The sequence below is a fragment of the Mustelus asterias genome, chromosome 5 (genome assembly GCF_964213995.1).
Source record: "Mustelus asterias chromosome 5, sMusAst1.hap1.1, whole genome shotgun sequence".
NCBI lineage: Eukaryota > Metazoa > Chordata > Chondrichthyes > Carcharhiniformes > Triakidae > Mustelus > Mustelus asterias.
Window position 1 is genome coordinate 77,680,954 of NC_135805.1, and position 239,098 is coordinate 77,920,051.

General features: G+C 44.4%; 1 protein-coding gene across 2 annotated transcripts; it reads left to right on the forward strand.

The window, feature by feature from the left end:
- The first annotated feature begins 10,704 nt into the window (after positions 1-10,704).
- On the forward strand, positions 10,705-167,801 carry akap7 (A kinase (PRKA) anchor protein 7). 2 transcript variants are annotated; one of them, XM_078212860.1, is made up of 8 exons: positions 10,705-11,742; positions 25,115-25,273; positions 34,902-35,041; positions 41,660-41,796; positions 44,065-44,225; positions 73,102-73,214; positions 87,214-87,361; positions 164,887-167,801. In XM_078212860.1, exons 1-8 carry the CDS (start codon positions 11,007-11,009, stop codon positions 165,066-165,068), a joined length of 1,776 nt encoding a protein of 591 aa, XP_078068986.1. In that variant the 5' UTR covers positions 10,705-11,006; the 3' UTR covers positions 165,069-167,801. The 2 variants fall into 2 exon arrangements, with proteins under 2 accessions (XP_078068986.1, XP_078068988.1); XM_078212862.1 differs by having other exon boundaries at positions 165,693-167,801.
- Positions 167,802-239,098: the final 71,297 nt, after the last annotated feature.

The window sequence follows — 239,098 nt, forward strand, 5'->3', positions numbered from 1 at the left end:
GCAGTCCAGAAGATTCAGATTGAATGAGGACTCACTACCATTATTGCAGCACTGGCTGCTGCAAAGTCACCTAGTTTAAAGGCCTGATTGAAACTGACCGGCCAGGGAGAAGGAAGCTGCCTAAAGTAAATGGTTTGGATTTGGGGAGTGGGGATATCGGAGGTCGGGGACGGGGTGGGGGTGGTCAGACATTTGGGGGAGTTCAGTCATTGGGGAGTGGGGGTGGTCGGATATCGGGGGAAGGGTTTGGACATTGAGGGGGGTTGGCAGGGTCAAAGATCGGGGATTGGGGGTCTTGGACATAAGAGGTAAGCGGTGTCGGACTGTGGGGTGGGGGTGGAAGGTTTGGATTGGGGGTGGCGCTTACATATCTGGGGGGGTCAGCCAATGGGGGAGATGGGAGGGTTTGGACATCAGGGGGGAGGGTATTGTCAGGCATTGAGGGTGGAGAGGGGCAGGGTTTCAGGTCGGTGGGGGAGTTGGGCATCAGGTTGGGGCTGCAGGGTGGAGAGAATCGGTTCAAGGGGGAGGCGTCCGGTTGCAGGACAGGGGTCTGGTCAGGTTGGCGATGAGAGCTGGGACCACGGGTGGGGCAAGGGACAAGTCCCATGGGGGATTTGAAACATAACCACAATACCTAAAATTGGCGACTTGTATTATAAAATGCTCTCCAAATGGTCATACGTTAGTGTGTGTTACCTCATTCAATAATTAGCCCGGCAGTGAAAAGATAGAGAGGGCAGGAAGAGGGACGGGGGAAGGTAGGAGGGCAGAGGGGGCAGCAGGGTGGGGGAGGAGGGGAAGGGGGTGGAGGGGGAAAGGGGGAAGTGGGGAGAGGGGGGGGAAGTGGGGGGAGAGAGGGGGGGGAGTGGGGAGAGGGGGGAGAAGTGGGGGGAGGGGGAGGAGGGGGGAAGAGTGCAGAGAGGGGAAGAGGGCAGAGGGGGGAAGGGGGCGGGGGGGGAAGGGGCGGAGGGGGAAGGGGGCGGAGGGGGGAAGGGGGCGGAGGGGGAAGGGGGCGGAGGGGGGAAGGGGCGGAGGGGGGAAGGGGGCGGAGGGGGGAAGGGGGCGGAGGGGGGAAGGGGGCGGAGGGGGGAAGGGGGCGGAGGGGGGAAGGGGGCGGAGGGGGGAAGGGGGCGGAGGGGGGAAGGGGCGGAGGGGGGAAGGGGCGGAGGGGGGAAGGGGCGAAGGGGGGAAGGGGGCGGAGGGGGGAAGGGGGCGGAGGGGGGAAGGGGGCGGAGGGGGGAAGGGGGCGGAGGGGGGAAGGGGGCGGAGGGGGGAAGGGGGCGGAGGGGGGAAGGGGGCGGAGGGGGGAAGGGGGCGGAGGGGGGAAGGGGGCGGATGGGGAAGGGGGCGGAGGTGGGAAGGGGGCGGAGGTGGGAAGGGGGCGGAGGTGGGAAGGGGGCGGAGGTGGGAAGGGGGCGGAGGTGGGAAGGGGGCGGAGGGGGGAAGGGGGCGGAGGGGGGAAGGGGGCGGAGGGGGGAAGGGGGCGGAGGGGGGAAGGGGGCGGAGGGGGGAAGGGGGCGGAGGGGGGAAGGGGGCGGAGGGGGGAAGGGGGCGGAGGGGGGAAGGTGGCGGAGGGGGGAAGGGGGCGGAGGGGGGAGGGGGCGGACGGGGGAAGGGGGCGGAGGGGGGAAGGGGGTAGAGGGGGGAAGGGGGCGGATGGGGAAGGGGGCGGATGGGGAAGGGGGCGGATGGGGAAGGGGGCGGATGGGGAAGGGGGCGGATGGGGAAGGGGGCGGATGGGGAAGGGGGCGGAGGTGGGAAGGGGGCGGAGGTGGGAAGGGGGCGGAGGTGGGAAGGGGGCGGAGGTGGGAAGGGGGCGGAGGTGGGAAGGGGGCGGAGGTGGGAAGGGGGCGGAGGTGGGAAGGGGGCGCAGGTGGGAAGGGGGCGGGAGGGGAAGGGGGCGGGGGGGGAAGGGGGCGGGGGGGGAAGGGGGCGGAGGGGGGAAGGGGGCGGAGGGGGGAAGGGAGCGGAGGGGGGAAGGGGGCGGAGGGGGGAAGGGGGCGGAGGGGGGAAGGGGGCGGAGGGGGGAAGGGGGCGGAGGGGGGAAGGGTGCGGAGGGGGGAAGGTGGCGGAGGGGGGAAGGTGGCGGAGGGGGGAAGGGGGCGGAGGGGGCGGACGGGGGAAGGGGGCGGAGGGGGGAAGGGGGTAGAGGGGGGAATGGGGCGGATGGGGAAGGGGGCGGATGGGGAAGGGGGCGGATGGGGAAGGGGGCGGATGGGGAAGGGGGCAGAGGTGGGAAGGGGGCAGAGGTGGGAAGGGGGCGGAGGTGGGAAGGGGGCGGAGGTGGGAAGGGGGCAGAGGTGGGAAGGGGGCGGAGGTGGGAAGGGGGCGGAGGTGGGAAGGGGGCGGGGGGGAAGGGGGCGGAGGGGGGAAGGGGGCGGAGGGGGGAAGGGGGCGGAGGGGGGAAGGGGGAGGAGGGGGGAAGGGGGAGGAGGGGGGAAGGGAGCGGAGGGGGAAAGGGGGCGGAGGGGGAAAGGGGGCGGAGGGGGAAAGGGGATGGAGGGGGAAGGGGGCGGAGATGGGAAAGGGGGCGGAGGGGGGAGGAGATGGGAAGGGGCGGAGGGGGGAAGGGGGCGGAGGGGGGAAGGGGGCGGAGAGGGAAAGGGGGCAGAGGGGGCGGAGACAGGAAGGGGGCGGAGGGGGGAAGGGGCGGAGGGGAGAAAATGGCGGAGACGGGAAGGGGCGGAGGGGAGAAGGGGGCCTGAGGGGGAAAGGGGGCAGAGACGGGAAGGGGAGGAGAGGGAAAGGGGGCGGAGGGGGAAAGGGGTGGGGGGGAAGGGGGCGGGGGGGAAGGGGGCGGGGGGGCAAGGGGGCGGGGGGGGAAGGGGGCGGGGGGGGAAGGGGGCGGGGGGGAAGGGGGTGGAGGGGGGAAGAGGGGCGGAGGGGGAAGGGGGCGGAGGGGGGAAGGGTGCGGAGGGGGGAAGGGGGCGGAGGGGGGAAGGGGGCGGAGGGGGGAAGGGGGCGGAGGGGGGAAGGGGGCGGATGGGGGAAGGGGGCGGAGGGGGTAGGGGGCGGAGGGGGGAAGGGGGCGGAGGGGGAAAGGGGGCGGAGGGGGAAAGGGGGCGGAGGGGGAAAGGGGGCGGAGGGGGAAAGGGGGCGGAGGGGGAAAGGGGGCGGAGGGGGAAAGGGGGCGGAGGGGGAAAGGGGGCGGAGGGGGAAAGGGGGCGGAGGGGGAAAGGGGGCGGAGGGGGAAAGGGGGCGGAGGGGGGAAAGGGGCGGAGGTGGGAAGGGGGAGGAGGGGGGAAGGGGCGGAGGGGGGAAGGGGGCGGAGGGGGGAAGGGGGCGGAGGGGGGAGGGGGGCGGAGGGGGGAAGGGGGCGGAGGGGGGAAGGGGGCGGGGGGGGAAGGGGGCGGGGGGGAAGGGGGCGGGGGGGAAGGGGGCGGAGGGGGGAAGGGGGCGGAGGGGTGAAGGGGGCGGAGGTGGGAGGGGGCGGAGGGGGAAGGGGGCGGAGTGTGAAGGGGGCGGAGGGGGAAGAGGGGGGAGGGGGAAAGGGGCGGAGGGGGGAAAGGGGTGGAGGGGGATAAAGAGAGTGTGCGGGGGGGGGGGGAGAAAGAGAGTGTGTGCGGGGGGAGGGGAAAGAGAGTGTGCGGGGGGGGGAGAAAGAGAGTGTGTGCGGGGGGAGGGGAAAGAGAGTGTGCGGGGGTGAGAAAGAGAGCGTGCGGGGGGAGATAGAGAGTGTGCAGGGGGGAGATAGAGAGTGTGCAGGGGGGAGAAAGAGAGCGTGCGGGGGGAGATAGAGAGTGTGCGGGGGGAGATAGAGAGTGTGCGGGTGGGGAGAAAGAGAGTGTGTGGGGGGGAGAAAGAGAGACTACGGGGGGGAGAAAGAGAGTGTGCGGGGGGGAGAAAGAGAGTGTGCGGGGAGAGATAGAGAGTGTGCAGGGGGGAGAAAGAAAGTGTGCGGGGGGAGGGGAAAGAGAGTGTGCGGGGGGAGGGGAAAGAGAGTGTGCGGGGGGGGAGAAAGAGAGTGTGTGCGGGGGGAGGGGAAAGAGAGTGTGCGGGGGGGAGAAAGAGAGCGTGCGGGGGGAGATAGAGAGTGTGCAGGGGGGAGAAAGAGAGTGTGCGGGGGGAGATAGAGAGTGTGCGGGGGGGAGAAAGAGAGTGTGCGGGGGGAGGGGAAAGAGAGTGTGCAGGGGGAGGGGAAAGAGAGTGTGCGGGGGGGAGAAAGAGAGTGTGCGGGGGGAGGGGAAAGAGAGCGTGCGGGAGGGAGAAAGAGAGTGTGCGGGAGGGAGAAAGAGAGTGTGCGGGGAGAGATAGAGAGTGTGCAGGGGGGAGAGAGTGTGCGGGGGGAGGGGAAAGAGAGTGTGCGGGGGGAGGGGAAAGAGAGTGTGCGGGGGGGGAGAAAGAGAGTGTGTGCGGGGGGAGGGGAAAGAGAGTGTGCGGGGGGGAGAAAGAGAGCGTGCGGGGGGAGATAGAGAGTGTGCAGGGGGGAGAAAGAGAGCGTGTGCGGGGGGGGGAAAGAGAGTGTGCGGGGGGGGGAGAAAGAGAGCGTGTGCGGGGGGAGGGGAAAGAGAGTGTGCGGGGGGGAGAAAGAGAGCGTGCGGGGGGAGATAGAGAGTGTGCAGGGGGGAGAAAGAGAGTGTGCGGGGGGGAGAAAGAGAGTGTGCGGGGGGAGGGGAAAGAGAGCGTGCGGGAGGGAGAAAGAGAGTGTGCGGGAGGGAGAAAGAGAGTGTGCGGGGAGAGATAGAGAGTGTGCAGGGGGGAGAGAGTGTGCGGGGGGAGGGGAAAGAGAGTGTGCGGGGGGAGGGGAAAGAGAGTGTGCGGGGGGGGAGAAAGAGAGTGTGTGCGGGGGGAGGGGAAAGAGAGTGTGCGGGGGGGAGAAAGAGAGCGTGCGGGGGGAGATAGAGAGTGTGCAGGGGGGAGAAAGAGAGCGTGTGCGGGGGGGGGAAAGAGAGTGTGCGGGGGGAGATAGAGCGTGTGCGGGGGGGGGAGAAAGAGAGCGTGTGCGGGGGGAGGGGAAAGAGAGTGTGCGGGGGGGAGAAAGAGAGCGTGCGGGGGGAGATAGAGAGTGTGCAGGGGGGAGAAAGAGAGTGTGCGGGGGGGAGAAAGAGAGTGTGCGGGGGGGAGAAAGAGAGTGTGCGGGGGGAGGGGAAAGAGAGCGTGCGGGGGGGAGAAAGAGAGTGTGCAGGGGGATACAGAGAGTGTGCGGGGGGGGAGAAAGAGAGCGTGCGGGGGAGAGAAAGAGAGTGTGCGGGGGGAGGGGAAAGAGAGTGTGCGGGGGGAGAAACAGAGAGTGCGGGGGAAGAAAGAGAGTGTGCGGGGGGGGGGGAGAAAGAGAGTGTGCGGGGGGGGGATAAAGAGAGTGTGCGGGGGGGGAGAAAGAGAGCGTGCGGGGGGGAGAAAGAGAGTGTGCGGGGGGAGGGGAAAGAGAGTGTGCGGGGGGGAGAAAGAGAGCGTGCGGGGGGAGATAGAGAATGTGCAGGGGGGAGAAAGAGAGTGTGCGGGGGGAGATAGAGAGTGTGCGGGGGGGAGAAAGAGAGTGTGCGGGGGGAGATAGAGAGTGTGCTGGGGGGAGAAAGAGAGTGTGCGGGGGGGAGAAAGAGAGTGTGCTGGGGGGTGAAAGAGAGTGTGCTGGGGGGAGAAAGAGAGTGTGCGGGGGGGGGAGAAAGAGAGTGTGCGGGGGGGAGAAAGAGAACGTGCGGGGGGAGGGGAAAGAGAGTGTGCGGGGGGAGAAAGAGAGTGTGCAGGGGGGAGAAAGAGAGCGTGCGGGGGGAGATAGAGAGTGTGCAGGGAGGGAGAAAGAGAGTGTGTGGGGAGGAGAAAGAGAGTGTGCGGGGGGAGATAGAGCGTGTGCGGGGGGAGAAAGCGAGCATGCGGGGGGAGATAGAGTGTGTGCGGGGGGAGATAGAGAGTGTGCTGGGAGGAGAAAGAGAGTGTGCGGGGGGGAGAAAGAGAGTGTGCGGGGGGGAGAAAGAGAGTGTGCGGGGGGGAGAAAGAGAGTGTGCGGGGGGGAGAAAGAGAGTGTGCGGGGGGGGGAGAAAGAGAGTGTGCGGGGGGGAAAAAGAAAGTGTGCGGGGGGGGAGAAAGAGAGTGTGTGCGGGGGGGAGATAGAGAGTGTGCAGGGGATAAAGAGAGTGTGCGGGGGGGGTTGAAAGAGAGTGCTGGGGGGAGAAAGAGAGCGTGCGGGGGGGGGGAGAAAGAGAGTGCGGGGGGGAGGGGAAAGAGAGTGTGCGGGGCGGGGGAGAAAGAGAGCGTGTGCGGGGGGAGGGGAAAGAGAGTGTGCGGGGGGGAGAAAGAGAGCGTGCGGGGGGAGATAGAGAGTGTGCAGGGGGGAGAAAGAGAGTGTGCGGGGGGGAGAAAGAGAGTGTGCGGGGGGAGATAGAGAGAGTGCTGGGGGGGAGAAAGAGAGTGTGCGGGGGGGAGAAAGAGAGCGTGCGGGGGGAGAGAGAGAGTGTGCAGGGGGGGAAAGAGAGTGTGCGGGGGGAGAAAGAGTGTGTGTGGGGGGAGGGGAAAGAGAGTGTGCGGGGGGGGAGATAGAGAGTGTGCGGGGGGGAGAAAGAGAGCGTGCGGGGGGAGATAGAGAGTGTGCGGGGGGAGATAGAGAGTGTGCGGGGGGGAGAAAGTGAGTGTGCGGGGGGGAGAAAGAGAGTGTGCGGGGGGGAGAAAGAGAGTGTGCGGGGAGAGATAGAGAGTGTGCGGGGGGGGGAAGAGAGTGCGCGGGGGGGAGAAAGAGAGCGTGCGGGCGGAGAAAGAGAGTGCGGTGGGAGAAAGAGAGAGTGCGGGGGGAGATAGAGAGTGTGCGGGGGGGAGAAAGAGAGTGTGCGGGGGGGAGAAAGAGAGTGTGCGGGGAGAGGTAGAGAGTGTGCGGGGGGGAGATAGAGAGTGTGCAGGGGGGAGAGAGTGCGCGGGGGGAGAAAGAGAGCGTGCGGGGGAAGAAAGAGAGTGTGCGGGGGGGGGGGGAAAGAGAGTGTGCGGGGGGGGAGAAAGAGAGTGTGCGGGGGGAGAAAGAGAGCGTGCGGGGGGAGATAGAGAATGTGCAGGGGGGAGAAAGAGAGTGTGCGGGGGGAGATAGAGAGTGTGCGGGGGGGAGAAAGAGAGTGTGCGGGGGGAGATAGAGAGTGTGCTGGGGGGAGAAAGAGAGTGTGCGGGGGGGAGAAAGAGAGTGTGCTGGGGGGAGAAAGAGAGTGTGCTGGGGGGAGAAAGAGAGTGTGCGGGGGGGAGAAAGAGAGTGTGCGGGTGGGAGAAAGAGAGTGTGCGGGGGGGAGAAAGAGAGCGTGCGGGGGGAGGGGAAAGAGAGTGTGCGGGGGGGAGATAGAGAGTGTGCGGGGGGAGAAAGAGAGTGTGCAGGGGGGAGAAAGAGAGCGTGCGGGGGGAGATAGAGAGTGTGCAGGGGGGAGAAAGAGAGCGTGCGGGGGGAGATAGAGAGTGTGCAGGGAGGGAGAAAGAGAGTGTGTGGGGAGGAGAAAGAGAGTGTGCGGGGGGAGATAGAGCGTGTGCGGGGGGAGAAAGAGAGCATGCGGGGGGAGATAGAGTGTGTGCGGGGGGAGATAGAGAGTGTGCTGGGAGGAGAAAGAGAGTGTGCGGGGGGGAGAAAGAGAGTGTGCGGGGGGGAGAAAGAGAGTGTGCGGGGGGGAGAAAGAGAGTGTGCGGGGGGGGGGAGAAAGAGAGTGTGCGGGGGGGAAAAAGAAAGTGTGCGGGGGGGGGAGAAAGAGAGTGTGTGCGGGGGGGAGATAGAGAGTGTGCAGGGGGATAAAGAGAGTGTGCGGGGGGGGTTGAAAGAGAGTGCTGGGGGGAGAAAGAGAGCGTGCGGGGGGGGGGGGGGAGAAAGAGAGTGCGGGGGGGAGGGGAAAGAGAGTGTGCGGGGCGGGGGAGAAAGAGAGCGTGTGCGGGGGGAGGGGAAGAGAGTGTGCGGGGGGGAGAAAGAGAGCGTGCGGGGGGAGATAGAGAGTGTGCAGGGGGGAGAAAGAGAGTGTGCGGGGGGGAGAAAGAGAGTGTGCGGGGGGAGATAGAGAGAGTGCTGGGGGGGAGAAAGAGAGTGTGCGGGGGGAGAAAGAGAGCGTGCGGGGGGAGATAGAGAGTGTGCAGGGGGGGGAAAGAGAGTGTGCGGGGGGAGAAAGAGTGTGTGTGGGGGAGGGGAAAGAGAGTGTGCGGGGGGGGAGATAGAGAGTGTGCGGGGGGGAGAAAGAGAGCGTGCGGGGGGAGATAGAGAGTGTGCGGGGGGAGATAGAGAGTGTGCGGGGGGGAGAAAGAGAGTGTGCGGGGGGGAGAAAGAGAGTGTGCGGGGAGAGATAGAGAGTGTGCGGGGGGGGGAAGAGAGTGCGCGGGGGGGAGAAAGAGAGCGTGCGGGCGGAGAAAGAGAGTGCGGTGGGAGAAAGAGAGAGTGCGGGGGGAGATAGAGAGTGTGCGGGGGGAGATAGAGAGTGTGCGGGGGGGAGATAGAGAGTGTGCGGGGGGGAGATAGAGAGTGTGCGGGGGGGAGATAGAGAGTGTGCAGGGGGGAGAGAGTGCGCGGGGGGAGAAAGAGAGCGTGCGGGGGGAGATAGAGAGTGTGCGGGGGGAGAAGGAGAGTGCGGGGGGAGAAAGAGAGTGCGGGGGGAGAAAGAGAGTGCGGGGGGAGAAAGAGAGTGTGCAGGGGGGGAGAAAGAGAGTGCGGGGGGAGAAAGCGAGTGTGCGGGGGGAGAAGGAGTGTTTGCGGGGGGAGAAAGAGCGAGTGCGGGGGGGAGAAAGAGAGTGTGCGGGGGGAGAAGGAGTGTGTGCGGGGGGAGAAAGAGAGAGTGCGTGTGAAGAAAGAGAGTGTGCGGGGGAAGAAAGAGAGTGTGCGGGGGAAGAAAGAGAGTGTGCGGGGGGGGAGAAAGAGAGTGTGCGGGGGGGGAGAAAGAGAGTGTGCGGGGGGGGAGAAAGAGAGTGTGCGGGGGGGAGAAAGAGAGTGCGGGGGGAGAAAGAGAGTGCGGGGGGGAAAGAGAGTGTGCGGGGGGAGATAGAGAGCGTGCGGGGGGAGATAGAGATTGTGCAGGGGGGGGAGAAAGAGAGTGTGCAGGGGGGGGAGAAAGAGAGTGTGCAGGGGGGAGAAAGAGAGTGTGCGGGGGGGAGAAAGAGAGTGTGCGGGGGGAGATAGAGAGTGTGCAGGGGGGGGAGAAAGAGAGTGTGCAGGGGGGAGAAAGAGAGTGTGCGGGGGGGTGAAAGAGAGTGTGCGGGGGGAGATAGAGAGTGTGCGGGGGGGAGAGAGTGCGCGGGGGGAGAAAGAGAGCGTGCGGGGGGAGATAGAGAGTGTGCGGGGGGAGATAGAGAGTGTGCAGGGGGGGGAGAAAGAGAGTGTGCAGGGGGGAGAAAGAGAGTGTGCGGGGGGGAGAAAGAGAGTGTGCGGGGGGAGATAGAGAGTGTGCGGGGGGGAGAGAGTGCGCGGGGGGAGAAAGAGAGCGTGCGGGGGGAGATAGAGAGTGTGCGGGGGGAGAAGGAGAGTGCGGGGGCAGAAAGAGAGTGCGGGGGGAGAAAGAGAGTGTGCGGGGGGAGAAGGAGTGTGTGCGGGGGGAGAAAGAGCGAGTGCGGGGGGGAGAAAGAGAGTGTGCGGGGGGAGAAGGAGTGTGTGCGGGGGCAGAAACAGAGAGTGCGGGGGAAGAAAGAGAGTGTGCGGGGGGGGGGGAGAAAGAGAGTGTGCGGGGGGGGAGAAAGAGAGTGTGCGGGGGGGAGAAAGAGAGAGTGCGGGGGGAGAAAGAAAGTGTGCGGGGGAGGGGATAAAGCGAGTGTGCGGGGGGGAGAGAGTGTGCGGGGGCGGGGAGGGTGGGTGGGGGGAGAAAGAGTGTGCGCGGGGGGGGAGAAAGCGAGTGTGCGGGGTGGGAGAAAGAGAGCGTGCGGGGGGAGAAAGAGAGCGTGTGGGGGGAGATAGTGTGCGGGGGGGGGAGAAAGCGAGTGTGCGGGGAGCGGGGGGCGGTAGACAGCATGGTGTGAATGATGGGTTTTGGCCTTCAGACCTTGGGGTGCGAGGCTCCAGAAATGAAGCTGAGAACAGGGTCCACCTCCTGCAAATCTGCCCGAGTGGTGACATTGGGAGCCTTTCTTAACAGTGCGTGGTTCGGGTCTTGTCTGCAGAGATATTCACCACTGGAGGCTTTCAAAAGGGAGTTGGAAAATACAGAGTGACAATAGCAGGACTGTGAGGAAAAACACCAAGTGGGACTAGCTGAGTAGCAGACAAGGGGCACAGATGTGACGGACCAAATAGACTTCTGTGCTGGAACCGTTCTATGATTCCAAGTGCTTCAGAACATCCGAAGTCGTGAAAGGTGTTTCATAAATCCAAGGCTTTCTTTTTCAATTTCCCAAGTGAGCAGAATGCCGTCCATCCTGACTGTCTGCCCCTCTACCGCGGCTACGTCCGCGGCCAGGTGTCCCTGGAGAGGGAGCATGCGGTGTCCACGGGCGCGGTTGATGCCTTCCGTGCCCGTTGGGCACTGCAGGGGTTGGGGTGCGTTATCGACCCTAATAATCACATTATAATTTGATGTTTTTCAGTTTCCTTTGTACTTTGATTTTTGTTCGGGCTGTTCCCCCTCCTTTTGGGGAGCTGCCCCTTTTTACTTTGTCCTGACTCAACTTGAGTTTGTTTATTTGGTTTGACCTTAAAAGAGGCCAAATGAGCAGAATCACTTTCAGGCTGCAATTGCAAGCACACAGGGTTAGGGTTCGCACCATGTTCATTCCCGGGCTCACTGCGGAGATCACCTGGCTGCAGCGCAACATTTGAGTTTTGCAGTCATTTTAAAGCTGGGGAAACATGCGCTCAGCGGCTCGGATTTGGGGGAGAGATGGAGGTTTGTGCTCACCGCCGGCTGACACGAGGAAGTTTCTCAAAAGCAGTGAGGTGTAGCCGCGGTTTGCACTGCATTGGGCAGGAGATGTACCTGGCACTTCGCACCTGGCCCTGAGCCGGGAGCCTGGGAATTGCGTTCTGAGTGCGACGCCCGTGCGAGCCGCCGTAGCCGGGGCAGCTCGAGCCGGCTCCCCCCGCCCATTGGAATCCCAGCCCGGGGACCCCCGCGTGCCGTGCCGCACAGCCCGGGCTGCGCTCCATGCTGGGCCGGAGCCGCTGCTCCTCTCCCACAGCCTGGCTGCCGCTGCAGCTACTTGCAAAATGCCCGAGAGCGGATCCGGCCGCCAGCAGGACACCGAGGCGCTTTTGCAACCCACCGCCGGGGATTGGGAGGACAACCTGCCGGCACTGGCCCTGTGCGCCGGCTGCTCACTCCGGCTCTAGTTCAGACCCGGCTCCCGGCAGCGCGTGTTGTGCAATCAATGTGCCAGAATTAGGATGTGAAAGGTCAGTGCAACTTGAAGCTTGGATATCCTGCAGTCCTGTGGAGCAACGGGGCTTTCAGCCTTTCCGTGAAAAGCTTGCCTCACCGCACTGTTATCGCACGGAGTCCCCCAATACAGCCAAAGGTTTCAAAGCAACGGTCTACTCGGGAAATATTTTTATATTTTATCCTTTAAACTTCTCACGCCATGACTCAGTTTTACTTCAAAGAGAACTTCCAGCACCTGTTTTTAAATTGGGTGTAACAGACACCAGGTACTCTGCATTGGACTCCTGGCGTTTACTCTCTGGGAGGGACATGGAGGCAGTAACTTCAAAGACACTGGAAGAAGGTAATATTATGATACCTATGGACTGCGATCAGCAAAGCAATGAAGAACTTCAGCAAGTGTTAACAACATCTGAGTCTGACGCAGCTTCTGTAAGGGATTCGTCTGCAAACACAGACTGGTTACTGTCGGATTCAAATTCTAAAGACTATCTGCAAAATGGTGAGAATGGCACAAAGTGTATTGAAATCATAAGTGTTTTCTGCTGCTAATTTAAGAAGCTTTATTATAACCTTGATCAACCATTTATAATCACGTGTGTAGCAGCACAACAATGAATATACTGTATCACAGACAGCTACAAGAATTTTGCATAATTCCCTACACCCGTAGGCATAATTTGTACAATATTCAATGTTTGTCTATAATATAAAAATACAATTTCTGGCATTAATCATAGTGAGACAAAGGATATATCATTATGCTATGTAACAGTCAGGCCCACTAATTTACAGTGATGCAGTCCATGGATTTTTATTAATATTTTGAGAATTGAAATTAAAATTGTTCATGTTTGTGAATTCGTGGTCTGGATTATTTCCAGGAATAATCTTGAATATATTTTATTTATCAATATATTTCAGTTCAAAAACTTTAAGTCACTTTTTCAGCAGATATTTAATGTTAACTTCAAGTGTCATTATTCAGAATGGCAACTTCACATCATGTAAACATTTTGTTGTTTTATTTGTTGATGACTGATTCTGTTCAAACCAAACAGCTTTTAAAAATAATAAATAATGTTATCTTTAACTGAAATTTGTAATTTTGAAGAGCTTATTTATAAAATAAGTTTCAAGAATGTAAAGTTTACCAATTGAACTCTGCTTCTTGTTACTTTTAATGACCTAAAGGTTTTATTAAAGGACTTGGTATCTTCTAAAGCCGTAAGATGAGGCTCAATATATTTGTCCAGAGTAGTGATGCTGTCAGTTGAAAGCATTCCTGCAGTCTGATCCTATGTAATGTGGTCAGTTTCCTAGACTTTATCAAGAACATTTCAGATAGCCAAATCATGTAATAATTCTGTCTCAAATATCTTCAACATGTTGAACAAATTTCAAAAGCTTTACTTGGATCAGAAAATGCCAACATGGTTTTACAAAATGGTAGTCCTGTTCTTACAAGTTCATTCAAGTTTTTTTGAGTATGTAACTAGTAGATAAAGCAGAGCCAGTAGATATAGTATACTAGGTTTTCCAAAAGCCATTTGATAAGGCACCTCACAAGACATGTGGTACAAAAGGTAAAGGCTCATGGAATTGGGGGTAATTTATAAGCACAGAGAGAGGGTAGGGTTAAACGGGGCATTTTCAGCTTGGCAGGCTGTGAATAGTGGAACGCTGCAAGGGCATCAGCTGTTTACTTTACTCAGAGAGTAGTAAGGGCGTGGAATGCCCTGCCTGCAGCAGTAGTGGACGCGTCAACATTAAGAGCATTCAAATGGTTATTGGATAAACGTATGGATGATATTGGAATAGTGTAGATTAGATGGGCTTTAGATTGGTTCCACTGGTCGGCGCAACATCGAGGGTAGAAGGGCCTGTACTGCGCTGTAATGTTCTGTGTTCTATGTTTACAATTTTTATTAATGACTTGAGAGTAATGTGTCTAAGTACACTGACAATACAAAGTTAAGTGGAATTGTAACCAAATTGCAACCAGCTTTGACAAAGGGTCATCTGGACTCGAAATGCCAGCTCTTTTCTCTCCTTATAGATGCTGCCAGACCTGCTGAGATTATCCAGCATTTTCTCATAGAATCATAGAATCCCTACAGTGCAGAAAGCGGCCATTTGGCCCATTGAGTCTGCACTGACCACAATCCCACCCAGGCCCTACCCCCATATTTCTACATATTTACCCGCTAATCCCTCTAACCTACGCATCTCAGGACACTGAGAGGTGATCTCATTGCAACATACAGGAATTTGAAGGAGATAGATTGGTTAGACACTGAGAACTTGTTTTCCCCTAGCTGGAGAATCTAAAACACGGGGGCACAGCCTCAGGGTAAGAGGCCAAACATTTAGCACTGAGATTGGAAGAAGTTTCTTCCCTGAGGGTTGTGAATCTTTGGAATTCTCAATCCCAGAGGATTGTGATTGCTCCATCATTGAATACATTACGGCTGAGAGAGATATTTTCTGGAGTCTGGGAATTGAGGGATATGTGGAGCATGTCGGTGAGTGGAGTTGTGGACAATGATCAGCCATAATTGAATGACAGAGCAAGCTTTAGGGGTCACTTTGTCTACTCGGGTCAGTTTAGGACAGAGTTGAGGAGGAACTTCTTCTCTCAGAGGGTGGTGAATCTCTGGAATTCTCTGCCCACTGAAGTGGTGGAGGCTACCTTGTTGAATATGTTTAAATCACGGATAGATGGATTCCTGATCGGTAAGGGGATGAGGGGTTATAGGGATCAGGTGGGTAAGTGGAACTGATCCACTTCAGTTCAGCCATGATCTTATTGAATGGCGGGGCAGGCTCGAGGGGCTAGATGGCCTACTCCTGCTCCTATTTCTTATGTTCTTACTCTTTTCCTATTATGTTTTTTTCCAGGCAAATTTTGAAGCAAATCTAAAAAATGGGTTTGAGTCAGACAGGCAAAACAAATATCTGCCTAAAAACTGTTAAAGCCTTTAGTGATTGAGAATTATTAGTATTGTACACTTCAGGATGCTTGTGTAACTTAGAAGGGGAAGAAAAAATTAGATGCTGATGTACATTCTCAGGACAGTGTCTTTTCTATTTAATTTGGGGGTGGGGGGGGAAATAATTGTATTTTGAAAGCAAAACAGGCCACGTTTCTGACTCAACATTGGCTCTATTCTCGCTCCACAGATGCTGTCAGACCTGCAGAGATTTTCCAGCATTTCCTGTTTTTGTTTCAGGTTCCAGCATCCGCAATATTTTGCCTTTTATCTTAGTGTAATCATGATCTCTCTTTTCATAGGTTAAAATAGGAGAACCTTTTAATTGTTGACATTTTGTGGGACAGAGCGAGCAAGAGACTGGGATACACTTTCAAGATCCAATTGTCAACATTAATGCCTGTAAAGTTCTCAAAGTTAGACATGAGAGCTGGGGCAAAAGCAAAATACTGTGGATGCAAGAATTTGAAACGAAAAACAGAAAATGCTGGAGGAATTCAGCAGGTCCGACAGCATCTGTGGAGAGAGCATAAAGCCAATGTTTCAAGTCTGGATGACTCTTCGCCAGCTCAGGCTGACTTTAATCCAAGCCCCCAGCATTAATGTCATCTGCTTCAGATGCTCTGCCTCCCCTCACTGATTGGCGCCTTGTGTTTCTCAGCAATGTGCTAAACCACATATTCTATCTGCTGTCAGTGACAACCTTAATCAGAGTCAGAAATTGTACTTCTTTTGACAGTGGTGTGTATTTACCCTCTTCAAGCTCCACGTAAGTGTTGACACCATTAATCCCACTATTCTTTCCACTGCCTTTCTTCTCTTGTCCAGCATGGTGGGTATCACAATTGCCTCTCTCCAATATAGCAGGAGAATTTTGAATAATGGTTTTAGGGCACCTTCCCCACCCCCAAACGCTTTGATTTACCTTTTGACTCCTCCTCTTTGCCACATTTCTTTGCAGCATCACGTGCTGACATGGGCAAAGTTTCAGACATAGAAACTAGAAGCGGGAGTAGGCCATTTGGCCCTTAGAGTCTGCTCATTTTGATCATGGCTGATCATTGAATTCAATATCCTGCTTTCCCCCCTTCCTCCCATATCTCTTGATCCCTTTAGCCCCAAGAGCTATATCTAATTTCTTCTTGAAATCACACAACATTTTGGCCTCAACTACTTTCTGTGGTAGTGAATTCCAAACATTCACCACCTCTGGGTGAAGAAATTTCTCCTCACCTCAGTTCTAAAACGTTTATCCCTTATCCTCAAACTATGGCCCCTCGTTCTGGACTCCCCCACCATTGGGAACATTCTTTCTGAATCTCCCCTGTCTAATCCTGTTAGAATTTTATAAGTTTCTGTGAGATCCCCTCTCACTCTTCAAAACTCCAGTTGATATAATCCTAACCGACTTAGTCTCTCCTCATCTGACAGACCTGCCATCCCAGGAATCGGCCTGGTAAACCTTCGCTGTACTCCCTCTATAGCACGGACGTCATAAGAACATAAGAAATAGGAGCAGGCCATCTAGCTCCTCGAGCCTGCCCCGCCATTCAATAAGATCATGGCTGATCTGATAGTGGTTTAGTTCCACTTACCCGCCTGCTCCCCATAACCCTTAATTCCCTTATTGATCAGAAATCTATCTACCTGTGACTTAAACATATTTAACGAGGTAGCCTCCACTGCTTCAATGGGCAGAGAATTCCAGAGATTCACTACCCTCTGAGAGAAGAGGTTCCTTCTCAACTCTGTCCTAAACTGACTCCCCCTTATTTTGAGGCTGTGTCCTCTAGTTCTTGTTTCCTTTCTAAGTGGAAAGAATCTCTCTGCCTCTACCCTGTCTAGCCCCTTCATTATCTTATATGTCTCTATATGATCTCCCCTCAGCCTTCTAAACTCCAACGAGTACAGGCCCAATCTACTCAATCTCTCCTCATAAGCTAACCCCCCTCATCTCCGGTATCAATCTGGTGAACCTTCTCTGTACTCCCTCCAAGGCCAATACATCCTTCCGCAAATACGGGGACCAAAATTGCACACACTGCTCCAGTTGCGGCCTCCCAGTACCTTGTACAATTGTAGCAAGACCTCCCTGCTTTTATACTCCATCCCCTTCGCGATAAAGGCCAACATTCCATTTGCCTTCTTGATCACCTGCAAACTGAGTTTTTACGATTCATGCGCAAGGACCCCCAGGTCCCTCTGCACAGTAGCATGTTGTAATTTTTCACCATTTAAATAATAGTCCATTTTACTATTATTCCTTCCAAAGTGGATAACCTCACACTTGTCAACGTTATACTCCATCTGCCAGATCCTCGCCCACTCACTTAGCCTATCCAAATCTCTACAGACTTTCCGCAACCTCCACGCAATTCGCTTTCCCACTCATCTTTGTATCATCCGCAAACTTTATTACCCTACACTCGGTCCCCTCCTCCAGATCGTCTATGTATATGGTAAACAGTTGAGGCCCCAGCACCGATCCCTGCGGCACGCCACTAGTCATCAACTGCCAACCAGAAAAGCACCCATTTATTCCAACTCTCTGCTTCCTGTTAGATAGCCAATCCTCAATCCATGGTAACACTTTACCCCCAACTCCGTGTACCTTTATCTTATGCAGCAACCTTTTGTGAGGCACCTTATCGAACGCCTTCTGGAAATCCAAAAACACCACATCCACCGGTTCCTCTCTGTCAACCGCACTCATTACATCTTCATAAAAATCCAGTAAATTCGTCAAACACGACTTTCCCTTCATGAATCCATGCTGTGTCTGCTTGATCGAACCATTTTTTTCCAGGTGTCCTCCTATTTCCTCTTTAATGATGGATTCCAGCAATTTCCCAACTACAGACGTTAAGCTAACCGTCCTGTAGTTACCCGCCTTTTGTCTACCTCCTTTTTTAAACAGTGGCGTCACATTAGCTGTTTTTCAATCAGCCGGCACTTCCCCAGGGTCCAGCGAATTTTGATAAATTGCAACCAACGCATCCGCTATTACTTCTGCCATTTCTTTCAGTACCCTGGGATGCATTCCATCTGGGCCCGGGGACGTGTCTACCTTTAGTCCCATTAGCCTACCAAGCACTACCTCTTTAGTAATAGTAATCGTTTTAAGGACCTCACCCCCTACAATCCCACAACCATCAATTTTCAGTAAGCTATTTGTGTCCTCTGCCGTGAAGACCGACACAAAAAACTTGTTTAAGGCCTTGGCCATTTCCTCATTTCCTATTATTAAATCCCCCTTCTCGTCTTCTAAGGGTCCAACATTTACTTTAGCTACTCTTTTCCTTTTTATATATTTGTAAAAACTTTTACTATCAGTTTTTATATTTTGTGCTCGTTTAGTTTCATAATCTATCTTTCCTTTCTTTATCGCTTTCTTCGTAGTTCTTTGTTGTTTTTTAAAGCTTTCCCAATCTTCTAATTGCCCACTAGTTTTGGCCACACTGTACGCATCGGTTTTTAATTTAATACTCTCCTTTATTTCCTTAGTTATCCACGGCTGGTTATCCCTTTTCTTACATTCCTTTTTTATCACAGGAATATATTTTTGCTGAGTACTGAGAAAAATCTCCTTAGTCATTCCTCAGATAAGGAGACGAATACTTCACACAATACTCCAGGTGTGGCCTCACCAACACCCTATACAATTGCAGCAAAACATCCCTATCCCTACACTCAAATCCTTTCGCTATGAAAGCCAACATACCATTTGCCTTCTTTACTGCCTGCTGTACGTGCGCGCTTACTTTCAGCAACTGATGCACGAAGACTCCAAGGTCTTGTTGAGTATCCACTCCCTCAATTTACATCCAAAAACAGACACATGCTGATACCCACCTCTTTTCCGATATCTCTCTACACCCACCTCTGCATTGTTAAACATATTGCATGACATCCAGCCTTGGGACAACTCCGGCATTGTCTTTGGACCAGGCCTGAACTCTGCACTTGGGCTGCCAAATCTTCACCCTCTTCCCCACCCTACTCCCATCATCCGGGTTGAACCAAACTGTTTGCATCTTTGGCATCTTATTTAGCCCAGGCTGAACTTCTGATTTCACACCTCCTGCATCCCAAAAACTGGTTACTTCCAGCTGCAGAATGTTGCCCATCTCCACTTTTACCTCAGTCCATCTCATTGATCCTCATGTCATCTCTTGCCTTAACTATGCCAATGTTCCTCAGAGTACATTCCATAAATTTAAGCTCATTCAAAATTCCTGCTTGACCATCATCCCTAGTATCTTGACAACTCGCGTTTATAGGTCACATCTCCAAGTGAAGAACACATGGTTGCATTATTAGCACATCAGTGGGAGCAAAATAAGCTCTTGCAGGACACAATTACTTCAGTTATGGAGCAGTCAAGTGAACGCAATAAATAGGAGAAAATCTTCCAGCTATTGGTGCTGGACTGGATTGGCTTAATGAGGCTGTTTGTCTGAAGGGCTCTTATCATGCCATGTGGCAAAAACTGCACGCAGGAAAAATTGGGTGTAGTGGACGTATAGTCTTTCTGGCAGGCTTCTGTGTTTCATGGAGTGCTTGATTTCATCGGCATTTTGACTAAACAAAAGACCATGAGTTTAGTTCTTGGTAGTCAGAGCTGAAAGAGCATGTTGTAAGCATCCAGTCCCTGGTAAGATCTCTTGGTCAAATTATTTCTAAATGGACACTAAAGTTAGGAGGAGCTTTATAAGAAAATGAAATCTGCAGTTGTTTTTTAATCTTAATAAACTTGACTCGCGTAGCCTGAGAGAATTGGTCAGTTGATGTGTTTATGTTTCGATCAGTTGTAGAGATTGAGAGTTTATGGTTGTACTCTTGTGCATCCTTAATTATTAAAAGAGTTTGTTTATTTTGTGGCCTGATATCCTAAGTTGCTTCATACACCAGATAAATCTTTTGGATCATTAAGGATGGACACTTGCACAGTGGTTAGCACTGCTGCCTCACAGCGCCAGGGACCTGGGTTTGATTCCCGGCTTGGGTCACTGTCTGTGTGGAGTTTGCACATTCTCCTCGTGTCTGCATGGGTTTCCTCCGGGCGCTCCAGTTTCCTCCCACAGTCTAAAGATGTGCTGGTTAGGTGCATTGGTCATGCTAAATTCTCCCTCAGTGTACCCAAACAGGAGCTGGAGTGTGGCGGTGAGGGGATTTTCATAGTAACTTCATTGCAGTGTTAATGTAAGCCTACTTGTGACTAATAAATAAACTTAACTTAGTGGATGTTTTGTTTTGGGTTGGAGAAAAGGTATCTGGAGCAAACAAAAATTTTTTAAATGTCATAAGATTTTGCGAAGTTGGGTACATGTGGCAATTTGGTATTCTCTGTTATGATATTCAGCTTGGAATTGTTCGTGAACTTTTAACCATCATAAAACGTTCAGGGCTAAATAGTGACTGACAGATGGAAAGGCAAAAGATTGTTTGGAACCACTTTTAAGCGATGCAGCTGTCATGTTGTAGAAACAGTATTATGTTCTGAGCAGATGTGCAGAGGTTTCACATACATAATTCAGCTTTGTCATGGTACAAGTGTAATGATGTAAACAGGCTATCTGATCATTATTATATTGCTGTTTAAAGCAGTTTGCAGTTTGGCTGCCACGTTTCCTACATTACAACAGTAGCTGAACTTCTAAATTCCTTCATTGGTTTGAAACGTGTTTTGGCACATCCGGAGGTCACGAAAGGCACGATGAAAATGCAAATGTTTTCTTTGTTTTATCTACTGGGCTGAGGGGTTTTTAAGCCAGTTTGTGATGTAATCTCTCTGATGTATGCAATCCTCAGTGCCACACCATCTTTGAGTCAGGTGTAGCCGTTGGTCATGCATAATACGCAGAGGGCCTATAACCACGCTCTCCCTTGATGAAGACCCATTATCCATGTGCTTCTCATTAGAGCCCTGATTCTCTACTTTCGTTGAGCTACGCAAAGTTCAAGCTGCTGGTAGAAATGTGCAATAAAGTTGATGCAAGTTTGTGCACATTTAATATCCGCAGCTGACCTAGCAAATGAAAAGACCAAAGGGTTCCAAACAAATGCTTACTGAGGTATAATCTGGCTAAGTGGATTATTAGCAAACAGTCCCATCTGGACATCTGTCACATTTTATCAGTCAGGGTTGCTAATGTAACAAAGCTATGAATATGAGTCTTATTGTGCAAAGCCTGAGCTATTCAAGATGAGGGGAAATTAAATGAGTGTGTATTATGTTTTCCTGCATGATCACTTGGGGAGCTTAAAATAATTTTTTGATGAAAGATGTACGCAGAGTACAGAATTTGCTGTCCGGATCCATCTGTTGATTTATTGTATTTGAAAATGTATTATAATTTGAAACCTTAATGGCAGCTGTTACACTCCTGCAGTGGAATGAAATTGAAGGAACTGATGGATTCTGATTTTGGGCACTGTAACAATGGCATTCACACCATAATTATAATTTTTCACTTTTTCTACTGCCTTGTCACTTTGTGCATAAGTTTTCATTTGTGAAAATGCTGCAACCACTGACCAAGTTGTAACTGATAGTACTGCTTGTTAAGTACTGTAGAGTTCAAATTGCACTCAAAACACAAGTTTTGAAAGAGAAGTACATCACATAATGCGATGTTAATCAACAGTTCAAGTGGACACTTTTTTTACATGTCTGCCATTACACGTTAGTAAATTACAGTGAAAGCCAGCTATATAATGCAGGGAATTTTCACAGTAACTTGATTACAGTGTTAATGTGAGCCTACTTGTGATGTGCTATTCAAACACGAGGCTTGAAGCTCAGTAAATGAAAGGCTTTTATTTACTGTAACGAAGCTACCAGAACTTATATACACTATCCCAGACTGAAGGGGTCCCGGCCAGAGCAGGGACTCTTATACCTCTCCCAGGAGGCGGAGCCCGACTGGGATGTGCCACAACACTACAGTACAGAGGTGTAACAACCCCACCCTAACCCCAACAGCAACAATAGCACAACCCAACAGTAACATATGTACATCCTTGTAGTACTGGCCAGCCCCTGGCTCAGCACTATCCAGTGGGAACCAACGATGGTTCACCACAACTTGTGACACTAATAAATAAACTTAAACGCTATGAAAACTTTATGCATTCACCCATGCAAGTTGGGGCTACCAATTATATAACAGAGGACAATACTTTATTTGTATTGATATTTCACTTGTGCTCTTTGAGAACCACCCCAATATTCTGAATGGTAACAGCAGTTGTTGTGCCGAATAGTTCAGTTCTGCAAACCAGTTTTTGTATATTGTTCATGCTCTGTGACTAGCGAATTCTATATTGCTCTTTGGACTGATTGATTTTAAGGTACCCACGAGGAGTAAATAACTCTCTCTGCTGCAGAACACTTTATCTTTCTCAACCAGCATTGTAAGAAAGAAACCGAGTATTTTGACCCAGGGACATTTTATGGTTCATACTCTATACAAAGCCAAATAAAATGTCTATTTTATACAATTAGTGAAGGAAAGAACTTCAATTTCTATAATGTCTTAAATATCTTGAGCAGATCCCAAAGTGCTTGACAAATATTGATGTGCTTTTGAAATGTCGTCAACTGTCGAGCAGACAAATGCATCAGCCAGTTTTTTTTTGTGCAGGTCAAGATCCCGCAAACAGCAATGAGATAAATGACCTAATTACTTGTGGTAGTGATTTTGATTGAGGACAGGGCAGAACTTGCAGTTCTCCTCTGCTCTTATTCAGATAGTGCCATGGGATCTTCTAATCCTAACTGAGAGGGGAAATGGAACCTCAACATTGAAACATTTTCCAAAAGCACTAAAAACCAGAATGTGAATAACATTAACCAGTAAAGAGGTTGTGCAACTGATTCAACTTACACAATATGCGGATATTTTTGTGGTGTAAAATCTGAAAAGTTACTTTATACAGACCTGGCCCTTGAATATGTCTAAAAGATATTCACAATTTATAAAAGTTCCTTAATGTCAGCATGGTTTTGTGAAGTGTAATTGTGTTTGATTAATTGGCTGAAGTTCTTCAAAGGTGTAACAAGCAAAGTGGATAATGGGGATCCTGTAGATGTAGTATACCTGGATTTCCAGAAGGCATTTGGAAAAGAAGCCGCATAAAAGATTAATACACAAGGTTAGTTCACATGGGGTTGGGATAATTTATTAGCTTGGTTAGAATACTGGCTAACCGACAGAAAGCAGAGTCGGGACAAATGGGTCTTTTTCTGGTTGGCAAGATGTAACTGATGGGGTGCCACAGTGTTCGGTCCTCAGGCCTGAACTATTTACAATCTATTTTATAATGATTTGGATGTAGGGATAGAAGGTACTAAAGCTAAATTTGCAGATGAGACTAAAATAGGCGGGATAGTAAATTGTAATAAAGAGATAAGAATTTTACAAATGGATATGGACAGGTTCGGTAAATGGGCCAAAATGTGGCAGATGGAGTTTAATGTGGATAAGTGTGAGAGTTGTCTATTGGTGGAAAAATAGAAAAGCAACTTATTATCCAAATGGAGCCACAACAATATTGCTCCCTCAATGTCAGTAAAACGAAGGAGATAGTCATCGACTTCAGGTCGACATGCCCCTGTCTACATCAACGGGGATGAGGTGGAAGTGGTCAAGAGCTTCACGTTTTTACGTGTCCAGATCACCAACAACCTGTCCTGGTCCCTACACACCGATGCTATAGTTAAGAAAACCCACTAATGCCTCTACTTTCTCAGGCGGCTAAGGAAATTTGGCATGGCATGACTCTGTGTCCAGAACCAAGGGTCATGTGTCCAGAACCAGGAGTCACGGTCAGAGGATCCAGGATAAACGATTTAGGACAGTGGTGAGGACACGTTTCTTCATCCAAAGAGTGATGAGCCTGTGCAATTCATTACCACAGGAAGCGAAAGCATTGAATGTATTCAAGAGGCGGCTGGATATAGCACTTGGGGCGAATGGGATCATAGGGAAAAAGCAGGATTAGGCTATTGAGTTGGATGATTGTAATGAATGGCAGAGCAGGTGCGAAGGGCCAAATGGCCACCTCCTGCTCCTATCTTCTATGTTTCTTGACTCTCACCAACTTTTACAGATGCACCATAGAAAGCATTCTTTCTCGTTGTATCACAGTTTGGTATGGCTCCTGCTCTATCCAAGACCACAAGAAACTACAAAGGGTTGTGAACGAAGTCCAGTCCATCACACAAACCAGCCTCTCATCCATTGGCTCTGTCCACACTTCCTGCTGCCTCGGAAAAGCAGCCAGCATAATCAAGGACCCCACGCACCCCGGACTCAAGAATAGCTTCTTTCCTGCTGCCACGAGACTTAAGTTGATCTTTCTCTACACCCTAGCTATGATTGTAACACCACATTCTGCACCCTCTCCTCTCCTTCTCTATGTACCTTTTGCTTTGTCTGTATAGCACACAAGAAACAATACTTTTCACTGTATACTAATACATGTGACAATAAATCAACTCAAAGAGAGAGACTTCGTAGTGCTTCAGTGCAGAAGGATTTGGGTGTCCTCGTGCATGAATCACAAAACTAGTATGCAGGTAATACGATGGTAAAATGGAATTTTAGCATTCATAGCTAAAGAAATAGAACATAAAAGTAAGGAAGTGTTGCTGCAACTGTACAAGGCATTAGTGATATTGCACCTATGGTATTCTGTGTAGCTTTGGTCCTGTTACATGAGGAGGGATGTAGTTGCATTAGCGGCAGTTCAGAGAAGGTTTGCTAGATTGCTTTGAGAGATGAGGGGTTTATCTTATGAACAGAGATTGAGCAGTTTAGGCCTAAACTATCTAGAGTTTAGAAGAACAAGAGATCTATTTGATTTGATTTGATTTATTATTGTCACATGTATTAACATACAGTGAAAAATATTGTTTCTTGCGCGCTACGCAGACAAAACATACCGTTCATAGAGAAGGAAACGAGAGAGTGCAGAGTGTCTAGGGTGTAGAGATCTAATTGAGGTTTATAAGATGATAAAGGGTATTGACAGGGTAGACATAGAGAGGGTGTTTTCTCTTGTGGGCGAATGAATGGTCATAGAAATCATAGAAACCCTACAGTGCAGAAGGAGGCCATTCGGCCCATCGAGTCTGCACCGACCACAATCCCACCCAGGCCCTACCCCCACATATTTACCCGCTAATCCCTCTAACCTACACATCCCAGGACTCTAAGGGGCAATTTTTAACCTGGCCAATCAACCTAACCCGCACATCTTTGGACTGGTTTTAAGATGGGTGGTGGCAGATTTGAAACAGAGATGAGGAGAAATTACTTCTCTTAAATGATTGTGTATCTGTGGAATTCCCTCCCTCAGAGTGCAGTGGGTGCTGGGACATTGCTAATTTGTCTGTCGCCTCCTTAAATTTACTCAAATCAGTTGAAGGGTTTATGGAGAAAGGGCAGGAAAGTGGAATTAAGGCCGAGACAAGATCAGCCATGATGGTATTGATTAGTGGAGTGGCTCGAGGGGCTGAATGGTCTACTCCTGCTCCGAGTTCTTATGTTCTTACGAATATAATGAATATTTCCTCCATTGTTTTCATTGAACAGAGTGCAGTATTGTCTGAGAATGCTCTGGTTTATTGAAGAACTGCTGTGCCATCCAAGCATAAAATAAATCCTGTCCCGGTTGCCACCAACGGACCTCTACATATGTAAATCATGTTGTCATAATTTCTCATTTGTATTCCAGATGGCTAAGGATTAGTGATTGCTTTGACCTAGTTCCTCAGTCAATCAGCTTGATTTTATACAAATATTCTTATTAAATGTTATGGTATGCAATTCTTATGGTGTGCACTTTTTATTAATGACACTTATTTTTGCATAGATGTTCCTGAAGAGACACAAAAAACAGTGAAAAAGGAAAAAAAGAGGCTGAAGCCAAGAAAGAGGAAAAAAAATGCAGCTGCTGCTCCAAAGAATGAAATCAGTTATTTACTGGCAGAACTTCCGTTTTCACAAGCAGAAATCAGGGAAGAATATGGATGTAAGTTTTTTTTGTATTTAATGATATGGTTCTACTTTTCACATGTTTGTCATGATCTTGGGGACAACAGCCTGGATTTTACTGTAAGAATAACGATGAACCTATTGTACTCACTGTTACTTTGAAGTAAACCGAATAAAGACTTTTGGCATTTGTACATACACAGTAAAATGTGGAAATCTGGAGGTTACTGTACACTTAGCCCTGCTGCTCGACACTGAAACACATGAAGGGTATGAAATTGCGATACTTACTCATTAAACTCATCAACAAAAGTTGATGCTTGCCCGTTCAAGTGCAAATCACTTCCCTGACACTGACGAGTAACTTTTAGAAGTGTAGAACCTTGTTCCGTCATATTTTAATTGCAGTTGGAGATTTAGAAATATCTTTTCCCTCTCGTCTTTCTTTCCCTTCACTTTGTTTTCTGAAAATTATTTTGCATTGAATTATATATTCACATTTACACTTCCTGGTTTAGACCCTGCAATCAGATTGATTGAAGAGACATTCTGTGCTCACATAGGTTCTGGACCCCAGCAGAGTGCGCAGCATTGTTTCAGGCAGACAACTATATGTTGTGACAGAAAATCCCATAAATTCTCTTTTTTTAAGCGAGGATTTGAACTGTATGTCTCCTTCATGCTCTCTTGTCAGCAGTTTGCACCATATAGGAAATAGAGTATTGAGGCAGGTACCCACCTCTCACTGGAAGAGTAGTTTCTCGTTAAAACTTTTTTTTCCTGATCAAAACTTCTTGTTTTGGATGTTCGTTCACAGCAAGTAACTTTTGTTGTGGTCGATCTATTATGGTAGAAGTGTCAGGTGGTAAGAGCAAATTGAATTTGGTTTTCAATTTCCTCTTTCAAAACAATATTTCAGGTGAGTTTTGTGTTGTTGCGTGGGCTGTGTTTCTGTAGAATACGAGTAAGTTGTTTATTCATATCTTTCAATTGTTCCTGGAAAGTCATTATGATCTCTTTGTAAAGGTTGTCTTGGCCAATCTCATGGGTGAAGTGGTTGAAGAGGTGTGGAGTATTTTGTATCCTTGCATAAGATTGATACTGTCCTAATCTTTCTTCAACCTGTGAGTCTTGTCCTGGCCACCAGAAATAAATCCTTGAGAGTGCTTTCATATGTACGATTCCTGGATGTCCTTTGTGAAGTTGATCCAGTATGTGATGCACTCTAATCCCCCATAGTAGTACTCAGTTTTGTACCGATAACTGAAGTTCCCTTGTTCGGTACGGTTTGAATTCTGGATTCCTCCTCTCTTTATCCAGTGGTGCCCATGACCTTCCTCATTATTGGATCTGACCACATGCGCCTTTGCCCTTGAGAGGCTGTAACAGGTACAACTATCAAGCTTGGAAAAGTACGAGATGTTCACATAGCTCTCCTGTGGTTCAACTTTGTCCTGAATTGATATACATGATAGCATAGGGAGGTTAGTTAGGAAGGTTCAGTCGCTGGGTATACATGGGGAGGTAGTAAATTGGATTAGACACTGGCTCAATGGAAGAAGCCAGAGAGTGGTTGTGGAGGATTGCTTCTCTGAGTGCAGGCCTGTGACTAGTGGTGTGCCGCAGGGATCGGTGTTGGGTCCATTGTTGTTTGTCATCTATATCAATGATCTGGATGATAATGTGGTAAATTGGATCAGCAAATTTGCTGATGATACAAAGATTGGAGGTGTAGTGGACAGTGAGGAAGGTTTTCAAAGCTTGCAGAGGGATTTGGACCAACTAGAAAAATGGGCTGAAAAATGGCAAATGGAATTTAACGCAGACAAGTGTGAGATATTGCACTTTGGAAGGACAAACCAAAGTAGAACGTACAGGGTAAATGGTAGGACTCTGAAGAGTGCAGTTGAACAGAGGGATCTGGGAATCCAGGTACAGAATTCCCTACAAGTGACGTCACAGGTGGGTAGGGTCGTAAAGAGTGCCTTTGGTACATTGGCCTTTATAAATCGGAGTATTGAGTATAAAAGTTGGAGTGTTATGGTAAGGTTATATAAGGCATTGGTGAGGCCAAATTTAGAGTATTGTGTACAGTTTTGGTCACCTAGTTACAGGAAGGATGTAAATAAGGTTGAAAGAGTGCAGAGAAGGTTCACAAGGATGTTGCCGGGACTTGAGAAGCTGAGTTACAGAGAGAGATTGAATAGGTTGGGACTTTATTCCCTGGAGCGTAGAAGAATGAGGAGAGATTTGATAGAGGTGTATAAGATTTTGATGGGTAAAGATAGAGTGAATGCAAGCAGGCTTTTTCCACTGAGGCTAGGGGAGAAAAAAACCAGAGGTCATGGGTTAAGGGTGAAAGGAGAAAAGTTTAAAGGGAATATTAGGAGGGGCTTCTTCACGCAGAGAGTGGTGGGAGTGTGGAATGAGCTGCCGGATAAAGTGGTAAATGCGGGGTCACTTTTAACATTTAAGAAAAACTTGGACGGGTTCATGGATGAGAGGGGTGTGGAGGGATATGGTCCAAGGGCAGGTCAGTGGGACTAGGCAAAAAATGGTTCGGCACAGACAAGAAGGGCCAAAAGACCTGTTTCTGAGCTGTAATTTTCTATGGTTCTATGATAGAGCATCGGAGTTTGCATGTTGCTCAGATGGTCTGTATTTAATCTCATCATTATGCACTGATAAGATGAGGCACCATCTGCAAACAACTCACAGTTAGAGATGGTATTCCTTTGTATGAACTAAAGGCCTATTGTCTGTAACCAAGATAAAATGTCTTCCATACAAATAACAATTAAATCTCTTGCTTACAAAAACTATACTCAGGCTTTCTTTTCCAATTGAGCATAATTTTGTTCACTTGTGTCAACGTTCTCAAAGCAAAAGCTATGGGTCTTTCATCTCCTTTTGGCATTATATGATTATATGACAGACAACAGCACCCACCCCACAGGACGATGCGTCACATGCAAGTTGTATTTTTACGTTCGGGTTGAAATGACTTCTGATTTCGTTAGCATATTTTGGATTTCATTATATGCATTTTTGCAGTCTTTTGACCAACTCAATTGTTGGTTTGCACATAATTATGTAGGGGTTTTAATATGGTAGCGAGATTTGGAATATATTTTCCGAGTCCTAAGAAAGACCTCAATTGAGATGTAGTCTGTGCCAGCACATCCAAAATCACAGATATCTCCTTTGATTCCTTGTGGAGTCCATCTTTATCAATTATATGGTCTAGATAGCCTATTGATAACATGAAATTTGCATTTTTCTTCACACTAAGATTGTGCTTCTCTAAACATTCCAGTGTTTCTTTTAAATTCTGTAAATATTCCTGTTCATCTTTGCCCATGATTAAAATGTCTTCCAAATAACACTGGACTCTATTAGAGCCACTTAGGATTTGATCTATTGAATTTTGGAATACAAAATTTGGATACAAAATTGGCTGGATGACAGAAGCCAGAGGGTGGTTGTGGAGGGTTGGTTTTCAAACTGGAGGCCTGTGACCAGCGGTGTGCCTCAGGGATCGGTGCTGGGTCCACTGTTATTTGTCATTTATATTAATGATTTGGATGAGAATTTAGGAGGCATGGTTAATAAGTTTGCAGATGACATCAAGATTGGTGGCATAGTGGACAGTGAAGAAGGTTATTGAGGATTGCAGCGGGATCTTGATCAATTGGGCCAGTGGGCTGACGAATGGCAAATGGAGTTTAATTCAGATAAATGCGAGGTGATGCATTTTGGTAGATCGAACCAGAGCAGGACTTACTCAATTAATGGTAGGGCCTTGGGGAATGGTATAGAGCAAAGAGATCGAGGGTACAGGTTCATGGCTCCTTGAAAGTGGAATCACAGGTGGACAGAATAGTGAAGAAGGCATTCAGCATGCTTGGTTTCATTGGTCAGGACAGGAGTTGGGATGTCTTGTTGAAGTTGTACAAGACATTGGTAAGGCCACACTTGGAATACTGTGTACAGTTCTGGTCACCCTATTATCGAAAGGATATTATTAAACTAGAAAGAGTGCAGAAAAGATTTACTAGGATGCTACCGGGACTTGATGGTTTGCGTTCTAAGGAGAAGCTGGATAGACTGGGACTTTTTTCTCTGGTGCCTAGGAGGCTGAGGGATGATCTTATAGAGGTCTATAAAATAATAAGGGGCAGAGATAAGGTAGATAGTCAATATCTTTTCCCAAAGAAAGGAGAGTCTAAAATTAGAGGGCATAAGTTTGAGGTGAGAGGGGAGAGATACAAAAGGGTCCAGAGGGGCAATTTTTTCACATGGAGGGTGGTGAGTGTCTGGAACAAGCTGCCAGAGGTAGTAGTAGAGGTAGGTACAATTTTGTCTTTTAAAAAGCATTTAGGTAGCTACATGGGTAAGATGGGCATAGAGGGATATGGGCCAAACGTGGGTAATTGGGACTAGCTTAGTGGTTAAAAACAAAGGGACGCATGGACAAGGTGGGCCGAAGGGCCTGTTTCCATGCTGTAAATCTCTATGACTCTAATAAGGCTAGGGCCGAAGGGCCTGTACTGCACTGTAATGTTCTATGTTCTATTATTCTGAACAGTCGATATTTATTCTAGAACAACCCTTTGTGAGTAACAATCGTCAGCAGTGGTTGTGACTTGGTCGCCACCTTCATTTGGATGTATCCTTGGGACAAATCTATCTTACCGAACTATTTACTTCCAGACAATCCAGCGAATAGGTCCTCAATTAACGGTAGGGAGTACCGGTTGACAGACAGTACTGGAATTATTGTCGCTTTCAAATCACTGCAAATTCTTATAGAACCATCTAGTTTAATGACAGGGATGACTGGAGTTGCCCTATTGCTCGTGGTTATGATTTGATCACTCCATCTTTGATTAATTTTTCATTTTCCATTTCAACTTATGGCACAGTTCTTGCCTTCAAGTATTTTGGAGTACTATCAAGTTTTATCTTAAATTGTGCCTCGACTTCGGTCATCTCCCCTATTTTCAAATACCACCTTTATTTTTCTAAGAATTTCTCTAATGTGTTCTTTCCATCAAGCATTCTTTCTGGTTGTATCACAGCTTGGTGTGGCTTCTGCTCTGCCCAAGACCACGAGAAACTACAAAAGGTTGTGAATGTAGCCCAATCCATCACGCAAACCAACCTCCCATCTACACTTCCCGCTGCCTCGGCAAAGCAGCCAGCATAATTAAGGACCCCACCCACCTCGGACATTCTCTCTTCCACCTTCTTCTTTTGGGAAAAAGATCCAAAAGTCTGAGGTCATGTACCAACCGACCCAAGAACAGCTTCTTCCCTGCTGCTGTCAGACTTTTGAATGGACTTACCTTGCATTAAGTTGATCTTTCTCTGCACCCTAGCTATGACTGTAACACTACATTCTGCACTCTCTCGTTTCCTTCTCTACAAATGGGTTTGTTTCGTCTGTATAGTGTGCAAGAAACAATACTTTTACTGTATGTTAATAAATGTGACAATCAAAAGCCTCCATCGATGAAATCTGAATCTCTATGCTATGATTATGCTATGAGGGGAGATCTAATAGAGGTATACAAGATTATGAAGGGTATAGATAGGGTGAACAGTGGGAAGCTTTTTCCCAGGTCGGAGGTGACGATCACGAGGGGTCACGGGCTCAAGCTGAGAGGGGCGAAGTATAACTCAGACATCAGAGGGACGTTTTTTACACAGAGGGTGTTGGGGGCCTGGAATGCGCTGCCAAGTAGGGTGGTGGAGGCAGGCACGCTGACATCGTTTAAGACTTACCTGGATAGTCACATGAGCAGCCTGGGAATGGAGGGATACAAACGATTGGTCTAGTTGGACCAAGGAGCGGCACAGGCTTGGAGGGCCGAAGGGCCTGTTTCCTGTGCTGTACTGTTCTTTGTTCTTGATTAAAGGTTTGGGTGAAATTCCCTATAGGTTTTTGTACCAGGTTTGGCAGAATGGACTAGACTTTGCAGTGGAGTGAAGGATTTTCTGTCCCATTACATTCAAGAAAGTTGCTACTCTAATCCAGTATCTTATTAGCAGTAAGGTAATATTGAAATCTCTCTTCACGGGTGCTCCAGGATTCCTTATTTATTCATTAGTCACAAGTAGCCTTATATTAACACTGCAATGAAGTTACTGTGAAAATCCCCTAGTTGCCACACTGGCATCTGTTCGAGTACACTGGCCAATACACGTCTTTCGGACTGTGGGAGGAAACCGGAGCACCTGGAGGAAACCCACGCAGACACAGGGAGAACACGCAGACTCCGCACAGAGAGTGACCCAAGCCGGGAATCGAACCCAGGTCCCTGACACTGTGAGGCAGCCGTGCTAACCACTGTGCCACCGTGATTCCACATTCTCATCGAATGGTTCCATAGCATCAGCTTTTCCCACCATTACAGTTACTAATTCTTAAGTTGTAGTACTTTCCTTAACTTTTCCTGCCCTCTAATTTTGTTTTTCTTCCAATTTAATTTATATTATTTCTGTTGTTGTTTCTTTCTTGGTTAGACTAGCTTTAAGAACATTTCACCTCTCCCCTTTTTTTTCCAAACACCAATCTGTTTAAAACCAGGAGATTTCAACTTTAATTCTGTTTAATCCTGGTTACTGTTGCATTATTCATTTTCCTTTTGGAGTAATTGCTTCTCCAAAAAGCAACTTTTCTCTCTCTCCCTCACTGAGTTCGAGGACCCAAAGCTGCAGCTCGCCACGGGTGAAGGCGTGCAGCTGGAAAGGACACCCCATATTTGGTAAGTGACTTGTTTTTACACAGCCTGTTCCCTTATTTTCTATGAACACATCGACTAGTGTTACTGTCGGTGTGCTGGCTGAAAAATTTTTTTTTGTTTCCCGTCTCCGACTCTCCTAGTGCTTCCGAGGTCACAGTCCGGAGTGCTTTATATCAATTTAAAAAAGTAATGTACATCCTTAGCAAAGGCCCAAACCTGTTTCCAATGGACAGATTCACCGCACTTCAATACATGGGGGAGTGGTGTCCTGAAAATCGATCCTTGACTTGAGGTTCTGGTCTGAATTGTTTCTTCTGACTATTTTTATTGGAACAGCATCTTGGTCGTCAAGGTGGCACAGTAGCACAGTGGTTAGCACTGCTGCTTCACAGCTCCAGGAACCTGGGTTCGATTCCCGGCTTGGGTCACTGTCTGTGTGGAGTTTGCACATTCTCCTCATGTCTGCGTGGGTTTCCTCCGGGTGCTCCGGTTTCCTCCCACAGTCCAAAGATGTGCGGGTTAGGTTGATTGGCCATGCTAAAATTGCCCCTTAGTGTCCTGGGATGCGTAGGTTCGAGGGATTAGTGGGTAAATATGTAGGGATATAGGGGTAGGGCCTGGGTGGGATTGTGGTCAGTGCAGACTCGATGGGCTGAATGCCCTCTCTCTGTGCTGTAGGGTTTCTAAGATTCTAAGAATTGTGGTCTAAGATTGGTCTTTGTCGACGATCTTGATAAAAAACACATCTTGTCGCAAATTTTGTCTTTTACTGTTATATTCTAAAGTGATGTGGAGATGCCGGCGTTGGACTGGGGTAAACACAGTAAGAGTTTTAACAACACCAGGTTAAAGTAGAAACTTGAACTTGGTGTTGTTAAAACTCTTACTATATCCTAAAGTGGTCAGCTCACTTTAACAGCAAAGATAAAAGAAAGAAAAGGTTGCCACACGGGATTACTTAACCAGTTCGTGGAGCTTTAATAGATAGCTGTTGCCAGCTTGCAGTCCAAGATGGAAAAAAGGGAAAATTTCCCAGATGCCTCTGATGATGTCACCATATAATCATGTGACACACTATACAGACATGCATTGGTTTACAATATGTAAAATTTAAAGTTTATTCGTGTCACAAGTAGCTTACATTAACACTGCAATGACGTTGTGACGCGGTGAAAATCTCCTAGTCGCCACACTGCGGTACCTGTTCGGATACACTGAGGGAAAATTTAGCATGACCAATGTGCCTAAACAGCACATCTTTCAGACTATGGGAGGAAATCAGAGCACCCGGTGGAAACACATGCAGACACGGATAGGTTGTGCAGACTCCACACAGATAGTGACCCAAGCTGTGAATCAAACCCGGGTCCCTGGCACTGTGAGGCAGCTATGCTATAACAATGTCTTTCCAGCTAATTTGTTCCACTAATGCTTATTTTATGTTCCAGAGTTGCTTCAAGGAGTTGTGCATTAAAATGTTCTTTGGGGACTTGATTTGCACTGCAGGGTGGATTCAGAGCACAGGCAATGGTGTGGGGAAAATATTAGGTTGTCTGTATGTCGTTATTCAAAGTGACAGCTGTAAGCATAGATTTTTAGCTGGGGTCATTTCTGATTTCTGAATAAGGCTATGCAGGCTATATATGTAAAATTTAATTGGCCAGTACAAATGGTCTGCGCATTCAGTCCACTAATTAAAAAGGGAAAAAAAAGTGACCTTGTAAATTCTTTGCTTTCTTTGCTATAGGTGCTTTTGGAAGCTCAAAGGTGCAAAGTAAATGCAGATGCTTTATTCTTTCTTATTTGCCAGGGTGTTCAACACCAACAGTGGCCATCGTTCTGATGAGCTGCTACTGATCATTTTGCCTCCAGAAGTGTAAAATTATCTCTCATGGGTTGTAATATGAATGTGAAATCGTCTCAAAGAAAAGCCCCGTAATTGCAATTAAGTCAACAGCAATAAAGCAGCACGTTGATCTAAAAGTAAACACTTTCATTGTTTAGCTTCAGAGTCAAGTACCCATTTATGTTTTTTTAAAAAAGGTATCAATGAATTAAGAAAAAATGGAGTCTCTTTTAACCCGAGGCAAATGCAGCAGCCAGATTTTGAAAAGTGAAGTACAAGAAAAGACCCACTAACCTGTTTTGGTAGAGTTGATTGAAGGATGGATGTTGGCCAGGACACTGGGAGAACTCTTCACTGGTGCCATGGGATTTTTTACAAACCATTTGAGAGGGCATGTCAGCCTGGGATTAATGGCTAATTTGACAAACAGCATCACCGACAAAAGTGGCAGTCATCCAGTACTGCAATGCACTGTCAACCGAGATAGGATTCTCATGTCCCAGTAATTTGTTGAGATGCATGACAAGCGTGTGCTTTCAATTTGAATGCTCCCTATGAAATTTGGCGAAGCACAGTGACACTGAATTTGATGCTGGTTAAAATGTTTTTTTTTGCATTTCTGCCTTAAGTTTGGCTGCTTGGACATAATTTAGAGGAAGAGTTGTAAAGAAAAAGTTGAGAATTTACTATGTGGACCTGTTGTGTAAATTAGTGATTTTTGCATGAATATCTTTAAAAAAAAATAAAGATAAATAAAGTGAGTTTCATTGTGCTGTCAGGGTTTTCAGTCGGCTTGGCTTGGCATCCTCTTTTGCACAAGTACAAAAGTATTTTTATTACTAAATTACCTTATTTAAAAATATTAGACTGCAATGGACAACGGGAGCAGTATGGAGTTCAGTAATAAGGAATGTTAAAATATCTCCTTGCTTCAGATCCTGTGATGTGGTTTGTGTTGTCTCATGAGCAATCCATGATAAAGTTTTATCTATGCTAAATTTAGCTCAGACCATAGAGCACAGTTTTAAACATTCCGATGTTTATACTTTTTGTTGTTTTTTTTTAATCAGTCACGACAGAATCTGAAAAGATTTCAAAGAAAAAGAGAAAGCGTACTTTAGGTGGTGAGAATGAAGAAGATGTCAGTCGGAAAAAGAAGAAGAAGGCTCATCCCAATTACTTTCTATCTATCCCAATAACAAATCCAAAGGTAAATAATTTCATGTTGATGTTATAAACATAATTCGTTTAAAAGTTTATTTATTTGTGTCACAAATAGGCTTACATTAACACTGCAATGAAGTTACTGTGAAAATACCCGAGTCGTCACACTCCGGCGCCTGTTAGGGTACGCCGAGGGAGAATTTGGCATGGCCAGTGCACCTAACCAGCATGTCTTCGGGCTGTGGGAGGAAACCGGACCACCCGGAGGAAACCCACGCAGACACTGGGAGAACGTGCAGACTCCGCCCAGACAGTGACCCAAGCCGGGAATCAAACCCGGACCCTTGCAAAGTGAGACACCAGTGCTAACCACTGTGCTGCCATGCCACCCGTTGTTACGAGCAATATGTAAATTTAAACTCAATAACTTAGTAATGAGAACTATTCCATTCTCTCGAACAGTGTCTCTTTGTAAGCAAGCTCTTATCACTTAAATTGTATTACTTCATAAAGAGCTCAAATGCTTAAATTTTGAAAAGAACAGTTTGTAGTGATCGTATTATCTTGTAATAGCTGGATATCGCGATTTTATGAACTTTAGAATTGGCCACATGATCCACAATGGTCTGTTCCAGTCATGCACATTCCTAGATTCTGAAGAATTCATTCATATCCGGACCTATCATCAGACCACTAATTCTCAGTAGATTCTTCTTAATCATATTTGCTTATAATTTCTGTACTGTTTTCCTCAGGGATCTGAATGTTAACAATCATATTAAAATTCTACCGCAAATTGCTGTTTGTAATTATTCGCAAAATACATTAGTGAAATCTCAACGTTTTGAATATCAACTAAGGGAGATTTAACCAATTTCTAGGCTATTTTAATATAGTAAGCATATCACACGAAGATAAGACCTTTCCAGTTCATTGGGCGCCACGTTCACCTTCAGTTCTGCTCCCTCCCACCCCTGATCTCACATCGCTCCTGCCTCCGTCCACCCTCACCCCACAGAACACAAAGGCAGAAGTAACAAAAACACACATTGATCACAGCCTTGGTGCTTTTTAACTTTTAACAGCGTGCCCATATGAATAATTGCTGAATTGAACTCCGAGCTTACCTCTTGTCAGAATGACAGTAAAGATGGTCTTTTTATTCATTCATGGAATATGGGAGTCACTGGCTGGTCAGCATTTATTGCCCATCCCTAGTTGCCCTTGAAAATGAGTGGCTTGCTAGGCCATTTCAGAGGGTAGTTGAGAGTCAAATACATAGCTGTGGCTCTGGAGTCGCATGTAAGCCAGGCCAGGTATGGACGACAGATTTCCTTCCCGAGAGGACATTAGCGAACCAGATAAGTTTTTCCGACAATCAACAATGGTTTCATGGTCATCAGTGGAGTCTTAATTCCGGATTTTTAAAATATTGAATTCAAATTCCACCATCTGCCGCGGCGTGATTCGAACCCGGGTCCCCAGATCATTAGCTGAGTTTCTGGATTAATAATCTAGTGATAATTCCACTTGGCCACTGCCTCCCCAATCGCGATGTGCGAGTCTTGAGGTGAGCAAACATGGAATTTGCTGATGAGCAACGAGATGGAAAAATCAGCCGATGGCATCAGGCTAGTGCAGGACAGAATGAGCCAGTCCAGTGCAGGAATACTCCAATCAGCAAGATGCATATGCTGTCAGCCAGTATATTTCAGAGCCTCATTCAGTTTCAAAAAAGTTCCTTACCTTCTCTCCCAAAATCAAATAAATTATTGCTGTAAATTCACATGAGTGGAGTGTCCAGGAAATCCAGGTCCAATATCAGTGACTTTGTCTGCAGGATTCTGTTCTTTGTCCTAAAGACTTTCTGAAGGCCAGTCTTGAGAGTGATGGTAGTTAGACGTATCAACATGTGACCAGCTGCAGTCATTGTACCGGACCAGCCATGGTCCATTTTGAAAAACAGAATTTTAACAAGCGAATATGGGGGAGGGACAGATTTTTAAGTTTTCTTGCTTCACCTCTTGTTGGCGTGGAATCTTAGCTTTTTTTCTTCTAAAAATCATCAATTACATCAGCATAGGTAAAATTGGGTGAAGGTGCATTTTAAACCATCAATATTGCTAAACTCAAAATTTCCTGACTCGTCATGCTTCACAAATAATTTTGTAACTCTTTTCAAGACGGAAAAAGAAAGTTTACCGAATGCATTTATTTATGGCAAAGTTGTATTGGAAAAATACTAGCCTTTGAAGTGTTCAGTCCATTGTTCATGACCTGGGTTATTTGGGGCCTTCAAGAAAGCCATGACCTGGAACAGCATTGAGGATTTGACTTTTGGAGAATAAATATGAAGCTGGAATTTGTGTGATTTTTGGGTGTTCTGTATGCACCGTTGAGTTATAGGACATGGGTTTGTACCTGCGATGCGATCTTCTGCAGTTTGTGTTTTATTTGACTGTTGGAAACCCTGACTGTGATATGCAGGCTTTCATTTTTTTCCACCCGTTGGGTAGCAGGTTGAAAAACATTATTGACAATATATCTAGAAGCAGATTGGCCGATCTCTTGACTGGTTGGGTAGTGATTGAAGTGCGTGGATTGCAAAGGGAGAAAACAGTGGCTCAGATTTCGTAGTTGGCAATGGTGCTTGCCACTGACCTCAAAATGCTGGCTCTGTTCTGTCTCTGAAGGTGCTTTTAGAACTGCTGAGATTTTCCAGCATTTTCTGTTGAAAATGCAGTAATTTGCTTTTATCATTGATTGAAGAAAGCAGCCCACAGAGATCTAGTGCTCTCTGGCATACATTTTCCCTCTTCATTCAGTTTGGTGCCAAGCCAAGGGGACTTCCGGGTGTCCAACAGTAGTAAAGCAGGGTAAGCAGCCAATCACGTTGAAGTATTCTCAAGGACAGCAAAGGAGGCAGTAAAATGCACTATTTATTAGAACCATAGAAACATTATAGCACGGAAAGAGGCATTCAGTCTATCACATCTGCCCCAGTCAAGAATGAGAAATAAAAATTGCTGCTCCTTTTAATCCCACCTTTAAATGAGTTGATGATTTTGGTCTCCCACCATCAAACCAGGCAGTGAATTCCAGATGTGAGATTTTTCCTTGGGTCCCCCCAATTCTTTTCCCAGTCGCCTGAGATCTGTGTCCCCTGGTAATTGATCTTGCTACGGGAAACAGTACTTTCCTGCCTACTGTATCTAGGCCCCTCATAATCTTGTACACTTCAATTAAGTCAACCCTCAGTCTCCTTTGTTCTCAGGAAAACAATTCCAGCCAATCAATGATAAAAGCAAATTACTGCACTTTCAACCGAAAATGCTGGAAAATCTCAGCAGTTCTGAAAGCACCTTCAGAGACAGAACAGAGCCAGCATTTTGAGTCTGGAAGATCCTTCATCCAGCCCATCAAATCTTTCCTCATCGCTGCAATTTTCAAGTCTTGACAACGTTCTTGTAAGTCTTTTCTGTACCCTCCCCAGAGCAATTAGATGTTTCCTGGAATCTGGCTACCAGAACTGTTTACAAAACTCCAGCTGTGGCCTAACCTGTATTTTTCTAGTTCTGGCATTACATCCCTGCTTTTGTAATCAGTACCTTGTCCAATTAAGGAAAGCATTCCATATACTTTCTTCATCTTATCCACTCGTCCTGCCACCTCAGGGACATGTGGACATGCACTCCAAGGTCTCTCACTTCCTCAACTCCTTCCATTATCCTCCCATTTAATATATATTCCCTCCCCAAATGCATTACCTCACACTTCTCTGGATTGAATTCCATTTGCTACTTTTTTGTCCATTCAACCAATTCTGGAGTTGACAGCTATTCTCTTCACTATCAACTACACAGCCAATTTTGGTGTCATCTGTAAATATCCTGATCATGTCTCCTACAGTTAAGTCCTGATCATTAACATATACACCAAACAGCAAGGGACCCAACATTGACGCCTGTGAAATTGATCAAGTCGGGTGGCAAGTGGTTAGCACTGCTGTCTCACAGCGCCAGGGACCTGGGTTCGATTCCTGGCTCAGGTCACTGTACGGAGACTGCACATTCTCCCCATGCCTGCGTGGGTTTCCTCCGGATGCTCCGGTTTCCTCCCACATTCCAAAGACGAGCTGGTTAGGTGCTTTGACCATACTAAATTCTCCCTCAGTGTACCCGAACAGGCGCCAGAGTATGACACCTAGGGGATTTTCACAGTAAATTCATTGCAGTGTTAATGTAAGCCTACTTGTGACACCAGGCAACTGAAACTTATTACTGAGCCAATTTTGGATCCAACTCCTGATATTCTTCTGAACCCTTAGGTTTTTACTTTTATGATCAGTTTGTCATGTTGGACTTTGCCAAATGCCTTACAAAAATCCATGTAGACATAATACGCTGTACTACCCTCATCAATGTTGCTTGTTACTTCCTCAAAAAATTTCGTTAAAATAGTAAGATGCAACCTTCCCTTAGCAAAACCATGCTGACTATCCCGGATCAATCCATGCCTCTCAGAATTGATTTTAATAATTTGCCCACCACCGAGGTCAGACTGAGCGGCTTGCAATTATCTGGCCCATCCCTTGCACCCTTTTTAAATAATGGAACAATGTTTGCAGATTTCCAATCCTCTGGTACCTCACACAAATCTCATTAGAATTGGAAAATTATCCTGTTTCACCTTATAGCAAATGCTGTTTCCTCCTTGGCTCCCTTTAACAGACTGGGACACAATCCACTGAAGCAGGAGTGAGCCATATCTCAGTGAAACACTGTGCACAGCAGTCTCTCAGCTCTCTTTGAAAAGTGAACCTGGCTTTAAGTTTGTTGAGCTTGTTTTCCAGAGATTGAACATTTGCCAGGAGTAAGCTGTGGTTGGGGTGGGGGGGTGGGGGGGGGGGGGGGGGGGGGGCCTTGGGACTGTGCTGTTTCCCTCTCTCTTGCAGGCCTGCACGTTTGCCACGCTTCTTGGAGTAACTGCTTCCTTTCATGCCTGGGAGACGGTCAGAGTGGTATGTGATGTTAAGGGTATAGGTGTATCCAGTGGGGTTCTTTGCTTTGGTCAGTGTGTGGATGGAAGATTTGTCACCTTATTTGCGGATCCTGTGTTGGTAGATGGATCTGTGCGGTCGGGCGATCCGGGTCACTGTCGGGTTGCGGTTTGGCTTTGGAGGTCGTACCCTGTCGGAGAGTCAGTACAGACTGGATAGGCCGAATGGCCCCCTTCTGCACTATAGGGATTCTAAGATTCTCTGAGTTTTGTATATCTGATAATTTGTGGGCTGACATGTTACAAAGGCAATGACATAGGGTTGTATTCTTTCTTTCATATCTATAATATCTTTTGAAACTCTATATTGAGTTTTATTTTGTTTCTACTGGTGGCACACATTCAAACATTACCTCGACATTGGGGCACACAACAAAAATCATTCTGTATGTAGATGGCAAAAATTAGACGGAATTAGACATTGGCAGGAACTAATGATGATGGCCTGAGGTGGCTGACCACGAGTTATCTTGGAAGACTTTTACTGCATGGAATTCAGATTCACAGCATTCTGTAATAATCTGCGTAATGCTTTGAAATAGTGAAAATAAATGCGTATTAAACGCTGGAATGTTGCCTCTCATACCAATGATGAAGCTCAGGCCAAACGACACTGACCTTCTTAGAACCCACAGTCCAGCCTAGCATTTTAATCGTGTTCTTTCATAGTAAGACTTTCAATTTTAAACTGCATAGCTTTACTTATCCCGTTTGGCTGCACATCTGTTCATACTGTGAGATTTTGTAGAATTGCCCGCAATGTTTTTATAATTATTTAATGGCCTCTTAAAAAAGAGTAATAATTAAACTAATAAATTCAGTGAGTTTGTGCATTCTGTGAATACTAGTCACAAGTTCCGTTACATTCATTCCAACTGAAAAACAAGATCCTTAATGATACTTATAATGGCTATTCAGAGTCTCCAGCTGAGCATACAATAAGTAATTGTTAGCGAGCTCCCTCTGTTGGCAAACTTGCGTTCATATCAGAATGATTTTTGTCCTTATCAAAGAACGCTTGCTCTGCAAAACATTAGATTTTTACAAAGGCGAAAAAATTACACACCCCCTCACCCCACTCCCCCAAGCTTTCAGTCATATTGCATTATCTTCATATAAAAATTGACTCTTTACTTTGATTGTTTTGGAGTGGGAAAGAATATATCAAAATGTAGTAATTTCAAGAAGAGCCAAAGGGGGTGTTCTGTCTGAATTGATAACCCAAGATGTTTGGAGAAAAACTGCCTGATGTGCTTTGGTATATGTATAATTACTCACTTTATGTTAAAATATTGTATAAGATGAAAATCTTTGTAAGTTCCATATTGCCAATTACTTCCGTTTCTGAAGATGTTCTGTGACACTGATGAGGGGGAAAAAAAACCTTTTGTTCTTGCCCTGATTTGAGATTCCTCTGATTTTTTTTTCCTCTGCAATCATTCGCACACATGTCATTGTGTGTCACTGTTAATCAAACTTGAATAAAAACTAAAGTTTCTTAGCGGATAATTTATTGCTCTGTATAGGTTATTTCTATCGCATATTGCTATAAATTTATTTTTTACGAGATTGATGTTTTCAAAAGCAAATTCTGTGATTACTTAAGATTGTAGATGGCATCAAGGCTGTGCAAGACATCGCGGTCCAAACGGATGAGAGACTCTCCAAGGCCATGATACCAGTTCCCTGTCTTCACGTCACCATTTTTGTGATGTACCTTGCAAATGAAATGGAGGTGATCAAGTGAGTAATTTCTTGAATGAACTCCTTGCAATGAATGCTGAACTGTGCAATAAAATTTAGTTTGTGTTACATGTATCTTGTATGTGCGGCACGGTAGCACAGTGGTTAGCACTGCTGCTTCACAGCTCCAGGGACCTGGGTTCGAATCCCGGCTCGGGTCGTGTGGAGTTTGCACATTCTCCCTGTGTCTGCGTGGGTTTCCTCGGGGTGCTCCGGTTTCCTCCCACAGAGCAAAGATGTGCGGGCTAGGTTGATTGGCCGTTCTAAATTGCCCCTTAGAGTCCTGGGATGCGTAGGTTAGAGGGATTAATGGGTAAATATGTAGGGATATGTGGATAGGGCCTGGGTGGGATTGTGGTTGGTGCAGACTCGATGGGCCGAATGGCCTCTTTCTGCACTGTAAGATTCTATGTATAGAAATTAATTGAATTGTCAAGCCAAATGTCCTCCTTCTTTGACAAAGCTTTGACAAAGGGTCATCTGGACTCGAAACATTAGCTCTTTTCTCTCCTTACAGATGCTGCCAGACCTGCTGAGATTTTCCAGCATTTTCTCTTTTGGATGCCCCTCTTCTGTGCTGTAGTCACTCGGAGTCTTATCAAACAACTATTCAGTATGATACTTTTCCACTCAGTAAATTATTTTTTTGCTTTTCCAACCACACACTATTCCTGGGCAAATTGTTTAAGTGTCTCGCTCTTAGAAAAAGATGAGTTTTTAAAATAATTTGCCCATCCCTAAGTTGCTGGAAGATTGAGGAGCAGAGAGAAGAGAGCTGAACCAAAAAAATTGATTACTTAATCAAATTGCTGCTTACCTGTATAGTGTTTTCCTCCTCATCTCACTGGTTTAGATACCATTTCTTTTTCTGATCTTTGAGTCTACTTGATTCACTATTCTGCCTTCTCTGTCCAGAAACATCCAAAGCTTCAGACTCCCCAACATATTTCACTTCACTACTGTTGGGAAAAAAAAATTAGAGAATATACTGGGTTTTTTTTTACATAGAAGAATCTTCTACAATAAATTTCCAAGCCTGGACTTCCCTCTGCATTTGTACCAAGAAACATGTATAATCTGAATATAAATCAACTAATGATGAAATGTCCATTTGAGTGCACAGGTGTTTATACTCTGATGATAATATGTCCAAGTCTCATTGATCTTTTGCAGTCAAACACCTCAGCCCACCGTCCTGAACAGATCTCTGCTCCCAAGTCATGCAGGTTTGAGTACACTCCAACTGCACTTGTTTAGAGGATCACTTCACATTGAACCAAGTTTTCATGAGTCATTTTTAAGTCTTTGTAAAAGAACTTCATCATCACTGAAACTTGGACCATATTTTCTGTTGTTTTTTATATATTTTTATAGCATACGGTGAGACAGTGGCATAGTGGTTATGTCACTGGACTAGTAATCCAGAGGCCCATGCTGATGCTCTGGGGATACAGGTTCAAATCCCACAATGGCAGCTTGGCCATTGCTTGAGTGGAACAGGCTAATAAGGATTTAAACCCTTCCCTTTGTTTATGTAAGCTGGTCGTCATTTAAAAAAAACAAGCAGTTCACTGATGTTCTTCCTTAACTGGTCTAGCTGACGTGACTCCAGACCCACAGCAGCTGTGTTCTAAAATGGCGTGGCAAGCCAATCAGTTCAAGGGAATTATGGATGGGCAGCAAATGATGGCCTTGCTAAATCCCATTAAAGAATAACTCAAAATAAGTCACGTCAAATACAGGTTCTTAAACGTTCTGTGTCTAATGTGCGTGAATAAAGATGAAATGAATTGAAATGGGGAAGACATCAAGTGCACTTTCAGGTTGAACTTCCAGGTTATGCCGACTGAGGAAATTCCATCACAGATTTTTGACTTTCCAATCCTTATCTCACCCATTTCTGCAGTTTAATATATAGTTAGAAGAAACAAAGACATAGATATTCCATCTTTATAGAACTAAAAAGACAAACACAGTTATTATTTACCCTTTTCATTGCCAGAAAGCTGTATTTAAGATCATACCAATTGTTCTTGGTGTTGTTTTCTATTTCAGACAGTGCTGTTTGCTCACGATTAGAATTGTCCTTTATTTGGGTGTTTGTCGCAGATGAAGCCGATACTTTAAGTAACCGCCAAAAATTTTTTTTGAACCTTTAGGAATTGGTACTTGGCCATTGCCAGAGCTTTTGCATGAGTGGAACAGGCCAATAAAGATTCAAACCCTTTCCTTTGTTTATGTAAGCTGTACGATTTTCTTCTCTGTTAGAGCAGTAAATGCTGTTGAAGAATGCAAGGAGATGGTGCAGAAAATCTTACAAGGAACACAGCTGGCCCTGCGAATTGAAGGGATTGCAGATTTTAGAGGTGAAGTGGTATTTGCACAGCTGGTGCAGAATGAACACCTGACAACACTAGCACATATTGCAGGTAAGAGGCTTGATTTATAATATAATACTCAAGAAAATGTATATGGTTTGGCAAATGTGCCAGCATTTCTGAATATTTATATCAAAATTTAAAGCAAATGTACTGGGAACTTGCTAATTTTTGAAATTGAATACTTCCTCCTTGAATACTTGCTGGCATACATGCCTAAAGGTACTGCTTTGATGTGGTTTTTCAAGGCTGGTGCTTCCTTGAATCTGGATTTTATTTATTAACATTTACTTTTGACTTGGAAATTCTATTTCCATTGCGTGTAAGATATAAGTGAGAATTGAATGTTCACCCTTTTTACTAGTGCCACTATTTATGTTTCACAACATTTTCTTTTTGTGATGCATCAAGCATTTTATTTTTGTAATGCATCAAAGTAAGCCGATTAAATTCACAGCGAATCAGCTGCAGTGCTGTCTGGTTCAACGCCTAATTAACAAACTCCGAGATATGAGTTATATTATAAGGATCGGCTTACGACAGTGCAGAGCTGACAAACAGGCTATAAGAATAGAAAATAGCGGAAATATTTACCAGGTCAGGGCAGTATGGGTCAGACGTGGTCAAGAGCCCTGTCAACCACAGTGGGTGGTTGAGGAAGAAGGAAGATGTATCGGCAGCGCTATTTTGGAAAGTAGCATCTTCGGAACAGACGCAGCAGTGGTGAAGGAACTGAGCGAATGGGATAGAGTCCTTACAGGATGTGGGGTGTGTGAAGAGCTGTAGTCAAGGTAGTTGTGGGAGTCAGTGGGCTTCTAATGGATGCTGGTGGACAGTTTATCATCAGAAATGGAGACAGAAAGGCCAAGGAAGGGAAGAGAAGTGTCAGAGATGGACCATATGACGGTGATAGAGGGGTGGAAATTGGAAGCAAATTCGATAAATTTTTCCAGCTCCAGATGATAGAATGAAGCGGCACCGAAATGGTCGTCGATGTACCGATAAAGGAGTTTTGGGAGGGGGCCGGGGGAGGACTGGAGCAGGGAATGCTCCATATAACCCATAAAGAGACGGGCATAACTGGGACCCATGCGGGTGCCCATAGCCACACCTTTCTTTTCTTTGCCTTATGTAAATTCTTATTCTACCTTTACTGGCTCCCTCTGTCCATCACCATACCAAACCACTTGTCTTCACATCTCCTTTGACCTTGGTAGTCTATCTGTCTCTAATTCGATTAAACCAGTCACACCCCACAAGCCTGTTTCCTATTATATGATAATATGAAAATAATATTGCAAAAACAATAAGTATTAAAATGTTTGGTTTTCTGACACCAGAAGACGTCGTATTTTTGGATTTCTCAAAAGCATTCAATACATTGTCATATTAACTGTTTTCTGTATTAGAAACATAGAAAAACTACAGCACAAAACAGGCCCTTCGGCCCCACAAGTTGTGCCAAACATATCCTTACCTTTTAGGCCTACCTATAACCCTCCATCCTATTAAGTCCCATGTATGCATCCAGGAGTCTCTTAAAAGACCCTATTGAGTTTGCCTCCACCACCACTGACGGCAGCCGATTCCACTCGCCCACCACCCTCTGTGTGAAAAACTTCCCCCTAACCTTTCCTCTGTACCTACCCCCCAGCACCTTAAACCTGTGTCCTCGCATAGCAGCCATTTCCACCTGAGGAAAAAGCCTCTGAGAGTCCACCTGATCTATGCCTCTCAACATCTTATATACCTCTATTAGGTCTCCTCTCATCCTACGCCTCTCCAAGGAGAAAAGACCGAGCTCCCTCAGCCTATCCTCATAAGGCATGCCACTCAATCCAGGCAACATCCTTGTAAATCTCCTCTGCACCCTTTCAATCTTTTCCACATCCTTCCTGTAATGAGGCGACCAGAACTGAGCACAGTACTCCCAAGTGGGGTCTGACGAGGGTCTTATATAGCTGCATCATCATCCCCGGACTCCTAAACTCAATCCCTCGATTGATAAAGGCCAGCACACCATACGCCTTCTTAACCACCTCTTCCACCTGCGGGGCCGATTTTAGAGTCCTATGGATCCGGACCCCAAGGTCCTTCTGATCCTCTACAGTACTAAGAGTCTTTCCCTTTATATTGTACTCCTTCACCCCATTTGACTTACCAAAGTGGACCATGACGCATTTATCTGGGTTGAAGTCCATCTGCCACTTGTCCGCCCAGTCTTGCATCCTATCTATGTCCCTCTGTAACTTCTGACATCCCTCCAGACTATCCACAACCCCACCAACCTTCGGGTCGTCAGCAAATTTACCAACCCATCACTCCACTTCCACATCCAGGTCATTTATGAAAATGACAAACAGCAAGGGTCCCAGAACAGATCCCTGGCACACACCACTGGTGACTGACCTCCATTTAGAAAAAGACCCATCTATACCCACTCTCTGCCTCCTTTGGGCAATCATGATGTGGAGATGCCGGCGTTGGACTGGGGTAAGCACAGTAAGAAGTCTCACAACACCAGGTTAAAGTCCAACAGGTTTATTTGGTAGCAAATACCATAAGCTTTCGGAGCAGAGCTCCTTCGTCAGATGGAGTGGATATCTGTTCTCAAACAGGGCACAGACACAGAAATCAAATTACAGAATACTGATTAGAATGCAAATCTCTACAACCAGCCAGGTCTTAAATGTACAGACAATGTGGGTGGAGGGAGCATTCAACACAGGTTAAAGAGATGTGTATTGTCTCCAGACAGAACAGCTTGTGGAATTCTGCAAGTCCAGGAGGCAAGCTGTGGGGGTTACTGATAATGTGACATAAATCCAACATCCCGGTTTAGGCCGTCCTCATGTGTGCGGAACTTGGCTATCAGTTTCTGCTCAGCGACTCTGCGCTGTCGTGTGTCGTGAAGGCCGCCTTGGAGAACGCTTACCTGAAGATCCAAGGCTGAATGCCCGTGACTGCTGAAGTGCTCCCCCACAGGAAGAGAACAGTCTTGCCTGATGATTGTCGAGCGGTGTTCATTCATCCGTTGTCGTAGCGTCTGCATGGTTTCCCCAATGTACCATGCCTCGGGACATCCTTTCCTGCAGTGTATCAGGTAGACAACGTTGGCCGACTTGCAAGAGTAGGTACCGTGTACCTGGTAGATGGTGTTCTCACGTGAGATGATGGCATCCGTGTCGATGATCCGGCACGTCTTGCAGAGGTTGCTGTGGCAGGGTTGTGTGGTGTCGTGGTCACTGTTCTCCTGAAGGCTGGGTAGTTTGCTGCGGACAATGGCCTGTTTGAGGTTGCGTGGTTGTTTGACGGCAAGAAGTGGGGGTGTGGGGATGGCCTTGGCGAGATGTTCGTCTTCATCAATGACATGTTGAAGGCTCCGGAGGAGATGCCGTAGCTTCTCCGCTCCGGGGAAGTACTGGATGACGAAGGGTACTCTGTCCACCGTGTCCCGTGTTTGTCTTCTGAGGAGGTCGGTGCGGTTTTTCGCTGTGGCGCGTCGGAACTGTTGATCGATGAGTCGAGCGCCATATCCTGTTCTTATGAGGGCATCTTTCAGCGTCTGGAGGTGTCTGTTGCGATCCTCCTCATCCGAGCAGATCCTGTGTATTCGGAGGGCTTGTCCGTAGAGGATGGCTTCTTTTACGTGTTTAGGGTGGAAGCTGGAGAAGTGGAGCATCATGAGGTTATCCGTGGGCTTGCGGTACAGTGAGGTGCTGAGGTGACCGTCCTTAATGGAGATGCGTGTGTCCAAGAATGCAACCGCTTCCGGAGAGTAGTCCATGGTGAGTCTGATGGTGGGATGGAACTTGTTGATGTCATCATATAGTTGTTTCAGTGATTGCTCACCATGACTCCTAAGGAAGAAAATGTCATCGATGTATCTAGTGTATAGCATCGGTTGAAGGTCCTGTGCGGTGAAGAAGTCTTGTTTGAACCTGTGCATGAAGATGTTGGCATATTGAGGTGCGACATTTGTCCCCATGGCTGTTCCGTGTGTCTGAATGAAGTGGTACTGTTTTCTACTGTGGTACCGGGGGAGGCTTGGTTGCTGCTGGTTGTGATGCTGAGTTTCTCAAGTTTCCTGTTCTTGGTGTGCATGTAGATGGTGTAGTTCCTTTGTCTCGTCTGCTTGGCAGAGTTTCGCAGCTGGTCTGCGTCCTGAGCGCAAGTTGAGACTATGGATTCGATCTTGGTTTCCAGGCTGCGGCGTTTGCTGTAGAGTTAGTGTATGAGGTGTTTGAGGAGGGTGAGAGAGGTGCGACGGCACAGTCTCTCAGCGTAGTCCGTGTTAAAGGTTGACCTGAGTGGGTTCGTGATCCGTAGTCCTTTCGGTATCTTGTCTGCTTTCTTGCATGTTTGTAGAAACTTGATGTCTGTGTCAATATGCGCGATCTTCTTGGAGATCCTCTCCACTTGGAGCCGGCAGTTTGTGGCGTCGATGGTAGTCATGATGTGGAGATGCCGGCGTTGGACCATTGGGGAAACCATGCGGACGCTACGACAACGGATGAATGAACACCGCTCGACAATCACCAGGCAAGACTGTTCCCTTCCTGTGGGGGAGCACTTCAGCAGTCACGGGCATTCAGCCTTGGATCTTCAGGTAAGCGTTCTCCAAGGCGGCCTTCACGACACACGACAGCGCAGAGTCACTGAGCAGAAACTAATAGCCAAGTTCCGCACACATGAGGAATGTTTGATCTTACCCCGTAACGTGTTGTTGAACATGAACGCCACGGACCGCTGGTCCGTGAGCAGGGTGAATTGTTTTCCCGCCAAGTAATGGCGCCAATGCCGAACGGCCTCCACAATGGCCTGAGCCTCTTTTTCCACCGCGGAGTGCCGAATTTCAGGGCCTTGGAGTGTGCGAGAGAAAAAGGCGACGGGCCTGCCCGCCTGGTTAAGTGTGGCGGCCAGGGCGAAATCAGATGCATCACTCTCCACCTGAAAGGGGATGGACTCATCAACAGCGTGCATCGTGGCTTTCGTGATGTCAGCTTTTATCCCTTCAAAGGCTAAACGAGCCTCTGCTGCTAGGGGAAAAGAGGTAGACTTAATGAGCGGACGGGCTTTGTCCGCATAATTGGGAACCCACTGTGCATAGTATGAAAAGAAACCTAAGCATCTTCTCAGTGCTTTGATACTAGTGGGCAGGGGAAGTTCAAGGAGGGGACGCATACGGTCTGGATCAGGGCCAAGGACCCCGTTTTCCACCACGTATCCGAGAATTGCTAGGCGGCGCTTGCTAAATACGCACTTCTCCCTGTTGTAGGTCAGATTCAGGCGAGACGCAGTGCGTAAAAATCTAAGGAGGTTGGCATCGTGGTCCTGCTGGTCGTGGCCGCAGATAGTGACGTTATCCAGGTACGGGAAGGTAGCCCGCAGCCCGTTCTGGTCCACCATTCGGTCCATTGCACGCTGGAAGACCGAGACCCCATTCGTGACGCCAAAGGGAACCCTTAAAAACTGGTAAAGACGACCATCCGCCTCAAAGGCCGTGTATTTTCGGTCCTCTGGGCGAATGGGGAGCTGGTGGTAAGCTGACTTCAAGTCAATGGTGGAGAACACTCGGTACTGCGCAATCTGGTTGACCATGTCAGATATGCGCGGGAGAGGATACGCATCCAGCTGCGTGTATCTATTAATGGTCTGACTATAGTCTATGACCATCCGGGGTTTGTTTCCAGTTTTAACCACCATGACTTGCGCTCTCCATGGACTAGTGCTAGGTTGAATGATCCCTTCCCTGAGGAGCCGCTGAACTTCAGATCGAATAAAGATCCGATCCTCAGCGCTGTAACGCCTGTTCTTGGTTGCGATGGGCTTTCAGCCTGGCACGAGATTCTCGAATAAGGATGGTGGGGTGATTCTGAGTGTCGAGAGGCTACACGTGGAGCGCGTTGGGCAATTTGGAGGCTGCTATGCTCCCACTGAAAGTACTGCAGTGTTACACTCCTCAGGTGGACCATAAAGTCTAGTCCCAGGAGTATCGGAGCGCAAAGGTGTGTAACACGAGGAGCCTGAAGTTCTCGTAAACTGTGCCCCGCACCGTTAGGTTGACCACGCAGCTCCCTAGACCGGGACCTCGACGCCATCGAAATTGTCTGTCTGACAGTCCGTACTCGGAGACCGCACCGTTTCATGGTGTCAGGGTGAATGAAACTCTCCCTCCCGCTGTCAAACAAACAATGAATTTGGCGTCCATTTACCTCTATGCCCGTCATGGACTTGTCGAGTCTGTGAGGCTTGGCCTGGTCCAGGATGATTGACACCACCGTTGGGTCTTGACTACAACTGCAGGCAGCTGAGATGGTTGATGATGATGACCCCTGCTGGTCGTCTGCGGTCGGTGCCGACCAAAATGGCTGCGCCCATGGATCGCACGTGGTTGGTGGCACTAAAAGTGGCGGCCCCTGCAGGTCGCACGTGTCTTGCGTCTTCGTCGTCAGGAATGGCGGCGCTCTGGAATCGCACGTGGTGGAAGACCTCGAAGAAGCTGGAGACAAGGAGACAGGCTCTGGAGAATCACACGCCGCGCTGCTATGCTTGGAGGGTGGTTTGGCCTTGCAGACTTTGGCATAATGCCCTTTCTTCCCACACGCGGAGCAAAATACCGTTCTAGCTGGACATCGCTGCCGAGGGTGTTTTGCCAATCCACAGAAGTAACACCGCGGGCCTCCTGGAGCTGCCGCCATCGTCAGGTCCGAGGTTGAAAGCACAATCGCGCAGTTTTTCGGAGCCGCTGGGTAAAGTTGAGTCGGTGGCTGTACTTGCCACAATGTTCCCACGTGGTCGGTGGGGTACGTTTCTAGACTTCTGGAGGCCGTTTCCATTGTGTCAGCCAATTCTACCGTCTTAGCGAGGTCTAGGTTACCTTGCTCTAGCAGCCGAAGGCGAATATACAATGAGCCGATTCCCGCCACGAACGCATTTCGGATCAAGTCGTTCGTATACTGGGCCGCTGACACTGGCTTGCAGTTGCAGGCTCTGGCTAGCTGCTGAAGTTCGCGCAGGTACTGTCCTGTCGTTTCGCCGGGCTGCCGCCATCGAGTGGCTAGAAGGTATCGAGCATGGATCTCGTTTGGCGGTTTGTTGTACAGTTTCTTAAGTAGTTCGATGGCCCCTTTGTAGCCTTGGGCATCGCGGATTGATGAGTATACAGTGTCGCTTACCCTCTCGTGGAGGACCCGCAGTCTATCGGCGTCGTTTTGAATGGCTGTTGAGGCATCGATGTAGTCTTGAAAACACTTTAACCAATGGTCGAAAGTGTTCAACGCTCCTGCCGCATGTGGATCTAAAGTAAGCCGATCGGGTTTCAACATTTGCTCCATGGATTTTATTATCCCCAAATTTTGTTAGTAATAAAATTGATGCGCGATTAAATCACTCGGGAGGCTAGATTGTACCCAGGAAATAAAGGCTTTTATTACTAACAAGAATGGAGCACACTATATACAATACAATCCCAGACTAAAGGGTCTCCAGGCAGTGCAGTGACCTTTATACTCCTCCAGGTAGGCGGAGCCAACTGGAGTGTACCACAGAACAATATTAACAGCCCAACCCTAACCCCAACAGTGACAACAGTAACATATCTACAAACCCCCATAGTGCTGACCATCTATGGTTCAGTACTCATAGTGGTAACCAACTATGGTTCACCACAATATCGGTGAAACAATTTTGCACCAGAATCAAATGTGCCTCACTCAGAACTGCAAATCATGAAATTGATGACTGTGCAAGATCTCCTGAGGTTGTGTTGGCAATGCTGCACCATGATGCTAATTCTCAGAGTGATGTGCACCAAGATGGATCAATGTGTTGTGTGTCATGAATGTCAGCATCTCAGAAATGGCATAATCACGAAATGCCACCTCTTCTAATAGTAACAATTAGAGCAGTAGAGTGCAGAGCCAATTGTGTTCATTAACTTCCCAAAGTTCCTTGTAGAGCATGATGATAACTATCACCTCAAAACGTGCGAAATAAAGCTGCTAATCCGTTTCTTAAGTTCAATGGCAAACGGTGACAAAGGGGAAGGAAACAGCTAACGCGATTTATGTTAACTGTCTTAAAATAGAACACGCGGTCTGAGCAATTAAACAATTATTTTAACACAGTATTGAAAATGCCTGGAAGGCAGACATAATGTAAAGATTAATCAGGGATGTACATTGAGGTCAGGCAAATCCAAGTGAAAATTGTATTGGGTATGTGGAAAAATGAGTAGCTTGATTATCATTATGAATTGAATTATCCTGAGCACTGCTATTTCCTGAACGCTAAACTCTACCTTGAAATTGGGAATTGAGACATCTGCATATTTAACCAGTAAAGATTACATGGTGATGACAAGAACCTCCACTTGGGATGTTTAAATAAAAGCAGGGATTAATTCAGATGTGTGTTATTGCTTTTTATCATTGAGTAGTATTCCATTTGAAATGACTGGGGAGAAGTGCATTACAAAATACATTTTCTAAGCTTTAGTTGAAATATGAGATTGGTGCTGTAAAGTGGTCATCTTACATTGTGTTGGGTAACTCACACTGCAACATCCTGAGATTTTGTGTCCGCTCAAGGTTATAATATTAAACAGGAATTTTTAATTGACAAAAGTATAAACATGTAGCAACTAGTCAGCATTCAAACAAAAATTCATGCCTTTTTTAATGTCAGACAACAGCACAAATGTAAATAAGAAGACATTAAAAAATGGCGAATATGAATGCCACTGTTAATTTGTATGCTGAAGCTTATGTTTAGCTATTGGATTTCACTTTTGGAGTTAAACTTTTGAGAGATGAGTAAGCAGTTTTGGTATTAACTATAATTCTTTGAATTTTAATATCTGTGTACTACACTTGCCAATTTTAAGTTTTGGTCATCCCATAGTTAGTAGGCAGCACACTATAGAAGCAGGTGAGATCCATAGGTTTTGTGTTCCTTTGAACATCTTGGATATTGCAAGATGTCCTTTGAACATCTTGGATATTGTAAGATTTTGGATTCGGCGGGGGGAGCGGGGGTGGCACACATACCTAATATAGGCAGTCACTTATTTATAAGTAATTTTAAGATAGTTTATTAAGACCCATTAGATATGATGCATTATTAGACAAAAAAAATACAACTTGCAACAATTGAGAGCTGTTTACTGATCCCAGAGAATGAATCGACGGATTGACCTCATAGCCTGTGATAGCAGCATTTAGCTCTTTGTAGCCACAATATTAGGGGAATAGTTGATCTTCCTGTTCCTTCTCTGGTCCATCTTCCATTTTTTTGGGGAAAGAGAGAGAGTTTTAGTTAAGTTGTATTTGTGGCTCTTAGGAATAAGATGTGGCTTTAAGTTTAATTTATATTTCTGCAGTTTGTGTTAAAGAAGCTAGAGTTTGATTTCATTTTTAAAGATGCCTGCATTTTTAATGAGGTTTTATGACTCTAACCTAAACACAGGGTATAAAAAAACTGGGCCGTTACTTAGTGACAGTTGATTCAGCAGAAAGAATGTAACCCAGGAGTCAGCAACTTTTCATAGAATCTGCTGAAATAAACATGAAGGGATCATGTAGCGAGCAGGCATCAAACTAAAGAACAAGAATATCCTACAGCTAGGGAGAGGTACAGAGGGAAGTTCCAAGAAGAGTGAGGGAGATTCCACAAAGACAAAACTGCAGATGTAAAGCAACATCGGCTTGCAAGAATCCAGCGATCCAAGGAGATCCAAAGATTAGTGACTTCTTAGTGTGATGTTCTGCTGGCATGACTGGATATCTGAGTGATTGTATGGAAGGCGAAACTTGAGTGCGCATGGTGTTTCACAGAGTGTGAAAGAAGGCCATTTAGCCCATCGAGTCTGCACCGACTCTCTTTGACAGAGTACCTTATCCAGATCCTTTCCCCCACCCTATCCCTGTAACCCCACACATTTACCATGGTTAATCCACATAACCTACACATCTTGATACACTAGGGGGCAATTTAGCATGGCCAATCCACCTAACCTGCACATCTTTGGTCTGTGGGAGGAAACTGGAGCACCCAGAGGAAACGTACACAGACACGGGGGAGAATGTGCAAAATCCAAACAGTCATGCAAGGCCAGAATTGAATCAGGATCCCTGGTGCGGAGGCAGCAGGCTAGCCACTCTGCTACTGTGCCACCATGCAGAGGAATACTGGAAGGAGACTTTGAAACCCTGGAGATGGATCCATGACGAGGACATGCGAGTGAAATTGTCTTTTGGGAGAAGATTCCAATGTGTTCTTTGAGAGCGGAGATTGGAAACCCTCATGCGAAAGGCAGAGTTCTGTGAGACTAGCGTATGGGGGGAATTGATGAGAACTCCATAGAAATTGTTTGGGTGGCATCTGTCATTTGGTTTCAGAGTGTTGAGTGTTTGACCACATTTCACCTATTGGTTTACATGGACTGTGTACCTACTGAGGGTGTTATGGTGTAAACATGTGTTACCTTATGAATCTGTATCTATCTGTTGAGGTATAGATGGATTGGATTTGTGTATTATAGTTCATTTTTTCTTGTAATAAATGTTTTATTCTTTTATTAAAAGTACATCAGCAGTCTCTGTGCTCTCCACATATCTAAACAAAGAATGAAAGTTCGGATTTATTAAGCCAGATTCCACCCTGGGCTCTGACTTGTCAGTGGTAACATCAGCTGGGGATCATAACAATATGAAGAAGGTAGCTTCCTGATGTACACTGCTATCTGTCGAGGATTACCCCTCTCACCAAGCACTTGTTAATGCACCATTTTCTGGGGCTTGTAGCTTACCCCATGTCAAGCACTTATTCAGCCCTTCTGTTTAATGAGTACAGGACATGTACCAAGATCTCAGGGCGATCATCTCCCCACTGTTCACTACTATGGCTTGAAGTCAGCTTTTTAGTTCACGTCATCCAAGGGTCATTTCCTGCACCTTTCTTAACATTTGCATTGGTAAAGGGGTACACAGCTTACGAATGTCGACATGGCAGCCTGAACCAAGTGACCCTGATGTTTCCAGGGACTGTTTAGAAATTGTCTTTCCAGAGAGAGAGGATCAGTGTTGTTTAACTAATTTCATAATGAGTTTTTATAAGTTTATTTATTAGTGTCACAGGTAGGCTTACATTAACACTGCAATGAAATTACTCTAAAAATCCCCTAGTTGCCACACTCTGGTGCCTGTTCGGGTACACGGAGGGAGAATTTAGCATGGCCAATGCACCTAACCAGCATGTCTTTTGGACGGTGGGAGAAAACCGGAACACCTGGAAGAAACCCACGCAGACACGGAGAATGTGCAAACTCCGCACAGACAGTGACCCAAGCCGGGAATCAAACCTTGGTCCCTGGCGCTGTGAGGCAGCAGTGCTAACCACTGTGCCACCCATGTTCATGCAATACAGAAAATACCAGTTTATTAAAGAACCTAATGTTTCACAACTCACCCCTTTGAGAAGGATTGCTGACCTTTCTCAACTCATTTTTAAATGACATGGTTACTTCTCAAATACGTGCAGTTTCCCGAATTCATTGATTAGATATCCGAGGTAACGTACTAAAACTACTAGAATGACCTTATTACCAAAAAATCATAGAAAGGTTATGGAGCAGAAAAAGGCCATTCAGCCCATCATGTCTATGCCAGCTATTCCTTTTAATTCCACCTTCCAGCACTGGCCAATGTATTTGCAGGTTACTACACTTCAGGTGGTTGATGGGATGTTTTAAATCAATTGACCATTTTAGCCTCGACCACCAATTCAGGCAGGGAATTTCAGACACCCACCACCCTCTGGGTGAAATGTTTTCCACTTGTACTCTCCAATCCTTCTACCAATCGCCTTAAATCTACGCTCTTTGGTAATTGACCCCTCGGGAAGGGGATGCAAGTCTTTCCTGTCTACCCTGTCTAGGCCCCTCATAATTTTGTCCTCAATTAGTCACCCCTCAGCCCTGGCAACATTCTTGTAAATCCCCTCTGTACTCTCCCCAAAGCAAGTATTTTCTCCTGTAACGCGGTGACCTGAACTGTACACACACTACCAACTGTGGTCTAACCAGCATTTTGTACATTTCCACATTTCCAGCATTACATCCCTGCTTTTGTATTCAATACCTTGTCCAATAAGGGAAAGCATTCCATATGCTTTCTTTACCACCTTGTCCATCTGTCCTGTGGACATGCACTCCAAGGTCTCTCGCTTCCTCAGTCCATTTACTGAGTATTCCCTTGCTTTGTTTGCCGTCCCCAAATGCATTACCTCGACATTTCCAGATTGAATTCCATCTGCCGCTTTTCCACCCACTCAACCAAACCATTGGTATCATCCTGGAGACAACAACTATCCTTTTCAGTATCAATTACACAACCAATTTTTGTGTCATCTGCACATTTCTCAATCATGCCTCCCAAATTAAAATCCAAATTATTAATATATACAAAAAACCAAAAGAGACCCCACACTCAGTCCTGTGGATTGATGTGGATTGATGGCACAAGTATCCATCGACTATTACCCTTTGTTTCCTGTCGCTGAACAAATTTTGGATCCAATTCACCACATTCCCCTGTGGTGAATTGGATCCAAAGGGTCATGGATACTTTCTCCATGGGCTTTTACTTTTCTGACCAGCCTGTCATATGGACAACATCCACTGCACAACTCTCATCAATCCTCCTTGTTGGATAAATGTGAGGTTATCCACTCCAGTATCAAAAATAGGAAGGCAAATTGTTATTTGAATGGGTGTAAATTGAGAAAGGTGGATACTCAGCGAGACCTTGGTGTCCTCGTGTATCAGTCACTGAAAGTAAGCGTGCGGGTACAGCAGGCAGTAAAGAAGGCAAATGGCATGTTGGCCTTCATAGTGAGAAAATTTGAGTATAGGAATAAAGATGTTTTACTACAATTGTATTGGGCATTGGTGAAGCCACACCTGGAGCATTGTGTACAGTTTTGGTGTCCTTATCTGAGGAAGGATGTTCTTGCTATAGAGGGAATACAGCGAAAGTTTATCAGGCTGATTCTTGGGATGGCAGGACTGTCATATCAGGAGAGATTAAGTCAGTTAGGTTTATATATATTGGAGTTTAGAAAAGTGAGAGGGGATCTCATAGAAACTTATAAAATTCTAACAGGATTAGACAGGGTAGATTCAGAAAGAATGTTCCCAATGGTGGAGGAGTCCAGAAGTAGGGGTCATAGTTTGAGGATAAGGGGTAAACCTTTTAGGACTGAGGTGAGGAGAAATTTCTTCACCCAGGGAGTGGTGACTGTGTGGAATTCACTACCAAGAAGGAATTAGATATAGCTCTTGGACCTCAAGGAATATGTGGGGGGGATCAGGATATTGAATTTGATGATCAGCCATGATCATAATGAATGGTGGAGCAGGCTGGAAAAGCCAAATGGCCTCCTCCTGTTTCTATTTTCTATGTATGTTTTCATGTTACTTTCTCCAAAAATTGATTAAGTTAGTAAGACATGATCTTTCCCGAACAAAACCACGCTGACCACCCCTGATCAATCCAATCCATTCTACATGGCAGTTTATCCTGTCCCTCAGAATTGATTGCAATAATTTGTCCACTACCAAAGTCAGACTGGGTGGCCTATAATTTTCTGGCTCATCCATCGCACCCTTTTTAAATAATGATACAGTGTTTGCAGACCTCTAATCTTTTGGTACCTCACTTGCATCCAGTGAGGATTGATCTTGATTTGATTTATTATTGTCACATGTATTAGTATACAGTAAAAAGTATTGTTTCTTGTGCACGATACAGACAAAGCATTATGTAAATAGGGAAGGAGAGAGTGCAGAATGTAATGATACAGTCATAGCCAGGGTGTAGAGAAAGATCAACTTAATGCAAAGTAGGTCCATTCAAAAAGTCTGATGGCAACAGGGAAGAAGCTGTTCTTGAGTCAATTAGTATGTGTCCTCAGACTTTTGTACCTTTTTCCCGATGGAAGAACATAGAACATAGAACATAGAACATTACAGCGCAGAACAGGCCCTTCGGCCCACGATGTTGCACCGACCAGTTAAAAAAAAAACTGTGACCCTCCAACCTAAACCAATTTCTTTTCGTCCATGAACCTATCTACGGATCTCTTAAACGCCCCCAAACTAGGCGCATTTACTACTGATGCTGGCAGGGCATTCCAATCCCTCACCACCCTCTGGGTAAAGAACCTACCCCTGACATCGGTTCTATAACTACCCCCCCTCAATTTAAAGCCATGCCCCCTCGTGCTGGATTTCTCCATCAGAGGAAAAAGGCTATCACTATCCACCCTATCTAAACCTCTAATCATCTTATATGTTTCAATAAGATCCCCTCTTAGCCGCCGCCTTTCCAGCGAAAACAATCCCAAATCCCTCAGCCTCTCCTCATAGGATCTCCCCTCCATACCAGGCAACATCCTGGTAAACCTCCTCTGCACCCTCTCCAAAGCCTCCACATCCTTCCTGTAATGTGGGGACCAGAACTGCACACAGTACTCCAAGTGCGGCCGCACCAGAGTTGTGTACAGTTGCAACATAACGCTACGACTCCTAAATTCAATCCCCCTACCAATAAACGCCAAGACACCATATGCCTTCTTAACAACCTTATCTACTTGATTCCCAACTTTCAGGGATCTATGCACACATACACCTAGATCCCTCTGCTCCTCCACACTATTCAAAGTCCTCCCGTTAGCCCTATACTCAACACATCTGTTATTCCTACCAAAGTGAATTACCTCACACTTCTCCGCATTAAACTCCATCCGCCACCTCTCGGCCCAACTTTGCAACCTGTCTAAGTCTTCCTGCAAACTACGACACCCTTCCTCACTGTCTACCACACCACCGACTTTGGTGTCATCAGCAAATTTGCTAATCCACCCAACTATACCCTCATCCAGATCATTAATAAATATTACAAACAGCAGTGGCCCCAAAACAGATCCCTGAGGTACACCACTTGTAACCGCACTCCATGATGAATATTTACTATCAACCACCACCCTCTGTTTCCTATCCGCTAGCCAATTCCTGATCCAATTTCCTAGATCACCCCCAATCCCATACATCTGCATTTTCTGCAGAAGCCTACCATGGTGAACCTTATCAAACGCCTTACTAAAATCCATATATACCACGTCCACTGCCTTGCCCCCATCCACCTCCTTGGTCACTTTCTCAAAAAACTCAATAAGGTTAGTAAGGCACGACCTACCTGCCACAAAACCATGCTGACTATCACCTATCAATTCATTACTCTCCAAATAACTATAAATCCTATCCCTTATAATTTTTTCCAACATCTTGCCGACAACAGAAGTGAGACTCACCGGTCTATAATTCCCGGGGAAGTCTCTGTTCCCCTTCTTAAACAATGGGACAACATTCGCTAACCTCCAATCTTCTGGTACTATACCAGAGGCCAACGACGACCTGAAGATCAGAGCCAGAGGCTCTGCAATCACTTCTCTTGCCTCCCAGAGAATCCTTGGATAAATCCCATCCGGACCAGGGGATTTATCTATTTTCAGACCCTCCAGAATATCCTGCACATCCTCCTTATCAACTGTAATACTGTCTATTCTACTCCCTTGCAACCCAGTGTCCTCCTCAGCTATATTCATGTCCCCTTGCGTGAACACCGAAGAGAAATATTGGTTCAATGCTTCACCAATCTCCTCCGGTTCCACACATAACTTCCCTCTGCCATCTATAACTGGCCCTAAACTTGCCCTAACCAACCTTCTGTTCTTGACATACCTATAGAACGCCTTAGGATTCTCTTTAACCCTATCCGCCAAAGTCTTCTCATGTCCCCTTTTAGCCCTTCTAAGCTCGCTCTTCAACTCCCTCTTAGCCAATCTAAAGCTTTCTAGTGCACTACCCGAGTGCTCACGTCTCATCCGAACATAAGCCTCCTTTTTCTTTTTAACCAACAAAGAAACTTTTTTGGTGCACCACGGTTCCCTAGCCCTACCAATTCCTCCTTGCCTGACAGGGACATACCTATCACAGACTCGCAGTAGCTGCTCCTTGAAAAAACTCCACATGTCGGACGTTCCCAGTCCCTGTAATCTCCTAGTCCAACCTATGTTTCCTAATTCTCTCCTAATAGCCTCATAATTACCCTTCCCCCAGCTAAAACCACTGGCCCGAGGTTCATGCCTATCCCTTTCCATCACTAAGGTGAACGTAACCGAATTGTGGTCACTATCACCAAAATGCACACCAACTTCCAAGTCTAGCACCTGGTCTGGCTCATTTCCCAGCACCAGATCCAATATAGCCTCACCTCTAGTTGGCCTGTCTACATACTGAGTCAAAAAACCTTCCTGCACGCTTTGAACAAAAACTGACCCCTCTAACGAGCTAGAGCTATAACAATTCCAGTCAATATTAGTCAAGTTAAAATCCCCCATAACAATTGCCCTATTACTTTCACTCCTAAGCAGGATTGACTCCGCAATCCTTTCCTCAACCTCTCTAGAACTTTTAGGAGGTCTATAAAAGACTCCCAACAGGGTGACCTCTCCTCTCCTATTTCTAATCTCCGCCCATACTACCTCAACAGATAAGTCCTCATCAAACCTCCTCTCTGACACTGTGATACAATCTCTGACCAATAATGCTACCCCTCCCCCTCTTCTACCTCCTTCCCTACTTCGACTAAAACATTTGAACCCCGGGACCTGCAGCATCCATTCCTGCCCCTGCTCTATCCATGTCTCTGAAATAGCCACAACATCGAAGTCCCAGGTACTGATCCACGCTGCAAGTTCACCCACTTTATTGCGAATACTCCTGGCATTGAAGTATACACATTTCAAACCCTGCTCCACCCCACCTCTGCAATGCCGTGCATTGCAGTCCCCATCCATGCATCCCTCACTTTCAGCCCCACTACTCAGGATCCCTCCCCCCCCCCGAATCAGTTTAAACCTCCCTGCATGGCCTTAGCAAATTTACCCCCCAGGATATTGGTCCCCTTCTGATTAAGGTGTAGACCATCCTTCTCATAGAGGTCACACCTTCCCCAGTACGAGCCCCAATTGCTTAAGTACCTGAACCCCTCCCTCCTGCACCATCCCCTCAGCCATGAATTCAAACCTTCCCTCTCCCTATTCCTCTCTAAACTATCCCGTGGTACAGGCAAGAGTCCAGAGATAACCACTCTGTCAGTCTTGGCCTTTAGTTTCCACCCCAACTCCATAAATCCCTGCCTAATATCCCCTTCCCCTATCCTCCCTATGTCGTGTGTCCCCACATGTACAATAACTTGTGGTTTATCTCCCTCCCCCCTAAGAGTCCTGAATACCCTGTCAGACACATCCCGGACCCCAGCCCCTGGTAGGCAACACACCAACCCTGAGTCCCTACCTTTAGTTCCGACCCTCCTATCTGTCCCCTTAATTGTGGAGTCCCCAATCACAAGGCCCAGTCTTTTACAGCCCCTAACCACCTGAGCTTTCTCACTCGGCTCACCCCCAGAGATCTGCTCTCTATGCTCAGTTGATTCCTCCTCAACTGTAGCCTCCAGCACCGAAAACCTATTATGGAGGGGAACCGCCCCAGGGGATTGTCTTCCCGATTGCTTCTTACCCCTCCTCCTGGCATTGACCCAAGCCTCATTTCTAGGAGTTACTATTTCTCTATAACTCCTATCAACTTCCACCTCCGCCTCCCGAATTATGCGGAGTTCCTCTACCTCCCCCTCCAGCTCCTTTACACGCTCCTCCAGAAGCTGCAATCTAATGCACTTCTTACAACTAAAATCTCCTGAAACACTACTGGATTTCCTCACCACATACATCCCACAGGAGATGCAGCATGCTGCCTGAACTGCCATCCCTGAAGCCATTACCAGCAAGAAAAAAAGAAAACAAAAAACTTCCCCACACTTATAATTAGGTTAGAGGAGGATGGAAGGGTGGGATCCTCTACCAGTGTAGAGGATCGGGTATCTCCTCTGCACCAATTTATAGGGCTAGGGGCCCGAGAGAAAAAAAAAACTACTACTGAGGGGGAACCACCCAGGTAACTGACTTTTAAAGTTAAAATAAAAACCCTTCCCAGACTCCTTTGCTGCCCACTTCTAGTTTTCACTTTAAACTTGAAAAACTGCTGTTAAAGTAAAGGCCAGAAAAATACACACACTAGCTGACTAATTAAATAAATAAACAATTCAATTAATCCAATTAATCTCTTACCAGCACTGCTGCTTTTCAATCACCCCTCTCAGCTTGCTCCAGTGGATCAATGAGGGGGAACCTCCCAGGTAACTGACTTTTAAAGTTAAAATAAAAACCCTTCCCAGACTCCTTTGCTGCCCACTTCTAGTTTTCACTTTAAACTTGAAAAACTGCTGTTAAAGTAAAGGCCAGAAAAATACACACACTAGCTGACTAATTAAATAAATAAACAATTCAATTAATCCAATTAATCTCTTACCAGCACTGCTGCTTTTCAATCACCCCTCTCAGCTTGCTCCAGTGGATCAATGAGGGGGAACCTCCCAGGTAACTGACTTTTAAAGTTAAAATAAAAACCCTTCCCAGACTCCTTTGCTGCCCACTTCTAGTTTTCACTTTAAACTTGAAAAACTGCTGTTAAAGTAAAGGCCAGAAAAATACACACACTAGCTGACTAATTAAATAAATAAACAATTCAATTAATCCAATTAATCTCTTACCAGCACTGCTGCTTTTCAATCACCCCTCTCAGCTTGCTCCAGTGGATCAATGAGGGGGAACCTCCCAGGTAACTGACTTTTAAAGTTAAAATAAAAACCCTTCCCAGACTCCTTTGCTGCCCACTTCTAGTTTTCACTTTAAACTTGAAAAACTGCTGTTAAAGTAAAGGCCAAAAAAATACACACACTAGCTGACTAATTAAATAAATAAACAATTCAATTAATCCAATTAATCTCTTACCAGCACTGCTGCTTTTCAATCACCCCTCTCAGCTTGCTCCAGTGGATCAATGAGGGGGAACCTCCCAGGTAACTGACTTTTAAAGTTAAAATAAAAACCCTTCCCAGACTCCTTTGCTGCCCACTTCTAGTTTTCACTTTAAACTTGAAAAACTGCTGTTAAAGTAAAGGCCAGAAAAATACACACACTAGCTGACTAATTAAATAAATAAACAATTCAATTAATCCAATTAATCTCTTACCAGCACTGCTGCTTTTCAATCACCCCTCTCAGCTTGCTCCAGTGGATCAATGAGGGGGAACCTCCCAGGTAACTGACTTTTAAAGTTAAAATAAAAACCCTTCCCAGACTCCTTTGCTGCCCACTTCTAGTTTTCACTTTAAACTTGAAAAACTGCTGTTAAAGTAAAGGCCAAAAAAATACACACACTAGCTGACTAATTAAATAAATAAACAATTCAATTAATCCAATTAATCTCTTACCAGCACTGCTGCTTTTCAATCACCCCTCTCAGCTTGCTCCAGTGGATCAATGAGGGGGAACCTCCCAGGTAACTGACTTTTAAAGTTAAAATAAAAACCCTTCCCAGACTCCTTTGCTGCCCACTTCTAGTTTTCACTTTAAACTTGAAAAACTGCTGTTAAAGTAAAGGCCAGAAAAATACACACACTAGCTGACTAATTAAATAAATAAACAATTCAATTAATCCAATTAATCTCTTACCAGCACTGCTGCTTTTCAATCACCCCTCTCAGCTTGCTCCAGTGGATCAATGAGGGGGAACCTCCCAGGTAACTGTCTTTTAAAGTTAAAATAAAAACCCTTCCCAGACTCCTTTGCTGCCCACTTCTAGTTTTCACTTTAAACTTGAAAAACTGCTGTTAAAGTAAAGGCCAGAAAAATACACACACTAGCTGACTAATTAAATAAATAAACAATTCAATTAATCCAATTAATCTCTTACCAGCACTGCTGCTTTTCAATCACCCCTCTCAGCTTGCTCCAGTGGATCAATGAGGGGGAACCTCCCAGGTAACTGACTTTTAAAGTTAAAATAAAAACCCTTCCCAGACTCCTTTGCTGCCCACTTCTAGTTTTCACTTTAAACTTGAAAAACTGCTGTTAAAGTAAAGGCCAGAAAAATACACACACTAGCTGACTAATTAAATAAATAAACAATTCAATTAATCCAATTAATCTCTTACCAGCACTGCTGCTTTTCAATCACCCCTCTCAGCTTGCTCCAGTGGATCAATGAGGGGGAACCTCCCAGGTAACTGACTTTTAAAGTTAAAATAAAAACCCTTCCCAGACTCCTTTGCTGCCCACTTCTAGTTTTCACTTTAAACTTGAAAAACTGCTGTTAAAGTAAAGGCCAGAAAAATACACACACTAGCTGACTAATTAAATAAATAAACAATTCAATTAATCCAATTAATCTCTTACCAGCACTGCTGCTTTTCAATCACCCCTCTCAGCTTGCTCCAGTGGATCAATGAGGGGGAACCTCCCAGGTAACTGACTTTTAAAGTTAAAATAAAAACCCTTCCCAGACTCCTTTGCTGCCCACTTCTAGTTTTCACTTTAAACTTGAAAAACTGCTGTTAAAGTAAAGGCCAGAAAAATACACACACTAGCTGACTAATTAAATAAATAAACAATTCAATTAATCCAATTAATCTCTTACCAGCACTGCTGCTTTTCAATCACCCCTCTCAGCTTGCTCCAGTGGATCAATGAGGGGGAACCTCCCAGGTAACTGACTTTTAAAGTTAAAATAAAAACCCTTCCCAGACTCCTTTGCTGCCCACTTCTAGTTTTCACTTTAAACTTGAAAAACTGCTGTTAAAGTAAAGGCCAGAAAAATACACACACTAGCTGACTAATTAAATAAATAAACAATTCAATTAATCCAATTAATCTCTTACCAGCACTGCTGCTTTTCAATCACCCCTCTCAGCTTGCTCCAGTGGATCAATGAGGGGGAACCTCCCAGGTAACTGACTTTTAAAGTTAAAATAAAAACCCTTCCCAGACTCCTTTGCTGCCCACTTCTAGTTTTCACTTTAAACTTGAAAAACTGCTGTTAAAGTAAAGGCCAGAAAAATACACACACTAGCTGACTAATTAAATAAATAAACAATTCAATTAATCCAATTAATCTCTTACCAGCACTGCTGCTTTTCAATCACCCCTCTCAGCTTGCTCCAGTGGATCAATGAGGGGGAACCTCCCAGGTAACTGACTTTTAAAGTTAAAATAAAAACCCTTCCCAGACTCCTTTGCTGCCCACTTCTAGTTTTCACTTTAAACTTGAAAAACTGCTGTTAAAGTAAAGGCCAAAAAAATACACACACTAGCTGACTAATTAAATAAATAAACAATTCAATTAATCCAATTAATCTCTTACCAGCACTGCTGCTTTTCAATCACCCCTCTCAGCTTGCTCCAGTGGATCAATGAGGGGGAACCTCCCAGGTAACTGACTTTTAAAGTTAAAATAAAAACCCTTCCCAGACTCCTTTGCTGCCCACTTCTAGTTTTCACTTTAAACTTGAAAAACTGCTGTTAAAGTAAAGGCCAGAAAAATACACACACTAGCTGACTAATTAAATAAATAAACAATTCAATTAATCCAATTAATCTCTTACCAGCACTGCTGCTTTTCAATCACCCCTCTCAGCTTGCTCCAGTGGATCAATGAGGGGGAACCTCCCAGGTAACTGACTTTTAAAGTTAAAATAAAAACCCTTCCCAGACTCCTTTGCTGCCCACTTCTAGTTTTCACTTTAAACTTGAAAAACTGCTGTTAAAGTAAAGGCCAGAAAAATACACACACTAGCTGACTAATTAAATAAATAAACAATTCAATTAATCCAATTAATCTCTTACCAGCACTGCTGCTTTTCAATCACCCCTCTCAGCTTGCTCCAGTGGATCAATGAGGGGGAACCTCCCAGGTAACTGACTTTTAAAGTTAAAATAAAAACCCTTCCCAGACTCCTTTGCTGCCCACTTCTAGTTTTCACTTTAAACTTGAAAAACTGCTGTTAAAGTAAAGGCCAAAAAAATACACACACTAGCTGACTAATTAAATAAATAAACAATTCAATTAATCCAATTAATCTCTTACCAGCACTGCTGCTTTTCAATCACCCCTCTCAGCTTGCTCCAGTGGATCAATGAGGGGGAACCTCCCAGGTAACTGACTTTTAAAGTTAAAGAAGGTGGAAGAGAGAATGTCCGTGATGCGTGGGGACCTTAAATTATACTGGCTGCTCTGCTGAGGCAGCGGGAAGTGTAGACAGTGTCAATGGATGGAAGGCTGGTTTGAGTGATGGACTGGGCTTCATTCATGACTCTTTGTAGTCTATTGAGGTCTTAGACAGAGCAGGAGCCATACCAAGCTGTGATACAACAGGAAAGAATGCTTTCTATAGTGCATCTGTAGAAGTTGGTGAGAGTTGTAGCTGACATGCTAAATTTCCTGAGTCTCTTGAGAAAGTAGAGACGTTGGGCTTTCTTAACTATAGTATCCGCAAGGAGGGATTAGAACAGGTTGTTGGTGATCTGGACACCTAAAAACATGAAGCTCGCGACCATTTCTAGTTCGTCCCCATTGATGTAGACAGTGGCATGCTCTCCACTCCGCTTCCTGAAGTCGATGACAATCTCCTTCATTTTGTTGACATTGAGGGAGAGATTATTGTCGCCGCACTATTTTACCAGATTCTCTGTCGCAGAGCATCTTCTATTTTCATCTGGCCCTGGTGAGTTATCCACCTTCAAAGGTGTCATTCCCTCCACTACTACTTCTGTGATTTTGCTTGTTGTACCAAATATTTCACACTGCCCCTCTTTAACTTGAAAGACTTACCTGGATAGTCACATGAGCAGCCTGGGAATGGAGGGATACAAATGATTGGTCTAGTTGGACCAAGGAGCGGCATAGGCTTGGAGGGCCGAAGGGCCTGTTTCCTGTGCTGTACTGTTCTTTGTCTGCATCATCCCATTAGTTAGTGAGAATCCTCATCTTCTGCATCAAAGTGGAAAATGTATCATCCATATTTGATGGGTTATTCGTCATCCATATTTGATGGGATTTCCTTAGTTATTCTCTTACTGTACTGGTAAAACATCTTTGGATTTTCTCTGGTTTTATCTGCCAATATTTTGTTCATATCTTCTCCTTGCTTTCCGAATTGCATTTTTTACTTCACCCCTTTACTTTTTCTGTAGTCCTCTAGGTTTTCTACAGAATTAAGCTTTTAGTGACAGTCAAAAGCTATCTTTTTCTGCTTTAACTCACCATGTATGATTTTAGATAACCCAGGGAGCTCCAGTTTGGCAGTATCATCCTTTTTCTTTGTGAGGACATATCTACGCTGCGCCTGTAGAATCTCGCTTTTGAATGTCTCCTTGTTCAACACCTTTTTGCCTTCAAGGAGCTGTATCCCGTCCACCTTCGCCAGTTCACCTTGTGGCTTTGTAAAATTTGCCTTTCCTCAGTTTAGAACTTTTACTCCTATTCTACCTTTATCCTTTGTCATAATTATGCTGCACCTAACTGTGTCATGGTCACTGTCTCCAAAGTTGTCTCCCGCTGCTACTTCATCCACTTGCTCAACTTTGTTACCTGAAACTAAATCTAGAATTATGCCCTCACGTGGACTTGTTACATGCTGGCTTAAAAAGCAATTATGAATACATTTCAAGAATGTTGTGCCCTCTGAGCCGTTCACATTGTTCATATCATATTCCGATCAACTTGGTTTGGCACTTCCCGCCTGCATTTGCTAGAACTCAATGATGTTTCTTATTCGTTTGCGGGAATGCTGGGGAATGCTGTTACATTTGCAGGAATGCTGTTAATTTCTGGTTTATCAGCATATAAATTCATACAATTGATGAAACAAATTATGCACGGTGTGGGGGGTGGGGGTCTAAAAGATTCTCTCGGTCTCCACTCACCCATATCCACTTTGTGGATAATTCTTATGAAGTGTTATTTCTCCTTTGTCTCCCTGTTTGTCAGGTGGTCGAGCCTGTTCTTCATCGTGCACACCCATATGTTATTTCACACGTTATAAATCACTTTTTAACATTTCACACAGATGCCCCAATTCCTTCTTTAACCCTCTGTTGGAATTTCACATTTGTAAGTCATCTGTCTGTTGGACCTTTGTGACTTTTTCTCCCCAAATTTTCTATTCCAGCATTGTTCCTTCAGCTACAAATCACTTTCTCATGCTTGGAGTCATAGAGGTTTACAGCATGGAAACAGGCTCTTTGATCCAACTTGTCCATGTCGCCTTTTTTTTTTAAACCCCTAAACTAATCCCAATTGCCCGCATTTGGCCCATATCCCTCGATACCCGTCTTACCCATATAACTATCTAAATGCTTTTTAAAAGACAAAATTGTACCCGCCTCCACTACTATCTCTGGCATCTTGTTCCAGACACTCACCACCCTCTGTGTGAAAAAATTGCCCCTCTGGACACTTTTGTATCTCTCCCCCCTCAGTTTAAACCTATGCCCTCTAGTTTTAAACTCCCCTACCTTTGGGAAAAGATATTGACTATCTAACTGATCTGTGCCCCTCATTATTTTATAGATGGAAATCTCTCTGCTTTTGGCACAAATCCTTGTTCTATATTTGTCAAACGGTTTTCAGATCCAGAGGGATTGTATTATGTATTCTGCTAAATGGATTCATCATCTGGGATTTTACTGTCTTTCAAAGGAGGCATCATTTGATCATTTTTCCTGACTTTCAGATAATCTTCTCAAAAGCTCAAAGTGGGTCTCTGGCTCAACATCTTTGCTGATCCCCCTCTGCGCAGTCGCATTGTCTCAATGGCCAGATTATTAAATTCAGTTAGAATATCATAGAGTCTTTACAGTGCATTTGGCCCATCGAGTCTGCACCAACTCTCCAACAGAGCATCCCACCCAGAACCTTATGTTTTTATTCTGCTAATCCCCCTAACCTGCACATCTTTGGACTGTGGGAGGAAACTGGAGCACTCAGAGGAGAAACCCATGCAAAGACGGGAAGAACGTGCAAACTCCACATACAGTCACCCAAGGTCAGAATTGGACCTGGGTCCCTGGCGTCATGAGGCAGCAGTGCTAACCACTGTGCCGCCCAGTTCTCTTTTAAAAATTCATAAGCAGAAACACTAATTTCTCCAAGAAAAAACTGTCACCTTATTCATCTCATCTAGAGCGGCACAATGGCACAGTGGTTAGCACTGCTGCCTCACAGCGCCAGGGACCCAGGTTCGATTCCCGCCTTGGGTCACTGTCTGTGCGGAGTCTGCACGTTCACCTCGTGTCTGTGTGGGTGTCCTCCGGGTGCTCCGGTTTCCTTCCACAGTCCGAAAGACAATTAGGTGCATTGGCCATGCTAAATTCCCCCTCTGTGTACCTGAACAAGTGCTAGAGTATGGCGACTAGGGGATCTTCACAGTAACTTCATAGAAATCATAGAAACCCTACAGCACAGAACTACTTCCTTGCAGTGTAAGCCTATTTGTGACACTAATAAACAAACTTTTACTTTATACATAGAATGTATGCTCGATTTTGTGACCTTAATTGAAACCTGACTTAGGGGTGATCACACCTGCCTCCTAAATGAAGTCTCTGCACCTGTCTACTCCTTCTGTGCCACTTGACCATTGCAGTGGAGGTGCGGTTTTCTCACCAATCACACTTTGGTCGCTCTCCTGACAGTTTCTCCTCCTTTGAGCATCTCATCTTGTTCCACCCTGCACCTTTCATCCCTGTTCAGTACCACCACCAAGTACCACAACAATCTCAGCATCCTTTATTCCTCTAATGCTGGCCCACTGAGAATTGCTAATTTTAATCATTCAACCATTGACACTCAGGACTTCCAGCTGGCAAAGCTTTAAACTATGGAATATTTCTACCTCTCTGCAATACTTTCCTTTTTTAAGATGCTTCTTAAAACCTATTTATTCAACCTACCATTTGGCCATCCGTCCCAGTATTACCTTATGAGGCTCAGTGTCACATTATTCTTTATATTGCTGCTGTGAAGTGCCGTGGGATGTTTTATTAGGTTAAAGGCTGGACATAAAGTCCAAGTTGTTAAGGGCCCTTGAGGTGCAATGGTTATATATTCCCAACATGTAAGGGGAATTTCTCGAGGCCTCCCACTGGGGGGTCTTGTATTCAGTCGATCTCAGCAAACACAAAGACTTGCGAAAGACAGTATGCAGTTAAAGACGTCCTTTATTTGACCAAGGCATTGAGAGAGAGATAGCCAGAGGATTCCAACTTCTCTCTGACCTTACATCTCATGGGTACAACAGAGAAACTTTTCTGAAGATTTGATACTCCCGCCAACCTGTCATCCAAGCTGGATGGTTCAATTACATTTAATTTACTTTATTTACTTTGGCCAATAGCATTCTACCTTCCAGCAGAATTAGGAGTTCATTGGTTAACTGAACCCAGACGTTTTTCCGTCCCCCGTTGCCTAGCAACCTTACCTACCTAAATCCGGTAGGTTCAAGGGTCACCCCTAACACCTATAGTCTTGAGAACTGGAAGGGAGTCATCTTCTCTGCTCTGCCTTCTGTCCCTTTATCAGTGGAGTTTGAATTGCAACTATGTATTACAGCTAGAAGCTGAATGCTTCTATTCTTAGCTTAGTTAGCTTAACTTCTGTAGTAGGGAAAATGCTTGAATCTATCATCAAGGAAGAAATAGCGAGACATCTGGGTATAAATTGTCCTGTTGGAAAGACGCAGCATGGGTCGATGAAGGGCAGGTCGTGTTTGACTAATTTGGTGGAATTCTTTGAGAACATTACATGCACAGTGGACAATGGGGAACCTGTGGATGTGGTGTATCTGGATTTTCAGAAGGCATTTGACAAGGTGCCGCACCAAAGACTGCTGCATAAGATAAAGGTGCAGTGTTATGGGTAATGTATTAGCATGGATAGAGGATTGGTTAACTAACAGGAAGCAAAGAGTGGGGGTAAATGGGTGTTTTTCTGGTTGGCGATCAGTGACTAAGGGATAATGTTGGGACCGCAATTGTTTACGATTTATATAGATGATTTGGAGTTGGGGACCAAGTGTAGTGTGTCAGAATTCGCAGATGACACTAAGATGAGTGGCAGAGCAAAGTGTGCAGAGGACGCTGAAAGCCTGCAAAGGGATATAGATAGTCTAAGTGAGTGGGCAAGGATCTGGCAGATGGAGTACAAATGTTGGTAAATGTGAGGTTATCCATTTTGGTAGGAATAATAGCAAAGCGGACTATTATTTAAATGATAAAAAATTGCAGCATGCTGCTGTGCAGAGGGACCTGGGTGTCCTTGTGCATGAATCACAAAAAGTTGGTTTGCAGGTGCAGCAGGTAATTAAGAAGGCAAATGGAATGTTGTCCTTCATTGCTAGAGGAATGGAGTTTAAAAACAGCAAGGTTATGTTGCAGCTGTATAAAATGCTGGTGAGGCCACACCTGGAGTACTGTGTACGGTTTTGGTCTCCTTACTTGAGAAAGGATATATTGGCACTGGAGGGGGTGCAGAGGAGATTCACTAGGTTGATTCCAGAGTTGAGAGGGTTGGCTTATGAAGAGAGACGGAGTAGACTGGGGTTGTACTCATTCGAATTCAGAAGAATGAGGGGAGATCTCATAGAAACATATAAGATTATGAAGGGAATAGATAAGATAGAAGCATGGAGATTGTTTCCACTGGCGGTGAAACTAGAACTAGGAGGCATGGCCTCAAAATAAGAGGAAGCAGATTTAGGACTGAGTTGAGGAGGAACTTCTTCACACAAAGGGTTGTGAATCTGTGGAATTCCCTGCCCAGTGAAGCAGTCGAGGCTACCTTATTGAATGTTTTTAAGGCAAGGATCGATAAATGTTTGAACAGTAAAGGAATTAAGGGTTATGGTGAGTGAGCAGGTAAGTGGAGCTGAGTCCACGAAAAGATCAGCCATGATCTTATTGAATGGGAGAGCAGGCTCGAGGGGCCAGATGGCCTACTCGTGTTGCTGGTTCTTATGTTCTTATTCATTTCAATAATCTTGGTTGCCTGTAGTTGCTTGGCCTGCCCCTGATAATAGGGTGTACGCTCTATGCTTAATTATTCCAAAAGAATGTGGTCTGTCTAATTAAACATTTCCCATTATGCTAAGGGGTAAATTGTCTGTTGGTCAAAGCTCACAAGAAAATACCAAAATACAGTTTAAATCTATAATACTTGTTCAAAAATGATTACATATGTGCTTATACAGACAGTATCTTTGTATGATATATAAGTGAGGCACACTGATACCTTTATATATAAGGCACACTGTGGTCCCTATTTTAAACTAATCTGCTTGTTTTAATAGTCTCAAAAGCAGTGATTTGTGTATCCCCTGCTGCACAACACCTCTTGCATTCTTGTGCTAAGCTATTTTGTTTAATTTATATTTCTAATTAATCTAGTAGAAACCTGTTTCTGAAACAAAAGTGATGTATATTTTGGGCAAGATACTTGGTGTTATTGAGGAATGAGTTATTTCCAGCAAAACCTATTTGTTTTATAAGACGATACGTTTATTGGCAAATGGTCAAATGAGTTGTTTAAAATGGTTTTAGTACATGAAATGGAATGAGACAAATGCTGGTCACTGCCTTATCAAGAGCATCTCTGCAGATGGGAAATCGGATTTGTATTGAATAGCTTGTGGAAAAATATGGCAATAATTAAAAATGTATGGGCCTGCAGAATGTAATGCATATTCCACTTAATTTAATACGGTATTATTTTGCCGAGTAATTGATATGATGCTTCCTGAAGCTATTGATTGTTTCTGTACTTTGACAGACAGCAAACCGTAGCACATTAGGAGACACATTATATGACCGTTTTGTTCAGAGTTAGCTAAATCTCAATTTCGTTATCCCACAGAGACTGTGAAGACAAGATTCCAAGCAAATGGTATTTTGACTGGAGACAGCAAAGCTTTTAAACCTCACCTGACCTTTATGAAACTATCAAGGGCACCAAAACTACGTCACCAGGTCAGATCGCATTTCCAATCAATGATAAGCAGGTATATAAGTAGAGCCAATATCAGAAACAGTCAACTGGAGTTACTCAGCTTTGGATGCTGCTGCTGTACAGATAAGTTAAAGAGCGCTGCCCTTAAGAGAAGTATATTGCTGCGTAATAACCTTTTCTTTGTCACACAAGGAGGTATGTCCTTTTATTTCTGTGTTTTACAAAAATGGGAGTGAAGCAGAGACGGGTGAAACAGAGGTGTTGCTGAAGGTGGAGACTTGTGTTGCTCTATGTTCATCTTTAGATTGTAGTGAATTGATTGACATCGCAGTGATAATTTTTATTATCACTGCGATGGGATAATTTTTATTATCACCGTAAGGGATGTCAGCAATGTAGATTTTTGTTCAGAAAAGTTTTTGCGCACCCTCAATATTTCCAGGCCAGAATGGTGCCTTATTTTCAGCTCCAGAGGAATATTTCTTTGTGAAACTTTTCTCACCCAATTCTCCAGCTCTGTCTGACCAGTCTGAGTAACTGGCAATTTGTGCTAATGCAGTGGGAGCTGAGTTCTGGTTGTGTGCATTTCTTTTCACAGAGAACCATTATAGCATAAAAACAGAGGGGATTTTCATCGCCGTCAACCAAACAGTAAACTAATCCAACCTCTAACCCACTGCACTGTCCAATTCCGAAATTCGAAATCTTAATTCTTTTATGTTGTGTGTTTAAATTTGAGCCTACTCTCTAAAATGGAACAAGCATTTCTAACATAGCACTACAAACCCTGAAAACCCTCTTTATGTGGGAACTGTTGGCAGAGTGCAGTAGCTAAACAGGGAGAAGTGAGTTATTCTGATGATTGCACTGCGTGAGATGGTGTTAATAGAGTTTCACACTTATTCTATGAAAAGCATGCCTGCATGCACAAAGTGTGATCTGTCCTAGCTTCTGCAATGCTGTGCTGTTTTCAGTGAAACAAAGATGGAGTAAAGGTATATAAAATATAAGCAAATGTGGGTGCAGTACATGTATGGCTAACATTAAGAACCAACTGATAGTGTATTTCTGGAAATTTATGTATCGTCCAATTCCTTTTGAATTAGGTGTCTTGTTGCAGATTAGCACGATTGTGGAAAAAATGTAGAAACATAGAAAATAGGAGCAGGAATCAGCCATTCTGCCCTTTTAGCCTGCTTTGCCATTCATTGTGATCATGGCTGATTTTGTTTCTGTAATGAGGTCTTGTAAATCCAAGAATAATTTTATGAAAAGCATTTTATTACAGGTATTTCCACCTCCCTAACATTGTCTGTCTTCACCCTTCTCTGAGCTCAACTGTGGAAACCCTCATTCATGCTTTTGTTGACGAGATTCATCCTGACCAGTGTATTCCTGGCTGGTCTCCCATATTCTGCTTTCCATAAACTAGAAGTCATCCAAAACTCTTCTGCTGGAGGCCTTGTAGCAAGTCGCCTGTCACCCCTGCACTCGTGGAGCTACATTCGCTCTCAGTCGAGTAATTGATTTTAAGATTCTCATCCTTGTTTTCCTCCCTGGCTCTCTCTCTCTCCTCTGCAATCTCCTGTCGCCCCCTCTGAGAGATCTGCGCTCCTCTAATTCTGGCCTTTTTAGCATCCTCAATTTTAATTGCTGCACCACTGGTGGCTTTGCCTTCAACTGCCTGAGCCCAAAGCTTTGAAATATCCTCCTGAACCTCTCCACCTCTCTACCTGCTTTCCTCCTTTGGGACACTGCTTAAAACCTAGCTATTTGACTCAGCTTTTGGTTATCTGGCCTAATATCTCGTTTTGTGGCTCAGTGTCAGATTTTGTTTAAAATACTCCTCTGAAACATTGTGGGATGTCTTATTACATTAAATGAGTTATATAAATGTAATTTGTTGTTGCACTAACCCTCACTCTTCTCTTATCTAATCATCATTCTCTACAGCCCATTCAAGTACTATAGAAAATTTTACACTGATGTGTTCACTTAATTCTTCCTTCAACCTGTTCATTGAGTGACTTCTCATCCTCGGCCATTTCAGCCTGCCTCTCAATTCTCTCCTCTGAATTCACTGCGCTCTTATCCTCCCTAATCCTCATCCTTCATCTAAATTCCCCATCCTATTTTTACATCCAACCACTTGACTTTTTTATCTCGTGGCATCTCCACTCCCATTTTAGGAATCACAGATAAGGCCATCTCTGATCACCTGTTGTATTGCTTTCCATCCACATGCCTTTCCCCTTCCCTCTCCTACTTCTTTCTGTAGCCGCTACAGGCAAAATCCCCCCCATTCATTTACAATTTCAAAACACCAACTGTCCTGCCTTTAGCCCCCCATTCATCACAACATTTCTGCAGCTTCCAATCTGCTCAAACGCACCCTCGCTATCACTTTTGATGCCATAGTCTCCATTGAAAGCAATTCTCTCGCTTGCTCTCTCTCTCTCTGGGCTCTCCTGCTGTTATGGTCCTCAACTCAATCCCGTCAAGTCCAAGCGGGGCAGACTTAAATGTTTATGACATACAACTGATTTAGCAATTCACTAACAGATCTGATTGGACCCCATTTGATTTGATTTATTATTGTCACATGTTAGTATACAGTGAAAAGTATTGTTTCTTGGTATACAGACAAAGCATACCATACATAGGGAAGGAGAGAATACAGAATGTAGTGTTACAGTCATAGCTAGGGAGTAGAGAAAGACCAACTTAATGTAAGGTAGGTCCATTCAAAACTGATGGCAGCAGGGAAGAAGCTGTTCTTGAGTCGATTGGTATATGTCCTCAGACTTTTGTAGCATATTCACCAAGGGAAGAAGGTGGAAGAGAGTATGTCTGGGGTCCATGGGGTCCTTGATTATGCTGGCTGCTTTGCCGAGGCAGCAGGAAGTGTCGCAGATGGTAGGCTGGTTTGAGTGATGGACTGGACTTTGTTCACGACCTTTTGCAGTTTGGATGGTAGGCTGGTTTGAGTGATGGACTGGACTTTGTTCACGACCTTTTGCAGTTTATGCGGTCTTGGACAGAGCAGGAGTCATATCAAGCTGTGACACAACCAGAAAGAATGCTTTTTATGGTGCATCTGTAAAAGTTGATGAGAGTTGTAGTGGACATGCCAAATTTCCTTAGTCTTCTGAGAAAGTAGAGGCATTGGTGGGACCAGGACAGGTTGTTGGTGACCTGGAAGCCTAAAGTCTTAAAGCTCTTGACCCTTTCTACTTCGTCCGCATAGATTTAGGCAGCGGCATGTCCTCCACAACGCTTCCTGAAGTCGGTGACTATCTCCTTCATTTTGTTGACATTGAAGAAGAGATTATTGTCATCGCACCAGTTCACCAGATTCTTTATTTCTTTCCTGTACTCTGTCTCATCATTGTTTGAGATTTGACCCACTATGGTGGTGTCATCAGCAAACTTGAAAATCGAGTTGGAGGGGAATTTGGCTCCACAGTTATGGGTGTAGAAGAAATATAGTAAGGGGCTGAGGACACAGCCTTGTGGATCTAGTCACAGGGGGAGGAGCCGAGTCCCAGGCCACGGAATTTGGAGATGAGTTTCATAGGAATAATGGTGTTAAAGGCTGAGCTGTAGTCTATGAGTAGGAGTCTGACATGGGTGTCTTTGTTATCTAGGTGTTCCAGGGTTGAATGTAGGGCCGGGGAGATGGCGTCTGCTGGGGACCTGTTGCGGCGATAGGTGAACTGTAGTGGATCCAGGCAATCTAGGAGGCCGGAATTGATTTGTGCCATGACTAACCTTTCGAAGCACTTCATAATGATAGATGCCAGAACCACCGGACGTTAGACATTAAGGCACGCTGTCTGGCTTTTCTTTGGTACCGGGATGATGGTATAGCTCCTGATTATTGGAATATCCTGTCTTCAAAAACGGCTCACAACTCCAGAATCTTCCTGCAATGCTAATATAAGCCTCTGCTTCTTTACTATATGCAAACTGTCTTTTTGAACCCACCTCCCTTTTCTCCTCCACCGTCACCTCCAACAACGTGTATGAGGACCTCGTACTTTCGGTGACAAAGAGTGATGCCATGCAATCAGCTGCATCTAGCACTTGCCTCTGTTCACCAGGTCACCAGCCAAACTTCTCTGAAGTTTGCCCTTCCCTGGCTCTTTAGTTTTACTTTTTCTTGCCCCCACCCCTCCGCCCCTCTCTCTCTCTCTCACATGTACTCCCCTGGCTCACCTTGTCCATTAGACTCATCACCTGCTCACTAAACCCTATACCCAACAAACTGCAGACCAGACAACTTTCTTTGCTGGCTCCAATGGGAACAGATGTTGTTCATGGTTCTCTTGCCACTTACTGCTCCATTCTCTTTCAAATCTACTGTTGTCATTGCCTCTCCTAACCCCAACAACCTTGCAAACATCTATCACATCTTCAACCTTCCTTTCCGCTCCAAAGACCTTGAATGTATTGTCTCCTTCTCTGAAACACCCATGTTTTAATCTCTTGACTCAGCTTTTCCACCTCTGCTGCTGCACCAAAACCGTTCTAATCGAAGTCACAAATAACATCGCCTTTGATTGTGACAAAGGTAACCCATCTCTTCTCATTCTTTTCGCCCCTCTGCAGCCTTTGACGGAGTTGACCACATCATCCTCCTCCAACACCTGTCCAGTTGGGTGGAGCTGTTCTCATCTGGTCCCATTCCTTTCTCTCCAGTTGTAGCCAAAAAATCAATTGCAATGACTTCTCTTCCTGCTCCCATACGGTTATCTCTGGTCTGTCCTTGGCCCCTTCTTATTTATTATCTTAAAGTTAAAAGTAAAGTTTATTTATTTGTCACAAGTAAGGCTTACATTGCAATGAAGTTACTGTGAAATTCCCCTAGTCACCACACTCCAGCGCCTGTTTGGGAGGAAACCGGGAGCACCCGGAGGAAACCCACGCAGGCATGGCCAGAATGTGCAAACTCAAACAGACAGTGACCGAAACCGGGAATCGAACCCGGGTCCCTGGCACTGTGAAGCAGCAGTGCTAACCACTGTGCCACCGTGCCACTGCTCCTTGGTGACATTATTTGAACACACAGCACCAGTTTTCCCATGTTCAGCGATGACACTTAGTTCTACCTCAGCATCAATTCTCTTGACTCCCCCACTGTCTCTAAATTATCAGCCCATCTATCTGCCATGCAGGAATGAATGGGGCAGACATTTCCTCCAATTAAATATTGGGCAAATTGAAAGTCTCCATGACAAAATCTGTCCCCTAGATACCAACTCCATTCCTCTCTCTGGTAACAGTCTGAGGCTGAACCAGACCATGGTATAGTATTTGATCCAAAGGGGAACCCCTGACCACATGTCCCCACCATCTTTAAAATTGCGTAATAGCACCTGACTCTGCCCCCTTCCTCAGCTTATCTGCTCATCCATGCTGTATTACCTATTTATTTAACTATTCCAACAGACCCCTGGCTGGCCTCCCAAGTCCTCCCTACCTCTGACTGAGCTTTTGTTATCAGGTCTAATATCTTCTTATGTGGCTCAGTGTCAAAGTTTGCTGTGTGACGCTCCTGTGAAGTGCCTTGGGACATTTTATTGTGTGAAAGGTGCTATATATGGAAGCTAATGTTGAAATCTAGACACGTTTGCCTCTCATTGAACTCCAGGTGGAAACAACAATTTCATCTCTTCAGTCAGTCAGCCAGCTTATTTTTCCTTAGACTGCTCAAATGTGTTTATTCATCCTTAGCTAACTCAGTTTTCGAGCATGCACTGATTTGTACAGTATCGCTGTAGAAACATAGCATAAATGGAAATGGTCATGACAGACACATTGCATCAAGTATAATGTTGCTGCCTGTATTTGAACAATCCATATCACTGCTAATTTATATAATTACAAGAAGTCAGTGTGAGAATATTTCATTGACCTCTGGCTTTTAATCATCATTACCTTAGCCCTGCCAAGTTTCATTACCAGCTCAAGGAGAGGAAATGGCAAACATACTACACTGGTTTGGGTATATTATATGGGCAATTACATATCATGAGTGTAAAGTCATTGATCCAAAATTGACCAGGCCATGATATTGCAGCTAGCATCCAGTTGCATTGTACCAAGTCAAAAAAGCACAGTCTATGAAAATCATCTGAAGACAAAATAAATGAGGAGGACTTGAAAAATACTTGGGTAGAAACGGTGTCAAGGAAATGCACATCCTCTGAATGTCTGCATACCTAATAGAAAAGCAAATAGAATGTTATCATTTATTGCGAGGGGAAGTGAATACAAAAGTAGGGAGGTTTCAGTTGTACAGGCCACTGATGAGACCACATTTGGAGTACTGTGTACAGTGTTGGTCACTTCATTTAAGGAAAGATGTAAATGCATTGGAAGCAGTTCAGAGAAGGTTAACCAGACTAATGCCTGGAATGGGTGGGTTGTCTTATGAGGAAACGTGTAAAATCCTGAGGGGTCTTGATAGAGCAGAAGTGGAGAGGATGTTTCCTTTTTGTGGGAGAATCTAGAATTAGGGGTCACTGTTTAAAAGTGAGAGGTTGCCCATTTAAGACAGAGATGAGGTTTTTTTTTCACTGAGGGTTGAGAGTCTTTGGAACTCTATTCCTCAAAGGTTGTGGAATCAGAGTCTTTGAATATTTTTAAGGCTGGGGTGCATACATTCTTGTGATGGGTTATCAAGGGTATGAGGGATGCAGATCTGTGGTTGTGATCAAATCAACTATGATCTCATTAAATGGCGGAGCAGGCTCGAGGGACTCAATAGCTTACTCCTGCACCTTGTTCATATGTAATATTAGACCTATAGGTCAAAACTCTACAGATTGTCGAAACAGAGTTTGTATTTTCAGCAAGTAGCACTTTGAAAAGCAATTGTATGGAAGTTTGTCGATCCGTCTGAGGAATTGATCTTATAATTACTGTCAGCAATACAAGAAGCAAGTATCATGAAGGCTGAGTTCAAATCTAGAAATACAGTGAGATGCACAAAGCATCTGTTTTATTTTGCACCACAAAGCATCATCCTTCTGGTCATTAATACAGATATTTTAATTTGACTATTAATCTCATTCGCTTATTCATTTATGCGCTGGAAGCATTCAATTGTGCTGGAATATTAAACTCAAGTCGAGCATCATGTTACATTATGGTTCATATACTTGGAATAAGGTTAGCTGCTTCTTGTAGTTGGCTTGACAGCAGTTACCAGATTTCCTAAGCCACATGTTGTCAGTTCTTAAATAAAACAGAAAACCTGGTGTCAAGTATTGTTAAAGATTTGGAGTACATATCTTTCAATTTGTAATGCAAGTAACTCGCAACTCAAAAGCCATGTTCCTTGGTTAAGCATAGCTTTAATGTGTTACCACTCTTGAACAACGTTATGCATATAACTCACAAATAAGCTGTTCAAGTTTGTGTAGTGACTGTAACTGTAAAGTATATAGCAATTATTTCACAGAGAGAAACTTTCTGTACAGTCTTTACTTGGCTCAATGGTCAAGCTCCTGCCTCAGAGTCGTAGAATTGGGGCTTTGCATTCCACACCAGAGAATTGAGGGCCAAGTGTTCTACTTGGGGTCTCCTGCATTATCAAAGTGGTGCCATCTTTAGGATGGTGATAGGATCCCAGTTGCTGTTAAAACTGGACTGTAAGATCCCAGGATTGAACCCTGGCTCAAAAGACAATGTGGAGGAACAGAGCCACAGGGCTACCATTAACTTCCAACAACAAAAGAAATCTATTAAACATGAAAAGTTTGACTATAATACAATACTCCTTCACTCCCAGTTCACAAATGTACACAGATTTCGTGGATAACACTGATTACAAAATATTTTATGCTGTAATGTTCTCAGTAGACATACAGCCCCTTTAAACCCATAGATTGACTGTGATCAGACAACTCCCACTCTGAAATCAGGTGGCAACTCTATCAACCTTCTGTGGGTTTCTCCTCAAATTTTCCCCCAGATGATTGTCACACGAGTGTTTCCAAGGCCTACTCTCAAGAAGTCACACTTCAAAATCTTGTTTCAAACAATGCTTTCCATCAGCTATTATCATTAAGAATTTACCTGTCGGTCTTCCAACTACCCTTTCAATCAAGGCTTCCTCTCCTTTGTTTTAGCAAGGAATCACTTCCAGGTTTTCCAACTGTCCTTTCAGAAGTCCTTTATATTGAATTGCAACATGCATCCAAAATTCTACACACACTCAGACACTCAGTCCTCAACAGAATATTATTGCTTCAAATATTGGAAATAAGGACACCGGACCTTATTGCTTCAGATATGTGGCTTGTCTGTTGCTAACCCCATCAGCTCTTGTCTGACTTTAACTAACAGTAGCCTGTTCCAAAAGCAGTTCCTCTTTGTTTCTTTTTACTTCAATATCCCTAAAGCTTCTTTTTCATTCCCTGGTCTCTAGAACTAATTGTCCTATAGTTCCTCTGGAGCTTGCTTTCGTGCACATTAGTCCATTGTATGGTCTTCCTACTGCTAGCAAAACTGAAAGCTGTTCACACTATCGCTTCCTAGTCCCAACTGCTATGAATTCAGCTAAAACTACAGTCCAAAAACCTTCCAACCTTAAAGGTGCCCCTGGTTGCTAAGCAACAACTCATTATTTCTCCAACCTCATGTTAACTTTTTGCACCATAAGCATTCTCAACACAATAGGAACACAGTTTAAGCTGAAGCCTACATGCAAACACCTTTGGTCTACATGAATCTAACTAAAGTTTTGCCTTTCTTGCACAGAAGCACGAATTAAAACTCACTTAAATCTGTACCGTATTTCTAATATTTAACAACACAAATATGGATCACTTTAAACTACTTCTGTTTTCCTGACAACATGTTGAACCCAAAATCCTATCTACCATCTTCAGTGGTTGACCCAATGGTGCTATTTTGAATATTGGAGAGGGAGTTCATTTGGTGACCTGACCAACGTTTATCCCTCTAACAACATCAAAACTATGATGTGGAGATGCCGGCAATGGACTGGGGAGGGCACAGTAAGAAGTGTCTCAACACCAGGTTAAAGTCCAACTGGTTTATTTGGTAGCACAAGCCACAAGCTTTCGGAGCACTGCTCCTTCATCAGGTGAGTGGGAATTCTGTTCACAAACAGGGCATATATAGACACAAACTCAATTTACAAAATAATGGTTGGAATGTGAGTCCTTACAGGTAATCAAGTCTTAAAGGTACAGACAATGTGAGTGGAGAGAGGGTTAAGCACAAACCTATCACAAACCTGTGCTTAACCCTCTCTCCACTCACATTGTCTGTACCTTTAAGACTTGATTACCTGTAAGGACTCACATTCCAACCATTATTTTGTAAATTGAGTTTGTGTCTATATATGCCCTGTTTGTGAACAGAACTCCCACTCATCTGATGAAGGAGCAGCACTCTGAAAGCTTGTGGCTTGTGCTACCAAATAAACCAGTTGGACTTTAACCTGGTGTTGTGAGACTTCTTACTGTTTCCTACATTGCCATGGTGACTGCATTTAAAAAGCGCATCATTAATTGTAAAGCACTTTGGACATCCTGCGTTTGCGAAAGACGCCCCACCTGCCGCAGGAATCGTCAGAGTCATGACGGAAAATTTGACAAACCATTGAAAGGTCCGTTGACTTTAGGCAGGAATTTCTGGTCTTGGGGTAGGCGGGACCAGACAATCCTGCCCGCTATTGAAATGCAAAACACTATTTCTTTATATAAACATCAAGCTAACTACAAAGAGCAATAAAAAATAAGTTGCATCCAGTTCCAATACGTCTCTTCCTGTCACTAGATATGTCAGCATTATGACTTAGAACACTGAAGCATTTTAGTTTTGGCATCTGCAATGTTTTTGGATTACTGTGTTGTGTTTTGATGTTAATGTTCAAATGTTTGACAAATTAAAAACCAATTTTGTCAAAAACTAGTCCATAAATGTGTCTGTTTGAAGATCTGATTTTTAAAAAACTCTTATTACCACCTGTCCCAAAGCACTTTACAACCAATTAAATAACTTTTGAAGAATAGTCAGTGTTGTAATGTAGGAAATGCAGCAGCCAATGTAAGCGGATAATTTATTTTTGCAACGTCGTTCAAAGGAAAATATTGGCCAGGACAGCAGGGAATAACCTTCCTGCTCTTTTTTAAAAAATTGTGCCATGGACTTTTTCACATCCACCTCGAAAGGCAAACAGAACCTCTAAGGCCTCATCCAAAGGATGGCACCCCCAAAAATGCAGCATTCCCTCACCGGATTGTCTGCTTTGATTTTTGCATTCTGGACCAAGATTTGAGTATCCACAAACCTCTGCCTTGGAGGTGAGAGTGCTGCCAACTGAGCCATGGCTGGCGCACACATAATGTTTTGAAACTCAGACAAGTTAAAGCTCTGGAAGCTCCGTTAACCCTTTCAAGGTAATTGGGAGTTCCATTTGCTACATATGGCTGCTGCTGAGCCTATCCCAAATCCTGGGAGACAGGGCCACTTAAATACATTGGTCAGGTCCTTGTGTCTGTAATGGCACAACAGGAGCACACAGCCAGCTGAAGAAGTAGAAACCAGAGCATCACCTCAAGGCTTTGACAGAGTAACCAAACCAAACACACAGAAAAATTAGCAGAAGATGTTTTAAATATTATCCTGAGTGAGCAAAGGGTCAGCCTAACAAAGGCAATTAGTCATCCTGAAAGTGAATATCTTAATATTCTCACTTGCTAGAAGCTGTTGAAGGCTCACAAAGAGACCTGTGCTTCTTGTGAGCAGGAGCTGAACCTATGATTAATAAGCTGGATGGAATTTTTCACCTATGCCCCTAAGCAGGTTAGGGATATAACTGAGATGGGCCTAAGAAAGATCTGCGCTCCCCATGGGGCAGTTGAGAAGATGGAAAACAATTTTGCCCAATAATGTATCACCCTCTTGGTGATTGTATCACAGTACATTTTCTAAGTGCTATATCCTCCACAAACTATTTGTTGTTGTCGATGTATGTCAGCTTTTGCTTTCATGCTGCTGTAATTTACAAGAGAGAAAAAGATCCAAGTCATTCACTTATTGTTGTCATGTTGAAGCATCATACAGCACAGAAGGGGGGCCGTACAGCCCTTGGTGCACGTGCCAGCTCTTCGAAAGAGCAATCGAATTACTCTCTCTCTCCCTTGCATCTCTTAAAATTGCTCATTTTCAATTTTCCTTTGAAATTTGCTGTTGAATCCACTTCTACCACTTTTTCAGACAGTGCATGCCAGGTAGTAACAACTTATTCTGTTTTAAAAAGAAGCTCATTTCCTTTCTGGAGTACTTTGGAGGGGGGAAGGGGAATGGTGAGCATTAGGCAACACTTTGATCCATCACTGAGACAGAAACAAATTTTGCTCGTGGGGATGTGTAATACAGTGTGACTGTGCCGTGAACACATCAAAGACAAATTTTAAAATTGCAAAAAGAAGCATGTAACATCTTTGCCAGTGTGACTATATTAGCAGAAAACAAATAATCTAACTTTGATTGAATTTGACACCTTGTTAACTGAAAGATACTTACAAACAATCCTTATTAACTCTTTAAGGAACATCGGAGGAAGAATTGTGCTGGCCTTCGAATGTACCACCGTCTGATACACATACCAAATAAATTACCCTTAAATTCTACGGGCTAACACCTCTTTAATGGAGTTTCCACATTTTTCCTCGGGCCACTGGAAGGACTCCTGTGAACTTTATATTTCTGATTTTTATCCTATGTAATAACCAGAATTTCTTCGTTAGGTACCTTGCAGATGCAGAAACTGTGTTTAAGAGCTTCCAGAAATTTATATTGCATTTCCTAAGCAGTTTAAGCCGAGGGTAATCTTCTTCTTCACCTCAGATGGCAAAGGGGAGATAAATAGAGTTTTTATATAAATATTATATGAACTAACATTTACAAATTCTCTATTTGCACACGAAAATCTTCTACGAACTAGATTCAAGCACTGAAACTTTAAACTTCAGTAGGGCTGTAAAATGTAGGATTTCATAATGGCTGTCCATGATTTGCCCTCTGTGAATTTGCTTTTCATTTAAGTAAACTGAAATGTAACTTAAGCTGGATATATAATGGACAATCAATTCAATCTTGCCTGTGAACATTATAAAGTTCCACTCAATGTAACTACAATCATCTAAGCATACACAATAAAAATAATTTTCGCTTTTGTGTGTTTTATATGTAACTTTTTTGTTAACCAAATCTTTTGTATTCAAGCTTTCAACAGTTTCACAATTAGCTTTAGGCATTTAGGAATTAGATCTGCAAACCATTATTTTCAATTTGCTGCAGGTTATTAGCAGCAAAATTGGCTCAATGTTATTACATTGTGCATGATTGTTGAGTTTTTGTCAACTGATAATGGGATAATTGTACATAGTGATGAACTAAAACATTGGGTGGATATGTTCGAAGATAAACCTGACATGGGGTCTGACATCTGTTTTAATTTTTAAGTGATCTGATAGAACTTAAACACTTCTGTTTCACGTCTTTGGCCACCTGGACTGATTGGAAATTACATTATTTTTAAGAGAGAGGCTTAAAGTTGGAGTAGGTAAAAATTATTATTGACTTGTGAATTGTTCCTTAATTTCCATGTGTTCAAATTACCAGATTTTCAGTAGTAAATGGATTTAGTTCCCAAAAGCCACAATAATAACATAAGAATTTTGATTTATTTTGTACAAGTAAATGTAAGGAGGGGGGAGGTGGTGGCGTAGTAGTAATGTCGCTGGACTATTAATCCAGAGACCCAGGCAGAGCCAGGGAGGCAAATATTGGACCCCAGTGCTCCTCTCTCTCTCTCTTCCCCCACAACTGCACCACTTTGTGATATGTTTCCCCTTTCAAATCCGACCATGGCAAAATGGCAAATGGTGGAATTTAAGCTAGTCCCAGTAATGGTGACCATAAAAACCCATCTAATTTGCTAATATCTTATCATCGTTGCTTGGCCTACATATTACTCCAGACCAACAGTAATGTTGTTGACTCTGAACTGTCCTCCGAAATGTACTAGCAATCCACCCAATTCAAGGACAATTAGACATGGGCAACAAATACTCCCTTGCCAGCGATGTCCGCATCCAGCAAAAGAATTGTAAAAATGCTGGGTTCAGAATAATTTTAACATTAACATTTTAAATGTATGTATCTGTCAGAATCTCTATTTTGATCCCAAACAATTACCTTACAGCTAAGGCCTTCATCAGAAACTGTCCAAAAGTTCGTCAAATTTTTTTTGGCTTCTAATTTTCAAGCTAGAATGTGCCTAGCTGCTTAACTCATTTGGCCAGACAACTAGTATGTGGCTCAACATTTGAGTTTAATACTATTTTTTTTCTGAGGTAGACTTAGGGCCTGCCTCCTCACCCTGCCCATTATAAAGCATCTTGGCAGTTTTCTGCAGTTTGGCAAATAATCACCAAGGACCCCATCCACCACCTTAAATGTTCACGCTCCCCTCCACCACTGACAAACAGTGGCATCAGTGTATGCAATTACAAGATGCACTGTGGCTACTCACCAAGGCTCTTTCAACAGCACCTTCCAAACCCATGATGACCTTTCCTCCATCATAAGGTCAGAAGTGGGGATGTTCACTGATTGCACTAATCTCCGTACCTCTCTTTCTTTCTTTAAGTAATTCCTTATAACCTACAAGCCATAAACGCTACATATATTTGGCCTCAGATTAATTCCAATAGAGTAATTTCCAAATGACTCATATTAATAAAATAATATTTGATAACAAAAGTTTCCATTCAGAAGTGTTAACTAAAATGAGAATTGTAGTTTTATCATTTAAGTTGTTTTGGTACATTGGCAAATAAGTTAAATAAATTAGAAAATTCACCTTAACTTTCAGAATGCAGAACATGTAAAGTATGACTGTTCTTGAAATGATTGCAAATCTGTTTTTGCAGTAGTAATAATATCAACAACCATATTTACTATTTGCAGGGAATTAAGAAATTTTCTCCAGAACTATATAAAAAATTTGAAGATCATTATTTTGGGGATGAGATTGTGACTTGTCTACACCTTTGCTCCATGTTGAAGAGGAAACAACCAAATGGCTACTATCACTGTGAGACTTCGGTTGCTGTGGGTAAGTGTATATTAGTGCATTGAACTAACATGGAGGTCTAAACTTATTTACTATATTTTTGCTGATCTCTGCCATTGTGCAAAGGCATCAAGAGCAAATTTAATGTTCAGGTAAATCAGGATTAGCAGCTGAGGGATAGTTAGACCAAGCTGCACAGAGATAACTCAATTTTGGAGTCTCAAATTCTGTTCTGATTTTATATTTATTTATGATGCCTGTGCAAATTTGACACATGGAGAATTCATTTTCTCTCTCCCTTTCCTATAATTTTACCTCCCCACCCCATCTCATCTCAACTCTCTCATTCAGTCCCATTCTTTCTTACCTCTTAACCTCTCCTCAATTTCAAGCCTGTTTTCTCTCTAAGCCCATCTTTCTGTCTTTTTCTCACTCGCTCTTTATAATGCGCACACACACACACACACACACACACACACATGCACACACACACGAACATACCTGCACACACCTACGGTCCTCTGCAATTTCCTGCAGCACCTCTGAGGCTGGCAATGGTTCTCTTCCTCTTGCTGGTGGGAATGCCGCTGGGGATCCAACATACATACCAAATGGTAGAGAGAGCCAACAAGGGGAAAAACATGTCTGATATGCAATAGGCTGTGCCAGACCAAGCAAAAGATGGTCAGGGATGAATTTCAAAAATCTAAATCCAACGTAATGAGGCATGAGACAAGTACTTGCCACAAATAATGAACAAACAGCGCAGTATCAATCATATTAAATATAAAACAGAAAATGCTGGAAATACTTAGCAGGTCCGGCAGCATCCATATAGAGAGAGACCGAGTGAATGTTTCAGGTCTGTGACCTTTTATTAGATTCAAATCTGAGATCAGATTGTGGGGAGGGGGGGGGGGGGGAATTCTCCCAAAAAAATTCCAAGTGTCGAATTTGCGTAAAAACTGGAGTAATCCCCAATGTTTTTTTCAGAGACAATTTCAAAATTAATCTCTGAGCACCGCAGAGAGCACTAATGTGAATCACGCTGAAAATCCGGGTGGGGCCTATTAGCGCTGGAGGGGCTGGCAGCATAGTGCTGAGCAGGCCAGTGTATATGCGCCGATCTGTCAGCACCGGGATCCGTGTATGCGCAGTAGCCCCACACTGCCAGCCTCCTGGTGCCCTGCGACCCCCGCATCGCTGGCCCTCCCTCCCCTCCCCCCCCCCCCCCCCTCACCCTCCACAGCCTGATCACTGCACCCCCCCCCCCCCCCCCCCCGCAACATGCCTGGGCCAAGCTCGATCCCCCCCCGCAACATGCCTGGGCCAAGCTCGATCTCCAACCCTCAATCTCCTGACTTCTCTCCCCTCCCCCACCGATTGACAGCCCTGATCGCTGGCCCCCATCCCTCTGTCATTCAGCCCAAATGCAGAGTGGCAGCAGGACCCCCACCCCCACTGATCACCCCACCCCTAATAGGCCCTGTCCCCTTGGCACTGCCCTTGGGCAATGCCAGGGGACCCAGGCTGGCACTGCCAAGGTGGCAATGCCGGGGGCACCCCCCACCGGCACCCAACCCTCTGGGCCCCCTTCACTCCAGCAGGATTGGCCCACCAGCAAGTGGGTAGCGATACTAAACACCGCTGGGGGGGTGGGGAGAGATCCTAGCGGGCCCAGAGATTTAAATCCAGGGCCTGCTAATTATATTTAAATTACAATTTGCTGAAGACCTCATCCGCGAAACGGCCTCCCCTCGAGTCTCCCGTACTGTTGCGCTGCTTTTGTAGAGAATCGCCCCCCATGTTCTGCTTATCAGAATGAGTGAAGGCTGAAATGACCACTCTTTCCTCTTGAGTTGAGGTTGTGGGTTCACCAAACCCTAGAGGCTTGAGCATTTAATCTCAGCTGGCTATGGGAGAGAGACATTAAACCAAGGTCCTGTCTGGCTTTCAACAAGAGATAAAAGATTCCATGGCATAAGTGTTTACTTTAAAAGTTAGTGGTTGCATGCTGCCACTTTTTTTCAGTGTGCTTTTCCATTTAATTTTTTAAAATCATTAAACAACAAGGCCTGCCTGGTACCTTCCAGGCAGCCATGCAGCTGTGCCCTTGTGTAGCTTTGTAGGATTATTGCATGGTGCTATTTGACAAAGAGCAGCTGTGGTCCTGATATTCTGTTTAACATGTATCCTTCTACCCACACTTTAAAGAGAGGATCCAATCATTGATTTCACTGCTGTTTAAGAAACCTGGCTGTGTGCAAATTAGTGACCATGTTTTAGTACGTTCCAACAGTACAGAGCACTTTGAATGTACTTTATTTGCTGTTAAATGCTTTGGGACATCCTGAAGTTATTTCCAAATCTCAAAAGATCACTTCTCCAGAGTGTGAGATTTTAAATTGAAATACAGTTCATTTTTGAATTGCCAGCAGAATTTTTTAAAAACTCATGCTGTTAATAAATTGGATATCTGTGGATTCTGTTTAAACAACTCACCACTTTGCTTTAATTTATCTTGCTAATTCTGGGATAGGTTAGTTGCGACAGTTGTACATAATTGTCAAACAAAAACATCTTAAATTAACATTGTCCATGAAATGTGTTGCAAATAAAATACTAGGAGTTCAAGATCTGAAACATGGTAGTAATTGTACTCATTTTATTTTATGTGAGGCAGTCTGGTTGGGCTAAAAAGATGGCATTTGAAAACAAAATAACCTTATTCAAGCTCTGCTCTCATTATGAACGAAGCCGGAAGTTGCACTGTTGCTGGCAATGGATTCACTTGGCAGCATACAGTCCGGGACCACTGCTGTTGTTCCTTTGTGCGGCACAGTGTTTTCCTTGTAGAAAGATGGTGAATGAAATTTAGACTGTTGCTGTGATAAATTCGTAACAGCAGTCTACTATCAAGGGGAAGAGAGCCATGATTTGTTACTGTCTGACTAGAGCATTCTTGTTCGCCCTATCTTTGGACTAATTGAGGCCTTGCACAAAGATAGTATGGAATTGATGAATGGTCTGGAGATATGAGACGGAAGTGGAAAGGTGAGGAGGGTTATGGAAAATATGGGGATTAAGGTGCAGCTGCCAATGGTGAGGCCAAGGAAGAATGTAGGTAGAGATGGGACGGGAAAAGCCTTTAATAAATTTAAACACAGAAGTAAGCATTTGAAATTTGAGGTGCTGGAAGACCACAGGTGAATGGATGCTAGCAGGGCCGCACGGTGGCACAGTGTTTAGCACTGCTGCCCCACACGGCCAGGGACCCGGGATCAATTCTGGCCTTGGGTCACTGTCTGTGTGGAGTTTGCACATTCTCTCCGTGTCTGCGAGGGTTTCCTCTGGGTGCTCCGGTTTCCTCCCACAGTCCAAAAATGTGCGGTTAGGTGGATCGGTCATGCTAAATTGCCCCTTCGTATCAGGGGGACTAGTTAGGGTAAATTCATGGAGCTACGGGGATAGAGACTGGGTGGGATTGTGATTGGTGCAAATTCGATAGGCCGAATGGCCTCCTTCTGCACTGTAGGATGCTATGAAGGCCAGGGTTATTAGGCAAATGGGACTTGGTGTTGAATAAGATACAAACAGCAGATTTGTGGATGGGTTTAGAGATGAGAAGGATGTAAATCTGTCCAGGCGAGCATTTCAGTAAAAGTGTGTGAAGGTGATAAAAGTTATGGATGAGGTTTTCAGCAGCAGCAGAAAGTGAATAAATGAAAAGTTCCTGAGCAGAACAGAATCAGAATTTCTACTTCATAGTGGGATAACATTTCTGCAGGGCTTCTAAAAGCTCCTGCTGTAACTTCAGCAGAGGATAAATATGCAGATTAGGTTTGATTACATCACTGGGGTCAACTGCAGTTTAATTGGAGAAGCTGAGGTCCAACAGGAGCAGGAAAGTTTTTTTTTAAATTTTGTTTTAGTTTCCATGTGAGTCAGGAGGGGCAAGAGTAGTCCTTCGAATCCCACAAGGAAACCTTTGGCCCCTTGTTCAGGAGTGACCTCCTGCTGCCCAATGCCCTGCACCCTTCCTGCCACTCAGCTCTTCTTAGAATCCCTCCAGTGCAGAAGAAGCCATTCGACCCATCGAGTTTGCAAGAACTCTCTGACAAGAGTATCTTACCCAGGCCCTCTCCCCCTCCCAATCGCTGTAACTGCATGCATTTCCTATGGCTAATCCATCTAACCTACACATCTTTGGACTGTGGGAGGAAACCAGAGCACCTGGAGGAAACCTACACAGACACAGGGAGAATGTGCAAACTCCACACGGTCACCCAAGGCCGGAATTGAGCCTCGGTCCCTGGCGCTGTGAGGTTGCAGTGCTAACCACTATACCACCATGCCAGATGAGGGCAGCAGAATGGCGACGCTGAGTGGCTGTTTCCGGTAAGATTTGCATAGGCGCAGTCCACTGCTACCAGAAGGTGGTTTGTGGAGGAGCCGTTGTAAAGAGACAGTTAAACACCGAACACTACTTATTTTCCCAAAGGAGGGGAGTCTAAAACTAGAGGGCATAGGTTTAAGGTGAGAGGGGAGAGATACAAAAGTGTCCAGAGGAGCAATTTTTTCACACAGAGGGTGGTGAGTGCCTGGAGCAAGCTGCCGGGAGTAGTATTAGAGGCGGGTACAATTTTGTCTTTTAAAAAGCATTTAGACAGTTACATGGGCAGGATGAGTATAAAGGGATAGGGGCCAAACACGGGCAGTTGGAACTAGCTTAGGGGTTTAAAAAAAGGGGCGGCATGGACAAGTTGGACCGAAGGGCCTGTAAACCTCTATGACTCTTGCTTACCACCGGATTCAGGTCACTGATCTTTCACTTCTGGAACCTGGTTAAATAATTCTTAGGCTGAAGGCGTGGGAAGCTCCTCACCGCAGAATGTTCCTCAACCAGAAAAACCCAAGCAGCACTCCTGATCTTTGCAAAGTCAGCTGGGGTGCTGTTGGGTGCTAAAACTGGCCTTATCGTGTCTAAGTTAGAGTGATAACTGGGCTGGGGTTTACTGTATGATTTAGTTGTCAGCTAACACTCACTGGCTAGGTTCATGTATAAACAGAGGTCATTCGGGCATGGAGCAAGTCAATATTGGATCACCAAAGTCAATACTTTTAACAGAGGGTAAAAAAAAGTGGAGAAGTTTGAAAAAGAGAAATTGCCAAATTCAAGATTTGTTTAGTTTGTGTCGGTGATGCTAACAGCTTTACCTGTTTTTATTTGCCTCGACAACATTAAAAATTGACCACGTAGTGCAGGATTGAAGTCATGTATAGGCCACGTAGGAATGGAAGAGGAGTCGTGGTATTGCCATTGGACTAGTCATCCAGAAACCCAGAATACTGCTCTGGGGACCCAGGTTTGAATCCCATGACAGCAGATGGTGAATTTCAATAAAAATCTGAAATTTTAACAATGACCATGTAACCATTGTTGATTGTCGTAAAAACCCATCTGGTTTATTAATGTCCTTTAGAGAAGGAAATCTGTCGTCCTTACCTGTTCTGGCCGACATGTGACTCCGGATCCACAGCAATGTGGTTGAATCTTAACTGCCCGCTCAAGGGCAATTAAGGATGGGCAATAAATGCTGGCCTAGCCAGAGATGACACACCCCATGAGAAGAATAAATAAATAAATAAAAATAGGGTTGCTATGTGCCCAGGATGCACTGTAGCTTTGAGGCGTTAGCTAGTAAGACCATGCAAAGACTTTTTTGAAGTGTTGCACATTGTGGTTATTTTAGTCGCCATTATTAACTGATTGTCACAGATTATCATCGGCAGGCTGGTGGTGCTACTGCAGTTGGAAGCTGGAGTTCACGCGACAAAACCTCTTAGAAGTACAATTCAGCTGAAGTTGGCAACCCTGGTTTGAAAAATCTAAACTTTACATAATCTAACCACTATTCTTCGATTTATTTTGGTTTCTCCCTCAATTCTATCCAGCCCTGGCAGGGTCCCGCAAAAAGCTTCACTATAGCTCAACAAAGTTTAATTGCGCTGCACGGCTCTTATTGAGTAGCAATCAAAAGACTGTTGACTCCACCTACTGGTATAACGTTAGTAAGACACCAACATTTTTGTTCAGTTTATAGTTAAGATTAAGTTTATGCTGCCAGAGCTTTGTCAATATGTTCATCCATTTGGTGTGTATGTACACATATGATATGCTTGCATTTTATACTTCCATCCAAATTGTTTTAACTGCATCACTTGGCATGCATTCTTTTTAACTCTTCATGCTAGTTATTCCCTCTACTTGCTCCTTTGGGTACAATATATTAATTTTCCACTGCAGCAATTTGTTCTGAATGTGGATCAGTTTTAGTCTTTCCAACCATGACTGGCCTGGACTTGCCATTTGTTAAACCCAATAGGTAATTGGATGGAAAAGTTTAGCTGAATTTTTTTTTTAAAAAGTGTAAATTTAGGACACAGCATCTTCTGAAACAAATGCATTCTTCCAATTTAACTGAAAATTCTCCAGTGGATGGAAGAATGTGAAGCAATGAGTCAGAACGTTATCCATTCACCTCTGGAAATTGGGTTCAAAGGATTTGAAAGGATTGAGATGGTGTTATCCTTTAAACCAGCGGTAAAGATTTTACACGGAGTGAATTCAGGCAGTCTAAGCTCAAATTTTAGTGGAAATAATCTACAAGGTAATACTGCTGACAATTTGGCTCGAATTGGAATTAGTTTCCCAATTGTTGCTCAGTATGAAATTTCACCAGCCACAGGAAAGAACGTCGGCCAGAAATGCTGCAACTATCAAACAGTTTTCAAGCTAATAATTTCCCCACAATTGCCATTAAACTGACTGACATATGTAGTTACCTGTTTTCTCCCCACTCCTATTCTAAAATTATGCAGCGACATTTGCAATCCTTCAAGTTAAACGCACAATTCCTGATTCTAGAGATTTTTGGAAAACTGTGATAAATGCATCATAAATGCCCTCACATTTTAACACTGTGGTAACAATCAGGTTCTGAAAATTTGCCTTTCCCAGGTTCAAAGAACAAAGAACAAAGAAAATTACAGCGCAGGAACAGGCCCTTCGGCCCTCCAAGCCTGCACCGACCATGCTGCCTGACTTAACTAAAACCCCCTACGCTTCCGGGGACGATATCTCTCTATTCCCAACTCATTCATGTACTTGTCAAGACACCCCTTAAAAGTCACTACTGTATCGGCTTTCACTACCTCCCCCGGCAACGAGTTCCAGACACCCACCATTCTCTGTAAAAAATCTGCCTCGTACATCTCTTTTAAAACTTGCCCCTCGCACCTTAAACCTATGCCCCCTAGTAATTGACTCTTCCACCCTGAGAAAAAGCTTCTGACTATCCACTCTGTCCATGCCCCTCATAATCTTGTAGACTTCTATCAGGTCATCCCTCAACCTCCGTCCTTCCAGTGAGAACAAACCAAGTTTCTCCAACCTCTCCTCATAGCTAATGCCCTCCATACCAGGCAACATCCTGGTAAATGTTTTCTGTACCCTCTCCAAAGCCTCCACATCCTTCTGGTAGTGTGACGACCAGAATTGAACACTATATTCCAAGTGCGGCCTCACTAAGGTTCTATAAAGCGTCAACATGACTTGTCAATTTTTAAACTCAATACCCCGGCCGATGAAGGCAAGCATGCCATATGCCTTCTTGACTACCTTCTCCACCTGCATTGCCACTTTCAGTGACCTGTGTACCTGTACACCCAGATCCCTTTGCCTATCAATACTCCTAAGGGTTCTGCCATTTGTTGTATATTTCCTATCTGTATTAGACCTTCCAAAATGCATTACCTCACATTTGTCCGGATTAAACTCTATCTGCCATCTCTCCGCCCAAGTCTCCAACTGATCTATATCCTGCTGTATCCTCTGACAGTCCTCATCACTCTCAGCAAATCCACCAACCTTTGTGTTGTCCGCAAACTTACTAATCAATCCAGTCACATTTTCCTCCAAATCATTTATATATATTATACAAACAGCAAAGGTCCCAGCACTGATCCCTGAAGAACACCACTTGTCACAGGCCTCCATTCAGAAACGCACCCTTCCACTGCTACCCTCTGTCTTCTTTGACCGAGCCAGTTTTGTATCCATCTTGCCAGCTCACCTCTGATCCCATGTGACTTCACCTTCTGCACCAGTCTGCCATGAGGGACCTTCTCAAAGGCCTTTCTGAAGTCCATGTAGACAACATCCACTGCCCTACCCTCATCAATCATCTTCGTCACTTCCTCGAAAAACTCGATCAAGTTCGTGAGACACGACCTCCCCTTCACAAAACCATGTTGCCCCTCACTAATACGTCCACTTATTTCCAAATGAGAATAAATCCTGTCTCGAAGAATCCTCTCCAATAATTTCCCTCCAACTGATGTAAGGCTCACCGGCCTGTAATTGCCTAGCTTATTCTTGCTACCCTTCTTAAACAAAGGAACAATGTTGGCTATTCTCCAATCCTCTGGGACCTCCCCTGTAGCCAGTGAGGATACAAAGATTTCTCTCAAGGCCCCAGCAATTTCCTCTCTTGCCTCTCTCAGTATTCTGGGGTATATCCCATCAGGCCCTGGAGACTTGTCTATCTTGATGTTTCTCAAGAACCCCAATACCTCCTCCTTTTTGATCTCAACATGACTCAAACTATCTACACATCCTTTCCCAGACTCATCATCCATCAAGTCCTTCTCTTTGGTGAATACTGACGCAAAGTACTCATTTAATACCTCGCCCATTTCCTCTGGCTCCACACATAGATTCCCTCCCTTGTCTTTGAGTGGGCCAACCCACTCCTTATTTTCTCAGACACCATTTTATTTTAACATATTTAATCCACTTTCATTCCCTTGTCCTGTTTTTAGTTTCCCTTGGGCCGTTGATATTTTGTGCTCTCTCCACTTGCATCTGCCATTTCTCTTAAGTTTTTTGTTGTTGGCTTTAATATTTCTTGCAAGTTGCTTAACAGCACAAGTGCAATCTTCAGCTGTTTGAGGTACATACTGGTTTTGTGTAGCACCAAATAGTTCTTTGAATATTTCCCACTGTTTTCTGCATGTTTACCCATTCGTGGTTCAGTCTGGTTTACTGTAGTTAGTACTTTTCTTATCCCTTCAAAATTTGCCACCTTGATATCTAAAACCTTGCTTTCTGACTCTGCCTGCTCTCTCTCAAACCTATTATCAAATTAAATCATATTACAGTCACTATTTGCAAGATGCTCCAAGAGAGTTAGATTGAGTCAGGGTGACATGGTGGTGCGGTGATTAGCACTGCTGCCTCACAATACCAGAGATCCGGGTTCGATTCCTGGCTTGGGTCACTTTCTGTGTGGAGTTTGCACTTGCTCCCCGTGTCTGCGTGGGTTTCCTCCGGTTGCTCCGGTTTCCTCCCACAGTCCAAAGATATGTGGGTTAGGTTGATTGGCCGTGCTAGGGGGATTAGCAGGATAAATGTATAGGGTTACAGGAATAGGGCCTGGGTATGATTGTGGCCGGTACAGACTCGATAGGCCAAATGGCCTCCTTCTGCACTGTAGAAATACTATGATGTCTAACTTTGGTTCATTACTCATTGCCATCTTCAGGTTCTAAAACCTATTGATCTTGAAAACTATTCTGAATACAATCTAGAAGTTAATTGCCTATGATGTTTGAGCTGTTCTATTTCTCAACAGTCAGTAAAGATTAAAATCTTCCATCTTAAACAATGTTTTTGCTACAGGATTCCCTGGTTTTTGCCACATCCTTCCCACCCCAAACCCCATTACATCACCAACATCAGGAACTGTAGGAAACTCATTTCAGAGTCTTGCATCCTTTGCTGTTCCTTAACACTACACATACTGCTTCCATTGCTCAAAAATGGTATATTATGTGCATTTGTATGCAGAATTTCAATGTAGATAATGGTTCCCAGCCTGATCATCTCCCACTGGCGTCTTTTACACCACTTTTTCTTAGGCTACAACCCCAATTTTTTCTGTGCTGCTTTATTTACCCTTTCCACAAGGACATGGCCCCTTTTGGGTTTTGGTGAAAACAACCTGTACAGCTTTCTCTGACCCCGGAGGTCTTCTATTGAGTTGGATGCTCAGCCATGATTGTAATAAATGGCAGAGCAGGCTCGAAGGGCCAAATGGCCTCCTCCTGTTCCTATTTTCTATGTTTTTATGTCTTCCCAGAGTTCCAGGAATTTGAAATTGTTGCTTCTCCACCATCCTTCCAGCCACATGTTAACAATCTCTATCTTTCTGTGCCAGTTTGGTCCACTGACACTCTTGGGTAATTCAGAGATTAATACCCTAAAGGTTCTGCTCCTTAATCTAGATTTTATCTCCTTGAAATCCCTTCTCAGAACCTCAAACCTATTTGTACGTATGTTATGGATGAACTACCATGTATCACAATCTTTGCCTGCTCGCCGCCTTATTTCAAGACCTTTTATATTGTTCATTTTTGACAATTCTTTCCAATGCACTGCCCTCCTTGGATGGCCACTATTATGCTGCAATTTGTTACCCATATAGCACTAATTGTTTAATTGTTTTGTGAATCCAGCAGTGAAAGTGAAGGGAAATTTATGCTGAAAAGCACTCCCTTGCAGATTTTTGATTTCTCTCATCTCTTTCTCTTCCAACTCAACTTAAAATGCTTTCTGAAATTTCAAAGAGAACAAAGCATTACGTGCAGGCTATTTTTTAAAAACTTGTTCTTTGAATTTTCTTCAAATAGTTTAAACTGGAGAAATATGTTACTGATATTACGTGGCAGATGTTTGGACTACAAAATTTGCTTTCAGCGAATTGATTCACAGCTCTGGGCAAAAGTGTTAAGCCCAACTCTGAATAAAAACTTTACTGAAAACATTAAAAGATAATTCCATGGATAAATTTAATTGTGCCGTTCATTGCAAAATATTTGCCTTGTTCAAAAAATGGAACTTGGTTTCTGAAGAAAGGGGTCTTCATTTTTTTTAGAATGAATAATTTGTGTGGAAAAGATGAATATAGCACCACCTAGAAATGGAGCATGCAACCTCTTAAGAATTTTAATATTCTATAGATACATAATTATTCAAAGTTCACGTTTTCTCACTGGATAATTAATAGCCATGCAGTTTTAATTAAACTCAAATTCCTAATTTGCTACTGAAAGAAATATGTAGGGAGGGATTTTGAATGATAGGAATTGAGTGGTAAGTCATTCCTTAACATCCTGTGATTGTGGCAGTCATCTTCTGGTCCTAACACAGGGTTGCCAGAGTGCCTGAGTCAGGCTATTGACTCTTTTAGTTTGAAATATGTTATCTTATATACAGGACCTATCATAGAATGGTTACAGCACAGAAAAAGGCTATTCAGCTCTTCGAGTTCAGATACATTCCCTGCAAGAGCAACTCAACTAATCCCACTCCCCTGTCCTTTTCCTGTAGCCTTGCAATTACAGATAAGTTTTCAACTCCCTTTTGAAAACCATGATTGAATCTGCTTCACCATACTCACTGCATTCCAGACCCTAACTGAAAAGGTTTCTCCACATGTCACCTTTGCTTCTTTTGCTATTCACCTCGAATGGATGACCTCTTGGTTCTGCTTTCAGAGCTTCTCGATACTGCATTTGAATCTAGAAATGTAAGGGCTAATTAGCTCAGTTGGCTAGATGACTAACCCGTGGGTCAGAATAGTGCCCTCTGCATAGATTCGATTCTCATTTTGGCTGAGGTAGACGCGAAACCTGCCTTGTCAACCCGTCCCTGAGAATGGGAGGCAATGGCAATACTTTAGTATGAAGGGGGCAAAAACTGCTAAGAATATGATTCAGGATGAAGCATCAGCAGACAATAAGGCAAGGATCCGACTTTATGCAGAGTTCACTTCAATTAATTTGCGAATGAGTTATTGGGGGCTCATCAATTTTAAGATTATTTTTCCCTACCTCTTTCCCCATGTGGAGTTCATATGATCAAGACAGAAATCAAGAACATTTCATATGGGGAAATTGGGGGAAGACCATAAGACATAGGGGCAGAACTAGGCCATTCAGCTCAATGAGCCTACTCTGCCATTCAGAGCAATCACAACTGATCTGATAATCCTCAACTCTACTTTCCCCACCTTATCCCCGGAACCCTTGATTCCCTTGCTGATAAAAAATACTGATTGAATATACTTAACAACCCAGCCTCTACAGCCCTCTGCTGTAAAGAATTCCACAGATTCACTAACCTCAGAGAAGAAATTCCTCCTAATCTGTTTTAAATGGGTGACTCCTTACTCTGAGATAATGCCTTCTGGTCCTAGACTGTCTTACAAGGGGAAACAGTCTCTCTGCACCTACCCTGTCAAGCCCTCTAAAAATCCTATTTGCCTCAATAAGGTCACCTTTTATTCTTCTAAACTCCATTGTGTACAGGCCCAACCTACTTGACCTCTACTCATAAGAAAATCCCTCCATACCCAGGATCTTCCTAGTTTACCTGGACTGCCACCAATGCCAGTATATCTTTCCTTAGATAAAGGGACCAAAACTGTTTAGTATTCCAGGTTTGGTCTAAATAGTGCCATGTATGGTTTTAGCAAGACTTCCCTATTTTTATACTTTATTCCCTTTGAAATAAAGGCCAACATTTCATTTCCATTCTCTATTACCTGCTGAACTTGCGTGCTAGCTTCTTGAGGTTTATTCTTTTCTGCAGCCTTTTTCCATTTAAATAATATTCAGCCCCTTTATTCTTCCTACCAAAGTGCATAACTTCACATTTTCCTACATTACATTCCATCTCCAAAGTTTTTGTCCTCTCACCAACCTGTATATACCCCTCTATAGACTCTTTGGATGGACTCTTCCCTTCCCACCCATCATGGAAATCGTAGCGGGCAGGTTGAGACCATGCAAAGGTCCGTTGACCTCGGGTGGGATTTTCTGGTCTTCAGGCGAACGCGGCCGGAAAATCCCATCTTTTGTGTCATCCTTGTCACTTGGCTTCCCAACTATTTTTGTGTCATCTGCATACTTGGCAATAGTACATTCACTTCCCTCATCCAAGTTATTCAAATATATTGTAAATAACTGTGGCCCCAGCACTGAGCCTTAAAGTACTCCACTAGTTGCAGGTTGCCATTCTGAAAATGCGATGGCCTAATGGTATTATCGCCAGACTATTAATCCAGAAACTCAGCTAATGTTCTGGGGACCCGGGTTTGGATCCCATTATGGCAGATGGTGGAATTTGTATTCAATAAAAAATATATCTGGAATTAAGAATCTACTGATAACCATGAAACCATTGTTGATTGTTGGAAAAACCCATCTGGTTCATTACTGTCCTTTAGGGAAGGAAATCTACCATGCTTACCTGATCTGGCCTACATGTAATTCCAGAGCCACAGCCATGTGGTTGACTCTCAATTGCCCTCCAAGGGTAACTAGGAATGGGCAATAAATGCTGGCCAGCCAGCGAAACCCATGTCTCACAAATGAATTTTTAAAAATTCTAATTTGTCTTCTGTCAGTTAGCTAATTCTCTATCCATGCTAATACACTACCCCCAATACCAAGGGCTCTTAACTTATTAAGTATCCTTTTGTGCAATAACTTATTAAAAGCTTTTTGGAAATCCATGCATCTACTGGTTCCCCTATATATATCCTCCTCCTTATCACCTGAGAGAATTCTAATACATTTGTCAGGCAGATTTCACCTTCATGAAGCCATGCTGACTCTGCTTGATTATATTCTGCATTTCTAAATGCTCTGCTGTTATGTCCTAGCATTTTCCCAATGATAGAAGTTACGCTAACTGTCTTATAATTACCTATTTGTTGTCCCCCTCCCTATTTGAATAAGCATGTTACATTGGCAATTTTCCAATCCTCTGGGACTCTTTCAGAATTTAAGGATTCTTAGAAGATTACTACCAGTGCATCCAATATCTCTGTAGCTAATTCCTTTAATATTCTGGGATGCAACCATCAGATCCGAGGGACTTATCGGCCTTTAGCCCCATTAGTTTCCCTAGTACCTTTTCTCTAGTGATAGTTTTCATGTTTATTTCCTCCTGCCCCTTCAACCTCGTGATTATTTAGTATTTTTGGAATGTCGTTAGTGTTTTCCACTATGAAGACTGACGTCAAGTATTTATTTAACCCCTCTGCCATTTCTTGGTTCCCCATTATTTTCCCAGTCTCGTTCCCTAAGGGGCTTATGTTCACTTTGGGCTCTCTTTTCCTTTTTATAAGTTTTCGTGGCACCTCTGCCACCATGAAACATGCTGCAGAAGTTTAGAAAATCCTGCCCTGTATGTTTTTCCTCTCAGTTTAAGACTATCCTTAACTTCCTTGGTTAATCATGGTTGATTTATCCCCTTCCTAGAATCCTTCCGCCTCACGGGGATACATCTTTGTTGTGAGTCATGGACTATTTTCATAAACATCTGCCATTGCTGTTCAGCCATGTTTACTGCTTAACCTCCTTTTCCAGTGCACTCCATCCAACTCTGCCCTCATTCCTTTGTAATCACCCTTATTTAAGTTTAGTACAGTTGTTTCTGACCCAAGTTTCTCACTCTCAAACTAAATGCTAAATTCTACCATGTTATGGTCACTGTGTGGAGATGCTGGCGTTGGACTGGGGTAAGCACAGTAAGAAGTCTCTCAACACCAGGTTAACGTCCAACAGGTTTATTTTGTAGCACAAGCTTTCGGAGTGTTGCTCCTTCTTCAGACGTCAATGCCTCATGAACCAAAACCCATTGCTCCCACACCAGTCTTTGACATGTATTCATCTCTGTAATTTAATGTATTCTATGCCAGTTTGCATGCAGCTCTATAATTTAGTGCCTAGCTTCTCAAACTCGCTATGCAGAACCTCTTTTCTCTTTCTACCTATGACGTTAGTACCAACTGGACCACAACAATGGGATACTCCCCGACCCATTGCAAGTTCCTCTCCAGCCCAGATTTGATTTGATTTAATTTGATTTGATTTGATTTATTATTGTCACGTGTATTAGTATACAGTGAAAAGTGGACACCTAGAAACCTGAAGCTCTCGACCATTTCAACTTTGTTCCCATTGATGTAGACAGGGGCATGTCCACCACTACGCTCCCTAATGTCGATGACTATCTCCTTCATTTTGTTGACATTGAGGAAGAGATTATTGTCATCGCACCAGTTCACCAGATTCTCTATCTCTTTCCTGTACTCCTTTTCATCATTGTTTGAGATCCGACCAACTACGGTGGTGTCATCAGCAAACTTGAAAATCGAGTTGGAGGGGAATTTGGCCACACAGTAATAGGTGTATAAGGAGTATAGTAAGGGCTGAGGACACAGCCTTGCGGGGCAGCGGTGTATTCCCGAACCCTGGTACCAGGCAGGCAACACAGCCGTCCGGGCTCTTGATCCTTGAGCCAGAGAGCCATGTCAATCACTCTCGTTATACTATCACCGACCAACACTATCCTCTCCCCCCCCCCCCCAACCCCCCGGACCACAGTACCATTTTCAGTCAGCTTATCCATTCTACAGCCCCCATTCTCATTCAAACAAACTGAAAGAACCTCAAACATGTTGGACAATTACAGAGACTCACATTCCTGCCCCCTGGGTTCCCTTACTACTTCAGCTGCAGTCACACGCTTCTGTTCCTGGTCACTTTCCAAACCAGAAGATTCTATCCTAAGGGGTATGGCTGCCTCCTGAAACAAAGCATCTAAGTAACTCTCTCCCTCCGTGATGTGTTGCTGTCCCCAGCTCAGCCTCCAGCTCAATGACTCTGAGCTGAAGCTCCTCAAGCCGCACTTACTGCAGACGTCCTTGCCCTGGATAACACTGGTATCCATGAGCTCCTACATGCTGCAGCCTTGACAGGTCACCTGTCCTGTCTTAATTATTTTGTTCAATTATTTATGTATTTCAGTTATTTATTAATCTTATCACAAACTGCAACGCAAATTTAAACCTTTGGAAAATAGATCATGCCCACTCATGGATATTCCCCAGGTACTCACCAACAGCTCATTCCCTGCCCTGTAGCAGAGCAGAATGAAAAAGTTAGAAAAGCAATGGGGTACCTCCCTCCCCAAACTTCCTCTTCTCACCAAAAATCCACACTGTGTCTGAAGACTCACTCAGTGCTTGTAGCACAGAGAGTGTCTGAATAATATACATTGACATGGAGTATCAGCACCTAAACATTGATGATATTCTTATATGATCCTACCTCTTCTAGCTCGGTTAACAATCTAGCTATCGTATGGCATTGAAATATATAAGGTTTATATTTTTGGATGTCCTGTAAAATAAATACTTGCGTTTTAATGAATAAATATCATTTTGTTTGTGACATTCTTGTATGTTTATGCAAGTAGATAAAGCAAAAGAAACAGAAAATGCTGTTCTTGACATGTATTGGAACAAGACGGCTCAGCTTTCCAGGTGTAGACCCATTATTGGGACTAACTGGTACTTAGTAAATAATTGAGTTGAAAAAAAGCAAAATGAAACCTGGAAAATAGAAACAGGAGTAGGCTATTTGGCCCTTCGAGCCTGCTCCACCATTCATTATGATCTTGGCTGATCATCCAGCTCTGTAATCTGTTCCCGCTTTCCCCCCATATCATAGTCGTAGAATCCCTACAGTGCAGAAGGAGGCTATTTGGCCCATTGAGCCTGCACCAACAACAATCCCACCCAGACCCTATCCCTGTAATCCCATGCACCTTCAATTTATATTTTATCCACATTATACTGAATCTGCCATGCATTTGCCCACTCACTCAACTTGGCCAAATCACACTGAAGCATCTCTGCATCCTCCTCACAGCTCACCCTCCCATCCAGCTTTGTGTCATCTGCAAATTTGGAGATATTACAGTTAGTTCCCTCATCTAAATCATTAATATATATTATGAATAGCTGGCGTCCCAGCACTGATCTCTGTGGTACCCCACTAGTCACTGCCTGCCACTTGGAAAAAGACATGTTTATTCCTGCTCTTGGTTTTCTATCTATCTCAGTACACTTCTCCCAACTCCATGTGCTTTAATTTTACATGCTAGTCTCTTATGTGGGATTTTGTTGAAATCCTTCTGAAAGTCCAAATAAACCACATCCACCAGTTCTTCTTGGTCAACTCTACAAGTTACATCCTCAAAGAATTCAAATAGATTTGTCAAGCAAGATTTCCCCTGTGTAAATCATTAATGTAGAGCATAAATACTTGAGGCCCCAGCACTGATCCCTGTGGCACACAACTGGTTAGTTTTCCAGCATGAAAATGATTTATCCCAACTTTCTGTTTCCTGCTAGTTAGCCGATCCTCTATACATGATTATATATCACTCTCAACACCAAGAGCTTTTACCTTGTACAGTATAAGATATTGGCGTTTTGAGGTAAAGTATCTAAAATCTGAATTCTTAATTCATAATAATAGGGTCCTCAGTTGTGCCTGACCAAACAAGTAACTAACAAGCAGTACTTATAAATCAAGCAGAACGTGTTAAACAAGATGTTACACCTACTTAACAAAAGTAGTGTCAAAGTGGCAATGCCCAGGGGGCACCTTGATTCTGCCCACCTGGCATTGGGCAATGTCAAGGAGGTGGAGCCAGAGGGGGTGGGGCTAGCAGGGGCAGGGCCTTGGGGGGGCAGATTGATGGGGGTGGGGGGTCCCACTGCCACTCTGCACTTGGCAGTGACAGAGGGAGGGAGACCAGAGATCGGGGCTGACCATTGATGGGAGAGGGCGGGGGGTCAGGACTGCGGGGGTGGGGTGGGGGGGGGGGGGGATCTGGGCAAGTCCGGACAGGTCCAGGGGGTGGGGGCTCTGCAAGCCAGCAATCCAGGGTTGCTGTCTTGGCCAACGATCAGGAGGCCGGCAGTGCGAGGCTACTTTGCATGCGCCAACCTCCACTCTGACTGATCGGCGTGTGCGCATTAGCCTGCTCAGCACTATGCTGCCGGGACTTGATGGTTTGAGTTATAAGGGGAGGCTGGATAGACTGGGACTTTTTTCTCTGGAGCGCAGGAGGCTGAGGGGCGATCTTATCGAGGTCTATAAAATAATGAGGGGCATAGATCAGCTAGATAGTCAATATCTTTTCCCAAATGTAGAGGAGTCTAAAACTAGAGGGCATTGGTTTAAGGTGAGAGGGGAGAAATACAAAAGGTTCCAGAGGGGCAATTTTTTCTCACAGAGGGTGGTGAGTGTCTGGAACAAGCTGCCAGAGGTAGTAGTAGAGGCAGGTACAATTTTTTCATTTAAAAAGCATTTAGAAAGTTACATGGGTAAGATGGGAATAGAGGGATATGGGCCAAATGCGGGCAATTGGGATTTGCTTAGGGGTTTAAGAAAAAGGGGCAGCATGGACAAGTTGAGCCGAAGGGCCTGTTTCCAGGCTGTAAACCTCGTTGACTCTGTGACTCTTCAATGGGATTGGCCCCGCCCACAGCTTTTTAATGAGATTCACATTCGTGCTCTCTGCAGTGCATAGAGTGTGGGAGATTCATTTTGACAATCCCACTCAGGAATTCGACACTTAGAATTTTTGGGGGGAGAATCCCACCCATGGTTAGTCAATCAAGTTAGTAACCTTAAAACCTTGATAATATGTTGTTCTTCTTTAAAATCAGTTGGTTCATCAAGAGCAGTTCCTCACAAGCAGCTGCTGTGTCTGTTTTCAGCCCAGCTTTTAACTATTTAATTGTCTTAATCGGCAAACAGAAATTCAAACTATTCAATGGCTAAGGATGTAAATCCCTAAAAGTTAATAGTATTATTAGAGTCTTCAAGTGAACATTATCAATAGCCTTTTGGAAATACAAATATACAGCACACTTACTGATTCTCATTTATGCATCTTGCCTGTGACATTCTCAAAGAACGCCAATAAGTTTATCTAATATGATTTCATTTCATGAAACTATGTTGATCCTGCCTGATTGTGTTGTGAATTTCTAAATGTCCTGCTTCAACCTCATCAATATTTGATTCCAACCATTTTCCCAGTGACACGTTAGGAAACTATAGGCCCGTTAGTCTGTTTTCTGTCTCCCGCCTTTTCAGTGTTATATTTGTGGTTTTCCAATCTGCTGGGACCTTTCCAAAACCTAGGGAATTGAATTAAGTTTGAAATTGGCAGAATATGAGCATTCTAATCACCCAGTCCCTCCAGGATCTTTTGTTTAGGAACTAGGTGACTGTGAATGCTTGGACAATTATAGCTGTTGGACATTGACAAGAACCAGACTGTATGCTGCTCATTAAACTTCCCACACCTCGAACATTTGCAAATATGGTTGTGGCACGCTGATTCCGTAGATATTTTTGGGAATCGATTCAACGGGCAAAGCTCCAGTTGAAGGAAATGAAGATGGCTTCAGTCATTGGTGCATTACGATATATTGAGTCATAACTTCCGGGCTGCCCAACGTTGAATTTTGGGATACCCCAAAGATGTGCTGGGTGTCCCTCTTGGAACTTCTTAATTCCAGGGCACTTGTCCAGAAGCACTGGGAACCATCTGAAAAAATGATTTAAGCAGGGTGAACGGTGGGAAGCTTTTCCCCAGGTCGGTGGTGACGTTCACGAGGGGTCATAGGTTCAAGGTGAAGGGGGGGAGGTTTAACACAGATATCAGAAGGACATATTTTACACAGAGGGTGGTGGGGGTCTGGAATGCGCTGCCAGGCAAGGTGGTGGAGGCGGACACACTGGGAACGTTTAAGACTTATCTAGACAGCCATATGAATGGAGTGGGAATGGAGGGATACAAAAGAATGGTCTAGTTTGGACCAGGGAGCGGCGCGGGCTTGGAGGGCCGAAGGGCCTGTTCCTGTGCTGTGTTGTTCTTTGTTCTTTGTTCAGGTTTAAAGGTAGCCGTAAAAGAAATTTGGGTAGGTACTTTCAAGAGTAAATAATTACTAAGCCATGGGATCAATGGAATAGTTGCATTCAATGTTCTGTAAGAAGTTTAACAACACCAGGTTAAAGTCCAACAGGTTTATTTGGTAGCAAAAGCCACACAAGCTTTCGGAGCTGCAAGCCCCTTCTTCAGGTGAGTGGGAATTCTGTTCACAAACAGAGCATATAAAGACACAGACTTAATTTACATGAATAATGGTTGGAATGCGAATACTTACAACTAATCAAGTCTTTAAGAAACAAAACAATGTGAGTGGAGAGAGCATCAAGACAGGCTAAAAAGATGTGTATTAGTCTCCAGACAAGACAGCCAGTGAAACTCTGTGGGGGTTACAAATAGTGTGCCATGAACCCAATATCCCGGTTGAGGCCGTCCTCGTGTGTGCGGAACTTGGCTATCAGTTTCTGCTCAGCGACTCTGCGCCGTCGTGTGTCGCGAAGGCCGCCTTGGAGAACACTTACCCGAATATCAGAATATTGGCGTTCTCCAAGGCGGCCTTCGCGACACATGACGGCGCAGAGTCGCTGAGCAGAAACTGATAGCCAAGTTCCGCACACACGAGGACGGCCTCAACCGGGATATTGGGTTCATGGCACACTATTTGTAACCCCCACAGAGTTTCACTGGCTGTCTTGTCTGGAGACTAATACACATCTTTTTAGCCTGTCTTGATGCTCTCTCCACTCACATTGTTTTGTTTCTTAAAGACTTGATTAGTTGTAAGTATTCGCATTCCAACCATTATTCGTGTAAATTAAGTCTGTGTCTTTATATGCTCTGTTTGTGAACAGAATTCCCACTCACCTGAAGAAGGGGCTTGCAGCTCCGAAAGCTTGTGTGGCTTTTGCTACCAAATAAACCTGTTGGACTTTAACCTGGTGTTGTTAAACTTCTTACTGTGTTTACCCCAGTCCAACGCCGGCATCTCCACATCATGACTTCAATGTTCTGCACAGACACAGTAGGCTGAATGTCCGACTTCTGTGCAGTTTCATTTCACTTGTAGGATTTTTTGGATGGTGTGTTTTCTCACCATGCTACAGAGAATTTGGTGGGAATGTCAGTAGCCCTGGAGCATTAATTGGCTGGAGACATGACTCCTGCCCCTCAATTGGGCAGAGGTCACACCTCGGAGAGCTACTAGCTAATCTGATTGGCTCTCAGCCAGGAGTAGTAGTCACTGCTGGGACTACAAGCAGTCCCAATTCTAAATGTTGGGAACCAAGAACAAAGGTAGGCCCAGAGATCTTATGGTATGGGGCAGGGGAAGGTCATGTCAGAAAGGGGACAGTGTTTAGGGGGCACCTGGTTTTGGTGTGGGTGGCTTCCAATCAGGGAAGGGTACCAGCGATGGAGGAGTCGACCCATCCCCTTTCGTGCCCTGAGGCCTAAGCAGATGAAGCTGTCAGGTTTCACCCCTTCCTCCTCATCCTTGATCCCCTCCCAATGTCAAAATTATGGCTGGGGAAGAAGAGGCACGAAGGGCCTCAGTTGCGTTATGGGCGAGCTACCCTGGGCTTTGCTTGCGCCCCTGTAATTTTTCTGACAGATCTGGGCAGGAGGCTGAGCATTGGTTTCATCTTCTCCTCCTCCTCCCCCCCCCCCCCCCCCCCCCCCCCCCCTCCCCCAACTTGCAAACCTGTCAGTCTTCTTTATGATTTTTATCCAGTTATTAAATACTATTTGCCACAACTGCACAAAGTTTCACAATCAAAGCACTCTCTGGGTAGGGAGTTGTACTGAAACAAATCACTTGTCTTATCCATATTGTTAGAAAGCCAGGAGCTTAATAAAGCATTTGCGATCTAATAACTGAAATCTAGGAAATCTCCAGTATCTTACATAAAGATTCCTTTTATTGAGAAATGTTTGTACTTGCATTAAAGGATACTGATGTGAGTTCTGGACCCTGGTAACAATATGTAAATTCTTGCTTCCCTCTTGTGCTATATGTTATCGTCAAGACCCACAATTTGGTGAAAACTTCACAGTTAATGAGAAGCCAGTAAAATTGGGTGGAAAAACACCAGCTGTGGTCCTGCAATTCCCTGACATGTGCTTCCTGTCAGTGTCATCATCAGTACAAACCAGAATCATTCTTATGATTTCTAACAGATCAGCTTTGTTAATACTTCGTACAGCATTGTTTTGTGTATGGCCCAAAAGCACTGCTTCAGTTTGCTTATCATCTGTTATTTTCAACTAAATAGTTGACACTTCCATTTCTGGGATGATTTTCTTTGTACTTCTGTCTCCAGGTTACCACCCTCTCGAGTTCAGGCTTTTCCCTGTGTCTTAGAATCGTAGAATCCCTACAGTGCAGGAGGAGGCCATTTGGCCCAACAAGTCTGCACCAACTCTCCAACTGAGCATCTTACCCTAGCTCTATCCCCATAACCCCATGTATTTAGCCCGCCAATCCCCTAACCTGCACAAATTGGGACACTCAGGAGCAATTTAGCATGGCCAATCCACCTAACTGCACATCTTTGGACTGTGGGAGGAAACCACGCAGACACAGGAAGAACGTGCAAACTCCACACAGACAGTCACCCAAGGCTGGAATCGAACCTGGGTCCCTGGAACTGTGAGGTAACAGTGCTAACCACTACCACCGTGCCGCCGCCCACTTGATTCTGAAGATTTTGCTGCTTTCCTTGTACTTTCTTCTGCCAACTCTATGTTGAGTGAACGTAAGGCATGTGCGTGAGCAGCAGCATTGGCCTTCTATTGGTGCATTCTCTCCAGTCTCCAAGGCACTGTAAAAGTAAACAATTCCTTTAAGGTCCCTGAGGTAAGTGACTGAGGCTGGGGTATGTGGAGTAGGGGAAGGGGAGGTTGTGTAAAAGAAATCAGTTAACCACAGACCCGAGAAAAGTGCACAATGTGTTTTATTGGTTGGCTTTTGAAGTTTTTCTTCCTGAGAAGTTTTATAAGTCATTTTCACTTCAGTATGTGTTTATATATTGACTTAAACATTAGATTGACCTCTGACTGCAGAGCAATCTTCTGCCAATATTGCTCTTTAGCAGAAGAAAGGAAGTAAACAAAGATTCATAATGATATTTTAAGCTTTGGTGACAAACAATTCACACTGTGTCAAAGGACAGGGAGTTGTCAGTGTTATTTCAAAGAGGACATCATTGACCATATAGGGTGGTTCTTGTCGCCTTATTCGATTCTGTATGCAGGACAGGGCCAGAATCATGGGATCGAAGTACAGCGTTGGTGGTGCAAGCTTTCACTGGTCAGATTTTTGGATTTCTTGTTTCCATGAATGTTATGCCCATTTTTCTTCTTTATTAAATTTTTGGCATGGGTGGATGGAGCCACGTGTGCTCTTTACTGATTTAAATATGCACATTCCACCGGCATATGTCTTTTGCATCTGGTGTACAATGTAAAAATTCCTGACTGTGCATCATTTCTATGTTGTCACTTACATAGATAAATGAGGTGTTGCAGGATCATAAGCTGATTTGGTTCAGTGGAACTGGTCCATTTCAAGGATCTCACTTTCTGGAAAATCTTTACTTATCTCTCAGGCCTGCATGCATGTTTCACGGTGTTATTTTGCTTTGGGGAATCACTGAACTGCTCTTCAGATTACTTCAGTCATGGACTCTTTGGTCACCAGCATTTAAAAAAATTCCCAATGCTACTGAGCAGCATGGATTTCCTTATCTCACCCTTATTATTGTCATCTTGATGGTGGAGGAGGCAAAGCAGACTGAGGCAGCACCAAGGTGGCAGAGACCCAAACCATGACTAACGCTGATCACAGACATATAGCCTGACTAAAAGGCACCATATGAGAAGATTAGCTTTCAATGATTTTGCCCTGATTAGCCATATTACTTTCTGTGTAGTGACCTACATCTCTAACGAAGTAACAGAAGAGCTCCAACAGTGGCTGTCAAAATCAACACAGCTCTTGACATTTATACCTCCCGCACCATCCAAGCTGCAGACGCAAATCTATGCAAAATCAGCCAGGGAACCATCGTGAGCCTGTTCAGGACAGGTCATCGATCAGTAATTTATCTGTCTTTAGAAGATTTTTTTTGATTTGATTTATTATTGTCACATGTATTAACATACAGTAAAAAGTATTGTTTCTTGCTTGCTATAAGACAAAACATACCGATCATAGAGAAGGAAACGAGTGAGTGCAGAATGTAATGTTACAGTCATAGCTCGGGTCAACTGAAAGATCAACTTAATGCAAGGTAAGTCCATTCAAAAGTCTGACAGCAGCAGGGAAGAAGCTGTTCTTGAGTCAGTTGGTACGTGACCTCAGATTTTTGTATCTTTTTCACAAAGGAAGAAGGTGGAAGAGAGAATGTCCGGGGTGTGTGGGGTCCTTAATTATGCTGGTTGCTTTGCCGAGACAGCAGGAAGTGTAGACAGAGTCAATGGATGGGAGGCTGGTTTGCGTAATGGATTGGGCTACATTCAAGACCTTTTGTAGTTCCTTGCGTTCTTGGGCAGAGCAGGAGCCATACCAACCTGTGATACAACCAGAAAGAATGCTTTCTATGGTGCATCTGTAAAAGTTGGTGAGAGTCGTAGCTGACATGCCAAATTTCCTTAGTCTTCTGAGAAAGTAGAGGCCTTGGTGGGTTTTCATAACTATAGCGTCAGCATTGGGGGACCAGGACAGGTTGTTGGTGATTCAAGTCCTAAAAACTTGAAACTCTCAACCCTTTCTATTTCGTCCCCGTTGATGTAGACAGAGGCATGTTATCCTTTAAGCTTCTTGAAGTCGATGACAATCTCCTTCGTTTTGTTGACATTGAGGGAGAGATTATTGTCGCTGCACCAGTTCACCAGATTCTCTGTCTCATTCCTGTACTCGGTTTCATCATTGTTTGAGATCCGACCCACTACGGTGGTGTCGTCAGCAAACTTGAAAATCGAATTGGAGAGGAATTTGGCCACACAGTCATAGGTGTATAAGGAGTATAGTAAGGGGCTGAGAACACAGCCTTGTGGGGCACAAATGTTGAAGATGATCGTGGAGGAGGTGTTGCTGCCTATCCTTACTGATTGTGGTCTATGGGTTAGGTGAAGTTCAGGATCCAGTCGCAGAGGGAGGTGCCGAGGCCCAGGCCACGGAGTTTGGAGACGAGGAGTTTCGTGGGAATAATGCTGTTGAAGACTGAGCTGTAGTCAATAAATAGGAGTCTGACATAGGTGCCCTTGTTATCTAGGTGTTCCAGGGTTGAGTGCAGGGCCAGGGAAATGGCGTCTGCTATGGACTTGTTGCGGCGGTAGGCAAACTGTAGTGGATCCAGGTAGTCCGGGAGGCTGCAATTGATTCGTGCCATGACTGACCTTTTGAAGCACTTCATGATGATGGATGTCAGAGCCACCGGCCGATAGTCATTAAGGTTCATAGTCAGCAGCCTGAAATAATGATGGATTTCCACAGCTTAGGGAAGAATACATGGCAGCAGTATTATACTGTGGACTCCTATTTCAGAGACATTGATTGTCCCAAGAAGAAGGGGACTCTCCTCCCTGTGTGTCCAATTTGAGGCGAACATCGATAACAATTTTCTGCATGTCAATGTAAAATTTGTAGCGAACTGTCACAGTGTCCTTGTCATAAGCATCTCCAGCTTGCTGGTGCTAGTTAAAGATGACAGTGAAGTGTTGGATAGTTTTTGATAGCCATGGTGTGCCCCCATTAAAGGGAGCTCACGATCTAGGCTGACACATCTGTGTAATAAGGAAGGATTGCTGCACAGTTGAAGGTGCTGGCTTTTGCACCTAACATTAAAAATAGGACTTAGTTGTTCTTTCAGGTGGATGTAAAAATTCCACGGCAGCATTGAAGAAGGGAAGGAAAGTAGCCTGGTATCCTGGCTAACATTTATCCCTCGTCCAACACCCATGAGGAATTAAGGGCTATGGGGAGAGAGCGGGTAAATGGAGTTGAAATCAACCATGATTGAATGGTGGAGTGGACTCGATGGGCCGAATGGCCTTACTTCCGCTCCTATGTCTTATGGTCTTATGGTCTTAACACCCAAAATAGATGATTTGGTCATTTAATTCATTGCTGTTTGTGGGAGTTCAGTGTGCACAAATAGGCTGCCACGTTTTCTACAGTACAACTGTGACTGCATTTCAGAAGTACTTCATTGATTGTAAAGTACTTTTCAAGAGTCTGAGATTAATATATAAACGTGTAAACTTCGAGCCAGCTACAATGAGAAGTACAATTAATTGCATTCACTTTTAATAGGACACTGATTAAAGTAAGTGTCAAAAGAGTGAAAGGTGAAATGAGGATAAACCTTTTTATGCAGCAAATGGTTAGAATCTGGATTGCATTGTCTGAGAGTGTGGTGGAGGCAGATTCAGTGGTGGATTTCAAAAGGAAAATTTAATAACTCCCTGAACAGAAAAGTTTACAGGGCTGCAGGGAAAGGGTGGGAAGGTGGGACCAGCTGAATTGTTTTTTGGCGGTGGGCTGGCATGGAGGGCAGCATGCCTTCCTTCTCTGCTGTAACTATCCTTTGATTCAGTGACTTGGACGAGCCTAATCTATTTCCATCACCCAAACTGTCCTTGCTGCTGGCCTTTTACTCAGTGTCTATCTCCTTGAAAACTAAAATGACAATTTCATAGAACCAGTAAAGATGAGATTTGCAGACATGCTATCTCCCTGACTCATAAATCAAGGGACAAACTCTTAAAAAGAAAGACTTTGGTCTGAAAATCACAAGGTCCCAAACATGAATCAACATCGATTGATTTTGGTTTATAAACCTCAATAGCGGATTATTTAATCTCAGCAGAGTAGAGCTCAAACTGTTTTGCTGCATTAGCAATGAAAACCTCTAAAAGATCCCACCTCTTAATAATTGTGCATTCTGTCTCAACAGACATTCTATTCTATTCTATTCTATGATTAGACAGGGGAAAATGTTTACCAGCTTATTATTCTGTTTTGTGGAATTGGTGAATGAAGTAGGTTTCTGGGCATGTTATATTGTTTAGGGTTTAGAAGAACAAGAAGTGAACTCATTGACATGTGTAACATTTTTACAGGGCTTGACAGGGTAAATGCAGGAAGGATGTATCCCTGTTGGTGTATCTAGAACAAGGGGACAAAGTGTCACTATAGGAGGTAGGCCATTTAGGACCAAGGTGAGGAGTTTTTTCAAAGGATGGTGAATCTTTGGAATTCTCTCCTCCAGAGGAAGCTCAGCCATTGAATACATTCAAAGTAGAGGTCAATAAATTTCTAGATACCAGTGACATGAAGGGTTACGGGGATAGTATAGGAAGATGGTGTTGAGGTAGAAGGTCAGTCATTATCTAGTGGAATGTTGAAGCATGCTCAAGGGATCAAATGGCTCCTGCTCCTATGTTCCTTGACCTGTCTCCCAAATTATGGTGGCCAGGCAATGCATCAGGCAGCCCACCTGCCCGTAGGCCTGTTGAGACCATAAGTGTCCAATTAATGGTCACTTCAGGGCCTCAACCTGCCTCTGCTGCTACTTTAGGCTGGAGAAGGCAGAAGCAAGGTGTGCAGCCTGGCAGCTTTCATTGAATGGACTATTGTTGGATAGAAAGGGAGGGCACCTCTTCTAGGGACCCATCAGGGACACACCCCCAAGTTTGTACTCCCCCTGCCTTCTTCCACCCCCTCCCCCCATCCCTCACCTCCAGCATCTAAAACCAGACCCCTTTATCCCCCCTCGCTGGAGTCTGCCAAGTATGCCCAACCAAAATCCCTGACCTACCTGAAAACTGGGATCCATCACCCCTTCATCTTTGTGGACTGCCTGTAATCCCAACAGTAGCCCACTATGCGATTCTTGATGCTGCAATTTCTACAGAGCTGCTGGCCAGTGGCGGACTTTATCCCTGGTGGTGGCAGAAGTCCCACTCTGACCCGAGTATTAATATAAAAGAATTATAGTTAATAATCATTATTATAATTATAATAATAACTAATACCAGAATATTATTGTGGCAGGCAACCAGGTTTCTGGTTTGTGTGGTGCCGACAGACTTTTCGGTCAGGGGACAGGTAATCCATCTCCCTGTAAAATCCAGCCCAGTGACGCAGATGGAGAGACGTCAAGCCAGGGAAGGGTGACTGACTGTCAGATAACTGACTTTATCTTTTGTCCTGTAAGCAGCGCAAAAACAGTCCTGGATAAAATCTCAGACACAGGAAATATTGGATGAATTGGGCATTTAATTTGGGTTATAGAAAATGAAAGGCATGAGCACTTGGGCACAAAAGATGGAGCTGAAAGAGGGGCAGTTGAGCGAGGAGGGAAGATTTATTTCTTTATATGGCTGTATTTGTCTCTGTGGCAGTAAGCAAGCTAACAACTTCTCTTGTGTTAGGGCGCTGATGTAAGAAAGCACTCCAGTTTTTGGAAAACAAAAAAAAATCCAGACATTTCAGAATCCCCCTTGCATGGTCGCAAACCCTGTCTCTTGCAGTGAATTCACATGAGCCGTCATGTCTAGGTTTGGGAAGGAGAAGCTGCAACAATGAGCAGCCTGGTAATAAACAGACCACAATCAATATAAAGCAGCTCAGATCAAAACATATGCACTAAATACTCTCCCTTTGAAAGCTTTTAAAGTGAAGCTTCAGAACACGAGGAGTAAGAAGAGTAAAGGAAAGGTGATGTAGCAACCAAAATGGAAAAAGTCAGCTATCATAGAACCCTCAGCCCATCAAGCCTGCACCAACAACAATCCCACCCAGGCCCTATCCCCATAACCCGACGTGTTTACCCCACTAATCTCCCTGTCACTAAGGGGCAATTTAACATGGCCAATCCACCTAACCTTCACATTTTTGGACTGTGGGAGGAAATCGAGCGCCCGGAGGGAACCCACACAGACATGGAGAGAATGTGCAAACTCCACACAGACTGTGACCCAAGCTGGGAATCGAACCCGGCTCCCTAGCGCTGTGAGACAGCAGTGCTAACCACGGTGTCGCCCTATCATTGGGAAACTGGTGAAGGTGGTGCCTGTGGCCAGAGAGTACTGTTGCACAATGGTCAGCACTGATGGGGAAAGGGACAATGGTGAGGGGGACAAGTAATAGCGGAGGGCTAATGAGCTGATGATGCAAGAAGAATGAGGCATTGGGTAAACAAGCTGGTCAAGTGAACTCTTGTACGGAGGCTTCAAGAAAAGGCAGTCGTCGCCAACAACTTTGGTGTTAGACAATAAAGACAACGAGTTTTTAACAGTGATTGTGGAAAAAGGGGTTCTGTGAAAGTAAATTTGGAGGGCAGACAAAGGAATAAGGAGTATAATCAAAGAGGACAAAAGTGAACAATCAAAGTAAATTGATTCAAAACAATTAAGAAGTGGAATGGCAAAGGAGTATTTGCATATGAAAATAAACATGGAGGAAAACATTATACAGGATAGGGAGGGGACAACACACCACAACTCTCCCCCTGCTGCAATAACACAAAAGAAGAAAGAAAATGCAACAAACTAATGACAAATTAATAATGCAGAGATAAATGCAGACGAGAGATATGAGCATAAAAGAGGAAAGTAGTGGAGAGCTGATATCTTCTCTCCTTCCTCTCCCCATGATTAGTGAGGCTTGAAACCAAGGACTTGAAAGTCAGGTTTCCTTTCTCAAACTGAAGATAACAGTAGACAAGATGCATTGCAGCTATAAACTGCCAAATGAAATCTACTTGCGTATGTTATTAAACTGCTGCACTGTCACTGATGCCACTATAAAGTCAGATAAGGCTCAGTCAGCTAGCTTACAAGAGGCATAATCAAGTTCAAAGAAGAGCACTGGTTTCGTAGCCCTTGTCTGTATTGTAAGATGATGGTTTGTGCCATGGTGGTCAAGTCTGTATTAAATATTACCTGGTGTGGCTCAGGAGCTCTCTCTGACACGGCATCTCTGCCACGTCTTGCAGCAGAGGAAAACAGTCGGCTGAGAAGATGCCCAATTTGCTGGTGTCTGTTTTCTCTGGCTTTTTTTTTGGCCAACTGAACCCTTTTTTTACTGCTTGCATCTTTCAATGCCATTCCAAATAGTCAACCTCCGGAAGTCTCAGCCATCAGCGATTGTCCAACCGTTGTCAAGTGTCAACATCTGCCATCTCCCTATCTCACTGGCAGGTGTTCATGAAGGCGGAGGCATGGACAGCCAGGAGGTCGTGACTCAAGAGGTCAGTTCACTTAATAAGTTTTTTGTATATACAGCTGTCATCCATTTGGCAGCATAGACTTCATTGGCTTCGCAATAAGTACATACTAATGCAATTAACACATTCAGGACTTTTGAGTTGGTGGCCTTGTCCTATCAAGTGATGCTGAGATGGTGAATGTGGGAACTGTTCAGAATATGTTGTCCAGTTCTCACCACTATAGGGGAGTGTGCTCAGGACGCAGGCTTGGTAGATTTGCAGTTTCACATTCTCAGTCAGGTTGCTATTGTTCCACACACTCTTACTCAGCTTGAACATAACAGTTGCAGGTTTTGCAATGCATGTGTTGATTTCAGCATCAAAAATTACATACTGTTGGTGATTAGGGAGCCTAGATATGTGAAACTGTCAACAATCTCTAATATCACATTGTCAATGCTGCTGGATGACAGAATGGCAACATCCGGGACCATGACATTTGTCTTCCTGATTCTAACAGTGAAACCAAACTCTTTACTAGCATGAAAGAGGATGTCCGCTTGCCACTGCAGGTGCTCCTCAGTGTGCAATAGTATTGCAGCGTTGTCATCGTTAAGAACTCTGTGGTGAAGACTTGCACACTTTTGTCTTGGATCTCAGGCGAGGAAAGCAGTCAGCTTTCCATCCATTCTGCTTTGTAAGTAGATCCCCCCACTGTAGATAACCTGAAGGCATAGACCGTAGCAAAGAGAAGAATGTGCCAAAGAGTGTCGGTGCCAGAAAGCAACCCTGTTTGATTCCACTGTGAATCTCAAAGGGTTCCAATGTTGCCCCGTCATAGCTGATCTTACCGATCATGCTGTCACAGAAAGAAGACATTGAGCAGCTTCAACCGGCTGCCAATTTTCTCCAGCTTAAATAGAGCACCTCTGCTCACATGGTCAAATGCTTATTAGTGTGATCGATGAAGACAGTATACGATGGCCTCCGTTGTGCATGGCATTTCTTTTGCAGCTGCCAGACTGAGAAGATCATGTCAATTGTAGATTTTCCAGTTCTTAACTGCACTGGGATTTGATATAGATGCGTTTAGCAAGATCTGCAATCTGACAAGAGTGACATGGGCTGCTGGTTTTCTCACGATGCTCAGCAGGGTGATGCCTCGACAGTTTTATGTCATTCTTTATTCTTGTACAAGGTCACAATCTTTGCATCACCTGCATGTTCCCTTCAGCAGAGACAGAGAAGTTTTATGCAGATGCTGCAGGAGTGTCAGTTTCCCATTCTTGATAAGTTCAAGTGGTATCAGCACTTGGAGCATTGCGCATGGCAAGTTAGTCAATAGCTTTGTTCAGTTCCTCCACTTTCAGTTCGATACACAGCTCTGCCATGGCAGACAGCCTTTCTCTGGTATCGGTAGCTTTCTTCGAGACAGTGTGCTCCCCGGAGTACAACTCAAGGTAACGTTCCACCCATTTCTCCAACTGTTTATTGCAGTTGGCGATAACCCCTCCTGCCTTTGTTTTCAGTGGAACCGTTTTCTCTGTTAATGGACCTGTTGCCCTTTTGATCCCTTCATACATGCCCCTGACATTTCCTGTGTTGAAGGACATCTGGATATTCTGGTAGAGTTGTAACCGGCCGTCATTGACACACTGTTCCTCAGTCTGCTGAAATTTACTTTGAGCAGCTCCAAGTGCATTCAGAATTTTTTCCCTTGGATCTCCTTTGTAATTAATGAGAGCAGACCATTTTGCTTCAATGACAGGTTCCATCACAGTGATGTTAGGCCTCGATCCAGTCAACATATCAACACTCTTGTTTTCATATGGTGAGAGTACAGCATTGTAGATGATGTCTCGAAGTGTATTCTATTTCTTTCCTGCACTCTGTGTGGGAATGTTGGTGAATGCCTATCTAACTGACTCATGGACAGCAACAGCATGAGCTAATAAATCAGTATTGTCTAGAATGCAACGTACTTTCAGTGTGAAATAAAGGATTAAGAATTGTGATGTAAAGCATTTGGTGTCTATTGATTAAAAGTACACTGTTGATAAATAGGTATGAATGTCTAATACAAAATGATAAATAGGATGTTGTATCCTTCTACAGGAAGCAATGAAACAAGATTAGTTTTCACACAGGTATGGGGAAACGGCAGGGAACTGCATTTATTAGTCTTAGCTCTGATAGCATCTGGTACCAACACAGCCACAATGGGCTGATTTTAATTGTAAGAAAATAGCAGTTGGACTATCAGAATGCTTTCCCAATATCACCAGAATTAGCTCAGGACCATTTTCACAATGGGGCCTAATTTTAATTTCATAGGCAAACTACCCACATGTTTCCAATATGGACAACAACTAGTCGGGTGGAATTTTCTGGCTGATTGTCAGTGTCAGGAGTTTCTAGTCCCGCTGCAGTGAATGGAGATTTGGCTGAGCGGCAAATTCTCCATCTGTAAGCAGCTGGTAAGATCGCACCCGTAATTTGTGGCAGAAGTGGTTAAGGGTGTTTGGGTCACTTCGGTGAGTCCAGTTGCACCTCTGCAGGGTTAAACTGGCAGGGTGATCTAATAATGCAATGGTTGGTGATATATTTGACCACGTGCAAACTCCTTCGTACGTTGACAGCTTGCTACACGTTCCATCTTGCAAGTTAATTCTGAAAATGAAATATCCTACTTACAACAGCTAACGTGAAAAATGTCCTTTTTTAGAGTGTCCTATGTTTTTCAGAACATTGAATTTGATGATCAGCCATGATCAAAATGAATGGATGAGCAGCTCAAAGTGCCGAATGGCCTATTCCTGCTTCTATTTTCTATGTTTCTATGTGTAGCCACATGGAAAGTGGCTACCATGTCAGGAAAGAGGAGCAGGGACAGAGTGGGTGGGGTTGGTGGTGACCAATAGATCGGGGTTTTGATGGGGCTTTTAAAGGAGAGAGACCTGGAAAGGTAAATGGAGTTTAGTGAACAGGAGCTGGGTAGCCAGACATTCTAATGAATTGATGAGGCAAAGGAATGGGGGGGAGGGGGGGGGGGAGGCGGGGGGCGGAATTCAGAAGAGGCTGGAGTCAGAGGAATGGAATATTTAAGCAATTATGTAGGGCTGGAAGAGTCTCTCTGATATGGCGGGCCAACACAAACAGGTTTAAAGATGACTATTTAAAACTCTTGGCATTAGGGTACAGATGTTAATGTGTTTTGGAATGGTTTGAAAGGCAGATGGCACCATATTGAATTCAATTGGTATCTGAACCCACTCCTGTCTTGCAACACATCTCTGTTATTATATGTTATATCCATTTGTATACACACTATAGTGTACAGATATAAAGTTTCTGCAGATATAGAATGGGAACAGTGACAGCTCTTCAGCTACTTTGTGTGTTGTCTGTCAGAAATAGGCCTCAGCTCCAAGTAGCAGTATCTTCCAGAAGGACTGTTCATTTATCTGCTTTCAGCTTTGCCATGTTTTTGCATCTGCTACTGTTCCTAACAGATAAAACTGAGTGACAGAAATCCATTATAATTGACCTTTTACTAGCTTAAAAACAGCTAAGAAAAACAGGAGGAAGTCTGCAGTGAATTGATAAAATATAAACTGGTTCCAAATGTGGTAGAAGGGAAAATGAAATGCCTTTTTTGTTTTTTTCGATATTGAAAAAGAAAAGAAAAAAGGAAATGGATGATAAAAAAAATCATGTTAATATATAATAGAAATTAAATGGCTTGGGGTAGCAACTTGAAGATGAATAATTTAATTTTGCTGTAGCATGAAGCCATGTCTGAGTTTGTTTTGCTGGCGGGGAAAGTGAAAGATGAGCATTGCAAGCAAGAAATGTTTGGGGGGTTGGGGGGGCGTGTGTGAAATATTTGAAACCTTATCCTTTGTTTTAGAAAAAAATGAGGGAAACTTCCAAAATAAAGAGCAAAAGAATAACAATGCTCCTTAAAGCTTGTAGCCTCTATCTAACAGCACAATTAAATATAATTTGCATTAAAGATACTGTCAGCATTCCAAAGCTTCTGCTCTGTTACCCCAGCCCAACGTTACAGCAGCCTGCGTTAGAAGGGCAAATCTTCGAGTGAAAACGTTGGGATTTTGGACTGATGATGCAGTCCTCAGCATGCAAGCAAACAGAAGCGAACAATTTCTCTGATTATCAGATGCTTCCTATTTGTGCCAAAAAATAAAATTAGTTATGCTTAAGGAAAAACCATGGCTTCTGAAATTCAGATGGTTTGCTTGGGTGCGAATGTGATGGATATACCATGGGGAAGGCTAGAGAATCCAGCCACTTTGTGCCTCATTTAGGTTCTGCATTTACTTCTGTTGGAACTGAGGTAGTGTGTAAAATGCACCTGCTCTAGTCATGCAAATGGTTATGGTGGAGGCAGGGCTGGGTGGATGGTGACCTAGGCCAGGATTACATTATCAGTGGCAAATGGGAGTTCAGTGCTGAGAAGTGTGAGGTAATGCATATTGGGGAGGACCAAGCACGACAATAAATGGCAGGATACTGAAAAGTGAAGAAGAATGCAGGGACCTCAGAGTGCCTGCCCACTAATTCCTGAAGGTAACAGAACAGGTAGATAAGGGAGTGAATGTAAATGCGATACTTTCCTTCATTAACTGAGGCCTTGAGTATAAGAGCAGGAAGGTTATACTAGAACTGTACAAAACACTAGTGTGGTCACATTCTTCCTGTAATGTGGTGCCCAGAACAATCTAGCTGTGGCCTAGCGAGAGATGGGCTGAGTGGCCTAATTCTGCTTCTGTGTTTTATGGTCTTATTCTGGAGGGCTCTTTTCAGCTGGCATGGCCACACTTGGCTCAATAGCCTCCTTCCATGCTGTAACTTTCATTGATTCAATCTTTGATGAGGAGCATTTGGTTGCTTGTGGACATAGACTCTCCTGTGGTTCCATCCCCTACTGGATTAGTTGAGATTATGAGCATGATTTGAAATGCCTTCCCTGTTGGAATTCCTGTCCTCGGGAATTTTCTGACTCCATTTCCCCACAGAAAAGGAGGAAAGTCTCAAGTACGGCCTGGTGGCCATTTATAGAGCAGCTTTGCTTTTGGCCATGCAGTGAGTTAGAGAATTTGAAGGCCAGTCAAATCTCCATTCACTGTGGCAGGATGGGAAAATCCCGCCAGTGTGAACGGAGGTAACATTCTGCCTCCATGCTGTTCTTTGACCTCATGCTCACTGGAAGATTTTGGAGAGGAGCGGAAAATAACAAATGATAGAGTTATTGCATTCTTTTGCTCACATCGTTTTACTTAATCTTTCAAATCAATTGCTATGTTGTTTAAAATTGGCTGATTTTTAAAAAAAAGTATTATTCTGCATATATGGAAAATATATAATATAATTTAATTATGTAATTTATAAATCATGAAAATACTTTAGCAATAAACCTTTGTCACTTATGTTTTTGTTCCTTATGAGCTGTAATATAAATGTTGAAGATAAAAATTTACTGAATTCCACCACATGGAATGGTCATTCAATCTTGACACTTCTTATTCCAGAACAGACAGGCGACAACTGGGAATTATTCTGCTGCAAATTATCATTAGGAACATGAGATATTGTGACCAGTTCATACACGGCACTTAATTTCCATGAATGGGCTAGGGTGGTTAGATTGGTTGATTGTTGAATAGGAATTGCTCAACTGAGCTGTTGATCTTGTACAATCATCTCACATCTAAAAATAATCAACTCTTCAAGTTAGTTTAATTAAATGGCATTTGGCATTTTTATATTCACAAACAATATAGTAGCTAAGCAACAAGAGGGACAGCATAGCAACATGATGTACCTTGTACTCTTCATACTGATATACATTCTGGAATTTAAAGCTACCTATAATGAAAGAGGGCGAGAAAGATTCATAATAGTGATTAATTCCAAAACTCAGGAAAGAACAGACGTGTGCATGTTGATACTTTGCATGTCAGCCATTAGTACTCAAGGGTGTCCCACAGCATCCTCTCTGAGGCAGCCTAACAGATCAACCAGCAGAAAGTACTTAACAATTTTCTAAGCTGGTATCCCTGGATCAGAGTCAACTGTGATTCAGAGTAACAGCCCTAATGGAGTGAATTAACATCCTGTTTTGTATTGTCACAGAACCATGCTCTTTTTAGTTAATTTTTAAATTCAATTAAATTTTGTATCAATTTCCTTGTAATATCTTTAATAACAGTGCATTTTGCATAGTACAGACTGCTAAATTTCTTGAAGTACGCAGGCTCTTTGATAATAGTCATCATTCAAGGTAAAAGGCTTTTATTGAGTCCAAGTAAGCTACGTGTTTTCAGTATAAAATGACTGCAATTTTGCTTCATTGCGATTCCGAGTGAGGAATGTGACAACATACGTTAAAAAGCAACTATACTATGCTAAAAGAATGAATAATCCATCATGTTGCCAGCTGATTTTGCCAGCGTGTTAACTCTGGGATAAATACAAATTTGCCAGCTGCCTGGGTTGTGAGCAGCATACTAATATAGCAAAGCTGGAGCATTTCCCATTTTCAGATTCCTTTCCTTTTATTGATGGAGGAAAATTGTTAAAAGCTGGGAGATTCATAACGTCAGCTTTCCCGACGGAAATTTCATGAACAAGCAAACTATAAAAAATCCTTCGCACTGAGTTAGGACTTGTGACAATCAAAATAATCTCCTTCATCCTTCTTCGCTTTGACGACATAGGGCCTTCCATTATAGCATCACCCATAATACAAGAAGCTTCTGTGTGCCTGGAAAATTTTTCTTCTGCATGGGACAACAAATAACCTTGAAGCTTCAGAGAAAGAACATAGATTATGTGGTTTTCCTTTTCCACTATATTTGCATATATCCCCCACTCCGGGGATGGACATTTCTTCTGTGTGCACCCAGTTGCGCCAAACTTTAATCTTTGTTTTAGCGCAGCTACAAGCAGGTATATTAGGGAGTGGGAACTGCTGAGTTCTCTTGCAGAGAGCTGGCACAGTCATGGCAGGCCGAATGACCTCATTTTGTGCTGGGCATTCTATGATTCTGTAAGTCCAATGTGACCTGAATGGTGAAATTTGAATTAACAGTAGCAGTTAGAGACTTGGCTACTTTATTGATTATAAATAAACCCATAATTTTGCCATTAATAACATTATGGGATTGGATTTTCTGGCTGGTCCCACTGTCGGTGACCCCCACCCATCCTCCACCGGAGGTTCCCCATCGGTGAAGGGTGCAAACAATGCTCCTGTGAAGTGCCTTGGGACATTTTGTTACAGTAAAGGCATTATAAAAATATATATGGTGTATTAAAAATAAAAACCTAGCTGTGGTATGGTGGAATGTCACCTTTGACAGTTCCTAAAGCAAAAATAGCAAGTATAATTCTGAATTTAAAAAAAATATTATTCGTATATCAACATTTAAGGCAGCAGTTCAATATCTCTCCATTCTGTACTTCAATGAAAGCTTGGCCATTTTAAAATTTTGGACAGGTTAATGATTCATATGGTAATATATTGTAATACCATTCAAGGTTATAATTGTTGCATAACTTTTCTTAAATATTTTGCCTTGACGCAGAGTGTAATGGGAAAGAGTGCTATGCATAGTATAAGATCAGCTCATTCGCATAAAACAGAGAGCTAATGAATACTTGGGAAAGCACCAGGGTCGCGATGTGGGTTAATTGGTACATATAAAACCATCTAAAGGGTGAAGCAAGTTAACAAAGTAGAATGGCTCCATCCCATGGTGTGGAGATGCCGGCGTTGGACTGGGGTAAACACAGTAAGAAGTCTCACAACACCAGATTAAAGTCCAACAGGTTTATTTGGTAGCAAAAGCCACTAGCTTTCGGAGCGCTGCTCCTTCGTCAGGTAAGTGCGAGTTCTGTTCACAAACAGGGCATATAAAGACACAAACTCAATTTACAAAATAATGGTTGGAATGTGAGTCTTTACAGGTAATCAAGTCTTAAAGGTACAGACAATGTGAGTGGAGAGAGGGTTAAGCACAGGTCAAAGAGATGTGTATTGTCTCCAGCCAGGACAGTTAGTGAGAATTCTCTAAAGGTGAAAGGTGTTTCTGTTTATAAGGGGTATCCTCCCAGTTAAAACAAAATTAAAACAAGCTGAATAGGAAGGCTTGAAAAGTCAATGCTATCTCACCTGTGTACTAAATCTGAGAGCAGGTGAGGAAGAAAAATTTACTGGTTGCCAAAGTAAGTGTGCCCTTGATTTATTAAATTTTACGATTTTACCTTACACTACATATTAACAGCATTTCATTGTAAATGTGATAGCATGTCATAGACGGAGCATCATAAATGCCTTGGGATATTTTTATTACAGTAAATGCACTATATAATTCATTGTTTTGACATTTAGAATGTACAGCATTCTGGTAACTGTTCAGCTACTTTGCGAATGCACAGATCTGCCCAAGTTTCACAGTGGTTAGCACTGCTGCCTCGCAGCTCCAGGGACCAAGTTCAATTCCTGGCATGGGTCACTGTCTGTGCAGAGTCTGCACGTTCTCATAAAAACATAAGAACTAGGTGCAGGAGTAGGCCTCAAGCCTGCTCCACCATTCAATAAGATCATGGCTGATCTTTTCATGGACTTAGTTCCTCATCAACTCAGTCCTAATTCCGCTCTCCCTTATTTTGAGGCCATGCCTCCTTGTTCTAGTTTCACCCGCCAGTGGAAACAACCGTATTTCAAGATGGTGCCAGAGCAAGGTGACTTCTTGCAAGCTGTGCCCAGCATACCTTCAAATTCTATCTTTTACTCTCATTCTATGCTTCGCAAACTTCATTCTAACTCTTTTAAACTCTCTAACAATACTTTCATTAAGTTGATCTTTCTCTCCATCCTAGTTATGACTGTAACACATTCTGCACTCTCTCGTTTCCTTCTCTATGAACGGTATGCTTTGTCTGTATAACGCGCAAGAAACAATACTTTTCACTGTGTGCTAATACACGTGACAATAGTAAATCAAATCAAATCAACCTCCCTGCTTCTATCTTGTCTATCCGCCTCATAATTTTATATGTTTCAGTAAGACCACCCCTCATTCTTCTAAATTCCAATGAGTATAGTCTCAGTCTACTCAGTCTCCTCATAAGCCAACCCTCTCAACTCCGGAATCAACCTAGTGAATCTCCTCTGCACCCCCTCCAGTGCCAGTTCATCCTTTCTCAAGGAGGGAGACCAAAACTGTACCCAGTACTCCAGGTGTGGCCTCACAAGCACCTTATACAGCTGCAACACAACCTCCCTTTTTTAAACTCCATGCCTCGAGCAATGAAGGACAAAATTCCATTTGCCTTCGTAATTACCTGCTGCACCTGCAAACCAACTTTTTACAATCATGCATAAGGACACCCAGGTCCCTCTGCACAGCAGCATGCTGCAATTTTTCACCATTTACATAATAGTCCATTTTAAGAACATAAGAACTAGGAGCAGGAGTAGGCCATCTGGCCCCTCGAGCCTGCTCCTCCATTCAATAAGATGATGGCTGATCTTTTCATGGACTCAGCTCCACTTACCCACCTGCTCACCATAACCCTTAATTCCTTTATTGTTCAAAAATGTATCTATCCTTGCCTTAAAAACACTCAATGAGGTGGGCTCTACTGCTTCACTGGGCAGGGAATTCCACAGATTCACAACCCTTTGTGTGAAGAAGTTCCTCCTCAACTCAGTCCTAAATCTGCTTCCCCTTATTTTGAGGCTATGCCCCCTAGTTCTTGTTTCACCCGCCAGTGGAAACAACTTCCCTGCTTCTATCTTATCTATTCCCTTCATAATTTTATATGTTTCTACAAGATATCCCCTCATTCTTCTGAATTCCACTGAGCATCGCCCCAGTCTACTCAGAGCCTCCTCATAAGCCAACCCTCTCAACTCCGGAATCAACCTAGTGAATCTCCTCTGCACCCCCTCCAGTGCCAGTATATCCTTTCTTAAGGAGGGAGACCAAAACTGTACACAGTACTCCAAGTGTGGCCTCACCAGCAACTTATACAGCTGCAACATAACCTTGCTGTTTTTAAACTCCATCCTTCTAGCAATAAAGGACAAAATTTCATTTGCCTTCTTAATTACCTGCTGCACCTGCAAACCAACTCCTTGAGATTCCTGCACAAGGACACCCAGGTCCCTCTGCACAGCAGCATGCTGCAATTTTTTACCATTTAAATAATTGTTCATTTTGCTTTTATTCCTACCAAAATGGATTTACCAACATTGTACTCCATCTGCCAGACCCTCGCCCACTCACTTACTATCTATATCCCTTTGCAGACTTTCAGTGTCCTCTGCACATTTTGCTCTGCCACCCATCTTAGTGTCGTCTGTGAATTTTGACACATTACACTTGGTCCCCAGCTCCAAATCATCTATGTAAATCGTAAACAATTGCGGTCCCAACACTGATCCCTGAGGCACATCACTAGTCACTGATCGCCAACCAGAAAAACACCCATTTACCCCCACTCTTTGCTTTCTGTTTGTTAACCAATCTTCTATCCATGCTAATACATTACCTGTAACACGGTGCACCTTTAGCTTATGTAGCAGTCTTTGGTGCGGCACCTTGTCAAATGCCTTCTGGAAATCCGGATACACCACATCCACAGGTTCCCCATTGTCCATTGCACATGTAATGCTCTCAAAGAATTCCACCAAATTAGTCAAACATGACCTTCCCTTCATGAACCCATGCTGCATCTTACCAATGGGACAATTTATATCCAGATGTCTCGCTATTTCTTCCTTGAGATGGATTCAAGCATTTTCCCTACTACAGAAGTTAAGCTAACCGTCCTATAGTTACCCGCCTTTTGTCTACCTCTTTTAAACAGTGGCATCACATTTGCTGTTTTCCAATCTGCAGGAACCACCCCAGAGTCCAGCGAATTTTGGTAAATTACCACTCGTGCATTTGCTGTTTCTCCCGCCATCTCTTTTAGTACCCTGGGATGCATTCCATCAGGACCAGGAGACTTGTCTACCTTTAGCCCCATTAACTGGCCCAACACTACCACTTTCATGATAATAGTTTCTAGGTCCTCACCTGCCATAGCCTTCCTGTCATCAATTTTTGGCCTGTTATTTGTGTCTTCCACTGTGAAGACTGCAACAAAATACCTGTTCAATGCCTCAGCTGTTTTCTCATTTCCAGTTTTACATCCCCCTTCTCATCCTCTAAAGGACCAATGTTTACTTTAGCCACTCTTTTTCGTTTTATATATTTGTAGAAACTTTTGCTATCTGTTTTTATATTCTGAGCTAGTTTACTCTCATAATCCATCTTACTTTTCTTTATAGCTTTCTTCGTGGCTTTCTGCTGACCTTTAAAGATTTCCCAATCCTCGAGGTTCACACTAATCTTTGCCACTTTGTCTGCCTTTTCTTTCAATTTGATATCCTCCTTTATTTCCTTAGATATCCATGGCTGATTATCTCTTTTTCTACAGTCCTTCCTTATCACTGGTATATAAGTTTGCTGAGCACTGTGAAAGCTCACTTTGAAAGTCCTCCACTGTTCCTCAATTGTCCCACCATAAGGTTTTTGTTCCCAGACTACCTTAGCCAATGCCTCCCTCATCCCTTTGTAGTCTCCTTTGTTTAAGCACAAGACACTGGTATTGGATTTTGCCTTCTCACGCTCCATCTTTATTTTAATTTCAACCATACTGTGATCACTTCCAAGAGGATCCCTAACTGCAAGATCATTAATTATTCCCGTCTCATTACACAGGACCAGATCTAGGATAGCTTGCTCCCTTGTCGGTTCCATTACGTACTGTTCAAGGAAGCTATCGCGGATACATTCTATGAACTCCTCCTCAAGGCTGCCGTGACCGATCTGGTTTGACCAATTGATATGTAGATTAAAATCCTCCCATGATAATTGCTGTACCATTTTTACATGCATCAGTTATTTCTCTGTTAATTTCTCACCCCACCATGATGTCATTATTTGGTGGCCAATAGACTATGCATATCAGTGACTTTTTCTCCTTACTATTTCTAATTTCCACCCAAATGGATTCAACCTTTTTTTCCATAGAACCTAAGTATCATCTCTCACTATCGCCCTGATGTCATCCTTAAATATCAGAGCTACACCACCTACTTTACCTTCCTGTCAGTCCATCCGACCAGTCTGATCCCCTGGATATTTAACTCCCAGTCGTGACCATCCTGCAACTACGTCTCAGTAATGGCCACCAAATCATACTCGTTCGCAATGATATGTGCTGTCAACTCATTTACCTATTTTGCTGTTATTCCTACCAAAATAGATGACCTCACACTTACCAACATCGTACTCCATATGCCAGAACCTTTGTCCACTCACTTTAACTATCGATATCCCTCTGCAGACTTTCAGTGTCCTCTGCACTTTACCATTCATCTTAGTGTCATCTGAGAACTTTGACGCAATACACTTGGTCCCCAACTCCAAATCATCTACTTAAATTGTAAACATTTGCAGTCCCAATGCTGATCCCTGAGGCACACCACTAGCCACATGATTGCCAACCAGAAAAACACCCATTTATTCCCACTCTTTTCCTTCTGTTAGTTAACCACTCCTCTATCCATGCTAATGCATTACCAGTAATACCAAGCACTTTATCTTATGCAGCAGCCTTTTGTGCAGCACCTTGTCGAATGCCTTCTGGAAATCCAGATAAACCACATCCACTGGTTCCCCATTGTCCACTGCGCTCGTAATGTCCTCAAAGAATTCCACCAAATTAGTTAAACATGACCTGCCTTTCATGAACCCATGCTGCGTTTGCCTAATGAGACAATTTATATCCAGATCTCTCACTATTTCTTCCTTGATGATAGATTCAAGCATTTTCCCCACTACAGAAGTTAAGTTAACCAGCCTATAGTTACCCATCTTTTGGTGTCACATTTGCTGTTTTACAATCTGCCGGAACTGCCCCAGAGTCCAGCGAATTTTGGTAAGTTACCATGAGCGCATTTGCTATTTCCCCCAACATTTCTTTTAGTACCCTGGGATGCATTCCCATCAGGGCCAGGAGACTTATCCACCTGTAACCCCATTAGCTTGTCCAACGCTATCTCTTTAGTGATAATGATCGTTTCTAGGTCCTCACCAGCTATAGCTTCCTTGTCATCAATTTTTGGCATGTTATTTGTGTCTTCCACTGTGAAGACCGACACAAAATACTCCTATCGATGCCTCAACCATTTCCTCATTTCCCATTATTAAATCCCACTTCTCATCGTCAAAAGGACCAATGTTTACTTTAACCACTCTTTTCGTTTTATACATTTGTAGAAACTTTTACTATCTGCTTTTATATTCTGAGCTAAATAACTCTCATAATCTATCTTACTTTTCTTTTTACTTTTTTTATGGCTTTCTGTTAACCTTTAAAGATTTCCCAATCCTCTAGTTCCCAATAATTTTTGCAACTTTGTATGCATTTTCTTTCAATTTGATACCCTCCTTTATTTCCTTAGATACCCATGGCTGATTATCTCTTTTCCTACAGTCCTTCTTTATCACTGGTATATACTTTTGCTGAGCACTGTGAAAATTCGCTTTGAAAGTCCTCCACTGTTCCTCAATTGTTCCACCATAAAGTTTTTGCTCCCAGTCTATCTTGGCCAACTCTTCCCTCATCTCATTGTAGTCTCCTTTGTTTAAGCACAAGACACTGGTATTGGGTTTTACCTTCTCACACTCCATCTGTGTTTTAAATTCAACCATACTGTGATCGCTCCTTCCAAAAGGATCCCTAACTATGAGATCATTAATTATTCCTGTCTCATTACACAGGACCAGATCTAGGATAGCTTGCTCCCTCGTGGGTTCCATTACATACTGTTTGAGGAAACTATCGCAGATATATTCTATGACCTCCTCCTCAGGACTACCTTGACCGACCTAGTTTGACCAATCGACATGTAGATTAAAATCCCTCACGATAATTGTTGTATTCGTTTTACATGCATCAATTATTTCTTTGTTTATTTCTTGTCCCACCATGATGTTATTATTTGGCGGCCTATAGACTACGCCTATCAGTGATTTTTTTTTTCTCCTTACTATTTCTAAATTCCACCCAAATGGATTCAACCTTTTTCTCCATTGAACCTATATCATCTCTCACTACTGCCCTGATGTCATCCTTAAATATCAGAGATACACCACCTCCCTTACTTTCCTGTCTGTCCTTCCCAACAGTCTGATATTTGGGTGGCATTCTTTTATGAGCACCAAGTGACAATGGGGCAAATTTTCCCGTTCCGCCTGCCACAGGAATCATAGCGGGCGAGGGGCGGACAATGGAAAGGTCAGTTAACCTCGGGCGGGATTTTCCGGTTTTGGGACAAGCGCGGCCAGAAATCCAGCCCAATGTCTTTTGTAATCAACCAATTCCCCATTCACCCTCCAAAGTTCTACGGCAGTATTTGCCTCTTTGACATCCTCTGACAAGGCAGGAGATTGAATTCACATTCTGCTATATCTTTCTCTTTATATATGGCACAAGGGTCTTCTAGCATTACTTCAATGGATGCCAGAAGTACCTTTCCTAATGTGGGTGTGTGAAAGCAACCAATATGATGGAGCAACATAATGGTGGAATTTTAACACTTATATCTGTTGGCAGCAGGGGAGGCTGGCAACAGGTCTAGCATGGGATTTTGCCGTGACTTTTTAACTCAACCAAGGTGTTATGATCCTGCTTCTGGGTTTTCCAACCAATCGGAGGGGACAGGTATGACAATGACACACATATGACTGTCATAGGATTTCTATTAAAAGGGACCCTGCTAGGGTTTACAATGCCTTCTCCAAGTGTCAGCACACAAACTGGCTCTCTGCTGGTGGTGTGCCAATGTGGATGGTCATCCTCGGGTCTCAAACGAATCCTTGAGGGGTAATGCTGCAGGCAGGGAGGACCCAATGGAATGTGTTATTCCCAGTGGATGGAAGAGGTCAGCCTCTGCTAGCAAACAGGCATGGCTGAAATTCGCAGAGGAGTTGAGCAGCAGCAGTGTGGTCTGGCAATCCTGCACACAGTGCCAAAAGAGGTTCAATGATCCCTTCAGATTAAGAAAAGTGAATGTCATCCCACCTTCAAGTGTCAACTCCCTCACTCTGACATTCCCAGCCTTCTCTTGCACGGCACTTCATAGGCCATCACACCTCATTGGTTCATCCATTCCTCTCATTCTAGGCACTTCCACATAGTCCCATCTGAACAGCCACCACTGACACTCACCAACATCTTCTTGACATCTCTCACCCATCCTTTACTGTCACCCTCCATGAATGTTATCCTTCCATCCTGTCAACACACCCATTTCTCACAGTCATGACTTCTTGCTTTCTCTCCTGGCAGGAGCAGGGAGCTCCAGGGAGAGGTGAAGAACCAGGGAAACTCTGCTGTCAGAGTCTTCCTCATCACTGTGGGGGAGGATACATTGGAAATCTCCCAAGTTGCAGAGTGCCTAGCCATTGGAGAGCTGGGGGCTCCCAGTTGTCGGTTGACAGAATTAGATATCACTCTGCTATATGGCCCATTATTATCATTCATGTCAATTTGCTGAATCAACTGAAATATCATCTACAGAATGACTTCTGTGAACCCTTTCCCCTTGTCAATTTTAATTCATCTTGCATGAGTTCTTTAATCGTGACACACAAGCATGACGGGAAGAAGACCAAGATATTCTCAGAAGTCTGTCACTGAAGAAGCATCATCTCACCACTCCTGTGTGCTCTCCACCCGCATTTTGGTGGAGCCTCCAATGCAGGTACATGGTGAGTCACACATCAAGTGGAAAGAAGCATGTGTTGGAGACAGGAGCAGCAGATTAGAGTCCCCTTTGGAGGGCGTAGAACATTCTAAGCTCTGTTTAGCTGGACATGGATGCTGAGTCCCAGGGGGTCATCAATGCAGTGGCCTATTCTGGGCCAAGAGAACATTTGTGAGGTTTTCAGCATTTTCAGAGACATTGTGCATGACTGAAGATAGATTGAAGGAGTCCATCTACAATGTGTATCATGGTGCTTCAAGCTGATGCTTCAAGTGTACTAATGTCTACTTCCATGCAAGGAGTGGCCACCCTCATATACTATCAGACATGGCAGGCAAGTGAATGGATGCTTGTTCTCACCAATGACATGCATAGTCAGTAAGGAGAATCACTTAGGCTTTTAAATGTCTGTTAACGTGTCGTCTTTAATTGTTAAGCAACATAAACTTTATTTCAAGTCTCCCTTGTCCAGTTATCTCCATTGCTGCCTCTCACCTGCCAGGCAGACATCAGCCTTGAGGTAAATGATATGACAGGAGTACAAGACAAGCAGTGGGTGCCAGTGACTGGGAGGATTATTGACTTAGGGAATGTTTTATGACTGGTGTGGGTGAGGGGGCACAGTGGAATTATCACATGTGAATCACATGGTGTAACAGGCTTTGGCTAGCTGAACTGTGCCTGTTTGAGGCAGTCACAGGCAGCTAGATGAATGGCTGTAGCGACCACTGGCGTAAAGCTGATCCTCTTCATGTTTCTCCTCCTTTTCACCCTGCTCTGAAGATACAGCACAATCAGCATCTTCTTCCTCCTGCAACTCCAGATCCCTCTATTGTGCCATGTTGTACAAGGCACAGCAGACAACCACCAGTTGGGACTCTATGGCTGGTGCATAATGAAGGGCGGACCCAGATCTGTCTAGGCACCACAATCACAACCTCAGCAGCCCAATGGTTTACTTGGTGATCACCTGCGCCCATGTGGTTTCTGTTGTACCATTCTTGTGCATCACTGATGGAGCTCCTCAAAGGTGCCGTCAGCTATGTCCTCAGAGGGCATTTAAAAGGAGTTATCCATTGAATCTGCTTGGATCTTGAAAGATCTGTGGTATACCAGACTAATACAGAGTGAAGGTACCATGGTATCTTCCTGGCTATCTTAAGGAGACATGAATTATTACCTTTCAATGGTTACCTACCAACTGAACATTAATAAAATCCCTCTTGGTTGATGAATGTTTCTGGTTTATCCAAGGATGCCTTCATTGCCATGTGGGTGCAATTTATCATTCCCTAAACTTGTGAGGATTCAGCTTTTGCAGCAAATCTGAGGGCCCTCTTGTTCTGATTGGCCTTAACTTTCGCATGTAAGTGGCAACCCTGTCAAAACTGGCCTAGGTCTTCTGAGAAATGCAGTTGCACACAGCAGAGTGCAAAATCCAGCAGCTGTCATTCCTGGAAGGAACTGGAGGAAAGAAAATCCAGGGCTGTGGTGACCTTGGTGGATGGTCCAACGAGAGGGAGGTCCTGTTCTAGGAGACTGCAGATATCAGCAATGACCTACTGACAAAGTCTGAGTCTCCTGAAGCATCGTTGCTCAGGTACGTCCAGAAAGCTGATCCTCTGCCAGTGAACCCCGGATTGGGTATACCCCCCCCTCCCCTAGAGCTCAGTGTTCATCCCTTTGGATCTGCAGAATGGCAGGTGACTGAGGAAAAAACAACTGTTCCTATTGATGTTGTTGACTGGCCTAATCCAAGGTCCACAGTCGAGTTGCAAAAGGTGCTTCCATGCTGCTGTGCAGGCGAGCAGCTAGGAAGTACTAATCAAAAAAAGTCCAAGTTGGCAGAAATGACCTATGAAGTCATCTGCAATTTTTGGGACATGGGCATCGCTGGCTGACCAGCATTGCCCATCCCTCGTTGCCTGAGGGCAGTTGAGAGTCAACCACATTGCTGTGCCTCTGGAGTCACATATAAGCCAGACCAGGTAAGGATTGCAGATTTCCTTCTCTAAAGAACATTAACGAATCAGATGGATTTTTTCAACAACCGACAATAGTTCCATGGCCATCAGTAGATTCTGAATTCCAGAATTTTTTTATTGAATTCCAAGTCCACCATCTGCTGTGGTGGGATTCAAACCCGGGTCCCCAGAACATTAGCTGAGTTTCTGGATCAATAGTCCAGTGATACTACCACTACAGTGAGAGCACAGTCTGAGAACAAGTCCTGCAAGCAGAATCCTTACACTCAAGTGCCTGTCATGGATCAATACTTAAAGGCTTTCCAGTCCGTCAATTTCATAGCTCGGCCTTTGTCTTTCTGACCTGAGCAAGTTGCACAGGAAACTTAAAGCCATTTGGTTTTTAATACATTTAAATCACTGCCCTGCTGTCTCACGGGCGTTTTCTGCATGCTTCCAAAAACAGTTAAATGCAGAAGTCAGCAACATCTTGTCAGATTACTAACACACCATCACTCTATGGTTATTTAATTCCCTGCACGCACCAATCTTTTCCCCTTGCAGGTTGAAACCATCCACCTCCCACCCACCACACTCGGGGGGGAAAAAACCACATTTGCCATTGCACAATTAGATACAACAAATGTCCAGTGCCAGTAGGTAATGAGAAAAACGTGCCCCAACTCTAAAATAACAGAGCAGAGACTTAAAAGAACAGGAGTTGCATCATTACAACGCTGAAGCAGGGAATATAACAGAGAATGTAGTTCAAACCAGCAGCCACGCAGTGTGAATCTGTGAACTTGCAGCATGCAGGACCCTTGTGTCGGTGTTCATTGTTTGTTATTTTAATGGGCCAGAGGGCAAACACATTGGCATGGCAGCAATACAGAGCTAAAACTTGGGCATGTTTAAGTTTTAGTGTTACAAGTAGGCGTAGATTAACACTGAAATGAAGCTACTGTGAAACTCCTCTAGTCGCCACACTCTGGCGCCTGTTCGGGTACACTGAGGGAGAATTTAGCATGACCAATGCACCTCACCAGCACGCCTTTTGGACCGTGGGAGGAAACCGGAGCACCCTGTAGAAACCCACACAGACACGGGGAGAAAAATGTTAAAAGGAAGGTGAAAGCAGGAGATTAATGACGGTGTGAGGATTCAAAAAAAGGTATAAAAACTGGCACCCAAAAGCCTTCCCATTGCAACAACATAAGATATGTATTCCAGAAAAGGACGATTAACCCCTTTGTGGGCTGGTTCCTAACTTGTTTTCTAAATGTTATTACCATCAGCATGTGTGTTACTGCATTACTGTAAACAAATCTTGCTACTAATGTTAATCTGCACTTAGTCCAAAGTCCTTACTGCCTTTCAGACTAGACATCAGAACACAATGAGTCTCCAGCATTGAAAAAAAAATCTACTTTAATAAATCAAATGGATCCACGGAGAATGTTTGTAAGTGCAGAAATTGTGTACACCAAAGAACATAAGAAGAATCCCTCCTTGAGGTTTAATGAATCCAGTGTTGGAAGATTCGCAATATATCTGCAATATTTGCAGTTTGGATGGCCCACTGAGAATGCAGATGATAGCAGAAAGCTGATGCTGCAGGGCATCATAGCAGAAAAAACTGTATCCATGGAAACAGTGGTTTATCTAAGCTTTAATGTTTTTTTGTTTGAATTCTGAAAACCCTTTCAACACAGCTGCTAAAAGAACAAGTATAATGTGACATTATATTTTTAAAAGAGGAAAAGAAATGCAAAAACTTTCATCTCAAATTAATGCAGCTCAAAAGTAAAATGTGTATTTTTTTAGGAATGTAGTTGAGTAGCAATTGAGCTATGCAAAATTGTGTCAACCCTAGCCGACAAAAACTTTTGTGTGTCCGGGTGTCTGCCTTGGTCATGTGGGCAGCACACTCACTTCTAAGCCAGAAAGTCAGGCCCCTCAAAAACTCAGTAGCACTGAAGGTAAGGTGAGATCAGAGGCAACGATGTTGCAGAAATAGAAGGAGATTATTTTGCAAAGTATGTGGTACCAGGGCCAAACGATTGCATACTATCTTGTTCAGCCTGAGTACAGAGCAGAAATAGTGGGTTGCAGTAGTGATTAGGGGCAGAATTCTCCCAGGCCCCTGCCAATGAGATCAATAGCGGGTGAGGCGGGGGAAGAATTTGGCAGGAGGCGGCAAAATCGGTTTCACGCTGGCGAGAATTTATAGCAGGATCTTCCAATGCTGCCCGCCGTAGAGGATCAGCAATCCTGCTGGAGGCCAGCTTGAAACCGATTTGTATCTGACGAATAGGATGCAAATAAAAGCCCCGCCAGAATCTTCCCCCCACGCCCAATTCTCTGTTGTGCCAGTGAGAAAACACTGGGGTTCAGCTGAACTGCGAGTGTTGAGGGGAAGGGTGGGGATGGGGGAAGGCTCTGCGAAGCGAATATAATGATGCTGAAAGACAACACTAAGTATATTTAGTGACTGAATATATTTATAGATAATACAGTGACATTGATCAACCAGCCAACCACTTGTGATCAAATTCTTTTAGTTTTTAGTGACCTACTACTTCTAAGTGCTACTGTGACATCCACAGCAGAGGTGGAAGCAGCCTGTGGAGTTGTCGGCCATGTTGCCTTTGATGACTTTGGCAGCTGTCCTCTGGCGAACTGAGGCCTGGAGGGCCCTGGCGTATGTTGGCTTTCTACCTCTGTGTAATGGAGGCTAAGGCTGAAAGGATCACAGGCTGAGGGGGGGCAAACCCTGATAGTCCTGAGCGGATGACCCATGGGTGTCCAGTTGCTGCTGCTCCACCTTTCGGGTGCCCGAGGGCCCGGGCCTGATTCCTTGAGGGGAAAGGGGCATCTGAGGGGACATTGAGGTACCCCAATCTATTTTGCATTGCCATTGCATGAACTCACCCATGGCAACGGCAATGGAGCAGGTCTGCACGCATCTCTGGCAGAAACTGGGCGTTCTGCTAGACCAGGTTCTCCATCGAAGGCGCAGGATGTGTACTTGTCAGCAGCGCTTCAGAGAACAGACGGGTGGATTCCTCCAACTCGCGTGCCACTCTGTTGAGGGCTTCCAGTAGTTCTGCCTGATGTTGCGGCGCCTCTTCCAGACTCTGCACTGTGAGTGGGGAAGCTGATTCCAAAGTCTTGTTGTCGGGCTCGGAACTCTCAGATTCCTCTTCCCCAGCAATCCTCTGAGAGCCAGGAGTTCAGCTGAACTTGCATCCTCCTGCTGTGGCCATGGGGTGACCACTAGACTGTGAGACCTTTCCTGAACTACCATTCATGCTCATATATGTACCTGAGTGTGTGTACCTGAGCTGCTGGAAGGCTAAGTGAGCACTGTGACACTGCTAAAGGTATGAAGTTCACCTCCTTTGCCCCCTCCTGGCTCCTGGGCTGTGATTGGGGCTGGAAAGGTTGTCCTCCACCTCCTCTGGCCTCGGTCTATGAGAAAGGAGAATGCAAGTGACAACATCAGCTGCCTCCAACAAGAAGGCACATTCGACCCTCAGGTTTGCAGATAAATCCTTACTAGGTGGATGCCCAAGGCTAAGTTCTCTATCTCCAGTGGTTCTTTCCCACTTGACCCCTGAGAGCTCTGATGCCCTCTTCTCAAACTTGGGTGTGGTCACCCCTTCTCCCTCCTCCTCTCCCCCCAACTCAGTTCTGTCTGTCTTCTCCCATTTGGCACAATTGTGGCAAAGCATTTCTGCATTTCCTGCTTAAAGGAGAAAGAGGGGTTACTTGTTACATTGATTGGGGCATTGGAGTCTGGTTCCTTACTCATTCCTCCTCTCATAAAATAGCCCACTTCTGTGTGGCAAGACATTACTGATGCAAATTGGGCAGAAGCATTATGGACCAGCTCCCTCCAGAGCACTGAAAGGGGAAGGCTCATACGTACATGTGATTTGTGGAGGCTGCTAGTTACCTCTGCAGCTACACCACCACCACCCCCTCCCCCCCCACCCCAACACCCCTTGACCCCGTTCCATGCCATGTCTGCTGTAGGCTTAAGGAGTCACCGTGTTCACTCCACCACAGTGCCAGTGCATGGAAGTAGAGCTGAGAGGCAGAACATGCTGTTGCCACTGGTCCTTGGATGCGGACATAATGGAGTATTTGTGTATTATGCGACCATTGGTGAGATTTACACTAGGACTTGGAGCTTTGGATAGAAGCCAATTAGGATGATATCCGTTTTAATGACAAAGAACAAAGAACAATACAGCACAGGATAGTTGAGAATGATCTGGCACAATGACACATTTATGGCAGGTGACAAACAGGCAGAGTAGCCATTGAGTGAAGACAGTTACAAAAGGGTGTGGTCATGTTCATGTGAAAGTTGACCTCACCTCAAAGGTGAATAAAAGCAGTTTTTCTGCCTCCTAGTTTAAGAAAAATATCAGTTTCTGATACGATCTCTCAAATTAAAATTGAGTCTATGTAAACTGTTGATTTACAATGGGATCTGTGGACAAGTAATTCATCTTTGGAATATTAGCCCAATACAGAATATCCATGAGTCAGCAGGATTTGTGCCGCAAAGTGCACTCTTTGCTGTGCTAAAATCAGGCAAGTGAAACACCGGCTACTGTCTCGGAAGCATATGCAGTTGCTGGCTATCAGAGTTTCGAGGCAGCAAATTAAGTAGTTAACAGTAAGTGCAGAGTCTCAAAAAGAATGTTAAAGTATATTTTCTATGACATCAATCTGTTGAGTAGATTCTCAGCACTTTCTTTACAAGAACATTTCATGATTGAATTATCCCTTTGTACTGAAAATTATTGCTCACAGACCAGCAGGGTCACGTGCTGACCTACCACCTTTAACCAGAGGGTGGGTTTTAATTATCTGCTAAGTGAACTATGCAGAATTTATTTTCTGTTGATTTTCACCTCCAAAGATGTGCAAATTCCTATTAATCAATATTATAAGGCAGAAAAAAATGCAATGTCCAAGCCTGCAGAAAATATTTTGACTTGGATTGTTTCTTCAGTGCACTCAGAAGGGAGCGGAATTCAACTTTAGTAGGGAGTGGAACAGTGTTATTCGTTGCCTAATTTCATTTTCCATTCCATTAACTTCAATGGAAGACTTCTACGGTACACATGTATAATTAGACACATAACCAAAGACAGAGAAGATATTGCTTAAAACCTCATCAGTGAGTTGGGTTGCCCCTCAAATCCATGTCCGGCTTTCCAGAAACTCCATGTTGCAATATCTTTAGTCAGAATTCTGCCTCTGCCACAGTAACCAAATAGCTTATATCAGTATATATCCTATGTAACAGCAACAAAAGTTCTTCCTCATCTGTTGCAACCTGTTTGTGGCCATATCCTCCTCCTAAATTTCTTCACCATAATCCAGCTGGGTGGGGCTGCATTTGTCTCGTTCTATTCTTATCATTCCAGTTGGAGCCAAAGAACAATGACTCCTCTTCCTGTTCCTGCACCATCATGTCAGGTGTCCCCCTAGGTTCTATCCCGAGCCCCCTCTTTTTTTCTCATCTACATGCTGCCTCTTGGAGGCAGTGTTTTCCACATATAGGCTGATGCCACCCAGCTCTAACTCACCACCACCTCTCTCGACATCTTCACTTGTCTCTACGTTGTCAGACTGTTTGATATCTAGCACTGGATCAGCAGAAAATGTATTCAGCTAAACATTGGGAAGACTGAAGCCTTTGTCCTCAGTTCCTGCTACAAACTCTGCTCCCTAGCCACTAGCTCCACCCCTCTCCCTCACAACTGTCTGAGGCTGCATCAGACGCTTCTCTACTTTGGTGTCATGTTTAAGCCTGGGAACAGCTTTCAGTCATATATTTACATCATCACCAAAGCCACCTAATTCCATCTCCATAAGTTGTTATCTTATGCCTCCAAGCCAATGATGGTGTTGGCTGACTTTGGGCAGAAGACCTGCTCAAAGTAAGGAAATGAACTATGTTTCTCAACATTCTCTTACTGTTCAGCTCCCTCGTTATTCCAATTTTAGGCAGAATAGTCTCCTAGATTACAAATCTGCCGCGGCTTTGATGCTTGAGCTTTTTACACGGCTTCTAAATCTAATCCTTAAGCTTTGAGCCCCATCTTAATTTCTTCCGAATTCAGATTGTAGTTTTTTTCAGCCTCCTGTTCTTTCCATCCTAATTTCACACTTCTGCTGCAACAAAGACCAATGCCCTCCTATCTCACACCTTCTTGTTGAAGTTCCACACAGCAGTTAGCAGATAGGTACTGGTGGCCATAGGCCCTGGATTTACCATAGCTCAGAGTAAAAAGAGGTGCAGTCTTGACCTAAATTTTTTCTCTATTCCCACCCATCCCTTGTTGTCATGTGTATTGTTTTCCCAGCGCAGGCCCCAGGGCACCATTCCATTCCAGTCTATATTTTCTCCTTGCCAGTGCATTTTGTAGAGTTTCTCAGAAGTCCTTTCCCATGCAGACCAATTTGCACCAATGACCAGATACTGGTTACATTGTTTTGTGCCTGACCTTTGTAAAAAAAAACTAGAATATTTAAGGAGTATTTCCATGAAGTCCTAACCACGTGAAGTCCTGCTCGTCCAGCATTTGTTCTTGTGCTCATTGAAATACATTGGCCCCCGGTCTGTAAATACCTCAAATTTAAAATTCTCATCCTTGTTCAAATCCTCCATGGTTTTGACTGTACCTGGCTCTATAACCTCCTCCAACCATAGAAGCCTTTGAGAACATTATCTTCCTGAGAGCGTATCCCTTATCCTTTTTATCTCACCATTGCTGGATGTGCCTTTAGCCATATGGGTCCAAACCTTGAACATTCCCTCCTGAAACTACTTTTCCTTCTTTAACAATAACAACAACCGCTTAGATTTATAACACCTTCCAGGCAGTAAAAAATCCCAAGATGCTTCACAGGCCTTTATAATTCAAAATTCGACACAGTCAGATAAGGTGATATTTGGGTGGATGATCCAACGTTTGGTCAACAAGCTAGGTTCTAGGGAATTCTTAAAAGAGGAAAGCAATGTTTGAAAGGCAGAGCAGTTTAATGAGACAATTAGAGAGCTTAGGGGCTAAGGAGCTGAAGGCAAGCCAACTAGTGGTGAAGAGGTGAGATTTGGTGGAACACAGATATCTTGGTGGGTTTTAGTGTAAGATATCACAAAGAGAAAGATCCCCCCGTAGTGATAATCTACATAAGACATGGGTTACACTAACCTATCTCACTCAGGATTCTTGACCAGTTCTGACCTACAAGGTACTGACTCTCACTTGTTAATCAAGTCAGAAAGTTCATTTTTTTAAAAAGTTAATACTTACAGTGGCAATGGATATACAGGAGACTCAGCTCTGTCAGTTCTTACTTCCAAGCCCTCTGGGGCACGGTCCAGTCTTTTCTTCTTGCATCCCGTGGACAGTAATCGGTTGTCTTCCTCTAGATGTGTGCCAAAGGATGTATTTTAGCTCCTTTCTTTTATCCTCATTGAGAGACCCTTACCATGCCGTATTACGCCATGGATTTCCTGGCCAATGTGATTGTACTGCCTGTGCCCCAATACAATTTTTCCGAAGGTTCTAAGATTCACATTTCTGTTTAATAGTTCATCTCTGCTGCAGTTTCACATTTCATCTTATCCTGCCAACTGCAAGCAAGTCTCTGTCTTGCCTCTAACACTGTTCTTACACAAAGGGTTTAAACAGACTATAACATTGGGAAAACAAATTCATAGTCAAGCAAGTATTAATACAAACAGACTTCAATATATTGGTGCACATAGCATATCACTTATTCTATTTAACTGTTATATCTTACAAAAGCAGAAAATATGTTATACTCTGTGTCCCTGCATGACCTGTATTGAGTTGGTGTGTGGGCACCCTTACATCTACATAACTTCCCCTTTTTCAGCATGGCTAGTTTCACACACATGCATATTCCAACATTGAGAAATTGACATATTCCAGCAAAGCTGTCCAACCTTGACATTAATAATCTTCTTAAGAAAGAGTGCAGAATGATTATTATAGCCAACTCATAAAGATCTTTCTAAACCCAACAGTGGTGCTGTAGAAAATCACGGATAGGGAGGCGTGTGACAATGGCCTGATTTGAAAAGGATGACAATTTTAAAAACCAAGGTGTTGCATGACCGCGAACCAGTGTATGCCAGTGAGCACAAGATGATAGGAGATTGGGACTCTCTGCGAGTTAAGATGCAGGCAGCAGACTTTTGAATGATCGTAAGCTTACAGAAGGTAGAAAGTGAGTGTTGGCTAAGAATGCAGTGGAGTAGCTGAGTCTAGAGGTAACAAAGACCAGTATGAGGGTTTCTGCAGCAAAGTTGGGTAATATTACAGAAGTGGAAATAGGCAGTGATGATGTGGATATGTGGTCGAAAGCTCATCACTAAGTTAAATATGACACCAAGATTGCAAATGGCCTGGTTCAGCCTCAGGCAGCTGCCATGGAAAAGGATGGAGCCAGTGACTCAGGAATGGATTTGTGGTGGAGACTAATGGCGATAGCTTTGGTCTTCCCAATATTAAGTTGGAGGAAAGTTTTGCTCATTCGGTACTCGATGTCAGACGAGTCAGCTTACAATTTAGAGACAGTGAGGGGTTGAAAGAGATGGTAGTGAGTGGAGCTGGATGTACTTGTGGAAATTGATGCTGTGTTTTCCGATAATGGTGATGGATAGCATGTAAATAAGCAATGGTGGGGTGGGGGAACAAAGCAGAGATCCTTGGACGACAGTGGTAAAAGTGCTGGAGTGGAAAGAGGAACCATTGCAGGTGGTTTTTCTGACTTGTATGGGATAGATAAGAATGGAACCAGTCACTTGCAGTCCCACCCTATTTGTCTGATGGTGGGGAGGCTTTGAAATAGTGTGTTAACTATGTCAAATTTTGCAGAAGAAGGAATGTTTACCTTTCTCTCAGCCGCATAGAATATCATTTGCAGCATTGATAAGAGTCATTTGGTGTTACGTCTCCTGACTGGAGGGATTTTTTTTGTTCTTGGGATGTGAGCATTGGTGGCAAGTATTTATTACCCGTCCTTAATTGCCCTTGAAACTAGGCTATTTCGGTGGGCAGTTGGTTTGGAGTCGCACTTAGGCCAGACTGGATTAAATCACCAGATTTCCTCTCCTGACCAGCAGTAGTGAATCAGAGGGGGTTTTAATGACCATTCATGATCACTATTGATGAGACTGACATTTATTAATTGAATTTAAATTCCTAACTGCCAGGATGAGATTTCAGCTTTTCCAGAGCATTAGACTGGGTCTCTGGATTATGACCCCAGTAAAATTACCATTATACCGCTGTCCCCCTTCAAACATCGAGTTCCAGGAAAGGTCTTCACGGGTTTAGGAGACAACAGCAAGGTTAAGGAATTTGGAGAGGAAAAGGAGGTTGGAAATGGAGCAGTTGTATGCAAGGACAGAGAGAAGGGTTTGTTTTTGAAGAGAGAGGTAATGATGGCAGATTCAAAGGAGGAGACAATAGCTGATGAGAGAGAACTATTGACAAAATCAGGCCCAGATTCCCAACATTAAGGGCCTCTCTTGGAAGATTTAGTCTACCTTTCAGAGCGGCCAACTGGAGGGAGACCCTATGGGAAACCTCTCTTGCAAAGCTCAAAAGTCTCCTTCCTACCCTCCCCTACATTCCCAAACCTCAGGGATCAGCACTTTGCCGCTTGGTATCCCCTAGATCTCCATGTAAACAAGCTGGAGTCCTTCCTTCTCTTCCTGGGGCCTCTAATCTGCTCCACACATGAGACCAAGTGACCTGAATTCACCATCAGATTCTAACACAAGCACAAGTTTGGGGATCACATGCCAGGCTGGCTGTGAATCATGCATATATGTCAGTATATAACAAAGTATGTTATTGTGCATAATCACCTCAGGCTTCTGGTTCGCAAAGCAATGTGCTTTGGCAGGCTCTGCTTCTGGTTTCTTTTCCAGTCGTCGCTTTGGAATCAGACACATGGCCAACTGGGTGCAGGGTGTTGTCCCAAACTCTGTGTGCACGTGGAGAAAGACTATTAACAATCCCAGGTTTTCAGAGCCGTTTCATGAGCAACACTGTTCTCAGTCAAACTCAACCGCCTCGGTGTTTAGTGCTGAGGGGTACCCACCTTGCAGCCTGATGCATGTTCATCTGTGCGGTGAAATTGTGGCCTACGGAGGATGGGTGGTGTTACACTGTGTTGCCAAATAAAATCATTTTAAAACTCTTGTCAGAATAACATTTGTACTAAATTCTCTTCCTCCAATTTCATGGGAGTGAATGTTGCTGCCGGCAGGTTACCCAAACCCCCGAAACATTGTTGTGCGTCCCTAGTTTGCAGTAGGAACAGGAGCAGGTAGATTCCAGGGACAATACTTGAGAGGTGAAGTCGGACCAGTGTAAAAAGGAGTAACACTGATTTTCATCCACGAACATGAATACTAGCTTAAGGTGCTGTGAAGAGTTATTCACCGCATATAAATGTTAGATTAGAGTCAGCTAACCTTATTTAATTAATTGAGGAAGAGGTCTTAAAATATTGTACTGGTATACGTAGCACTTGTGCAGCAGCAACAAGCTAATGCTGTCTTTAAGACTTGGTTTACGAGCACTTCAATTACTGGATCAAAAGGAATCATGGAATTGGCATCTCGATTAAGTTTCCATTTCTAAGATAAAATGCTTCATCCTGTCTGAATAGTATTAATTATATTGAGAAAGTTGTGGAACACCAGAATGTTATGCTAAATTTATCTCTCCTTTTCACAAAGCATTCTGAGACTTAGCTGAAAAGTGCCAAGTGAATATAAATTATTTTAAATAAATCATTCCAGACTACTCCCCCCTATTGGTGATGTTAGTAACGGCAAGGGTGACTGGAATATATGAGAGTGGATTTTCCTGGGTTTGTTATTCTCCGATAACTTTGGTACAATGGGGGTGAAATTGGTCACCAGTGGTTGCGGGAAATGGGTGATAACAAATCGACAGCAGTCCACCCAGTTCCCATTTCCTTGACTGGTTTATGACCCATTTTGCACTAGCACCAAATATCAAACTCATTCTCAGTGTTCCAGACGTACACATTGATAGAACAACAACGACAATGCCTGTTCTTCGTGGGGCCACATTATTGCGGTAGACTAGCAAGAAAGGGGAAAGCCTGAATGATTCCTGGGCCTCAATCATAGCGGCCACCCTGAAGAGACGGGTACAACAGAAGTCCCATGAGAAAACCTGAAGGACTTTGAATTTTATTTTTTCTGAGAAGCGGGTTATTATTTAATCAGCTTCTGATTAATTGTGGTGTTTTAAACCACTTATGATTCTATCATTAAAACACCCATCCCCCTTCTGTCCTGCTCTGTCTTGCTTTCTGTATCTTGCACCCTCTTTCCACCCCTCTGCCAAATATGGTGTCCTTATTAATGATGTAATCTGTCATTAATTTAAAACCATGGGAAATATAGCCTTGGCACTAGTCAGCTAAAATGCACTCCATTGATATGATTTGAACACAGATGCTTCCCTGGTTCAGAGCATCCAGTCTGCCAGAATAGGAAGTTGGGACAAAGGTTAGCAATGACTACTGGCTGCCAGCTGCCAAAGATGAGCATTGCTGTATTCAGTTCTTTATATAAAGCCGTCGTACAAAGAAACAGGCTACTCTGTGGGAAACAGTTGTGCTTCTGTGATGGTGAGACTGGTAGGTGATGACTCAGATGTAGTTCTAAATCATTTTTTCTTAATCATAGAATCCCTACAGTGCAGAAGGAGACCATTTGGCCTATTGAGCCGGCACCAACAACAATCCCACCCAAACTCTATCCCTGTATCTCCACATATTTACCCTGTTAATCCCTGACACAAAGCGGCGATTTAGCATAGCCAATCTACCTAACCTGCAGACCTTTGGACTGTGGGAGGAAACCGGAGTGCTTGGAGGAAACCCATGCAGACATAGGGAAAACATGCAAACTCCGCACAGACATTGACCCAAGGCTGGAATTGAAGCCCGGTCCCCTGCGCTGTAAGGCAGCAGTGCTAACTGCTGTGGCACCGTGCTGCCCAGAAAGGAAATAAAAGCCAGTGATGTTTTGCAAGGATCAAACAGCGCACTGCTTAGCAACATCTATGGTTAGTTAGTGCCTGTAACCAGAGTAAGAAGTTAAGAAGTAACAACGGCCAACAGGCCTTAAGCCCTCTTTTAGTACTGAAAGGGAAAGTTACTTAACATTTTGTTGGCACTGTTTTTGTCCTGGTCACCGCAGCTAAGGATTACATGAGTTCATCACTCCATTGAATGGTTTACCCGCCTGGTATTGTGGGAGTAGGTGATGTTAGGTTATTCATACCAGATTTCTATAGAATGGCCCTGCATCCACCTGCTTCAGGCGCACTCCACCTTGGGAACAACACCCAAAAGTCCCTGTACAACGCAAAAGGAGCAGATGCCCAGTATCGTAGCTCTTCGCCCATTTTTTTTTGCCCTGTAGTTACACCCCGGGAAGTAGCAAGGCCGCCAAAAGAAAATCAGTTCCATCATCTTCAAGCAAAGAATGATAAAGGGAGAAACCTAGAGGCGGGGAGGGGGGGGGGGGGGGTAGAGAAAAATCCATGGGGGATTTTTTGGGGGGATTCTCTCAATTTCTTTAATTCTTTATTCCACATCAGAGATGTGCATACTTGCTGCTTTGCAGAATTCTGTTTTGAACTCTAGAAGGGAAGAGCTGTTGAGATGTGAAGAGTTAATTCTTGGTTTTCTGCAATTGCAATTCAAACAAAATCCCCGGCACTGTCACTCAATTTTGTTTTTTATTGTTTTATAGAGAAAGTTACAGTGCATTTACTTGCTGTGTGCCACAATTTTAAATTAATTACTGAGAGATTGCATCACTAATAAGGAGACCATATTTGGCATGAGGGTGGGACCAGGGAGAGAGACAGAGAGCGATCGAGAGACAGAGGGGGAGAGAGAGAAGGAGGATGGCTGCTTTGCTGTCAATCTTAAAGCAATTACATGAGTAAGCTTGACAGGGAGGTGGAGCTCTTTGCAAGCCACTGCCTTGAGTTCCCCCCCCAACCCGTGAAAGTGAAGAAAAGCTTTTTTCCAAAAGCTGTGCAGATCATTGATCAGTGGCTTGGAGTGGCCAAAGGGAACAACGTGAAAACCACAGGCTGCCATGGGCCAGCTGTGCTGCTTTCGATTCTGTTACGGTAAGACTAGTGATTTCAATCTTTTTTTCCCCCTTTGTTTAAATGAGTTCACAGAGACAAGAATTGGTTCAAATTCAATTGTGAATTCCAGTGAATGCTCTCGCTTGAAAGACCCAGTGGATTAGAAAGGGGGCTGTTTTCTGTCAGAATTATTGTTTAACAAAGCACAGGTGACGAGATGAAAGTCAGCTATTTTTTTCCACAATCATATAACGGTGCACTGGTTGTCCACTTCTGTGATTAAATATCAGTAACCAGAATGGGTGCTGGTGTCAGGAGTAACATATTTAATGAACATCAAAGGAAAATTGATGCATTGTTGAAACATTAGCGCATTTCATTTGGAGAGAGAGTTATTTTTACATTCTGAGGTGAAAACCTGCAGTACATGCTTCTTGAGTGCGAGAGAAGAATCGATAATATGTCATGACAACCTCATAAAGTGAGGGTGCTGTTCCTTTCTCTTTGTAAAGGAATTCAGCCTACCTTCGAGTTGGGATGGTGATTTTGTTGGGGTACTTTTTTGGGAAACCGGACAAATGTTCAGGATGAACAGGTGTTGTTGAAAAATGAAGGGGTCATAAGTTCCATGGGGCAGTCAGTAATAAAGACAGTGAATCATTGACCATTCACTGCAAAATAATTTTTAAAAAGCAGTCTTGCAATAGCTCTTCAGCGGTGGCCTGACCACTCATTTCCATTTGCTTACAATACCATGGGCTGAATGGTCATTCCAGGGGTGGGAACACAATGTGGAGTCCAGTCCCTTGTCCCGACCTCAAGTGGCATCAAATTAAAACTGCACTTTTTTTTTATTCACAATGTTCAAGGATGGGCTAAGTTTCTGTGTGACTAGGGTTAGGGCCTTTGTTGGTTTTATTGCCTTGTGCACCAGCAGACAAGGCCAGCACTACTTTTGAAGGAACAGCCAATTAAAGGCAGGGAGTGAGCTCGCTGCCCAGCCAGCGATGGCGGGCAGGCCCCTGAAGCTGAAAAGCCAAAATGATGCCCTCTAGCACCCTGAGATCGACAGCTCCACCGGATGAGGTTGGAGCTGTCGACGTGAGGATGGAAGGAGAGAGTGAGAAGACAAGGTAAGTTTTCTTTTAATTGTTAACGCAGCCACAGCTGTCTGACTGTGATCTTGGAGGGATAATACCTTCAGGGCACTGCCAGCAGCTGAAGCAGTGGCCTGCAGCTATTACGGCTGCGGAAGGGAGGGTTCTCGTGGATTGAAGTGCGCTCCCCCACCCCAACCCTGAGCTTTATGGAAAATTCAGCCCAATGTGTGTGACATGCATTTCCTTGTGTTACTGCACAAGGCTTAGAATGTGTCATCATGATAGTACAAGTTTAATTAATAAAGATCAATCTTTCACGTACAAATACAAAATAACGTGGATGCTGGAAATCTGAAATAAAAACAAAAAAAACTGTTCTGATGAAAGGTCACTTCAACCCGAAATGTGAATTCTGTTTCTCTCAACAGATGCTGCCTGACCTGCTAAGTTTTTTTTTCCAGCATTTGAATCTTTCTTGCATTAATTGGTGCACAAGACATTGAAACCAGCAACAGTTATTTCTCCCGACCCTAACCACATAGAAACATAGCTCATCCTTTTGAACATTATCAACACAAATGTGGTGTTTTAATTTGATTTTATAGTTGCCAGCTCATCGGTTAACCAGCTTATTTTTAAGTAACCTCTTCCAAGAACTTCATTTTAGTTCATAGTTTTCTGTAGTTTCTTGTCTCGTGGAGTTCACTGGGAAGTGATAAATCCTTTTAGAAGACAAACCATAAATTGTATATATAAAAATCAATGTATCTCTTGCATCACTGTGAAATTCACAGCTGCAAGTTTTATGCTAAGTGGTTGATCATACTCTGTGTCACGCATCGCTTGCATACCAGGTTAGAGAAATTTGCTTGACTGTTGTGATTCATTGGTTTCTCTGAGGTTTAAGTAAGTGAAGCCAAATTGATTATTCAGAGATTAATGAAAATGAAAAAATTAACATGCATTTATATTGCATCTATTCGGGTAGAAGCTCTGTTTGGGAAGCTTTATGTGTGAACGCTTGAAAAGATTGTGCTGTTTTCTTTCGTGCTGTTTTCACAAGCAAAACAAATGGATTAACGCACGTCTAGAAAAAAAAATGCACACAGGAGCAGTTGAACGTTTTCATGTGAAGTTTGTCCGCTGAAATTTATGTTTGTTGTGGCTTCAGAAACATCCCGATAATGCTTAAGTTAAAATAAAGTGAGTGTCGTGATGTTCTGATAAATGTTAAATAGTTATTATGTTTTGTTAGCTTTGGACGATTGCCTTTTTTCATATGAAAATTGGACACAGTTGCAATGGAACGAGTTGACAAAACAAGTATAATAATAAACTTTTAAGGTTGTGACATTGCAGCCACAACAACAGAACAACCCTTCTGATGTTGAAGGTGCAACATTCCTCCAGATTTGCCATAATCTGACAGGTGTGTTATCAATTTGTAGAAGTATTAATTTGAGGATATACAAGAAGCTATATACAATAGGTTCAAGCCCTATATCATCTCAGCTGGCAGAGTGTTGTGCCATGGGACTATTGCATAGTCAGAGGTACTGTCCTTTGGATAAGATGGTAAACTAAGGATCAGTGTGACAGTTTTCATTTATGCCAAGCAAATCGAAATGCTATCCCATTGTCCTGGGCAATATTCTTCTGCAACTTACACCACAATAAAAAAATTAATTTCTGTTTCTGGGGCACTAGTAGTGCAGAATAATGTCTGGTGTTGTCTAAATAGCAGACACATGACTCGAAAGTAATTCAATATGTGAATAACTCTGATAGATTTCAACACAACAATGCATTAGTAAAATGAAAATATTATTTTATTTTCAAAGCAGCAGTTTTATGAGTTCTCAGATAATGTAAGGTCCCTCACACATCTTGAGCTTGCATTGGAAATTTGTGGAATTGCTTCCCATAATATTCCAATGTGTACGTTTGTGGAATTGTTTCCCACAATATTGCAATGTGGATGTTTGTGAAATTGCTTCCCGCAATATTCCAATGTTTACACTTGTGGTGTGTGTGTTGCCTCAAAGTATGTTAAGGACCTGGAATATTGACCGTTAGATAATTATGCAATTTACATGGAATTCAGGAGCTTTAAATCATTGGAGCTTTACTTTTGTCGTTGATAATGTTAGCTTTGAGCCTCTGCATTTTGTTCTCTTATCTGTAATTCATTTTGCTAAATTGGAATAATTTTATTGATGGTTATACATTTTTTTTTTAAATGGTGTGCCTTATAAAATACTGAAGCTTTTAATACTGAAATAACTGTAACTGACTGCAGTTTGGTATTCCAAGAAGTATACTTTATTAGGCTTACTTTTGAGATTTAGTTTTCCATATGATGATGACGAAAAACTATTCTATCTGAGTAAATCAGGCTGAGTTATTGGCTCTGCAGTGCCTATCTACCAAGTGTTGACCTCTTTATAAGAATAACAGAACAATGTTTCCTTGACTACTCCTGCTAAGAATTAAGAGTTCCTTTTCATTAGCTCATGATAGATGCTTTTTTTTTATCAGTGCTCTTGAGCACTCAAGATAATACAGCTATTAAAACATTCCTTTCTATAAATATGTGGTATAGTATGTAGAAAAAAAAATTGTGAAATGAGAAAATACATATGACCCGACAAGTTTATCCTGTCTAATGAACTGGTGTTACAATCGACCCTCACATGGTGTTTTCCAACCTCCTGACCAATTTTAATCCCAGCCATATTGCCTTGCCTTATGTTTTAGGTTGTAGCAAGTGCTTCAAAGCAAGTGTATCACTAATTCACATAGTTGTATGCCTCAAAAAAAATGAAGGGACAATCAAACTGTTTGAATGTTATTCACTTCACTCATGATTTTCTAATTAGTTGTAAATAATCAAATAAGAAGGAAGTTCTATTTAGGATGAGTTGTGGAACAAGCAGTGACAAGCAGCTGTGGAGTGGAATCTTATCTTATGAGGGCGACATTAAATGGTGGAGATTGATAAGTGACCTGGAATTTTGCTTGAACACCTTTGACAATCGAGGAAAATTTAGTGGGAAGGAGACATTCATATAGCCTTTTCCCATTTAAGAACATCTCAGAGTCCTTTGCAGGAGGGAACAGACTGAGGAGGATTTGAAGGAATCTGGGAGTGTCTCGGAGGGGAGTGTTGAACCGTTAGAGAAAATCTCCATTATAAGGCAGGAATTGTTAGGTTTTTTAGAGAATATAAAGACTGACAAATCCCCAGGGCCTGATGGAATCTATCCAAGGCTGCTCAGGGAGACGAGAGATGACATCGCTGGGCCTTTGACACAAATCTTTGCCTCTGGACACAGGTGAGGTCCCAGAGGATTGGAGGATAGCTAATGTGGTCCCGTTATTTAAGAAGGGTAGGAAGGATAACCCGGGTAATTATAGGCCGGTGAGCTTGACGTCCGTGGTAGGGAAGTTGTTGGAGAGGATTCTTAGAGATAGGATGTATGCGCATTGAGAAAGGAATGAACTCATTAACGATAGTCAGCATGGTTTTGTGAGAGGGAGGTCATGCCTCACTAACCTGGTTGACGAGGGAAGGGCCGTGGATGTCGTCTATATGGACTTTAGTAAAGCGTTTGACAAAGTACCTCATGGTAGGTTGGTGCAAAAGGTTGGATTTCTTGGGATAAAGGGGGAGGTGGCTAGATGGGTGGAGAACTGGCTTGGTCACAGAAGACAGAGGGTGGTAGTGGAAGGGTCTTTTTCCGGCTGGAGGCCTGTGACTAGTGGTGTTCCGCAGGGCTCTGTATTGGGACCTCTGCTGTTTGTGATTTATATAAACGATCTGGAAGAAGGTGTAACTGGGGTGATCAGTAAGCTTGCGGATGACATGAAATTGGCTGGACTTGCAGATAGTGAGGAACATTGTCAGAGGCTACAGATGGATATAGATAGGCTGGAAATTTGGGCAAAGAAATGGCAGATGGAGTTCAATCCAGATAAATGCGAAGTGATGCATTTTGGTAGAGCTAATGTAGTGGGGAGCTATACGATAAATGGCAGAACCATAAAGGGTGTAGATACGCAGAGGGACCTGGGTGTGCAAGTCCACAGATCCTTGAAGGTGACGTCACAGGTGGAGAAGGTGGTGACGAAGGCATATGGCATGCTTGCCTTTATAGGACGGGGCATAGAGTATAAAAGTTGGGGTCTGATGTTGCAGATGTATAGAACGTTGGTTGGCTGTCCACGGGGATGGTGCCAGAGGACTGGAGAATGGCGAATGTTGTTCCTCTGTTTAAGAAAGGGAATAGAAATGACCCTGGTAATTATAGACCGGTTAGTCTTACTTCGGTGGTTGGTAAATTGATGGAAAGGGTCCTTAGGGATGGGATTTACGACCATTTAGAAAGATGCGGATTAATCCGAGATAGTCAGCACGGATTCGTGAAGGGCAAGTCGTGCCTCACAAATTTGATAGAATTTTTTGAGGAGGTAACTAAGTGTGTTGATGAAGGTAGGGCAGTTGATGTCATATACATGGATTTTAGTAAGGCGTTTGATAAGGTCCCCCATGGTCGGCTTATGATGAAAGTGAGGAGGTGTGGGATAGAGGGAAAGTTGGCCGATTGGATAGGCAACTGGCTGTCTGACCGAAGACAGAGGGTGGTGGTCGATGGAAAATTTTCGGATTGGAGGCAGGTTGCTAGCGGTGTGCCGCAGGGATCTGTGCTTGGTCCTCTGCTCTTTGTGATTTTTATTAATGACTTAGAGGAGGGGGCTGAAGGGTGGATCAGTAAATTTGCTGATGACACCAAGATTGGTGGAGTAGTGGATGAGGTGGAGGGCTGTTGTAGGCTGCAAAGAGACATAGATAGGATGCAAAGCTGGGCTGAAAAATGGCAAATGGAGTTTAACCCTGATAAATGTGAGGTGATTCATTTTGGTAGGACTAATTTAAATGTGGATTACAGGGTCAAAGGTAGGGTTCTGAAGACTGTGGAGGAACAGAGAGATCTTGGGGTCCATATCCACAGATCTCTAAAGGTTGCCAGTCAAGTGGATAGAGCTGTGAAGAAGGCCTATAGTGTGTTAGCTTTTATTAACAGGGGGTTGGAGTTTAAGAGCCGTGGGGTTATGCTGCAACTGTACAGGACCTTGGTGAGACCACATTTGGAATATTGTGTGCAGTTCTGGTCACCTCACTATAAGAAGGATGTGGAAGCGCTGGAAGGAGTGCAGAGGAGATTTACCAGGATGCTGCCTGGTTTGGAGGGTAGGTCATATGAGGAAAGGTTGAGGGAGCTAGGGCTGTTCTCTCTGGAGCGGAGGAGGCTGAGGGGAGACTTAATAGAGGTGTATAAAATGATGAAGGGGATAGATAGAGTGAACGTTCAAAGACTATTTCCTCGGGTGGATGGAGCTATTACAAGGGGGCATAACTATAGGGTTCGTGGTGGGAGATACAGGACGGGTATCAGAGGTAGGTTCTTTACGCAGAGAGTGGTTGGGGTGTGGAATGGACTGCCTGCAGTGATAGTGGAGTCAGACACTTTAGAAACATTTAAGCGGTTATTGGATAGGCACATGGAGCACACCAGGATGATAGGGAGTGGGATAGCTTGATCTTGGTTTCAGATAAAGCTCGGCACAACATCGTGGGCCGAAGGGCCTGTTCTGTGCTGTACTGTTCTATGTTCTATGTTCTATGGTTCGGCCGCATTTGGAATACTGCGTCCAGTTCTGGTCGCCACACTACCAGAAGGACGTGGAGGCTTTAGAGAGAGTGCAGAGCAGGTTTACCAGGATGTTGCCTGATATGGAGGGGCTTAGTTATGAGGAGAGATTGGGTAAACTGGAGTTATTCTCACTGGAAAGATGGAGGATGAGGGGTGACCTAATAGGGGTGTATAAAATTATGAAAGGCATAGGTAGGGTGAACGGTGGGAAGCTTTTTCCCAGGTCAGTGGTGACGTTCACGAGGGGTCATAGGTTCAAGGTGAAGAGGGGGAGGTTTAACACAGATATCAGAAGGACATATTTTACACAGAGGGTGGTGGGGGCCTGGAATGCGCTGCCGGGCAAAGTGGTGGAGGCGGGCACACTGGGAACGTTTAAGACTTATCTAGATAGCCACATGAACAGAGTGGGAATGGAGGATACAAAAGAATGGTCTAGTTTGGACCAGGGAGTGGCACGGGCTTGGAGGGCCGAAGGGCCTGTTCCTGTGCTGTATTGTTCTTTGTTCTTTGGTAGATGACAGGAAGTGCAATAGAAAAGTTAGGTTTCTATAGCCTTTTAGTATCAAGAATGAGAAAGGAAAAAATGTCTCAGGGAGGTTGGACATAGTGGTTGATTGACAGTTTTCCAATAGTTGGACAATAGAAAAAAGAATAACAACATAGTTGAGGGCGCTTTTAATGTAATAAAATAAAGTGCTTCACAGCAGCATTACAAAACAAAATGTTATTAAACCACACAAGGCGATATCAGGTCAGATGACCAGAAGCTTGGTCAAAGGAATAGGTTTTAAGGAGTGTCTGAATGGAAGAAAGCAATGCAAAGAGGCATTGTGAGGGTATTCCAGAGCTAGGGAGCTGGTCAGCAGAAGACATGGCCACCAATGGCACTGGAATTAAAATTGGGGATGCGCAAAGACCACAACTAGAGGAACACTGATATCTCAGAGGGTTGCGGGGCTGGAGGAGATTACAGAAGAGGGGAGTTGCAAGGCCAGGGAGGGATTTGAAAACAAAGATAAGAATTTTAGAATCAAGATATTACTTGACCAGGAGCCAACATATGAGCACAAGGAAAATAGGTGAACAGGACTTGGAGTGAGTTAAGATAAGGGCAGCAGAGCTTTGAATAACCTTAAAGTTATGAAGTGTAGAATGTGGAAAACCAGCCAGGAGTGTGTTGGCATAGTCAATTCTAGAGGTAACAAAGACATGAATGAGGAGTTCAGCAGCAGATGAAATGAGATGGGGGTGAAGTTGGGGCGATGCTATGGTGATGGAAATAAACAGTTAGTGATGGTGTGAATATGTGGTTGGAAGCTCACCTAGACATCAACAAATATTAATCTAGAGTCAGAGGAATGGGGACGACCATGTTAGATTTATTGGAAGATTTAGCAGTCAACTGAATAATATGGATAAGGCCATGGAGAGTTCTGAAAATTAGGGCAATTGTCTTGAAATCAACTCACGGGGCACAGAGAGCCACGATGGGCAAGGAAAGATGAATGGGAATTGACCAAAGGACTGAGAAGTTTGTGAAGTGTCGAGGCATGGAAGCTGCACATAGAGCAAGTTGATGAAGTTCATTGCTGGGGTGATGAAGGTATGATTGAGCATTTAAGCAGCAGAGGAGATGAAATAGCGGCATAAACTGCCAATTTCCAGAGTTAGAACAGACCCTGTATGGGGTTAAAATTTTAGCTGAGCATCACAAAACACTGGACTTGAGCACTACTGAATCTAGTCTTTGCAGAGAGTCATATGATTGACAGAGATGGAACCAGTGAGAGAGAGAGAGAGAGATTCATCAAAACACTATGGTTTTGCTAACATTGAGAAAGAAATTGGAAGTTTCAGGAGTTGCTACTGGAAAGGCGATGAAATGGTGTAGTAACAGTACTGAACTGGTGGCGGGAATTACAGGCTGTACTTCCATAGGGAGTTGACCATGTGCTTCTGAACAGAGGTGTAGCAAGTAGACTACAGACAGGAGAGGAACAAGATTTGAATATGAAGCACATTGGAAGAGTCCATGAATGAGTGGATTGATGGGTGAATAGCTTTGTTATGTTTCATGTTCTTTTATACTCACCTACTAGTCCATGACTCAGGAAACAGGCAAGTGTCATGTTTGTAGGCTTCTGCCCCAATACATTTGGCAGCAAGGAGGTGGATATATGTCAGCTGTGGTCGCTTATGTCGGCAAACACCATAGAATATTCTTCTGCTCTCACAATGCTTTTATGGTAACTTGCAACAAAATAAATTCAAACTCATTTACTATCACAGTTTAGCATCTGAGAAAGTTCAAAGACCATTAATGTCCAATTCCAGCTTGAAATCATGTTTGAGGTTTTTTTTTTCATTCTCTCTGTAAGATCATGTTTTTTTTTAATTTACTGGAATTAGTTGCTGACTTTAAACTAACCTCTTCTACTTCAATATTGTGTCAATGCTGGGCATAAAGTAGTCTTATTTCAGAAGCCTATGAATAAATATCTGTAAAATGGAAATATTACTCTGATACTGCAGATGATTCTGTATTTGTTGTTGAGAGGGGAAGGTTGCCAGGGAAATAAATTGCAATGAGTATCAAAGCATCAGAATAGTACTGTCAGTGCATTTTGGGGATAAAGTTGGTGCCTACAGTATCAGTTCGTCACAGCGAGGAGCAAGTACAAGGAGTTTAACACGTGCTGCCTTCTTAAATAGTTTGTTTGACATGATAGAATTCATTTATGTCATTCAATCATATGTTAAGAATTTTTAAACTTTCATGCCTTAGTTTGAGTACTTCAATTACAAACTGCTTTTATTTTTTTCAGTTTTGTCTCCTTTCACAACTGTGCCTTGTTTTTTTTTTAAACTGGAATACGGTTCTATCTATGCCAGGCAGCTCTCCACTACCTCAGCTAAGGGACCATACATCATGTGAGGGTACAGGTGAGAGTCTCAGCAGACTGGCTATAGACTACATCCGTCAAACACATTCCTGCTCTTATTCAAGTTCCAGCCTTGCATGCGCTCATGAACACACACACACACACTTTGGGGAAAGAAATCTGCCACCCTCACCTGGTCTGGCCTACATGTGACTCCAGGCACACATCAGCGTATTTGATTCTTAAATACCCTCTGAACAAGGGCAAATAGAGATGGGCAATAAATACTGGCCTATCCAGCGATGTCCATCTCCCATAAATGATTTTTTTAAAAACCCACACACACACACACATTGTAATTTTGAACCCTAAAAATGGGTACATTTGGGTCAGTTAAAATATTTAAAAATTTCAAAGCCAAATCTAGGGGGCGATTCTCCTAGTCCGCAGCGCAGCTCTAGCAGTGCAGTGGGCCAGGAGACATAAGCAGAGGCCATATTGCGGGCTTTCCGCTGGGCGCACGGCGTCCACGCGTATCTGCAGCCAGATTTCCAGCGTTGTCAGCTCCGCACCAGAAATCAGTGCAGAGCTGATTAAAATATTTAAATTCTAATTTGAATCCCATTAGCGGACCCGGGACTGAAGTTTCCGCGACCGCTAGCATCTCTCCCTCTCTTAACCCTTCGCCCCCAGGGGTGTTTCACTCCAGCAGGGTTTACAACAGCTCCCCACTAAAGAGGAGTTGGCGGCCCGACTCGCTGGAGTGAGGCGGGGCCATGGAGGCCCCCCCCCCCTCAGGAGGTCAGGGGTAAGGGGGGGTGCCCCCCTGGGCAGTGCCAGCTTGGCACTGCCAGCCTGGCCCCCTGGCACTGCCAGCGATCGGGGCATTGGGGGGGGGTGTTCCCCATGGCCAGCAATGAGGGTTTGCGGGGCTGGCCAGCGATCGGGAGGCCGGCAGTGTGAGCTACTCGGCCTGCTCTCGGCCAGCTATGCTGCCAGCCTCTCCAGCGGGAGAAGGCCCCGCCCCCTGGTTTTTAATGAGCTTTCCACCAGGGCCCTCTGAGTGCACAGTGTGGGAGAGTCATTTTGAAAATCCTGCTGAAAAAACCAGCGGGGTTTACTCAGGTTTTTATGCGAATTCGGCACTTAGAATTTTTCTGGGAAAATTCCACCCCATTTAAGTATTTTAATGGGATCGTATGCCAAAGATTTTGTCTTTGTTCCCTCTTTAACAATTGCCAGCTGGGTTTCCTGGGTCTCCAGGAAATCAGTAGCTGAAGGGAGGCAAGGCCTACTGGGGCAAGAACTGCTTCTCAGCCAAGAAGAATCACTGGCCCATCAAGGTATCTTGCTAACCTCTTCAGTGATCTGAGCTCACTTTCTCACAATTGATTGATCTCTTATCTCCTCCTTGCCCTGACCATGCCCTCTTTGACCAATAACCTCTTTCACAATCTTCTAAACATCTTAACATCCATGGTCCCACTGCGATGCCCTGCCATTTGCTATCGCTGTCCCTTGCTCTTCCTTCCCCTCCCTTCCATATCAATGTCCCCCTAAGCCACAGTCTTTCCAGGCCACCTCCCCTCATCCCCCATCAGTGTGTTTTCCTTAGCTCTCTTCCCTCCTCCTCTTGGCTCACTGGTTACCAGACTGATGTTGTAAGCCTACACATTCTACAACCAGCCTCTCAATTTGGCTCAGGACACCCAGGAAATAAATTCCAAAAATATTAATCAGGCTCCTTCTGTTAAGTTCAACAGAACCTGGGGGAAACTCATAAACAGGTTTCCTAATCACTAAATTGTATTACTCCTCCCACCCTCCTGATCCCTCCCAAACTCGCATACAGTCAAACTCAGACTTACACATCCATAGGGTACAGGATCAATTTTAATCCTTCCACTAGTTGCAGCTGCCAAAGCTTTTAGGTTCCTTCCCTATACACCTCCACCTCTCTACACTCTCTTTAAGAAATCATTAAAATCTACCTCTTTGATCAAGTTTATGGTTACCTGTCCTAACATCTCCTCTCAGCATCAGACTTTCTTTGACCATGCTCATGTGAAGTGCCTTGAGATGTCACATAAATACTGCTGTTGTTATTTATTAGATCATCCTCTTGCATGTGATTTAATCCATTATGACAACACTCCACCATTATGACAACACTCCACCATTATGACAAAGCTTTCCCATTATGACAACATTGATATATCTTGCGATGAATTACTTGTCCTTGATCCTGCTACTCATGCTATATTAGAAATTCTGTTGTGCAACTCTGAGCGATGCTGCATTTTGGATGAGGCATTAAACTTGAATGCTCTCTCAGGTACATTTACAAAATCCTGTGGTGCAATCTGAAGAAGAGCAGGGTTTCTCATTGGTATTCTAGAAAACGCAAGGAAACGGATTATCTGATCATATATTAAAAATCTGTTTGTGAGATCTTGCTGCTTCTGAATTGGCTGTCACGTCTGCCTATATAGCTGCACTTCAAAAGTACTTAATTGGCTGTGAAGAAGCACTTTGGGGTGTCCTGAAAGACATTGCACAAATATTCCTTCCTTGTTTTCACTCAAGAAGCACTTCTAAAAGTAAAATTAGCTTGATAGAAGGACATCACATTGAGGGGAGTAGTTTCAGTAAGAAGGGGTGGAATTTTCCAGCCCTTCCCACTTGCAGCATCTTCCAGTCCCACTACAGGTGCCCCACCCCCATGATAGGTTCTCCAGCAGCGAGACAGGAGAGACATACAAAACACCATAGACTTTGGCGGGACTAGAAAATCCCGCCGGCGGCAAATGGCGTGTCACCTCTGCAGCCAGAAAACCCAGTTGACCTTTGATTTAACTCCTTTTCGCCCCATATCCTTTAACCTTTGATTACTGAAATCTATAAATCACAGTTTTAAAATTAACAGTTGACCTATAGCATCAACTGCTATTTAATGAAGCAAGTTCCAAACTCCACTACTCCTGGAAAACCTGGCTTTCACTTTTAGGCTGTCCCCTCCTCCTAGACTCTCCAATCAACAAAAAACCTATCCTATCAGTCCTCTTAATATCCTGGAAGCTTCAATCAAATCAACCTTAACTTTCTAAATTCCAGGGGATGCAACCCTAGTTTGCCTAATCTCCCTTGTAATTAGCTTGATAGAAGGACATCACATTGAGGGGAGTAGTTTCAGTAAGAAGGGGTGGGATTTTCGAGCTCTTCCCACCAGCAGGATCTTCCAGTGCCACTACAGGTGCCCCACCCCCATGATAGGTTCTCCAGCAGCGAGGCGGGCGGACTCCATCCTTGGAGTCCAGGTATCATTTATGTACATTTATGCTGTATTCCTTTCTAAGGTGGTGCCCGGAGCAAAACGTTGTACAACTCCACAAGCAGTATAACCAGGGCTTTGAATAGATGCAGCTTGACTTTACCCATTGTTTTCTAATCCTCTAGATATAAATGCCAGCCTTTTTTAATTATTTTCTATACTTAACTGTGACAATTTTACAATATATTATTCTTTTGAGGGGGCCTGGGTATCACTGACTGAGCCAACATTTATTGCCCTTCCCTGATAGCCCTTGAGAAGGTAGTGGGACCACCTTCTTGAACCACTGCAGTCAGTGTTGTGTAGGTACATCCCCATTCCTGCCAGGAAATATTTTGACTCTGTGTCAGTGAATGCCCAGCAATAGTGATATAGTTCCAAGTCTGGATAGTGTGTGACTTGCAGATGGTGGTGTTCTCATGCATCTGCTGCCCTTGTCCTTCTAGATAGTAGTAGTTATTTGTTTGGAAGGTGCTATTGATGGATCCTTGGTGAGTTGTTGAAGTGCCTCCTGTAGATGGTACAAACTGCTGCCATTATACATTGGCGGTGGAGGGAATGAATATTGAAGATGATGATGAGGTGCCAGTTGAGTGGCTGCTTTGCTCTGGATGGTGTTGAGCTTCTTGAGTTGGAGCTGCACTCATCCAAGCAAGTGGGGAGTATTCCATCACAGTGTTGACTTGTTTTGTAGATGGTGCAAAAGTTTTGGGTAGTCAGGATGTGAGTTTCATTCATTTGTTTTCATTCAAAAAGCACTTCTAAAAATAAAATTAGCTTTATCAATGACCAGAATCATCAAAACTGGCTAATCATAATAGATAATTAGGTAAAATGCTCTAATCTTGCTGTCCTGATGAGTATTATGAGGTAATTGGTTTTTGTTTTTTGCATTTATGACAGGTGGCCCTCATTTAAGGCACATCCAGAGTGTTTTCATTTTAACACAGTTTGCAAATTGCAGAGCTTACCTGATTAGTGTTGCCTCCATTTTAATTTTGCCTGTCACTGAGTATGCACCAAGAACCACTTTCTAACCTCATGTGCTCAGTCTGGGTTTTTTTTAAACATGCTGCCGCTTCGCTCGCTCCCTCTCCTGAACCCCTCACTCAATCATTCCTGCTCGCCACTTCCCTCTCATGCGTCCCATTTATCACTTCCCTCTCCCGGTTCCCCCTTGATTGCCTCCCCTCTTGCCACTTGTCCCTCCCAATTCCGACTCCACTCACTGCATCCCTCTTCGGACTGAGACCTGCTCGCTAACGTTCTCACACTCGCCACCCTCTCCCAACACCCTCACTCCCTCCCACTCAATGTGTCCCTCTCCCCAACCCCTGCTTCTTTGCTTCTTCCTGTTCACTGCCTCGCTCGCTACCTCTTCCCCAAGCCTTCGCAAATGAGCAAGAGAGGGGTGACGCGATGGAAGCAATGAGAAGATCAGGCGAGAGACAGCAAACGGCAGAGAGGGATGTGGTGAAAGGGGTGGTGAAAGGAGCAGCAAGGATGTGGCCGACAGAAGAGGGAGGTGGTGAGTGGGAGGGAAGTGGTGAATGGGAGGGAAGTGGTGAGTGGGAAGCAGTGAGCCAGCAGGAGTAAATAGAAAGAGTAGTAGAGTTTAGTACAAGTAGCAAGCAGAAAGAATAATTTTGGGCCGGTTAACTTCAAGGTAGCCAATAATCTACTCTTATTACAATGCTTTCTTATGTGAAAGTGATTTTCATTTATTCATTTAGCTCCGTGTTTGTTAGAAACACATTAGGAGTGCTAAACAAATAGTACCCATTAATCTTATGTAATATTTAGGACATGCATGCATAATTGTTTAATGCATTGATCCAGATATGAATTGGTTTATAGAAAACAAAGCTGCCCTCAAACAGTAAATTTGAGATGCAGTTCGCTTCTAAATTTCTTTTCAGAAGCAGTACAAATTAATGATTTCACACAGTTCACAAGTTGAGAACAGCAGGTCCTTCATAGGTTTCCTCTTTGCATGTATGTGATTGTCAATCCTTCTATGAACTAAGTTTTGCACTGTGCTGTGAAGATCGGCACTGCATTGTCATAAACCCTGCTATTCTCACTTGGCTGAGACTTAGATAACTTTGTTCCAATTGTCAATCTCCCATTGAATGCCTGTGCCACTTCAACTAAAGTGGAAGATAAGCATTGCTTTGGTAACACTCCGGAAAGTAACAGCCTTGCTTTTGTCTCCTGAGTGTGATTCAATTATGGGTACAGTAATTGTTCACTCAGTCCCTTTGGCCTTCCATGTTCTGTTTCCCCTTTGAATGTGTAACCACAAAAGGCAATATTTTAACAAAAAAATTGTATTTTAATCGTTGACTGATAGATTTCACCAAACCATTTTTTGAAGATTACATTGTCAATAATAAGACCCAATTTCATATGAATGGAACCATGTTTTACTGCGTGAGGTTAGAAAATATTTTTGGGAAAGCATTTTGAAGAACAGATTGACTAGCAGCCTGTTCTTCATGGGGGATGGAATCAAAATTTGCAAAGAACACAGAAAAATTAGAGATAATTCCTGCCAGCCTGCACTTTGCAGGATGTGAAGAGCAGTCCATGTGATCATGTTTACTGAAATAAAAGACATTTAAAATGCTGGACGTGAACAGCATAAACATTGGTGTAAACTCATGTTGATGATCTCAATCTCCAGTTTGCTTAGACTATAACTGTAGTCATCTGAGTTGAAGACAAATCTGCTGTATGATGTTTGATGAGGCTCAGAATATTGGAAAACTGAATGAGACAGTGGGTTATCCAGCCTTTTCCCTCTGTGGCCCTGGTTTAAACCCAGCCCAGATAATGGGATGAAGTGTCTTCTCTTTGTTAGCTATAAGGCTTGAAATGAATTTGGACAGCCATAGTTCAATTTTTATTGGGTATTGCAACTCAGAACTATAAGTTCAATTGTGGAAAGTAAATATGGTGACTTAGGAATGTTTGATGACAAACACTTAGTGCCTGAACTGAAAAGAGCTTTATTCCTCAGGACTGGCATTCCTCCCCATTATCACCGATAAATGTTTAAAAATATGACATCTAGTATTGAATCCTGAATGGAATTTTGTCTGAGGGAGTGGAGGGAGGAATTCCTAAAATGTGAATACATCTTCCAGTCCCTGAGTATAGTTCACATGGGAAAAATGTGAAATATTGTATTAATGCTTCGTCATATAAGTTGATTATGTTAAGCTTGATCATAAATAAGAAATGACGTACTTCTGTGAAGCACTTTGAGATGTTTTTTCCCCCATCTTGAATGTGCTGTACAAGTGCAAGTTATTGATGCTGAATGTGGTGAAGAATTGTGCGCTCTGCTCTGAAGGTGATACCTGACCTGTTTTGTTTGTTGTGGTGTGTAGGAGAAAAGAAAGAACCTGATGAGGAAGAACTGGTCAGTCTGAGCAAACGACTAGTGGAAACGGCTGTGATTAAGGCCGTACAGCAGTACCTAGAGGAAACACAAACTAAAGCAAAACAGAACAAAAATCGCCAGAAAATAACGTTTAAAGACTGTGACCCAAACAGTGGCAACAAGAAATGAAAAGTTACATTTGAAAACATGTGCTTCGTGTGTTCAGAGAATATGTTTGAGTACACATGATCATTATCTTGAGCATTCAATGTACCAAGGATGAGAAAGCTGAGGGGGGGGGTGGAATTAATTGAAATGAAAATAATGAAGACAATCACAATTTATTCTTCCAACTCAACCACTGGACGAAAGCGTGACCTTCTGCTAAAGGCTGGTGTTCGGACCTCAAATGTGACGAAATGGTCTCGCGTATCGAAAATATTGGTTTGGTTCTTCTCAATGTCACCAATTTCATGGATTTAATTTGTACAACTACAATTCATTTTATTGTAGCAGCAAAGGGAGTGAAACACAATAACAGAATAAATCGAAAGTGGTTGAAGATAGTCCATATGTATATCTGTTTGAGCTCTTGCACCAGAAAAAGCAGATTTATTAATTTCACAAAACTAAGTTATAAGTAAGCTGAATTGGCTTGTGCGCATCGATTCTACCAGTATTTATTCATGATGATGGTGGTTGTGTTTGTGATACAGTCTACATTTCTTTTACATTTTTAAAAACTTGAATCATAAAAAATAGAATTAAAATCAGCTTTTGTTAAATGAAACACATTTTTATCTTCTTCTTCAGGGAAAAAGCGCGATTCCGACGTAATTAGGATTGCTCTTCAGAAAGAAACCATTAAAGTACTGTGCAAACTTAATCAGATAAAAGAACTATTGTCGCATCCAGGGATACAAATCAGAATGCAGAGGGAAATGGCTATAAGCAGCACTGCAATGAAGCAGTGATAAGCAGAAGGATCTGTCAACACTGTTTCTTATGGCTTGTATAATGGAAGGAAAATAAAACCTCTTCTTCGGAAATGGGGGTTGAGGTCACTTAAAAGTAAACAAGTTTTTTTTAACATAATCGCTATTTTGTATTCCAACAACTTCAATCGGAAAGTTTAATGTTCAGTATTGTTTTAATGACATTTGCTCCACCACATATGTAATATTGTAGCTCCTAACTAATTTGAAATGTATTTATTTAATATATAGATGTTATATATATCAGACTATATATCTATCTACATACACACACTGCTTTTAGTTTTGCAAACATTATTAATTTGAATGTTGCCATTGATGAAGACACATCAATCAGTGACAGATTACCTGAGAAAAGTAACATTTTATTTGTGACTTGAACAAATTAAGCCAACAGTTATAGGGAGAGGAAGCTGTTCAGTGGAGTACTCATTTCATTTGCATTTGCTTCAGATAATTTGCATAGCTACATTAGTCCAGATCCTGATTAAATCAATAGATCTGAAGTCTTTAATTCATCAAATGTAATCTGTCTCGGCAAGCTGTACTAGTGTGCAGTCTATTAAACTCCCAGCAATGAGTTACAACTGCTTTTTGGCACTTGAGACTGCATGGAATCCATTATCTGCCTCCTTTATATATGCTCAACAGTCAGTAGATATTCAGCATCTAAAGAAGTTTCAGGGTCACCTTTGGGGATGTTAATAGAGCAAATAGGAATATTAGATTTTCAAGTATTAAATGAAAATATTTTAACATGCTTTACTTCCTGTACCAAAAAATGGGTTAATTTAAATTGTAGTTCATTTTATCCTTCTCAATTATTGTTGGTTAATATAATTTTGTATTTCTTGTATGCTCTGATATTTTAACATTGATGTTAAATAGTTTTAAATGTTGGTTTGTCTACTCCAAAATTGCCATGAACCAAAGTATTTTGCTGATATTTAAAAATGAAATAGGTGTGTAGAGTTAGATTAAACTGCTGTTTGAATTCATGAGCCACTTGTATTCCGACATGCCTTTGAACCCCAATATAATTTCCAAGGGGCAGCAATGCATTGACTATCGGTTTCATAGTCAAAGCCTGAGGGAAGTTTTTACATGTGATCGATGGGTTTAAATATCTATTTTTTGAGCGGAGTAAATAATTCAGAATAGCAAATATATGATTTAGCAAAATGGTCAAAGCACTGTGATTCATTGTTCATTTACCTTCACTACAAGCTCTTTTTTGCTATCACTTTAGAGTCAATTTGCTTTAGCCAAGGGAATAATGATTTGAAGAGCCCAAGTCAAATACATTAATCCTATAATATAAAAGCAAGATACTGAGTTTGCTGGAAATCTGAAATAAAAACATTAATAAAAACATTAAATGCTGGAAAAACTCAGCAGCATCTGTGGAGAGAGAAACAGAGTTAACATTTTGAGTCCTTATGACTTCTTCAGAACATAATTCAATTGGCTTATGGATTTCTAATGGCTGTGAATGCACAGGAACTGATCTCGGTAAACTCACTGAGTATTTCAGTGTGGGGAGTGGCACTAAATAAACACATGCTTGAATCAAGTGCACACAAATGATTTTCATAGATATGAATAGTTTCTTTATTAAAAAAAATCATAATTCAGTTAATGTTCAAGGGAGAATTTTATTTTTCATTCCTTTAGTGACTTTGTCGTTATTGAACACAAAGCATGCTTATCTCAAATTATATCACTAAATGAAATGTAACCAAATGTGTTATATAAGTTTTAAACAGTGATTCAAATTGAAGCCAGGGAAAGAAAGTAAGTTTTGGAAGTTGAATTTGTATCGAAATTTTTAAGTGTTATTATCGGTTTGTGATGTGATTATTGATGTCAGCTAATGGTTTTTAAGTATGATTGTAAATTGTTTTAAAATAAAAATTATTCCATTGTATTTATTGTTTGGTTTGCATGTCATTTACTGAATTGTTACAAATCACAGTTGAATAGTTTTTAAACAGGATGTGCAAAATATTAATTGTTTGCCCTGATTTACAACTATTAGATGGAAAAATGTTTCCGCATGTATATTGAGATTGAGTTTCCTCCAAACCTCAAGCCTACGCTTTTGATACTTAGATAATTTTGCTGCTTCATTCTGTGCATTATTTTTGTTTTGCTTTTCATTATAAATAATAGGTTGACTCTCGTGTTTCCTGATCTTGATTCCTGTGTGCTATTTATAAATTGTTTCAAAGTTACACAACTTTGTTGTTCAAAATTATATTTGCAGAAGTAGAAAGGCATTTTTGTTACGTTACTTGTATTTTATGTACGGAATATAATCTTTTTGTGTGTGATTACCAAGTTATTATAACCAGCATCCTTAGGAATACTGGAACTGGGGCAGAAAGCAAATCAAGGGATTCAGCTGAGGTGACCTTTTCAAGCTTAGTGAAACAAAAATGTGCTTTTGCTTCTGCTGAGGAGGATCTGCTGCTCCATGCAGTTGCATTCTGCCAAACTTTCTTTCACTGACAATGGGAATGAACAAGAACAGTGACATGCGGGATAGGGAGAAGCCCATGGAATAAAAGGGACAGTGGCAGTTTGGGTACCAAGTTGTCTGAGTGGCAGGAAGCAATAGTGGTGAACATTTTGTTACTCCAGACTGGAGGAACAGTGGGGTCCCCCAGGGGTCAGGACTAGAGCTAACATCTCATGATAGGATAATGAAAGTAAAGGAAGTATTAAAAAAGGTGAAAGCCATAAATGATGCAGATATACTCAGTGAAGGACAGGCACAAGTTTGTGAACATTCTGAATGATTGTTGAATTCAAAAAGGATGATGTGAACAACATTTCTGTCCCAAGCAGGTGTATGTGAAGTAAAATGAATGACACTAACGTAGAGAAGATGGACATCCCAGACAAGCGCAAAACCAAGCTGGGCTCTATTTCTATGGGAGAATTGCATAGAGTTAACAGCTCAGAAATTCATGTATATATTTATCTGGCCACAATGAGATTGTAAACAAGGAGTACCGTTCTTATGTCATTTTTCTGAGAAACCAGTGAAGGTTGGTGATGCAAAAGATGATAGAAGAGCAATACTTGGCATCGAATAGGATATGAATAATGGAGTTTTAGGTGTGTGTTGAATTTGTGCAGGATTAAGCTTAGGCAGATGAAAACTAGAAGGCCTTCTTTGCAATGTCCAAGGCAGAGATGAGAGTTTTATTGCCAGTTGGATAAAGTAGAGATGAAAGCAAACAATGTAAAGGAGTTGGAAATTAGGTTGCCTCGGTGCTCAACACAAAGTCAAACTAGATGCTGAGGTTGCACACGCAGGTGAGCAATCAGGGAAGAGTTTTTCATTGTAGATGGGTGGATAAGGAAATTCTTTCCAGTGAAAGGTAAAAGTATAAGAAGGTTAATTTTAACCCTCATGTATTTCTTGATGGTGAGACAACAAGTTAGAGTCTGCTGGAGCAATCCTTGATAAAGAATTTCTCGCTGACTGATCTGTACTTTTCTTGCAAAATGTATTTTGAATTGACAATGAATGTATTCATGTAAGTAGACTAAATTCCTTGACGCTGTTAGTGTGTGTGGTCACATGGTGTCACAGATTAAGACTTCAAAAGGATTTTTTGGGTTCTGAGCCAGAAGAGCAATCTTAGCTAGCTCTGGTTTTAAGTTTAGCAGCAAGAAGTCACAAATTGTACAGTATGCCAATCTCCTATATTCCTGTGACCTTGACCCTTTTCTCATGCCTGCTTATGGAACAAAGACCTATGTGGCAAGCTCACTATCTTATCCGTCTCTTTATCTGATTTAAAACAACTACTAGTTAGTGTTTTAATAGATGGAAATGAGAGCATTCTACAGTAAGACAATAGATATTTTATATGTCCAGTCAACACAATTGGAGACTTGTATTTCTTGCACTGTGATGTCAGGATAAATATTGACATTTTGTTTTTGTCTTTTTGAAGACATCATGATGAGTTTTTTTAACCAGGCCCGTGGAGGTGGGTGTGAAGGACAGGCAGGGTGGGAAAGTTACAGAAATTGACATCAAGTTGGGATCTTGCCCGCTGTGGCTTTCCCCAGCGTGGGATTGGAGGAGAATAGGAAACTTCTTTGGATATGTTGAGTAAGTAATTAAGAAGTGGTTGAGGATGTTAAGATGCCATTTATTAGCTCTTTTAATAATAAATCCTGAATTTCCCAGGATTGGAACATGTTTCGCAACATGTCAGCAACTTGCCATCGTCGCTGAGGTGAGTGTACAGAAGGAAAGGTTTCCTCAGTGAAACTCACAATCTGTGAAGACTTTGATTGGTTGCATTGAAGAACTCTAACCATGGCCATTGAGTAACTACTGTTCAAAGCATTGCTTCCCCTAGAGTCTTTTTACTGTTTGGTTGATGTTTAAGACAGAGATAGATAGGTTCTTGATTAATAAGGAGATCAGGGATTATGGGGAAAAGACACGTGAATGGGGGTGAGAAAAATATCAGCCATGATTGAATAACGGAGCAGACTCGATGGGCCGAATGGCCTAATTCTGCTCCTATGTCTTATGGTCTTATGGTATTGCCATTTTTTTATTGGATTTATTATTGTCACATGTATACAGTGAAAAGTATTGTTTCTTGCGCGCTATACAGACAAACCATACCGTACATAGAGAAGGAAAGGAGAGAGTGCAGAATGTCATGTTACAGTCATAGCTAAGGTATAGAGAAAGATCAACTTAATGCAAGGTAGGTCCATTCAAAAATCTAATGGCAGCAGGGAAGAAGCTGTTTTTGAGTCGGTTAGTATGTGATCTCAGACTTTTGTATTTTTTTCCCGACAGAAGAAGGTCGAAGAGAGTTTGGGTGTGTGGGGTCCTTGATTATGCTGACTACATGACCCTTTGTAGTTTCTTGTGGTCTGGGACAGAGCAGCAGCCATACCAAGCTGTAATACCACCAGGAAGAATGCTTTCTATGGTGCATCTGAAAATGTTGGTGAGAGTTGTAGTGGACATGCCAAATTTCCTTAGTCTCCTGAGAAAGTTTGAGTAAGATACCACCTGTCCAGCACTTCAGTTACCTTCAGCTATTCCTTCCTGCTGCCAGCCTTCTCCACAGCACGGGAGCAGCTTTGCAGCTCCACCACCCACCTCTGCTGAGCTTCAACAGAGGCCAGACAACTGTCCAACACTCCAGCAGCAGCAAAACGTTATCAGCAGCAGGACCAACTGCCTTCTCAATTGCATGCCCATACAGCACAGGGAAAATGGGTTGGACATTGAGATCCAGCCGGAAGAGGGCGAGACCCCAAACATGGGAATAACGTGCAGAGGATCAACTCTCCTGAACGGTAATACCTATGGGTGGCACAGTGGTTAGCACTGCTGCCTCACAGTGCCAGGGACCTGGGTGTGATTCCTGGCTTGGGTCACTGTCTGTGCAGAACCTGAACGTTCTCCCCGTGTCTGCGTGAGTTTCCTCCGGGTGCTCCGGTTTCCTCCCACAGTCCGAAAGACGTGCTGGTTAGGTGCATTGGCCATGCTAAATTCTCCCTCAGGTGTACCCGAACAGGTGCCGGAGTGTGGCAACTAGGGGATTTTCACAGTAATTTCATTGCAGTGTTAATATAAGCCTACTTGTGACTAATAAATAAACTTTACCTCCGGAAGCTCTAGCTCTCAAGACAGGCCACTGATGACATCTGTGGACTTCTGGAACAAGGCCTCATTTCCAATGGACCAGGGTGGGCACATATTGCCAGGGGCAGACACGGTATCGAGGATTGGAGAGTCATCCCCACCTCCTCCCCCCAACCCCATATTTATTTCTTCAATTGACATTCACATTTTAATTACTTAGTTCAATTACTTAGATTTCAATTCAGAAAAAAAAAGAGTGGAATCATCCCAGAAATCAGCAATGTCCTATGTCAGGTGACGAAAGCGGTGTTGCACCCACTCACGACAATGGTGGGTTTCTCCGCGGCATTTCATGCAAAAAATGAACAGGGTTTTCATCATACCGCTAGCTTGAGGGCCTCTGATATGCCTGCCCCTCCATGACCTTAGAAATTCATTCAACCAGGCACTATATTTAAAGACTGTCCATACACAGAGCTAGCACTCGCCATGTGCCAGGAAGCCACTGGGAGCTGAGAGCTGCCAAAGCTAGAAAACATTCAGCCCCCAAGTTCAGCAGCAGCTCTTTCGAGTGCCTACTTGATGCAGTGGGGGCCCACCGTAATATCCATGGATCTTAGTCACTGCCAGCTCAAGGGACACCATCACTCACTCTCTCACACACACTGTCATCTCTCCTGTGGGTCGGGTCCATGGCCTCACACCCCACCCATACATGCCAGACATCCTTATCATCTGGCATGCCTTCTGCTCACACTCTCCATCGGTCTTCATATAGGACAAGCTGGCACACAACAAAAGAGAGAGGTCCCACACTGGTGGAGGGATGTCCGAAATCAAAGTCCCCTCAGACTTTGTAGGAAAGCAGTTCAGCTGGCTGGTGAGGATGTGGACTGTTTATGGGCTGACACAAGGTCAGTGGACTCAGCCAAGTGAGGGTGCTGCACTGCAATATCCATCAGACTATCATGCTGTTTCTCAGGCCCCTGCCTTGTATTAATATGTCTTTTGCAGGCACATCTGGGAAGCACTCGAAGGGATCCATGAGGCAGATCTTAGAATCCAGCCCTGAGAAGCACAGACGAGCAATCTACAGACATCAAAACTGTTGACCTGTCACAGCGCTCAGCTACACTCTCCACCAGTGCAGACACCACACACACCTCAGTGAGACCTAGTTCTAGAGTAGCCTCTGGGTCACAATCTGGTTAGCACATCACACTGTCTGATCCACAGCAGGCAGAGGCAGGAACATTCCAGCATCGTGGCACTCGGAGGATTGCTGGAGGCTAGGGAGTCAGATGAAGAGCCTCAGTTGCTGGAGCTGCAAAGACATGCTTGGGGGTGTAAGGAAGGGATGGCTGCTGCAGATTGTAAGACATGACGGATGAGTCCTTCTGTCCATCCTCTGAGGTAATGGTGTTGACATGCCAATTGACTGAGGTCAACACTGATAGGGTAGCAGCCACCATGGAGACCTTGGCCCCACAGGCTGAGGATACAGGAGTTGGGACATCTTGTTGAAGTTGTACAAGACATTGGTAAGGCCACACTTGGAATACTGTGTACAGTTCTGGTCACCCTTTTATAGAAAGGATATTATTAAACTTGAAAGAATGCAGAAAAGATTTACTAGGATGCTACTGGGACTTGTTGGTTTGAGTTATAAGGAGAGGCTGGTAGACTGGGACATTTTTCCCTGGAGCAAAGGAGGCTTAGGGGTGATCTTATAGAGATCTATAAAATCATGAGGGGCATAGATCAGCTAGATAGTCAATATCTTTTCCCAAAGATAGGGGAGTCTAAAACTAGAGGGCATAGGTTTAAGGTGAGAGGGAGGAGATACAAAAGGGGCCAGAGGGGCAATTCTTTCACACAGAGGGTGGTGAGTGGCTGGAAGAAACTGCCAGAGGCAGTAGTAGAACCGGGTGCAATTTTGTGCTTTAAAAAGTATTTAGACAGTTACATGGCCAAGATGGGTATAGAGGGATATGGGCCAAATGCGGGCAATTGGGACTAGATTAGTGGTAAAAACTGGGCGGCATGGACAAGTTGGGTCAAAGGGCCTGTTTCCATGCTGTAAACCTCTATGACCTCTATGAGGAGGGTGGCACTGTATCATAACAGGAACCTAAAACCACGGCAGGGCGCTCCAGATCGCAACCCTCCAGAGGATACCCCTCAATCTCATCACAGACAACAGGACATAGCTGCCTCCACCTTGGATGTTGCGGTTGCCACAAGACATAGCGGCAGGGTTAGCAAGGTCAAGAAGGTGTAGTTGCACAGCATGGACGTGAGTGTTAGACACTTGTATATAATGTTAACTAGTGTAAATAAACTCCCACCAATGTTACCCTATCCATTGCTCTTTGTAAGTAAAGTAGTTTATTTATTAGTCACAAGTAAGGCTTACATTAACACTGCAATGAAGTTACTGTGAAATTCCCCTAGTCATCACAGTCCGGCGCCTGTTCGGGTCAATGTACCTAATCATGTTGTCCAGATGAGGCAGGCATGCTGAGGATGCCCTCATAGCTGCTAGATTTAAATTATATTTATTAGTGTCACAAGTAGGCTTACATTAACACTGCAATTAAATTACTGTGAAAATCCCCTAGTCGCCACACTTTGTCGCCTGTTCGGGTACACGGAGGGAGAATTTAGCATAGCCAATGCTCCTAACCAGCGCATCTTTCAGAATGTGGGAGGAAACTGGAGCACCCGGAGGAAACCCACGCAGACACGGGGAGAACATGCAAACTCCACACACACAGTGACCTAATCCGGGAATCGAACCCGGGTCTCTGGTGCTGTGAGGCAGCAGTGCTAACCACTGTGCCACCATGCTGCTTATCTTAAGATAAGCAGTGTTTCCGTCAGTCTGAAGTGAAAGCTTCATTCCTGCACAAGATAAAGGCGGATATCTCAGTTCAGGGCCTCCTCCCTGTGCTGTATGCAACCTTCCTATCACAATGATAGCACGCCTTCAATGTCACTGGTCACATCAATCATGTCTGTATCTTGGTGGAAATTATCATTGCTGCCAGAATGTTCTGGGCTGGCATCACAGAGTTCCGTCATTCTCCCTGTGTGCTCCCTGCACCTTGGAGATGCTGCTGGCCCCCATCTCAAAGCCTCACAGCGCCAGGGACACGGGTTTGATTCCCAGCTTGGATGTCAATGCGAGTCTGCATGTTCTCCCCATGTCTGCGTGGGTTTCCTCCCACAGTCCGAAAGACGTGCTGGTTAGGAGCATTGGCTATGCTAAATTCTCCCTCCGTGTACCCGAACAGGCGACAAAGTGTGGCGACTAGGGGATTTTCACAGTAATTTAATTGCAGTGTTAATGTAAGCCTACTTGTGACGCTAATAAATATAATTTAAATCTAGCAGCTATGAGGGCATCCTCAGCATGCCAGCCTCATCTGGACAACATGATGGCCTCATGACCGTAATCCTCACCTTTTGAGAATCTCCTCATCTTCAACGTCCTCCTCATCAGAGAAGATGTGCAGCGCATCCTCGGTGCCTCCTCATCCCATTGCAGCACCAGGTTGCGTAGGGTGCAACAGGTGATGACGATCTGTGGATTGTATTGTACAGCTCCATCAGACCGATGCAGACACAGGAACTTAAATTTCAGCAACCCTATGATTTGCTTCACCCATGTGTGAGTTGCAGCGTGAGCCTCATTGTATCTTCTCTCTGCTGCAGTCTGTGTGTCTGGGGAAGGAGGGCAGTGCGCCCTTCACACTTCCCCATGCTCAGCTTCTCCTTCCATCCCTTGGTTGAATGGCAATCTCAGCAATGGTTGTCACCTGCATTTGAAATTGGGCCTATCGGCACCAAAGCCCTGCTCTTGCTCACATCCTTCACTCCTAATTGGACAGCAAGCCCAAATACGAGCCAATTAGCTTCTTTTGTACTGAAGTTGCAACATGTAGAAAAATAGAAAATAGGAGCAGGAAGAGGCCATTCAGCCCTTCGAGCCTGCTCCATCATTCATTATGATCATAGCTGATCAAACTCAATAGCCTAATCCCGCCTTCCCCCCATATCCTTTGATCCTTTTCACCCCCAAGTGCTATATCTAACCCCTTCTTGAAAACATACGTTTTGGCCTCAACTGCTTTCTGTGGTAGCGAATTCTACAGACTTACCACTCTCTGGGTAAAGAAATTTCTCATCTTAGCCCTAAAATGTTTAGCCCCTTATCCTTAGACTATGACCCCTGGTTCTGGATACCCCTGTCATCGGAAACATCATCTACCCTTTCTAGTCCCTTTCTATGAGATCCCCCCTCATTCCTCCGAACTCGAGCGAAGATAATCCTAACCAATTCAATCTCTCCTCATACATCAGTCTCTCTGTCACTGGAATCGATCTGGCAAACCATTGCTGCACTCCCTCTATGGTAAGAACATCCTTCCTCAGATAAAGAGACTTAAACTGCATTCAATATTCCAGGTCTGGCCTCATCAAGTTTCTGTATAATTGAAGCAAGACATCCCTGCTCCTGTAATCGAATCCTCTCGGCCAACCATCATCAAGGTAGATAAATCCCCAGGATCTGATTAAATGTATCCCAGGACATTGTGAGAGGCTAGGGAGGAAATTGCGGGTCCCCGAGCAGAGATATTTGAATCATCGACAGTCACAGGTGAGGTGCCTGAAGATTGGAGGGTGGCAAATGTTGTGCCTTTTTTAAGAAGGGCTGCAGGGAAAAGTCTGGGAACTACAGGCCGGTGAGCCCAATGTCTGTAGTGGGTAAGTTAGAATGTACTCTGAGAGACAGGATCGACAGGCACTTAGAGATGCAAGGACTGATTAGGGACAGTCAGCATGGCTTTGTGAATGGAAAATCGTGTCCCACGAATTTGATTACATTTTTTGAAGGGGTAACCAAGAAGGTAGATGAGGGCAGTGCTGTCGACATTGTCTACATGGACTTTAGCAAGATCTTTGACAAAGTACCGCATGGTAGGTTGTTGCATAAGGTTAAATCTCACAGGATCCAGGGTGAGGTAGCCAATTGGATACAAAATTGGCTTGACAACAGAAGACAGAGCTTTTTTTTCAAACTGGAGGCCTGTGACCAGCGGTGTGCCTCAGGGATCGGTGCTGGGTCCACTGTCATTTGTTATTTATATTAATGATTTGGATGAGAATTTAGAAGGCATGGTTAGCAAGTTTGCAGATGACACCAAATGATTGGTGGCATAGTTGACAGTTAAAAAGATTATCTAGGATTACAGTGGGATCTTGATCAATTGGACCAGTCGGCCAACGAATGGCAGATGGAGTTTAATTTAGATAAATGTGAAGTGATGCATTTTGGTGGATCGAATTGGGGCAGGACCTACTCAGTTAATGGTAGGGCATAGAGTTATAGAACAGAGAGATCTAGGGAGTACAGGTTCATAGTTACTTGAAAGTGAAGTCACAGGTGGACAGGATGGTGAGGAAGGCATTCAGCATGCTTGGTTTCATTGGTTAACACATTGAATGCAGGAGTTGGGACGTCTTGTTGAAGTTGTACAAGACATTAGTAAGACCACACTTGGAATACTGCGTACAGTTCTGGTCACCCTATTATAGCAAAGATATTATTAAACTAGAAAGAGTGCAGAAAAGATTTACTAGGATGCCACCGGGACTTGATGGTTTGAGTCATAAGGAGAGGCTGGATAGACTGGGACTTTTTTCTCTGGAGCGTAGAAAGCTGAGGGGTGATCTTATAGAGGTCTATAAAATAATGAGGGGCACAGATCAGCTAGATCGTCAATATCTTTTCCCAAAGGTGAGGGAGTCTAAAACTAGAGAGCATAGGTTTAAGGTGAGAGGGGAGAGATACAAAAGTGTCCAGAGGGGCATTTTTTTCACACAGAGGGTGGTGAGTGTCTGGAACAAACTGCCAGAGGTAGTAGTAGAGGCGGGTACAATTTTGTCTTTTAAAAAGCATTTAGACAGTTAAATAGGTAAGATGGGTGTAGAGTGATATGGGCCAAATGCAGGCAATTGGTGGTAAAATTGGTGGTAAAATTGGTGGCTTTGTGGTAAAAACTGGGCAGCATGGACAAGTTGGGCCGAAGGGCCTGTTTCCATGCTGTAAAACTCTGTGTCTTCATCACTGCCTGCTGAACCTGCATGTTTATCTTCAGCGATTGGTGTGTGAAGACACAAAGGTCTTGCTGCACATTCCTCTCTCTTAATTTATAGCCATGCAGATAATAATCTGCCTTCCTGTTTTTGCTACCAAAGTGGATAACCTGACACTTATCCACATTATACTGGATCTGCCATGCATTTGCCCATTCACTCAGTTTGTTCAAATCACACTGAAGCATCTTTGCATTCTCCTCATAGCTCAGCCTCCCACCCAGCTTTGTATCATCTGTAAATTTAGAGATATTACATTTAATTCCCTCATCTAAATCATTAATATATATTATGAATAGCTGGGGTGCTAGCACTGGTCTCTACGGGGTGCCCCACTATTCACAACCTGCCAATCGGAAAAGGATCCGTCTTTTTCTTACTCTTTGCTTCCTGTCTGCAACCAGTTTTCTATCTGTTTCAATACACTACCCCCAATTCCCATGCACTTTAATTTTACACAAATCTCTTATGCCGAATGCCTTCTGAAAGTCCAGATAAACCACATCCACTGGCTTCCCCCTCAAGTTTACTAGTTATGTCCTTGAAGAATTTCGGTAGATTTCTCAAGCATAATTTCCCTTTCATAAATTCCTGCTGCCTCTGTCCAATAAGAACATAAGAATATAAGAAATAGGAGCAGGTGTAGGTCATCTAGCCCCTCGAGCCTGCCCGCCATTCAATAAGATCATGGCTGATCTGAAGCGAATCAGTTCCACTTACCCGCCTGCTCCCCATATCCCTTAATTCCCTTATCGATCAGAAATCTATCTACCCGTGATTTAAACATATTCAACGAGGTAGCCTCCACCACTTCAATGGGCAGAGAATTCCAGAGATTCACTAACCTCTGAGAGAAGAAGTTCCCCCTCAACTCTGTTCTGAACCGCCCCCCCACTTGTTTTGAGGCTGTGCCCTCTAGTTCTGGTTTCCCTTCTAAGTGGAAAGAATCTCTCTACCTCTACCCTATCCAGCCCATTCATTATCTTATATGTCTCTATAAGATCACCCCTCAGCCTTCTAAACTCCAACAAGTACAGACCCAATCTGTTCAATCTCTCCTCATAAGCTACACCCCTCATCTCCGGTATCAACCTGGTGAATCTTCTCTGCACTCCCTCCAAGGCCAATATATCCTTTCGCAAATAAGGGGACCAAAACTGCACACAGTACTCGAGTTGCGGCCTCACCAGTGCCTTGTATAATTGCTTCAAGACCTCCCTGCTTTTATATTCTATCCCCCTCGCGATAAAAGCCAACATTCCATCCGCCTTCTTGATCACCTGCTGCACCTGCAAACTGAGTTTTTGCGATTCGTGCACAAGGACCCCCAGGTCCCTCTGCACAGTAGCATGATGTAATTTTTCTCCATTTAAATAATATTCCAATTTACTATTATTTCTTCCAAAGTGGAGAACCTCACATTTGCCAAGGTTATATTCCATCTGCCAGATCCTCGCCCACTCGCTCAGCCTATCCAAATCTCTCTGCAGACTTTCCGCGTCCTCCACGCAATTCGCTTTCCCACCCATCTTCGTGTCATCCGCAAACTTTGATACCCCACACTCAGTCCCCTCCTCCAGATCATCTATGTAAATGGTAAACAGTTGAGGCCCCAGCACCGATCCCTGAGGCACGCCACTGGTCACCAACTGCCAACCAGAAAAGCACCCATTTATTCCAACTCGCTGCTTCCTGTTAGATAGCCAATCCCCAATCCACACCAACACCTTACCCCCAACTCTGTGTACCCCAATCTTCTGCAGCAACCTTTTGTGAGCCACCTTATCAAATGCCTTCTGGAAATCTAAAAACACCACATCCACTGGTTCCCCTCTGTCAACTGCACTAGTGACATCTTCATAAAAATCCAGTAAATTCATCAAACACGACTTTCCCTTCATGGATCCATGCTGCGTCTGCTTGATCGAACCATTCTTATCCAGGTGCTCTGCTATTTCCTCTTTAATGATGGACTCCAGCATCTTCCCAACTACGGACATCAAGCTAACCGGCCTGTAGTTACCCGCCTTTTGTCTACTTCCTTTTTTAAACAGCTCTATATGATCACCCATCAGCCTTCTAAACTCCAACGAGTGCAGACCCAATCTGTTCAATCTCTCCTCATAAGCTACACCCCTCATCTGTTTTCCAAACAGGTGTTTTCCAGTCAGCCGGCAGTACCCCAGATTCCAGTAAATTTTGATGAATAACTACTAACGCATCTGCTATTACCTCTATTCTACCACTATTTTCCAGGTGCACTGCTATTAAATCTTTTATAATGGACTCTAGCATTTTTCCCACTACCGACATCAGACTGACTGGTCTATGATTCCCTATTTTCACGCTACCTCCCTTTTTAAATAGTGGGGTTACATTAGCTTCTCTCCAATCTGTAAGAACTGTTCCAGAGCCTATGAAATCTTGGAAGATGAATACCAATGCATTCACTATTTCCAGGGGCACTTCCTTAATTACTCTGGGATGTAGATGATCAGGCCCTGGGGATTTATCAGTGTTCAATCCCATCAATTTCCCCAAAACCATTTCCCGACTAATACAGATTTCTTTCAGTTCCTCCCTTTCACTAAACCATGTGTTCCCCACCATTTCTGGTATGTCCTCTGTGAAGACAAATCCAAAGTACGTAATTAGTTGGTCAGCCATTTCTTTGTTTCCAATTATAAATTCCCCTGTTTCTGACCGTAAGGGGCCTATATTTGTCTTCACCAATCTTTCTCTCTACACATACCTATAGAAACTTTTACTGTAGTTTTTATGTTCCCCGCAAGTTTACACTTGTACTCTTGATCAATTTTTTGTCCTCTTTTTCTGAATTTTAAACTGCTCCAAATCCTTGGGTCTGTTTTTTGATCTGGCAATTTTTATGCCTCTTTGGATCTAATATTATTAAAGTTACCCATCATTACAGCTATTCCTTCATCGCATGCATCTCTAATTTCCCGTTTAATGCCATTTTTAACGTTGCCACTATAGTTTGGGAGTATATATAAAACCCCCAGTAATGTTTTTTGCCCCTTAATGTTTCCGAACTCTACCCATACAGATCCCACATCGTCGAAGCTAATATCTTTCCTCACTATTGCGTTAATTTCCTCTTTAACCAGCAATGCAACTCCATCACCGTTTCCTTTTTGTATGTCCTTCATAAATACTGAATACACCTGGATGTTCATTTCCCATTGCTGGTCACCCTGTAGCCATGTCTCCATAATCCCAAATATGATATACCCATTTACATCTATTTGCACGATTAATTCATCCATTTTATTGCAAATTCTCTGTGTGTTAAGGCACAAAGCCTTAAGGCTTGTCTTTTTGACATTATTTGCTCCGTTTTGATGCAGCTGTATAGAATGCTGGTTAGGCCACATTTGGAGTACTGCGTCCAGTTCTGGTCGCCGCACTACCAGAAGGATGTGGAGGCATTGGAGAGAGTACAGAGAAGGTTTACCAGGATGTTGCCTGGTATGGAGGGTCTTAGCTATGAGGAGAGATTGGGTAAACTGGGGTTGTTCTCCTTGGAAAGACGGAGAATGAGGGGAGATCTAATAGAGGTATACAAGATTATGAAGGGTATAGATAGGGTGAACAGTGGGAAGCTTTTTCCCAGGTCAGAGGTGACGATCACGAGGGGTCACGGGCTCAAGCTGAGAGGGGCGAAGTATAACTCAGACATCAGAGGGACGTTTTTTACACAGAGGGTGGTGGGGGCCTGGAATGCGCTGCCAAGTAGGGTGGTGGAGGCAGGCACGCTGACATCATTTAAGACTTACCTGGATAGTCACATGAGCAGCCTGGGAATGGAGGGATACAAACGATTGGTCTAGTTGGACCAAGGAGCGGCACAGGCTTGGAGGGCCGAAGGGCCTGTTTCCTGTGCTGTACTGTTCTTTGTTCTTTGTTTGTTCTTTGTTTTTCCACTGTGGCCTTGTTTGATTCTGGCCCTTGATTTCTCTGCCTGTCACTTTTCCTATTCTTCTTACTGTCTTTTGTTCTTGTTCTCAATTCCCCCTCCTCTGACTCCTATCCCCCTGCCATTTTAGTTTAAACACTCCACAACCACTCCAGCAAATACTCCCTTTAGGATGTCAGTCCCGGTCCTGCTCAGGTGTAACCCGTTATTCATCCTATATATCCTACTGTTTCTACTCTGACTAGCACATGGCACTGGTAATAATCCTGAGATCACTACATTTGTGGGCCTACTTTTCAGCTTGCTTCCTAAATCTCTACATTCTGCTTTTAGAACCTCATCCCCTTTTTTTAACCTGTGTCATTTGTACCAATGTGTACCATGACCACTGGCTGTTCACTCTCCCCCTCCACAATGTCCTGTAGCCGGTCTGAGACATCCTTAACCCTAGCACCAGGGAGGCAACATGCCATCCCAGAATCTTGTTTACAGCCACAGAAATGTCTATCTAATCCCCTTACAATTGAATCCCAAATAACTATTGCATTCCCGCACTCTCTTACTCCTCCCTTGTGCAGCAGAGCCAACTGTGGTGCAAAGAATTGGGCAGTTTCTGCTTTCCCTTCAGAGGCCATTCCCCTCAACAGTATCCAATGCGGTAAATCTGATTTGCAGGGGAATAGCCAGAGGAGATTCCTGCACTGCCTGCCTGGTGGTCATTCATTCTCTTCCTGTCTGTGGAATCTGAGCCTACAGTGTGACCATCTCTCTACATGTGCTGTCCATGATACTCTCCACCTTACAGATGGTTCACAGTATCCCCAGCTCCATAACTGGGGCTTCCAGGAGCTGCAGCTGGAGACGCCTCCTGTGGTGGCGTCTCCAGCTGCAGCTCCAGGTAATGTTCCTGGCTTCCCACATGGAGCACGAGGAGCACACCACAGCTTTCTGTTCTCCTGCCATAACTTACCCCTTTAAATTAAACCTTTGGAAGATGCTTAAAATCAACTAATGTCAATTACTCTAGTGTCCTTCTTCCCTGGTCCTTGTTACTACAAAATATAGCTCTCACAAACCATAAACAACAAAAAGTCCTTGCAACCTATCAGCGATAAAAGTAGAAAATATTTACCCAACCTTACTCAGGGTGGCACGGTAGCACAGTGGTTAGTACTGTTGCTTCACAGCTCCAGGGACCTGGGTTCGATTCCCGGCTTGGGTCACTGTCTGTGTGGAGTTTGCACATTCTCCTCGTGTCTGCGTGGGTTTCCTCCGGGTGCTCCGGTTTCCTCCCACAGTCCAAAGATGTGCGGGTTAGGTCGATTGGCCATGCTAAAAATTGCCCCTTAGTGTCCTGAGGTGTGTAGGTTAGAGGGATTAGCGGCTAAATATGTAGGGATATGGGGGTAGGGCCTGGGTGGGATTGTGGTCAGTGCAGACTCGATGGGCCAAATGGCCTCCTTCTGCACTGTAGGGTTTCTATGTTTCTATGTTACCCATTACGTAGCAATCAGCTCTCTCTCTCTTCAAGCTTCCACTGCTCCAGCAGGGGAAGACCATCCTCTGAAGATTTAAAAAGTTAGAAAATAAAAAAAAAACCCAAAATACCAACTCTTTCTCTCTCATGTGCACCGAATTCCCGATACCCATGCTCATTCTGGTTGTGTCTCACTCAGGATGTGCTCTCACCTACTGCTCATGCACTTCCAACACTCCCTTTCTCTTCAATAAAGCTGAGGTGAACTGAGAAGAGTCACACACTAGTTAAGCTTCAATGTGTATGAATGTGATGAGGGGTAAGGACCTAGAAGTAACCGCAATGTCAGGGTTTTGACCCCCAGATTGGTAATCCTGTCCTGTGTGTGTGTGTGTATATAAGTGTGTACGTGTGTGTGTGCGCGTGTGCGTGTGTGTGTGTATATGAGTGTGCGTGTGTGTGTGTGCGTGTGTGTGTGTGTGTGAGTGAGTGTGTGTCTGTGTATATGAGTGTGTGCGTGCGTGTGTGTGTGTGTGTGTGTGTGTGAGTGAGTGTGTGTGAGTGAGTGTGTGTGTGTGTGTATATGAGTGTGTGTGTATATGAGTGTGTGTGAGTGTGTGCGTGTGTGTGTATATGAGTGTGTGAGTGTGTGTGTATATGAGTGTGTGTGTATGAGTGTGTGTCTGTGTATATGAGTGTGTGTGTGAGAGTGAGTGAGTGAGTGTGTGTGTGTGTATATGAGTGTGAGTGTGTGTGTGTGTGTATGAGTGTGTGTGTGTGTATATGAGTGTGTGTGTGTGTATAATATGAGTGTGTGTGTATATGAGTGTGTGTGTGTATATGAGTGTGTGTGTGCGTGTATATGAGTGTGTGTGTGAGAGTGAGTGAGTGAGTGTGTGTGTGTATATGAGTGTGAGTGTGTGTGTGCGTGTGTGTGTGTATGAGTGTGAGTGTGTGTGTGTATTTGAGTGTGTGTGTGTATAATATATGAGTGTGTGTGTGTATATGAGTGTGTGTGTGTGTATATGAGTGTGTGTGTGTGTATAATATGAGTGTGTGTGTATATGAGTGTGTGTGTGTATATGAGTGTGTGTGTGCGTGTATATGAGTGTGTGTGTGAGAGTGAGTGAGTGTGTGTGTGTGTGTGTGTGTATATGAGTGTGAGTGTGTGTGTGCGTGTGTGTGTGTATGAGTGTGAGTGTGTGTGTGTATATGAGTGTGTGTGTATAATATATGAGTGTGTGTGTGTATATGAGTGTGTGTGTATATGAGTGTGTGTGTGTGTGTGCGTGTATATGAGTGTGTGTGTGAGTGAGTGAGTGTGTGTGTATATGAGTGTGTGTGTGAGTGTGTGTGTATATGAGTGTGTGTGAGTGTGTGTGTGTATATGAGTGTGTGTGTGTGTCTGTGTATATGAGTGTGTGTGTGAGTGTGTGTGTATATGAGTGTGTGTGTGTATATGAGTGTGTGTGTGTGAGTGTGTATATGAGTGTGTGTGTGTGAGTGAGTGAGTGAGAGTGTGTGTGTGTGTATATGTGTGTGTGTGTATATATGTGTGTGTGTGTGTGTGTGTGTGTGCGAGTGAGAGATAATAAGGAGAGAATGTGATCTGAATTTTCACTCTCACTAATAGGGTTAGCCTCATTAATCACATTCTGTGCCCTGATTAACTGCCGTGCCATCCTGATCTGTTCTTTCACAGCTATTTAGCTGCTGTCCAGTCAGCAAGAGCCAAAAGACAGATTTTGTGTTTTAAAATTGGCTTGAAAACCTGCTGCGTGGGGACAGCCTCTTTTCCCAATATTGCCATAACCTGGTCCCCTCCTTCTTCAAAATTGACTCTTGCCCAGCTCAATGCTAACAGACATACAACGCTCCAGAATTTTCAACTACCTCTTATATTGATTCCAATCTTCAACACCCTCTTCCCAAAATTACTAGTCACCAGGAACCCCTCCCTGATATGAACAGACCCTAAAGTTTTTCCACTCTAAAAGCTGAATCACTGACTTTAAGCTTTGGATACATCTCTATTTGTGGTTGCATCCTCATTTTAAAATTTTCTTTCTTTTACCTATCCTTCTCATGAACTGTAAGACTCATCTGTTTTTTTTCCCTTTTCGTGTCTTTCCTTCAACTTACTAGGAAGCTTGCATATAGAACATAGAACATAGAACAGTACAGCACAGAACAGGCCCTTCAGCCCACGATGTTGTGCCGAGCTTTATCTGAAACCAAGATCAAGCTATCCCACTCCCTATCATCCTGGTGTGCTCCATGTGCCTATCCAATAACCGCTTAAATGTCCCTAAAGTGTCTGACTCCACTATCACTGCAGGCAGTCCATTCCACACCCCAACCACTCTCTGCGTAAAGAACCTACCTCTGATATCCTTCCTGTATCTCCCACCACGAACCCTATAGTTATGCCCCCTTGTAATAGCTCCATCCACCCGAGGAAATAGTCTTTGAACGTTCACTCTATCTATCCCCTTCATCATTTTATAAACCTCTATTAAGTCTCCCCTCAGCCTCCTCCGCTCCAGAGAGAACAGCCCTAGCTCCCTCAACCTTTCCTCATAAGACCTACCCTCCAAACCAGGCAGCATCCTGGTAAATCTCCTCTGCACTCTTTCCAGCGCTTCCACATCCTTCTTATAGTGAGGTGACCAGAACTGCACACAATATTCCAAATGTGGTCTCACCAAGGTCCTGTACAGCTGCAGCATAACCCCACGGCTCTTAAACTCCAACCCCCTGTTAATAAAAGCTAACACACTATAGGCCTTCTTCACAGCTCTATCCACTTGAGTGGCAACCTTTAGAGATCTGTGGATATGAACCCCAAGATCTCTCTGTTCCTCCACAGTCTTCAGAACCCTACCTTTGACCCTGTAATCCACATTTAAATTAGTCCTACCAAAATGAATCACCTCACATTTATCAGGGTTAAACTCCATTTGCCATTTTTCAGCCCAGCTTTGCATCCTATCTATGTCTCTTTGCAGCCTACAACAGCCCTCCACCTCAGGGTCCTCGCTGTCCACGGGGATGGTGCCAGAAGACTGGAGAATGGCGAATGTTGTTCCTCTGTTTAAGAAAGGGAATAGAAATGACCCTGGTAATTATAGACCGGTTAGTCTTACTTCGGTGGTTGGTAAATTGATGGAAAAGGTCCTTAGAGATGGGATTTACGACCATTTAGAAAGATACGGATTAATCCGGGATAGTCAGCACGGATTCGTGAAGGGCAAGTCGTGCCTCACAAATTTGATAGAATTTTTTGAGGAGGTAACTAAGTGTGTTGATGAAGGTAGGGCAGTTGATGTCATATACATGGATTTTAGTAAGGCGTTTGATAAGGTCCCCCATGGTCGTCTTATGATGAAAGTGAGGAGGTGTGGGATAGAGGGAAACTTGGCCGATTGGATAGGTAACTGGCTGTCTGATCGAAGACACGGGGTGGTGGTGGATGGAAAATTTTCGGATTGGAGGCAGGTTGCTAGCGGAGTGCCGCAGGGATCAGTGCTTGGTCCTCTGCTCTTTGTGATTTTTATTAATGACTTAGAGGAGGGGGCTGAAGGGTGGATCAGTAAATTTGCTGATGACACCAAGATTGGTGGAGTAGTAAAGGCTCTGCAATCTCATCCCATGCCTCCCAAAGAATCCTAGGATACATTTCATCAGGCCCAGGGGACTTATCGACCTTCAGTTTACTCAAAACTGCCAGGACATCCTCCCTCCGAACATCTATTTCCTCCAGCCTATTAGCCTGTAACACCTTCTCTTCCTCAAAAACATGGCCCCTCTCCTTGGTGAACACTGAAGAAAAGTATTCATTCATCACCTCACCTATCTCTACTGACTCCATACACAAGTTCCCACTACTGTCCTTGACCGGCCCTAACCTCACCCTGGTCATTCTTTTATTCCTCACATAAGAGTAAAAAGCCTTGGGGTTTTCCTTGATCCGACCCGCCAAGGACTTCTCGTGTCCCCTCCTAGCTCTCCTAAGCCCCTTTTTCAGCTCATTCCTTGCTAACCTCTAACCCTCAATCGAGCCATCAGAACCTTGTTTCCTCATCCCTATATAAGCTTCCCTCTTCCTTTTCACAAGACATTCCACCTCTTTCGTGAACCATGGTTCCCTCACTCGGCCATTTCCTCCCTGCCTGACAGGGACATACCTATCAAGGACATCCAGTATTTGTTCCTTGAAAAAGTTCCACTTTTCATTAGTTCCTTTCTCTGACAATTTCTGTTCCCAACTTATGCCCCATAATTCTTGCCTAATCGCATCATAATTACCTCTCCCCTAATTGTAAACCTTGCCCTGCCGTACGGCCCTATCCCTCTCCATTGCAATAACAAAAGACACCGAATTGTGGTCACTATCTCCAAAGTGCTCTCCCACAACCAAATCTAACACTTGGCCCGGTTCGTTTCCCAGTACCAAATCCAATGTGGCCTCACCTCTTGTCGGCCTATCCACATATTGTGTCAGGAAACCCTCCTGCACACACTGCACAAAAACTGCCCCATCCGAACTATTTGACCTACAAAGGTTCCAATCAATATTTGGAAAGTTAAAGTCCCCCATGACAACTACCCTGTGACCCCCACACATGTCCATAATCTGCTTAGCAATTTCTTCCTCCACATCTCTATTACTATTTGGGGGCCTATAGTAAACTCCTAACAACGTGACCGCTCCTTTCCTATTTCTAACCTCAGCCCATATTACCCTCAGTGTGCAGATCCCCCTCGAAGTGCCTTTCCGCAGCCGTTAAACTATCCTTGATTAACAATGCCACTCGTCCACTTCTTTTACCAGCTTCCCTACACTTAGTGAAACATCTTTACCCCGGAACGCCCAACAACAATTCCTGTCCTTGTTCTACCCACGTCTCCGGAATGGCCACAACATCGTAGTTCCAAGTACCAATCCGCGCCCCAATTCTTTTCAAAATTTCAGTTCTAACAAAGTTGTCTGAAATATTAACCCATCTTTTCTCTTCATAGAAGCTGACTGACCTGGACCATGCATTTCCAGGATTTCTGCTTTTCTTTCTTTGAATGAATCACTGTTTCAGAATCAAATTCCCTGCCAAAGTGTCATCAGTTCCAGATTTAATATTTAGCATCATTAAAAGCGCATACAGGCGAGCCATTCAAAGTTAAACAGGAAAGCTATCCATCAATAGACAATAAGCATTCAGAATTTAGGACATTTTGTTAAGTTAAAGTCACAATAGATACAAGTTGTTGACTTATTTGGAAAATATTGTCCTAATTTACAGCAACAAATGATATTGGTTCAAAACATGAACATGAATATGTGCAAAATTAATTTACCCAAAATTCTGACCAGCAAATATAAATTCACTGAAATGCAGATTGTAGGCTGTCTGGAATGTTGCTTCATGCTTCTAAAACTTTGTGTAGCAGGTGTGGCCGTGTAATGAATCTGTTGAAAGAATAGTATACAGTGTTATTGCATTCGCTTTATCCTGTTTGTCACCTTTTAGCTTTAAAGTGAACACAGAAATGATTTAACAGGTTCAGTATTACACAAATCATATTACTTCAGGCTGCTGAAAATATTGAATAAATGTTGCAATAATTCTGAAATTGAAAAAGAAATCAGCCCATGGTGAGTGATTGCTGTTCCCGTAGAAAATTCAATGACCACTGATTCTGTAAAACTGCCGCTTCTTGTTGAGATGCCGTAAAACATTCAATAATTCTGGACTACTAGAGAGAAAACAAACTTCAGACAACGGTTCATAATGTTTTGCTACAGTATGGGTTGACCTACAATATTATAAGAATGCAAAAATGATTTGATTTTTGATTTGATTTGATTTATTATTGTCACATGTATTAGCATACAGTGAAAAGTATTGTTTCTTGTGTGCTATACAGACAAAGCATACCGTTCATAGAGAAGGAAACGAGAGAGTGCAGAATGTAGTGTTACAGTCATAGCTCGGGTGATGGACTCTAAATTTTGCTGTGAATGTATCATGACCTCCGTAACTGGAGGTGTTTATGCCCCTCTTTGTCTGTGAACACTATATCTAAATAGCTAATGGACAGATTGCAACAAACCTTGGAACCCAGAAAGGCTATGTCCCCAAGGAAGAATTGATTCATTTTTAACAAAGATCCAGATCCGAATTCTGGAACATTTTAAAACATCCATTAACATTGAAATATTAATATTGACTTTTTTTTAAGAATATCATGGGCTGTTTTATTTAGAATGTTGTGGATTTTCTCAGCTGCTGTAGTGGAATTTGTCACAGCTGTCAAAATGTGAACAGAGTTTTCAGAGCAGGTTGTTTGATGTGGATTGGACTGAAACGTCCTTAGTGGGATGGAAGCACTCAATTAAAAGATTCATTTTTCAGCTTTGACGTTACAGAGTATCGACCAGACAGGAAAAAGCCTCTAGGAAGAGCTGTGTGATTGTAATAACATTGAATTAACACAGAATGGTGGAGTTGTGCTCTATACTATGTGACCTCATCACTTACTTTGCCTTTGTCAAAATTTTCATTTTCTTAAAGTTTCTTTCTGTCTTACATTGAAAATTTTATATTCCTTTTGTTAAAAAACTAGCCTTGCTTCTCTGCTATATATCGCTATGGATAGAATCAAATTGTCTGCGGTTAAGGTAGTACAGGGGGAAGTTTTTCACACAGAGGGTGGTGGGCGAGTGGAATCGGCTGCCGTCAGTGGTGGTGGAGGCAAACTCAATAGGGTATTTTAAGAGATTCCTGGATGAGTACATGGGACTTAATAGGATGGAGGGTTATAGGTAGGCACAACTTGTGGGGCTGAAGGGCCTGTTTTGTGCTGTCGTTTTTTTATGTTTCTATGTTTCTATATCAGACAAGGGTTGTCATTTCACATAGAACATCAAAGCTCAAGCAGGCACAAAAATTGATTCAAATATCATAAGGTTTAAAAGCCAAACAAAGGTTTGTGGATATGTGTAGGTGAACCATGCGGATTCATGAACACCAATGAGGGGAAGGAACCAATTAGCAATTGGAACTTTGGGCACAGCCATAGGTTGAGCAGCTCAATACCTTTTAGCCCGAGTGAATAAAATCTATCCGGTTACCTAGATTCTACCCACATGATGCCATTTTTACAGCGGCACATACCGTGATGGCAGACCCATGACACAAAAACAATTGCCTGGAGGTTTTACATTCAGTCAAATCCTCTGCTCCTTTTGATCTGGCAGGGTGGTTCTTCAGTGTTTAGTCAAATGTACAAACACAAGTAATTATCCTCTGCAAATCTGTAATTTATCACCCTGTGTTACAGAAAACGCTCTCAAGGATGTTTTTAATTGTTTAGTCGGTCTGTCAAAACTCAGGGTTGTAATTAATTGGGGCATTCTGTAAATAAAAAAAGCAAAGCGTATTTTAATGAAATGCAGCCAGTGATTCCTCAAGTAACATCCACCAATGTGGTATATTATGTTGTGTCGATATGAGTTGCATGAGCATATAGTTAGCCTTTTACAAATTTGGATCTATCTTAGTTCAGTGATGCACCTTATATTGTAATCATTCTCGCAATTTAGTGACTAAAATTAAAGCAAAATACTGTGGATGCTGGAAATCTGAAATATAAACAGCAAATGCCGCAAGAACTCAACAAGTCTGGCAGCATCTGTGGAGAGAGAAACATGATGTGGAGATGCCGGCGTTGGACTGGGGTGAACACAGTAAGAGTTTTAACAACACCAGGTTAAAGTCCAACAGGTTTATTTGGTAGCAAATACCATTAGCTTTCGGAGCGCTGTTCCTTCGTCAGATGGAGTGGAAATGTGCTCTCAAACAGGGCACAGAGACACAAAAATCAAGTTACAGAATACTGATTAGAATGCGAATCCCTACAGCCAGCCAGATCTTAAAGATACAGACAATGTGGGTGGAGGGAGCATTAAGCACAGGTTAAAGAGATGTGTCTTGTCTCCAGACAGGACAGCCTGCAAGTCCAGGAGGCAAGCTGTGGGGGTTACTGATAATGTGACATAAATCCAACATCCCGGTTTAGGCCGTCCTCATGTGTGCGGAACTTGGCTATCAGTTTCTGCTCAGCGACTCTGCGCTGTCGTGTGTCGTGAAGGCCGCCTTGGAGAACGCTTACCCGAAGATCAGAGGCTGAATGCCTGTGACCACTGAAGTGCTCCCCCACAGGAAGAGAACAGTCTTGCCTGGTGATTGTTGAGCGGTGTTCATTCATCCGTTGTCGTAGTGTCTGAGTGGGGGGGTGGGGGGGTGGAGGGGGTGGGGGGTGGAGGGGGTGGGGGGTGGGGTGGGTGGGTGTGGGTGGGGGGGGTGGGTGGGGGGGGGTTGGGGGGTGGGTGAGGGAGGTGGGGGGTGGGTGGGGGAGGTGGGGGGGTGGGTGGGGGAGGTAATTGGATGATGGGATGTGGAGGTGGGGAGGGAGGGGGGGGTAGTGATTCCAGTCGGGCCTTCATCTACTTCCCATTAATAGGTTGCAAATTGGTTTCCCACATCCTCTGGTGAGAATGGCAGCCCATGATGGCGGGCGGGAACAGATGATCCTGCATTCATTTTACGCTGGCAAGAAACCCATTTCACAACTCCCGCCATATTGTCCATGCCCCTCCCCCCCACCCCCCACTCCCCCAGAGCCACCATAGTGGGAGGAACTGGAAACTGGGCCTCTGTTTCTCTCAGCACAGATGCTACCAGACCTGCTGAGATATTCCAGCATTTTCTGTTTTTATTTCTCATCATCTAGGGATTGATTTTCTGAGTTGGTGGGTGGTTTTGTTCAATTTCCAGGATCTAACTAAAGGTCAATTCACTGCAGAAAAAAACCAGACTTGTGCAAAACTTTCTCATCGTGGTTAGACTTCAGTCAGAACACTGTACCTGGATTTGGTCTACACACATGGTGGGCATTGTGAGACTTTGGAAATGGTGTAGAAACAGGCCACAACCTCCCCACGTTAAATGCCTCCACACGCAAGCTCTTGCCATGGGCTCCATGACAAGCATCCTCCTTGCTTCGAGGGACTGCAAGAGAGAGAAAAAAGGCCCCAAGGTTAATTTTCAGTTTAAAACATCTTTTTTGAACCAATAAATAAAATTAAAAGTTATAAAAAAGCTAAACATAGGAACATAGGACGTAGCAGCAAGAGTCAGCTGTTTAGTTGTTCAATCCTGCTCCACCATTCAATAAGATCATGGCTAATCTGGTTATGTGCTCTCAATTCCACTTTCCTGTCTGACCCCCATAAACCTTGACTCCTTTGTCTATCAAAAATCCATCCAACTCCTGCCATGAAAATGTCCAATGACCCAGTCTCCGTTGCCCCCCAGGGAAGAGAGAGAAATAAAAAGACACCTGTGGAGAAGCTGGCATGGATAATAAGAGACGAAGATTTTTTTAAATGTCTGTTTACCTAGTTTCATTAAAAATATTATATGCAGTATTTCATGCTGTCTTTCGCTGCAATAATAGTGACCACCTTCTTGTTTCACATTCAATAAATTATCCAAATCTCTTGTTTCTAGTTTACTGTTCATGCATAGTACATCATTGTGATTATTGTTATTAATATGATAGAAATAATGAATGAAAAACTGTAAGGAAGACAACAACAATTTCTTCATAATAACTGTTATCCATAAAGGCTCCCTATCAGTCACACAAGCTCGGAGAATTGTCCTTTTAGACAAATAAAAAATATAAAACTAGTTTTCTGATTTGATCACACAGTTCAGTGATTGTTGCAACCTGTTTAGAAATTCAAATTAAGACCAGAATATTGTATACTGATATAAAATTATTAAAATAATCCAAGGGTGGTGGATGAACACACTGGAGCTCACATCATTTTTTATTCATACTGCAACCATATCTCAATGGAACTGCCTGCCAACTGATTGAAAGAGACTACAGGTTAGTGACGCATTGTAGATGGATATGTGCTGTTGGCTCCCATTAACGCAAAGCTGGTTTGAAACTATACAAACTGATTTCACATAGGTCCTTTCCAGCCGAGAGAGAGAAGAAACTTTCAACACAATAGTCTAGCTCCGACTCAGACAAGTTTGAAAGAACAGTGCTCTAATTCATTCTGTCATACTTTTCCAAATCCACCTTGGTGTGGATATTCCAAATCAATGTGACTCCACCAGGACTGACTGTAGTGCCAAGCATAGCACTAGCTGTAGCACAGCCGCACTGTGGGACTGATGAATACTCACTGTGGAACTGATTGTAACATACACACCAAGGACTGATTGACACACACACCAAGGGACGATCTATAATTCACAACTTGGTTGCTTTGGCATCCAGAAAGTCAGCAACAATTAAAATGAGAATGTTTAACAGGATACCAACATTTATTATAAGCAGTGGTATATGAGATAAAAATTTGTTAGATTCATTTTAAATAATAAGCGTATATTTTCTTTAATATCCTCAACTTTTTCAAAGGCTGAATGCAAGAGAATAGAATAGGGAGGTTACAAAATACAAAGGAAGGTATACCCAATGCGGTGGCAGAATAAGTCTGTGAACAAGTGGTGGGCTGTCACTGTTTAATGACTGGTGAAGTGGGCATTTGCTGCATGAGGAAATCTAGGACACACCTCCCCACAAAGTGCTAGTGCACTGTTCCTCGTAGGAGGTTGCAGCCTGGCTTTGTGCTGTGTAAGGTGCCTAGAAGACTCCTGAACAAATTGGAGATAAGGTATAATTTAATGAGTATTATCGTGCACCAGTTAGATAGCTCCAGACTACACTGCAGTTCCACCTTTACTAGTGACTGATACCATAGGGGTATTAACTCTGATTTGATTTTTTTTCTCAGATGTTTCACTCCATGAAATTTGATAACAAGCCATTCAATCATGTCTCCATGTTTGCATATATCATTGCATTTACCTTAGTTGAGTGTATCAATGTCATCAAGCACTGAATTAAAATTTGACCTTTTGTTCACTGGTGAGACTGAAATCTAGCTTCAGAGGGATGAGGCTCCATTCTCAAGGAGATGCGCAACACCCGAAACAAAACATGACCGTGCATATGAGAGTTTGATGTGAATATTTTCTCCCTCCAGTTTCCTTGTGATCTGTGTAATCCCACACAAGTCTCTGGATATGAAGGTGACTGACACCCGGGACGGACTCAAATTAGACTCCTTTTCTTGGCTTGAAATCTCCAAAGCCTTGGCCTGTTCTCTATCTCCTACTTGCAAAGATATCTAAGACTACCAAATTCTAATGCTTCTGTGCTGCTGGATGTGAGAACACTTTGAACCATTTCCAACTCTCCTACAGGGCATGGGTTCACAATATTCTTTGCTAATGATCTGCAAGAAAGGAAACTATGTGGAATCACTGATATCACTCAAGGCGCAGGATGCAGTATCTTGGAAATCCTTGTTGTGCCAAGCATGGCTATAGCATTGAGGTATTCAGTTTTTGAGGGTTCTTAAAGCCATCCCCATCCAGGTGAGTGATTCTATCATAATCCTAACTTTTATCTTGTAGGCGGTAAGGCTTTGAGTAATCAGAAGACATTTGTCTTAGAATGCCCAGCCTCTTTGATGAGGTTAAATGCTGCCTTGGTGTTGTTGACAGCTGCTAAGCCTTTCTACACTTGTATTCTACGTGCATCTATTAAAGCACAAACTAAGTATGGATGATTAGGGTTTCAAGATATAAATCCTTCTAATTATAAAAACTCTCCTAGATCTGGGTCGGAATTCTCCTGTCCCACCCGCCATGGGAATTGTAATGGGCGAGCGGGGGGGGGGGGGGGGGGGGGGGTGCAGACCATGCAAAGGTGGATTGACCTCGGGCAGGATTCTCCGGTTTTGAGGTGAGCGTGGCTGGAGAATCCCGCCCTTGAATTTTTCATTTCTAACACGAGGGTCCTCAGTTTTGCTTGACCGACAGGTAACCAGTATTTATGAATCAAGTAGAGTTTAATAAGCAAGATTTCACATATACTTAACAGCAAGCAGTGAAAACAACACAAATGTTTCGCAGCTCTGTAGCACTCTTGTTCAGCACAGACAACGTCCCTCTTCTTTGTCTTTGAAGTGATGTTGAAGTGTGTCCAGATGAGTCAGACCCCAGAAGCAATGGTAACGCTGTGCTAATGAGGATTTCAATTTCTCAACTTTTATCCCCGTTGCCCATTCCTCCCTCCTTTTGTGGAGATGATCCAAATTCACTCTTCCGATTGGTTATAGGATGCAAATAATCTCATGTCATTCCACCTTTTTCCACAACCTCTGATTTATGGGTCATAAACTCCAGAAGTTTACATTCCATCACAAACAAATGCACATCTCCTTCCCGATATAGGAAAGCCATGAATAATGTAACATTCTCTTATCAACATATCTTAACCCAAGCCCCACACTAAAATTATTAAAATCTACAGTTAGGACCATTTTCTATCAAAATATCAGAGAATAAAGGTTTCCCTCTCTGGTTCAGATCAATTAAAGCAATGCATGGTTTGATTAAACATTGCGTAACCTAAAATTCAAGCTGATTTTAGCCAACCCTCCAAACTGATTTTAAGAAAACTAATCGTGTTTTGGCTATTAAGACAAAGCAAAAACGTTAGTGGGAGATGCATATAGACCCCAAACTGTAGCAGTGATATTGAGAATGGCACTAAACAGGAAACTGAAGGAATATACACTAAAGGAGCATCCGTAATTAAGAGTGACTTTAATCTGCAAATCAAACTAGTCACAATGCCGTAGACAAGGAATTTCTGGTGTGTACCGGATGGTTTTCTGCGCCAAAATGTTGAGGAACCAACTAAAGAAAAGGCCATGCTAGAATATTCTAGCATGTCAGCAACACCAAGGCAGCCTTTAACCTCAGGGAAGAGGCTGGGTATTCTAAGAAAAATGTCTTCTGATTACTCAATGGGCCCGGTTTTACCAACAATTTGCGCCTGTTTTCGGGCATGAAATCGTGGTAAAATTGGGTGTGAGGCCTTTATCGCGATCTGCACCCACGTCCGCACAGATCGCCACTTTACTGAGACCCGCGAATGGCGGGGATCCATTCCGCGCCCAAATCGGGCGCAACGACGATTTAAGTGCATTTGCATGCATTTAAATTGAATTAATGAACTGCCCGCCCAACTCTATCAGCATTTCCCCCTTTACCACTGTGTTTACTAATCCGGAACCACGCTTTTAGGGACCTGCTAAATAAAAGTCTGAAGCGAGTGCTCCAGCTTCTGAAGAGCGGGTTCAATGCTTCCAACAGCTCTCTGGCTCAGATCAGTGGTAGGGGGGAGGAGGGAGGCGGGTCAGATCATTCTCTGGTTGGAGGGGGAGGAGGGGAGTGAGGTCAGATCGTTGTCTGGTTGGGGGGGGGGGCTGACCGTTGTCTGGTGGTGGGGGTGGGGGGCGGGAGGGCCGATCATTGTCTGGTGGTGGGGGGGGGGGAGGAGGCGGGTCAGATGGTCCTCTGGGGGGGGAGGGGGAGTGAAGCCAGACCATTCTCTGGGGGTGGAGTGAGCCAGATTGTTGTATGGGGGGGGAGTGAGGCTGGATCGTTGTCTGGGAGGGCGGGGGGAGAGTGAGGCCAGATCGTTGTCTTGGGGGGGAGGAGGGAGATGGGTAAGATGTATCTCGGGGGGGGGGCAGATGGATCTCTGGTGGGGGGGGGAGATGGATCTCTGGTGTGGGGGGCAGATGGATCTCTGGTGTGGAGCAGGGGGGTCTGCTGCCACTCTGCGGGCGATCAGTGGGGGGAGAGGGGGCAGGGATGGCGATCCATCTGGGTAGTGGGGGGGTTGGATAAGGGGGACCCTCCCCACTACCCAGACCGATTGCCACCCCTGCCCCCCTTCCCCCCACAGATCACCCGCAGAATGGCAACCGACCCCCCTTCTCCCCCACCAGAGATCCATCTGCCCCCCCCCCCACCAGAGATCCATCTGCCCCCCCACCAGAGATCCATCTGCTCCCCCCCACCAGAGATCCATCTGCCCCCCCCCCCCCCCACCCCCCGAGATACACCTTCGCTCCTACTTGTCGCTCCCGGGCCGCTTTCTCTGCTTTCTGCGGCCCGGGACTGATGTGACAGGCGTGCCTTTTCAATTTTTTTTCTAACTGCGCATGCGCAGTTCAGAGCTCCGATTGTTCCAGCCGCGCTAAGCCCCGCCCACAGCACGAATGGGACTGGAGATGGCTGAGAGCATATGGGGGCGCCTGAAAGCAGATTTCTAAGTTGGATCTGTACTACGCCCAGATTTGGTGCTTAGAATGAAAATGGTAAAATCGGGCCCAATGTGAAAGGAATAATTGACAATCTAGTTGTGTGAGGCCCCTAGGGGATGAGCAACCATAAGGTGATAGAATTCTTCATCACGATGTTGAGTGAAGTAGTTGTTTGTGAGACTAATGTCCTGAATCTTAATAAAGGAGACTCTGATGGTATGAGGCAGGAGTTGGCTATAGAACAAAGAACAAAGAACAGTACAGCACAGGAAACAGGCCCTTCGGCCCTCCAAGCCTGTGCCGCTCCTTGGTCCAACTAGACCAATCGTTTGTATCCCTCCATTCCCAGGCTGCTCATGTGACTATCCAGGTAAGTCTTAAACGATGTCAGTGTGCCTGCCTCCACCACCCTACTTAGCAGCGCATTCCAGGCCCCCACCACCCTCTGTGTAAAAAACATCCCTCTGATATCTGAGTTCTACTTCGCCCCTTTCACCTTGAGCCCGTGACCCCTCATGATCGTCACCTCCGACCTGGGAAAAAGCTTCCCACTGTTCACCCTATCTATACCCTTCATGATCTTGTACACCTCTATTAGATCTCTCCTCATTCTCCGTCTTTCCAGGGAGAACAACCCCAGTTTACCCAATCTCTCCTCATAGCTAAGACCCTCCATACCAGGCAACATCCTAGTAAACCTTCTCTGCACTCTCTAACGCCTCCACGTCCTTCTGGTAGTGCGGCGACCAGAACTGGACGCAGTACTCCAAATGTGGCCTAACCAGCGTTCTATACAGCTGCATCATCAGACTCCAGCTTTTATACTCTATACCCCGTCCTATAAAGGCAAGCATGCCATATGCTTCATCACTATGATGGATTGGGGAACGTTACTTAAAGAGATGAAGGTGGATAGCAAATAGCAAACATTCAAAAAGCACATGGGTGAATTGCAACAATTGTTCAGCCCTGTCTGGCACAAAAATGAAATGGGAAAGGTGACCAAACCATGGTTTACAAGGGAAATTAAAGATAGTATTAGATCTAAGGAAGAGACATACAAATTGACCAGAAAAAAACAATAGACCTTAGGATTGGGAGCAGTTTAGAATTCAGCAAAGGAGGACAAAGGGATTGATTAAGAAAGGGACAATAAAAATTCACTGTAAACATGTTTACAGGTATGTGAAGAGAAAAAAAGTTGGTGAAGACAGATATAGTTCATTTACAGTCAGGGAATTCATAATTGAGATGAATAAATGGCTGACCAACTGAATACATACTTAGGTTCTGCCCTCACAAAAGAGGATAAAAATAATATACCAGAAATGATAGGGAACACATGGTTTAGTGAGAGGGAGGAACTGAAGGAAATCAGTATTCGTTGGGAAATGGTTTGGGGGAAATTGATGGGATTAAAGGCCGGTAAATCTCCAGGGCCTGATAATCTACATCCCAGAGTACTTAAGGAAATGGCCCTGGAAACAGTGAATGCATAGGTGGACATCTTCCAAGAATCTGTAGACTCTGGGAACAGTTCCTACAGATTGAAAGATAGCTAATATAACCCCACTATTTAAAAGGGAGGTAGAGAGAAAACAAGAAATTATAGACCAGTAAACCTGATATCAGTAGTGGGAAAAATGCTAGAGTCTATTATCAAAGATTTTATAGCAGAGCACTTGGAAAACAGTGTTAGAATCGGATAAAGTCAGCATGGATTTACAAAAGGGAAATCATGCTTGACAATTTATTTAGATTTCCAGAAGGCCCTTGACAAGGTGCCACATAGGAGACTGTTAAATAAATTAAGAGCCCATGGTGTTAAGGGTAAGATCCTGGCACGGCCAGAGGATTGGCTGACTGGCAGAAGGCAGAGAGTGGGGATAAAGGGGTCTTTTTCAGGATGGCAGCTGGTGACTAGTGATGTGCCTCAGGGGTCGGTGCTGGGACCACAACTTTTCACAATATACATTAACGATTTGGAAGAAGGAACTGAATGCACTGTTGCTAAGTTTGCAGATGATAGAAAGATATGTAGAGGTAGTATTGAGGAAGCAAGGGGGCCGCAGAAGGACTTAAACAGGTTAGGAGAGTGGGCAAAGAAATGGCAGATGGAATACAATGTGGAAAAGTGTATGGTTGTGCACTTTGGAAAGAGGAATGGAGGCATGGACTTTTCTAAATGGGGAAATGCTTAGGAAATCAGAAGCACAAAGGGACTTGGGAGTCATTGTTCAAGATTCTCTTAAGGTTAACGTGCAGCTTCAGTCAGCAGTTAGGAAGGCAAATGCAATGTTAGCATTCATGTCGAGAGAGCTAGAATACAAGAGCAGGGATGTACTTCTGAGGCTGTATAAGGCTCTGGTCAGATCCCACTTGGAGTATTGTGAGCAGTTTTGGGCCCCGTATCTAAGGAAGGATGTGCAGGCCTTGGAAAGGGTCCAGAGGAGGTTCACAAGAATGATCCCTGGAATGAAGAGCTTGTCCTATGAGGAACGGTTGAGGACTCTGGGTCTGTGCTCGTTAGAGTTTAGAAGGATGAGGGGGGATCTGATTGAAAGTTACAGGTTACTGCGAGGCCTGGATAGAGTGGACATGGAGAGGATGTTTCCACTAGTAGGAAAAACTAGAACCAGAGGGCACAACCTCAGGCTAAAGGGATGATCCTTTAAAACAGAGGTGAGGAGGAAATTCTTCAGCCGGAGAGTGGTGAATCTGTGGAACTCTTTGCCGCAGAAGGCGGTGGAGGCCAGGTCATTGAGTGTCTTTAAGACAGAGATGGATAGGTTCTTGATTAATAAGGGGATCAGGGGTTATGGGGAAAAGGCAGGAAAATGGGGATGAGAAAAATATCAGCCATGGTTGAAAGGCAGAGCAGACTCAATGGGCCAAGTGGCCTCATCCTGCTCCTATGTCTTATGGTCTTATGGTCGTATGGACAAACCTATTGGATTTCTTTGAGGATGTAACTAGTTGGGGTGATGAGGGGGAGCCAGTGGATGTGGTTTATTTGGACTTTCAAGGCGGAATTTTCCCATCCTGCAGGAATAGTAGCGGGTGGGGGCGGACCTTGCAAAGGTCTGTTGACCTCGGGCGGGATTTTTGGGTTTTGGAGCGAGCACGGCCAGAAAATCCCGCTCTCAGAAGTCTTTTGGCAAAGTCCCACATAAGTGATTAGTGTTTAAGATTAAAGCACATGGAATTGGGTGTAGTGTATTAAGATGAATAGAAAACTGATTGGCAAACAGGAAACAAAGAGTAGAAATGAACAGGTCCTTTTCCAAATTGCAGATAGTGACTAATGGGATACTGCAGAGATCAGTGCTAGAACTCCAGCTATTTATAATATATATTAATGATTTAGATGAGGGAATTATATATAATATCTTCAGATTTGGAGATGACACAAAGCTGGGTGGGAGGGTGAGCTGTGAGGAGGATGCAGAGATCCTTCAGTGTGATTTGCACAATTTGAGTGAGTGGCAAATGCATGACAGATGCAGTATAATGTGGATAAATGTGAGCTGATCCACTTTGGTAGCAAAATCTAATTATTATCTAATTAATTATTATTATCTGAATGGCTATAAATTAAGAGAAGGGAATGTTCAATGAGACCTGGCTGTCCTTGTACACCAGCTGTTGAAGGTAAGCATCAGGTGCAGCAGGTGGTAAAGTAGGTAAATGACATGTTGGCCTTCATAATGAGAGGATTTGTGTATAGGAGCAGAGATGTCTCGCTGCAATTATACTTGCCTTGGTGAGACCACACCTGGAACATTGTGTGCAGTTTAAGTCTCCTTACCTGAGGAATGATGTTCTTGCTATAGAGGGAGTGCAGCGAAGGTTTGCCAGACTGATTCCAGGGATAGAGGGATTGACGGATGAGGAGAGGTTGAGTCGGTTAGGATTATACTCACTGAAGTTCAGAAGAATGAGTGGGGATCTCATAAAAACCTATAACATTTTTAACAGAACTAGACAGGGTAGATGCAGGAAGGAAGTTCCCAATGATTGAGGGGGGGGGGGGCGGGGGGGGGGGGGGGGGTGGGGGCGGCAGGGGGGAGGCGGGGGGGGGGGGAGGGGTGGGGGGGGAGGGGTGGGGGGGAGGGGTGGGGGGGCAGGGGGGAGGCATCTATTCCACTGCCTAAGGCCACAATTCCAACAGTCAGAGATTGCATACAATGACGTACTTCTGATCTCATGTTCTGTGGGACATTATCAAAGAACCCTGAAGCCTCGTTTCTGCCAGTTAAGCAATGATGCTCCAGGGGTCAGACCCATTGGGCAGGTATAGAATTCCAGCCTGACATGTGACTCAGAATTCCAGGAATTTGTATTTTGCTAATAACCAAGCCAAGATGAACTAGCCAATGATTTCCTGATTGACGCCTGTCACCTTATTTTACGGAGGAATTCACACTTGTCACTCTCCATCCTTGGCACAATTTTACTTTCCAAGATATGTTGGAAAGTGATCGTTCCAGAGTGTTCACCACTTCTTCCTCAGGGTCCTAAGCTGTGAACCATTGGTCCCAATGATTTACCTCTCTTAAGCTTTCAGGAGGACATTCTCTTTGAATAACGGCCTTCCTTCACTGGTAATTCTACAATTTCAATGCTTAACTCCTCTGTGAAAAGTTATACAAATGCCCAAAATTCTGGTGGCGCCATCTCACTGCCTGAAGTGAAGTGGGCAGCAGGTGGCCTCACTGATGACCCACTGTAGATAGCGGGGTCAACGAGTATATATAACAATCTGTGAACAGGCTGCTCAAATACAGGCTATGGTTATAATGAGAGACAAAGCTGGGATTTTCTAGCCCACCACCCCCTGTGGTGGGTTTCCCCACAGTGGAATTGGCGCACCATTGGCCACCAACAGGGTCTCCCAGTCCCACTGAAATGAATAGCAATTTGTGTGGCTCGCCATCCACTCTGTGGGGGGGGGGGGGGGGGGGGTGTCACCTTCAGGGTGGACCAGAAGATCCCGCTGGCGGGAAGGGCCTGAAAATCCCACCTTTGGTATACTGTGATTCTTTTTACTGGACCAGCGAAGGTTAAGAGGAAAGTTTAATCGAAAACTTTCAAGCCATGAAGAATTGTGAAGGAATGAATAATTAAATCCATTTCCTCTCATTGTTGCAGCCAGTCAGATGAGGTCATCAATTTAAAATAACTTTAAAATTTAATAATTGAGTGAGGACAGATGTCATAAGAAATGATGTCACTGCAGTGTGGCAAGCTTCATGAGGGAATGGTTGAGGCAGAGATTACTCTTTTTTTATGGAAGGTTTAGATAAATATTTGAAGCAGATAGTGTTACGGGACGAAGGGCCGACAGCAGAGCACCACTGGAATTTAATTTGGATTTCTCAAGCAGGATTTAGCTCACAGATAATGGATTGAATGATCTCCTTTTGTGCCTGTGGTCTCTGAGCTTGATAGGATGTTAGGTTAGGAGGGGTGGGGAGGTGAAGGTTGGGGGGGCTGATGTGCAGGGGGAGTGATGCTGATGTACATAGGTGCTAGTGAGTCAAATATTGAGATTTTCAGTTGTTGCACCTATACAGCCCCAGGATTTCTTGCCCCAGACCATTTATATTTCTATATTTATGGGCTGGGGGGCAGCCCCTCATTTGTACCAGAAGGACCTAATGGCAGAGAAAACAGGAGAAATGGTCCCTCAAGCCTTCAGCTGTGAATCAGGCCAGGGACATCCATGCCTTCTGGTTGCTATCAACATTAAATCTGTACCTGACTTGAGCCTTAGGCTGCCTTGGGCTGCCTTGAACCCTTCAGTCAGTGAAAGTCTAGAGGCAGCTTATGTTATTCAGGCACTTCTGCCCTGCATGATCCAGAAAGCCAACAAACAGTGGCAACTTTTACCTTATTAACATGCCTTTTGAGGAGAAAGCCAAAACTCTGTCTCCAGAAAAGATCTCAAAATCCCTTGTTGACCCGAGGTACATTCTTTTTACACTTGTTGAACTCACTATTCCCAGGGATCAAATGTTAGGAAAGTTCATCTTCCTTACGTCTATTTTGTTCCTGTCCAGTTGATATTTTCAAACCATTGGCTAATGAGAAACCGAACACTCCTTTAACAAAAATTAGGCCAAACTATAAGTGTTCAAAGTATCAGAATGTCACACAACGCAAGTTACTCATTGACCTTGCTGCAACCTGGTGCTATGTTTCCCAATTGTTTCTATTCCAGTGGAAGCTGAAGACTATTCAATCACACACTGGCTTCAACCTTTTCTGGTTCATGATGTAGCACCACTGGGAATTTCTTATTATTCAAAAAACACAGCTACAAAACTATGGTATGGAAATTCTCTTAAAGCAACAATACAATTACTGGCAGCAGAGGTACCTTTCCATCCATGCCAGAGAAGTTACCAAAATCGTAACAACATTTCTGCTGCTCTTTTCAATAACAATTCAAATTTGAAAATTGGGCAAAGGTCTAGTGATGAAAAGAATTGTAATTTTTAATATGATTCATTTAATATTTAGTTAAGTGTAAGTTCTCAGTAATTCACATTCACTTATGATGTTAATACCAACACAACTTCTAGCACACAGTGAACCTCCTGATGTCCACAGGGAAAGTATCCTCCTCAATGAAGACCACCAATTAACAAAGCACTCTCATTGACACAGGACTTCAATAAGTATTGTAGCTCCTTACTGGAACATACTCTCTTGACAACATACATACTTGACAACAGCTCCATCTCCTGATGGCACACTTCCTGGTTAACGGCAAACATCACCAACCACAACCTGGTAAATGACCCAAGCTTTGAAGTCCAATGTTTCAAACCTTCTGTGGAAAGTCTGGACAACCCTCAACTGTTGGTACAGGCCAGGGAAGATGTGGCCACGTGTTCCACATGAGGAACTACTCAAATTGTGACTGTGGCCATCCAGGTCAGACCACCACCCATATACAGAATCTCTACCCTGAGAGATCCATTCCTGGTGGCATCACAAGCACTCACAGGGCATCAGCTGAAGCCATTGAATGAACTGGATAACCTCGACATTGAACTGCTTCCCCAGCCAAATAAACTTTTAAAAAACTTTTGATACATAAATGTTTAGCAGGCAGAAAACAGGGAGTAGGAATAAATGGGTCCTTTTCGGAGTGGCAGGCAGTGACTAATGGGGTACCGCAGGGATCAGTTAGCAATCATAGGCCCCAGCTATTCACAATATATATCAATGATTTGGATGAGGGAACCAAATAGAATATTTCCAAGTTTGCTGGTAGCATGTAGCTTGGTGGGAATGTGAGTGGTGTGGAGGATATTAAGAGGCTTTAAGATGATTGAGAAAAGTTGAGTGAGTGGGCAAATACATGGCAGATGCAGTATAATATGGATAAATGCAAAGTTCTCCACTTTGGTAAGAAAAACAGAATGGCAGAGTATTATTTAAATGGTGATAAATTAGAAAGAAACATGCATGTGCAGCAAACAGTTAGGAAGGCAACTGATATTCTGGCTTTTGTTGCAAGAGGATTTTAGTACTGAAGCAAGGATGCCTTACTGCAGCTGTACAGGGCCTGGGTGAGACCACACCTGGAGTATTGTGTGCAGTTTTTGTCTCCTTACCTAAGAAAGGATATACCTGCCATAGAGAGAGTTCAGCAAAGGTTCACAAGACTGATTCTTGGGGTGGCAGGGTTGTCGTATGATGAGAGAATGGGTCAACTAGTCCTGTATTCACAAGTTTAGAAGAATGAGAAGGGATCTAATTAAAAAGTATAAAATCCTGACAGAGCTGGACAGACTGGATGCAGGGATGATGTGGAACTGATTCGTTTCAGATCAGCCATGATCTTATTGAATGGCGGGGCAGGCTCGAGGGGCTAGATGACCTACTCCTGCTCTTATTTCTTATGTTCTTATGTTCTTATGTTTCCTCTGGCTGACAGGCTAGAATAAGGGGTTACAGTCTCAGGATACAGGGTAGGCCATTCAGGACTTCACTCAGAGTGCGTTGAACCTGTGGGATTCTCTACCATAGAAGGCAGTGGCGGTCAAATCATTGAATATATTTAAGAATAAATAGATATCTAGACTCTGCAGGATTTTCCAGCCCTTCCTGCTGGCGCGATCTTCTAGTCCCACCGACGGTGAACCCCCTCCCCCCCCCCCCCCCCCCCCCGCCCCCCCCCCCCCCCCCCTCCCCCCCTCCCACGGTAGGTTTCCTGGCAGTGTGGCTGGCAAGCAACATAAATGGCCATTGACTTTGGCAGGTCTGGAAGATCCCACTGGCTGCCAATGGTGAGCTGCTTCCAATGCGGGTAAACCTGTTGCAGGGCGGCTGGAAATTTACAGTCTAAAGGTGTCAAAGAGAATGCAGGGAACATGGGAGAATGGCTTTGAGCTGGAGGATCAGCCATGATCATGTTGAATGGTGGATTTGGCTCGAAGGTTTACTCCTGCTCTAAGCGTAATGATTGGGATGATTCAAGCCAGAAACATACATTGGCTGTATCCTAGCTGGAGAGTGTACAGCCTCTGCCTGATAGAATGAGCACGGATTCTATCTTCACGATGTAGCTTAAGTTAACTTAATTCAACTGCCAGTTCCAATCATTCCCAATGGGAAGATAGGATTCCAGCTGCTACTTAAAAGCCTGCAGCAACACTTTAATGGAGAGGTGCTTTCCGTCAAAAAAGATAATGAGCAGCAAGATTATGCAGCAGCAAGAAAGTGATTTGCAACAAGGCCCTGAGGGTCTGCAATGCAGCAATGGTTATATTGGTTAAACAAGTGAGGGATGGCAGGGTGGCACAATGATTAGCAGTTAATAAAGCATAGAATATCTTTTATTAACAGGGGCACTGAGTACAAGTGTAAGGAGGTCATGGGTGGCACGGTGACACAGTGGTTAGCACTGCTGCCTCACAGCACCAGGTTCAATTCCAGCCTCGGGTGATTGTCTGTGTGGGGTCTGTATGTTCTCCCCGTGTCTGCGTGGGTTTCCTCCAGGTGCCCTGGTTTCGTCCTGGAAACAGATGTGCAGGTTAGGTGGATTGGCCACACTAAATTGCCCCTTAGTGTCCAATGATGTGTAGGTTTGGTGGATTAGCCATGGTAAATGCACAGGGTTATGGGGTAGGACGTGGAAGTGGACCTGGGTAAGATGCTCTTTTGGAGAGTCGGTGTAGACACGATGGGCTGAATGGCCTCTTTCTGCACTGTAGGGATTGTATGATTTTATGATTCTCCTACTCTCCAATGAGAAATAGATATCAAGACAAATTAATCAACGGACATGGAAGGAGGAGCCACTAGAATTGCATTTTGGACTTGGCTCCGGTGCAAAAAATATAACGATCTGACCATGACTGCCAAGGTAATCCGTCCTTCGTATCTCATATTCTGCACAGCCCTGTGGGATTCTACTTTAATCTCAGCACAATCAATCCTTGACTTTCCTGGCTACCATGGATTTCCTGAAGTTCGCTAGAAGATTTCAGTACATCTCCTTTCTCCTTGTACTCACACCCTTAAAACCTGCCACTGCCCACATATTAACTTGACTCTCATAAGCGAGCTCGTTGCTTCATCCTGATATTGCACATATGATGGGAATTTCTTTCATTCACATTGAGAGTCCTTGTCTGGGGGAACATAAAAACCACCTTCACTCTGCTTACCCGAGATGTTCTAGATGTTCTGGTGCATGAATCACAAAAAGCTAGCAAGTAGTTAAGAAGGCAAATGGCATTTTGACCTTTATTGCAAAGGGTTGGAGTTTAAAAATAGGGAGGTTTTGTTGCAATTGTACAGGATATTGGTGAGGCCTCACTTGGAGGCTTTTATATTTATTCCTTTACCAATATGCCAAGGTTCCATTTGTCTTCCTTATTACCTGCTATACCTGCTTACTAGTTTTCTGTGATTCATGCACGAGGACACTCAGATCCCTCTGCACCAAAACACGCCAAAGTTTCTCTCTGTTTAGATAATAATTTGCCTTTGTATTTTTCCTACCAAAATGGATAATCTCACGTTTATCCACATTAAACACTATCTGCCAAATGTTGCCCCATTCACATAATCCTGTAATCTGCAGTAATCCTGAGATTACTGCTCTTGAGGTCCTGTTCTTTAAATCCATTCCTAACTCCCTAAAACTTGCTATCAGGATCTCATTCCTTTTCCTATGTATGTCATTGGTCTCAGTATGGACTACAGTCTCTGGCTGTTTACCCTCTCATAAAAGAATGTCCTGCAGCCGTTCTCACAGAATGGACATTTCACATGGCGGAGCTGCATTGACATTTTAAACTTTATATAAAGTGTTTCCTACTGTATGGTATCACATAGTAACTCACCTGTCACTCAGATAGTCTCCTCTATGCCGAGTTCAGAAAGGCCTATACATAACAATCAACAAATTTACGGGATTCTTGTTACAGATTTTATCTGTAAACTCCCAGCTCCCTCTCTTGCTCTGCTATTCGATGCACTCACTCTCTCTATCTGAACTCCTGTTGATTTATGGGTTCTTACTCTCTCCAAACTCCCACTGCTCTATGAGATCTCTCACTCTCCTGTTGCTTTATCAACTCTCTCTCTCTCCCTCTCTGAATTCCCGCTGGGCTCTCTCTCTCTGAACCCCCGCTGCTTTATGGCTCTCTTTCTCTTTCCAAACTCCCATTACTTTATTTTCTCTCTCTCTTTCCAACCTCCCGCTGTTTTATGGGATCACCGTCTCTCTTCAAACTCCCTCTGGTTTATGTGCTCTCTATCTCTCTCCAAACTCCCACTGTTGCCTAGGCTTCCTGTCTCTCTCTGAACTCCCGCTGCTTTATGTGCTCTCTCTCTGAATTCCTTCTGCTTTAAGGGTTCCAGTAGACTGAAACCTGATAGCACTCTGTGTTGCCAGATCTGGTGATGGATGAATAAAACTTTTAAAAAAATTTTACTCCATTCTTAGTTATAATTCCAATGCTCAGAAAAGACTGGGCAAACCCAAATCCCTTCCTTGCTTGCTCCAAAAACCAATTTCAAAATCCAATTGAATCCAATTCATGGTCCCCATAAGAGAGACAAACAAGATCCAAGCTGGCAAGATAAGGCATTGCACCCCATCTTGGGTTTGATCTGACACTTGGTCCTAGCCAAAAGGCTGAGATGGATGGCTAAAACATCACTTCACAAATAATTCTTCCTCATATCCATTGAAATAACTTTTTTTCTCAAACAATCGCATATATATTTAATTACACTAATTAAGCAAGTCCAAATTGTAAGCCTTTATTTTTTTTGGAGACATATTCTGATGAATCACTCTACGGGTAAACAGTCCATTGCTTGTGTTTGATAAAATATCTGCCTGTTTCTGTAATTACTGGAGCTAGTTGTGTTACTTTACCCTGCATTTTTTAAGACCACCAATCAGATTAGAACAGATGTCCAGAATTTACAGTAAATCGTGACTGTGTATTATCATCTTAATACTAATTCATTCCGAATTATATTTTAAGTGCCTTTTATATTTCTGTTCAATATATGTGCTCATTTACTTCATTGTTGGCAGAAAATGCAAAGTCTTGAGGAACAGACCGATTTGCCACGCTTATCACTTTGTCTTTACCTGAGATGGTTAACTATCCAGTATAAAATCTAAATCTAAAACCCAACTCATCTGAACCAGCTGCATGGACAAGCAAAGAATGGATCTGTTTCCAGGCTCTGCTGGTTTTAGCAGTTTTCATTATTGTAATATCTGGCACAAAATGTTCCGCTTTTAAATGTTGTAAATTAAGTATGTACATTGTAACGTAACCAATTTGGTTAATGATTGATTTTCTCACTGGGGGACGAAGTGACCTTCCAGTATGCTTGACTTTGCAAAGATTATGAAATTGCTGTGATCTCATAACTGTTAGTGGTGTTAGGCAGCTGAGTTTTAATGAAGGCTGTGACGCAGCCATAGAAAATTGCAATTTCATGGATATCCTTCAATTCTGCAGACATTTAAACAACACTTTTCTTTCCTACTCCTTACTTTAACATCCGCAAGCATCTTTGTCAATCCTAAAGTCAAAGATAAAAGACTTTTCAGAACTGATGTATTACAGATCAGTAAAATAAATGTATTTATAATCACTCGTGTAATTTTGGAATATATTTACTCATTGTTTTCTCTTAGAATCTTGATTTGATTTATTATTGTCACATGTATTAGTATACAGTGAAAAGTATTGTTTCTTGTGTGCTATACAGACAAAGCATACCGTTCATAGAGAAGGAAAGGAGCAAGTGCAGGATGTAGTGTTACAGTCATAGCTAGGATGTAGAGGAAGATCAACTTAATGCAAGATAGGCCCATTCAGAAGTCTGATGGCAGCAGGGAAGAAGCGGTTCTTGAGTTGTTTGGTATGTGACCTCAGACTTTTGTATATTTTTCCCGACAGAAGAAGGTGGAAGAGAGAATGTCCGGGTGTGTGGGATCCTTAATTATGCTGGCTACTTTGCCGAGGCAACGGAAAGTGTAGGCAGTGTTAGTGGGTAGGAGACTGGTTTGAGTGATGGACTGGGCTTCGTTCACAACCCTTTGTAGTTTCCTACGGTCTTGGACAGAGCAGGAGTCATACTGAGCTGTGATACAACCAGAAAGAATGCTTTCTATGGTGTATCTGTAGAAGTTGGTGAGAGTTGCAGCGGACATGCCAAATCTCCTTAGTCTTCTGAGAAAGTCATAGAGGTTTAGAGGTTTCCAGCATGGAAACAGACCCTTCGGCCCAACTTTTCCATGCCCCCATTTTTTTTTAAATCCCTAAGCTAATCCCAATTGCCCACATTTGGCCCATATCCCTCTATACCCATCGTACCCATGTAACTATCTAAATGCTTTTTAAAAGACAAAATTGTACCCACCTCTACTACTACCTCTGGCAGCTTATTCCAGACACTCACCACTCTCTGTGTGAAAAAATTGCCCCTCTGGACACTTTTGTATCTCTCCCCTCTCACCTTAAACCTATGCCCTCTAGTTTTAGACTCCTCTACCTTTAGGAAAAGATATTGACTATCTACCTTATCTATGCCCCTCATTATTTTATAGACCTCTATAAGGTCACCCCTCAGCCTTCTACGCTCCAGAGAAAAAAGTCCCAGTCTATTCAGCCTCTCCTTATAACTCAAACCATCAAGTCCCCGGTAGCATCCTAGTAAATCTTTTCTGCACTCTTTTTAGTTTAATAATATTCTTTCTATAATAGGATGACCAGAACTGCACACAGTATTCCAAGTGTGGCCTTACCAATGTCTTGTACAACTTCAACAAGACGTCCCAACTCCTGTATTCAATGTTCTTACCGATGAAACCAAGCATGCCGAATGCCTTCTTCACCACTCTGTCCACCTGTGTAGAGGTGTTGGTGAGCTTTCTAAACTATAGCGTCTGAATGGAGGGACCAGGACAGGTTGTTGGTGATCTGGACACCTAAAAGCTTGGAGCTTTCAACCATTTCTACTTCATCCCCATTGATGTAGACAGGGGCATGTTCTCCACTATGCTTGCTGAAGTCAATGACTATCTCCTTTGTTTTATTGACATTGGGGAAGAGATTATTGTCGTTGCACCAGTTCACCAGATTCTCTATCTCTTTCCTGTACTCCGTCTCATCATTGTTTGAGATCCGACCCCCTACAGCGGTGTCATCAGCAAACTTGAAAATCGAGTTGGAGTCAAGGGGGCAGCTCTATCTTATTACATTAAATTTCTGCTCATCAATCTAGTGCTGGGGAACAGGGCCTTTTCTAGTTTAGACATTTTTTTAAGCATATCTTCACATCCACACTGTTTTGCCCTTTGAGGAATAGTGAGGGAACTGGAAGGATTCCTGAGCTGACTATCAGCCCGTTTTTGTCATGAATGCTCCTCCCACGAGGTGTCCATTGGTAACATCCTTACTCGCAAGTCAGGTGTGATTATTGCAGTGAACTCCCGATTAAAATCTTTCTACTTTACTAGTAAAAAATGTCACAACTTTAACTTGAAAGAGCATGGCCTCCCTACATCAGCATGTCATTCCTCCATTTCCACACCAGCTACCATGGGACATTTCTGAATAAGATTACAAACTGCGACCACATTAGAGGCAGGTTTGTGCTGTGAGCAGTGGTGCCTTGTTACTAGAATGCTCCAGAGTGATGCTCCGGTACCTTCCATTTCAAGCAGAATTGTAAACTCAGTGTGGTCCACCAAACCTAGACAGTCAAGTGACTGAGATTTAAAAAGTGCTGTACAGCTGCCCAGATCCAATCACAGGCTCGTTCCTCCCTGCATTTGCTGCTGATAGGCTGAGTAGTGGGCAGTAAAGCAGTGCTGCCAGAGAGCACCAAAGCAGCACTCCGGCACCTTCCATTTCAATCCAGATTGGGGATGCGGGCCCAAGTGAGCCAGCTGGAGAGGTATAGCCCAGGGAAGGCAGCTGGAAGAGTGGTATTTACTTGTATCTGTGAAAGTGAGTGATTGGAGACTGTATGAGTGTCGTGAACCACTGTAATACTGTCTGAATATGGGATATGCCTGGGCACGCCCCTGCTGCCTCAATCCGGGGCTCTGCCCTCCTCAGGGTATAAAGGTGGCTGCTCTCCGCCCCTTTTGCCTCAGTTCAGGTTAGCCATCGGTTTGGGAGTGCTTCTGTTCTTGTTAATAAAAGCCTGTTGTTTCACAACATCTAGTCTTTGCGTGAATCAATGGTACATCAATTTTATTAACAAAATTTTTGAAATGGAGCAACTTCTGAAACCTGACAAATTGGATTTGGATCCGCAGGCAGTCGGCGCCTCTAACTCTTTTGATCACTGGCTGCGCTGTTTTGAGACCTTCATCGCCTCCTCCTCCTCCGTCGTCATAACAGACATCGACAAACTGCATGTGCTCCACACCCGCGTCAGTGCTCACGTCTTCGCGCTGATCCGAGACGCAGAAACTTACCAGGAGGCAATCGATCTCCTCAAGAGCCAGTACAACCGGCAGCCGAACAAAGTCTACGCCAGACACCTGCTGGCCACTCGCAGACAGCAGCCTGGGGAATCGACTGAGCAATTCCTGCGCGAACTGCATGCACTCGGCAGAGCCTGCAACTGCAAGGCCGTTTCAGCCGCCCAAAACGCCGATGACCTGATCAAAGATGCCTTTGTCACGGGCATCAGGTCGACCGATATCCGGCAGCGTCTGCTGGAACAAGGTGGGCTGGACCTGAAGAAAACTGTGGAACTTGCCGGCTCGCTGGAGGTAGCGTTCCGGAACCTCGAGGCCTACACCCCCGTCCACGAGGGCGCACCATGGACACCACGACCGCAGCCATCTCTGTACCCGGGAGGGCCGCAAACCTACGCCACACCCTGTCCCGAAGCCGAACTGACCACTGCGGCAGTCCCCGGAGGCCCGAGGTGCTACTTCTGTGGCCTGGAGAAGCACCCACAACGACGCTGCCCGGCGAAAGACGCGATCTGCTCTGGCTGTGGTAAGAAGGGTCATTACCTGAAAGTTTGCAGGGCAAAATCGGCCCCCAGGCCCAGCAGCGCCGCTTGCGATCCGCGGGAGGGACTGCCTTCGACGCCATCGACCGGGTGAGAGCCGCTGGTGCCGCCATTTTGGAGGCCAGCGGCCGCGTGCGACCCACGGAAGCTGCCACCTTGGACGCCATCAGCCACGTGCGACCCACGGAGGCCGCCATCTTGGACGCCACCAGCCACGTGCGACCCACGGGAGCCACCATCTTGGGTGACGTCAACCGAGTCACGGGGGCCGCCATTTTGGAAACCGTCCACCGCATCGCCTAATCCGACAATGGCCTCAGTCGCGTTGGACCAGTCCAGGCCTCACCAGCTTGCCTGGTCGATGATGGACATCAAGGTAAACGGCCACACTACTAACTGCTTATTTGACAGTGGGAGTACGGAGAGTTTTATCCACCCTAACACGGTGAGGCGCTACGCACTGCCAGTACTGCCAATGCAGTAATCAATCTCTATGGCTTCGACGTCCCGGTCAGTGAATGTCCTCGGGTACTGTGTAGCAAAACTTCCTGTACGGGGCACGGTGCACGACAAATGCAGGCTCCTCGTGCTGCCACAGCTCTGCGCTGCCGTACTACTGGGGCTAGATTTCATGTGCCACCTTAGGAGCGTCACTATGGTGTATAATGGGCCTTTTCCCCCAATCTCCGTCCAAAATCCACAGCTATTAGACCAGCCACCGCGCACCACCTGTGGTCTCTCGACCCTCAAAGTCGCCCCTCCCTCGCTGTTTGAGCACCTCACCCCCGACTGCAAGCCAATTGCCACCAAAAGCAGACGGTACAGCGCTGGAGATAGAGTGTTCATCAAGTCCGAGGTGCGACGCCTTCTGGGGGAGGGGATCATTGAGGCCAGTACCAGTCCCTGGAGAGCCCAAGTGGTGGTAGTCAAGACTGGGGAGAAACGTTGCATGGTCATTGACTACAGTCAGATCATCAACCGATACACGCAGCTGGACGCGCATCCCCTTCCCCGCATATCTGACATGGTCAATCAGATTGCACAATATCGGGTGTTCTCCACCATTGATTTGAAGTCCGCATACCACCAGCTCCCTATCCACCCGGAAGACGGCCAATACACTGCCTTCGAGGCGGATGGCCGTCTCTACCACTTCCTTCGGGTCCCCTTCGGTGTCACCAACGGGGTCTCGGTTTTCCAGCGTGAGATGGACCGAAAGGTGGACCAGAACAGGTTGTGGGCCACCTTCCCGTACCTGGATAACGTCACCATCTGCGGCCATGATTAGCAGGACCACGACGCCAACCTCCAAAAATTCCTCCACACTGCGGCACTCCTCAACCTGACCTACAATAAGAAGTGTGTATTCCGCACGCGCCGCCTCGCCATCCTTGGTTGTGTTGTGGAGAATGGGGTCATCGGCCCCAACCCCAACCGCATGCATCCCCTCCTGGAACTCCCCCTCCCCACCACCCTCAAAGCACTGAGGAGATGCCTAGGCTTCTTCTCATATTACGCCCAGTGGGTCCCCAATTATGCGGACAAAGCCCGTCCGCTCATCAAATCCACATCTTTTCCCCTAGCGGCGGAGGCTCGGCTGGCCTTTGACCGCATCAAAGCGGATATCGCGAAGGCCACGATGCACGCCGTAGACGTATCCACCCCATTCCAGGTGGAGAGTGATGCGTCTGATTTTGCCTGAGCCGCCACTCTTAACCAGGCGGGCAGACCCATGGCCTTCTTCTCACGCACCCTTCAGGGCCCTGAAATTCGACACTTCTCTGTCGAAAAAGAGGCACAAGCCATCGTGGAGGCTGTACGGCACTGGCGCCACTACTTAGCTGGCAAACGGTTCACCCTGCTCACGGACCAACGGTCCGTTGCCTTTATGTTCAGCAACGCGCAGCGGGGCAAAATCAAGAACGATAAGATTTTGAGGTGGAGGATCGAGCTCTCCACCTAAAAATTATGACATTTTATACCGGCCTGGGAAGCTCAATGAGCCCCCAGACGCCTTGTCCCGGGGGACCTGTGCCAGCGCGAACCTAGACCGGTTACAGACCCTCCACGATGACCTCTGCCACCCGGGGGTTACCAGGTTCTTCCATTTCATCAAGGCCCGGAACCTGCCATATTCCATTGAGGAAGTCAGGTCTGTAACCAGGCACTGCCAGGTCTGCGCGGAGTGCAAGCCGCACTTGTATCGGCCAGACAGAGCGCACCTCACCAAAGCCACCCGCCCTTTCGAGCGCCTGAGCGTTGACTTCAAAGGTCCCCTCCCCTCCTCTGACCGCAACATATACTTCCTCAACATCGTTGATGAGTATTCGCGGTTCCCCTTTGCTATTCCCTGCCCGGATATGACCTCGGCCATGGTCGTCAGGGCCCTGCACAGCCTCTTCACCCTGTTTGGTTTCCCCAGCTATATTCATAGCGACCGGGGTTCCTCTTTTATGAGTGACGAGCTGCGCCAGTACCTGCTCTCTAAAGGCATAGCCTCGAGTAGGACCACCAGCTACAACCCCAGGGGGAACGGACAGGTGGAGAGGGAGAATGCGACAGTCTGGAAGGCCGTTTTATTAACTCTCCGGTCTAAGGGTCTTCCAGTCTCCCGCTGGCAAGAGGTCCTCCCTGATCCGCTACACTCAATTAGGTCACTACTGTGCACGGCTACCAACGCCACCCATCATGAACGGATGTTTGTTTTCCCCAGGAAGTCCTCCTCGGGGACCTCACTACTGTCGTGGCTGACGTCCCCAGGCCCTGTCCTGCTCCGGAAGCAGGTGCGGACCCATAAGTTGGACCCCCTGGTCGAAACGGTCCGGCTCCTGCACACCAACCCCCAATACGCCCATTTGGTGTACCCCGACGGGCGGGAGGACACGGTCTCCATTCGCGATCTGGCCCCCGCAGGTACTACGTCCCACGGCCCCTCACCCCCAGCTCCCAACGTTGTCCATGATGCACCAGAGTCGCAGCACGCCCATTTAGCCCCAGGAGCATGCCTGAGCCCCAGGAGCAGCCTCCACATGCCCGGCAGTCTGAAGGCGCTACGGACGGCTTCACTGACCCATCACCGCGGCCTCCTGAACCGGCACCACAGCCGACACTGCGGCGGTCGCAGCGGCAGATCAAGCCCCCGGAGAGATTGAACTTGTAACTTGAATCAATAACTTGTGACTGTCGTTCCACCACCTCGCCCCTGCCGAACTCTTTTTTAAACAGGGGGTGAATGTGGTGAACCACTGTAATACTGTCTGAATATGTGATATGCCTGGGCACGCCCCTGCTGCCTCAATCCGGGGCTCCGCCCTCCTCGGGGTATAAAGGTGGCTGCTCTCCGCCCCTTTTGCCTCAGTTCGGGTTAGCCATCAGTTTGGGAGTGCTTCTGTTCTTGTTAATAAAAGCCTGTTGTTTCGCAACATCTAGTCTTTGCGTGAATCAATGGTGCATCAATGAGAGAGAGAGTGAGGGGGGAGGGAAGAGAATCTGAGGGGGTGAAGGAGAGAAAGTGTGAGAGGGGTGGGGGAGAGAGAGTGTGAGGGGGGTGGGGGAGAGAGTATGAGGGGGTGGGGAGAGAGAGTGTGAGATGGGTGGGGGGTGGGGGACAGTGAGTGTAAGGTGGTGGGGAGAGAGAGTGTGAGGGGTGGGAGAGTGTGAGGGAGTGGGGGAATCAGAGAGTGTGAGGGGGTGGGGGAGAGAGAGTGTGAAGGCGGTGGGGGAGAGAGAGTGTGAGGGGTGGGGGAGAGAGTATAAGGGGGAGGGGAGAGAGTGTGAGGGGGAGGGGAGAGAGAGTGTGAGGGGGTGGGGGAGAGAGTGTGAGGGGGGAGGGGAGAGAGAGTGTGAGGGGGTGGGGGAGAGAGAGTGTGAGTGGGTGGGGGAGAGAGTGTGAGGGGGAGAGAGTGTGAGGGGGGAGGGGAGAGAGGGTGTGAGGGGATGGGGAGAGAGGGTGTGAGGGGTGAAGGAGAGAGAGTGTGAGGAGTTAGGGTTGAGTGAGGGGAGGGGAGAGAGAGTGAGGGGCTGGTAGGAGAGAGAATGTGAGGTGGTAGGGGAGAGACAGAGTGAGGAATTGGGGGCTGAAAGAGTGCTGGGGGAGAGGGTGTTGGGGGAGAGGGTGTTGGGGGAGAGGGTGTTGGGGGAGAGGGTGTTGGGGGAGAGGGTGTTGGGGGAGAGGGTGTTGGGGGAGAGGGTGTTGGGGGAGAGAGTGTTGGGGGAGAGAAAGTGCTGGGGAGAGAGAGAGTGTTGGGGAGAGAGAGAGAGTGTTGGGGAGAGAGAGAGAGTGTTGGGGAGAGAGAGAGAGTGTTGGGGAGAGAGAGAGTGTTGGGGAGAGAGAGAGTGTTGGGGAGAGAGAGAGTGTTGGGGAGAGAGAGAGTGTTGGGGAGAGAGAGAGTGTTGGGGAGAGAGAGAGTGTTGGGGAGAGAGAGAGAGTGTGGGGGAGAGAGAGAGAGTGTGGGGGAGAGAGAGAGTGTTGTGGAGAGAGAGAGTGTGGGGGAGAGAGAGAGTGTTGGAGAGAGAGAGTGTTGGGGAGAGAGAGAGTGTTGGGGAGAGAGAGAGTGTTGGGGAGAGAGAGAGAGTGTGGGGAGAGAGAGAGTGTTGTGGAGAGAGCGAGTGTGGGGGAGAGAGAGAGTGTTGGGGAGAGAGAGAGTGTGGGGGAGAGAGAGAGTGTTGGGGAGAGAGAGAGTGTTGTGGAGAGAGAGAGTGTGGGGGAGAGAGAGAGTGTTGGGGAGAGAGAGAGTGTGGGGGAGAGAGAGAGAGTGTGGGAGAGAGAGTGTTGGGAGAGAGAGTGTTGGGGAGAGAGAGAGAGTGTGGGGAGAGAGAGAGAGTGTGGGGGAGAGAGAGAGAGTGTAGGAGAGAGAGTGTTGGGAGAGAGAGTGTTGGGGAGAGAGAGAGTGTTGGGGAGAGAGAGAGTGTTGGGGAGAGAGAGAGTGTTGGGGAGAGAGAGAGTGTTGGGGAGAGAGAGAGAGTGTTGGGGAGAGAGAGAGTGTGGGAGAGAGAGAGAGTGTTGGGGAGAGAGAGAGTGTTGGGGAGAGAGAGAGTGTTGGGGAGAGAGAGAGTGTTGGGGAGAGAGAGAGTGTTGGGGGGAGAGAGAGAGTGTTGGGGAGAGAGAGAGTGTGGGAGAGAGAGAGAGTGTTGGGGAGAGAGAGAGAGTGTGGGGGAGAGAGAGAGAGTGTGGGAGAGAGAGTGTTGGGAGAGAGAGTGTTGGGGAGAGAGAGAGTGTTGGGGAGAGAGAGAGAGTGTGGGGGAGAGAGAGAGAGTGTGGGGGAGAGAGAGAGTGTGGGAGAGAGAGTGTTGGGAGAGAGAGTGTTGGGGAGAGAGAGAGTGTTGGGGAGAGAGAGTGTTGGGGAGAGAGAGAGTGTTGGGGAGAGAGAGAGTGGGGAGAGAGAGAGTGTTGGGGAGAGAGAGAGAGTGTGGGGGAGAGAGAGAGTGTTGGGGAGAGAGAGTGTTGGGAGAGAGAGTGTTGGGGAGAGAGAGTGTTGGGGAGAGAGTGTTGGGGGGAGAGAGAGAGTGTTGGGGAGAGAGAGAGTGTTGGGGAGAGAGAGAGTGTTGGGGAGAGAGAGAGTGTTGGGGAGAGAGAGAGTGTTGGGGAGAGAGAGAGTGTTGGGGAGAGAGAGAGAGTGTTGGGGAGAGAGAGAGTGTTGGGGAGAGAGAGAGTGTGGGGGAGAGAGAGAGAGTGTGGGGGAGAGAGAGAGTGTTGGGGAGAGAGAGAGAGTGTTGGGGAGAGAGAGAGTGTTGGGGAGAGAGAGAGAGTGTGGGGGAGAGAGAGAGTGTTGTGGAGAGAGAGAGAGTGTTGGGGAGAGAGAGAGAGTGTTGGGGAGAGAGAGAGTGTTGGGGAGAGAGAGAGAGTGTGGGGGAGAGAGAGAGTGTTGGGGAGAGAGAGAGAGTGTGGGGGAGAGAGAGAAACTGTGGGAGAGAGAGTGTTGGGAGAGAGAGAGTATTGGGGAGAGAGAGAGAGTGTGGGGGAGAGAGAGAGAGTGTGGGAGAGAGAGTGTTGGGAGAGAGAGTGTTGGGGAGAGAGAGAGTGTTGGGGAGAGAGAGAGAGTGTTGGGGAGAGAGAGAGTGTTGGGGGAGAGAGTGTCCGGGAGAGAGAGTGTTGGGGGGGGGGAATTGCAGGGCAAGTGGAGAGAGTGGGGAGAAAGAGAGTGATTCACATTAAATCCTTGGCTGTAATGGTCTGAGGATATGAAACACAATATAATATTTGTATTCCCTGCTGGCTTTACATGGAATTTACAGCACAGAAATAAACCATTTGGCCCACCTATCTATGTTGGTGTTTATATTCCACATAAGCCTCCTCCCACCCTTATTGATCACACTATCAGGATAATCTTCACTATTTTTCTTCCTCGTGTGTTTATCAACTTCCTTGAATGTATCGATACTAGAATTATAGAATGGTTACAGCACAGAAGGAGGCCATTCAGCTGATTGTCTCTGTGTCGGTTCTCTGCAGTAGCAACTCAGTTTGCCACGCCCCTTAACCTTTTCCCTGTAGCCCTGTAAAATGTTTTCTCTTCAGACCATTATCCAGTTCCCTTTTGAACACTGCAATTGAATCTGTCCCCACCAGATGCTCAAGCAGTGCATTCCAGATCCAAACCACTCGTTGCACGAAGAGGTTTTTCCTCATAGAGCCTTGGATTCTTTTGTTAATCACTTTAGGGTTCTGATTTTCTGCCAGTGGAAACAATTTCTCCCCATTTACGCTATCCAGACCTCTCATGATTTTGATCTCCTCTCTCCTCTCAACCTTCTCTTCTCCAAGGAGAACAGCCCCAGATCACCGATCTATTCACATAACTGAAGTCTCTCACCCTCAGAACCATTCTAAAACCTTCACATTCTTTCCACTGAGGCTGAACCAATATTTTATGAAGATTCATAACTTGCTTGCTTTTGTACTCTGTGCCCCTATGTGTGAAATGCAGCATTCAGTATAATTTATTAACTGCTTGCTCAACCTGTCCTGCCAAATTCAATAATTTATGCACATATACACCCAGGTTTCTCTGCTCCTGAATTTCATTTAGAGTTTTACCCTTTATTTTATGTCACATCTCCTTGTTCTTCTGACCAAAGTGTACCACTTCACATGTCTCCACATTAAATTCCATCGGCCACATGTCTGCCTGTCCTCAAGTCCATCACTGTCCTCCTCACAGTTCACAAAACTTTCAAGTCTTGCATCATCTTCAGATTTTGAAATTGTGCCTTTTATACTGAGGTCTGTGTTATAAATAAACAAATATAAATCAAGAAAAGCAGCGACCCTTCCATACACCAGCCCCCAGTGAGTAAAGCTTTTGCATGAATCGCAAAAGGTTGGTTTGCAGGTGCAGCAGGTAATTAAGAAGGCAAATGGAATTTTGTCCTTCATTGCTAGAGGGATGGAGTTTAAAAACAGCGAGGTTATGTTGCAGCTGTATAAGGTGCTGGTGAGGCCACACCTGAGGTACTGTGTACAGTTTTGGTCTCCTTACTTGAGGAAAGGATATACTGGCACTGGAGGGGGTGCAGAAGAGATTCACTAGGTTGATTCCGGAGTTGAGAGGGTTGGCTTATGAGGAGAGACTGAGTAGACTGAGACTATTCTCATTGGAATTTAGAAGAATGAGTGGGGATCTTATAGAACCATGTAAAATTATGAAGGGAATAGATTAGATAGAAGCAGGGAGGTTGTTTCCACTGGCGGGTGAAACTAGAACTAGGGGGCATTGCCTCAAAATAAGGGGAAACAGATTTAGGACTGAGTTGAGGAGGAACTTCTTCACCCAAAGGATTGTGAATCTAGAAAATTCCCTGCCCAGTGGAACAGTTGGGACTACCTCGTTGAATGTCTTTAAGGCAAAGATAGATAGATTTTTGAACAGTAAAGGAATTAAGGGTTATGGTGAGTGGGCGGGTAAGTGGAGCTGAGCCCACGAAAAGATCAGCCATGATCTTATTGAATGGTAGAACAGGCCCAAGGGGCCAAATGGCCAACTCCTGCTCCGAGTTCTTATGTTCTGTAATTAGAATCATAGAAGCCCTACAGTGCAGAAGGAGGCCATTCGGTCCATCAAGTCTGCACCGACCACAATCCCGTGGGGTTACAGTAATTGAACCTGTGTCCCTGGTGCATTATACAGCTGCAACATAACCGCTCTGTTTTAAAACTCCATCCCTCTAGCAATGAAGGACAAAATTCCATTTGCCTTCTTAATTACCTGCTGCACTTGCAAACCAACATTTTGCGATTCATGCATAAGCTTTACTTTCTGGGGCTGGTGTATGGAAGGGTCACTGCTTTTCTTGATCCCCCTGGCACTAAGAGTCAATTTTGAATGGCCAATCAACCTAACCTGCACATTGTGGGGGAAACCGGAGTACCTGGAGGAAACCCACGCAGACATGGGGAGAAAGTGTAATCTCCACACAGCCAGTGACCCGAGGTCGAAATTGAACCTGTGTCCCTGACGCTGTGAGGCAGCAGTGCTAACCACTGTGCCACCGTGTTGTCCTAATAGGATTTGATTAAATGATAATCTATTGCGTAATGAAATTCTAATTGTGCGAGACTAATGTTTCAAAATGCCACTTGATTCAAAATAAAATGTCTATTGGCACTAATATTTTTGACTTGCGTGTTACTGAAGTTTGGGGACATAGGAAAACAATATAATAGTAGATTTAGAAAAGACATAGAAACATAGAAAAACAACAGCACAAAACAGGCCCTTCGGCCCCACAAGTTGTGCCGAACCTATCCCTACCTTTTAGGCTGGGCAACACATTTTCTTCAAGCTCCTGCACCTCAGACTACACCACTGGCTGAGGGTAGTAAACTGCCCATGAAAGAGGTGACCCCAAAATTCTAGCGGTTCTGAATTTGCGTAACCTTGGTAAACAGGGTGTCATTTGTGGTTGCACCGGGTTTCCGCAGACCCTCTTCCTCGACTCTTAACATAACATAAAAATGTAAGAATTAAGAGCAAGAATAAACAATTCAGCCCCTCGAGCCTGCTCCGCCATTCAATATGATCATGGCGGATCACATCTTGGCCTCATCTTCATTGTTCAATTTGGTCCCCCATAACCCTTCATCCTGCTCCTAATTAAAAACCTATCCATCTCCTCCTTAAACTTGTTTCGTGTTCCAGTATCCACTGCACTCTGGGGTAGAGAATTCCACAGATTCACAACCCTTTGAGTGAAGTAATTCCCCTCATTTCTGTTTTGAATCTGCCACCCCTTAGTCTAAAACAGGTTCAGCACCACCATCCCACAAGCTTCGATGGCAAACTGTCCCTTAATTCATTACCCAAGGATTGGTCACCCTGCCTGCATGATGTGGAGATGCCGGCATTGGACTAGGGTGGGCACAGTAAGAAGTCTCACAACACCAGGTTAAAGTCCAGCAGGTGATTCCAAATAAACCTGTTTGACTTTAACCTGGTGTTGTGAGACTTCTTACTGTGCCTGTATGATTTCAGAATGCTGGTTGAGGGTGCTGGGTTTGTGTTCTCTTCACAATAAGAGTGATCATTGTTTTTGGTTGTACCATAGTTCTGGCTTGGCACCTGTTTTGTTGCGTTGTCACAGCATTTGGTGTTCATTCTTGAAACGATCTCAGTTCTGGGCATATGCTAACAATTCCTGCTGGAGTCCATGTACCATCAGTTGGATGTTCTACAGCATTCAGGTTGGGTAGTATGTAACCCGCATGCTGGTGGTAGAGGCATCTTCCATCTTCCCTTGTTTTTTGATTAATGCATTACATACTTCTCAAGGTACCGATGAATGATGACTGGGAAGGGTTGTCCACACTCACCTACCGAATAGTAATTCTGCATTGTTTCTGCACAATGATGAAATTTGCTAGCTAGGAATCGGTATACATTTTTCTTCCACTCATGCTACATAGCCTGTTGGCTGATGATCTGTGTTACAGAGTTAGTGGTCTTATCTTAGCACAAGCGCAGGGTTTCCAATGGCAGCCTTTGTGGTTTATGGTCCCCATCATTGTCCTGATGATACCATTGACGGTGACCATGGATAAGTCCCTGCACGGCGGTAAGCCTGTCCACAATATAAAATAACTGAGATAACCAGGATGAGCTTGTTGAAGCGACACTTGGATGTAATGGACCTCAGGAACTGAATGAGCCATTAAACATGGTGAGTTTAGCAGTGATTTGTTGAAGTGTCACTTGCCACATCTGTGGGTACGTGCATTTCAGTGTGTGAAGTGCAGGGATGTTTGCACCTGCACTAGTATCCAGTTTTGCATACACTTTGTGCTGTCTCTGCATTGGTGGATATATAATCTGGATGTTGGTAAAGACTTCTGTTGGTAGCACCGTGCCAATAGAGTAATTGACATTCACTGTATGGGATACCTGCTCACTTTGCCTTTCAATGGTCTGAATGGTCTGGTTATCCTCATCATCTGACTGTACATTTTGAACAGACATTTCATGGATCTTTTTTTGCCAATGTCTGTGACATACTCTTGGTTAATTGTATGCTGTGCCTGTCTGACCTCTGGGTGTGGTTTCTTGCGATATCAAACCATTTATTCCAGCCTTTGTTTTCTGCATTGGTGTTTCCAGTGTCTTCCAGTGACACACGTCTTGCACAGAGTGTTAAAAGCTGGGAAATTTCTGGGAAACATATACATGTAGGATCACCTACATTTCTTCAGTAGGCTTGCCTGCATTGGCTATCAGCCCAATGGTAGATGAATCACAAACACAGTGCTACACAATCATTGACATTCCGCTCTCCCTCTCGCAGGACAGGGTGGAACACAATGGAAAGAAACAGAGCCAAATTGGTATAGGACAAGGGCATCTGTATCTCTTGATCCCAGCAGAGGAGATGGTTCTCCACATTATGGGGCTGGCTATGACAGAATCTGTGGCATTCAGCATCACTGAGAGCATTGAGGATGATGGCACTTTCCTACCTAATGTCCCTTCTCAACTCCTGCAAGTTGGCAAGATGAGCAAGCTGGTGTTGGTGTGACAATGGACCTCTGGATTCCAACCACTCCCTTCACGTCAATCTTTCTGAGTTCCTGCGTTCAGACATCAAGTATTGCTCAGTCACAGAAGCCCAGGAGGAAGGGAGAGAGAACAACAACACAACACTGATGAAGAGGCACTGTCACTCATAGCAATCAGATCAGATATTAGCAATTCATGTACTTTGAAGCTTAGTACATTGTTGAGCTAGGCACGTGGTGAGTCACCATGCATGAGTGTGCTGCGCCGGGCCTGGGGTAATAAATCATTTGTGTGCCAGCTCACCAAATGATGAAGTTGCAGACAAATTCTGCTCAAGGAGTCCCAGATGTGAATCTCAATGAGGCAGCGTACAGGAGAACATTAATGAGGATGTAACCTGATAAGCTGGGTACATTTGCTGACCTGCCAGGCAGCCTGTCACTGTCAAGAAACACAGAGGAACCTGGCTGCAAGTTTGGAGAGAGCGTTGTGCAGAGTTTACCATCTCCACAGGCTCTGCTCCACCTTGCTGTCGTCACAGAGGCATCTTCCATCCCTGCGCAGTCTTTGTACAGACCGATCACCTATCTCTCTACCCTGCCTGTGAGGTTGCAGCAACACAACTTGTCAAGTCCAGGAACTCACCACATCACCTGCAAAAACACTGCAGACATTCTGCAACAACAGACATATTCCAAAAGCACCTTTGCTGCAAGTCATGTGACTGACCCTTTTAAATAGCATGGGTGCATGGCCCACCTTGCAGCTCTGCCCTTCCTCTTCGTAGGGTGGCATGCAAATCTGTGGCACAGTCATACATGTTCCAAATTAGGAAGTCCAGTGTCTCATCACCCAATCGGGCTGAGTGAAGTCAGGATAGAGCCCCATCACTTGCATCTGGCACACCCAGGAGACACCTGCACTGGTGCCCTCCTCAAAGGGGCCTACTAGACAGGCTGCACAGGAAGCAGTTGGCAGCGCAGCACTCAGCTCCAGGAGAGTACAAGGCTCGTGTGGCACTGCTGGAAATGAAATCTGTACCTGGAGTGTAAGGATTAAAGACAGCACCTCATGCAGAGGCAAGGCAATGCTCCACAGAGATTAAGGCTGCCACCACTGTTGTTTGTCATTCACAAAACTGATTTGAATTCAGGAAGTGGTAATGTCAAAACATGTCGACGAGACCAATTTGGAGGATGTGGTTAATACAAAGTCTGACAAAATACAAATTTGGTACTAATGAATTTGCCAAGAACATGCAACTAACTGCCTGTTCCCTGGAAATCTGACAGGGTCAAGTTCTTGGATGGGCATCAGGTTGGAAGTTTACTTCTGCCACATCTAATAACAGCAGAGCAGGGTTGCAGGTTAATGGGCTCACTGCTTAAGATGGATGACTAGTCTTTTTTTTTCAACTTGTAAACTGGCAGCCAACTTTGAGCTTCTTTCACAATTACAATAGACTTGCTGTAGTCACGGTTGCCTGGGAGATGCTGTTTCTAACCTGCGTCTTGAGGCTGAGTGGAGACTGTTTCTTTCAGGTGAAAATTATGAAGTAAGGAATTGTAAGAAATGTATGAGCTGTCTGTTGTATTTACTGAGAATCATCACAGAATTAAAATTCTGCACACTGAGAATTGTTCAGAATAGCTGAACAGTCTGTATATTGCAGTGAATAAATCACTCAGGACTGTCAATCAGCGTAAGAGCTAGAAATCTTGGATTATAACATTTAATTATGTCTTCATCTTAGAGTCAAGCGCTTAAAGCAATTCAGATTGAGTGCTAAAGAAGCAGCTCCAGGTGAACAAAAATAAGAAAAAGGATTTGAGACAATTGGGAAGGAAATCCATTTTGGGTCTCCCCAACATAGAAAAGATTGTGCCATGAGGAATTAGACAATATATTGGGTTGGAAGAAATGTATGAAAATTGCTGTTTCTCAATACCTGAACAATATTGTGGGGAACAAAATCAGATAGATACGTCAATTGTGTTCTGTGGCTGCCACGAGAAGGGCAGCTGATGGTTCGCTGGTGGCTTCATGAATAATGGTGTCATGGGGGGGGAAGGGAGAAGTTTTCAACTTCTAACCAAAACAGTTCCAAAGTTGGCTGTGCTTCTGCCCAATATGTTCAAACAGAGGTTTGAACTATTTACTGGCTCAAACCACATAAGAACAATGTTGCTGGGCAACCCAGTGTTTAATGAACGCTTGTGGACAATTGTTCCAAACTGGCAAGACTGGGGAGGTTTTGAAAGTCGGACGATTCACTGAGTGGAGCCAGAGGTTAGGGGGTAAAAGTAAAAGTGAGGCAGTGGGGTTGGTGGTGTGGGTAGAGGTGTGTGTGGTTGTTGGGGTCATGGAGTGTTGGCGGAGAGCGCTGTACTGAGACCCACCGATGGTTAAGATGCTCACCACCAGGTATAAGTGGAAGAGAATGCATAGCAAATTTATAGTTAAAAGAGGGGCTTCACCATTGGCACTAGGTTCCAATTTGCACATCCAAGCAGCCCCCTGTTCCTGTTTAAAGGGCAGGTGGTCAGCAGTAGACAGTGGGAATTAAAAGTTGAACCAGCAGCTCCTACAGGATTCACATTCAGCCACGTTGTCACCCCAATGTCCCTCTCCATCACTCCCATTACTCCAGCTTTGAAACTCTCCAATCAGATTTACACTCCTGCCACAGTACTGAAACATCCTTTAGTCATAATGACCTCCTACGTAACTGCGACTGAGGTACACTATCCCTTCTCATCTTTCTCATGTTGTTTTCAACCTTTGACATGATTGACTACACCACCTTCCTCCAACACCTCTCCTCTAGTCCAGCTGAGTGGGACTGCTCTCACATGGTTTGATTGTTGGCTATTCAGCAATAGTCAATATATTATGGCTTGTCTTCCTGTTCCTCCACCCTTACTTCTGGAGATCCCCCAAGGATCTATCCTTGGCCCTTCCTATTTCTCTTCATGCTGCCTCCCATCAGAATCATCAGGATTCCCAGCTCTACCTCAAAGCCTGGTCATGCTGGTTCGATAAACAGCAATTTATTCCAAATAAATATTGGGAAAATCAAAGGTGTTGTCTTTGGCCTGCTTTAAAAAGACTTTCTCCCCCCCTTGTCTGCTTGCTGTCTGTGACAAAACCAGAAGGTTTGCAAACTTCCAACATTACAGTAGTGCCTACATATCAAAAGTAAAGCACCGGGTGAAAAGTGTTATGTTAATGTAAGTTTTTCTATTTTGGAATTCTGTTTGACTCTAGGCTGCGCTTCACATCCATCCATCATCAAGATTGTCTCCTTCCAGCTCTATGTTATCACCCATCTCTACCTAGGGATGGCACGCTGGCACAGTGGTCAGCACTACCGCCTCACAGCACAACGGACACGGGTTCGATTCCCGGCTTGGGTCACTGTCTGTGTGAAGTCTGCACGTTCTCCCTGTGTCTGCGTGGGTTTCCTCCGGGTGCTCTGGTTTCCTCCCACAGTAAGAAGTCTCACAACACCAGGTTAAAGTCCAACAGGTTTATTTGGTAGCAAATACCGTAAGCTTTCGGAGCACAGCTCCTTCGTCAGATGGAGTGGTTATCTGTTCTCAAACAGTGCAAACAGATACAGAAATCAAATTACAGAATACTGATTAGAATGCAAATCTCTACAGCCAGACAGGTCTTAAATGTACAGACAATGTGGGTGGAGGGAGCATTCAACACAGGTTAAAGAGATGTGTATTGTCTCCAGACAGAACAGCTAGTGAAATTCTGCAAGCCCAGGAGGCAAGCTGTGGGGGTTACTGATAATGTGACATAAATCCAACATCCCGGTTTAGGCCGTCCTCATGTGTGCGGAACTTGGCTATCAGTTTCTGCTCAGCGACTCTGCGCTGTCGTGTGTCGTGAAGGCCGCCTTGGAGAACGCTTACCTGAAGATCCAAGGCTGAATGCCCGTGACTGCTGAAGTGCTCCCCCACAGGAAGAGAACAGTCTTGCCTGGTGATTGTCGAGCGGTGTTCATTCATCCGTTGTCGTAGCGTCTGCATGGTTTCCCCAATGTACCATGCCTCGGGACATTCTTTCTTGCAGCGTATCAGGTAGACAACGTTGGCCGAGTTGCAAGAGTAGATACCGTGTACCTGGTAGATGGTGTTCTCACGTGAGATGATGGCATCCAAATTCTGTAATTTGATTTCTGTGTCTGTTTGCACTGTTTGAGAACAGATAACCACTCCATCTGACGAAGGAGCTGTGCTCCGAAAGCTTATGGTATTTGCTACCAAATAAACCTGTTGGACTTTAACCTGGTGTTGTGAGACTTCTTACTGTGCTTACCCAGTCCAACGCCGGCATCTCCACATCATTCCTCTCACAGTCCAAAGATGTGCAGGTTATGTGGATTGGCCATGATAAATTGCCCCTTAGTGTCAGGGAGACTAGCAGGGTAAATATGTGGGGTTATGTGGATAGGCCCTGGATGGGATTGTGCTCAGTGCAGACTCGATGGGCCGAACAGCCTCCTTCTGCACTGTAGGGATTCAATGATATCTTGCCTCAGATACTGAAAGCCTCAATCATGTTTTTGTTACCTCCAGATGAAACTATGCCAGTGCACACCAGCCTCATCTCTTTCACCTACCAAAAACTTGAACACATCCTGAACTCTGCTGCCCATTTCCTGACATGTACTAAATCCTATTCAGCCATCACATATGTGCTTGTTGACTTACACTGGCTTCTTAACCAGCAACACCTCGATATTTAAATGATTAACTTTGTGTCCAAATCCCTCCTTGAACTTGCTCCTCCCTAACTGTAACCTCCACAAGCTTTAAAATCATCTGAGAACTCTGCTTTTATCCAATTCCCTCCTCTGATGATTCCTTGATTTCCTTAACCCGTCTAAGTCCATAAGCTCTGGAACTCCCCCACCATTCCCCAGACTTATCCCCCTCTCTACATTTCTTTCCCCTTTAAGATGCTCCTTCATAGTTATCTCTCTGAAGAAGCTTTCAATTATTATTTTTAATGTGGTGTCAAATTTAGCCTGATAATGTGAAACGCTTTGTGACATTTTCCTATATTAATGCAGCTATATAAATGTAAGTTGTTGGTGCTATACATTTTAAAATATTTTCTTTAAAGAACACTTGGTAGCCCATATATGCATCTGGTTTTCCTGGCAAGGGGATATGAAATAGGCATAGGGCACCTTAATTTGTGTAAAGAGCCTTGACGATGTTTTGAGCACAGGTTCCAGAAGAATCTTTTTCACCTATACCAATATAGCAGGTGGCCTCGTTTCAGTTCACAACGAGCATGGTTTCCTGACCACCATGTCGAAGCTTTAAGCCCCTGTTTACCATCTAAAAAACAGACAGGGCAATAACAAATTTCCATGCGACGGAGCTTTAAACTGATTTTAGGAGCCAATTGAAATGTTTTTAATTCATTCGTGGGACATGGGCATCACTAGCTGGCCAGCATTTATTGTGATGTGGAGATGCCGGCGTTGGACTGGGGTAAACACAGTAAGAAGTTTAACAACACCAGGTTAAAGTCCAACAGGTTTATTTGGTAGTAAAAGCCACACAAGCTTTCGAAGCTCTAAGCCCCTTCTTCAGGTGAGTGGGAATTCTGTTCACAAACAGAGCTTATAAAGACACAGACTCAATTTACATGAATAATGGTTGGAATGCGAATACTTACAACTAATCAAGTCTTTAAGAAACAAAACAATGGGAGTGGAGAGAGCATCAAGACAGGCTAAAAAGATGTGTATTGTCTCCAGACAAGACAGCCAGTGAAACTCTGCAGGTCCACGCAACTGTGGGAGTTACAAATAGTGTGACATGAACCCAATATCCCGGTTGAGGCCGTCCTCGTGTGTGCGGAACTTGGCTATCAGTTTCTGCTCAGCGACTCTGCGCTGTCGTGTGTCGCGAAGGCCGCCTTGGAGAACGCTTACCCGAATATCAGAGGCCGAATGCCCGTGAACCCATTTATTGCCCATCCCTAGTTGCCTTTGTTCAGAGGGCAGCTGAGAGTCAACCACATTGCTGTGGCTCTGGGGTCACATGTAGATCAGACCAGGTAAAGATGGCAGATTTCCTTCCCTAAAGGAAATTAGTGAACCTGATGGGTTTTTACAACAATCGACAATGTTTTCATGGTCATCAGTAGAATCTTAATTCAAGATTTTATTGAATTCAGATTCCAAAATCTGCTGTGGTGGGATTCGAACCTGGGTCCCTCGAACATTAGCTGAGTTTCTGGAATAATAGTTTAGTGATAATACTGCTAGGCCATTGCCTCCATGCAACAAATAAATCCCATGACAATGTATAGCTCCAACTGTAAAGAACCCACAGCATCATGAATGTACCTACACCACATGGACTGCAGTAGTCCAAGGGCAATTTGGGATGGGCAATAAATGCTGGCCTAACCAGTGATACCAACATCATGTGAAAAAAAAGCTTCATATACCCTTTACATACTGAAATATAAATTTCCTTTGGTACCTTTTCTCAGTTCTTCTTCTTTCAGATAGTCATTTTAATCATGAAATGCATACTCATGAAGCTTCACCTAAAAAAATTTCCTCTGTGCGCTGATCCATTATTTCATTTGTTAGTACTTTAATTATACTGCTTTCCTGTCACTTGTTTAAACACTTGTGTTATAATTGAATTGGTCGCCCTTGAACTTTAAGTACCTTTCAATAGACAGGAACATGAGTGCATTATTTTTGGCTCATATTCATGTTTTTTTCAGTAGAGAGAATGAGGGTGTACATCTGTGCTGGTATTAAATGCACGTTGCTTGATACAAAGTCTAGTGACAATGATATAATCTCTGGGTATAGTTAATGGTGGAGATTGGATGAATATTGTGTTCACCAATCCAATCATTTTAGTTCAAGTTGCTCTTAAGTCAATATCAAAATTGGTGTTGAGCTGCTGGGTCTCTGAAATCAAAATAGAAAATACAAGTGATGCAGGGTGGATCTGACAGCCAGCAGAAAGGCAAATAACAGCTCCACAGCCTAGACCTAACAGTGTAGAGTTAAGATGATTGAGCTAAAAAGAGATTTCCAGTCCTGTCTGGTATTTGCATGAGTCACATTTTTTGAGGAATCAGAAAAACATAATTTTATGTCCATTAAATTCAGAACTTGGTCATGGGAAAAAAATAAATGATTGGTTGTTATAGATACAATTGATTAAGTATGTCCAGAAGGTTGTATATTTGTTCAGAAAGTGACTGAGTACTTTCTTCAGCAGAAATTTCCTTGGTTTTATCTGTTCGTGCCTGCACTCACTTCAGAAAACTGGCACTGTGAAAAGTAAATTCAATGAAGTCCTGTGGAAGCTATTTATGGGAAGATCACATTTTAAAAGCAGTCTAATTCCAATACGAGCCTTTACCCATAACAATATATTTCATGATTAAGTGCTTTCTATTAAATAAACACTGAGTGATATTGAGAGGATTTATTGAATGTTTGATCTATTTGAATGGTGTGTTCAATTGTTGTGAATTAACGGTACTTCTCCAGTGTCTCAGAGGGTAAAAGCATTGAGACTTTACAGAGGCTACAGCACAAATTAATTTGGATGCTGACTAATATCAGGAAATACAAACATGAAAAAAAAAGGTGCAGTTTTTGTGAGAACAGTGAAGATTACTGGACAATATGATTGAGTGTTTAAACTTACGAAAAGGTGGGACATCATAGAGAGAAACTGTGGTTGAAGTGTCTGGAATGAAAGAGTATAGAAACAAGGTTGAAGATAATAGATGTTGAACAGTAAGCAAAGTTGTGAGATGGTGGTAGTCAATTCCAGGGTTAGGTGTTGGGGCCCAATGGAACCATAGAGCCATATGAACTCTACAGTGCAGAAAGAGGCAATTCAGTCCATTCAGTCTGCACTGACACTCCGAAAGAACATCTTACCCAAGCCCACCCCTGCCCTATCCCTATAACCCTGTGCATTTACCATGGCCAATCCACCGAACCAGAACATCTCTGGACTTATCTATGTCAAAATTCAAGATTAGATTGGATAAGTGGCTTAGGAAAAGAGAGTAACGGAATATGGGAACAGGGTGTTTAAACATGATTAGGAGAGTAATGGATTGGTTGGCACAAAAGGTCTTTTTTTAGTGTGTAACTTTTATGCATATCTGAATCATTTTAAAATGTCATTTTGAAAATTATGGCCTAAAAATCCAAAGGTCCATGATCCTGGCAGTTACATCAGGATTAAACCTATGAATGTCCTCCAGTGCTGACCCCATCAAAGAATGTGGGTTGGAAGAAGCCACCTGATTTTCATGTGGAGCCGGAGTAGGTGAAGGTTTTCCATGTATTTAACCTGAGTAATGTGTAAAAGTACTGACAGTGGGTGAAGGGAAGGAGAATCTTACAGGCAAAGAAAAGCTAGATGCTAAGAACGTAGGTCCACAAACAGTCACCATTAATTTAGTCATTCACAGTTAGAATTCTGCAACTTCTTACAAAAAAGGGAGAACCAAGGTGAGGAGGAATTCCTTCAGCCAGAGAGCTGCTAGTGGCTCTGGTATTGGGACAATGATTACCTCTAAACCTCACTCTCACTAGCTCCCTCCAAACCATCAGACCTATTTTGTAGGGAGCCCTCCCTCTCACAAGCCTCAGCAGCCACTCTTGCTCCTCTCCACTTCATCCATGATGGCCCCAAAAGTCCTCATCTTTGAACTTCTGCATTATCTTCTTGAGAAATTTCTATGGGAAAGAGTGTGTGCAAAACAGAATTATTTATTCCTGCATTTTACAAAGATTTTTAGGGTGGCACAGCGGTGGCACAGTGGTTAACACTGCTGCCTCACAGCATCAGGGACCTGTGTTCAATTTCAGCCTTGGGTCACTTTCTGTGTGGAGTTTGCACATTCTCCCCGTGTCTAAGTGGGTTTCCTCTGGGTGCTCCGATTTCCTCCCACACTCCAAAGATGGGCGGGTTAGGTGGATTAGCCATATTAAATTGTACGATAGTGTCAGGGAAATTTAGCAAAGTAAATATGTGGGGTTACGGGGATGGGGCCTGGATGGGATTGTTGTCGGTACAGGATCGATGGGCCGAATGGCCTCTCTCTGCACTGTAGGGATTCTATGATTTTAAGGTTTTTTTTGAATAATTTGAAAGTTGATTAATGTAATTTGCAGCTCACTCACCTCCCAAGGCCACACTGCATTCTGAGTTTGTGTTCAGCTTTTTACAATGCCAACTGATTGGTCCATGTTGGGCAGGCCATCCGTCCACAAGATCTCTAATTTGTCACTGACCTCACTATGTGGTTATTGCATCAAGTTTGCAGCACAAATCTAGTGTGATATTTAAGATGATCTAAAAGCTAAAAAGTCCAATTTATTGTAATTGACTCCAAAAGTGCCCTTGCAGCAATTTCAGGCCTATTATGTTAATTTAGGAATGAGCTAGTTAAGCATTTAACACTCAGCACTTAACAAAGCAGAACCTCAGTCCTAAGGTTTATTTGATACTCAGTAAACACCAAATCTCTGCTTACAGAGATGCATTGCAAATCACAATCCTGAGCGGACTGCGTGTTCTACATTTCAACATTACGAATAGGTCATCTAGCCCTTCGAGTCAGTGCAAGAGGACACTCACTTCAGTGAAATAGGACAGAACAATCATTTTCAGTGAAATAGGACAGGAGAAGGCACAAGTTTATTGCTTTGAAGGGTAGATTTGAGCAGATGTCAAGTTTTCCTTTACACAATGGTAAGCAACTAAACAGGCTTACAGGAACTCTAATTTTTTTATCCATTTGTGGAACATGGGTGTCACTGGCTGGCCAGCATTTATTGCCCATTCCTAGTTGCCCGAGAGTGGTTGAGAGTCAACCACATTGCAGTGGCTCTGGAGTCACATGTAGGCCAGACAAGGTAAGGACAGCAATTTCCTTTCCTAAAGGACATTAGTGAACCAGATGGGTTTTTCCGACAATTGACAATGGTTTCATCGTCATCATGCCCCCAGAAATGTGTCAATTATTGTACAGATATCTAGTGGTGTCTCTGAAACGAGTATTAGCTCCTTGCATCCGCAAATGGGATCTGTTTGAGGACCCTTCCTGAAATTGGTCAGCTCTGAACCCAGCAAGGAATGTATTTTTTGCATTCAGGATAACCAAGTTCTACATGTGACCTAACCAGATTCATTTAACAGCCTCCGACTGGAGGTCAGCACCAGAACTTTAAGTTTTTATTTACATAGTTTCCTGAATGAGGAACCAGGGGAGGCAGGAGTTTGCCAGACATTATAGAATCATAGAAACACTCCAGTGCCGAAGGAGGCCATTTGGCCCATCGCGTCTGCACCGACAACAATCCCACCCAGGCCCTATCCCCGTAAACCCTGTTAATCCCCTGACACTAAGGAGCAATTTAGCATGGTCCATCCACCTAACCCACACATCTTCGGATTGTGGGAAGAAACCGGAGCACCTGGAGGAAACCCACACAGACACGGAGAGAACATGCAAACTCCACACAGATAATGATCCGAGGCCAGAATTGAATCCGGGTCCCTTGCACTATGGGGCAGCAGTGCTAACCACTGTGCCACCGTGCCGCCCATTATGTTGACCAAAAACACATTAGGGGAATTTTGTCCATTTTGTCCTCGCCAGAATGACAGGACCATTTTCAGGTTGGAAACCTGGTCTCCTAATGAGCAGGTTTTGCTGAGGTTCTTCCCCAGAGAAATGGGAGAGTGATCGCGATAATGTTTCCATTCGAAGGAAAGATTTCTAATTAAAGGGACCATGGCATGTTTCAGAAAAGTTCATCAACACTTGAATGTTTGAGGTTGCAGCAACCACAGCAATAGAGAGGGGATCTAGGAAGGCGACTCCCTCTTGCTCTTATCTGGATGTCTTGCTGTGGGATCTAAGGGACGACAGTGAGGTCATTTTCTCAAGGATAGAAGGAAGAGGACAAGCAGGTGTGGATGGAGGTGGTCGAGGATCTGGGAAAGACACCTTATCGACCACGGGCAATGTGTGTCCACTGTGTCACTGAGAAGGAGATCTTGTTCCAGGAGGCTGAAGATATCAGTAGAGATCTGCTTTGAGAGCTGAGGCAACAGTGCTCAGAACTCATCCTCTGCCTTAGACCCTGTGTTGGGGGGTGGGGGAAAGTTTGCCTCCTTCCAGCCGGATCTCAGTGACCATCCCATCTGTCCTGTGGTGTATGAGCATATGGTTGAGGAGAAGGCAGCTGAGCTGCTGTTGCTGTTGGAGCCTTTGGTGCTGATGTGGTTCTGCTCTTGCCCTCAGTGGAGGTGGGTGGTGGAACCGCATAAGCTGCTCCCATACAAGTGGAAAAGGCTGGCAGCAGGGAAGTGCAGCTGAAGGGAAGTGAAGTGCTGGATAGGTGAATGTCTTCCATAAAGCTGGTATTCACCTGTCAAATTGGGAAAGCACTCACTGAGGGAAGAAATACTTGGAACAGAAGATTCTCGCTGGCCATGGCTGAAGCTCTTCCGTATAGTTGATCACAACTTTCATACCTTGGCTGTTTCACTGCTGGAGCTCTTTCTGCGGTGCACTGGCCTTGGTGACTCTGCCCAGTTATGTGCAGACACAGTGCGGAACCATGCTTTGTTGAAAAAACACAATGTGGAGATGCCGGCGTTGGACTGGCGTAAACACAGTAAGAGTTTTAACAACACCAGGTTAAAGTCCAACAGGTTTATTTGGTAGCAAATACCATTAGCTTTCGGAGCGCTGCTCCTTCGTCAGATGGAGTGGAAATTTCCACTGAAAAAACACAAGCCAGGGTTAAAACTTAAATTACCTTTTTAATCACCTGTAATAAAAGCAGAAAATGCTGGAAAACCTCAGCAGAGATCTGGCAGCATCTGTGGAGATAGAAACAGTGTTAATATTTTGAGTCTGTATGACTTCTTCAGAGCTTGAAAAATAATCAATTGCTTTCCCACTGAACCCTTCGAGAGTTCTCAGCTCCAAAGTCAATTTCCAGGACTTTCTCAGCCAACTCTCACCGTGACCTGCCTCCACTTCGTTGGAAAAACTCTGCCCTTTGATTTTAATATCACTGCAGATTTAAAGGCTGCCAGTTTAAAGTTAATAGCAGAAGATTTTATCGTAAATGATCTTGATTTTGTTCTGTTATACAAACAGGACACTGGGACATCCAGCAGAAAGCAGACAGCAATGCATCAATGATAAAATTACAGACAGTACATGAACTCATATTATACTTAAAAAGTAAGAAGACCATCTTTCATGGTCTAACCTGTTTATGTAAAAATATAAATTGTGTTTGATTACTGATCCATGGGCTTAGGGGACTCTCAATTCTTTCAGTAATTCATTCTTTTGTTTAAGTACAAGAAGAAACTTGTAAGCTTTGCCAGAAGCAATACCTTGATGAAAGGAATGATTATTTTGCCTGCTCAAAGTCACAAAATTAATAATCATGTGAAGCAGAATTAACGCATTGGGAAGGTAAAACAAAGCAAACCCAACAAGTGTGCAGGTTCATAATGTAAACTCCCATCAAGAGTCTGTGATGGAGATTTGTTTACATTAATTTACCTTCATAATAATTGTGTATTATCCCCAATTAAATCATATCTCAGATACAGAGATATATCAGAGGGGCCAAGGCCTTTTAGGGTTCATGTTCAGCAGGAGGGCAATTGAGTTGTAAAATGGACATGCAGCAGAATTACTCTATTTCCATGTTTTAACTATAGTTTCTACTTTTATTCGTTAGAGTTGGCAAATTTAACTTTTGCTTTGGTTTTAATTTTACTTCTGTTTCCAATAACAAAATTCTATTTACTTTTCTATTAAGATAACACTGAAAAAGTGACATAATAACATTGAAAATTTGTTTTCAGTTGCACATGTACTGAATGTTTTAAATATTGATATTCCCAGTTTGATTAAACTATTACAAACATAATGGTGACTCGTTGGCACAGTGGTTCGCACTGCTGCCTCACAGCAGCAGGGATCTGGGTTCAAATCCAGCCTGTGGTTGATAGCCTGTGTGAAGTTTGCACATTCTCCCCGTGTCTGTGTGGGTTTCCTCTGGGTGCTCTGGTTTCCTCCAACTGTCCAAAGATCTGTAGGTTTTGTGAATTAACCATGGTAAATGCATGGGTTACAGGGATAGGGTAGAGTTGAGGGCTTGGGTGGAATGCTCTTTTAGAGAGTCGGTGCAGACTCGATGAGCCAAATGGCCCCCACTGTAGGGATTCCATGATTGGGGCAGCATTTGATCGAATGTGGCATTAAGAGGCTGTAGCAAAATGGAAGTAATTAAAATCAGGGGCAGGATTTTTCAGGGTTTCCCACCCATCACCCAAAATGTTGGCAGGCAATACATCTCCACTGATCACAGCAACCGTAAGTCATCTAGCACTCTGAGAAAAATGAATTGGCTGGAGTTTACACTTCCACCTTAAGTCCTGCCTCAGTAAGCCAATGTGCAATCTCATTTTTAAGTTTAAGTTTATTTATTATTGTCACTTTAACAGTGCAATGAAGTTACTGTGAAAATCTGCTAGTCGCCACACTCTGGCACCAGTTCGGGTACACTGAGGGAGAATTTAGCACAGCCAACGCACCTAACCAGCACATCTTTCAGACTGTGGGAGGAAACCGGAATACCCAGAGGAAACCCACGCAGACATAGGGAGAACATGCAAACCCCACACAGACAGTGACCCAAGCTGGGAATCGAACCCAGGTCCCTGGTGCTGTGAGATAGCAGTGCTAACCACTGTGCCACCATGTCTCCCATGATGGCAGCTCTGTGTTCCTGACAATTCCAGTGGTCAGTACTGGGACTACAAGCAGCCCCCAGATTATAAGTCTTGGCATCTAAGACCAGGTGAGTGCAGGGGTGATCTTATTGCGGGGATGGGAGAGGAGGCCTTAGGGCAGTGTGGGGTACTTATGGAGAAGACGGGGGACACGTACATACTTGGGCTGATCTTGAGGGGAGGGGGTGCCTAATGTGGAAAGGGAGCCCTTGAGGGAGTTGCTCCCCACTTCCTGCCCGAGGCCTGAACAGAGAGATGTGTCAGGCTTCCCCCTTATCCCTGAGATCCTCTTATCAGCCTCAAAAAAGATCTAAAAGGAAGGTCTGTGATAGGATGTTGGATAGGAGAGGTTAAATACCAAAAGATTTAATCATGTAACAGGCAAATAGTGGTAATGGGCATAGAAAATGGTTACAGAGCAAAGAACCTGAATGCAACATGAAGGGAAAGAAAGAAATAAGACAGGATCAACCCAGCAAAAAAAGGTACAAAATGAGGAAAGAAAACTATTGGACAATGTGATGACAGAGGTTATGATCCAAAGTTGTTCACAGGAAGCAAAAGATGTGTCTAGAAGAGATGGGAATGGTTTGATTGCAAATCATCCAAATGCAAAGTAAAGGGTTCAGAAGAAGACGAGAAAAATCCAATAAGAATTTTTTAAAAACAGAAAAGAGACAGAGGTGAAGATCTGAAATTGCTGAACTCAATGTTGAGTCCAGAACGTTGTAATGTGGAGTTGAAAGATGAGGTACTGCCTCTCATATTTTTTGAGCTGAACAAGCCTTGGCCTGCTACAATATTCACTGGAATATTGTGGCAGGGCAAGGATAGAATGGACAGAATGGGAACAAGGTGGAGAATTAAAATGACAAGTGACAGGACTGAACGGTATTAATTCTCAAAGCAGTCATCCAGTCCGTGTTTGGTGTCTCTAATGTGGAAGAGATCACATCATGAACAGTGTGTAGTCTTTACAGTAAGCAGGCTGTGAGGTGTAGCCTAGGTAGCAGTGGCCGTTTCTGGGCATGTAATGAATACGAGTTGATATCCTAGTTTTGTTTTTGTTTCAGATTTCACGTACCTGCATTATTTTGCTTTTGATAAGGGAAGATGGTTACGGAAGTTGGAGGCCAATCATCTCAGTCTCGCGACATCACTCCTGGAGTTCCTCAATAGCCCACAATTGGTATCCCATCCACTTGAGCATTCACTCCCTTCACCCACCAGCGGCAGTGTACCATCAACAAGATGCAACAACTCGCCAAGTCTCCTTCCAAACTCAAAAACTATCAGCCAAGAAGAAAAAGGTCCATGGGAACATCGTAACCTGCAAATTCCCCTTTAAGTC

Bases quoted from the DNA above. Each gene is read 5' to 3' on its own strand.
- akap7 (XM_078212860.1), top strand. From the start codon at position 11,007: ATGCTGGGCCGGAGCCGCTGCTCCTCTCCCACAGCCTGGCTGCCGCTG. The intron at 25,274-34,901 runs GTAAGTTTTTTT...TTTTTTAATCAG, and splicing joins AATCAGGGAAGAATATGGAT to TCACGACAGAATCTGAAAAG. The intron at 87,362-164,886 runs GTAAGTGTATAT...TGTGGTGTGTAG, and splicing joins TGAGACTTCGGTTGCTGTGG to GAGAAAAGAAAGAACCTGAT.